Raw genomic sequence first — 243,793 nt, forward strand, 5'->3', positions numbered from 1 at the left:
GCACTTGTTCTGGGAGCCATGCCCTCTGTCTTCTCTCTGCATCTGTCAAGGGATTTGCTTTACTTCCCAGCTTTGTTGGAAAAAAATTAGTGGTGTGTATAAATGTTTACTAGAGCAAGAGATTTGACAGAGAAGATGAATGTATTACAGATAAAAATTCCTCTTCTGTTTTTTTTTAATTAATCATTCAGGTAATAAATCCAAATTTCTCCCCAGAATCTAGATGGAAGATTCATAAACAATAGTATCATGTGGCATGTAGCCTGAGACTGTGTAAGTCATCAGCTTCATTATATGTATAGACAGGGTAGCTTGTAGAGGTAAAAAGGAAAATATTCATATGTTCTGTGCCTTCCTACAAATATATTTCCTACAGATTTCCTTAGTGATGAGTATTTCAAGAGAAATATAATGTAAAATTTTCGTTAAAATTTTTAGTCAAGATTTAAAATACTGCCTACATGCCATTAACACCTCTGATTCTGAGCTGGCCAGCAGTTAGCTTCGAACTGATTTCTGCTAGACTTGCAGGGATCACAGCCTGTTCCTTTGGGAACACAGCCAAAAGCCAAGTTTAAATTCATGAGCTTCATCTCTTCACCTTTATGGCAAATAATGGATTTCCAATATGAAAATGTGTGACTAATTACACTATAGCATGGGACTTTCTGTTCTTAATGAGTTACAATTAGATGCAGTTAGAGAATGTTTTAATTATTTGGTATAACGGGGATGGTGGAGACTGAGGGACATTAGGGCATTTAAAGATCGATACTTTAATTAAAGTTTATGCTTACCTTAGGAGTAGAGGTTAAAAAAAAAACCCCTTGTGTTGGTGCTAGAAAAGATACCTGAATAAATAGCAGAGGTCTTTACTCCTCAGACAGAGTTCTCACTGTCTGAGAAAGTTACAACAAATAAGGGAGATGCCTAGAATGAACCTTGCGGTATTAGGTTGGAATTGGAAAGGTCCATATGAACTTAACGTTTAACATATATACAGATACATATATGTATAAATCCTGTGTTTATGTGTATATTTGTGTGTGTGCATATACACACATACACACATATATGTATAAACAGATGAACATAGAGGCAGATACTAATGTATGTATTGTTGTTCAGTCACTTAGTTCATGTCTGATTCTTTGACACCATATGGATGCAGCACGCCAGGCTTCCCTGTCCTTCACTATCTCCTGGAGTTTGCTCAAACTCATGTCCGTTGAGTCGATGATGCCATCCAACCATCTCATCCTCTGTCGTCCCCTTCTCTTCTTAGCCTCAGTCTTTCCCAGCATCAGGGTCTTTTTCAGTGAGTGGCTCTTCTCATCAGGTATCCAAAGTATTGGAGCCTCAGCTTCAGCATCAGTCCTTCCAATGAATATTCAGGGTTGATTTCCTTTAGGATGGACTTCCATTTAGATCTCCTTGCAGTCCAAGGGACTCTCAAGAGTCTTCTCCAGCACCACAGCTCAAAAACATCACATATTCCCTGGGTGTGTCTGCTGAAGAAGCCATAACGACACAGAACTCATGAGTTTACAAGTCCTCAGAATCTGGTTTTTAAATACAGTTATCTAGTAACTAGTGGAACAAGGAAAGTAAAGATGTGCCTGAGGTATTCTGTGGTGCCAGAAGCTAAGGAAACAACACAATGATGGAAACATGTCAAAAAGACACAGGCGCCTGCTTGTAAGAGCTCCAAAATCTAAGACAATAGATTGAACAACAAAGTAAATATTTATTGTTATGGATCTAATCCATAGAATAAAGTAATAATCTGTGACATGAACAAACAAGTGACTAAGAGGGAGAGAAGAGAAAAAACTCTTCCTAACTGTAGAATTCCAAATCATAAATGAAGAAGAAATGATGGAGATAGAAAGTCACCATTAAATATAACAGTAATACTTGTTCCAGGGAGAAAATTAATTGATGTCAAAATGAGTAGGGAAAGGTATGGTGAAAAACAGGGTATTTACACACTTGTACTTACTAAGTGCAAAGTGAAAAATAGTCCCTTTTCAGTGGAGAATCCTGGCAGACATGAACTGAAGCAAGTGTGCCTCCTCAGACGCTGAAAAGAGCACATCGTGCTTAGTCGCTCAGTCATGTCTGACTCTTTGCGACCCCTGGCTCCTTTGTGCATGGGATTTTCCAGACAAGAATAATGGAGTGGGTTGCCATTTCCTCCTCCAGGGAATCTTCCTGGCTCAGGGATGGAACCTGTGTCTTGTATTGCCAGGCAGTTTCTTTACCATGGAGCCACATGGGAAGTTCATAAGTATATATTTACGTATTTTCCACAATAGCTTTAGAAATGTCTATCAGTTCCTACTACCTCTACTTTATAAGTAAGCACAGTTTTTGCTATGTGTTACTTATTATGTATGCAATGACAGCATATGAATCAGTCACACAAATATGATAGCTAGTGATTCCTTAGAGCATCCTTAACATCTCACCCACAACATTGTTTCAGCTCAGTTTATACACATCAACTAAAAGTCATAATTTGCAGTCAGGAATGGGGAAGTGATATGCTGCATTTATCATATTTTAATGTGGTTTGAACCCTTTAACATTTTTTTCCACAAGGTATCCTGAATACTGGAAGTAGATGTTCAAGAACAGATTATTGAGTTTTGTTTTGCTGTCTGTAAAGTGAAAAGTGAAAGTGAAATGGCTCAGTCGTGTCCGACTCTTTGCGACCCCATGGACTGTAGCCTACCAAGCTGCTCAGTCCATGTGATTTTCCAGGCAAGAGCACCAGAGTGGGTTGCCATTTCCTTCTCCAGGGGATCTTCCTGACCCAGGGATCGAACCTGGGTCTCCTGCATTGCAGGCAGATGCTTTACCCTCTGAGCCACCAGGGAAGCCCTTTTATATCTGTGCTTTCACTTATGTGGCTGGCAACCTAGAGCAGGATGAAGATTCATCTTCAGCCATGGAGACAGCTCATTGAACCTCAGCACCAAAGTTTAAAACATTGAAAAACAAGAACATCAGAAAGAGGGATCCTTTGCAGGAAGAAGAGGGTTCTCTAGACCTGTTAGACAATAGTATTGACTCTCAGCAAACAGTTTTAGTATTGGAGCAGGAGATGGAGCTGTCCTTACCGTGCCCTCTCTAACACACTTTCCTAGTTCCTAGTAATACTCTTAATGTTTTCCTCTAAGAATTAATCCTTGTTTCTGCCCTGTAGGATAATGTCAACATTGATGAAGCAGCCCGGTTCCTGGTGGAGAACATTCTTGCCAACCACCAAAGCTTCCCTAACGAAGAAAACGATGGCAGAATTAAACTGGATGAGGAGACTGTGAAAAAAGAGGGCAAGACCCAGTGTTGCTGACTTGGCGTCTGCTTCTCTCCTGCGGGTGCAGTCTGACTGACTGGAAACAAGGTCCTGAAACTAGATTGCAGATGGTGGATGCGCTGCTCTATAAATCTGCCCAGGGCTGCGCCTGAAAATGAATGACGCCACCCCGGGAGCCTGAGACTTTTTTGAAAAGGACCATGGCCAAGGAGTCCTGCCAATGGCCCCACCCCTTCACCCTGAGCACTTAGGCTTCTGCTGTTGTTGCCATTATATTCAAGATAATGTTTACGTTCTTTTCAACAACTTTTAAAATAACAGTTGCTCAGTATTTGTTAAGACTTACAAGTTGTGACTTTCAGTGTGAAAACTGGGTGGTAATAAACTTTCCCTGCAGCCTTACTGTAGTTTCATGAGTCTATATTTTTGTTGCATCCTCATATTTGAGAGAGGCTTTTGGACTCTTAGGGCTTCCCCTCATGGCTCAGATGGTAAAGAATCTGCCTGTAATGCAGGAAACCCGGGTTTAACCCCTGGGTCAGGAAGATCCCTTGGAGAAAGGAATGGTTACCCGCTCCAATATTCTTGCCTGGAGAATCCCATGGACAAAGGAGCCTAGTGAGCTACAGTCCATGGGGTCTCAAAGAGTCAGACACGACTGAATGACTATCACTTTCACAATCACTTTAGATTCAGCCATGGAAAGCTGGAAGTTTCTGTTTAGCAATCTATTTTTCTAGCCAGAACTTTGGTACTTCATGTAAAATTGTTATCCTTAAAATACTATAATTTAACTAGCCCTGGCTAGTGTAAGCATGTGGTTATTCCTCTTAAATACCTTAAAATCCCCTCCTAAGGACTCAAGAAGCACTCCCACCACCCTGGCTTTCTGATATGGTTGCTACCAGATGGAAACAACATAAATGAACATCTCTCCTCTCTCCTTCGTCAGTTCTCTCCTCTCTTCTTTCTGTGTGTTTGTTGATAACTAAGAACTCGATTGACATTATTGTTGCAGTTCTAACTAGTCCTTTCAAATCTGTAATAATGCTTAGGAGAGAATTTATTTCTAAGTAAGTGTGTACAATTAAGATTTCTACAGCAGACATTGTGAAAGAAATTGGGTCACGTGGTTTTACACAAAGTTTTGAACATTTAAAGTATAGTACATGAGAAACTTAAAAGCAGGGTCACAATATTTGTATTGTCATTTAAAATGAAGCTTTTGTTTTGAATTCATGTAGTTCTAGAAAGGTCATTTGGTGTAAACTTTTTCTGCCTTAGAAAAGTCTGTGTCTGTTACTTTTGCCTTTATTTTTCTTTTGCCCTTTATTTTTAAGGGAGTTGATATCATATGAAAGGTTCAACTTATCTCTTTCAAAGGAAATTTAAAGGTTATCTGTGACATCCCAAAACCAGTGCACAATGAGGCCTTGTATATTAAGCCTGAGCTCAAATAGGAAAGATCTATACATTTATTTAGCAGGGGAAAAAAAAAAAGCAAATTGCATTTTCTCTGACAGGTGTGTTCTGAGAATAAGTAGTCATTGTTGTGAGCAGTAGAATGTAGCTTGCTCTTCCGTGTTAAACCTGAACCTTGGCTAGGAATTACCAATGGATTTATATGTTATATTTAAGTAAATCAAATCCTTAACCTCTTTGGACAAGTATTCTTTACAGAATCAGATTTTTCTTAGACCAAGGAATAGAAAGCAGACCCTGATTTAAGTAACACTACTTAGTTAATACAACCCTTAAGTCTTCCTTTCTAGGAAACATACGTGTCATACTTTAAATAATTTTTTTTTTCTAGTGTAGGCACAAAGTTAAACTTTTTAAGCTTTCTTAAATTACAGAGTCCAATAGTATAAGTATTATGAAATATTCATGCCAAAACCAAAAGATTAGCAATATAAAACTTATTCTAGACAGTCACTGAAAGACTGAAGTCTGCTTGGAATATTCTTTTTTCATATATTGATTTTTATTTTTTACAGGAAATTCATCATGTTTAAATTGATTTAGCAGTAAATTCAAAATCATGAGTATAGCACTTTCTTTGCCCATTTTCATATTTGTTTTCTTCTTTTAGAATAATTTTAAAGAGTCAGACAGTTCAGTTGCTCAGTTGAGTCCAACTCTTTGAGACCCCATGGACTGCAGCATGCCAGGCTTCGCTCTCCATCACCAACTCTCAGAGCTTGCTCAAACTCATGATCATCGAGTTGGTGATGCCATCCAACCATCTCACCCTCTGTCATCCCCTTCTCCTCCTGCCTTCAGTCTTTCTCAGCATTAGGGTCTTTTCAAATGAGTCAGCTCTTCTCATCAGGTGGCCAAAGTATTGGAGCTTCAGCTTCAACATCAGTCCTTCCAATGAATATTCAGGATTGATTTCCTTTAGGATTGACTGGTTTGATATCTTTGCTGTCCAAGGGACTCTCAAGAGCCTTCTCCAACATCACAGTTCAAAAGCATCAATTCTTCGGCCCTCAGCTTTCTTTATGGTCCAACTCTCAAATCTATGCATGACTACTAGAAAAACAGTAACTGGCTAGATGGACCTTTGTCGGCAAAGTGATGTCTCTGCTTTTGACTATGCTGTCTAGGTTTGTCATAGCTTTTCTTCCAAGGAGAGAGTGTCTTGATTTCATGGCTACAGTCACCATCTGCAGTGATTTTGGAGCCCAAGAAAATCAAGTCTGTCACTGATTCCATTGTTTCCCCATCTATTTTCCATCAGTCTTTTGAAAATTGATAGCACCTTAAAAATTATTTTTCTGCAAATAATTTCCAAACAAACGCAGGGTTCTGTATGTAAGTGTGAGGTAGTTTTCTATTTATTATTGCATATACTGTAGAAGGAAAACTCCTAAATTCTTAACTGTAATTTGTTTTTGCAGCTTATACATAAAGCTTGAATTTAGGGTGTCAGGGAAATGAAAGGTGTCCTCCACCCTTTCTAGGTTCTTCTGGCTGGTCTAAGAATTAACTGACATGAGACATTAATAAGAAAAAATCAAATTCGATTGTATACAAACGGCCCCACAGGAAAAGGAAACCCAAGTAAATTGAGGCTTATCTACCATCTGAGAGAAAGAAAAGAGGGTGAGGGTTGTGACTTCAAAAGGGAGGAAAGCAGTTCACATCGAGGTTGAAAAACAAATGTTTGGTAAAGAAGTGTTGCTTTGCCAGCAGAGAGTGACACAGAGAACTCTGGTCTCCAGGCCCTGCTGAGTGCCCTGCCACCACACCTCACCCAGGTTCTCTGTAGGTATCTCTGGTGACTGCTCTTTCTGGATCAGACCTTTTTTCTAAGTCCTTTTAGGGAGTTAAGGTGGAGGTGAAAAAAAAAGACTTCCTGAGTCTAGGGTTTCTTAAAAAATAATCAGCCTAACCTAATCCTCATGTCAAAGAGACATATTTTGGGGTGGAAAATTTTGCTCCCCTACAAGGGTAAGTTACATAAACGATTAAAAGAATATTTTGAAATTCCTTATTCACTTAATTGCTAATTGAAAATGCCTGCACTCACTTCAGATTTAATTTTCTGAGGATAGCGCTCAGAAATCTTTTTTTTTAAAAATGGTGATGTTCATTTTGAAAACCCTATCATTTGGGTAGCAATAGTTGAAGTGTAATTTAGTTTGAAATCTATGGTTTTACATGAACCATGAACATGCCCAAAATATAACACTTCCAATTCCATTTATAAATTAGTGTTTCTTGAAAGTCTGAACCCCTTAAACAGTGGACCAGCAAAATAAAGTCGCTTTCATCCACCACAGAAAATGGAGACCTAAGGGTTTTGAAAGGCTGGACTAATCTACAAGTAATGTAGCCATTTGGAAAAAGGAAGTCATATCTCTGTTCCTACCTCTATTACACTGTTCCCTAAAATGATACAATCTGTAAATTAATAACATAAGTGTGAAAACCAGAAATAAAACTACAAAAGCTTTAGCATGTATGAAAAAAATTTGACATTGGGCTAAAGAAAATCCTTAAATCTTCATATTCTTTAAACCAAAGAGGAAAACAGATGTTTTTTGTTACAATAGTATATCTTGGATAGCAAATGATGTAAGTAAAATTATATCAAATATAGCAAAATATTTTCAACTTGGATGAGGATTAATAAACTGGATAATAATAGTAAAAATTCTAGAAGACAATGAGTAAAAATGAGCAAATAATATAAAACCAGCACTTACAGAAGAGACAATTCATGTGTCAAATCTTAGTAACCAGGAAAATTAGCAGAAAATGTATGAGTTTGATTATATCCCTGATCTGGATGAACATACAGGAATATAGATATTCATAATCCACTGTTAACTAGATTTGACAGACACCTCCAAGTTTTTCTTCCTGGTTGTTGTTCACTTTAGACTCTTAGTCCCACATCTTGCCTAGAAGTGGAACTGCTATTGTTGGGGAAAGAGAATTAAGAACAAAACCTCCTCCCAACCCAGAAAACCCCTCCACAAAGGTAGAACAGAAAGAAAGCAGTTATTATTGAATAAGCATGAAACTAGAACACGCTCATCACAGGCAGTATGCTAAGCGATGGTAAAGACGGAAAGGAGTTTTACCCTTTCACGTAGCCAGCAGATCCAACTCATGCCATCGCATTCTCAAAGTACGCAATAATTAGTCCTCAGGCAAGAAGGCTTGTCAGCCCACTGGTCACACATAGTGAATCCAAAATTCATTTAATAACTGGCATGACCATTTGCATTAGCTAACGGTTTATCCAAAGGAAAAATAAGCTTCGTATGTCTTTATGGCAAGAAGTAGTTTCACAACTTGATGTGAGGTTCCAACAAAGTTAGGCTTCTCTGCTTCCAGAGAAACTTGGAAATGGAACCCTATATTCCTTGATGATCACATGTCAGAGAGATGGCTCCTGGGTCCTTGAGCAAGCTGATGAGAGTCTTATTATCTTTAAAAATGATTTATATATGTTTCAAAGACACAGAGAAAGAACTTAAGTTTTCAAATGTAAATACCAACTCTGGATAAACATTTGCTTATATGCACAAGGGAGGATATAGAGGAGCCTGTTCACTGCGGCACTGATTGGTTTGTTGTTGTTGTTCTTTAGTCGCTAAGTAGTGTCTGACTCTTTCTGACCCCATGGACTGTGGCCCTACCAGGCTTCTCTGTCCATGGGATTTCCCAGGCAAGAATACTGGAGTGGATTGCCATTTCCTTCTCCAGGGGATCTTCCCAACCCAGGGATTGAACCTGCATCTCCTGCATTATAGGGGAGTTCTTTACTACTGACACACCTGAGAAGCCCAGCATTGACTGTATAAACATGCAAAAAAAAAAAAAAAAGTAATCTAAATGCTTATCTATAGGGGAAAAATGATATGGATGAATGAATACCCATACAGGGAGATACTGTACAGCCGTATAGTAACAAAGTGAAAGTGTTAGTCGCTCAGTCCTGTCCAATTCTTTGCAACCCCATGGACTGTAACCTCCCAGGATTCTGTGCATAGAATTCTCCAGGCAAGAATACTGGAGTGGGTTGCCATTACCTTCTCCAGGGAATCTTTCCAACACAGTGATTGAACCCTGGTCTCCCACATTGCAGGCAGATTCTTTACAGTAACAATTATACAAAAAGATGTATTAAGAATTTAAAGACTGCACAGCTAAATGCCAAATTCCTGATTATAATTGCCTCAGGGAAGTGTTAGAATTGGGGAATTTGGTCAAGGCTGACTTGAGCTTTTCAGATAATAGTTACATTTTTATGGTACAGTTCATTTTACATTGGTCAGTATGTTTCCTATGCAACTACTGAAATGGAATATTTCCATTTGAACCATAATACTTAAAAAAATACTGCTTTGAATTACCTTTGAAATATTTATTTTTTACTACATTTAATAGCATCCTTTATGATTTGGCCCTTCTTGGATCTTACACATATTAATTTACTTACTAAACCAGTTAATTTTCCTAAGATTAATAGCTGGACTTATTCAGCTCAGAGTTTAAAATGTACATCAACATTTGCATGGAGTGAAATTTTGTTGCTCCCTCTAGCCAGTGTCCAAGAATAAACAATTTGTGAAATTTAAAGAACAGGCTTTATCTGTACGTGAAATCATAAGAACCACCCACTTCTTTTCCAAAACAGGATTTTTTTTTGAAATATGAATATAGAAAATCACCAGTCTTTTTATTTCTGATTCTCCAAGTTGTTTATGTGTGGTGGGATGAGGAGGTAGAATGTAGATGATTTGGTTAGAATTACATATTAGATACTGCTAGAAGTATATATAGATTAGTAGATCAATCTATTGCCTCTGAAAAGTCCCCTGAATACCACTGGCATTGTCCTGCTAGTTCATCAACATTTCCCAATCAAACCATTATCTTTCAATCTTCTACTCACTGCCAAACCTGCTCTAGAGGTTTGCTTGTTCATGTGTTATAAATTTTATGTTCACTCTAAGTTAACATGTAATGCTATTTTTTACTGGTAGGATTATTTTGGTGATTTTTTTTTTTGAACTGCACTAAATTTATACCTGCCATTTCCCTCCCTTTAAGAAAACCTTGCTTTTGAGTTTTTAGTATAGCTTTAGTCATGCTGTTAAATTGTAATTTGAGAGCCTACAGCACTTTAAAGAAATACAATAATGGCTTTAAGTGAAGCCATAATAACACTGGTTGAAACTGGCTTCAATTTCAATTCAACATACCATTTCACTGTCTGTGACTAAAAGATGAAATTCTGAGGATTTGTTTTATTGATTACAAGCTGAAATACTCTCCAATTTTTTTCTCTTATGGAAAGTTAGTACTGTAAAATATTACAGTATTTTCTAGCCAATGTGATTCAGAATGACTATAATAGCTGGGAGTAGAATCTAATTTTCATAGCATAACAGCTTTAAAATTGTATATATATACTCTAGATATATTTTTGTGTGTTACTAACTGAGCATGTTTCTTTTCAATTCTGTCTAATAAGATGACTAATGATAAATTCATTGCACGTTGCAACTGATATGTAATATGTATAACAGTTGTCTCCCCACAGAAATGAATTACAAGTAAAATAGGAACTGATGACAGACAGGATGGATGTACAAGCACTCCTCAAATACATGCAAAGCTAAGTATATTATATTCTAAAGTAATGGTCATTGTTAAACAAAAATCCACTTGTATTCAAACATTTAAAGACCCATTTCGGTAGAAGATGAAGATTGGTTAAGTCAGTGTTAAATGTAAAATATTATGTTCTTATGTTTTGAATTTATATATTATAATATTTCAATGTTTTCTCACCATACATTTTTGTTTAAACTGTAAGGGGAACATGAAATGAATACTTCTTTCTGTAGTAGACTTTTAAGGCATTTCATGACTCAATGAAGAACTACAAAGAAGAATTTACTTCATGTAAATTTTAAGATAGCTCTAGGATGAACCATACTAATCTGAATCAAGAGTATATGAAATCGACTCCTGTACCCAGCTCTAACTCATTGTTACTTAGGACTATCTTGAACTGTGGGTGCCAGACATAATCCAATGCGATAACTAAGACATTATTCAAGTCAATGGTCATGCATGAGCATGTGCTACCATTGGAATGTCAGCATCAGAATCCTCTACTTATAATTCAAAGGAGACAAGTAAAGGTTTTCTGCTCTCCTTTAATTCCTTATGTAATATATTAAATCAACAGGTAAAGAAGGGAAACCGATATTTATTTTCTTCTTAATGAGTTGGACAATCTTCCAAATGACTACTTCTAGTAGTGATATTTTTGGAACTGCACATTATGAAGGAGTTAGTCTGTCTTTTTAACCTTACTAAATGACATATTTGTAAGTACATTTTTGAAGACTTCTTGTACTTTTCAAACCAGAGTTAATGGTGAACTTAAAAGAGAAAATGAAACATGTCAGTCAAATGGAATTACCTATGAGCTTCTCCACCCACTCAGTCTGCTTACATTAGAAAGGAAATTTTGCCAAATCCTGCTGGGTCCTTATATAATTTTTCTTTCTTTTCCTAGTTCTCATGTTTTAAATAAAATATCCAGTATGTCATGTCTGGTTAACTCTGTTCTAATATTCATTTTGAAGTCACTTTAAAGTGGTGGAGTTCATTATTTCTAAAGCAGTATTAGTATATAGGAAATTACCTTAAATCTGAAAAAAATATCTGAAATGAAAATGAGATATTATATGCTGAATTCAAAATTACTGTCCTATTTAATAATTTAATGATTGCTTCTTAAAAAGCATTTTGATATACAAGATAAGTTGATATCTTTAAGAAAAATTACTTCATTAAGTATGCCACAGCTTTATAACCAGATCAGAATTTATACAAAGATATAGGGGAAAAAAAGATAGGAATGGGACCCAAGAGTGAAAATTTATCAAGGACCATCTATATAACCAACCATATTTCCAAGGTTTTTTTAAAAAAGCAAGAGATGAATCAGAATTAGGAACTTAGGGCAGATTGCATCCTGTCACCCATTTAATTCTGTCTCCCACAAGAGATATGTTGAAGTCCTAACCCCCAGCACCCCAGAATGTGACCATATTTGGAAACAAGATGGTTGCAGATATAAATTGTTCAGATGAGGTACTAGCGTAGGATGGTCTCCCAATACAATGTGGCTGGTGTCCTCATAAGAAGAGGGACATGTGAAGACATAGGAAGAATGTCGTGTGAAGACAGAGGATTGGAGTTCCTTGACATCCACAAGCTGAGGAACACCAGAGACTGCCAGAAAAATCACCAGAAACTAGGATAAGGGAAGGATTCATCTATAGATTTTAGAGGGAGCATGGTACTGCTGGAACTTTGATTCCGGACTTTCAGCCTCCAGAACTATAGACGATGAATTTTTGTTGTTTAAAGCCACCCAACTTGGGGTACTTTGTTAGAGTAACCCTAAGAAATGAATATACACTCTAATACCAGCTGTACTTACTTCATGGGTCAGAGAAATTACTGAAAGTGGGAAAAATCAGAAAAATGAAGGTCAAGTTGGAAGCAATACAAAGAACAAAATGCTGAAAACATGGTAAGGGGTATAGAATTCAACAAGGCCAAAAGAAATTGAAATAAATTTGTTTTAAAAGCCAGAGAAAAGGAATGGAAATGGACAATGGAGCTCTAGCAATTGGCATGCTCAGAATATGCTAAAGTAAAGTGATAAACAGTTTGAAAATAATAAGATGTTAAAGACATGATAAGGCAATGCAAACAAACCAAAAAAAAAAAAAAAGGCACAAATATCAATCAAGGTGAATGTTGGGCAAATGCTCCAAATGAAACATAAGAGAACATTTTATTACAGAGAGGAATCCATAATGGGAATCTAACAATGATAAATATGTTTAACATCAACACTCATAAAACAAATTCTAGGAAGTATTCAGGGAAAAAAATGAAGTACAAAAATTCAGTTAAACTTCCTCAATCAATTATGAAGTAATATAAGAGAGATTCTCTGCAAACACACATACTCCCCACTCCCACAAAAGGATATATGTTATTTTCCAGTAATCATGGAAAAATCAATCACAAAAATCACTGGACTACCCATAAAAAAACTTCAAATTCTCAAAAAAAGAGTTGACAACATTCATCACAAAGCAATTAGATCAGAAAACAGCAGAAGGCCACACCAACTAAACAACTCAGCTAAACAAAAATTAACCTGGACATATATCTCAGACCAAGGAGCAAATCAAACCTATTATTATAGGCTGTCTAGAAAATAACTATGATGAAGACACCATATATAGCAACCACCAAACTTCAGATAACAATTCCAAAATCAAAATGCTTACCTTGTAATTCTTGTATTCTTTAATAAAAGTGAATGGAATAAACCTTCAATACAAGAATTTAGAAGAGGAGTCAAGGAAGAAAATAATACTGATAGCAGATGTTTGTTTACTAGAAAACAATTTTTGTAAGACAATTTTTTTGAAGGGGGAGGGTAAAAATATATAAACCTAAAAATTATAGAGAAAGAAAATAATGAAATTTAAATGAGAAAGTAAAAGATCCCAATTGAAAATTTTGTTCAACCCTATGCAAGTGAATTAAAAGGAAAAAAAATTTCTTAAACTTCCTCAAGGAGAAAAATAATCCAATTTTTATATTTGAGAAATAAATGGTCAAAATCTAACTTACCAAGGCAGCCTTCTTTGTAACTGTTATCACCAAAAACTGCACCAAGTCTAGAATATATCATGGGGAACTCATGAAACTTTTAAGGAACTTGTCTTTCCAATACCATTTAAACTGTTCCAAAGTGTAGAACAAAGAAAACTCTTTATTTTAAAGGAAATTAGCTTTGAAAGCATGAAAAATACCTTGTTGCTGACTAAAGTTGAGCAAGTGATGACAGTAACTTACCAGCCAGTTTGTGGATGGTTTCTATCAGACTATAACTAGAAAATGACTAGTTACTAGTGATTAAGAAATCTGAGAAGTACTGCAAGGTAATTTTGGCAATGCAAAGTGTGTCCCTTGGGCCCTGAGGAACACTGACCTCCTGCACACCCACACTTACCGTACAATGTCAGAATCAGAGGTAATGGGCTTTCTAGAAATGGAAGGGGGTAAGACAGAAGGGGCTTCCCCAGTGGCTCAGTGATAAAGAATCTGCCTGCAATGCAGGAGACCAGTATTCCATGGCTGGGTGGGAAAGAGACCCTGGAGGAGGGCATGACAACCCATTCCAGTATTCTTGTCTAGAGAATTCCAAGGACAGAGGATCCTGGGGCTACAGTTCATAGGGTCGCAAAGAGTCAGACATGACTGAAGTGACAGCATGCACACAAGACAGAGGAACAAACTCTATGAATTCCAATTCAATCTTGCTGGTGTTTTATTATAATTCCAATTTACTATTAAGAATGGAACAGCCCACTGTTGTGAATTGATGATTACATAAATATCAAAACTCTTAACCATCAAGAAATGTTATTTGTTAGAATGAAAGCCCTTTATAATAAAAATGATCAAACCATTTTTTCCAGGATTAAATATACATATAAATGAAGTTAGCATGATATTTATACTGAACCTGACAAGGGTGCATGAAAGTAGCAAACTAGCTACCAACCTTAAAGTGAGGCAAAAACCCTTTATAAATAATTAACAAATGAAACAACAGGACAATAAAGTCCAACATAAGATGCCCAGGATGGGTTTTTACAGTTGTTTACTATTAGAATTATTAGGAAAGCTATTAATGATATGTAAAATGAAAAAAAATCAAAATACTATGTTATTTTTCTGTAAATGTTGAAAAAGATTGTATAAGAGTTAAGTGTAATTAATCTTTCATTCAATAAAAAACTCAGAGGCAACTTTAAAAAATAGTAATAAGTAGATACTTCCTGAATATGGCTTTTTGAACTACTGTGCCCTAAAGTTAACACCTGGGAAAATGTTTACACTGGTGGGATCCAAAATATTAGAGATGCAGATAAAAATTGAGATAATTATTATTTTTAAAAATGATATTTTTCCTGAAGTTGATAGATTAAATGTTTGTTAGAGCAAATATCATGTAAGACATGTTATACACTCTCAAGAATATTAGTTTGGTTACTTCTTCAGCAGGTTCCAACTAACTGATTACATTCTCTGCAAGCAAATATTGACTTTTAGGAAAATGTACTTTACTTAATAATTAAGGCTTTTTTGGTGGTTTTCATTCAACTTCCCTTGAGAGCATGTACTAGCTTCTGTCCTGTTTAAACATCTCATACCTAGTTACTGTGAAAACAATTTTATGGACAAAACATTTATAAATAAATTTCCTTAAAATATAGAAATAGATTGACGGTCAAGACTAATATCAAAAGACTATATTTACATAAAAGGTCTGTGTCCTTTTTAAAGTACTGTGTTTATAAAAAATGTAATATGAGGCAGCATACTTATTAATGTAATACTTGTAAAAATTAATATGACTGCATAGACTTTTAGAAGCAAAAGGTTAACACTGGTTTGGTAGCCTTTTTTCTGGCCTTGATAACACCTGGTAACTTTCAGTTCAGTTCAGTCGCTCAGTCGTGTCCTACTCTTTGTGACCCCATGGACTGCAGCATGCCAGGCCTCCCTGTCCATCACCAACTCCCGGAGTTTACCCAAACTCATGTCCATGGAGTTGGTGATGTCATTCAACTATTTCATCTTCTGTCATCCCCTTCTCCTCCTACCTTTAATCTTTCCGTGCATCGGGGTCTTTTCAAATGAGTCAGCTCTTGGCATTGAGTGGCCAAAGTATTGGAGTTTCCACCTCAGCATCAGTCCTTCCAATGAATACTCAGGACTGATCTCCTTTAGGATGGACTGGTTGGATCTCCTTGCAGTCCAAGGGACTCTCAAGAGTCTTCTCCAACACCACAGTTCAAAAGCATCAATTCTTTGGTGCTCAGCTTTCTTTATAGTCCAACTCTCACATCCATACATGACTACTGGAAAAACTATAGCCTTGACTAGATGGACCTTTGTCAGCAAAGTAATGTCTCTGCTTTTTAATACGCTGTCTATGTTGGTCTTAACTTTCCTTCCAAGGAGTAAGCGTCTTTTAATTTCGTGGCTACAGTTTCCATCTGCAGTGATTTTGGAGCCTAAATAAATAAATAAAGTCAGCAATTGTTTCCACTGTTTCCCCATCTATTTGCATTGAAGTGATGGGACCAGATGCCATGATCTTAGTTTTCTGAATGTTGAGTTTAAGGCAACTTTTTCCTTCTCCTCTTTCATTTTCATCAAGAAGCTCTTTACTTCCTCTTCACTTTCTGCCATAAGGGTGGTATCATCTGCATATCTGAGGTTATTGATATTTCTCCCGGCAATCTTGATTCCAGCTTGCGCTTCTTCCAGCCCAGCGTTTTTCATGATGTACTCTGCATAGAAGTTAAATAAGCAGGGTGACAATATACAGCCCTGATGTACTCCTTTTCCTATTTGGAACCAGTCTATTGTTCCATGTCCAGTTCGAACTGTTGCTTCCTGACCTGCATATAGATTTCTCAAGAGGCAGGTCAGGTGGTTTGGTATTCCCATCTCTTTCAGAATTTTCCAGAGTTTATTGTGATTCACACAGTCAAAGGCTTTGGCATGGTCAATAAAGCAAAAGTAGATGTTTTTCTGGAACTCTCTTGCTTTTTCAATGATCCAGCAGATGTTGGCAATTTGACCTCTGGTTCCTCTGCCTTTTCTAAACTAGTTGGAACATCTGGAAGTTCACGGTTCACGAATTGCTAAAGCCTGACTTGGAGAATTTTGAACATTACCCTTTGTCAAATCCTCCTTGAAACACTAATTCAAGGAACTGGTGAAGAGTATGCCTACAGTAAAGCCAAGATAAATCAGACTTTGTTCGAGAACCATGTAGGAGACCAAGCTATTGTGCTTCATTGTCAGTATTCTTTATAAAGAGTAACCAGTACTGATGAAATAGCCTCATGAAGGTATAGGTTCGTGTAACTACAGAGGGGGTGGCAGGACTAGAATTAAGATATCTAAATTGGAAAGTAAAATTATCTCTATTTGTAGAAAACATGATATTATATTTGGAAAACCCTAAAGAATTCACTAAAATACTGGTTATTGTTATTTAGCCACTAAATCATATACAACTCTTTGGGACTGTATGGACTATCACCTGCCAGACTCCCTTGTCCATGGGATTCTCCAGGCAAGAATACTGGAATGGGTTGCCATTTTCTATTCTAGGAGATCTTCCCAGCCCAGGGATTGAACCTTTGTCTCCTGCATTGGCAGGTGGATTCTTTACTGGTGACCTCCTAGGGAAGCCCCAAACACTAGTAGCTTTAGTTTTTCATAAACTAGCTCAGAAAAGTGGCTTTAACAAGATCAATTCACAACATAAAAAAATAGTTATATTTCTGTACAGCAGTGATGAACAATATGAAAATGAAATTAACAAAGCAGCTCCATTCACAATACCATCAAAAAGAACAAAATACTTAGGAATAAATTTAACCAAGGAAGTATACAATTTGTAAGCTAGAAACAACAAAACATTATTTTAATAAATGAAAAGTGAAAGTTAGTTAGTTGCACAGTCTTGTCTGATCTTTGCGATCCTTTGGACTATAGCCAGCCAGGTCCTCTCTCTTTGAAATTCTCCAGGCAAAAGTACTGGAGTTGCCATTTCCTTCTCCAGGGGATCTTCTGACCTCAGGATCGAACCCAGGTCTCCTACATTGCAGGCAGATTCTTTACCAACTGAACTACTAGGGAAACCTTTTTTTTTTTTTTTTTTTAATAAATGAAAGATCTAAATAAATAGAAAGACACCTGTGTTCATGGATTGAAATTTTTAATATTGTTAAAGTGACAATAGTTCCCAGGTTAAATGCAATCCCTATGAAATGCCTGATTGCCTTTTTTTTTTTTTTTCTGCCGAAAGAGATAAGTTAATCCTATAATTCATATGGAAATGCAAGAGACATCAAATAGCCAAACCAATCTTGAAGGAGAAAAAATTAGGAGGACTTACACCTTCTGATTTTAAAACTCACTCCATAGCTACAGCAATCAAGACAGTTATAGGTTCAGTACAGAGTCATAGAGTAGATGCCAGGTCATATGATAAGTTTCTCTACACTAAACACAATAACAGTTTGACAGACGTTTTAAAATTGAATTTCCCAATATGAGGTAAATGTTATTGCAAAGAAAAACACTAAATCTTTAATTTAGAATTATCATGTATGACTTTGTATATTGAACTTTCTCACACATGAACATACCTGCTCTGACACTTGAAGTACTCATTTTTTTAAAAAAGAAAAGAACATTATATTTGTGCAGAACTCAGTATTAAGCTGTAAGTATGACATTAGCTTCTCTCCGTTGCTATGGGCAAGTTACTTGAATGACTTCCACAGATTCTTAAACTGAACAGAAATTGCTTCCCACTCAGTTATAATTTTACCATGCAGAGGCTAGAAATTGGGAATAAATAATGAAGGAGGTCATCCAGGTTCACATTTAATGCTCTGTGTGGGATGTTGCTGGTAGAGAGGGGAAACATAACCTAGGGGTAGAGAGATCTTGCTTTATGATCTGAAAGAAACTCTGGTAGCTCTGACTTTACTTTCATGAAAGTAAATGGGGAAAACAAGGCACAACTGTGGTTGCTAAAGTTGTGCTTTTAAAGTTATACTATACAGAAATAAGTAAACAATCTCCAATTTTTTTTTAAAAACATAAAATGTGAACTATAGGTTGATTATGAATGTGGTACTATTTGCCCTGTATTTGTTATATTATTGAGATAAAGATTGAAGAAATGGAAAATGTAAGCAATGTTTTTCCTCAAACCACCTTTTGTGTAATCCATAACTTTATTGAGAGTCTTCCCTGATAGCTCAGACAGTAAAGAGCCCGCCTGCAATGCAGGAGACCCGGGTTCTATCCCTGGGTGGAGAAGATCCCCTGCAGAACAGAATGGCAATCCACTCCAGTGTTCTTTCCTGGAGAACTCCATGGACAGAGGAGCCTGGTGGGCTATAGTTAACGCAGTCGCAAAGGGTCAGACACAACTGAGTGGCTAACACTAATAGCTTTATTGACAAGAGATTTGCTGGTGGTTCAGACAAGAATCTCCCGGCAATGTGGGAGACGCAGGTTCTATCCCTGGGTCAGAAAGATCCCCCTGGAGAAGGGAATGGCCAACCACACCAGCGTTCTTGCCTGGAGAATTCCATGAACAGAGGAGCCTGATGGACTACAGTCCATGGGGTCGCAGAGTCAGACATGATTGAGCAACTAACATTTTCCCTTTCTTTTGGTGGATTAAAGATGGCCACAAGTTCTTTATAATTCTTCCTTTATGAAGTAGATTTTATTTTCTCTCAACCTGAATCTAGTCTTATCCCATGCCTGCTTAACTAATATAGCAGAAGTGACACCATGCCAGTTCTAAGCTTAGCATTTTTTTTTTTTTAATTTTATTTATTTGGCTATATTGGGTCCTAGCCCTGGTACTGGGAATATGAGTTGCATCAAGTGGGATCTTTTGCTGTGGCACAGGGACACTTTAGTTGTGGCAGGGGGATTCCAGAGAGCCAGAGCTTGAGTAGTTGCCATGGCAGGGGCGCAGTTGCTCTGCATTATGTGGAATCTTAACTTCCCAAGGAGGGGTGAAATCCAGGTCTCCCGCACTGCAAGGCAGACTGCCAACCACCGGACCACCAGGGAAGTACCTAGGCTTAGCCTTTTAGGGGACTGACAGGCAGCTTTTGCTCTGTCCTCTGGGAACACTCATTGCTATAACTCTGCCTTCTAGAACCTAGCTGCCATCCATGAAAAGTCCAAGCTGCCTGAGGGTCTCTGTGAGGTTCTTTGGTCAATATGCCCAGCTGAGCTTCCAGGCTTCATCCAGCATCAGCTGGCAGCCAGCTGAGTGAATCATCTTAGATGTTCAAGCCCAATAGAGCCACCCAATAGCTGTGGTCTCAACTGTGACAGCTTTGGCCTAGTACTACTCAGGCCATCACAATTAACAAGCAGGACGTGAGGGGTAATCAAATGGTTGTTGTAAGCTGTCCTCAGTTTTTCTCCACACCCAGCTTAGATTCCATGGTTTGTCATTCTAGTCACATACACATTAATCCTCTGCCTCTTTTTCCTTGTATGTTTCTCTTGGCACTTCATATACTTGGAATTCCATGGTAATTGTATATTGCTCCATTCACAAAGTCCAAAGTTTTCATAAGTTACCTTTGTATGCCTCTCTAACTCATTTCTTTTTATTCCCGAATGGTATTACTGAATATTCACATTTTGTTTGTTCTCTGTTGATGGACATTTAGGTTATTTCCAACTTTTGCTATCATGAATAAAGGTGCTATGAATTTTCTTGTACAGATCTTTATGTGACTGTGTGTTTTCATTTCTCTTAGGTAAATATCTAAGACTGGAATTTCTGGATATTACAGTAGGTATGTGTTTAACTTTATAAGAAACTGCCAAACAGTTTTCCAGAGTCATTTCCCATCATCAGTGACTAACAGTTGGCGTTGCTTGGCATCCTCTCAAAATTTAATGTGTGTACTGGTTAGTTTTTGCTTCATAACAAATTGCTACATAACTTGGTGCCAGAAAATAACACCCATCTGAGCCAATTCACTGGAACTTGATGGCTTAGGATAGCCTCACTTGTATATTTGGTGATCACTCCATCATCAACTGGGATAACAGGAATCACTTGGCCTTGTGTGTTTCAGAGGCTGACCAGGACTCACCCACATGGCTGGCTGGTTACAAAGTCAGCAAGAAAAAACAAACTCCATTCCGCTTCCACTTTCTAATCCTCTGCTTGGCTTATGTTTGTTAATGTTCTAGTAGCCAAAGAAAATCATGTGGCCAAGAACGTATTTAAAAGATGATGAACCAGGCTCCACCTTTAATAGGAAGACTGAAAAATCACATTGGAAAGGAGTATTAATGCAGGAACAGGAAGTATTTGAGGCCTTTTAGCAATCTACCTTTCAGAAATCTTTGATCACAAAGCCTTTACAGTATCTTCAAATGAAAAAATATAATCCTGGTTCCAGAATTCCCCAAAGTTTCATTTCAGTTTTGGCATCAGTCGTAAAGTTTAGGATCTAGTTATCTAAATCAGATCCAAATACAGATGAGGTTACAAGAACTATAGTCATCAAGAGTTAGTCAGGAAAACAGATGTAGCACGAGTGTTAGGGGAATAAAGGATTCATTGTAGGAATTAGACCTCACACGAAAGTGAACATAGATGGAGTGAATTGGAAGGGTTGTTGGAGATTCATAAAAAGAGTCATTTATGAGTCTACTCAAAGTTCTGGTGCAAGTAGACAAGTTAGAGTTTTCAGGGAAACCTGAGAAACTGAATGGCCATTGCAGTAGGACCAAAAATAGGAAGTTCCTGGTGAATTCTATGGGAATTTGCTGTCTTTTTGTCACTAACATTTTTGTGAGTCCAGAGTCAAGCATCTGATGGTAAACCTGGGGCTGCTGTTGATCGCTTTGGAAGATGAGTTGGCCAACCTTGTGAAATGAGAGCATGCCCTGACTCAGTGAACAGATCTGCACTGGTGTGACACTAAATCAGACACCAACAAACTTCCGAGGGTACTGCTTTATTATATGCCTTAAATTATACACAAGTTTCTCTTCTGGCCAAATCTAAAACAGAAAAGAAAATTCTGGGAGTGATAATTCTAAATTTAATCAGATTGACAGAAAAAATCCAGTATACTGCTATTAGTTTTATTTTTTGATTTCAGGATGATCCTAGGTCTGTATTATACATACTCATTATATCTCACTGTGTTTTAATTTATACTACCCTAATGACTGCTTATTGACTATTGATATTCCTTAGCTTGTGATTGTCCATGTTTTGTGCTAACTTTTATTAGGTTTTCTATTTTTTTATTATTGAATTTTGGAAAGTCTTTTTATATTCTAAATACAAATCTTTCATTGTATAAGCATATTGCGATGATTTTATCCCATTGAGGCTTGCCTTCTAATTTTCTTGTAATGACTATTTTTGAACAAAAGTTTTTTAATTTTAATGAAGTTCGGTTTATTAAAATTTTTACTATGTTTTGTGATCTTTATGTTTTAAGAAATCATTGAACATTTGAAAGTTGCAAAGATACATGCCAGTATTCTTTTAAGGAGATTTAGATTTTTATGTTTAGATCTACAACCCTTCTTGAGTTAATTTTTATATATGGAGTGAGATATTGGTTCAAGTTTCTTTTTTTTTTTTTTCATGTAGACAGCCAGTTCTTCTGACACTGTATATTAAAAACCACATATAATCTCTTTGTCCACATTGTTTCATTAACATCTTTAAAATTACTGCATTTTCATCTATTTTTGACTTCTTATTTTAATTAAACTATTCTATTTCATAGCAATAATTATTATAGCTTTATAGTAAATCTTTCAAATTTTTAAAAGTAAATCTTGCAAATTTCTTCTATTTAAATATTTTAAAAAATTATTTCTAGGTCACTGGCATTTCTTTATAAATAGTAGCAGATTGTCAATTTATGCCAAAAAAAAAAAAATGCTTGAGTTTTGATTGGAAAGCATTGATTCTGTAGAATTTTGGGGAAATTGACATTTTTAAAAATATTAAGTCTTCTAATCTATGAACACGATGTACTTCTTCATTTGTTTAGGTCTTCTTTAATTTTAGCAATAAGATTTTCAGGTAGGAGCCTTGTACAGCTTTTGATAAATTTATTAACCAAGTACTTTTCTTGCAGGCATTGTAACATTGGTTTAACCTCCCATCCCCATGCCAGTCTATAGTCAATAGGACAGCCAAATTATTATTATTAAAAATAAAATTAGATGTCAGTCCTCACATCATAACAAACAAATGGCTGCTTCCATTAAGCTTAATAAACACCAGAGTCATCTTAATAGTCTAAAAGTTCATCTTGTCTCATTTCCTACCATTGTTCCCCTGTACCCTCTCTAACAAACACATTGAGCTCCTCGATCTTCCTCCATAGAGGCTTCGTTGCTGTTTCCTTTGCCACATACAACTGCTTGAGACCTCATGGACAATAGCCCTCTGTGGTTATGGACCAGGCTTCTCTGTCCATGGGATTCTCCAGGCAAGAATACTGGAGGGGGTTGCCATGCCCTCCTCCATTTTCTGCCACAGCCTACTCCAAATATGTTCATGGCTTCTTTCTTCACTGTCTTCAGGCCTTTCCTCAGAGGTCATTGTATCACCTGACTCCTGATCACTTTATATGAAATAAACCTAACTCACCCACTTACCATCACCCCATCCTACTTACCTGGGAGACCTAACATTTTCATTTGTCCAAGCTAGATGCCCCAGCTTATGCCTCCTAACTAGATGGCTTCCCACCTAGTTTTCAATTCTCTTTATTGTAAAAAGTATCCTAATTTGAATAATAAATTATTTATCACCCTGTCCTTACCTAGATTCATTTTTCCTCAGGGCACTTATCAGTTATGTGTCATATTGTATATTTACAGGTTTGTTTTCTAGTTCCCCAAAGGGACTATAAATTCTGTGTGACAGAGTCTTTATTTTTATCGTTGACTGTTTTATCTCCAACACATTGAATATCACCCAACTTAATTTGTCACGTTAAGTAAATAACTAATAAGTATACTAGATGAATGAATTTGGGAACTGTTTGAACTTCTGTTTTTTTCTTCTTCCTATAAAATGAAGTCCTAGATTAAATGAGGTTGTTAAGGCCATTCCAGCTCTAAAAGACAATGATTGCTTGTAAAACCTCATTCCTTTCTGATACAAGTTTCATTTAAGCCAACAGTGCAGAGGGAGAACACTAGAGAAAAGCCATAGACATCGTTCTGTAGCAGAATTTCATCTAAGCAGCATGGATTTGATTTAAAAATAATTACCTCGGTGACAACTCGCAGGAAGACTCAAACATAAATCCTTGTTAATCATTTTCTGACCTCGTTGAGTTTTTTCATATATTTCTTGAAATATTAAAAAGTATTTCTTATGGGATGGGTAAATTATGATAAAGACCCCCCAGTTTTCTGTCTCTAGGCCAGACTTCTCCCCTGAACCTCTAACTCCTTTATCCAAATGCTTGTGAAATTTCTGCTTGTGTTTCTAATTGGCATCTCAAACCGAACATGTTCAAACGTGAACTCCTAATTTTCTCCCCAAACTTTCTGCTTTCAAAGTCTTTCTCACTTTAGTGGATTGAAGTTCTGTCTTTTCAATTGCTCAGGCTAAAATCCTTGCTGTCATTCTTGATTCTTCCTTTATCTTACACCATGTATCCAATCTATCAGCAAATCCTTTTAGCTGTTCCTTCAAATGCACCCAGGATTTGACTGGTTCTCGCCCCTTACACCTCTGCCCTTGTGTAGCCAACACTGCATTGGTCTGAAGTACTGCAGTAACGTTTTAACCAGTTTTCACTGGCTGCTGCTTTACTCATCCCTCAATACCCACCCATGTGTATTTTCAGTAAAGCACCCTGAAAGATCATTTTAAAACCTAAACCAAATCATGTCACTTCTCTGCCCCAATTCCTCTAATTGCTTCCATCTGACTCAGAATAGAGGCCATGTTTCTGAGAAGGGCCAATAGGATCTGCAATCCAGCCAGCTCTCTGGCTTCATCTTTTCTGCTTTTCTTCTTGTTCTATTTGTTCTAGTCACAGTGGCAGAGAACACAATATATACCCTCCCGCCTCAAAAAAATATTTGCTATTGATCTTGCCTAGAATACATATCCCCTCAGAGGTCTATGTGGCTTGATATCTTACTTTAGGTCTCTCCATAAATGTCATATTATCAAAGGCCATTCCTGTGCCCTCCATATAATATAGCAACATCCTCCTTAGTTCCCACATTTCCTGTTTCCTTTAACCTATTTCCCTTTTTCTGCTTAGCAGTTAGCCCCACCTGAGATACTAGAACAACGTAATATATTCTGTGTGTGTGTGTGTGTGTTTTGGCTGTCCTCTTCTAGAATGTAAGTTCATAAGCTCTATAAATTTGTTGCAATAAACCTAACTTATTTTAAGTTAATTATTTTTAAATTGATGTGTGTTTTGAAGCTGTTTTGAATTTGAGGACTACCCTAGAAGTCCAGTGGTTAAGAATCTGTGCTTTCACTGCAGAGGATGTGGGTTCAATCCCTGGTTGGGGAACTAAGATCCCAAATGCCACGGGCTGGGGGTCAAAAAATTGCTTTAAAAATTGTTTATGAAGCTGAGTTCAGTTCAATCACTCAGTCATGTCCAACTCTTTGTGACTTCATGGACTGTAGCACACCAGGCTTCCCTGTCCATTACCAACTCCCGGAGCTTGCTCAAACTCATGTCCACGGAGTTGGTGATACCATCCAACCATCCTCTGTTGTCCCCTTCTCCTCCTGCCTTCAATCTTTCCCAGCATCAGGGTCTTTTCTAAGGAGTCAGTTCTTCCTATCTGGCCAAAGTATTGGAGTTTCAGCTTCAACATCAGTCCTTCCAATGAATGTTCAGGACTGATTTCCTTTAGATTGACGGGTTAGATCTTCTTGCTGTCCAAGGGTCTCTCAAGAGTCTTCTCTGACACCACAGTTCAAAAGCATCAATTCTTTGGTGTTCAGCTTTTTTTATGGTCCAACTCTTACATCCATATATGACTACTGGAAAAACCATACCTTTGACTAGATGGACCTTTGTTGTCAAAGTAATGTCTCTGCTTTTTAATATGCTGTTTAGGTTTGTCATAGCTTTTCTTCCAAGGAGCGATCATTTTAATTTCATGGCTGCAGGCACCATCCACAGTGATTTTGGAGCTCCAAAAAAGTAAAGTCTCATTCTGTTTCCTTTGTTTCCCCATTGATTTTCCATGAAGTGATGTGACTGGATGCCATGATCTTAGTTTTTTGAATGTTGAGTTTTAAGCAAGCTTTTTCATTCTCTTCTTTCACTCTCATCAAGAAGCTCTTTAGTTCCTCTTCGTTTTCTGCCATATGGTTGGTGTCATCCGCATATTTGAGGTTATTGATATTTCTCCCAGCAATCTTGATTCCAGCTTGTGCTTCATCCAGTTTGGCATTTCAGATGATGTACTCTGCATATAAGTTAATTAAGCAGGGTGACAATATACAACCTTGGTGTACTCTTTTCCCAATTTGGAACCAGTCTATTGTTCCATGTCTGGTTCTAACTGTTGCTTCTTGACCTGCATACAGATTTCTCAGGATGCAGGTCAGGTGGTTTGGTAGTCTCTTCTCTTTAAGAATTTTCTCAGTTGTTGTGATCCATACAGTCAAAGGCTTTGGTGTAGTCAATGAAACAGAAGTAGATGTTTTTCTGGAATCCTCTTGCTCTTTCTATGATCCAACGGATGTTGGCAATTTGATCTCTGGTTCCTCTGCCTTTTCTAAATCCAGCTGGAACATGAAGCTGAGAATATGCACAAATGCAAATAGTGTAAAATGCCCAATAACATAAGCATCATCCTCCAAATGAGCAATACACTCTTGGAGTCTAGAAGGATGGCAAGGTTGGATGTCGATCTTTCTTAGCTCTCATGGGAGAGGGAAAGGGTGGCAGAATCAGAGATGTGTTGGTTCTTTCCCACTTTTTCCAGTGCACTAATGACTTCTTGCTGCTTTAGTTCTACAAACCATAGAGTATATACCTTACACAACCTTCTTGTTGTTCAGCATTCTCCAGGGCCACACCCTGTGCAAGACCTTCCCCACTGAAGAGCTCATTAATCCCAGAAGTGCCAGTGTCTATGGTAGCACTACAGGGGATCTGGACTTTCATCTAGTGCAGCCTGACAGTTTTCTATATGAGGAAACTGGAACTCAGGGAAGTGAAATGACTTATCCAAAACTACTCAGACATGGCCCCAAGTCCAAGTCTCCAGTTCCCCATTCCTATTAATCTAGGGTCCTAGATCCATAGCATTCTCCAGCAGGAATACTGGAGTAGGTTGTCATTTCTTTCTCCAGGGGATCTTCCTGACCCAGGGACTGAAAACACATATCATATCTCCTGCATTGGCAAGCAGGTTCTTTACCACTAGTATTACCTGGGAAGCCCCTATTAATCTATACTGCAATGTATTTCATCAGCCTGCTATTCATGTTGATTAAATACAGGAAATTACCTGAAAGTTCAACAACAGAACAATGGTGACACATATTCATATAATACCCTACTGCTGCTGCTACTGCTGCTAAGTCACTTCAGTCGTGTCCGACTCTGTGTGACCCCATAGACGGCAGCCCACCAGGCTCCCCCGTCCCTGGGATTCTCCAGGCAAGAACACTGGAGTGGGTTGCCATTTACTTCTCCAATGCATGAATGTGAAAAGTAAAAGTGAAGTCGATCAGTCATGTCTGACTCTTCGCGACCCCATGGACTGCAGCCCACCAGGCTCCTCCGTCCATGGGATTTTCCAGGCAAGAGTACTGGAGTGCGGTGCCATTGCCTTCTCCATGATACCTTACTACACAGCTTTAAAAATTATCATGTAGAAAGTCATTAAATGACATGGGAAGTGCTGGCAGCATAGCTAGGTGGAACAAAAAGTCAAATAATATAACCTCAATTATATAAAATAGTTGTGTAAATGATGAGAAGGCTCTACACATCAAAAAAAAAAAAAATCAGTGGTTACTTCTGGAAGATGGGATTAGAGACTTTTTAAACTTGTTTTTCCACTTTCATAATTCCAAAATAAATGCATTTAAATAAAAATCCATTTTGAAGTTTTCCCTTGCATCACACATCCAGTGAACTTTAAGGTGTGCATTTTTAAACAATGAAATATATGTCTATGTGTTAACTTTTCTTATATAAATAGCATGTGTAAGATATATGTGAGGCATAAATGTATGGAAAATTCAACAAACTTCATAGATGTATAGAATTACTAGCAGTTAGGTCAAAATAGAAAATGATTTCTAACTGTCTGAAACAGGTATACAAGGTGAAGATTTGGGGAGGAGAATAATATAGCTAGTTATAATCAGGAAGCCTTACTTTTTTCTGTTTAATTTTTATGTTTAAAGATTATACTTCCTTATTATGCAAAATTATTTTCTTACCTTCCAAAAACCTTTAAAAATTATTTGAAACCCTTATAAATCATCATAGCATAAAATCTTGTTAGTCTCTTCTTTGCAACTACAGTTTTTGCCAAGCTATTTTAGAACTTTCATGTAGAAAAATAGTGAATCTTCATGGAATGATTATGCTTATTTTACTTTGTTTTTCTTTCTCGAACCATATGCATCTCAATCAGTCTTCACAATAACCAGTTTATAACCATTGCTTAGATGAGTAAAATGACTTCAGAGAGTCTAAATAACTTGCCTAGCTTCACACCTCTAGGATGTCATGGAGCTAGGTTGAAGTGCAAGTCTACATGTCCATAAACGCACATAATACTGTTTATACAGAATATTATATTTTATTTTTACTAAAGTATAGTTGATTTACAATATTACATTAGTTTCAGATGTACATCATAGTGATTGACTATCCTTGAATATTATACTCCATTATAAATTATTGTAAGATAATAGCTATAATCCTCTTGCTATACACAATATATACATACAATGCAGCATTGCTGCTTATCTATTTCACACATAGTATTTGGTAATCTCATACCCCTAATTTGTCCCTTCCCCATTCCCTCTTCTCCTTGGTAATGACAAGCTTGCTGTCTATATCTGTGAGTCTGTTTCTGTTTTGCACATACGTTCATTCATATTATTTTTAGATTTCACATATAAGTGATATCATGCAATATTTGTTTCTCTGTCTGACTTATTTCACTTAGTATAAGTGAAATAAAGTCCATCCTCATTACTGCAAATGGCAAGATTTCTTTCATGACTGAGTAATATTCCTTTGTGTGTATGTATGTGTGTATGTGCTGTGTTGTGTGTGTGTGTATATATATATATACAATATATATACCACATCTTTTTAATCCAGTCATCTATATAGAATATTTTACCATATATTATATGTGAAGTTGCTCAGTCGTGTCCAACTCTTTGCGACCCCATAGACTGTAGCCTCTGAGAAGGCAATGGCAACCCACTCCAGTACTCTTGCCTGGAAAATCCATGGAGGAGCCTGGTGGGCTGTAGTCCATGGGGTCGCGAAAAGTTGGACACGACTGAGCGACTTCACTTCCACTTCTCACTTTCATGCATTGGAGAAGGAAATGGCAACCCACTCCAGTGTTCTTGCCTGGAGAATCCCAGGGACGGGGAGCCTGGTGGGCTGCCGTCTCTGAGGTCGCACAGAGTTGGACACGACTGAAGCAACTTAGCAGCAGCAGCAGCAGACTGTAGCCTACCAGGCTTCTCTGTCCATGGGATTTTCCAGGCAATAGTACTGGAGTGGATTGCCATTTCCTTCTCCAGGAATATTAATATTAGTAAATATTTATAGTAATATTCATATACTATAATATTCATAGCAAATATTAGTATTTACTATATTACTGTGGTGGCATTTCTTCACACAAGTGAGAAAATGGAGATGTTTATCCTAATTTTTCACTCTTAGGCACCTCAAAGGGTCATCTCTCACTATCCAGAACTTCTTACTGCAGTATGTCACCCAGGGCTACTCCATGATCCAGATCTCAATTGTCATTCCACCCCTATCACCAGGTATCTGTCCTTTGCTGAGTCCTTGCGGTCCTTGACCGCAGCTAGATACTTGTTTCTAAAAGAACTTCTTAAGGACATCCTGTTGGATAGCCTTACTCGGGGTTGCCTCTGTGCTTGATTCACACCTTTTGTATAGAATTCATTGCATTGTCTTACAAATATCATTCCAGTTTTTGTTCACCCCACAAGATTATTAGTTTTTCAGGGGCAGGAACCAAATTTTCTTCATATATTTAGAAATTTGTTATTATTATTAAGTCACTAAGTTGTGTCTGACTCTTTGTGACCCCATGGACTGTACCCCACCAGGCTTCTCTGTCCATGGGATTTCCCAGGCAAGAATATTGGAGTGGGTTGCCATTACCCAATGCATAAAATGAAATGTCCGGGTAAACTAAACCTCCAAATAAAAACAATTAGTTTCAAATCATTATTTATCAGAGAATACATTGCCAGCACCAAACAAAGTAGAATTCACAAAATGATAATAAAAACACAACAAATAAAAAATATATCCCATTAGGAGGAAAAACAAAATTAAGTCAACTGGAATTGTCCTAGATATATATGACATTCATATGACATAGATGACAAATTTAATAATAAGTTCTTAAAACAGTTATTGTAACTATATGTAGTACTATTAAGATGGCAAAAGCTATCCAGTTTCTTAGTCTTTCTAAGTAGTATTTCCCTGGACCTCCCATAGGCCTGAGACGTATCCGTTGGTGCATTCTCTTCCACTATTATCCTGCCCTGGTGTACCGCAAGTTGATGTTGAGCACTTGCATTGCAATCCCACATAGGAGCTGCCAGTGCTCCAGCTCTCACCAGTGAAGGGCTCCACATTACCTGTTGCTCAGCCACGAAGTTCCATTTCAAGATCTTGCTTTTAACAGTGATTTTAATTAACTTTGTTATGGTGTCCCTGGGTGTAGTTTTCGCCACGATTTTTTGGTTTGTTTGTTTGTTTGCAGTAGAGTTTATTGAGTTTCTGAGATTTACAGCTTTGACAAAATTTGGAAAAATTCTCATCATTATTTTCCCATCTAATGTTTTCTGGATCTTCTTCTCCCAACCCCCACACCTGCCCTCCTTGCTCATTTATTCAGGGACTCCAGTCTCATGTGGGGCTTCACAGGTAGCATTGTTGGTAAAGAACCTGCCTGCCAATTCAGGATACATAAGAGATGCTGGTTTGACCCCTGGGTCAGGAAGATCCCCTGGAAGAGGGCATGCCAACCCGCTCCAGGATTCGTGCCTGGAGAATCCCATGTACAGAGGAGCCTGGAGGGCTAGTCCACAGGGTCACAAAGTCGGACACGACTGAAGCGACTTAGCGCACACACTGTGTGTTAGTCTATGTAAAGTTGTTCCACAGCTCCCTGAGATCCTATTCTTTTTTTCCTTCTGTTTCATATTGGATTGTTTCTGTTGCTGTGTCTTCAAATGAACTGATCTGTTCTTCTGCAATCTCTAATCTGCCATTCATCCCAATCAGTGTGTTTTTTCAACATAGACATCGAACGTGCAGTTTTAAGTGTTCTAAAGAATTTAATGTAGTTAATCTTTCTTTAGCTTCTTGAACATGTGGTACACCATGATAATAGCTATTTCAATGTCCTGTCTGCTAATTCTGTCATCCATGTTTTTTTCCTGAGTCATTTTCAATTGGTTGATATTTTTTCTCCTTTTAATGGGACATATTTTCCTGCTTCTTTTTTCATGCTCAGTAAGTTTTATTGGATACCAATCTTTTTGAATTTTACCTGTTGGATCCTGGTTATTTTTGCACTTCTATGCTGCTGCTACTGCTGCTGCTGCTGCTGCTGCTGCTAACTCGCTTCAGTCGTGTCCGACTCTGTGCGACCCCATAGACGGCAGCCCACCAGGCTCCCCCATCCCTGGGATTCTCCAGGCAAGAACACTGGAGTGGCTTGCCATTTCCTTCTCCAATGCATGAAAGTGAAAATTGAAAGTGAAGTTGCTCAGTCAGGTCCGACTCTTAGCGGCCCCATGGACTGCAGCCTACCAGGCTCCTCCGTCCATGGGATTTTCCAGGCAAGAGTACTGGAGTGGGGTGCCATAGTCTTAAATTTGTTCAGGGAAGCTGTTAATCTCCTTGGAAATAGTTTGATCATTTCAGGTCTTGCTTTTAAGTTTTGTTAGGTGGGAACAGTGAGGAGTTTCATTTAGGGTGAAATTTTCACGACTGTTGAGGGAACAAAACTCCATATTCCATCTCCAGTGAATGCTAAGGTCTATGCAGCCATGCTGGTGGGAACAGGCCCCATGTGAGCTCATGCTTCTAACCCTTTCACAGGGTTCTTTGCATGACTCAGGGCAGTTCCACCTGTGCTCCAGCTGATCAGACCTGCACTCTGACAGACACTGAGGACCCATTCTCAGGCTCTCCTCTCTGTACTGCTCTCTCCTCAACAGACTTTCATCTAGAAGCTTCAGCCTGCTAGCACTCCTGGATTCCAGCTCTGTCTCCCCAAACCAGAGATACCATCGGGCTCTGCATGGGCTCCTCACCCTGTGCCAGTCCCTCACAGTGAGCTGAGACAGTTATAAAGCCCATCTTTTTGTTGTCTGTTTAACTGAAGTACAGTTGATTTACAATATTACATAAATTGTGTTGTTTAGTCGCTAAGTTATGTCTGACTCTTTTGCAACCCCATGGATTGTAGCCTGCCAGGCTCCTCTGTCCATGGAATTTCCCAGGCAAGAATCCTGGAGTGGGTTGCTATTTCCTCCTCCAGGGGATGTTTCCAACCCAGGGATTGAACCAGAGTCTCCTGCATTGGCAGGCTAATTCTTTACTACTGAGCCACCAGAGAAGTCCCCTTATATAAATTACAGGTGTACAATATTGTGATTCACAATTTGTCAAGTTTGTGCTACATCTATAGCTATTATAAAATATTGACTATATTTTTCCTGTTGTATATTATATCCATGTAGCTTACTTTCGGAGAAGGCGATGGCACCCCACTCCAGTACTCTTGCCTGGCAAATCCCATGGACGGAGGAGCCTGGTAGGCTGCAGTCCATGGGGTTGCTAGGAGTCGGACACGACTGAGCGGCTTCGCTTTCACTTTTCACATTCACTTTCATGCATTGGAGAAGGAAATGGCAACCCGCTCCAGTGTTCTTGCCCGGAGAATCCCAGGGACAGGGGAGCCTGGTGGGCTGCCATCTATGGGGTCGCATAGAGTCGGACACAACTGAAGTGACTTAGCAGCAGCAGCTTACTTTATTCATAGTAGTTTGTATCTCTTAATCTTCTACCTCTATATTGACCTCCCTCCATCTCCCCACTGGTAACCACTAATTTGTCCTCTATATCTGAGTCTGTTTCTTTTTTGTTATATTCACTAGATTCCACATATGAGTAATATCATAGAGCATCTGAGTTTCTTTGAATTATTTCATGTAGAACAATACCCTCCAAGTCCATTCACATTGCTGCAAATGGCACATTTTCATTCCTTTTATGACTGAGTAGTATTCCAGTATGTGTGTGCAGATAGAGATAGATACATAGATGACAGATAGATAGATAGATGATAGATAAATATATACACACCACATTTTATCCGTTCATCTGTTGATAGAGACTTAGGTCATTTCCATATCTTAGCAATTGTAAATAATACTGCCATTAACATTGGTGTGCATGCATCCCTTTGAATTAGCAGTCTTTTTTTTTTTTTTTTTTCCAGATATATACCTGGGAGAGAAGTTGCTGGGTCATATGGTAGTTCTATTTTAGTTTTTTGAGAAACCCCCATACTGTTTTCCTTAGCATCTGTTCCAATTTATATTCCCACCACCAGTGCAGGAGGGTTCCCTTTTCTCCAAATCCTTGCCAACATTTGTTATTTCTGTTCTTTTTCATTGAAGCCATTCTGACAGGTATAAATGATATGGCGGTTTATATTTGGTTTCCCTGAAGAACAACGTTGAGCATCTTTTAATGTGCCTATTGGCCATCTGCATGTCCTCTTTGGAAAAATATGTATTCATTTTTAATTTGGTTGTTTGCTTTTTGATTTAAGTGGTATGAGCTGTTGATTTAGTTTGGATATTCATTCCCTACCAGTCATATCATAAGTATTTTATGCCTTTCAGTAGGTTGTTTTTTTTCATTTTGTTGCTGGTTTCCTTTGCTGTGCAAAAGCTTCTAAGTTTAATTAGGTCCCGTTTGTTTATTTTTGCTTTTATTTCCTTTGCTTTAGAATAAAGATAAAAAAATATTGCTATGACTTATGTCAAGACTGTTCTGCCTATGTTTTCCTCTAGGAATTTTATGATTTCCAGGCTTATATGTAGGTCTTTATTCCATTTTGAGTTTATTTTTGTATAGGTATTAGAGAACATCCTAATTTTATTCTTTTACATGTAGCTGTCCAATTTTCCCAGCATCACTTATTAAAGAGACTATATTTTCTCCATTGTATATTCTTTCCTCCTTTGTCCATAAAAGCATGGCTTATTTCTGAAAAGCTCACCTTTGTTTGTTTTTCATCTCTGGGATCACTGATTCATTGCCTCAAAGTCAATGTCCTCATATATTTTATTCAGTATTTGCTATTGCCTGTGAGAATGTAAATTCACTGTCTGTTCCTTCATCTTGTTTGGAAGCAGAAGGCTTCCCATATCTCATTCTAGAGTCTGCTTCCTACAGACTTTCCTTTCATATCTGCTATTGACTGTTCTAGGCGAGTTCCCAGGAAACAGACCCACACTCTCAGACTTGTGTGCATGATGTTTATTAGTAAGAGTTCTCAGTAACCTCTCTCAGAGGATAAGGCAAGAAGAATTGGGCAGCAGAGGTTGAACTGCAATGCTATTGTGAGAGACGTCTCTGTCAATAATGAGGGAGCTCTAAAGAGAAAAATATGTCAGAGTTGTCCCATATATCCCTCTCCTTATACCCACCCCTGAGATGCAGGATGCTCTCAGGATGCTCTGAGTGAGGAGCTTTCTCTGGTCGGGGAGGAAATGCCTCAGTCCAGTCTAAGAACCACCACCTCCATAGATGATTGCAGCCTCATATTAATGCAGGTCAGTTTGCATCCTAATGAATTCTTCTTTTTTACAGTCAGAAAAACTGTTGTTTCTTATTTAAACAGCTTATTGAAATGAAAATTGTTTTTCAACTAGTTTCGGGAAAATATCATTTCCTTATTATCCCACTTTTGTTAAGAATCTCTGTTCAGAATTTCCTTTCAAAGACAATCAAAACTATACATTAAGGTTTGTCCTGAAAAATGAGGCTTTCTGTGACAGGGACAACTGGTTTCATTTCTACCAGTTCCAAGTCCTCCAGAACTAGTGGGCTCTAAAGAGAGTGGATGTTAGGGTTCAAAACTGAATCTAAGTTGCAATTTATAGCAATTTTTTCAAGGACATGTAGTACAGAATGTTCTGTACTCATTCTGTTTAAAACAGACAGTATGGGCTGACATCTATGGGGTCACACAGAGTCGGACATGACTGAAGTGACTTAGCAGCAACACCCACCTTGAAAGCTTACACAGGTAAAAAGTTCCAGTTAAAAGAGATGAAGAAGCTCTAGAAATCTGCTGTTCAACATTGTGTCTAGAATTGTTGCTGTTTAGTCACTCAGTAATGTCTCACTTTTTTGCAACCCCATGGACTGTAGCCTGCCAGTCTCTTCTGTCCATGGGTTTATCTAGGCAAGAATCCTGGAGTGGGTTGCCATTCCTTCTCCAGCGGATCTTCCAGACCCAGGGATCAAACCCCTGTCTTCTGCATTGTCAGGTGGATTCTTTACCACTAAACCATTCAGTTCAGTTCAGTCGCTCAGTCGTGTCTAACTCTTTGCGACCCCATGGACTGCAGCATGCCAGGCTTCTCTGTCTATCACCAATTCCCAAAGCTTGCTCAAATTCATGTCCATCAAGTCAGTGATGCCATCCAACCATCTCATCCTCTGTCATCCCCTTCTCCTCCCACCTTCAATCTTTCCCAGCATCAGGATCTTTTCCAATGAGTCAGTTCTTCCCATCAGGTGGCCAAAGGATTGGAGTTTCAGCTTCAGTATCAGTACTTCCAACGAATATTTAGGACTGATTTCATTGAAGATTGACTGGTTTGATCTCCTTGCAGTCCAAGGGACTCTCAGGAGTCTTCTCCAACACCACAGTTCAAAAGCATCAATATTTTGGTGCTCAGCTTTCTTTATAGTCCAACTCTCACATTCATACATGACTACTGGAAAAACCATAGCTTTGACTAGATGGACCTTTGTCTGCAAAATAATGTCTCTGCTTTTGAATATGCTGTCTAGATTGGTCATAGCTTTTCTTCCAAGGAGTAAGTGTCTTTTAATTTCATGGCTGCAACCACCATCTGCAGTGATTTTGGAGCCCCCCAAAATAAAGTCTCTCATTGTTTCCCCATCTATTTTCCATGAAGTGATGGGACTCAATGTCATGATATTAGTTTTTTGAATGTTGAGCTTTAAGCCAACTTTTTCCACTCTCCTCTCTCACTTTCATCAAGAGGCTCTTTAGTTCCTCTTCACTTTCTGCCATAAGGGTGGTGTCATCTGCATATCTGAGGTTCTTGATATTTCTCCTGGCAATCCTGATTCCAATTTGTGCTTCATCCAGCTTGACATTTCCCATGATGTACTCTGCATATAAATTAAATAAACAGGGTGACAGTATACAGCCTTGACATACTCCTTTCCCAATATGGCACCAGTCTGTTGTTCCATGTCCACTTCTAACTGTTGCTTCTTTACCTTCATACAGATTTCTCAGGAGGCAGGTAAGGTGGTCTAATATTCCCTTCTCTTCTAGAGTTTTCCACAGTTTGTGGTGATCCACACAGTCAAAGGCTTTGGTGTAGTCAATATAGCAGAAGTAGATGTTTTTCTGGAATTCCCTTGCTTTTTCAATGATCCAATGGATGTTGGCAATTTGATCTCTGGTTCCTCTGCCTTTTCTAAAACCAGCTTGAATATCTGGAAGTTCACAGTTCACATACTGTTGAAGCCTTGCTTGGAGAATTTTGAGCATTACTTTGCTAGCATGTGAGATGAATGTAATTGTGTGGTAGTTTGAGCATTCTTTGGCATTGCTTTTCTTTGGGATTGGAATGAAAACTGACCTTTTCCAGTCCTGTGGCCACTGCTGAGTTTTCCAAATTTGCTGGCATATTGAGTGCAGCACTTTTACAGCAACATCTTTTAGGATTTGAAATAGCTCAACTGGAATGCCATCACCTCCACTAGCTTTGTTTGTAGTGATGCTTTCTAAGGCCCACTTGACTTCACATTCCAGGATGTCTGGCTCTAGGTGAGTGATCACACCATCATGGTTATCTGGGTGATGAAGGTCTTTTTTGTATAGTTCTTTTGTGTATTCTTGCCACCTCTTCTTAATATCTTCTGCTTCTGTTAGGTCCATTCCATTTCTGTCCTTTATTGAGCCCATCTTTGCATGAAATGTTCCCCTGGCATCTCTAATTTTCTTGAAGAGATCTTTAGTCTTTCCCATTCTATTGTTTTCCTCTATTTCTTTGCACTGATCACTGAGGAAAGCTTTCTTATCTCTCCTTGCTATTCTTTGGAACTCTGCATTCTAATGGGTACATCTTTCCTTTTCTACTTTGCCTTTAGCTTCTCTTCTTTTCTCAGCTATTTGTAAGGCCTCCTCAGACAATCTTTTAGCATTTCTTTTTCTTGGAAATGGTCTTGATCACTGCCTCCTGTACAATGTCAGGAACCTCCGTCTATAATTCTTCAGGCACTTCAGAGTGCCTAAAGAACTGAGTCATTAGCAACACTATGTTATGCACCAAAAAAATTATTAGATACGTAGATTTTATATTGCTTGCTTACAACAATAAATGAAATGAAGTGAAATGAAATAAAATAAAAGCATGAACTCTGAAGCCAGACTGTTCACATTTACATTCCAGCTCCACCCTCTCTGTGCTTTGGACTTTGTGCAAAGTGTTGAGCTTTCTAAAACTCCCGTTCCTTCTCTGCAAAATGGGCTGATAGCAACACTTCATAGGGTTGCAACTACTGAGGGAGGCTGAAGCAGAAAATGTGGTTATAAAAGCACGGATGTGGCACTGGATTGCTTGGGCCTGAATGCTGCCTGATACTTACTAATTTAATTTAGCCTCTGCTTGTTTTCTTATTTACAAAAGAGAGATTGTAATACTAGCATATCCCTCAGGTGTTTACGGTGATTAAGTGGGTTATTATAGAACAACAGTTTTGTAGAGTGCCAAGCATATAGTCAGTGCTCAATAAATGTTAAGTTCTGATTATGAAGTGGGGCAGAGGTTTGCAGAGTTTGAAGTGAGTTTGGTTCACCAAATTCCAAGTGCCCTTACAGTTTATAAGTGAGAAGGACCAGGGCCTAAGTAATGATAAAAATGAGGTGCAACAAGATTGGATTTTTTAAAAAAATAAACAAATAAAGCTCTGTGGAAAATAAAGGAGAAGGATACTGATTTCTAAGGAAAAGAGATTACTGAAGGACAGAACTTGAAAGGGCAGTTAACCTGAACCCCAAGCAGGACAGGTAGAATTTATGCTTCCTCATTGATTTGGTTAAAGGTGAGCAAGTTGATACTTGACCTAATTGCACAGAGGTGGCTGACCAGCACCCTCTCTGTCATGTCCTGTGGCCGTGGAACCAAGTGGGAAGCTGCCCAGAGCTATGGCTCTAAGAACCAGAAAAGCTGCCACTCTCCTGCTCAGTTCCTGCCATCTGGGCTCCCAGTGCTAGGTAGAGAAGTGGTTACTGAAACTCACTTCCCCATGCAGTCCAAAGAGAGACCCCTGCTTGGTCTGTTTCCGCAGGCACAAGTAAGTATTTCTAACCACTTCCCTATGGAGCCGGGGTTACTGTTGTCTGAAGTTGCAACTCTTCCTCAAAAAGTTAAGTACAGACTAAAGAAAGGGTAGCTCTAATGCAATACAAGCCCTGTTTCTTGAAAGTTGTTAAACAGCAAGAGAACTTGGAAACCGCTATGCTGAGCTGCAGGGCAGTCACCTGGACTTGCTATTTTCAGGAGCATCTCTGAATGACCATAGCCTGTATATTTGGTCAGAGGATTCCAGAGGCCAAGGCCATGGAGGCAGGCCAGTCCTGCTCTGCCACCAGCCCTGTGTCAGAGGCAAAGTCCCTTTACCTCTCTGCACGTCAGTGTCCTTACCTATGAAGTAAGGGAAGCGTTACCTATCATGACTTGAGTGTTGATAATGGTCCAAGCACAACATTTCAAGGAAGTATTACTCTTTCCTTTTCACAAATGAAGAAAATGGGATTCAGGGAATTTAAATGACTTATCCAGGGCAAGTCAGCTAATAAGAGTCAGTATTTAAATTCAGGTCTGTGTCTACTGTCTATACTCTAAGGAGCTAGCTCCCCTCCCTAAGCCTGGCAAGTCACAGGAACTTAATAAATCACAGGTATTATTAACATTTCAGAATGACACTGACCATGATTACCATCTGCACATCGGAATATGGGTTTGCAAAAAACATATATGTAGGGCTAATTGTTCTTTTTGCACTGGCACATACAAACACCATCGTACGATTTATAAAGGAGCATATTTGCCTCTTAAAATCATGATATGACCAGAGTTTGGCTTCAGAAAAAAGAGGCGAAATTCCTTTTCTGCATGCTGCATACATAATATTATAAAAGAGAAAGAACGTTGGACAAAGAATCAAAGCACAACTTTATACTTTAAAAATAGATTTTTATTATCTCATTCCATCCTGATATCAACTCCTTTATTTTTATCCTAATTTAATAGATAGGAAAAGGCTTCCCTGGTGACTCAGACAATAAAGAATCTGTCTGCAATGGGGGAGACCCAAGTTTGATCCCTGGGTTGGGAAGATCCCCTGGAGTAGGGAATGGCTACCTAATCCAGTATTCTTGCCTGGAGAATTCCATGGACAGAGGAGCTTGGCGGACTACAGTCCAAAGCGTGGCAAAGAGTCGGACACGACTGAGTGACTAATCCACACACACAAACAATAGATAAGATAACAGTCTCTGGGTGGAGCAGTGATACGTTTGGCTTAAACCAGGGCTCCCCCATTTATTTACTCTTGTTTGCATTCTGCTACCAAGAAGCCAAGCACCTTTTTGTAGGACATTTGCTCTTCTCTTGGTTTGGGCTTCTTCATCTGTAGAACATGCGTGAGCTGCAGACCATCTGATTTCCAACCAAAGGACAGACTCTTCTGTAATGGCCTTGGCATCTTGCAGCCATTAACTATGGCTTCAGGGACGGCCCTTGCTCAAGAGGAAACTTGCCCTTCCATGGGTTGGTTGCTTAAAACTGTGCTATTTTTACCCAATAGTCTTCGTATATGCTTATGGCTTTGCACGGATGACACTGATCAGATTTAGTATTAAAATACTATTTTCATTAAGCTTGATCCTTTACTTTCAATCAGGAGAGTTCTCTGGAAATCTCAGCCCTGTGATAAATGAGGCAGAGTGCGCAAGATGTCTTCATTCTCTTCACACATACAGCTGTTCGTAGGGCATTTCTGCAGTCATAATATTAGCACAGCTGATAGAAGTCATTTACCTTGCAGATAGAATACAAAGAGGCTGATGTCTGATTGTCACCTATGTAAACCCCAATAAGACTAACACAGTCTGACAAAGCAACAGCCATGCTGAATGAAGTCTAGGCATTGATTCCTCAGAGCAGTTCAAAGATTTGCTTTTCAGGAACCTGCTTCTCTCCTGTAGAGCTGGGCCAGTGAACAGTTCCAAGAACAGAGGGAATGTCTTTATTTAAAGATGGGTAAGATGGCTTAGTTTCATTGAGTTAGACAAGGCTGTGGTCCCTGTGATCAGATTGACTAGTTTTCTGTGATTATGGTTTCAGTGTGTCTGACTTCTGATGCCCTCTAGCAACACCTCCCATCTTATTTGGGTTTCTCTTATCTTGGATGTGGGGTATCTCTTCATGGCTGCTCCAGCAAAGCGCAGCCGCTGCTCCTTGCCTTGGGCTAGGGGTATCTCCTCATGGCCGCCCCTCCTGATCTTGAATGTGGAGTAGCTCCTCTCGGCCCTCCTGCCCCTGCGCAGCCACCGCTCCTTGGACCTGGGGTTGCTCCTCTTGGCCACCTCCCCTGACCTCAGACGTGGGGTAGCTCCTCCCGGCTGCCACCCCTGGCCTCAGACGTGGGGTTGTTCCTCTCGGCTGGTGCCCCTGACCTTGGATGTGTGGTAGCTCCTCTCGGCCACCGCCCCTGAACTTGGGTGACGGGGAGCTCTTCTCGGCCACCCTTCTGCGATGGAGGCTCACTGGCTGCGATGGACCGCTAGTGGAGGTGATGTAATTCCAGTTGAGCTATTCCAAATCCTGAAAGATGATGCTGTGAAAGTGCTGCACTCAATGTGCCAGCAAATTTGGAAAACTCAGCAGTGGCCACAGGACTGGAAAAGGTCAGTTTTCATTCCAATCCCAAAGAAAGGCAATGCCAAAGAATGCTCAAACTACTGCACAATTGCACTCATCTCACACGCTAGAGGAAAATCCCATGGTTGAAGAGCCTGGTAGGCTGCAGTCCATGAGGTCGCTAAGAGTCGGACATGACTGAGTGACTTCACTTTCACTTTTAACTTTCAAGCATTGGAGAAGGAAATGGCAACTCACTCCAGTATTCTTGCCTGGAGAATCCCAGGGACGGAGAGCCTGGTGGGCTGCCGTCTATGGGGTCGCACAGAGTTGGACACGACTGAAGCGACTTAGCAGCAGCAGCAGCAGCAGTACACGCTAGTAAAGTAATGCTCAAAATCCTCCAAGCCAGGCTTCAGCAATATGTGAACCATGAACTTCCAGATGTTCAAGCTGGTTTTAGAAAAGGCAGAGGAACCAGAGATCAAATTGCCAACATCCGCTGGATCATGGAAAAAGCAAGAGAGTTCCAGAAAAACATCTATTTCTGCTTTATTGACTATGCCAAAACCTTTGACTGTGTGGATCACAATAAACTGTGGAACATTCTTCAAGAGATGGAGATACCAGACCACCTGACCTGCCTCTTGAGAAACCTGTATGCAGGTCTGGAAGCAACAGTTAGAACTGGACATGGAACAACAGAATGGTTCCAATAGGACAAGGAGTGTGTCAAGGCTGTATATTGTCACCCTGCTTATTTAACTTCTAGGCAGAGTACATCATGAGAAATGCTGGACTGGATGAAGCAAAAGCTGGATTCAAGACTGCAGGGAGAAATATCAATAACCTCAGATATGCAGATGATACCACCCTTATGGCAGAAAGGGAAGAGGAGCTAAAGAGCCTCTTGATGAAAGTGAAAGAGGAGAGTGAAAAAGTTGGCTTAAAGCTCAACATTCAGAAAACTAAGATCATGGCATCTAGTCCTATCACTGCATAGGAAGTAGATGGGGAAACAGTGTCAGACTTTATTTTGAGGGGGGCTCCAAAATCACTGCAGATGGTGATTGCAGCCATGAAATTAAAAGATGCTTACTCCTTGTAAGGAAAGTTATGACCAACCTAGATAGCATATTGAAAAGCAGAGACTTTGCCAACAAAGGTCCATCTAGTCAAGGCTATGGTTTTTCCAGTAGTCATGTATGGATGTGAGAGTTGGCTTGTGAAGAAAGCTGAGCACTGAAGAATTGATGCTTTTGAACTGTGGTGTTGGAGAAGACTCTTGAGAGTCCCTTGGACTTCAAAGAGATCCAACCAGTCCCTTCTGAAGGAGATCAGCCCTGGGATTTCTTTGGAAGGAATGATGTTAAAGCTGAAACTCCAGTACTTTGGCCACCTCATGTGAAGAGCTGACTCATTAGAAAAGACCCTGATGCTGGGAGGGATTGGGGGCAGGAGGAGAAGGGATGAGGATGAGATGGCTGGATGGCATCAGTGACTCAATGGACATGAGTTTGAGTGAACTCCAGGAGTTGGTGATGGACAGGGAGGCCTGGCATGCTGTAGTTCATGGGGTCGCAGAGTCAGACACAACTGAGCAACTGAACTGAACTGAACTGCAGATGGCTTAGACAGTAAAGAATCCTCCTGCAATGCAGGAGACCTGGGTTCAATCTGTGGGTTGGGAAGATCCCCCAAGGAGGGCATGGCAACTCACTCCAGTATTCTTGCCTGGAGAATCCTCATGGACTGAGGAGCCTGGCAGGCTACAGTCCATGGGGTCACAAAAAGCTGGACATGACTGAGGGACTAAACACACACACACACACACACACACACAATTATCTCTAGGTTAATGGAAGAGGCCATCTAATATGAGAGGCTCTAAACTTCAGGCCTGTGGATAGTTAAATCTCTCTAAACTGAGATTATATTGGGCCAGAATAATATTTGGTTTTATTTTAATGCCCTTAAAAGTGTTCTCAGTCCAAGCATTTCTCAGCTTCATTCATTCACGTTATCTGCCTGGTCTTTGAAGGCATTTTGAAGCAGGAGCCCCTATTTTCTGTGCTTTCATTGTGTGCTAAGTATTTTAAATACATCTCATTTATCCTCATAAGAGACTTGTGTTAGGTATTAGCATCTCATGTTTACAAGTAAGTAAATCAGTGCCTGAAAATATGGTGGTGGTTTAGTCGCTAAGTCGTGTGCGACTCTTGGACTCTTGAGACCCCATTGACTATAGCCTCCCAGGGTCCCTTTCTATTTGGATTCTCTAGGCAAGACTACTGGAGTGGGTTGCCATTTCCTCCTCCAGGGGATCTTCCTGACCCAGGGATCGAATCCAGGTCTCCTGCACTGCAAGCAGATTCTTTATCAACTGAGCTATGAGGGAAACCCAAGTAAGTGCAAGTAAGTAAACTGGAGGCTTAAAAGGAGGAACTTGCCCAAGGCAAGATAATATCAGCAGGACTGAATGATCATTAAGCCATAGGCTTAATTGGTCTTGGTTTGCTTCAATTTGGGTCTTCTGGCTCCAGCATCTTCTCAAGTAAATTATCAAAGGCCACTCCATTCCATGACCTGGATTTATTCTTTCATGTGAACAACCCAGTTCAGTTCAGTTCAGTCACTCAGTTGTGTCTGACTCTTTGCGACCCCATGAACCACAGCACACCAGGCCTCCTTGTCCATCACCAACTCCCACAGTCCACCTAAACCCATGTCCATTGAGTCGGTGATGCCATCCAACCATCTCATCCTCTGTCATCCCCTTCTCCTCCTGCCCTCAATCTTTCCCAGAATCAGGGTCTTATCCAATGAGTCAGCTCTTCGCATCAGGTGTCCAAAATACTGGAGTTTCAGCTTCAACATCAGTCCTTCCAATGAACACCTAGGACTGATTTCCTTTAAGATGAACTGGTTGGATCTCCTCACAGTCCAAGGGACTCTCAAGAGTCTTCTCCTACACCACAGTTCAAAAGCATCAATTCTTCGGCACTCAGCTTTCTTTCTAGTCCAACTCTCACAAGACCCCCAACTTATTTAATCATAGACATCATTATCAAACCTTAAGCGACTAAGATCATGATCCTGCCTTCCCTGCAGAGATCCCCCTGCACCCACTGTATTCATTATTGAAACCTCAATTGAGCCATTGACAAATTCATTGTGTTCATAATGTCTCCTTAATTGTTAGTAGAGGAACTTGTTCAAAGGAGAAAAGACCTGGGGAAAGGGGATTTGCACAGTGTGTGCTAAGTCGCTTCAGTTGTGTCCCACTCTTGGGCACCCCATGGACTGTAGCCTGCTAGACTCCTCTGCCCATGGGATTTCCCAAACAAGAATACTGGAGTGGGTTACTGTTTCCTCTTCCAGGGGATCTTCCCCACTCAGGGATGGAACCCTGGTCTCTTAAGTCTCCTGCGTTGACAGACCGGTTCTTTATCACTAGCGCCACCTGGAAGACTTTTGTAGTATATGTCTTCAAATCCAAAAGAGTTAATCGAGGTATATGCTTCCGAAGAGCAAAGCATATCAGCCTGATAGAAAAACTCCAGTTTATCTGAACCTATCAATCCTATGGTCAAATCCACTCCCGGGCCGGCTTCCTCCGGACACCCAACCCCTAGATTTCCACCCCGCTGGGGAGACCTGAGCTCTCAGGCGTTCGCAGTCCCTTTGCAACCTCAGAGCTGCCTTCGCTAGGGCCGCCCCAGCTAAAACCTGACCAGCACCTGCACCGCGGCTGCAGGACGCGCACTGGCCGTCTCCTAGCAACGGCAGACGCGTAGCCAGGGCGGCAGAGGCGGCTCTTCGCTCAGAGCTCAGCTCCTGCCTGGGGCTACCTCTGCCATGACCACCAAACAAGCCAAGAAGAAAGAGGTGCATCGTATCAACTCGGCGCACGGATCGGATAAATCTAAAGAGTAAGGGACCTCTGCCTGCCCATCCCACCGCCGGCTTGATCCTATGTCCTTTCCCCTTGTCCCGACTCTGCTTCCCTGTAGCAAACTCAGCCAAGGCAGGAGTTTAGATGGCCTCCTCCAGCTTCTTTACCGTCTGTAAGAACCCGGGCCTGGGAGACTCTTGCCCTCATTCTTTGTCCATGCCTGCCTGGATCCACTTCCTCCCAGAGCCCCTGGTTTCCCTGTTTCAGCTGCTTGGCGGGGTGGCTGCACTTCTGGCTCCAGTCCACGAACCTCCCACCCTTTGCTGCCGCTCTTCCTCTTCAGGGTCCACCCAGGCACTTGGAAGGGCTGTGGCTTCCTTACCAGAGAGGAGAGGCTCAAGGTTAGGACCAGATCTGCATGGGCCCAGTCTCAGCAGAGAGACCTTTCACCTTGCTGATGAATCCTTAGTTTGTATTTGCCCCATCTAACAACTGAAGAGCTTTAGTCAGATTCTATCAAACATGAAATGGTTTTTAAAAGTTAAAACTATATAGATATGTAATTCACGTTACCAACGTTTACTCCGATTAAGTATACAGACTCTAGGTCATGGAATCTAAATGATGCCTCTCTCATCTGGGGTGGTTTTTGCTGTGAATGTACCTCCTTATTATGTTTTCCCCCCTCTCTGTGTTCCCCTCCCCGTTCTCTCCCCCCCCCTGCCCCCCACCTTTGAACTTACAAAATTTATAAGACAGCTCCAGCTGCTAAACCTACTTCAGGGGGATCGTTCATGTTTTCCCCACTGTGCCTGTGAGGGGTGGACTGTAGATTATTTTTACTTGGACTCTTAGATTTTGGATGGCTAGTTCTTCATCTTGGAGAAGGAAATGGCAACCCACTCCAGTATTCTTGCCTGAGAATCCCATGGACAGAGGAGCCTGGTGGGCTGCTGTCTATGGGGTCGCACAGAGTCAGACACGACTGAAATGACTTAGCATGCATGCATGCATTGGAGAAGGAAATGGCAGCCCACTCCAGTGTTCTTGCCTGGAGAAGACACGACTGAAACGACTTAGCAGCAGCAGTTCTTCATCTCTGTCTTCACCTGAAGAATCCCGTGTTGAACTTCTGTTCACTGATGCCTTCTCTTTAAACTTTTTCTCTCCCTGAACTCCTCTCCCACATTCATTCCCATGTCTGAGATTCTCTAGTTCCTAGTTCTGTTCTCTCTCATAAGCAGGCTTCCAGCTTCCTGGCAGATAATCCATTCATTTTATTAGTAACTTAAATTTCAGTTATTTTACATACATAAGTCATTTTTAACAGAATTGCTCTTGTGATACATACCAGTGTAGGACAGTCCTACACTGTTAATATGTAGAATCAGGGTCTTTTCCCTTTTCCCCTGTTCATTTCTGACTTTACTTCCCCTTTGTTCGCATACTGTCCTTTTCACATCCTGGAATACCTACCCCAGGGCCTTTGCTCTGGCTATTTCCTCTGCTAGAAAGCCATTTCCATAGGGCTTTCTCCCTCACATATTTTAGATATCTAGCTCAATGCCATTTGTTTATGTTAGCTTCTTTGGCCAGCTAGTTTAAAGTTGCAATCCCCACTTTTCTGACAAAACCAAGAACTCCCTGTTTTTCCTTTGTGCTTTATTCTGTCATTGATTGTTTTTCTCATTAGCATGCTATATATTTTGCTTTAAAATTATGGTTATTCATATGTCATCTTAATAAAAATAGTTCCCTAAAGGCAATAATTTTTCTTGTGTTTTTTACACTATTGAATCCTAAGTACCTAAAGTTATGTTTGGGTCATATATAGTAGGCACTCAAAAATATTTATTTAATGAATGAGTGAATGACAGTGATTAAATAAGAAACAATAACAGGATTGCAAATGAGTTTTTGAATATACCAAAAAAAGAAAGCAAACTTAGTGATGATTGTAATTAATGCACATTAAAGGCTCACAGCTCTTACGGAGCTTTGATTTTAGAGAGTTTATATGCTGAAAGAGATGAGATCATTAACTCCCATTAAAAAAAAAAAAAAAAAAAGCTGTTCAAACCAGATATCATAAAATAACAGTACCTGGCCTAGTTTTGTGGTGATTCTATCACATGATAGAGATAAGCTCCCTGCAGATAAGCTGTTAACTTGTTCCTTACTGGGGCATGCCATTTCTTTTTGAGATGATGCTTATTTTTTCCTCAAAATATCTGAACTTAATTATAGCAATAAAAGTACATAAATATACATATATATTTATGAAAATAAAGATAAGGCCAAATAGTTATACAATATCTAGGCTTTGCTAGAATCTAGCTATCATGTATTAAACATTAAATCATTAGATTTTGCTGTAACATTATATAATAGGATGTGAAGTCCATTGTAAATCATGTTTATCCTCTAAGTTTTACTGAAGAACTAATGATAGACATCAGGACAAGTCATAGATAAGGTGTCACCTAACATGGGCTTTCCTGGTGGCTCCGTTGGTAGAGACTCTGCCTGCAATGCTAGAGACCTGGGTGTGATACCTGGGTTGGGAAGATCCCCTGGAAGAGGCAACACACTCCAATATTCTTGCTTGGAGAATCCCCATGGACAGAGGACCCTGGCGGGCTGTAGTCCATGGGGTCACAAAGAGTCAGACACAACCGAACGACTAAGCACACAGGAGTATGGAGCCCAGGGATCAAAGTCTAGCAAGGCTCCAATGTAATTGTCACTTGAAATATACGGGTGACAGTGTAAGTTTTTATATGCTATTATTTCACCACACCTTATGGTTATACATCCAATAAGTGCAACTAACTCTGACGTGGTCCCGAGTACAGAAGTGAGGGAAGATGTATTCAGAGCTTTGAAAATGGCTGTCCCATTAAACCTTATTGTTCTATAGCTGCCATCTGTAACAGATTTCTTGTATTCTCTAAACTTGTGTGTTAAACTGGGGACAGGACCATGTCTGGCTTTTGCCTAGCTGAGTGGCTAGCACATAATAACCATTTGCCATTTGTTTATTAATGAGCTCATAGTTCAGTTGCCTAGCTTGGTTTCATTCCTTCTAAATTTGATTTAACCCCAATTCTCCCTCCCTTTCTGATCTGGTCCGCTGTTGGCAAAATTCAAAAACTGAAATGTTTCAACTGAAAAAGCAGAACATTGTGTGTCCAGTTGTCACCAAATTCATAATAAATATGACTTTGAATCACCGAGAATAAGTATGCCAGGTAACTAAGCTGTCAGTTTTTACATTAGATTAATTTATTTCTATTTTATGTATTCCCCATTTCTTTGTATCAGCAAGAATAAAATATCTGATATAGGGCTCACCTTTGGACCATTTTTTCTGACATTGGATGTGTCATTTTTCTCTTCCAGTATTCAAGTTTTTCTCCTTTACATGCAGGGCCATCTACTTGAAATTGCTCCCATTCAACATCCCCTGTCCTCCCTGCTCTTTTTTCCTTCTCTAACTCCAAACTTCCATGATTCTTTCAGATTTTTTAAAACTCTGTGTGCTTGCGTGATAAGTTACTTCATTCATATGTCCAGCTCTTTGAGACTGCATGGACTGTAGCCCACCAGGCTCCTCTCTCCATGGGATTTCCCAGACAAGAATACTGGAGTGGTTTCCATGTGTTTCATTATTAGCACCTAATAACAATTTGAAATTACAAACCAACTTAATCAATTTGAAAACTAGTGATGTGCTAAGTCACTACAGTCGTGTCTGACTCTTTGGGACCCTATGGACAGTAGCCTGCCAGGGTCCTCTGTCCATGGGATTTTACAGCAAGAATACCGGAGTGGGTTGCAATTTTCACCTCCAGGTATCTTCTTGATGCAGGGATCAAATCAGCATCTTTTATGTATCCTGCGTTGGCAGGGAGATTCTTTACTAATAGAAGCACCTGGAAAGCTTAGTATGAAAACTAGTATGCCCCGCAAAGTACTTTCATTGCTTAGATGCCACTGGAAGGATTTGTAGTGACAGAAGCCAAACACTTGATCTTCTTAGAAGTACTGAATATAAGTCTGGGTGTACATGACAGACAACTGGAAAGAAGGAAAAGAAGCCATGCAATTCAAGTATTAAAAGTTATTAGAAGTGTTAATGCTCACACTTGAAATGCTAATATATGTAGAACTTTAACAAGAAGTTTGAGATAGGGATACAACTTGGTGCTTATACTTCCATAATTTTTTTCCACTTCCAATAGAACACTAAAACCAAGATCAAACAAACAAAATTTATTGAAGTAACAAGAATTATGCAACCTTCCAGATTCTTACAGATGATGAAATATCATTAGACCCCTTTTTAAAAATTTATTTTATTATAGTGTAGTTGATTTACAATGTTGCATTAATTTTTGCTGTACAGCAATGTGATTCAGTTATACATATATATATATACACACATTCTTTTTCATTATGGTTTATCATAGGGTATTGAATATAGTTAGACCTCTTTTCAAAACAGAGCGAAATATGTTTCAAAAGCTCAAATTTTTCTATACTTACAGAAGTGTGCATTTACATTTCATAGAATTCTCAAAAAAAGATCAACATATGTGTTTATACAAAACATTGAAAATAAGACTGTTACAAGAGTGGAATTATGATTAATACCATGAAAGTGAAAGTGAAAGTGAAGTTGCTCAGTCGTGTCTGACTCTTTGTGACCCCATGGATTGTAGCCTGCCTGGAAAATCTCATGGACAGAGGAGCATGGGAGGCTGCAGTCCATGGGGTCGCTAAGAGTCGGACACAACTGAGCGACTTCACTTTCACTTTTCACTTTCATGCATTGGAGAAGGAAATGGCAATCCACTCCAGTGTTCTTGCCTGGAGAATCCCAGGGCAGGGGATCCTGATGGGCTGCCATCTATGGGGTCTCACAGAGTCAGACACAACTGAAGCGACTTAGCAGCAGCAGCAGCAGCAGCAGCAGGCTCCTCAGTCCATGGAATTTTCCAGGCAAGAATACTGGAGAGGGTTGCCATTTTCTTCTCCAGGGGATCGGAAATGGCAACCCACTCCAGTATTCTTGCCTGGAAAACATTGAAAACAAGGCTATTACAAGAGTGGAATTATGATTAATACCATGTAAACAACATAAAATAGAAGAATACATATCTTACTGAGGATTAAATTAAGTGAATTATTGGTTATATCAAGTCCAAGAAAGAGCTGCTTAAATTAAACCATGCAATAGTGGTTGATAGATAATAGATAACCCATTCCTCTACCACCAGAAATCAAAAAGAAAAAAAAAAAAATGTGTGTGAGAACTAGAGAGAGAGAGAGAGATGGCTTTTATAACTCTAGGTCTAGTCCTTATAGCTCCACAGAAAAGGGCAGAGAAGGAAGAGAAGCAGATAAGAAAACAGCTCAAGATTCACAGTGAGTTTTACGGTTCCCAGGCCACCTCTGAGGACCTCACCAGGTAATGTCTTAAGGACTCGCAATTTAAAAGGTGACCTTTGGTGACAGGGGGCTTCCCTGGTGGCTCAGTTGGTAAAATATCTGCCTGCAATGAGGGAGACCTGGGTTCGATTCCTGGATTGGGAAGATCCCCTGGAGGAGGGCATGGCAACTTACTCCAGTATTCTTGCCTGGAGAATCCCCATGGACAGAGGAGCCTGACAAGCTGCAGTCCATGGGGTTGCAAAGAGTCAGACATGACTGAGCGACTAAGCACAGTGCAGCACTGGTGAGTAAACTTTTAGTTAAAATAGAAATCTGCTGTGGCAGCTTGGGCATAAAACCCTCTGACTCAGAATCAGAGACTCTGAGATCCAGAGGGAAGAGGCCCTGTCAAGTATCCCAGAGACACAGGGCAGCACTCACTTGGCACAGATTAAGGCACTATATACATATCTGTTGTATATTTTTAAAATATAAGTATCTCAGCTAAAAAGCCCTGCTCAATGAGGATAGGAATACCCTGTTAGTTTTAATGGGGTCTGCCACTAGTTGTCCCTTTGAAATAATATTAATCTGAGCATTTGTTTAATAATTTGTTGAAACTTGACATGGGTTAACAATCATTTCTGGCAATGAACCTTTTTTTTTAATCAACCAGTTTTTATTTTGTTTAGTTTTGGAGGAGAAATTGTTCCTTCTCAGTTTACACCATTATTAGAGGAGTAGAAGACGTTAGATTAAAAAGATTTTAAATGCACAAACTCATGGAATTTGTACCTCAGGGTTACCCAAAAACAAAATCAAATTTGTACTTTGAAACTCACAACACTGTTGCTAGTGCTTCTAAATGAGCAAAGTAATATTACCTCAATCAAAAGTGGTCATTGAAAAATATTTTAGTTGACTTTACTATTATTTTGACATTTACAGGTAAAAGATTATTGAAATTAAGGAATTAAATAATCTATAAACTATTAATGTGAGATAAAAATGACTAAAATCTGTATCCAAGACATCAGAAATATAACTTTTATATAATTTGTGTAATTTCGTATAATTTATATAATATGAAATATTGGGTAGAAATATTACTAATCTTTCTCTCTTTTACTCTTCACAAATAAGACATGTATATGTTGTCAGAAGTATTCAACTAGGTGCTTTGAAATTTTGTTATATTCTTTCCTAAGGTAGGTTCAGGCTAATTAGTTTCAGGGTCTAGGGGTATAGCCATGCTGATTTGTATGGCTTAATTAACATATGGTACATATTAAAAGTAAACTTTTTATAGGAAGTGAATATATATATATATATATATATATATGTAATCATACTTTTTTTCTGGTGCCAAATGAATACCGTAGTCCAAAAATTTTGTGATTGTTTTTATTTCATCCTTCTGACCTGATGAATATCAAAATTACATTTTTTGCTTCAGTTAATGTCCCCTTTCTGTTCCCATTTCTTTACCACTCAATCTTGAGTTCAGGAGGAATGTGTGTCTAATTTAGTTATAAATTAATATAAAAGGTTACTACAGTTCACCAAACCGTGTGGATACACAGGCAAAAGGAGAGGAAGCAGGAAGGATTATGTTCTGTTTTGCCTGCTTTTGCCCCAGGTCTGAGCCAGAAACACAGTGAGAGTTTAACCAGGTGAGGTCACAGTCGAAGGTGAAGGCTGTACTGTACAAACTGCTCTCAGTTGTAATGAATTAACTATAAATTTAGGACACAGCACGTGTTCGCTCCACCCTGGGTCAAAGTCTAGGAGGGATTTGGGATTGCTTTGCACCACAGACAAAGAATGAGTTCAGGAAGAAAATAGTTGGAGTTGTTTAAAAGGGAAGGAAAAAAAACAAGGCTAATTGGAGCCTGTGCCTGTACTAGGCCACGGGTACTACGAACCTGTTGTTTCTCTCATGGATTTTGGCTAAAGTCATTAAGGACACTACTTCATGTATTTTCATACCATGTTTTGTCTTTTCTCTTTAAAATATCAGCTTTGCTGCTCAACCGTGTTAGATCCTGGAAAGTGGCAAAAGCTCGGGATCCTGGGGGCCTGTGTACACTGGGATCAGAACAGCAGAAGCAGCCCCCTCCAATTTGCTCTCTCCCTTTGTTTCTCCTCATCGCTTAAGAGGGCTCATAGGAACATGTGTCCCTTCACCTAAATCTACCCTCTCTTATCCCTTCCCAGAATTCTCCTTTCTCTCTGACCTGCTGTTTTCCTTCTTCCACGTGCCCCCCTCCCCAAATTAAGTCATTCTCCTGTGGTCTTATTTCACTCTCTTCTCCTTTATCCCTTTTGATCATCTAAAACAATGATGATTAAAGATGACTGAATTAACACCTGTGGTTCTTATCATGTAATTGAGCTCAAGTTCAAGGGGACAAATCCACTTGGATGTACTCTTACTCCACGTTAAATATGTCCAAGATGGAGATCATCTTTATCTCTCCCAAATGTGTGGATTTCCCCTGTTCATTTTAGAGAATCTTATTACCATCCTCTGTGTGACCTTGAGTTTCAAGAGCAGTCATCTTTGACCTTCACCCACCTTTGCCCATCATGTCTAGTTGGTTTCCATATTATTTTGATTTTCCCTTCAAATTGCTTCTCTACCTTGGCTCAGCATTCATTTTGTGATGATTTTACTTACATACATCATGAAATAATTACCACAATAAGTTTAGTGAACATCTGTCATCTCATGTAGATACAACAGTAAAGAATTAGAAAAAAAATTTTCTTGTGATAAGAACTCTTAGGATTTATCCTTTTAACAACTTTCATATATATGATGTACAGCAGCATTAAGAATATTTATCATGTTGAAATTTATATCCTTAGTATTCATTTATAACTGGAAGTTTATAACTTTAGGCTACCTTCATCTAATTCTACCTCTCCACTCCCATTTATGGTAGCTACAAATCTGACCTCTTTTTCTATGAATTTTATTTGTTTCTTTGATTTTGAAGTATAATTGACCTGCAATACCCCATTAGGTCCTGGTATACAAAGTAGTGATTTGCTATTTCTATATATTTCAAAATGATCATCATGATAAGTCTAGTTGCTGTCTGTCACCATACAAAGATATTATTGATACATAATTATTGACTATATTCCTTACACTGTACATTTCTTACCTTTGACTCATGTATTTTGTAATTGAAAGTTTGTATCTCAATCTCCCTCACCTATTTATTTTCATACACACAAGTATAGTGTATTAAAAAATAGATAAATGTTGAACTTTTAAAGTTAAATGTCCAATTAAATAATTTTCATCAAACCAAGTGAGTAAAAAATGACATAACAATCTGGCTTTAACTTTTTAATTTAAAAATTTTTTAGAGGTTGCAATTTATTTCTTCATATATTTAATATTTCTGAAGAATATGGCTCAGAATGCCCCTAATGCAAATTAAGTCAATTGTGTATTCTATTCATATTCTGATTTCTTCAGGGTATTACCTGATCCTACTTAATAAGGCATGCTGATTGCACATTGCATAAATAAACTACCTCCCACTATGAATCAAATCATGTCTTTACCTTGAACAGCATGCTCAAAGAAAATAATAGCAAAATTCCAGACTCACACGTTATTGAACTTTTAACATATTTACAGTGGAAGTAATCTAAATAAAACATATATAGAAGAATGTATCTGCTTGTGTGTAAATAAGATACTGCTTCTTTTCAAACTTTTTTGTCTTAGAAGTCTTTAATGATTTTGTGTCAGCTAAAGTTTTCTTTGGTTTTCAACTCATGTATTAATACATGTTTCATTATATTAAATAATCTTGTTAAGTGACCTAGGAATTTTTTAATCATTTTGTCATCTTTGCTAGGTAGGTGATTAACAAGTGCTTCTAAGTTTTAAAAAGTTGTTTTATTGGCATTTTATTAATAACCAGATTATCAAATATATATTAATGCAAGTATGAACTATTTCTATTACATATAAGGACAGTTTTGACTTTTTCCCCAACTCCAAATTATACAAGGTTTAATTTGCCAGGAACAGTATACATGAAAGACAGAATATGTAGACAAAATATATTTTGTTGCATATGACTTGGCAGAATATATCATAGAATCAAGATTAATTTAACTATATATTATGACTCTAATAACAGGTAATATTGCTATCACAAAGTGATGTTTGGATTTTCCTAAATTTGCCTTTTAAAATTCCCAGGCTTTTCTTTTTATTTCTGTTTAAAAAACAGATTTATTGATATAAATTTGACATCCAATAAATTGCATTGTATTTGACATACATATCTAAAGAATGCATTCTGCTAAATGTGGACGTACATCCACACATATGAAAGCATCAACACAATCAAGATAATGAACAGATCTATGATTTGAAAAGCTTTCCTTGATCTCTTGGTGATTCCTTCCTTCTGTCCTTCCCTATCCTCCATCCCCAGGCAATCACTGTCCTATTTTCGGTCAGTGTCAATTAGTTTGCATTTTCTGGCACTTTATATAAATATAAAGCTCCTTTTGTGTGGCTTCTTTCACTCATCATAATTATTCTGATATTCATTCATGTTATTGGCAACAATTAGTGCAGAATTAACATTATGTCTTTCTTATATATTTCATAGACTACACCAGTGAAGCCATTTGGGTTTGGAGTTTTCTCTGTGGGAACATGTTTAATGCTAAATTCACTTTGTTAATAAATATATACAGGGATATTCAACATCTCCAATCCAATCTATCTCTTTTTACAGAGTATTCTTAGTTTGTATTCTTCAGGAAACTGATCCATTTCATCTAAGTTATCAAATATATGGACATAGAGTTGTTTATAATATTTCATTATTATCTTGTAAATGTCTGTGGGGTTGGCAGTAATGTCCTTTTTTCCATTTCTAATTGGTAGTTTGTATCTTCTCTCTTATATTCCTGATCAATCTGACCAGAGTTTAATCAATCAAAGAACTAGCTTTTTGATTTGCTGATTTTTCTTGATCATTTTGTTGTTTTCTAATTCGATTAACCTGCTTTCATGTTTTTCTGTTAATTTATTTTAGATCTAACTTGCCTACTTCTTCACCATTTCTTAAGGTGGAAATAGTATTTTGCTCCAAGATTTGACTCTTCTCTAACATAGATACTTTGTACTATAAATTTCCCCTATTGCTTTAGTGGCATCCTGTACATTTTAAGGTGTTATATTTTCATTTTTATTCAATCCAGATATTCCATAACTACCTTTTTGATTTATTCTCCAACACATTGCTTAATCACAAATGTTTTATCTACATTCCAAATATCTTCAAAGTTTCCAGGTTTTTAATTTCCATTGGCCAAAGAACATACTTTGTATGACTTGAATTCTTTTAAATTTATTGAGAATTGTTTGATGTATCGGGTTATGGTCTGATTTGACAAATGATATTTTCTTGAAAAGATTATGTGTCTGTTGTGATGAAGTGTTCTATAAATGTCAATTAAGCCAATTTCAATGGGTAGTATTCCATATTCTATATCTTCTACAGCCCTACTGATTTTCAATCAGCTTGTTCTATCAGATATTATGAATGATAGTTCTAATTGCCACTATGTTTATGAATCTATCTTTTGATTCTTATAGGTCTATCTGATTTTGATTCATGTATTAACAAATGTTTAGGTCTACTACATCATCTCAATGAATTTTCTTTTTCTATCATTATGAAATTAAAATTTTCAATCCCTGATAATATTCTCTGTTCTGAAATCCTTTTAAAGCATTTGTTTTTATTAATGTGAACATGTTCTTCCATCTTTTATTATTTGTTTATATATATACAAAGCATTTCTTATAGTAGGATCTTGATTTTTATCTAATGTTATAATCTGTGCCTTTTAATTTTGGTATCTAGACTACTTACATTTAATGTAATTACTAATATTGCTAAGTTGAAGTGTGTTACTCCAACTAAAGTGGACATATGTCTCAGGTTTATTATTTAAATTCTACATTTTATTTTTAACTATTAAGATGAGAAGTTTTAAAGCAGTATTTATAGAGATGCAAAGAAATAGAGGAAAATAATAGAATGGGAAAGAATAGATATCTCTTCAAGAAAAGTACAGATACCAAAGGAACATTTCATGCAAAGATGGGCTCAATAAAGGACAGAAGTGGTATGGACCTAACAGAAGCAAAAGATATTAAGAAATCATGACAATACACAGAAGAAGTATACAAAAAAGATCTTCATGACTCAGATAATCACATTGGTATGATCACTCACCTAGAGCCAGACATCCTGGAATGTGAAGTCAAGTGGGCCTTAGGAAGCATCACTACGAACAAAGCTAGTGGAGGTGATGGAATTCCAGTTGAGCTATTTGAAATCCTGAAAGATGATGCTGTGAAAGTGCCATACTCAATATGTTAGCAAATTTGGAAAACTCAGCAGTGGCCACAGGACTGGAAAAAGTCAGTTTTCATTCCAATCCCAAATAAAGGCAATGCCAAAAAATGCTCAAACTACCGCACAACTGCACTCATCTCACACACTAATAAAGTAATGTCCAAAATTCTCCAAACCAGGCTTCAGCAATACATGAACTGTGAATATCCAGATGTTCAAGCTTGTTTTAGAAAAGGCAGAGGAACCAGAGATCCAATTGCCAACATCTGCTGGATCATTGAAAAAGCAAGAGAGTTCCAGAAAAACATCTATTTCTGCTTTATTGACTATACCAAACCTTTGACTGTGTGGATCACAATAAACTGTGGAAAATGCTGAAAGAGATGGGAATACCAGACCACCTGACCTGTCTCTTGAGAAACCTATATGCAGGTGAGGAAGCAACAGTTAGAACTGGACACGGAACAACAGACTGGTTCCAAATAGGAAAAGGAGTACGTCAAGGCTGTATATTGTCACCCTGCTTATTTAACTTATATGCAGAGTACATCAAGAGAAACGCTATGTTGGATGAAGCACAAGCTGGAATCAAGACTGCCAGGAGAAATATCAATAACCTCAGATATGCAGACGACACCACCCTTATGGCAGAAAGTGAAGAGGAGCTAAAGAGCCTCTTGATGAAAGTGAAAGAGGAGAGTAAAAAACTTGGCTTAAAGCTCAACATTCAGAAAACTAAGATCATGGCATCCAGTCCCATCACTTTGTGACAAATAAATGGGGAAACAGTGGAAACAATTGCTGACTTTATTTTTGGGGGCTCCAAAATCACTGCAGATGGTGGTTGCAGCCATGAAATTAACAGACGTTTACTCCTTGGAAGGAAAGTTATGACCAACCTAGATAGCATATTCAAAAGCAGAGACATTACTTTGCCAACAAAGGTCCGTCAAGTCAAGGCTATGATTTTTCCAGTAGTCATGTATGGAGTAAGAGTTGGACCATAAAGAAAGCTGAGCGCCGAAGAAGTGATGCTCTTGAACTGTGGTGTTGGAGAAGACTCTTGAGAGTCCCTTGGACTGCAAGGAGATCCAACCAGTCCATCCTAAAGGAGATCAGTCCTGGGTGTTCATTGGAAGGACTGATGTTGAAGCTGAAAGTCCAATACTTTGGCCAGAGCTGACTCATTTGAAAAGACCCTGATGCTGGTAAAGATTGAGGGCAGGATGAGAAGGGGACGACAAAGGATGAGATGGTTGGACGGCATCACCAACTCAATGGACATGGGTTTAGGTGGACTCCAGGAGTTGATGATGGACAGGGCGGCCGGGCATGTTATGGTTTATTGAGTCGCAAAGAGTCGGACATGACTGAGCGACTGAACTGAACTGATAAAGATGTATCCACAAATAATATATTGTAAATGTGAATAGAATTCTTTTCTTTAAAATAATATTCCAAATTGATTATAATTGCCAGTGTTTATTGCTTCCTAGAGGCACAATGGCAAAGAATCTGCCTGCAAATGCAGGAGATGCAAGAGACGCGAGTTCAATCCCTGGGTCAGGAAGTTCCCTGGAGGAGGAAATGGCAACTCACTCTAGTATTCTTGCTTGGAAAATTCCATAGACAGAGGAGCCTGGTGCACTACAGTCCATTGGATCACAAAGATATTATATTTTTTTAAATCGGTTTTTAATATAATGGAGACATCATGATACAGAAGTCTTAATTGAAAGAATGCAACTTCCAGATATTATGGAGATTAGCTCAAAAAAAGACATTCATAATTATATTGTGCTCACTTTTGAGTTGTATTGCAATTTCAGTCTTCCTTAAACTTCCTGTCTTATACAGTGGTCTGTTATGAGTAAATGCTAAATAATATGTCTCTAAAAATAAAGCATTTTCTTGGTATAGAGGGCCAAGTCGCCAAAAACTACAAACTAAGGTTCAAGTACCTCAACAAAATCCTTAATGGAGGCAGCCTGCTTACCTTGTGTTTCCCTCCCACCCGATTTCCCATCGGCTTGTGCTACTTGCTCATGTAGATACTCAAGAGTTCGTAATTCTCTAAACCCACGCTGCCATTTCTTGCCTCTGTCTTGTGTGCTGTTTTCCTTTCACAGTGATGTCCTTTCTCCTTTTTCAATCTGGAAAATTTGTAGTTATCTTTCAAGACAGTTTAGATGCTATTTATTGCAGGAAGTTTCTCCTAATTGCCTCATATTGGGCATGTTCTTTACCACCTGTGAATACTTCCATCTCTGCACATACCACATTATTCTGAAATTCTCTGTTTACCTGCTTACCTTACAAAATAAACTCAAGAACATAGATATATATTTACATGTCTGTAACCCCATCATTTAGTGCTTGTCATACAGCAGGTGTTCAATAAATGTGAGTTAAAAATAAATGAACTGTTGGCTGAGATTCCTTTCTCATCCTCAAATAGTGTTTTTTCTAAAATGTTTTTGTCTCCAGTCATGTTTGTTCATTTGATCTTAGCTTTTAAAATTCTGTATTTCCCTTCTGCCCAAAGCATAGTGAGTTTTTCCCTAATGTCAGATCTACTCCTTCTGTTCTCTTCTTAGTTTGGAAGTTTTATATTTTATTTCTTGAAATATCCCTTGCAATAGGCTGAATGTCTGTGCACCCCCAAATTCATCTGTTGAAACCCTTATCCCAGTGTGATGGTATTTGGAGGTGAGGCTTTGGGAAGTAATAAGGTCATAAGTGTGAAGCCCTCATGCTTGGGATTAGTGCCCTTATAAGAAGAGACCAGGGAGTTATCTATCTCTTTGCTCCATATGAGGACACAATGAAGTCAGTCATCTGTAAAACACAAGAAGGCTCTCATCAAAACCTGACCATGCTGGCACCTAGATGTCAGACTTCTAGACTCCAGAACTGTGAAAAATATATTTCTATAGTTTATAAACCACTGATTCTATGGTATGATGTTCAGATCAGATCAGATCAGATCAGTCGCTCAGTCCTGTCCGACTCTTTGCGACCCCATGAATTGCAGCATGCCAGGCTTCCCTGTCTATCACTAACTCCCGGAGTTCACTGAGACTCACGTCCATCGAGTCAGTGATGCCATCCAGCCATCTCATCCTCTGTCATCCCCTTCTCCTCTTGCCCCCAATCCCGCCCAGCATCAGAGTCTTTTCCAATGAGTCAACTCTTCGCATGAGGTGGCCAAAGTACTGGAGTTTCAGCTTTAGCATCATTCCTTCCAAAGAAATCCCAGGGCTGATCTCCTTCAGAATGGACTGGTTGGATCTCCTTGCAGTACAAGGGACTCTCAAGAGTCTTCTCCAACACCACAGTTCAAAAGCATCAATTCTTCGGCACTAAGCCTTCTTCACAGTCCAACTCTCACATCCATACATGACCACAGGAAAAACCATAGCCTTGACTAGACGAACCTTTGTTGGCAAAGTAATGTCTCTGCTTTTGAATATGCTATCTAGGTTGGTCATAACTTTCCTTCCAAGGAGTAAGCATCTTTTAATTTCATGGCTGCAGTCACCATCTACAGTGATTTTGGAGCCCAGAAAAATAAAGTCTAACACTGTTTCCACTGTTTCCCCACCATTTCCCATGAAATGATGGGACCGGATGCCATGATCTTCATTTTCTGAACCTTGAGCTTTAAGCCAACTTTTTCACTCTCCACTTTCACTTTCATCAAGAGGCTTTTGAGTTCCTCTTCACTTTCTGCCATAAGGGTGGTGTCTTCTGCATATCTGAGGTTATTGATATTTCTCCTGGCAATCTTGATTCCAGCTTGTGTTTCTTCCAGTCCAGCATTTCTCATGATGTAATCTGCATATAAGTTAAATAAGCAGAGTGACAATATACAGCCTTGATGTACTCCTTTTCCTATTTGGAACCAGTCTGTTGTTCCATGTCCAGTTCTAACTGTTGATTCCTGACCTGCATACAGATTTCTCAAGAGGCAGATCAGGTGGTCTGGTATTCCCATCTCTTTCAGAATTTTCCACAGTTTATTGTGATCCACACAGTCAAAGGCTTTGGCATAGTCAATAAAGCAGAAATAGATGTTTTTCTGGAACTCTCTTGCTTTTTCCGTGATCCAGCAGATGTTGGCAATTTGGTCTCTGGTTCCTCTGCCTTTTCTAAAACAGGCTTGAACATCAGGAAGTTCACAGTTCACATATTGCTGAAGCCTGGTTTGGAGAATTTTGAGCATTACTTTACTAGTGTGTGAGATGAGTGCAATTGTGTGGTAGTTTGAGCATTCTTTGGCATTGCCTTTCTTTGGGATTGGAATGAAAACTGACTTTTTCCAGTCCTGTGGCCACTGCTGAGTTTTCCAAATTTGCTGGCATATTGAGTGCAGCACTTTCACAGCATCATCTTTTAGGATTTGGAATAACTCAACTGAAATTCTATCACCTCCACTAGCTTTGTTCGTAGTGATGCTTTCTAAGGCCCACTTGACTTCACATTCCAGGATGTCTGGCTCTAGGTCAGTGATCACACCATCATGATTATCTTGGTCGTGAAGATTTTTTTTGTACAGTTCTTTTGTGTATTCTTGCCACCTCTTCTTAATATCTTCTGCTTGTGTTAGGTCCACACCATTTCTGTCATTTATCGAGCCCATCTTTGCATGAACTGTTCCTTTGGTATCTCTGATTTTCTTGAAGAGATCTCTAGTCTTTCCCATTCTGTTGTTTTCCTCTATTTCTTTGCATTGATCACTGAGGAAGGCTTTCTTGTCTCTTTTTGCTATTCTTTGGAACTCTGCATTCAGATGTTTATAGCTTTCCTTTTCTCCTTTGCTTTTCACTTCTCTTCTTTTCACAGCTATTTGTAAGGCCTCCCCAGACAGCCATTTTGCTTTTTTGCATTTCTTTTCCGTGGGGATGGTCTTGATCCCTGTCTCCTGTACAATGTCACGAACCTCATTCCATAGTTCATCAGGCACTCTATCTATCAGATCTAGTCCCTTAAATCTATTTCTCACTTCCACTGTATAATCATAAGGGTTTTGATTTAGGTCATACCTGAATGGTCTAGTGGTTTTCCCTACTTTCTTCAATTTAAGTCTGAATTTGGCAATAAGGAGTTCATGATCTGAGCCACAGTCAGCTCCTGGTCTTGTTTTTGCTGACTGTATAGAGCTTCTCCATCTTTGGCTGCAAAGAATATAATCAGTCTGATTTCGGTGTTGACCATCTGGTGATGTCCATGTATAGAGTCTTCTCTTGTGTTGTTGGAAGAGGGTGCTTGTTATGACCAGTGCATTTTCTTGGCAAAACTCTATTAGTCTTTGCCCTGCTTCATTCCGTATTCCAAGGCCAAATTTGCCTGTTACTCCAGGTGTTTCTTGACTTCCTACTTTTGCATTCCAGTCCCCTATAATCAAAAGGACATCTTTTTGGGGTGTTAGTTCTAAAAGGTGTTGTAGGTCTTCATAGAACTGTTCACCTTCAGCTTCTTCAGCATTACTGGTTGGGGCATAGACTTGGATTACTGTGATATTGAATGGTTTACCTTGGAAATGAACAGAGATCATTCTGTCGTTTTTGAGATTGCATCCAAGTACTGCATTTCAGACTCTTTTGTTGACCATGATGGCTACTCCATTTCTTCTGAGGGATTCCTGCCCGCAGTAGTAGATATAATGGTCATCTGAGTTAAATTCACCCATTCCAGTCCATTTGAGTTCGCTGATTCCTAGAATGTCGACATTCAGTCTTGCCATCTCTTGTTTGACCACTTCCAATTTGCCTTGATTCATGGACCTGACATTCCAGGTTCCTATGTAATATTGCTCTTTACAGCATCAGACCTTGCTTCTATCACCAGTCACATCCACAGCTGGGTATTGTTTTTGCTTTGGCTCCATCCCTTCATTCTTTCTGGAGTCATTTCTCCACTGATCTCCAGTAGCATATTGGGCCCCTACTGACCTGGGGAGTTCCTCTTTCAGTATCCTATCATTTTGCCTTTTCATACTGTTCTGACAGAATGTGATCCATTGGAGAAGGGAATGGCAAACCACTTCAGTATTCTTGCCTTGAGAACCCCATGAACAGTATGAAAAGGCAAATGGTATGATGTTATAGCAGCCCAAATTGACTAAGACATTACTCAGTTTGTTGGTTTTTTTTTTTTTTTTCCTCTACACTGCATGGCGTGTAGGATTTTAATTCCCTTACCAGGGGAAAGGCAGAGTCCTAACCACTGGACCTCTGGGGAAATCCCAATAATCCTTGATCTTTTAAAATACAGTCATTTTTAAGTATTTTCCTACAAAGTCCACAGTTAGTATTATTCCTAAAGAAAATTCAGGCACACTGGTGTCTGTCAGAATTCCCTCCCTTTCCCATCTCTTTTATTTTGGATACTTTCAAAAGCATTAAGTTGTTACTATCATTATTTGTTTACAGGAAATAACTTTTAAAATTTTGTTTTTATATTACTAACTGTATGCATTTTATTTTCATTTTATTTTAAAGTTATGTAAAATCAAGTCTGTAATGAAAGTATATTGAAAGATCTCAGCTCTTATACAAAATATATTCAGATAAGTTTAACTTTCATCCTAATCACATCTACCTTCCATCCTTATATGAAGTAATTATCACAGTGGCCTTTATTGTTTAGGCTTCCATCATTGTTTTTTAATGATAGCAGATAAATATATGAATATGTGTTATGTATCCTCATTTCTTTCATTAAATAAATAGTAACATACCATCAAAAAATAAATTTTACCAAAACGTTACAGTGATTCATTTATTTACTGTTGCAAACTTGTATTCCACACTTTAGTTCTAGATTCATGTCTACTTTCCTGAAGATAAATCCTTCATTATTTTTTTTGAGGAGGGGGGAAGAATCTGTTATGGTAAATTCACATTTTAAAAATATTTTTATCTAATTTAAAATAAATGTTTCTCTCTTGCTTTTGACTAAGAGCTTAATTGGGTCTTAATTCCAAAGTTGACAGTTATTTCACCTCAGCTTAGAAGACATCACTTCACTGCTTTATATTGTCTACTATTTGCTGTCAATTTGATTGTACTTTATTTTCAGGTAACTGCTCAATTCTTCAGATTCTCATTTTCAGCATTGGCCTATAATTTCCAGCTGATAAACCTAGATTCAGAAGTCCATCTCCTGACTTCTCTCTTGTGCTTTGTTATTGGTTGATGTGTTTTTTCCAATCTGAAGACATGTCTTTCTCAATTCTGAGCATTTTTCAGCAGTAATATCATAAAATATTTCTCCTAAACACCCTCCCTCACCCCCCACCATTTTAACCATTTCATCCTTCTGAGAATGATCTACTTGTCATTTCACATTTTCTCTTTATCTATCTATGCAAGAACTAGATTTGTTTTCAAATTTTACCTTCTAAATCATTAGTCCTCTTCAGCTTTATTTAGTCTACTCTTTCAATATCTGAAGTTTTCATTACTAAAATTTTCCAATGTCTATTTTTTATATTGGTCTTATTTTTTGCTTGCTTGTTTAGTATCTTCTTGCTCTCATTGTAAAGCAGAAACATTTCTTCCTTTATCTCTTTGGTAACTCTAAATATATTCATTTTAAATATCGTTTAAATCTGTTATAGTATTTATCTTTCCTTGAGTGTGATTTCCTGACTGTCCTTTGAGTTTTAAGTTTCCTTCTTTCTTTCTTTTTTTCTTTTTTTTTGCTTTGTAATGTTCATATTTTGTAGATATTTTAAGCTCATGCATGCTATTTTCTGCCATTAGGTTTGGATGGTTTTTAGGATGAGTCTCTTCCTACCCATTCTGACATTCTACAAGGATGCTCTAGTGAAAAGGACAGGCTAGTTGCTACATTATTAAACTACTTTCCATCATGTTTTTACAACACCCTTGCTTCCAGTCAAGTCTTTCCAAGGGGAGACTTTTCTCCCATGCATGATGTGCTATTCCTAGTACCCCATCCATAGAGGTAGAGAGCCACTCCATCCCCATTTTTTCCCTTTTGGCCAGCCTATTTCCTTGTGGAATCACAGGAAATTGATGTATTGCCTCTTACACCATAAACTGTAGAGGAGTTATTCCAGACTTAGTTCAAAGCTAGGAGCTCATGAATACTCTAGCCACTTGCGCCTGCATGCTCAATTGCTTGGTTGTGTCCGATTCTTTGTAACCCTATGGGCTGTCGCCCACCAGGTTCCTCTGTCCATGGGATTCTCTAGACAAGAATACTGGAGTGGGTTGTCATTTCCTCCTCCAGCAGATCTTCCTGACCCAGGGATTGAACCCATGTCTTCTGCATTGGCGGACATGTTCTTTACCCCTGAGCCAACAGGGAAGCCCACTCTAGCCACTTGCTCATTCAAGAAGCCTATTTCTGGTCTCCTGACATTTGCAGGGTGAATTCAGCTTTTTTTCCAAAATAAACTTTTAAGCTTACTCAATTCCAGTTCCCAGTACCTGCTCTTGGATTACACTATTCCAGCCCCCAAACCACCACTAGAAGTTATTTCTGTAATTAGACCATTAACTTTTTTAAAAAATTGAGGTATGACTGACATATAATATTATATTAGTTTCAGCTATGAACATTATGATTTGATATTTGTATACATTGTGAACGATCACCACAATAAGTCTAGTTAACATGTCATAGTACGTAGCTGCACGTATTTTTCCTTGTGACGTGAATTTTTAAGATCTACTGTGTTAGTAACTTTCAAAGCTACAGCAGTGTATTATTAACTACAGTCACTATGTTAATTCTTACATGGTTGTGACATTTAATTTTTTTAGAAAGTTTGGACGTTTTGATCATTTACATCCATTTTGCCCATCCCTCATGCCCTGTCTCTGGCAACCAGCCACTCACATTTTTAATATAACTTTCAATCATGATCAGTTCATTTTAGTAATGAAATATATAATTATTTTAACACCTTTGTATGTGTTGCCCACTTTATATATCATTTTCACATCAGATGTCTGACTTGGATTTCTGTTGTAAATTTGCTTCTTTTGTGTTGGCTCTCTTTTCCCCAGGAGAACCTTTACATTTTGTATTTCTGCTCTGGAAACCAGTCCCTTGCCTGACGTTCTAGAATTTTCTTCCCTCTAAACATTGGTTTCTTTTGGAATATCATTTGGAATATATATAGGGTCCCAAAGAGTCAGACACGACTGAGTGTCTGAGCATGTTTTATATTATAAACAATCCTTGTTGACTTTTACTAATTTATTTTTTAAAACAATACATTTCCACAGATATGTTTTGTTTATAAATTGCTAGCCTCTCCTAAAAGGGTCAGGATGGTTCACTTATCTCAATAGCATATTTAGATTAACTGTTTAGAAGAAAGCATTTAGTCATATAACTAGAGAAAATAATTACCTTCAAAATCTTTTATACAACTTGTAATTCTAGTGAATTAAATCATATACTGCTGCTAAGTTGCTTCAGTCGTGCCCAACTCTGCGACCCCAGAGACGCCAGCCTACCAGGCTCCCCTGTCCCTGGGATTCTCCAGGCAAGAACACTGGAGTGGGTTGCCATTGCCTTTTCCAATGCATGAAAGTGAAAAGTGAAAGTGAAGTCGCTCAGTCGTGTCCGACTCCTAGCGACCCCATGGACTGCAGCCCACCAGGCTCCTCCGTCCATGGGATTTTCCAGGCAAGAGTACTGGAGTGGGGTGCCATTGCCTTCTCCGAATCATATACTAGTATTGGGTATATTGTTATATGAATAGAGTAACCCTGCATATACCCCTGATTTTTTCAGGGGCAGGTTTGATTTCTTTGCATGTTTCAATTGTTTTTAATTTATTTCCCAAAAGTATCAGTTCCTAAATCTTCAGAAGTCCTGGGTTACTTCTGTGTTTAAGGATTATCTTATTCTCAGAAATGATGAAATCAGGAATAATGGGCTTTGAATATTTTAAAGGATCCCAACTATGCTAGAGCAGTAGGTACATTCTGGCAATGATATTCAAAGGCGCACTGTGCTGAAAGTTTCAAAAGCAACAATTGTATGCGATCATTCAAAGCCTATGGTATATTTGACATTGGGCTGTATTTGACCACTGCTTGTACTGTGTGTTTAGCACAATAGGGGAGCTGCTGAGCTGGTATAAAATATCTCTAATGAGATTCTTTCTAAGTGATCTTTAATATAGATGGAAATAAATTTGACATGTTACAAGGAAAGTAGGCCAATTAGTGACAAGGCTTAACCGCTTATGGGAGGGAGCCAGTATATATTTACTTACACTTGACAGAATGGAAAGGAAAGCAAAATGTAGTCTCAATAGAACAGTTATTTTTTTAATTAAATCTTCCTTTTACAAAATGAGTTTTTAGGGTTTTTGAATTTCTTAAATGAGGTAATTTTAATGGATAAAAAATTGCTAATTTCTTTATATCTGTAAGGTTGTACCAACATTGAGTAAAACAGGTACTATAATGCACTAATTTATACCTTGATTTTTAAAAATTAATATTGTGAAAAATTGCCCCTTTTCCCTGATAACTATCATAGTCATCCTTTTCATATTTTCTTACATGCTACCTAGAACCACCCCTTTACAATGTATGTATTATCAGACTTTCTTGTCCAGCAAGATGGTGGATTCCAATTTATAAAAATAATAATACCTAGAAACACATACATAAAGAAATACAAATGTTCAGGATCCAGAAATAAGAAGGGAACTGAAAGTCAGAATGATGGCTGGATTGCCAGGGAAGGCTTATCAGTTTATGAAAGTGGAACCTTTTGTTTAAAAAGATATAAGGTAAGATCTTGATCCCCAGAGGAAAGGAAACACTCCCACCTTAGATAAAGGCATGGCTTCCCAGTTTAATTCTCTATAAGAAGGTGAATGAGAAAATCCACCCAAGCACAGAGAGACTGATATAGAGAACTAGTGCTGATTGCTAACTTTAACTAACATAAAGAGTGGGTTCATCTGCATCATCCCAAATTGCAGATAGTGACTGCAGCCATGACATTAAAAGATGCTTGCTCTTTGGAAGAAACGCTATGACAAAACTAGGTAGTTTATTAAAAAGCAGAAACAACACTTTGCTGACAAAGGTCTGTCTAGTCAAAACTATGGTTTTTCCAGTAGTCATGTACAGGTGTGACAGTTGGACCTTAAAGAAGGATGAATGCCAAGGAATTGATGCTTTCAGATTGCTGGGCTGGAGAAGACTCTTGAGAGTTCCTTGGACTGCTAGGCGATCAAACCAGTCAATCCTAAAAGAAATCAGTCCTGAATACTCATTGGAAGGACTGATGCTGACGCTAAAGCTCCAATACTCTGGTCACCTTATGTGAAGAGCCAATTCACTGGAAAAAACCCTGATGCTGGGAAAGATTGAGGGCAAGATGAGAAGTGGGCAACAGAGTATGAGATGGTTGGATGGTATCATCAACTCAATGGACATGAGGCTGAGAAAACTCCAGAAGACAGTGAGGACAGGGAAGCCTGGTGTGCTGCAGTCCGTGGAAGTGCTGAGTTGGATATGACTTAGCAACTGAACAACAACCACACGCACTCACTGCTTTTCTCAGTTTTCTGTTTGTTTGTATTTTTTTTCTTCTCTTTGTACATGGAGTACTAGGGCAGGTACACAGCTGCAGTAACTGATAGAATATTGGAATGTTTTTATATTGATTGGTGAGTAGCCTTAACAATAACCTCACCCATAGCCCTGATCCCCAGACTTCTCTGATTCTTGCCCTGGGTCCCTGTCCCACCTGTGGGCTTTATGTCCCCCACTCTAGTACTTAAAGAATAAATGTCTGTCGGAGCTGCTGGCTTTGAAGACCCTGATCCAGCATTGCAGAGATCATCTGTTTAGATCAGTTAATGCTCATTTCCTTCCCAATTGTTAGGCATTTTGAATAGCATCCCTGAGAGTGCCTCTTTTTTGTGTATGATTTGGTAATTTCACCAAGTTTTAAAATGTTAGATATCATTTAAATGCTAATGATTCTCAAATTTTCACTTTTACTTTCTTTCTCCCAAACTTCAGAATGCTAATCTACCTACCTATTCAGCATCTCCATGGATGTATGATAAACATCTACAATGCAACTCATTCAAAAGTGAAATATTGCTTGATTTCCTACCCCAGTTTTGTCCCATCCCATAGACTTTTGTCTTTCAGGAAATATCAATTCAGTCAGCTTGCTCTACCTTTAAAATACACACTAGGGACTATTTCTTGCCTCCTTTACTGTTACCAACCTGGTCCAAACCACGACCAGCTCTTACCTGTTAGAGTGCCTTCCAAGTTGTCTCTCTCATCTCCTTTAGTCTTTTCTGAACATAGCTACAAGAGTGATTAGAAAATTTCAGTCATGTCATGTCATACCCCTGTTGAAAGCCCTCCTTTGGTTTCCTGCCTCACTCAGACTAAAAACCCTTGTACTTCCCTTTGCTTGGATCCCCATTATTATCTTTGCCCCACCTGTTACCTCTCAGAAACCTTCTCTTTCTAAACCCCTCTTTGGTCACACTGATTTCATTATTCTTCAAATAAACTGAGATGCTTTTTGCATCTAGAATACTCTTCCTTGTTTGTGGAACATTCTTCCCATAGGTATCCACATAGCTTGATCCTTTATTTTCTTTCACTATTTACTTAAACATTATAAAATAGAGACTTTACATAACCACCATATTAAAAATTGTGCAAGTTAACTCTTCAGGTCCCCTTTCCTATTTTATAATTCTTTTTAGTGTTTTTCACTTTATACTAATACTATTTATTTTACTCAGTTTACACTGTTTATTATGTGTCTCCACTGCTAGAGCCTGAACTCAATAAGAGTAGAGATTGAAGTCTGGTTTGTTCACTACTTATCCCAGGGTCCAGAGCAGGGTTCCAGCCTCACAAGTAGCTAAAACTCAAATAGTTAAAGAGATGCCTTTTTTAGATTTTACAATTCATTAAAATGTAGAAAAAGCAAAACCAGAGGTTTAGAGATAGGAAAACTCCAGTATACTAATGGTGAGAGTATAAGTCCAACTTTCCTGTAGAAAATTAGTCAAAATATACATCACAAATTTTCAACATGCAAGTATTTTGATGCAGTAAGTTTCCTTATTAAAATTTGTCCTAACGAAATGATAATGTGTGCAAAGATTTGGCAAAAGGGCAGCCATCACAGTCTCGCTTATAATTGGGAATAATTTAAAAATTAAAAGCTTCAAATTTCCAAATATAGAAAGTTAGTTAAATGAAAGACAATATATCATACAACGGAATATTATGCAATCATTAAATTAGTATATAGAGATGTAAACACTTATTTGCATGGAAACTATCAACAGTGTACTGATAAGTGGAAAAAAGCAATCTATAAAAGAGAACATTGATGAATAATGTCATTTTTTAAAGAAAGATGTATATCCTTGTACATTAATCTGAGGGGATGAATAATTTTTAATGATGTGGTTTCTAGAATGATGTGAGTATGCCTTTCTTATTTATCTGATTTGTATTTCTAAATTTTCTTTTAAAATGATGACCATAGTGGACTTTTTATATTGGGAAAAACCCAAATTGTAATTGTACTCTTCTTCAGAAAGCTATTACTATAGCTAACGTATTACTATTATACAAGTAAAGGATTTTGGGGGGGGATGAATTATATATAAAAATTCCCCTTGATATACTTCCCTGATGGCTCAGTCAATAAAGAATCTGCCTGCCAATGCAGGAGATCTGTGTTCAGTCCCTGGGTTGGGATGCTTACCTGGAGAAGGAAATGGCAACTCACTCCAGGATTCTTGCCTAGGAAATCCCATGGACAGAGGAGCCTGGTGGGCTATAGTCTATGGGGTTGCAAGAGTCAGACATGACTTAGCAACTAAACCACCACCATTCCCCTTCATTGTTATTCCCCTTCTATGTTGATAATAAATGTCCTGCCTCAGAACGTAAGGACTTGTTCAGTTGCTAAGTCGTATCTGACTCTGCAACCCCATGGACTGCAGCACACCAGGCTCCCCTGTCCTTCTCTGTCTCCTGGAGTTTGCTCAAATTCATGTCCATTGAGTCAGTGATGCTATACAGGAGCTAATGCTCAAAATTTGCTTACAGAATAATCTCTTTGTGGTATTTCAGTCTTTAAAACCTTAACATGTAGAAGCTGTCTATCTACAGGCATGACCATTAAAAAGTATGTTTAATGTGTTTGCTAATAAGATAATTAAATTTATTTCATGAAATTATCTAGTATTTTACCTCAGAGATTTGAATTCAAACCCCCTCCCCTCTCTGTCTCTAGTCAGTACGCTTTTGGAAGTAACGTACAACCATCTGAGCAGAAGAAGGGGAAATTTCCAATCTGGCCAGAATGGAGCGAAGCAGACATAAATGCCGAGAAGTGGGATGCAGGCAAAGGTGCAAAAGAAAAGGACAAGTTGGGGAAGAGCCCTGTACTTGTAAGTAGGCTTGAATGTGGCTAGACTTCAGTTTGGTTTTTGATCGTAAGTGGAATAGGATTTGTTAACGTGTGCGTGTGCTCACTCTTCTCCACAGCCTCCAGTGAAAAGAGAAATTTTGTCTTTGTCCACCATGACTCCACTCATCCTACCTTGTCTCTCCAGGTCTTTAGTCCTGAGCTTTGGTGAATTGCATTTAAGTAAATGGGAGGAGAGAAATGACCAAAAATTCATAAGAATGAAAGAAATAGAATAAGCTAGCTAGTAGATTTCAAGAGACTTGGGAACCAGGTATTTAGAGATGTTGGTTTAGGAAATGAGAAGCCCTCACAAAATTGTGAGCTGTTATTTAGAGATTATAGGGAAGATAAATTTTTAAGAGATGCTACAAGGTAAAAATTGAATCCCTCTTATATCTGTACCCCAAGATATTTTGGTTAAAATCTCTGTCACTCTTCATTTACCTGTGACTTTTTATAAAAGATTTTTTTTAATATGGATCATTTTTAAAGTCTTTATTGATTTTGTTTCAATATTGCTTCTGTTTTATTTTTTGCTTTTTTTGACCACGAGACGTGGGATCTTAGCTCCCCAACCAGGGATCAAACCTGTACCCCGTGCATTAGAAGGCAGTGTCTTAACCCCTGATCACCAGTAAAGTTCCTACCTGTGACTTTCAAACATGGTGCATCCCTGAGATTGGAGCTGAGAATTGAGTTCCTACAGTTCCCAGTTAAATTGCTTACTTAAGAATATTTATTTCCAAAAACCTCTTTGTAGAAAATACTAGTCTGGGTTTCATTTAAAATATGGCCCATTTATTTGATGCAGTAATTCATTCAATAGAAGTACTTTTAGAACACAGCACAATTTTCAAGACACAAAACTGCCGTAATGGCTAGGTTGAACTCTATTGTCTTTATTTGCAAAGAACTCTCAGAAATGGTACTTAATAGCATTTACATTTTGTGCACAAAGTGCAGAATCACAAACTGCATGATTCATATCAGTAATTTGTTTACATAAAAGGCAGTAAATATAATTAATTGCTGACATTGTTAGCATTTGAACAATTTCAAATAACAATATGTGAGACAATGTATTCTTTGTACCATACCTAAAGTAATTATGAAATGTTTAGATGCATGGGACTTTTGAACTCTCTGGTTCAAATGAAAATGGTCATGTTTTACATATTTTAATAGAAATTCAGATCTTATAGGGATTGTTTGGGAATTCTCATCAGCAAATAGATTTTGCAAATTCTCAGTTGAGCAGCTGAGCACTGGAAAAGATTCAGGGATAAGTCATTCTAAATTATAAAGAAGCAATGGGGAAGAGAAGAACAGAGTACCTGAAAACTCTGAAATAGGAAATGAGATACAAAATAATATTTTAAGGACCTTACAATAAAAGCATGCTTTTATCAGATGATTATGAAAAGTTCTCACAAATCTCTGGAAGGTCAGGTATCGAATTCTGGAACTTTTCAATGATATTGAAACAAGGGTAAGTCTATTGGAAGAAAATTTATCGGAAGAAAATCATTGAGACTGGAGTGGTAATAAGTGTGCTGGTCACTTGATGTTCATTTTATTTGGGGGTAACACATAGGACTATTGCTGGATACTGTATGAAACTGCATGCTTTGGGAAGCACTCCCCTCATACTACTGCTGTGAATAGAGGCTGTTCCACTGGAACTTGACATTTCAGAACCTAGCCAATACCACATTCTTCCAATGCAACTTTCAGAAGATAGGAAAGCACAGCTCAAATCCCGGTTGTTATGGCAATGCAAAGAGGTGCCATCCGAGGTAGAACCCTGCTTCCCACCCCCAGTTCTGTTCCAGAAGCTCAGCATTCATGGCTCAGGGAGCAACAATTTCTCCACTGGAGTGAGTCCTGGACACTCCAAGCCTTGTGATTGCATTTCTATAATATGGTGGCACATAAACTCATTCCAATCCTAAAGAAAGACAATGCCAAAGAATGCTCAAACTACCGCATAATGGCACTCATCTCACATGCTAGGAAAGTAGTGCCCAAAATTCTCCAAGCCAGGCTTCAGCAATACATGAACTGTGAATTTCCAGATGTTCAAGCTTGTTTTAGAAAAGGCAGAGGAACCAGAGATCAAATTGCCAACATCCACTGGATCATCGAAAAAGCAAGAGAGTTCCAGAAAGACATCTATTTCTGCTTTATTGGCTATGCCAAAGCCTTTGACTGTGTTGATCACAATAAACTGTGAAAAATTCTTCAAGAGATGGGAATACCAGACCACCTGACCTGCCTCTTGAGAAACCTGTATACAGGTCAGGAAGCCATAGTTAGAACTGGACATGGAACAACAGACTGGTTCCAGATAGGAAAAGGAGTACTTCAAGGCTGTATATTGTCACCCTGCTTATTTAACTTTTAAGTAAAGTACATCATGAGAAACACTGGGCTGGATGAAGCACAAGCTAGAATCAAGATTGCCATATGCAGATGACACCACCCTTATGGCAGAAAGTGAAGAACTAAAGAGCCTCTTGATGAAAGTGAAAGAGGAGAGTGAGAAAGTTGGCTTAAAGCTCAACATTCAGAAAACTAGGATCATGGCATCCAGTCCCATCACTTCATGGCAATTATATAGGGAAACTGGAAACAATGGCTGACTTTATTTTGGGGGGATCCAAAATCACTGCAGATGGTGATTGCAGTAATTGCCATGAAATTAAAAGACGGTTAATCCTTGGAAGGAAAGTCATGACCAACCTAGACAGCATATTAGAAAGCAAAGTCATTACTTTGTCAACAAAGGTCTGTCTAGACAAGGCTATGGTTTTTCCAGTAGTCATGTATGGATGTGAGAGTTGGACTATGAAGAAAGCTGAGCACCAAAGAATTGATACTTTTGAACTGTGATGTTGGAGAAGACTCTTGAGAGTCCCTTGAACTGCAAGCAGATCCAACCAGTCCATCCTAAAGGAGATCAGTCCTGGGTGTTGTTTAGAAGGACTGATGTTGAAGCTGAAACTGCAATACTTTGGCCACCTGATGCGAGAGCTGACTCTTTTGAAAAGACCCTGATGCTGGGAAAAATTGAGGGCAGGAGGAGAAGGGGATGACAGAGAATGAGATGGTTGGATGGCATCACCAACTCAGTGGACATGAGTTTGAGTAAACTCTGGGAGTTGGTGATGGACAGGGAGGCCTGGAGTGCTGCAGTTCATGGGGTCTCAAACAGTTGGACATGACTGAGCGACTGAACTGAGCTAAACTCTTACAGGTTTTACCGGAAGAAACTGCCTTTTACATATGACCCTGGCAGTTCTCCTTGGAACGTTACAGAAGGCCACTTCTTGAAATGTGAGGCTGGTGATCAGGAGATTGGTATCAGATGAGCTGACCATTTCCTGTAAGTCCAGAGTTAGGTCTCAGTTCCTCACCTAAGTGATGGCAAAGAAAGGATATGGTGAGTGAAACAAATGAAGAACTATATGATAAAGTACTGTAAGGTAGATGTAAGAAACATACCTAAAGCAACATGACAAGAAAAGAGTACCATTAACAAGAGGAGAGGCTCAAATCCTGGAGAAAAGGGAATCATAATGAGATGAGCCCCACTAATTTCTTCCTCAAAGTCATTTATTAAGTCAAGGTATGGAAAGTAGAGACCAAGAAGAAAGTAGTGGCCTGGAGCTTGTGTCAGTTTTTCTGGGTTGAAGTGAAGTAGGATATTGTCTGAAGCTGCCAAAGCAGACCTTTAACCCAGATCCCAGGGGTAACTATGGAGACATGATCTGAAAATTTTGCATACATTATCTTGAGACATCTATGTACCTCATAAGCTATGAATGTGAAGCGTTTGCTGCAGAGCAAATGAATAAAAAACAGCAGTGTGGAAGTTAAATAACTGAGAAAAAATTTCATAATGATAGCTAGAGATTGGAATTTCATGTACACCAAGTTGGCTTGATAAACACTCCAGACTTTCCGTTAGTGCCCCAGCATGGCTACAGCATTCCATGATGAGTAAGTATGAACAAAAGTACACTAGCCTTGCCAAAGCCTAAGACCCAATGTTGACTAGGTCAAATTTATCTTGCACTCTGTCAGAAGGGAATAAAATCCTCCTCTTGGGAGGAAGACATCACCATTTAGAACCTGTATATATTTTTATATCCAGTATATAGTGTACACTCAAAATTTACCAGACAGGAAGAGAAACAGAACCAAGTGACTAAAAATCAAGAGGAAAAAACAGATAATAGAGACAGATTTAGAAGGAACTCTGAGAATTTTCAGATAGGGCACTTTAAAATTTCTAAGTTAATACTTTTAGGGAATAAAAGCAATGTGAGGGAACCCCAGAAGTCTAGTACTTCTCTTGGAAAAACATCAGTCTATCTTTTAAACTCATTCTTCTATCATTTTGACTAGATGTCGGAGTTGCCTTTGTCTTCATTTGAATTATTCCAGTATTGTTAAATGTGACAATAAACCATATGCTTCAGATACACAGAAATTTATTAGGTTTAACTCTCCGACAATGTCCTCAAATACAACCTATTTCTCAAGACACATGAGTGTTAAGGTAAACATATAATGAAAATCAAAACAGTATTTATTTGATCCGTCCCCATTAACTGAGGGGAAGTTTACTCTCTGCCTCCACCACAGATATATTATGTTGCTGCAGCATCTTGTTTGTACTCCTAGAAATTTTCATATCTTTATTTTTCATAAAAATCTCAATAAATCTTTATTTCTCATAAAGATCTCCCATCACCTACCACCTCATGAGTCATGAGAATTTTCACATAGCAGTTACTTGAAGTGTCTCTAACTTACTAGACTTCTTGCATTTGGGCACCATTCTTTCTCCAGAATTCACCAATTGATCCATTGTTGGGTGTCAAAAACTAATGAATTAATTGCCTTTTGTGCATTTGTTCCAGAAAAATGGAAACTTACATTCACACAAAAAACAATAACCTGTACACAGTGATCATTGCAGCTTTATTAGTAACAGCCTGAAACTGGAAACAGCTCAGATGTCCTTCAGTGGGCAGATGGTAAATGAAGAAATATCTGTAGCATGAAATATTACTCGGCAATAAACAACCAACTATTGACACATGCAAAAATTTGAATGGATTGAATCTCCAGGGAATTAGGCAGAGAAATAAAATAAATCCAAAGGGTTACAGACTATATGGTTCTATTCATATAACATTACTGAAATAACAAAATTATAAAAGTCAAGACTAAACTAGCAATTGCCAACTGGTATGGATTAAACACAGACTGGGGAGTTTGAGGGTCCCTGTGGCTATACAAAAGTATAACGAGGCTCCTTGTGCTGGTGAAACTGTTCTGTTGTCTGTGTCAGTGTCAATATCCTGATTGTGTACTACAATTTTTTAAGGGGTTACTACTGGAGAAATTGGATGGAGAATCAAGGAACTCTCTGTATCATTTCATACAATGGTTTATGAATCCTGATTACACCAAAATAACAAGTTTAATTAAAATGATCAATAAATCAAAGTCAGGTCAAAGGTACAAATTTCATTTACATGCAATCCTTTTTATGATTCTAACCATTGAAAAATAAGTAAATATTTTTTAAATCTTCTTTACTTAGATTAAAAAACCAATATTTTCAGTGGAAAAAATGGCCTTACTGGCCCATTCAAAATTGTCTCCCTACCATACCTAATTCACACTCCAAAGCAGCTCATGCTTGTTCAGACTACTTCCTCTGCAATCAAAATGCTATTTAATAATCAAGGTTTCATTAATTAATTACAGCAATGTTAATTCAATATTCTCTAAGTACTTTATGAACTACCTGTGAGAACAGTCACACAAATTCCTCTATAAATTCTTCTTTATTGTTCAGGTTCATTTGATATATTCATTTTTATTGGGATAGAGTTGGTTTTATTTTAATAAAACTATAATATAGAGAAAAAAACGTAACACATTTTTTTATGTAGCATTTTTTTGAAGACCCTGAAGGAAAAATTGAGTTACCATCATCATTGAAAATTTATTCCTGGAAACGTCCACAGGATTTTTTAATCAATCGGGTAAGAGATAATTTTACTATTAAACAAAATTTGTATTAGTTATGAGATATAATATCCTAGTTTTGAAAATTTGAATTTTAAAAACAATTTAAGGTAGTTTTCCTGTGGTATCTAGTAAGAAAAAGTAATTACTTTTTGGCATTTAAATTAGAAATAAATATTTATCAATATAGTTTGTACCGGTTTCCAAAAGAATATTGACATTTTGTTTAAGGCCTCAAGTTTCCTTCTTCTCTGCATGATGTCAAATTATAACCTAAAATGTTGCACAAAGTTTTTCCTTAAATCCTGACACACTTTCTCCTCTCTGCTTCTTATGTAAAGGTCTTTCTAGGTTAGAGTTCATTAGCATTAATTTTCCAGTCCAAGAGACTAACACTTGGATTTCTCTCTTCCAGGAATTTTTTAAGCATTTTGCAAGGACCACTTTCATATCTGAACTCCATTTGTTGTTGTTGTTTTTTACCTATGTGGACATCACCCAAGAAAACTTCATTTTAAATAGCACTTCATTTTAAATAGTGCTTATATACATTAAAGCTTTAGACAACATTGATCTATCTTCCTAATTAATAGCTATGTTAGTTTGAATATATTTGGTATTTTTAAGGGCTTAATTATCACTAATGTCTTTTTCCCCATCTCCCACTTTCATTTAATGCATAGGAAACTAGTAGGCTAAATTAGGTACTTAATGCTCATCAAAAGATTAAAATGGAGCAGATTCTTCTGTGATTATGGAATTCATTGCATCTCTGCTTCTATGCAAAGTGATTTTATTCCTAAGAGTTTTAGCGTTTAGAAGCACTGCTACTAATGAAGAAAATACAATTTATCCATCATATTTTCAATTATTGTTATTAGTTAAGAAAGTCAGAAACACTAAATCTTAAATATTTATTCAAATGAGAAAATAACAAAGTACATCTTTGTCCATCAGAGTACTTTTTCAATGCCTGTCTGTAAAACACTTTAAATAAAATAAATCTAATTTATACAAACCATATTTTTAAATTAGTTATATTGTTAGGTGACTTTGAAATGAAGAATGCAAATTCTGTGATGTTAATACAATTCACTTAATATGTATGTATTATTAATAAGACTCAGGCTCTACTCACTCTAAGTACAGAATTTACATTCCAAGCAAATGAAGAATATAAATTCCATGAAGTGAGAGTGTTATAAGTTTGGATAAGTAGGAAAGTTTTCTACCTTTTTAGCATACCTTAGGTCTGAGAGATACGCTTGTACTAAAAATAAATGAATTCATTGTTGACAATGACATTTCCACCTTATTGAAATACTGTCATCCATCTCTGTACCTCTCTCCCTTTGCACTGACCCTTTCTCTTGGTCTGTCATGCTGGGAGTGGACCAGAACAGCCAGAACTAAAAGTCCAGCCAAGCAGTAAAGTTTTAGATTAGTGCTGGCCAAGTTGTATTGTCTGAGTCCACAGTGATAAACACATTTGATTTTGAGACATTAAATATGGACAAGAAAAAGTGAAAGTGTTAGTCACTCAGTTGTGTCCAATCCTGTGGGATCCCATGGACTATAGCTCATCAGGCTCCTCTGTCCATGGGATTCTCCAGGCAAGAATACTGGAGTGGGGTGCCATTCCCTTCTCCAGGGGTTCTTCCTGACCCAGGGATCAAACCTTGGTCTCCTGTGTTGCAGGCAGATTCTTTACCATCTGAGCCAATAAATATGGACATACATAAAGTTTAGACAAAAATATTGTACAATAATAATGACCTTTCTATATAAATTTTACTGAATATATATTGTTGCTGTTTAGTCACCAAATCATATCTGACTCTGCATCCTCATGGACTGTAGCCTGCCAGGCTCATCTGTTCATGGGATTTCCCAGGCAAGGATACTGGAGTAGGTTGCCATTTCCTGACCCAGGGATCGAACCTATATCTCCTGTGTCTCCTGCATTGACAGGCAGATTCTTTACTGCTGAGCCACCAGGGAAGCCACTAAATATATATATATATATATTTTCTCGACACATTATATGTATGTAATTTTATAAATTGTGCTTGTAAATTATGAACTTAAGAGTCAATTCTGGCCTTCAAGGGAGTTGTAGGTAAATTTCTCTCAGACATTTGAAAGTACTTTACTGAGTTTTCAAGGTGTTAGTTATACAGATGATTGAGTTTCTATAAAAATCTACTTTGCTAATCAAAGTCATTTTCATGTTAATCTGGTATGTTAAATATATAAAGTTGATATTAATTGTAACTAATTAAAAAATTTGCTACAAGTCATATTTTCCCCTATTATGTTTTTCCTTTACTGACCTTAATACATAAAGGCAACTTTAGATGTATACAAATTAAATAATGACTGCAAAATTAACTTTAAAAGATATTACAAGATTTTAAGTCAAACAAGATTTTTAAAAGCTGTCTCAGTTAATATTTTTTATCCAAGATGAAGAGATTTTTCTAGCTACCAGATGTTAACTAAGCTTCAGGTTTAACTTGAGTGGTTTATTTAAATTTCAAATCGGGTTTTCAACTCTGTGTGTGTGTGTATGCATGCTAAATTTATCTGCATATGTTACATCTTACAACATTTTATTATGTTAAAATACTGTATTTTATAGGCATTACATTATTAAATTAATGTCACAGCTCTATCAGAGGTTATCTTATAGAATGTTTATTTTTTTATTTCTTCCAATTCCTTTGTGAGGAACAAAATCAAATTTGGCCTATATGTAGCACATAAAATTGTATCAGTAAACTAAATTTCCTTTATTTTTCCCAAGGAGCAATATCTCTCTATATATATTTTTATTTCAGGCTCCAGTGGTTGTGAAAAATGAAATCCTGTTTGACTTGTTTTCAGCGAATGAGCATTTACTCTGCAGTGAGGTAGGTTGGGGAAGTATGAACCAAAAAGCTCCTTGAAGAATGCCTTCTGGACCTGCTTAAACAACTCCTGGGTAGTCAGTTTCAGTGCTCTTGCTCACCTTTAAATTTTAGTATAACTGAATATTTCATACCCAGACACTCAAAGAGGAAGAGAAGCTCTTTAATTGGGTTTAGCAACAGAGTCAGTGGAAGAGATGTTAATATTAGCACTGTTTGTGCCATGGACCAGGGTAGTCAGGTTCTCACCATCTGGGCATTTCTCTTCTGGATCCATGTACCTAGCAATTAACATAAAGTTGTTGCCAATCTGAGCCTACATCATGCCCAAGAGTAGGGTGTCTGGTGGTGTTTGACTTGCCAATGTGGAGGAATCAGGAGACTCAGTTCAAATGCAATACCTCACCTATACATGACAAATTTTCAGTGCAGCAGTCCTACAGCCTGTGGGAATTCACCTTCTCCCTCTCCACCCTGGGTTCTATCCATCATAAGTAGACCTGTTCCACTTCCCTAAGGTAGTTAGATCTGAAACAGGGATTTTTTTTTTCATTATTTTCTCCGAAGGCCCAGTCATAGGGATGTAGTTATTATCGATTCAAACATTTTGTCTTTCTTATCTTTAACATCTTGGCCAATACTAAAATCAAAATATTAATTTTTTCGGTCAGGTTGTACTGAGTTGTATAAAATTATCTCTGAATTGTTTTATATTTTATGAATTCCAAAGACTTTAGCATATTTTCCATGGACATGTAAAATGTTTTATTTATTTTTATTGAAGCATAGTGATTTACAATGTTGTCTTAATTTCTGTTGTACAGCAAAGTGATTCAATTCTACATATATACATATATATTATATATGCATTCTTTTGTATATTTTTTCTGTATGGTTTATCACAGGATATTAAATATAGATCACTGTGCTATATAGTAAGGCTTTGTTATTTATCCATTATATACACAATAGTTTGCATCTGCTGATCCCAAACACCCAGTCCGTTTCTCCCCCGCCTTCTTTCTTGGCAACCACAAGACTGTCTCTATGTCTATCAGTCTATTTCTGTTTTGTAGATAGGTTCATTTGTGTCATATTTTGGATTCCACAAAGGAAGTATAAAATAATTCTATAGTAAAATCTCCAGCTACATAGGAGGATATCTGATTTGCCTTTTTCAACTTAACCTACATTTAAGAAGCTTTCTAGATAACCAAGTTAAGAAAAATATAAATCTTATGACTTCAGACTCAAGTATTTAATCTCCTTACAAACCAGGCAGTGAAATATACTCTGAAGTTCAACTCTTCACTGTGCCTTGCTGCCTGATGTAAACCTTGCAGGTGGGAGTTTTACTTGGAACACTGCTGTACCTGCCGATCAACATGTGAATATGGGACTTAGAGTGTATTTAAGTGTGTGCCCAGTTTTACTTCTTTCTCATGTCTCGTTGCTTGTCTAATTGATATTATTGACATAGAAGGATCATTTTCTTCTCAAATTCTCACATTTACAGAATAGTAGTGCAATAAGGTGGTGCTATTAGTAAAGAACTCATCTGCTAACGCAAGAGACTTAAAAGACTTGGGTTCGATACCTGAGCTGGGAAGATCCCCTAGAGGAGGGCATGACCACCCACTCCAGTATTCTTGCCTGGAGAATCCCATGAACAAAGGAGCCTGGTGAACTACAGTCCATAGGCTCACAAAGAGTTGGACACTATTGAGTAACTAACGCTTTCACTTTCACAGCTCAATCTTTTATAAAGATTCCAAAATAAAGCCATCATTGCTCTCAGAAGCATTCATTCTTCCTCCTTTCTCCTTTTCTGTCACACACACACACACATATACACACATACAGCTAAAATGGTGGTCAGTGTCAAATCACTGACCATTTACTCAGAAAGACAGCTTTTAGCTAAGGATTTTTAGCTTGCATTATGATTATATGTTTTGAGAACAAAAGCAAGATATATGACTTAATTCTGTAGGTCAGAAATAAAAATGTAGAATATATTACACGTAGAATCTAATAGTGCTACTGGGAGTAGATTTTCAACTGCCACCCACTCCCAAAATCACAGTGCCAACAATTGAAAAATAACTAATGAACACTACTGGTTTTTACCTCTAGCTAATGAGATGGATTATCAGCGAAATCTATGCCGTGTGGAAGATATTCAATGGGAGTGCTTTGGCCAATTATTTTAAAGGAACAGCAGGGGACCCCCCTCTTCTGGTCTGGAAGCCCTGGGAACACATATACTCTCTATGCAAGGCTGTGAAGGGCCACACACCCTTGTTTAATAGCTATGGCAAGTATGTGGTGAAGCTTTATTGGATGGTAAGTTCTTGTACACACGGGTAACCATTTGTGTGTCTTTCATATTGCAATATGTTTCTCTTACCTGCTTTTAAAGAAGCTAATAGAAGATGAGACAGTTTATAAAGGCTCTCAACTGTGTACCTACTGGGGGGAAAGTCCTACATATGTAATTTGAGATTTAAAAGAACACAGTTGTATCCTCTGTGATACCAGTTCCCTGTGCTTTTTATTTTTTAAATGTTAATATATATATATTTTTAAATTTTTATTGGAGTATAGTTACTTTACAATGTTGTGCTAGTTTCCACTGTATAGCAAAATGAATCAGCAATACATATACATGTATCTCCTTTGTTTCAGATTTCCTTCCCATTTTAGGTCACCACAGAGGACCGAGTAGAGTTCCCTTGCTGTACCGTATGCTCTCGTCAGTTATCTATTTTACACACAGTACCAATACTGCATATATGCCAATCCCAATCTCCCAGTTCACCCCACCCCGCCCCTTCCCCTTGATATACATATGTTTGTTCTCTACGCCTGTATCTCTGTTTCTGCTTTGTAAATAAGATCTTCTATACCATTTTTTTTTTTCGGATTTCACATATATGCATTAATATGTGATATTTGTCTTTCTCTTTCTGACTTACTTCACTCTGTAAAACTAGTGCTGCTGGGACTACTGAGGGGCAGTCCTCTGCTGCCTGTGACCTTGCAGGTGGGCGGGCTGGGTAGGCAGGTGGATGCATAGATAGGGCTCTGCCCTCTCTGATGTGGTATCAGGGTCATGGGCAGGAAACAGGGTTTAAGCTTAAGTGTGATCCAGTCCTCTCTTTGCTACTACTGAAGGGCCTGATCTGATCCATTTTTTGCCCTGACCTGATACTTGTTTTCATGTTAACAAATCTCACTTTGACACAGGAAATATTTTACCTTCATCTGAAAGGAAACAAATGGGAAAGTAGGAAGCACAAGTGGAGAATTCAAAACCCCTTAATTAACACAACAAAGTAGACTCACACCCCACTGAGCAATGCTAGATTATATTAAGCACCTTTGGATTTATCATGGTGGAATGCTCTTTTCTAAAGGCCCAGAGCCACAAGCAGGCCCAGCTATGGGACTGAGAGTCTCTTGTTCAAAAGTTATTAGCCATTTCAAGATGGTGATATCAGCATTTTAAGCAAAGCATGAGGTCCTTCAGAGTGTGGGGTCCCATGTGACTGTACAGGTCACAAACCCATGAAGTTGGGCCTGGTAACAGAGGAAAAGTATTCTTGAACATTTGAGGCAATGAGGAAAGTAAATCATGCTATTGTCTATTTCTAAGAACATGGCTTTCTCCTTAATGAGCAGGAGCCATCTATTCTTCCTGGGGTGGGGAATGCTGAAAAGCCAATGCTTAGGAATCAATAGGATCATTACAATAGGAAGGGGCTTCCTAGGTGACTCAGCAGTAAAGAATCTGCCTGCCAGTGCAGGAGATGCTGGTTTGATCCCTGGTGGCTCAGATGGTAAAAGTGTCTGCCTACAATTTAGAAGACCCAGGTTCAATTCCTGGGCCGGGAAGATCCCCTGGAGAAGGAAATGACAACCCACTCCAGTACTCTTGCCTGGAAAATCCCATGGATGGATGGAGGAGCCAGCTAGTCCACGGGGTCACAAAGAGTCAGACACAACTGACCGACTTCACTTTCGCTTTCACTTTGGGAAGATTCTCTGGACAAGGAAATGGCAACCCACTCCAGTATTCTTGCCTGAGAAATCCCATGGACAGAGGAGCCCATTGGGTTGCAAAACAGTCAGACATGACCTAGCAACTGAACATGCACAGTAGAAGGTAGAGAAGGGAATCTTAGCCTTTGATATCCAAAATGGGAGTTTGGGGTTTTTTTTTATAAGACCTTTTTTTCAAGACCTTGAAAGTCAAAGTGTTATTAGAGAAAATAACTTCCTAAATTCCTTTATCCTTCTATGTTGACCAATAAGGAGGCAGATTTGACAGAGTAGACTTCAGAGTATTACATGTGTACAAAGGAGTGAAAGGGAGGACACGGCATTAAGAATGTGGATACACAGAGGACAGTGTAGGATTATAGAAAGAAAGTAAACACGGGAGGAGTGAGGAGGTCGGATGCCTGGGTATTTAGCCCCACTTCTGCACATTTGCCTAAACTTGAGTTGGAACAAAGTTCAAAATTATCAAGAATTTCAAAACAGCGTCAGCAGGACACTAAACCAACCCTGTTAGCTTCTTTCTCTCTCTGCTCGCTGCCATCCGCCCATCTTTTCTAATTTCCTCCTGGATAGGGGTCAATGTTTATTAACACTATATACCATTTTGCAAAGAAAATGTGATTTCTATTTAACTGTACAGATTCCTCAGAAACCTACACCTTCCTGAATTCAGAAACTTTTAAAAAATGAATTTAGTCCAATTTGGAAATGTCAGTCTGACACAGTTCATTTAACCTGCCTCGTTAGATGGTGTAGTTCTTGGGAAAGAGGGCTAGGAATCAGAAAGACAACCCCATGTCCAGTGACTTCTTCTGGTCCCTCTTTGGATTCACCTGAGGAATGGCATGTGGGAAATGATGCTAAACTGCTGAGCACTGAGATATGATTAGCTCCATGTGAATTATGTTGTAGGCCCCTTGCTGGCACTCATCTCTGAAGGGCATGGTCTTATTTGTGCTCACTGAGACTTGACAGAGAGCTTTTCTCATCTTCAGTATCTCCAAATGCATTCTTAGGGCCACATGGGCCCCTCAGGGTCCCTTGCACATAAAAGGTAGAGAGACCATCTCCCTCAAGAGAATAGGCATACAATATGTCCTGGAAAAAATACAGGGAACAATAAAATGTGGTAATTATGTAAAAGAACCAGATAGTTCAGTTCAGTTCAGTTGCTCAGTCGTGTCCGATTCTTTGCAACCCCATGAATCGAAGCATGCCAGGCCTCCCTGTCCATCACCAACTCCCAGAGTTCACCCAAACTCATGTCCATCGAGTCGGTGATGTTATCCAACCATCTCATCCTCTGTCATCCCCTTCTCCTCCTGCCCTCAATCCCTCCCAGCATCAGGGTCTTTTCTAATGAGTCAACTCTTTGCATGAGGTGGCCAAAATATTGGAATTTCAGCTTCAACATCAGTCCTTCCAATGAACACCCAGGACTGATCTCCTTTAGGATGGACTGGTTGGACCTCCTTGCAGTCCAAGGGACTCTCAAGAGTCTTCTCCAACACCACAGTTCAAAACCATCAATTCTTCGGTGCTCAGCTTTCTTCACAGTCCAACTCTCACATCCATACATGACCACAGGAAAAACCATAGCCTTGACTAGATGGACCTTTGTTGGCAAAGTAATGTCTGCTTTTGAATATGCTATCTAGGTTGGTTATAACTTTCCTTTCAAGGAATAAGCATCTTTAATTTCATGGCTTCAATCACCATCTGCAGTGATTTTGGAGCCCCCCAAAAATAAAGTCAGCCACTGTTTCCACTGTTTCCCCATCTATTTGCCATGAAGTGATGAGACCAGATGCCATGATCTTCATTTTATGAATGTTGAGCTTTAGGCCAACTTTTTCACTCTCCTCTTTCACTTTCATCAAGAGGCTTTTTAGTTCCTCTTCACTTTCTGCCATAAGGGTGGTGTCATCTGCATATCTGAGGTTATTGATTTTTCTCCCAGTAATCTTGATTCCAGCTTGTGCTTCTTCCAGCCCAGCGTTTCTCATGATGTACTCTGCATATAAGTTAAATAAGCAGGGTGACAATATACAGCCTTGACGTACTCCTTTTCCTATTTGGAACCAGTCTGTTGTTCCATGTCCAGTGCTAACTGTTGCTTCCTGACCTGCATATAGGTTTCTCAAGAGGCAGGTCAGGTGCTCTGGTATTCCCATCTCTTTCAGAATTTTCCACAGTTTATTGTGATCCACACAGTCAAATGCTTTGGTATAGTCAATAAAGCAGAAGTTGATGTATTTCTGGAACTCTCTTGCTTTTTCAGTGATCCAGCAGATGTTGGCAATTTGATGTCTGGTTCCTCTGCCTTTTCTAAATCCAGCTTGAACATCTGGAAGTTCATGGTTCATGTATTGCTGAAGCCTGACTTAGAGAATTTTGAAGGTCCTGACGAATAGTAGATTCTCAACACTATTAGTTTCCTCCCCTCTTTCCTGTATTCTTCCTTTGCTCCTTTCTTTCCCCACTGCTGCCTTCTATTGTGGAAGCCAAAGGGATGGATCATTCTTCCTCCTACTCCTTGGTAGAGTCAAGGGGAGAAGCACACGATCAGCTAACCAGATGCTCTCCTGCCCATCTTGAGTCCAGATGCAAAAATAGAGGGCATGTAATGATCACAGGCAACTCTCCACCCGCTTCTCTCACAATATGACCTTGCTGTGGTTCAGTTGCCCAGACTTGCTTAGTTCCTCTGGTATCCCCCTATTGTCTACTTATAAAACAGGTTATTTAAAGTTTTGCTATGAAATTGTATTCTTTTATACGTTGTTATTGTTTAGTTGCTGAGCTGTCTCCAACTATTTGAAATGCCATGATTTATAGCCTGCCAGGCTCCTCTGTCCATGGGATTTCCTAGGCAATTTACATCCAAACTTTACTTGCCATTTCCTTCTCCAGGGAATCTTCCCAACCCAGAGATTGAACCTGTGTCTCCTATATCTCTTCTGTCTCCTGATTGCAGGCAAATTCTTTACCACTGAGCTGCTTGGGAAGGCTTTATACATTGTAGGTAATAATAAATGTGAGTATAAAGGAAGTACTTTTAAAATTAGTCTTTTTAGCTATGTGGCCTCCACCTGACTGTGATTTGTAATTTTTACATAGTCAATTATGTCATTATATTTCTTTACAGAGTTTAGGATATTTGTCATTTAAACAAGGTACTACTTCAAGAATACAAAAAATATTTCCCTTTAGTTTTATTTTAATGTTTAGACCTATCATTTGTTTTGTCTACTGTGAGAAATGAAGAACTGGTTTATTTTTTTTACTTAAAAACCTCAGCCAGTTGCCCCAGCATTTTATGTCAATGTTTTACTTTTTACCCATTGATTTTAAAAACTGCTGTTATCATACACTAATTTCCAGTTTGAAATTTTCTTTCACTCTTTTCCTTATTCTCTTCAGATACCATATTACTTTAATTATAAGGAATTTATAGTTTGCTTTGATTTTTTAGAATAAAATGCACCTCTTACTCTCATTTCAGTGTTTTCTTAGCATTTCTGGGTAAACAGTTCTACTAGTATTTAACTTTGAACACATATTATAATTGTTTATTTCTTATTCTACATACAAAAGGGTTAATCCTTAATCCACATCATTGTTTTTTGTTTGTTTGTTTTTACTACAGTGTCCCTTCTCTTGAACATTTTATTTTGTTTCATCTTTCATTCAGAAGGAATATGCATTCCAAAATTTTATTTACATAGAATATATATGTGAATTTTGGGGGTAACAATATTGAGGTCTATTTTCCTTTATACATGATTATGTGAATGATCATTTGCTTACATATGGAAAAAGTAGCTGATAATCTGTTTTAGAATATAACAGCCAATGCCTGAGTATCTTCTGTGTTTAACACTTCAGGGACTCATTCTGAGCACTCTCCACCCTACCTGAAACCCTGATACTGTCTTCCCTGAATCTGCTTCACTTTTCTCTATAGTGCTGAGTATGAAATATCCACTTAGTGTGTTCATTAATATAAGGAGATATATATGTATATATATGTATATGAATATCAATATGAATCTATTGCTTGCTTTTCCCAGAGATTTTGTTCATACATATATTCTTATTTTAACCATTAGCCCAATCTACAGTTCTTTTGGTAAAGTAAATACAGAAGCCAAGTTACAGTAACCTCTTGCTAGTTCTCTTCTACTTTGAACCATTCTTTAAAATTGGACTGTAGCCCTAGAGGGGATAGAAAAATACTGAGTGATGATAGTGAATAGATGAAAGTGAAAGTTGCCCAGTCATGTCCAACTCTGTGTGACCCCATGGACTGTAGCCCGCCAGGCTCCGTCTGTCTATGGAATTCTCCAGGCAAGAGTACTGGAGTGAGTAGCCATTCCCTTCTCCAGGATCGAACTGCAGGCAGATTCTTAACAATCTGAGCCACCAGCAAAGTGAATAGATAGACAGAGGCAATTTTTAAAGAGACAGAAACAAGAACTTTGCTGTTTGAGAGACCATGTTCATGGAATAGAGGTGGCCACCTGGTTTTCTAGTTGTAGATATCTATTCTCTCTGGGCTAAGAGCAAACATTTCTGCCTCTCTCCCCCTAATTCCCAGGTGGTAGGGCTGAGCCAACACCTCTTTCCAGATGAAGTGTAGTACAGAACTAGAGGAAATTATTTCTGAAAAGGTAAAATGGATTGTTATTTTCACTGTGTGTGTCCTTTTCCAGACATACACAATTTAATTTCTGGCTTTTTCCTTTTCCAATTCTAATTCAGTATTTATGTGTCTATCCTTCAGTTTTCACTGCAAATATTTCAGAAACACGTTCATACATACATTCTCTGTTACCTCCTACTGTTTGATTCAAGATGATGTACTGGAGGTGCATCCTCTGCCTTACCTCAATTTTCCTTCCCCTGTGTAGTCTTGCACACCTTAAGGCTGCTCCAAATTGCTTTTTTTCCCCCTTCCATTTATAGACACTTTCTTATTTGTTTCTTACTGGACATTGTTTTCTCCTTCTGCCTTTTTGCATGTATTCTCCTCCCTCTTTCTTATTGCCCCTTGAAGCACTTATATGGCTGAGATGGTAAAGAATCTGCCTGCATTGTAGGAGACTCAAGTTTGATTCCTGGGTTGGGAAGATCCCCTGGAGAAGAGAATGGTAACCCACTCCAGTATTCTTGCCTGGAGAATCCCAAGGACAGAGAAGCCTGGCAGGCTACAGTCCATAGGGTTGCAAAGTCAGGCACAACTGAGTGATTAACACTTTCACTTTTAATCACTTCAAAGTAAACCAACCAATGAGAACCTTTTGGCATGACACTTAACGTTCAGGTTTTTATACCAGTGTATTGTTTCTCCCGTAAAAAATTCCCATTTTTTTCCAGTTTGGATTCTAAGTGAATAGCCTCAAAGTTCTTTGACATCAACCAGATAAAAATTTATTAGGCAGCATGAAGAACAGTATCATAAAACAGAGTTTTCTTTTTTCTTTCACCTGGCAATGATAACACTGCTACTGAGCTACACATGGTCTCCTCGGTACTTTCCAATGTCAGCATTCCTTGGGCTCCTTGAAAAAAGCAATTACATTATTGCTCTCCACTTGAAATATGTATTGCTCTTGGCAATCTTTCTCTGAGTGCTTTCATTTAGCTCTGAATAAGCAAGAAAACACACACATTGAGACCAGTGGTTTTCCCCAATCATCATCTATCTTTCCATACAAAAGCATACTAGTTTTTATTTCTGATTAACTTTTATACTTTTAAAGCACAATGTTATTATAGAATTTGGAGTTTATTCAACTGTGGGTACAGGACACACCGCACAAACCCTAACTCCTGCGTTTTTCTTACCCCAACCCACAGTCTGGGTAGAGTTTGCAGTCAGTATTTGAAACAAAGTCTCTCACACCCACTGACATTTTTGTTCTTTAAACAGTGTTTTCAAGGCATCAGTTCAGTTCAGTTCAGTTCAGTTGCTCAGTTGTGTCCAATTCTTTGCGACCCCATGAATCGCAGCACGCCAGGCCTCCCTGTCCATCACCAACTCCCGGAGTCCACCCAGACCCATGTCCATTGAGTCGGTGATGCCATCCAGCCATCTCATCCTCTGTCGTCCTTTTCCTGCCCCCAATCCCTCCCAGCATCAGAGTCTTTTCCAATGAGTCAACTCTTCGCATGAGGTGGCCAAAGTACTAGAGTTTCAGCTTTAGCATCATTCCTTCCAAAGAAATCCCAGGGCTGATCTCCTTCAGAATGGACTGGTTAGATCTCCTTGCAGTCCAAGGGACTCTCAAGAATCTTCTCCAACACCACAGTTCAAAAGCATCAAATCTTCCACGCTCAGCCTTCACAGTCCAACTCTCACATCCATACATGACCACAGGAAAAACCATAGCCTTGACTAGATGAACCTTTGTTGGCAAAGTAATTTCTCTGCTTTTCAATATGCTATCTATGTTGGTCATAACTTTCCTTCCAAGGAGTAAGCGTCTTTTAATTTCGTGGCTGCAGTCACCATCTGCAGTAACAAATTACTTTCCCATTATTCAATTACTTTTATTTTCAAAATGGAAATTTTTTATTCTCAATTCATTATTAATTTTATATATGCTTTTATTAAAACATACTCAGTCATGCCCAACTCTTTGCAACCCCATGGACTGTAGCCCACCAGGCTCCTCCATCCATGGGATTCTCCAGGCAAGAATACTGGAGTGGGTTGCCATCCCCTTCTCCAGGGGATCTTCCCAATTCAAGGATCAAACCTGGGTTTCCTGCATTGTGGGAAGATTCTTTACCAGTGAGCCACCAGGAAAACCCATTATTAACTCTATATATGCTTTTATTAAAACACATTCAAAAACTATTAAAATGTTTAAATTAGTAAATAAAATGTCCCTGTGAGTCTACCTACCCAGACAATCATAGTAAATTATCTGTTTACCCTCTTAAACCTTTTTCTTAAAAGTATATATGTAAACACACTATATATAATCTGTACCAACAGTGAGATCATATAGTATTCATCATTCTGTATGTTTTCCCTAACCATGGACATTTTTTATGCTAATATTTGTTGATCTACCTTGTACTCCATTGCTTGAACATAACAATAATTACAGTTGACCTTGGAAAAACATAGGCTTGAATTTCCCAGGTCCACTTAAAAGTCTTTTTAATTTCATGGCTGCAGTCACCATCTGCAGTGATTTTGGAGCCCAGAAAAATAAAGTCTGACACTCTTTCCACTGTTTCCCCATCTATTTCCCATGAAGTGATGGGACCAGATGCCATGATCTTCATTTTATGAATGTTGAGCTTTAAGCCAACTTTTTCACTTTCCACTTTCACTCTCATCAAGAGGCTTTTGAGTTCCTCTTCACTTTCTGCCATAAGGGTGGTTTCTTCTGCATATCTGAGGTTATTGATATTTCTTCTGGCAATCTTGATTCCAGCTTGTGCTTCATCCAGCCCAGCATTTCTCATGATGTACTCTGCATAAAAGTTAAATAAGCAGGGTGACAATATACAGCCTTGATGAACTCCTTGTCCTATTTGGAACCAGTCTGTTGTTCCATGTCCAGTTCTAACTGTTGCTTCCTGACCGGCATAAGGGTTTCTCAAGAGGCAGGTCAGGTGGTCTGGTATTCCAATCTCTTTCAGAATTTTCCACAGTTTATTGTGATCCACACAGTCAAAGGCTTTGGCATAGTCAATAAAGCAAAAGTAGATGTTTTTCAGGAACTCTCTTGCTTTGGCAATGATCCAGCAGACGTTTGCAATTTAATCTCTGGTTCCTCTGCTTTTTCTAAATCCAGCTTGAACATATGGAAGTTCATGGTTCATATATTGTTTAAGCCTGGCTTGGAGAATTTTGAGCATTACTTTATTAACGTGTGAGATGACTGAAATTGTGCAGTAGTTTAAGCATTCTTTGGCATTGCCTTTCTTAGGGACTGGAATGAACACTGACATTTTCCAGTCCTGTGGCCACTGCTGAGTTTTCCAAATTTGCTGGCATATTGAGTGCAGCACTTTCACAGCATCATCTTTTAGGATTTGAAATAGCTCAATTGGAATTCCGTCACCTCCACTAGCTTTGTTGGTAGTTATGCTTCCTAAGGCCCGCTTGACTCCACACTCCAGGATGTCTGGCTCTAGGTGAATTATCATACCATTGTTATTATCTGGGTCATGAAGATCGTTTTTGTATAGTTCTTCTGTGTATTCTTGCCACCTCTTCTTAATATCTTCTGCTTTTGTTAGGTCCAAAAATTACCAAATGCAAAAATGTTAGGTCCAAAAATACCAAATGCAAGAATTATTTGTATTTATATATGCAGAACATTTCATTTATGTATTCATCCCTTGGACAGCAAGGAGATCAATCCAGTCAATTTTACTGTGTATTATTTTGAGTTGTTTCACCTAAAGTTAGAAGAGAGAAGAGCTAAATACTTGTTCCTTCAAACCTGTCTTGCCCTACATTATCCACAAAGAAAGAAATAAAAAGTCACATAACCACTAAATAATGTACTATGAGTTCAGTTACAAGTGTCATAAAAAGAAGACATTTTCACTCTACTGTTCCTATCTACCTAGGAAAAGTATACTGTTCGTTGAGGCTTGAATTCAAATGTCAACTTCCTGTGAAGACATCCACTGAGCAAATTAGTCACATTTCCTTTATTATTCCAGAGTGTTTGAAACATATTACATATTACATTTTGTATTTTGTATATTCCTATTTGTCCTCCCTCTCTAGACTATAAACAATTCAATGGTATAGGTATAAGCCATGTATTATGCAGATCTTTGAGTTCACAAGGCTTGCATCACTGCTGAAAAATAAATCTCACATGTAAAACCAAAGTTTAAAGGAGTTTGAGCTCACAGTCATTAATTTTTATCATTTATCTCAAACTTTTAATTATGAAGTGATATATATATGTAAATATATCATGATTTTATTAGATAAAGAATTAACTAACTTTATGTTCAAAATAGATCTTTAATTAGGAGTAAGAGTAATATGGTAATTGGAAGTATAATCTCACTGAGCCTATGAGGATAAAAAATCATTACTAAAGTTACATTTGGAGAATTTGCATTCTGACTACAAATAAGTTATTTAATTGTGCCTAAACTTATCCATGATTGCATGATGTTTTGGTTTTGCTTTTGAAATAGTTCAGTTTACTCCATTATGTAGGATGAGGCATCCAAGAATGTGCTAAAAGACCTCATAAATAATGACACTATAGATATAGATATAGACATGTTTTAATTACAATAAATGAAATAATAAGCTAAATTTCTCAGAGTAGTATACAATACTAGTAGGTCAGCCATTAGGCGTAAGATGCTAAAATAAAATCACAATTATAAAATAAAATTTTAAATTTTATAATATAAAATTGTACAAATTGTAAATAATAATGTCAGCAATATATAAGAATGTGTGTGAAAAATAATATAAATCACTAATGGTATATTCCTTTCTTCTCATCTTTAGGGTTGCTGGAGAAAAATAACCATTGATGACTTTCTGCCTTTTGATGAAGAAAATAATCTATTGCTTCCAGCTACAACCTATGAATTTGAACTTTGGCCAATGCTTTTGTGTAAAGCTATCATTAAGCTGGCAAATGTTGAGTAAGTAGAATAAAGAATTATCACCCACTTGTATAAAAACAAAATGGCAAACAGCAACAACAACTATGCACCAATATTGCATACCTTTATTTTTCAAAAAAATCATTTTTATAAAGCATTTTCTCCAAACAGTGTAAACTTTCTACTATAACAATAAACATTCCAAAGCCACTGGTTTGAAGCATTATGTTAGCCAGCAATGAGACAAAATTCCCCCAAGAAAAATGCTCAGAAGTGATTCTGTATCCAGTGTTTCCTTATGATGAATGGAAAAGTCAGTCATGGAAAGTAAAGTTTCAGTTTAACGAGAGAAAGAAGTTATTTTGCAGGGGAAAATACTGGTTCATCTAATTATTGAATATATGTCCTGCTGTTTAGTTGCTAAGTCGTGTCCAACTCTTTTGCAGCCCCATGGACTGTAGCCCACCAGGCTTCTCTGTCCATGGGATTTTTCCAGGCAAAAATACTGGAGCAGGTTGCCGTTTCTTACTCCAATGTATCCTGGATCCAGTTAAAGTCTTAGGCTCTGTCTATGCAGCCATCATTTGCTAATCTTGAAAATCCCATCTCTTCTGAAGGATGTCCATGTGTTCCTCATGGTTTAGGTAACACTGGTTCTTTTTATACATTCACAATGAAAACAATCATGTTTCCTTCAATATTCCTGGGAAATCTGCTTGTGTCTTATGTTCCTGCACCAACCTATGCGAGGCATGTCTTAGCTTCCACTTGCAGACTGTGCTCCTTCCATTCTGGTCCTTGTGCCAGTGCTAAGTTGTTTCAGTCGCGTTTGACTCTTTGCAACCCCATGGACTGTAACCCACCAGGCTTCTCTGTCCATGGAATTTTCCAGGCAAGAATACTGGAGTGGGTTGCCATTTCCTTCTCCAAGGGATCTTCCTGAGGCAGGGATTGAACCTGCATGTCTTATATCTCCTGCATTGGCAGGTGCGTTCTCTACCACTAGTGCTTTATTCTGGCCTGAGTGATGCAAAAAAGCTTTGATACCTGAGTTGCCAATGCAAGGCAGCTGTGTCTCCAATCCGTGGAAGAATTCTCACACACAGTGCACCAGCTTGAATTTGCTACCCTTCCCCCTCCTGCAGTTTATCACAGCAGGTCCTTTTCAGCAGAACACACCCACTTGCTCTAACCAGCCACTCCAGCCACTGGCTCAAAGCTCAAACCCCCTCCCCTTCTACTATTATACACAGCTATGGCAGTCAGAAGCCTGGTCTGTTTTTTTGTGGTTTTCTTTTGGCTCAGCTTCCTTTTTCTCTCCCAAAGCCACACAAACAAAAACAGCCCCTCCTACTGCCAGCCTCTTCATCTCTCTTTTCTGTTACCAACCCTCAATTTTCTATCCGGAATTTGTGTTACCCAGTTTGCAACCCTTAATTTCAATCATTTTTAAAAGCTCAGCTCACAGCATTTAGATAGTTGAATACTACTAAGTATTTAAAATGGTAACAACTATGTTTGTTTATCTTTGAAAGGAAATAATGTTCCTAATTCTCAGATCTAACTTGAAGTTCTGAGAATGAGAGCAGCCAGGCCAGTGAAGCAGTAAATGGGTGACCCGGATAATTGGAGTGGCATTTTATCTTTATTAAAGCTACAGTAGAATTTTAAAGCAACTTGAGAAATGGCATTATGGTTATTTTTGAAAAACAAACGAATCTAACTTGTAAATAAAGGACCAGGCTTAATGCAGGATGCTTCTTAGACCTTGAAGTGGAAATCACTACGTGGTCCAATTTATATTTGTCCAAAAGTTTTTCTCAGATTTTACAGTAGATAGTGAATTTCTTAATGTGAGTTTTAGCTTTCTACACTAAAAATTAATATTTAGTAGTTATTTAAATATCACTGTGACATGTGCAGAGGAAATAACACTACTTTTATGAGCTTCGCACAGTCACCTCCTAAATATGATTATTCAAAGAGGAGGTTAGACTGTGAATATCTATGAAGGCGATGGCACCCCACTCCAGTACTCTTGCCTGGAAAATCCCATGGACGGAGGAGCCTGGAAGGTTGCAGTCCATGGGGTCGCTGAGCGTCGGACACGACTGAGCGACTTCCCTTTCACTTTTCACTTTCACGCATTGGAGAAGGAAATGGCAACCCACTCCAGTGTTCTTGCCTGGAGAATCCCAGGGATGGGGGAGCCTGTTGGGCTGCCGTCTACGGGGTCGCACAGAGTCGGACACAACTGAAGTGACTTAGCAGCAGCAGCAGCAGCAGATATTTGTTATCTTGGAGATATGTGGACCCATCACAGTTCATAATCTGCAAACAAAAAACCAATATAAATTTCTAAATGATGGAGTGTGTGACTAATATTTCTCTCTGAATTAAAAAACATGTATACCAATCAATACCATCAGTCACCACCACTGGCATAAGGTGGAACTGAAGCTCTGATTCCTGAGCAAAATATAGATATAACATTTGCGTGTGTTACTGAAAATAGACTAATCACTTCAGAAAAATATTAAAAGTAAAGGATTAAAATAAGAAGAGTGATAGTTAATCAATCACAGTCTCATTGACTTTATGCCATAGTGGCAGATCCACTCTTTTGCACAAGATAGAATGGATGTTTCTGGCTTCTCTAAAATTATCTAAGGATTTTATCAAAAATGTGTGATGCCCATCTTGCCCTGCCATGTGTGAGATTGGCTTAATATACAGACTCATAGGAATCTTATGATAATTACTGAAACTCGAAAGAGGAAAGACACTGCCCTATTTTTAAAAGAACATGATAATATGTTGAATATACAGAAGAGATTATGTATCATCTATATATATGAAGTGAAGTGAAGTGAAAGCTCAGTTGTGTCCAACTCTATGCAACTGCATGGACTGTAGACTGCCAGGCTCCTCCTGTGGAATTTTCCCGGCCAGAATATTGGAGTGGGTAGCTGTTCCCTACTCCAGGAGATCTTCCCAACCCAGGCATCGAACCCAGGGATCAAACCCAGATCTCTTGCATTGCAGGAGGATTCTTTACCAGCTAAACTTCAAGGGAAGCCCAAGAATACTTGAGTGGGTAGCCTATCCCTTCTCTAGGGGATCTTCCCGCCCAGGAATCAAACCAGGGTCTCCTGCATTGCAGGCAGATTCTTTACCAACTGAGCTATCAGGGATCGATTTAAATGCCTTATCAAAACAAGTCATCTGAGTGTTGGAAAAGTATATTCTTATGCAGTTATTTATAACCAGTGGGACCCCCACATTTATTCTTATTGTGTGTGTATGTGTGTTCAGTCGTGTCTGACTCTTTGTGACCCCATTTGGACTGGAGCTCACCAGGCTCCTCTGTCCATGGAATTTTCCAGGCAATACTTAAGTGGGTTGCCATTTCCACTCCAGGGAATCTTCCTGACCCAGGGATTGAACCGAAACTCCTACTTCTCCTGCTTTAGCAGGCAGATTCTTTACCACTAAGCCATCTGGAGAGCCCATTTATTCTTTGATCACTGCTTGTTAGAGATTCCTGTCTTTTATAGACCTCTTCCTGTTTTCAAATGTTGTTGACTGTATTTTTGTGTTTTTGCTTTTTCAGCATCCATGTGGCAGAGAGGAGAGAACTGGGAGAGTTCACAGTGATTCATGCACTCACGGGTTGGTTACCAGAAGTCATTTCTCTCCAGTATGTTTGACCATTAAATTACTGATATATTTTTTGTTTGTTTCTTCCCCAGTAAAGTTTCTTTACCTAAAATATTCTTAGTCTTAAAGAAAATTTCAAAGATTGTCACATTTTACAAAATGTTTGGAAAATAGCATCTTATAGTATTATATAAAACTTTTTGAGAATTGCAGGATTCTTTTTCCTTATATATAGTAAATTTAATCCTTAAATATCTGAATTACAAATATTAAAACAATGTTAATTATTTACTATGGTAAAATATTTACAGGTGACCCCTTTATATTCATACATTTATTCAGTACAGAAAAATGAAAGCAACTTTTAATTAGCTACCCATACTAGGGAATAAATAACACTAAAATGCCTATTAGACCTTAGGCACTTTAATATGTTATTCCAGTTAAAACTCACAGTCCTGAAAAGATGATCTTATTTGATCATCCATATGACCTTATCAGCTCAGTGTTGTATATCATTAGAAATGAGAAAACTAAAGCTCATAGTGGTTGAATTCCCTAAAGCTGTGTACATTGTACCTGGAGGTAAAATTTGAATCTAAATATTTCTGGAGCCAAAGCACATAGTGTTTCTCTCATATGATTCTAGATATATAAAAATTGTTTGCCTATGTATAAAGAAAGAGCATTTAATGCAAAGCTTACTTAAAATTTCACAAATATTTTTTGTTTCATACATAAAGATTATAGACATATGATTTGACCATATTACCATTGACACTGAAAATTAATCAGACTACGGTGCATAGAAAATAATTATATCAATAGATCTAAACATCCCGTCAATCAGAATGCTGATTTTTACAAGATCAAATCCACAGTACAGTTATCAATTTGGATCATCTCTGATCTTTGATGTTAGCAAGCTAGCATTTCCAGGGTCCAGGTTAAAGGACATTGAAGACAGGTTCTAGTCACTTGGATTCTATCATTTAAAACATCCTTTCAGCAGGATAAGCTAGACATTGCTTAGTTCAAATTAAAATATTTGTAGGGAAAAATTAGGAGGATAGACAAACTTCTTGACGCCTTTTCTTAGAAGAGAACTGACCTTGCTTTTTGCCTTCAGAAAGGTCCACATGGCAGCTTTTTATATCATATCTTCTCATGGAAAACCATTTTCTGATACCTAAGAGAGTATTTATTGGCATAATATGGTCAATGTCAGTAAGGAGAAATAGAGAAAGGGTGGGTTTATAAACATGGACTTACTAATTTTTTATCTTCAATGTTGATGGGATACTTATAATTTTCCATTAATTTTTCCTGCAATAAAGATACCAGAGACATGAAAACATCAGACATCTATCAGAGGGTGGTAGAGAAACAGGAGATCAAAATAATTCTTAATTAGAAAATTATTAAATTATTAAATTAAAAATTGTGAATAGTCTCTTGCTAGAATCATACAGTGAAATTACGCATGAAAATTGAAAACAGTGTTCATATACTTTCATGATTAAAAGACCAGTTTAATAATTAAATTAATTTTTAAAATTTAAGTATTTTAGATTCTCAATATGCATGAATATATGATTGCTTATAAAATGTCTATGAAAATGATATAAGGGAGGGAAGCTTGAGATTTGGATTCAGAACTGTATATCTAGATTAACATTTTTATACTTCCTACTTCAAGCTATGTAAATTTTACAAGTAATATAATTTTGGGGGCCCAGAGTTTCCATATGTAAAATAGGGGTAAAAAATTACCTATCCTATATGGCTGTTCTGGGGATTGAAAAGGTGAGAGTATTGGAAAAAGTAGCTGATGTGTGGTAGAGACATAGTGCTAGTTTCTTTCCCCTAATGCACGTCACTAGATTATTTAATATTATATAGAAATATGTATGATAGCTAATAATCAACCTTTGGAAGCAGAGAAAAGTCTAAACAAATAAGTGAGACTGACTCAGATGTTCAAGTTTATCATTTTACTTCTAAATATAATTAAAAAGTAAAAGATATGTACTCTCTTTGATTTATGTCATAATGTGTAGGATTTTTTATTATGAATACTCTGTCACATTATTCATATAATTTAAAATTGCAATTACACTATAAAATTACAAAGTTAATTCATGTGTATATATGTGTATAATTTTAAATGAAAAGAATGTCATGGAACTGTAATAATGATTGTTAAGAAATGTTTAATTTGAAATCACTGTCTGCCAAGGATGCAGGAAGAGGTCAGGCATGGCTTCCTGGAGAAAGTTCTGATTTGATCAGAGCCTCTACTGTTGGCTGGGTTTGATTTGAGAGGAAGGGAGGAAAAGGGCCGGAGAAGGCAATGGCACCCGACTCCTGTACTCTTGCCTGGAAAATCCCATGGATGGAGGAGCCTGGTAGGCTGCAGTCCATTGGGTCGCTAAGAGTCGGACGCGACTGAGCGACTTCACTTTCACTTTTCACTTTCATGCACTGGAGAAGGAAATGGCAACCCACTCCAGTGTTCTTGCCTGGAGAATCCCAGGGACGGGGGAGCCTGGTGGGCTGCCGTCTCTGGGGTCGCACAGAGTCGGACACGACTGAAGCGACTTCGCAGCAGCAGCAGAGGAAAAGGGCATGGAAAGCAGGAGAATGATAAGATCAAAGCCACGATCTGTTCAGAAGTTGGATGTTTCTGTTACTACGAAGGATTCCATGTGCCAAGACAGCCCCTGAGGGACTTCATTGGTCATGGTCATGGTTTAACAGAGGTCCAGGAGAACCAGAATATTGAAGTTTCAAATTGTGTTCACTAATGATTTTTTCCATATGAAAATCAATAGGGTGAAAAGTGTTTTGTGAAGTCTTCAACAGACAGCCCTTTCCCTTCCCTCTCGCATAGAAGTAGCAAAGGGAGATGTTGCTAGGTTTGCAATTGTTGACCTTGCCTCATGTTTTCCTACAGTTAACACTGTCTTATCATTTGAAAACAAAAAACAAAAAGTTGTAACTCTGTGTATTATACTAGAAACACAGAGTGGATATTAGAAGTCTAGCAATTTCAAATGAAGAGATGATTTTTTTCTCCACAAATTTGTCTGATCTTGATGTAATTCATTTGAGAATGGAACACTCCACCATCCCATACTTAATTCTAACTGTCCAAGAAGTTGTATAGTCTCATCCTGTGAGGTTTGAATATTTCTTTTTCACAGTATAACATTTGTTACATTGTAGGTGGAAAAAACACATGGTTTTGGATTCAGAAAGATCCGTTTTAATCCTGATTTTAGTATTTCCTAGTCTATCATTTGTGACTACATAAAATTTGCAACCTTCTCTTATACCTCAATTATGATTGTACTACTTAGGTTGCAGAGCCTTTGGGGGATTACATGCATAAAACAAAACAAAAAACCCTACCTGGCCTCCCACATCTTCATTCCTCTTCTCACATGTTCTAAAACCATTGTCCCCTAGGGTCTTAACCTGAACTGTTCTCTCTTTATGCCTTAAATGATCTTCCATCAGATATTTACTTGGCTGGATATGTCATAACATTTAGATCTCACCAGGCTTAAATATCAACTCCTCAGAAAAACCTTTTCAGCCATCTAGGTTTAAATAATTTCTTTCCTAAATGATTCCATAGCCCATTGTCTATTATTTTATTTTCATTATGAAAGTTATCACTACCTTCCACTGAGAAGTTATCACTGCCTTCCATCTTCCACTGAGATGGTACAGTGTATGAGAATAGGAACTCTTTTTTGTCTTTCTCAATGTTGAGACTTCCTGTGCTTAGCTTAGAAAAAATGACACTGCATGACCGGTACACAGTATGGTCTGAATAAATGTTTGTTGATAGAATAATTTTAAAAATACTTTAAAAGGCTAAACTAGAAGTGTGTAAAAGATTCTTTGGTAATCCAGTGCAGGAACATATAGCTTAATTTCCTCAGAAAGTAATGCTTAAACTGATCTCAAAGAATTAGTGGAAACTAGTGAGGCTTATTGGGGCAGGGAAGCCAACTCAGAGAAGAAAGAATAGCATGGAAGTGCAAGACAGCATGGTGTACTCCCAGAAAAGCACATGAATCTGCAGGAGTGGATTATGACTGAATCAGGGTGTGAAGAGAAGAGATGAGAAGCGGGTGGAGAGGTGTACAGGAGCAAAACAGATGAAGTTAAGAAATTCACGACAGAATGTTGCGGAGAGATTTTTATACAGGAAGATGATCTCCATCCGACTTGTGAGTTTGGAGTCTTGCTCAGAGCAGGAGGACAGATATGTGACTGGAGCAGGGAAACTGGTCTGTGCAGTATTGCAGAAGGGCTTCTATGGAAAAAACTGATAAAAATGGAGAAAGGGGGACTTCCTTGGTGGTCCTGAGGCTAAAACGCCACGTTCCCAACGCAGGGGGCCCCGGATTGATCCCTGGTCAGGGAACTAAATCCCACCTGCTGCAACTAAGGGTTCATATGCCACGACTGAAGATCCTGCATGCCGTAATGAAGATGGAAGATTCCAAGTGCGGCAACGAAGACCCGGTGCAGCCAAATAAATAAATGTTTAAAAAAGAAAAGATAAAACAAAACATTAAAAAAAAAGAATGTTGAAAGGGTTGTCTACTGCAGTAGGAGGAAGAAGGATCAATGGGATATATTTTTTTATTTGACGAGAGTTTCATGCTAAGAGGCTTGATCATTCTCACTTTTCTAAGTTGACTGAAAAGTAGAAGATGGTAACAGGATGTTTTTGTTGGTTGATCAATTGATTTGTTTTTGAATAGATGTCTATTAGATGGTTGTACTCATGAGCCTGGTTATCTGAAGAGAGGTTTGAGCTGGAGCTTATGAGTTGAGGGTTACATACACATACAGGTGAACCCAAAATGTGATTGTGCTTATTCATTCACTAAGGAAAGGATATAGGATAGCAAGAGCATACTGAGGAGAACTATGGAGTTCAGGTCAGTTCAGTCGCTCAGTCGTGTCCGATTCTTTGCAACCCCATGGACTGCAGCATGCCAAGCTTCCCTGTCCATCATCGACTCCAGGAGCTTGTTCAAACTCATGTCCATCGAGTCGGTGATGCCATTCAACCATCTCGTCCTCTGTCATCCCCTTCTCCTCCTGCCTTCAATCTTTCCCAGTATTAGGGTCTTTTCTAATGAGTCAGTTCTTCCCATCAGGTGGCCAAAGTATTGGAGTTTCAGCATCAGTCCTTTCATTGAATATTCAGGGTTATTTTCCTTTAGGATTGATTGGTTTGATCTCCTTGCAATCTTCTCCAACACCACAGTTCCAAAGCATCAATTCTTCAGTGCTCAGCTTTCTTAATGGTGCAACTTTCACATCTATACAGGACTACTGGAAAAACCATAGATTTGACTAGACAGACATTTGTTGACAAAGTAATGTCTCTGCTTTTGAATATGCTGTCTAGGTTTGTCATAGCTTTTCTTCCAAGGAACAAGTGTCTGTTAATTTCATGGCTGTAGTCACAGTCTGCAGTGATTTTGGTGCCCAAGAAAGAAAATCTGTCTCTGCTTTTTAATATGCTATCTAAGTTTGTCATAGCTTTTTTTGCAATCAAAGATGCAAAGCATCTTTTAATTTCATGGCTGCAGTCACCATCTGCAATAATTCTTGCCTGGAGAATCCTCATGGACAGAGGAGTCTGGTGGGTTGTGGTCCATGTGGTCAGAGTCAGACACAGCTGAAGCAACTTAGCATGAATGCATACAACATAGTAATTCAATGTTTTTTATATATTAAGAAATGGTCAGCACAGATCTAGTTAACAGGTATCACCACACATGTTATAATTTTTTTTTCTTGTGGTGAAAACTTTTAAGATCTACTTATACACTACTGTATTATTAACCACAGTTACCCTGCTGTGCATTACAATGCTCTGATGCATTTATTGTATAACTGGAAACTTGTATTTTTGGAATACCTTCACTATTTTGCCCAAATCCCACCCTTTGCCTCTGGCAACCACAAATCTATTCTCTATATCATGAGTGTGTTTGTTTTCAGATCCATATGTAAGTGAAACAAATCATACAGTATTTGTCTTTCTTTGATGTATATCACTTAGTATAATGTCCTCAAGAGGCTTCCTTCATAGCTCAGTCAGTAAAGAATCCATCTGCAATGCAGGAGGCCCAGGTTCTATTCCTGGTTCAGGAAGATCCCCTAGAAAAGGAAATGACAACTCCATTATTCTTGTCTGGGAAATCCCATGGACAGAGGAGCATGGCTGGCTACAGTCCATGGGGTTGCAAGAGTCAGACACGACTGAGCAACTAAACCACCACTACTAATGTCCTCCAAGTCCATCCACATTGTTTCAAATGGCAAGATTTCTTTCCTTGTTAAACAATGTTACATTGTGTATATGAATACTACACTTTATTCATCCATCCATCCATAGACACATACATCTTGGCTGTTGTAAATAACGTTGCAGAGAACATAAGATTGTTCTTTTTGACAAACTTCTGTCTTTTTGAGTTACTGCTTTCATTTCCTATGGATAAATACCCAGAAGTGGAATTGTGGGACTATGTGATAGTTCTATTTTTAATTTTTTGAGGAAATTCCATACTGTTTTCCATACTGGCTATATCAACTTCTGTTCCTATCAACAGTGTACAAGGGTTCCTCTTGCTTCATATCCTTGCCAACGCTTGTCATTTCTTGTCTTTTTGATGACAATTAGTATGCATGTGAGGTTGTAACTCATTGTGGGTTTGACTTACATTTTACCTGACGATTAGTGACGTTTAGCCCATTTTGTTGTACCTGTTGACCATCGGTTTATCTTCCTTGGAAATATGTTTGTTCAGATCCTCTGCCCATTTATTAATGGGATTATCTTCTTATTGATTAATTCATATTTTAATTTGAATTAGTTAAAATTAAAACCTGGTCTGTTCAGATTTTCTGTTTCTTTGTATTCGTAAGTGGTATGTTTCTAGGAATGTATCCATTTCTTTTAGGTTGTCCAGTTTGTTGTATATTTGTTTCTCATAGTCTTTAATGGTTCTTTGTATTTTGTGTATTAAGTACAATATGTCTGTTTCATTTCTGATTTTACTTATTTGTTTTTTGTTGGTGAGTCTAGTTAAGGGCTTTTCAGTTTTGTCTGTCCTTTCAAACAACCAGCTCTTAGTTTCTTTGATTTTTTCTATTGTCTTTTTAGTCTCTCAATCATTTATTTCCACTCTGATATTTGTTATTCGGGAAGATCCCCTGGAAGAGGGCATGGCAATCCACTCCAACACTTTTGCCTGGAAAATGCCATGGATAGAGGAGCTTGGTGGGCTACAGTCCATATAGGGTCTCAAGGAGTCAGACATGACTGAAGTGACTTACCACCACCACATTTGTTATTACCTTCCTTCTACTAACGTTAGGCTTCATTTGTTCTTCTTTTCTAGTTCTTTAAGGTGTGAAGTTAGTTAGTTTTTTTAAGATCTGATTTCTTGATGTACCTCTTAGAATTACTTTTATCTTATTATTTTTGTTTTGCTGTTGTTGTATCTGTTGTATTTTGGTTATGTTGTACTTCCATTTTATTTCTCTCAAAGCATTTTGTTGATTTCTTCTTTGACCCATTGGTTGGTCAGTAGCATGTTGTTTAATCTCCACATAGCTGTGAATTTCCAAGTTTTCTTCTTGTAATTAATTTCTAGTTTCATACTAGAAAAGGTGTGGTTGGAAAAGGTGGGTGCTATGATTTCAATATTCTTGAATTCATTAAAATATTTTTTGTGACTTAACATGATCTATTCTGGAGAATACTCCATGTAGAAAAATGTGTATTCTGCTGCTTTCGGATGGAATGTTCTGTATGTGTCTAAGTCCATTTTATTTAATGTGTTTCTCAAGACCAATGAGCTTCCCTGGTAGCTCAGCTGGTAGAGAATCCGCCTGCATGCAGGAGAACCCAGTTTGATGCCTGGGTTGGGAAGATCCACTGGAGAAGGGATAGGCTACCCACAAGAGTATTCTTGCCTGGAGAATTCCATGGACATAGGAGACTGGCAGGCTACAGTTCATGGGGTTGCAGAGTCAGACACGACTGGGCAAGTTTCACAAGATCAATGTTTTCTTATCGCTTTTCTGTCTGGAAGATCCATTTATTGAATAAAGTAGGGTATTAAAGTCTCCTACGGGGTGCTCTTCTATACACTGGCCTTGGGATTGGTGAGTCCATGAAAGCCCTTTAAGAACTGTTTCAGACGGTAAAGAACCTGCCTGAAATGCAGGAGACCTGGTTTCAATCCCTGGGTCAGGAAGATCCCTTGGAGAAGGGAATGGAAACCCACTCCAGTATTCTTGACTGGAGAATCCCAGGGACAGAGGGGCCTGGCAGTCTAGAGTTGATGGGGTCACAAAGAGTCAGACATGACTGAGTGACTAAAATTTTCACTTTCTGAGTTTCGTATAACCTTGTGGGCCTCATGGATGCAAACCCTGCTGGATTTCAAAACTTTGTGTTTGGGGAACTTCTCTCTGATCCACAGGTCTTAAAAGTTGGGATGCCAGATGATGCAGGGTGCAAACCCTTGCCTTCTCAGGGAAAATCTTCAGAATATGAGTTCTCTCCAAATTGTGGGTCACTGCACTTGCTGGGTTTTATGGCAAGACTGTGTCTCAGCCTCTCCTATCCATTCTCATTTGCCAGATATGTAGGAATTTCTCAGCTAGTTTCCACCACCACCCCCTCCGCAAGAAAACTCTTCTGTATGTAGCTGTAAATTTTCTGTGTCCCTAGGAAGGAGTGAGTTTAGAATCCTCCTATATCACCATCTTAATTGGAGCTCTGTGTTTGGTCTCTTTGCGTTAGCAAAGCCCAGCACAGAGTAGGCACTTAATCAATGCTTGTTGAATGAATGAATACATAACAGTGTTTTTAATTAAAACGTGAAATAACTATTGATTGGTCTTGTGAAATAGCAAGTTCATGTTTTTTCTGTCAGTTATTTCTTGATGTGGAGTAAAAAGTTTAATTTGGAAATTAATTTTGTTTTTCACCTAAGCCCAGGATATACGGACAAAGTTTGGGAGCTCTTGAGAGAAATATTGCCCGAGTTTAAGCTGTCAGCTGAGTCCAGCTCTGAAAGCAAAATAACTGACATAGATGCCAAATTAAAAGAACAAGGAAAAGAAGTGAAGGATGGGAAAGAAGTGAAAGATGGCAAGGAATTCAAACTTGAAAATTCAATAACGACACTAAAACTGCCTGAGAAAAGTGAAAGGGCTTTAAAGGGTAAGACAATTTATATCACATTGTTATTCAGTATGGATATTGTATATAAATACTTTATAATCATTGCTGAATTTAACAACTATTTATAAGCATGGTCATTTATTAAGTGTTGTGAAAACAGTCATTCAAGTTTCTCTATTTCCTGGATATTACTGCTTGCAGTGGTGTTTATGTTAATTATTTCACTATATTTTGCTCTCCTTGTAATCAAAGGTAATTATATATTTTAATGATATTAAATTAATATAGTATTAATATAGAAAAAAAGACATTAAGTTTTCAGTTTCCCTTCATTAAATACATCTTTATTATATGTCATATGTAGAGTGGAATGGGCCAAAATACCAAACCTGAAAAGTGGTCCTATTTCAGAAAATGTGAAATGGACACAGATTAGACTGTGCAGGTTGTTTATTATAAAGTGAAAGTTAAAATCCAGAAATTATATTTTTCAGGTTATTTTACAAAGTGTAGAAGTGTTTCTCTTAAAGTGAGAAATATATTTAATAACTGGTCATTTTATACTTTCTAAAATATTTCATATAGCCATACATATGAACAATAATGCTTGCAAGTAGAGTTGAATATACTCAGTTGAGTTCAGTTCATCGCTCAGTCGTGTCTGACTCTTTGCGACCCCATGAATCCCAGCACAGCAGGCATCCCTGTCCATCACCAGCTCCCGGAGTTCACCAAGACTCACGTCCATCGAGTCAGTGAAGCCATCCAGCCATCTCATCCTCTGAGGAGAAGGGGACGCCCTTCTCCTCCTGCCCCCAATCCCTCCCAGCATCAAAGTCCTTTCCAATGAGTCAACTCTTCATATGAGGTGGCCAAAGTACTGGAGTTTCAGCTTTAGCATCATTCCTTCCAAAGAAATCCCAGGGCTGACCTCCTTCAGAATGGACTGGTTGGATCTCCTTGCAGTCCAAGGGACTCTCAAGAGTCTTCTCCAACACCACAGTTCAAAAGCATCAATTCTTTGGTGCTCAGCCTTCTTCACAGTCCAACTCTCACATCCATACATGACCACAGGAAAAACCATAGCCCTGACTAGATGGACCTTTGTTGGCAAAGTAATGTCTCTGCTTTTGAATATGCTATCTAGGTTGGTCATAACTTTCCTTCCAGGGAGTAAGCGTCTTTTAATTTCATGGCTTCAATCACCATCTGCAGTGATTTTGGAGCCCAGAAGAATAAAGTCTGACACTGTTTCCACTGTTTGCCCATCTATTTCCCATGAAGTGATGGGACCGGATGCCATGATCTTCGTTTTCTGAATGTTGAGCTTTAAGCCAACTTTTTCACTCTCCACTTTCACTTTCATCAAGAGGCTTTTAGTTCCTGTTCACTTTCTGCCATAAGGGTGGTGTCATCTGCATATCTGAGGTTATTGATATTTCTCCCGACAATCTTGATTCCAGTTTGTGTTTCTTCCAGTCCAGCATTTCTCATGATGTACTCTACATATATGTTAAATAAGCCGGGTGACAGTATACAGCCTTGATGTACTCCTTTTCCTATTTGGAACCAGTCTGTTGTTCCATGTCCAGTTCTATCTGTTGCTTCCTGACCTGCATACAAATTTCTCAAGAGGCAGGTCAGGTGGTCTGGTATTCCCATCTCTTTCAGAATTTTCCACAGTTTATTGTGATCCACACAGTCAAAGGCTTTGGCATAGTCAATTAAGCAGAAATAGATGTTTTTCTGGAACTCTCTTGCTTTTTCCATGATCCAGCGGATGTTGGCAATTTGATCTCTGGTTCCTCTGCCTTTTCTAAAACTGGCTTGAACATCAGGAAGTTCACGGTTCACATATTGCTGAAGCCTGGCTTGGAGAATTTTGAGCATTACTTTACTAGCTTGTGAGATGAGTGCAATTGTGCGGTAGTTTGAGCATTCTTTGGCATTGCCTTTCTTTGGGATTGGAATGAAAACTGACCTTTTCCAGTCCTGTGGCCTCTGCTGAGTTTTCCAAATTTGCTGGCATATTGAGTGCAGCACTTTCACAGCATCATCTTTCAGGATTTGGAATAGCTCAACTGGAATTCTATCACCTCCACTAGCTTTGTTTGTAGTGATGCTTTCTAAGGCCCACTTGACTTCGCATTCCAGGATGTCTGGCTCTAGGTCAGTGATCACACCATCATGATTATCTGGGTCATGAAGCTCTTTTTTGTACAGTTCTGTGTATTCTTGCTATCTCTTCTTAATATCTTCTGCTTTTGTTAGGTCTATACCATTTCTGTCCTTTATTGAGCCCATCTTTGCATGAACTGTTCCTTTGGTATCTCTGATTTTCTTGAAGAGATCTCTAGTCTTTCCCATTCTGTTGTTTTCCTCTATTTCTTTGCATTGATTGCTGAAGAAGGCTTTCTTATCTCTTCTTGCTATTCTTTGGAACTCTGCATTCAGATGCTTATATCTTTCCTTTTCTCCTTTGCTTTTTGCTTCTCTTCTTTTCACAGCTATTTGTAAGGCCTCCCCAGACAGCCATTTTGCTTTTTTGCATTTCTTTTCCATGGGGATGGTCTTGATCCCTGTCTCCTATACAATGTCATGAACCTCATTCCATAGTTCATCAGGCACTCTATCAGATCTAGGCCCTTAAATCTATTTCTCACTTCCACTGTATAATCATAAGGGATTTGATTTAGGTCATACCTGAATGGTCTAGTGGTTTTCCCTACTTCTTCAATTTAAGTCTGAATTTGGCAATAAGAAGTTCATGGTCTGAGCCACAGTCAGCTCCTGGTCTTGTTTTTGCTGACAGTATAGAGCTTCTCCATCTTTGGTTGCAAAGAATATAATCAATCTGATTTCAGTGTTGACCATCTGGTGATGTCCATGTATAGAGTCTTGTGTTTTTGGAAGAGGGTGTTTGTTATGACCAGTGCATTTTCTTGGCAAAACTCTATTAGCCTTTGCCATGCTTCATTCTGTATTCCAAGGCCAAATTTGCCTGTTACTACAGGTGTTTCTTGACTTCCTACTTTTGCATTCCAATCCCCTATAATGAAAAGGACATCTTTTTGGGGTCTTCCTATAAGTGTTCAACTTCAGCTTCTTCAGCATTACTGGTTGGAGCATAGACTTGAAGTACTGTGATATTGAATGGTTTGCCTTGGAAACGAACAGAGATCATTCTGTCGTTTTTGAGATTGCATCCAAGTACTGCATTTCGGACTCTTTTGTTGACCATGATGGCTACTCCATATCTTCTGAGGGATTCCTGCCCGCAGTAGTAGATATAATGGTCATCTGAGTTAAATTCACCCATTCCAGTCCATTTTAGTTCGCTGATTCCTAGAATGTTGACATTCAGTCTTGCCATCTCCTGTTTGACCACTCCAATTTGCCTTGATTCATGGACCTGACATTCCAGGTTCCTATGCAATATTGTTCTTTACAGCATCGGACCTTGCTTCTATCACCAGTCACATCCACAGCTGGGTATTGTTTTTGCTTTGGCTCCATCCCTTCATTCTTTCTGGAGTTATTTCTCCACTGATCTCCAGTAGCATATTGGGCACTTACTGACCTGGGGAGTTCCTCTTTCAGTATCCTATCATTTTGCCTTTTCATACTGTTCATGGGGTTCTCAAGGCAAGAATACTGAAGTGGTTTGCCATTCCCTTCTCCAGTGGACCAGATTCTGTCAGATCTCTCCACCATGACCCGCCCATCTTGGGTTGCCCCACGGGCATGGCTTAGTTTCATTGAGTTAGACAAGGCTGTGGTCCTAGTGTGATTAGATTGACTAGTTTTCTGTGATCATGGTTTCAGTGTGTCTGCCCTCTGATGCCCTCTTGCAACAATTTTTTGTATAGCTGTGATAACATCTATAACGGTCTTTCAGATATTTATGCTTTGTAAGATATTGATGTTTTGTTCTTATTTAGATCTTGCACATCATCATTTCCAATCATATACTGCCCTGAAATAACTACCGTAAATGTTCCTCAAAGACAACCAAAAAAATTAAGTATGTGTGATATCTGCCTCATCATGGATCCCTCTTAAAATAATCTAATGTGCATTAGTTTATACCATAAAGCAAAAATGAAAAAATAGCCAGGTTAAATTTGTTTTACCCAGTGTATCCTAAATTAATTTGAATGTGGAATCTCTTTCTCATGTATCACAAATTAACATCTGTCTACCCTGCATCTATCAGGGTTTCCCAGGCAGCTCAGTGGTAAAGAATCCACCTGTAATGCAAAAGTCACAGGTTCGATCCCTGGGTTGGGAAGATCACCTGAAGAAGGAAATGGCAACCCATTCCAGTATTCTTGCCTAGGAAATCCCATGGACAGAGGAGCCTGGCGGGCTGCAGTTCATGGGGTTGCTAAGAGTTTGACATGACTTAGAGACTTAACAACAGCAGCATCCATCCATCCAGTTAACCATTCATTCAATGTACCTGAGCCTCCCTGGTGGCTCAGTCGGTAAAGGTCTGCATGCAATACTGGAGACTTGGGTTCAAACCCTGGGTCAGAAAGATCCCCTGGAGAAGGCAGTGGCAACCCACTCTAGTATTCTTGCCTGGAGAATTTCATGGACAGAGGAGACTGGCAGGCTACAGTCCATGGAGTCACAAAGATCAATGAACCTCAGCAAGTGCTGAGGATACCTGTAAGTGTTCCAGGAATTAGTAGTAACTTGAACAAAATCAGATGTGGATCTCACCTCTTAGAGCTTAGGTAATGTGAGAAGGACTAACATTAATTCTAAAAATCATAAATACATACTAAGACATGAGTCTTGAAGGGAAATACAGGAAACTATAAGTCGTTCATATGGGAGACCTAGTCTGGAGCACCAGGGAAGAATTCCTTAAGGAATTTTGAGCTGTGTTTGCAAAAATTAGGATATTTGGGGGAAGATAACAGACTGTGGAGGGAAGAGAATCCTAGGTAGAAGAGAGAGCATATATAAATATTATGAGGCAGCAGCAGAAATGAGAGTGACTTGGAAGACCTGGTAGATATTCTCAACTGGAAGAGAGGATGTGAGGAATAAAGTGGCTTAAGAAGAACCTGAAGTAGGTAGGAGAGTGATCATGTCAAAACTTCTAGGCCATGCTAAGTATTTGATCTTTACCAAAGAGCCGTTGACAGCTAATGAAGAGTTTAGAATTGAATCATGATCTATTTCACATTTTGAAAAGGATATTCTGGTTCTCTGAAAAAAAAAAAAAAAAACTTGGAATGCAGGTGGAGGTGGAAGGTCAGTGGCATGGGAACTCACAGGAAAAACAATTTGATGACTGTTGTATCAGCTTATGTTAGAGATGATAGTAGCTTGGAGTAGGTTAATAGGATTTTCATGGTGGAGAAGCAGATACAGTAAATTATTGAGAGATACTTATAAAGTAAAAAATAGCAGGATGTGGCAAGGATAATTTGTAGAATTCTTACTTGCAGAACTGGATAGATGGTAGTATGTTTAGTGCAGCTGGGTAATGCCAAAAAGAGGAATGGCTTTATGAGGAGAGATCACAAAATGATTTAGAACATATTGAGTTTGAGGTGCCTTTAAGAAATCAAGTGTACTTTTCATGTCAGGAGTTCCAGGCTGTTGATATACCCTTGGGACTCATTGACAAATGCATGCTAAATTAAATGATAAATGATATTCCCAATGAGATGGTGTAGAGTGAGAAGATTAGGAACCTTAAGACTAAGCCTGAAAGAAGCTAAATATCTGAGAGCTGGTACAAAATAATGAGCTGGCAAACAAGATTAAAAAATGACCAGGAAAATAGGAAGATCAGCAGAGCAGGTCACTGTTGAAAATCAAAGGAAAAGAATGTTTCAAGAATCGGAGAAATTGTCTGTTCCAAATAGTGTTGAGAGTTGAAGTATGATGGGAGTTCAAATTTCTCTGTTAGATTTTACGATACAGAGGTCACTGGGCACTGGTAAATGATGGAAGTGGAAGACACACTGGAGAGATTAAGAAATAAGTGGGAAGTAAAATAATGTATAAACAACCCTGTTATAAGTTTGTCTGTGAAGAATAGGAGAGCGGAAAAGTGGAAGCTGTCAAGGAAAAAGGGGGATTCATGAAAAATATTTAAACTTTTATCTAATGCAGAAGGGTCGAGTATTTTTAAGTGGCAATTTGGAAGAGGTAGTTGAGATGACAGCCATAGAACAGGTTTCCAGAGAGCCAAAGTGAAGGGATTGGTCCAACCTGGGCAGCAATGTCTCCTCCATCCTAACAGCTTGGCACAGAGCATGAGAGAGAGGATAGATGTAGATATCAGTGGGTGAATGGGTTTGTAGAGAGAAGTTGAGGGTTTCTGAAAAAAGACTTCTATTCTCTCTCTTTATAAGCAGACCATTTATGAGCTGAGAGTGAAGTAGAGGTGGAGATGAAGGTTCTCATGATTACTTAAAATAGGGCAGAAGCTTACAGAACTAGGGGAAGATTATCTCCAGTAGGACATAGGACCCAGCTGCTAATTTTATTCAGAGGGGTTGGCCAGATGGGTGAAATGAAACAACAGAGGAACAATAAATTTATTCATGTATTGCCAAAAACACATTTTGGTAAACATTTTTGCATACTTTCCAAATTTCTATGTGAAATAGTGTGTTTTTCCTATTTACAGATTTTATTATATATTATTTTAAGTTATGGATTTTGAACAGGCGTTTAGTGAAAGTGAAAGTATTAGTCTCTCAGTTGTCTCTGACTCTTTGCAACCCCGTGAACTGTAGCTCACCAGGCTCCTCTGTCCATGGGATTTCCTAGGCAATAATTCTGGAATGGGTTGCCATTCCCTTCTCCAGGGGCTCTTCCTTACTCAGGGATTAAACCCAGGTATATTGTATTGCAGGCAGATTCTTTACTGTCAGAGCCACCAGGGAAGCCTATTTTAAAAATCATACATGAAGTCATATATTATTACCTGTAACTAGTTTTAAGGCAAAACCACAAAATAAAATTCTGATTGTCTATTTTATACTTGTTTCCAAATTAAATATTTCATCCTACACTTATAGCTATCTTTGCCTTTGTATCTAACATAGATGTTAAATCTACTACAAAGCTAAGAGCCGAGATAGTTTTAGAGGCTAAGAAACAGCACATGGTGTTAATATTATAGTTTTTTTATGTATACAATTTTTTAAAAAAACAACCTGATCAATACTGATTACAAATTTAGCAAATGACAAAAGAATGAATGGCAGAAATTTTAAATTTCTGTTTTAGAATTGGAAATAAAAAATCTCAGGGAATTTTTTAAGGTGAAGGAAAACATGTTTCACAGAAGTGTAAATATGGATGGAAATTCAAGTGGTAGATGTTTCTGGGTACTGGGTTTACTATGCACATCTTGTTGACAATAAGATGTTGGTGTGGATGTTGGTTGGTGGCCAGTCTCCACCAGAAGATATTCTAGAGGCAGAAAGCTGAGTTTCTTGAAATGCAGGCCCCAAATAAAGAAAATCTAAGAGGGCTCCACATTTAGGACTCAACTTTAAATACATTGTTTTCTTTTTAAAATGAGACTAGCCTGACACCATGATTTTATACAGATAAATTATATGCACCTGATTACATTTAGCATAAAATTATTTGTTGTCATTAATGCCATGTCTTTCTCAATATGTTTCGATTTTTAAAGCTTTTTGTTTTGTTTTGTTTTGATGTTACTAATTCGAGGTGAGTAGTGTTTGGGGAAATTTGTGGCTATTTTTTTTTACACTTAAATAATACTATTGTTTTAGCTTTCTTTTTCAACACTAATTGAATAAGCAATGTAGATTGAGATTTTGTAGTTAAAGGATTTATTGTATTTTTTTAACATGTTAGATAAAGCTGATGCAAAAGACCTTGGAAAGAAGAGGAGCAAAGATGGAGAGAAGGAAAGAGAAAAGGAAAAATTCAAATGGTCAATACATGGATCAAGACCCTCATCAGATGTACAATATTCTCTACAGTCTCTGTCAGATTGTAAGCTCTCAGTCTCCTAGAATAATAATTATTGTACACATTTCCTAAAATGCTGGAGAACATTGGAGCACAGAAATGTATTTCCTGTTCAGATATATCTAAATAAGCTTTTCAGAGTTGCCCATAATTGTTAAGCTCTCAGATGGTTGTGCACAATGAAGCAAGATCCTGCATGAGACAGAAGCCAAGATTATCAAAGTACTTATGGTACAACAGTCACAAAAGTGTTTACATGAATGAAGATATATACTAATATATATTATTATAGTATATATAACATATTTTACATTATAAAATATATATTTACATAAATATTTGATTAGATATTGATACATATTAGTATATGTCCTCCTCTATATAGATTCTCTCTATATATGTATATATGAAATCTTTTCTAAAAAACTTTATAGTCCTAACATTGAGTCATCTATCTTGGTGCTTCCAGAATGTATAATTCTCAGTTCACTCCTCTTTACATGAAAATATGTCCATTTATGCCCAGTATTATGCTTTATCTTTTTTTTTTTCATTTTGTCTTCTTTCTGAATACATTGCTGTGTTTTTTTGTGAGAACAGCTTCATAGCTATGGCTTTGCATTTTTGCAGAAAGATATTTCGTGGTTTGGTAAATAAAATACAAACACTAGTCTTTTTTTGTATTTTTAATTTCCTAGTAAACACTTTTTTTCTTATATTGATACCTTAAGCAATCTTTTTTGATAGTTGATGACATAACATCCCCCAATTTACTGATAATTATTTATATTTGTGAGATTGTAAAACCTTTTTTTTTGAACTCTTTGTAAAAATGAAGGTAGTAATGCCTTTTTTTCTACCAAACTCATAGGTAAGGTCAACTTCAAGAAACAGAATATAGTTCAAAGTTTGGACTGAGGAATAAAATTGCCTGGGTTCAGATCTCTGCTCCATGAAAAATATGTATTGGAGAAGGAAAAAATTTCCCTCTAGTCTCTCCAGGTTCTTCTAGCTGGTCTAAGAATCAAATTGACATGAGGCATATTCACAGAAGAAAAAAATAATAATCATTATGTATTACTACGTATGGGACCTTATAAGAAAAAAAAGACCCAAAGACAGGCTAGGTAATTGAGGCCTATCTACCATGTGAGAGAAGGAGAAAGGGGGTAGGGGTTGCGACTTCAAATGGGAGGAAAACAATTCACTGGAGATGGGAAAACAAATGTTTACAAAACAAATGTTTGCTCTGCCAGGCAGAGACAGTGGAATACAGAGAGGACTCCGGTCTCCAGGCCATGCTGAGTGCCCCCCAAACACACCTGGCCCACATGCTTTATAGTCTCTCCAGTGACAGTGCTCTGCCTGAACCAGGCCTTTTATTCAAATTCTTTTATAGTTATGAGGGGTGGTAAAAAGAAAGAATTCTGGGGTTCTCTGTTCTTAAAAAGCATCAGGCTAAAAAAATCCTCATGCCAAGGAGATACATTTTGGGGTGACAAATTTTGCTCCCGTACATATACAAAGTTTCTTTTTAAATGTGAAAACATATTTTTATAAGTTTGGCATATTTCACATTTAATCCATTCTGGAGTAAGCCAGGGCTCACATGTAATTTATATAATGTGGCTTTAAAGATATTATTCTTCAATAAACATTATCTAGTACAGTTATATATAACTGCTTGAACTTTAAAGGAATAAAACAAAACTTTTCAATTAAAAATAAAAACAAGAGGAAAATAAATTCTGTTGTTTTGACCAGAATCTTTAAAGGACAAAAACACCATGAATCAAATGTAGTAATTTCAGGAATATTAGGGAATAAATATTGATTCTCAGAAGCAAATCTACAAGCATTATACATTTCATATTTGTTACCTTCTTAGTTTCCCTTTCTCATAAGAGGATTAATTTCTGTTTTCTTTCTCCTTGAAATGACATAGAAACTCCCACACTTCTTTAAATTCAAATTAAAGATTCTATGAGAGTTAAGTTACATAGGCTGATAGCTAGAGTGAGTTTATGTAATAACTTTTTTACATTGAAGTAAAATGATTTCTTAATGAATTATATGGTACTATTATGAAAGTAAAACTAATGAGACATTCTATACAATAGATGTACATTTGAGAGTTAACATTTTTTAAATGCGTGTAAAGTCATTTACCTATTTTTCATCAGCAAAGATAAGTTCATTAAGAAATTTGAATGGTCTACCATGACCTGCCAGACCCATTTTGGCTAGAATTTCCATGACACAATATATGTTTGGATTTACAGGTTCTTCAGCAATACAGTCCCCTCAGATGGTAGTATATGCAACCTTCACACCTCTCTATTTGTTTGAAAAGAAGATATTTTTATTAGAGAAGATGGTAAGCACTCAAGGCCAAGAAACTCAGTATAATTTATGGTGTTTGTGTGTGTCTGTGGTCATTTGTTGTAGTAAAGTGTTGTTTTTCTGTCACCAAGTCATGTCTGACTCTTTGCAACCCCATGGAATGCAGCAAGCCAGTCATCCACTATCTCCTAGAATTTGCTCAATTCATGTCCATTAAGTCTGAGATGCCATCCAACCATCTCATCCTCTGCTATCCCCTTTTTTTGTCTTCAGTCCCAGCATCAGGGTTTTTGCAGTTAGTTGGCTCTTCACATCAGGTGGCCAAAGTATTAGAGCTTCAGTTTCAGCATCAGTCCTTCCAATGAATTTTCAGGGTTGATTTCCTTAAAGATTGACTAGTTTGGTCTCCTTGCTGTCCAAGGGACTCGCGAGAGTCTTCTCCAGCTCCACAATCCAAAAGCATCAATTCTTCAGCACTCAGCCTTCCTTATGGTCCGCCTCTCACATTCATACATGATTACAGGAAAAACCATAGTTTTGACTATAATGCACCTTTGTCAGCAAAGTGATGTCTCTGCTTTTTAATACACTGTCCAGATTTGTCATAGCTTTCTTTCCACGGAACAAGCGTCTTTTAATTTCATGGCCACAGTCACAGTCTGCAGTGATTTTGGTGCCCCAAAAAAGGAAAATCTGTCCCTGCTCCCACTTTTTCCCCATTCTATTTATCATGAAGTGATGAGACCAGATGCCATGATCTTTCATTTTAAATGTTGAGATTCAAGTCAGATTTTTCACTCTCCTCTTGCACCCTCATCAAGAAGCCCCTCTTCACTTTCTGCCATTAGAATACTATCATCTGCATATATGAGGTTGTTGAAATTTCTCCCAGCAATCTTGATTTCAGCTTGTGATTCATCCAGCCTGGCATTTTGCATGATGTACTCTCATATAAGTTAAATAAGCCAGGTGACAGTAGACAGCCTTCTCTACTCCTTTTCCAATCTTGAACCAGTCTATTGTTCCATGTCCAGTTCTAACTGTTGCTTCTTGACCTGCATACAGATTTCTCTGCAGACAGGTAAGGTGGTCTGATACTCGCATCTCTTTAGGAATTTTCCAAAGTTTGTCAACACCCTTTTGCAACAACGAAAGTAGAAAAATATACCAGAATTCAATTAAAATTCTATTCTTGAATTTCAGTCTTGTCTCTGTGTTCACTTTGGTACAGGGACTCAGTACAGGCAAAGTTTTCTTAATGCTGTTTTGTGCTTAGTCCCTCAGTTGTGTTCCACTCTGCGACCAACCCCATGGACTGCAGCCCACCAGGCTTCTCTGTCCATGGGGCTTTTCCAGGCAAGAATCCTGGAGTGGGTTGCCATGGCCTTTTCCAGGGGATCTTCCCAACCCAGGGATTCAACCCAGGTCTCCCACACTGCGGTCAGATTCTTTACCAGCTGAGCTACCAGGGAAGCCCAGATGATTGCAATAGTTTAACCTGAAAAAAAAAAAAAAAAAGATGTAGTTTCATATAGTTTATCAATTCTTTTCATAGTAAACAAAGGGCATCAAATTATGTATTTCAGTGAGAACTGTGTAAATCATTTCTAAGTAATAATACATCACCTTTCTATAAACAGGTCATATGTATTTTCTCAACCTAAGACAAATTAAATGAATTCATATCTAGTAAACCACTGCTATGAATGCCTTAAAATAATACACACAAAAATGTTAATCGCTTTTTTCTTAGAAAGTTAACAACTTATAGAAAATTTAGAAAATATGGACAAAGGGAATAAAATTTGAATATTTGTAACATAAATGCCTAGTCATAGGCACTGTTAACATTTTGGCATATGTACTTTGCTTTTTTTTTCTTCTCTGCATATTTTCTACATGTATATGTGTATAAATTTTTTACTCAGGGAAATTCTATTTTACTTTCTGTTTGGAAATTAGCTTTTTCACTTGACACTGTATCACTAACATTTTCCTGTGATGTTAAACATTTGACAACATAATATTTAAGTTACATGAGATGTGTGGATTTGCCATAATTTTTATGTTATCTTTGGGTTTTGGACATAAAAAATCATTTTTTTCTCCTTCCCTTTTAAAGGGTAAATCTCACCAGATTACTCTTCAGTCTATTTAGACAAACATCTTATTGCATTTGTATTGATCCCTAACCCTCTAGGGGGACTTTTAGACATCCAGCACTTTATTGCTAGAATTCCGTGTGTTTGAAATCATTACATTAAAGTATAAGAAGACAGTAATATAATAATTTGATTAATTAGAAACAGCTTACTGTTAAAAAATTGAATGGAAATTTGGTTGAAATGTAAATACACCAATTGTATGATTATTGCACTTTTATTTGTCTTCTGGATGATTTGACCAAGGAGCATAAATGTTATCGTTTCTTCTTCCGTTTCTTTCCTTCTTCCTGCCTCCACCTTATCCTTTTCTTTTTTAGATAGGAAACATTCCTTACTGCAAAAGTCTGCAATGTAAGAAGGGTAATATTGTCAAGACAATAGGACATAATGTGCTATTATGAATGTAGAGAAAAGGGCAGTTCCTCTGTTTTTAATGAAAAGTTATTCAAGTTTAGTCATGGTTAAATCCAAGTGTGCTTCTCAGGGCCCCCCTCAACTTAAGTCTCTTTTTAGGATGGCTGCATCAGCCCTGATTTTAATTTTTCTTAATCTTACTACCTGACACTGGCCATTGCCTTAGCTATTCCAGAGAAATTAAACCCTCTAATACTGTGGGCTACAAAAGACCATGAGCCATGCTTTGAGGAGTGTTCCATGGGAAGTACTTAAATATTTTTTAAAATTGAAAAACAAAAAGATAAGATTTACATTGTAATTACACAAAAAAGAAGGCACAGAAAAATTCACTTGAACTTTTGTCTTTCCGACTGAAAAACGGGTAAACAAAAATTTTTAATTTAAAAGGCCCAAAAAAAGCACATGTTTATTCATTAATTCAACAGATGTTAATTAATTATTCTTTGCTAAACAACTAGCTGGAATCTGAGGAAGACACCATGTTGAGCGTGATTAATAAGGACTCTCCCCACAAAGTCTGGAGTTGATGAGAAAAGCAGACAAGCAAACAGTAATAAAGTTATAATATTGGCATAATAGAAGTTGCTTGGAATATGGTAGATGTAGCATTTAAATAAAGTGCATTGAATGAGTAACCAAATAAACGAATTAATGAAGGAGCGAAAAAAAATGTATATGGAACACATGGCAGAGACACATCTTGCTGTCTAGTGGGTGATTAAGGAAATCACTGCAGATGGTGACTGCAGCCATGAAATTATAAAACGCTTGCTTCTTGGAAGAAAAACTATAACAAACCTAGGCAGCATATTAAAAAGCAGAGACATTGCTTTGTTGACAAAGGTTCATCTAGTCAAAGCTATCATTTTTCCAGTAGTCATGTATGGATGTGAGAGTTGGATCATAAAGAAAGCTGAGCACCAAATAATTGATGCTTTTGAACTGTGGTGTTGGAGAAGACTGCAAGGAGATCAAACCAATCAATCCTAAAGGAAAACAACCCTGAATATTCATCAGAAGGACTGATGCTGAAGCTGAAACTCCAATATTTTGGCCACCTGATGCGAAGAACTGGCTCATTGGAAAAGACCTTGATGCTAGGAAAGATTGAAGGCAGGAGGAGAAGGGGACAACAGTGGATGAGATGGTTGGATGACATCACAGACTCTATGGACATGGGTTTGAGCAAGCTCCCAAAGTTGGTGATGGACAGGGAAGCCTGGTGTGCTGCAGTCCATGGGGTCGCAGAGTCAGACACAACAGAGCAACTGAACTGAACTGAGGGAAGTCTTCCCAAAGGAAAAAAAAAAAAAAAAAGAAAATTGTTTCAGCCATGGCTTTAAAGTTAGCCTGGAAAGTAGGAAAAAGCATATGCATAAAGCAGAAGGAAGCTTATGTTGGAAAGTTTGGAGGTGAAGGATAACCCACTGGGTTGAAGGGACTACTAGAGTTTGAACAGATTGCAAAAGGAGAAGTTTTAGAGGCAGTCTGAGGTGTGGAAGGGAGCCTGGACATGCAGAGTGTTATAAATCCTCCCTGTGGGGGTTGAAATGTCTTACAGGGACCAGTGGTTCAGGAATTGGCCCAGTGTCTGTAATAGTAATGAGATGAGCTTCCAAGCTGTAATGAACTGCCTCCAACATTACAGTCTCCTGCTGATTCTTTTACATTAGCTATTAGGATAAGCAGGGTCTCTTGGTAAAATCAGAATATAAAGATGATATCATGTTTTGAAGATAAATCTACAGAATAAAATTCTTTCTAATGGAATTTTATTAAATGGAGTACATAGCAAAAAATTCTAGCCCCAAAGACAACAAGACCAACTTGTAAAATAAAGTCAACACTTTACCTTTATGTGAAGAATTGGTAAAGAATGCAAGAAAACAAAGCAAAACTTGGAAAGAAACAGTGTCACAAATTACCCTACCTTATCCCCCCATCTTATTACTTCTGGGTCTTCTAAATTTTAGTTTTATTTGTTTATTTATTATTTTCTTTTTATTTAAATGGGTTAACTGGGAGTTCTAAAAAAGCCTCCTCTACCTTCTCAAACCTTACTTTTAGAATATCTGAGGTGGACTAAATAAGAGAGTGAAAGGGTGTTATGGGCAAAGAAACTTCTGGTTTGTCTTGCATTTGGGCTTCCCTGGTGACTCAGTGGTAAAGAATCTGCCTGCCAATGCAGGAGATGCAGGTTCAATCCCTGGGTCAGGAAGATTCCCCTGGAAAAGGAAATGGCAACCCATTCCAGTACTCTTGCCTTGGAAATCCCATGGACAGAGGAACCTGGCAGATTATAGTACATGGGTTTGCAAAAAGCCAGATACAACTTAGTGATTAAACAACAACAAAAACATGAATTATTCAAAAATATTTCCTGAAGAGGCCTATTAAGTATTTCACTAGAATGTTTCACTATTTTAAATTACTCTCTGTCCCTAATTCTAATATAAGGAAATCTGGAACCCTTAAACAAAGTTTCTCAATATCAAACTATAACAATTATTAAGCATTACTTTACCTTATTCAGAAGTATTGTGTAGTATGTTGGAAATAAAGTGAAGTATGAGAAACTGGTTTACATGCTTTACATCAAGCTAATACTTTTGTGAATTATTTAAATAATATAATAGATGAAAATACTATACATAATTATTTAATACTATATCTTACATCTTCTGAATGCCTTGAATAGTTTTGTTTTCTGGTGTTCCACTGTTCAAAAGAGAAAGCAAGTGGATTACAATTTTGGTTGCAATTATAAGAAGGAACTGAGATATGTAGAGCAAATGTATGAACTATCCAGAAATTATTCAACTTATAAATACTACTTAGGGCTTCCCCAGTGGCTTAGTGGGTAAAGAATCTGCCTGCAATGCAGGAGATACAAGAGATGCCAGTTCAATCCCTGGATCAGGAAGATCCCCTGGAGGGGAAAAATGGCAACCCACTCCAGTATTCTTGCCTGGGAAATTCAGTGGACAGAGGAGCCCACAGGCTACAGTCCAAAGGGTCACAAAGAGATGACCTTGAATTATTAAAGCATAATTTCAGAGGTTTCTGAATTTCTTCAATGAATTGCCACCATATAGATGGGATAAAAGGGGCATGACAATTTCCTCTCCTTAAATTAGTGCTTTTTTAAAAAAAAAAAATTTAAAACATTGAAGCAACTTTTCTTTTTATTCCATATATTTATAAAGCTTTTAAATAACTCTACTGAACTTAATAATACATGTTCTAGCTGAGGCAGTAATTTCCAATAGGCTAGTAGATGAGCTTCTGACCCTAATTCAAATGACTGCTTTGCAAATTTTCATTTTCAAACATTGCTATTTGCATAGAAATCAATGATATAAAACCACTAGGAAGAAAAACAGTTATTGGCAAAACTGATTTTAATGTAGTTAATGTTTTATTTTACTTTAAATGTGTCAGGGTTTAGACCATGAATATCAGAATTTGACTACAGGGTATGTTACTTCAACCTTCACATACCTTTTGATTTCTTACGCATCTTTCAGTCATCAGTCAGTAGCTGAATTTCTACAATGACTTGAATTTCTTCCAATGACTTGATTTGGATTTGCCCGGACCATCTGCCCTTCTGTGAATGCCTCCTTTGTCAGGAGTGATCATGGGGATTTTGTGTAGGGAAGCCTGAGGACATAAACTGTAGACAAGGCAACTGGTTACCCTCACGGACCCAACACAGTAAGGGCAGTGGGGTTTTTTGAAAACTATCAAGCAATTGCTGGTAAAGAAAAAAAAAAAAAAAAACTGACAAAGACTTTATATGTTAAGTACTTGTATCAAATCTTTAACCTTTAAAGAAAGTGTTAGTCGCTCAGTTGTGTCCAACTCTTTATGACCCTATATGGACTATAGCCCACCAGGCTCCACTGTCCATAGAATTTTCCAGGTAAGAATACTGGAATGGGTAGCCATTCCCTTCTCCAGGGTATCTTCCCAACCCAGGGATAGAACCTGTATCTCCTACATTGCAGGCAGATTCTTTACCATCTGAGACTCCAGGGAAGTCCAACAAAAGTAATAGTTGATTAATTTTGGACCAAAACTGATATTCTGAGATTTCTGCAATGTCATAGAATCTTAAAATCTTAGAACTGAAAAGTGACTTCTAGTTCTAGTCCCTCATTTTGTAAATAAAAACAGGGAGCCCCAGATACCCTAAAAGATTGAAAGAAATACAGACAGTAATAGCGCTTACACTATGTGTGTGTGTTAGTAACTTAGTTGTGTCTGACTCTTTGCAACCCTATGGACTGTAGCCCGCCAGGCTCCTCTGTCCATGGGATTCTCCAGGCAAGAATTCTGGAGTGGATTGCCATTTCCTTCTCCAGGGCACCTTCCTGACCCAGGGATCAAAGCTGGATCTCCTGTATTGCAGGCAGATTCTCTACCATCTGAGCTACCAGGGAAGCCCTGGTGCTTACACTAAAGGATGCAGAAATATTACCACTATATCTCTCTAGAATAGTGGTGATAATATTTCTATAATGATGAAAAGTGTTATCTTAAATGCATAAAGCAGATACAAAAAATCCTTTTAACCCTGCCTTCCACTTTTTAGGCTGATTCTGCTGAGAAGCTTAGAGAATATGGGCTTTCCCATATCTGTAGCCATCCTGTGCTGGTCACAAGAACTAGATCCTGCCCCCTTATAGCACCACCAAAACCACCTCCTGTACCTCCTTGGAAACTCTTTCGTCAAAAAAAAGAAGCTGTTATAACAGATGAAGCTCAAGGTATGGTTCATATTGTCCAAAAATCTAATCAACATTTCTCTCTATGAAGTTCTAATAGTTTTATTTGTAACGTGAGCGATATATCAAGAAAGCAAACCAACATTACACTTACAGCCTTCATCTAATTTTATGTCTGAAAGAACGACTTCTGCACATCTCAGGCTCTGATTAGTTTGGTTTTCACATCTAAACTGACCAGATAAATAAAGGCCATTCTTTGGATGATGGCACTATGATTATGACTGTGATAGAAAAGTGGTTTGGAGCAAATAATGCAGAAAGTTAAATAGTATATATGTTAACCCACTGGTGTGAATTTCAAACATGGGGATCATTCTGTGGTGCCCAGTAGGACATCATCTTTGAATTGACTGAATTCTATTTGAAACTGCTATAGGAGTAGGACTTCTGCCTGGGCTGGCTCCTGTCAATATTGTCGTGTAGCCAATGAATTTGGCCAAGCAATTGTGCTTGGAAATACACAGGTTCACACAGGCTGAGAATATGCTAAGGAGTCTGTTCCCACCTGGTTCTTATTCTTGTCTTTTATTTCTGAATTCCTTATAATCCAAGTCTATTTTTTTATTCCTTTAATCATTTCTCTATGTCTTCATTTACACTCCTTCTGTGAGGACCATGTTCGAATGGAAGAGAGACCAACATGGCAAGAGAAGAAATGAGCAAGACCATAAATGAAAAATCATGAGCAGAGGGCATTAGAAAACAAAAAGTAAAAATTAAAAAATTATGGCCTAACAGAATAGCTTAGTTTGTTTATGTTGATTCAAAGTAAACATATGGCCTTCCCGTAGCTAATTTACACTTGCAGCTTTTAATGAAAGATGATAAAGAATTGGAGTGCTGTGGTTTATATGTGTGTGTGTATGTATATATATATTTCCTATTCCAAAAAGCTTAAATTATCTTTTTTGTTATCTTTTTTTTGTGTTCATTTCCTTGCTTTCTCATTTTCTTCCTTTTTCTTTTCCAGTACCTCATTATCTTCTAATTGTATTCATCCAGTAACAGGTCATCACATTCTAGAGGTTATTGCATTAGGCCTGTCCTTGAATGAACAATGAAGTCAAAACCACAGTGAACATACCTAGTGCCAATTTACTAAAGGCATCCCTAAAAAGCATGTAAATAAGCTTTAAATGGTCGGTCCCGTGAACCACGGCTTGTACTCTTAATGATGATGCTTGCTGTGTTCCTGCTACCAATTCAAGTACTGCTGATCCTTCAGTGCATGGGACAGAAGAACTGTATCTCAGCCACAGAGCAATGCATAAGTCTCAGTGGTACTCAGGATCCTAAAACTACAATAGCCACAGAGATTGGAGTATTTACCTGTTCCTTGCCTCCTACTTCCAACCATAACTTACATGTTTTTAAGATATAAATAACAACTGTTAACCATGTAATTTTCTTCACATTTGCTTTCTGCCTACGTTGATACAACCAGTACAGCTGGTGGCAAAAATTTTCTAGCACAACATGTTTTATCCTTGCCAGAAAAGAACAAAGATTAAAGAAATATCTGGCTTAGATGTAAAGGAGAAACGGTCAGTTTATTTTTATTTTAATTTTTTTTTACTAACCTTGTCTGCCTCTCTCCCACCTGCTTCATTATTTCAGTTATTTCTTTACATTCCTTGAGTTTCTGCAACAGGCTGTTGATGCCACTCCAGTGCCAACTGTTGATTTTGATTCCAGAAACTTTCCAATTTTCCTCCCTCCCTCTTTCCTTCCTGTCCACTTTTGTTTTTCCAAAGATCAGAATTCACGTGATGCTTGAGAGAAAAATCTTGGTATATTTTAATTTAATTAAAAGCTATATTTTAATTTAATTAAAAGCTATATTTTAATTAAATGCAAAGGTTGTTGTGCTCAGCTGTGCCTTACTCTTGTGACCCCATGGACTGTAGCCCGCTAGGCTCCTCTGTCCACGGGAGTTTCCCGGCAAGAATACTGGAGTGAGTTGCCAATTCCTCCTCAGGGGATTTTCTTTACTCAGGGGTCGAAACTGTCTCCTGCATCTCCTCCAATGGCTGGCGGATTCTTTACCACTGAGCCACCTGGGAAACCCTAAATGCATAGAGCCACACTTAAAACAGTTCTTTCAGAACATCAGAAATAGATGAAGGAAAGGAAAAATATTGACTATACAGCTATTTTCTGATTTTTGCTACTGACTGTTGTATAACTCTATGTCTCTGTTGTAAGCTGTGGAAGAAAACCTCAGGATTGATGGGATTCCAGAACTGAGGTCTTCCACTTTGAGGCTTACCACATTGCTCTTTCTTCTCTCCACTGGGTTTAGAATTTCAAGTGAAAATTAACCGGAAACAGAGAAAGAGATCAATTTAGAGATGATCACAGAACAAGCACAGAAAAGTCAAATGCACTGTGTCATATTCTCACTTCTCTTCATCCTGTGGGCATCTTTTCCACTGCTATAGCAGCTTTGGTGAAGATAATCATGCCTAATGTTTAATTCAGTGTTCACCATATTAGTGCATGGGCTGTGTGCCTTATCCATTGAGAAGTTACTCCAGACACCTTTAGAAATACCCATAACTATTTTCTTGACCTATTGCTTTCTTTTCTACTTCTGACCTTTATTTGTTACATTTTCTGTTCTTCTACTACTAACTTCATGTATTTAGCCCACTTTTTTTTTTTTTAAGTCTTGAGCAATTGTGTTGTTAGAGGTTAACCAAAAGAACACGTTTTTTAGTAAAAGACTTTTATAGAAAGTCTTTCTTGTACTTGAAATAGCAGCAAATGCCAAGTACAGTAATAACTCTGGAAGACATGGCCGACTTTCTCCCTTGAGATTTCATTGTTTCATGTTGTAAATCTGGAAAGCAACTGAAGGAAGACTAAAGAAATCTCAAATTGGCAGGATCTATAAAGCCTTTTTAGTACAAAACTTTATGTATCACATACATTTCTATTTAAGTCTATTGAAATTTGCTGAGTAAATGGCTAATCTAATCAGTATTGCATTAAATGGTAAATTCTACATATAATCTTGGAATATTTCTTTTAATAAGTGTAGAACACTACCTTTCTCTTTTTAGAAATAGTAATAAAGAAGCCTGACCAATTTCTTGAGATTTCAAGTCCATTTTTGAACTATAGAATGACTCCATTTACAATTCCAACAGAAACGTAAGTATTTAACAGTCTTTCCCGTGAATACCTCTTGTTAACAGATAAAGTATTTTGTGATTTGTGTAGTTAAAATTGTATGGTTTGGTGGCAAATGTATTAAAGTTTGTGTAAATGCAGTGATTATAGGAAAACAAAAATTTAGTTTCTATTTCACAGTAATAAACATTTAAGATAAATTTTGAATTGGTTAAAATAAGGCCTAAATATGTCAGGTTTTACAGCTTTGGCTTCTGTTTGGGAACAACACAGTATTTTGTTTTAATTTAAATGTTAGCATTGGGAAATGTTTTTGATTCAGTTCAGTTCAGTCGCTCAGTCATGTCCGACTCTTTGTGACCTCATGAACCACAGCATGCCAGGCCTCCCTGTCCATCACCAACTCCTGGAGTCCACCCAAACCCATGTCCATCGAGTGGGTGATGCCATCCAACCACCTCATCCTCTGTCATCCCCTTCTCCTCCTGCCCTCCCCTTCTCCTCCTGCCCTCAATCTTTCCCAGCATCAGGGTCTTTTCAAATGAGTCAGCTCTTTGTTACCTGGTAAATTAAATCACAAGATCAAATGACTGTCATAAATACCTGGGAGATGAAGCCTGTCACTCTTAGAAGGAAACAAACAAACAAAAAGAGCAACTAAATATAACAGCAAAGACAATGAAGAAGAAAAAGAAAGAAGGGAAGGAAGAATCCAAATTTACTAATATTTGAATGTGACAGTAGGGATAGAAATAAAACCTGTGATCCTGTGTCTAATGCTTTTAATGAGTTTTGTTTATGTGCTCAGTCACTCAGTTGTGTCTGACTCTTTGTGAACCTGTGGACTGTAGCCTGCCAGGTTCCTCTGTCCATGGAATTTTCCAGGCAAGAACACTGGGGCTGGAGCAGGTTGCCATTTCCTACTCCAGGGGCTCTTCTCCATCCAGGGATTGAATCTGCATCTCTTGCATCTTCTGAATTGGCAAGCAGATCCTTTGTCACTAGTGCCACCTGGGAAGTTCATCATGGTGAAAATGAAGTCTACAGATAGCAGAAATGAAAAGGAGCAGTGGGTGATACGATTTTACCATTAAAAGTGTGGTGATTTGTTATGAAGCAATTGATAACTAACACATGGATATGTACATATATCAAGGATTATCAAATTTATTCTTTGTGCAGTTAACTGTACTTCAATAATCCCTCAATAAAGTTGTAAAAAATAAAAATAAATAATATTCAATAGTATATAAAATGGTTTAGAAAATGGGATTCTAGAACCAAGGAAGACAAAATAACTGATATTTAGAATTCAATGGATGTGTTTAATCACAGATTAAGTCAAACAAACAAAAAAAAAACAAGTCAGAAAAATGAAAACATGTCAAAAGACAATATTCAGATTGATGTTCAGAGACTAAAACCAAAAAGAAAAAAATGAGGGAAAGTACAGTAAAAGACTTATAAGACAAGTTGATAAAGATCAACATACTTGTATATGGGTCCTAGAAGTACAGGATAGAGTTTGGGGAATAATCATGAAATAAAAATATAATGGGGAAATTATCCCAAAAGTTAAAAAAAAAATCAAGATTCAGGAATTTCTAAGAAAAGTCACATAATGTAAATGCAGAGAAAACTGAAGCTGGATATCATAGTAAAACCTAAGACATATAATATGATAATATATAGATATAAAGTGAAAGAAATACTGTAACAAAAATCAGCATGGATAAATGTCACATACAAAAATATTAGACCAAATAAACCATATAAAAATATATATGGTTTATTTTTAATTATTTTACTAATACAGATATTAAAAAGAAAAAGCAATATATGGTGCTGGAACTCAATAGTCAGGAAGTTACCCGTGGGGAGGAGTGTTGGCTGTGATGGGCAAGGACACCTGGGAGGATTTGTGGGGCCTGACAATATCTCTTGATCTGAATAATGGTGATATGGCCATGTTTACTTGGTAGGTTTTCATCAGGTTTTACATTTATGATGTGTGTACTTTTTTCTAATTTTTTAAATCAGTAAAATTTTTGAATGGCTTATATATATATATATGATAGGCTTATATATGTCATGAATACAATTACCACTAGATATGGTTTATCCTTCCCTTGGATATATTAAAATCCATGATAAGAGTATAAACTGATGAATAAAAGCAGTCAGAATTTAGATCAGAAGTCTATTCATTGTATTTTCCTACTTCTAGAGCCTGTTTGCATCATAGCCAGTTAATCTACAATTTTTGGATTCTAGTTAAGTTGAAAATATTAGAAATAATATTGAAATATCTTACTTTTAAGGCTCCTGCAGTTCTGTGCCATCAATGATTAAACACTGAAAAGTGAGTGAGGAGGGACTGCTAGGCTGCAAAGTAGACATAGCTAGCCATGTGAATCTTATAAACAGAAAAATCAATTTGCTGCTACTTTGGTTTGAAAGATTTGTTCTGTTATATATTTGCAAATCTAGTTTTCCTCAAACTTTCATTTTAACTTGTAAAAAATCTTATAAATATATTATTAATTTCTATAAAAATTTTAAATAAATTTTAAAAGTCAGCTGAATTTATTTAAACATTTTAAATTGCATTTACAACAGTGGCATATTTTATTTTTCTTTAAGTACTTTAAAAGCCAAAAAGAATAATAAATAAACTCTTGCCAATTATATGAGAAAGAAGAAAATGTTAGTCATTCAGTCATATTCGACTCTTTGCGACCCCATGGACTGTAGTCTGCCAGGCCCCTCTGTTCATGGAATTCTCCAAGAAAGAATACTGGAGTGGGTTGCCATTCCCTTTTTCAGGAAATCTTCCCGACCCAGGGATTGAACCCAGGTCTCCCTCATTGCAGGCAGATTCCTTACTGTCTGAACCACCAGGGACATCCCTTACAAGTTATATAAATCATTATTAAAAATTCAAATAATCAAAATGATGTTTCTGGGGAATCTTGATTTTTCCTATGCATAAGAATTGATGCTTTTGAACCGTGGTGTTGGAGAAGACTCTTGAGAGTCCTTTGGACTGCAAGGAGATCCAACCAGCTCATCCTAAAGGAACTCAGTCCTGGGTGTTCATTGGAAGGACTGATGCTGAAGCTGAAACTCCAGTCCTTTGGCCACCTGATACAAAGAGCTGACTCATTTGAAAAGACCCTGATGCTGGGAAAGATGAAGGCAGGAGGAGAAGGGGACGACAGAAGATGAGATGGTTGGATGGCATCACCGACTTAATGGACATGAGTTTGGGTAAACTCCAGGAGTTGGTGATGGACAGGGAGGCCTGGCAGAGAAGGCAATGGCAGCCCACTCCAGTATTCTTGCCTGGAAAATCCCATGGACGGAGGAGCCTGGTAGGCTGCAGTCCATGGGGTTGCTAAGAGTCGGCTCAACTGAGCAGCTTTACTTTCACTTTTCACTTTCATGCATTGGAGAAGGAAATGGCAACCCACTCCAGTGTTCTTGCCTAGAGAATCCCAGGGACAGGGGAGCCTGGTGAGCTGCCGTCTCTGGGGTCGCACAGAGTCAGACACGACTGAAGCGATTTAGCAGCAGCAGCAGCAGCAGTGAGGCCTGGCGTGCTGCGGTCCATGGGGTCACAAAAAGTCGGACACGACTGAACGACTGAACTGAACTATTAGATTTTACAAACCAAAAATTCTCTTATACCTATAACTCTCAGTCATGCACGACCTTTTGCAATCCCATGGACTGTGGCCCACCAAGCTCCTCTGTCCATGGGATTCTCCAGGCAAGAATACTGAAGTGGGTAGCCATTCCCTTCTCCAGAGGACCTTCCCAACCCAGGGATCGAACCTGAGTCTCCTGCATCGCAGGCGGATTCTTTATCGCTGAGCCACCAGGGAAGCCTCCATAACTTCATTGTAAGCCTAAAATTAAATACAAAGCTATATTTTATGGCCTAATTTGTTAGATTATGTAACATGCTACATTTTTTTCATCTGTTGCAAACACAAAATACCACGTAGAGACAGAATTTTCTTAAACATAAAAATAGTAAACCTTGTAATTTTTCTACTTAATTTTATAGTTAAGTGTTACCCACTAAGATGACAATTTTATCATTCCAAATAGTTTTTGATTATCTATTAGCTCATTGAGATTGCATACTTCTCAAATATTTTGTGGATTGTATGAACCAGAGTTGCAGACCACCAGGACTAATTTTTTCAGGATTCAAAGTGTCACACACTGACGTCTAGAATCTCTATGCTAAGAGGGACCACAGAAGATTGGTTTCATAACCTGAACTTCCCATGTGACTCCCTTACTTGATTTTCTTATTCCTCCTTTCAGTTTTTTTACCTAATTAAGGTGGATGAAATTCTGTAACCTGGGTCTAGGTGACTTCAACCTTTGATTGGATTCAGTTAAGGTATTCACTGCTTGAACCTGTTACAGATTTCCTTGTATATCCATTGTAACTGCCTCAGATCAGATCAGTCGCTCAGTCGTGTCCGACTCTTGGCGACCCCATGAATCCCAGCACGGCAGGCCTCCCTGTCCATCACCAACTCCCGGAGTTCACCCAGACTCATGTCCATCAAGTCATTGATCCCATCCAGCCATCTCATCCTCTGTCATCCCCTTCTCCTCCTGCCCCCAATCCCTCCCAGCATCAGAGTCTTTTCCAATGAGTCAACTCTTCCAATGAGGTGGCCAAAGTACTGGAGTTTCAGCTTTAGCATCATTCCTTCCAAAGAAATCCCAGGGCTGATCTCCTTCAGAATGGACTGGTTGGATCTCCTTGCAGTCCAAGGGACTCTCAAGAGTCTTCTCCAACACCACAGTTCAAAAGCATCAATTCTTCGGCGTTCAGCCTTCTTCACAGTCCAACTCTCACATCCATACATGACCACAGGAGAAACCATAGCCTTGACTAGACGAACCTTTGTTGGCAAAGTAATGTCTCTGCTTTTGAATATGCTATCTAGGTTGGTCATAACTTTCCTTCCAAGGAGTAAGCGTCTTTTAATTTCATGGCTGCAGTCACCATCTGCAGTGATTTTGGAGCCCAGAAGAATAAAGTCTGACACTGTTTCCACTGTTTCCCCATCTATTTCCCATGAAGTGATGGGATCGGATGCCATGATCTTCGTTTTCTGAATGTTGAGCTTTAAGCCAACTTTTTCACTCTCCACTTTCACTTTCATCAAGAGGCTTTTAGTTCCTCTTCACTTTCTGCCATAAAGGTGGTATCATCTGCATATCTGAGGTTATTGATATTTCTCCCAGCAATCTTGATTCCAGCTTGTGTTTCTTCCAGTCCAGCGTTTCTCATGATGTAATCTGCATATAAGTTAAATAAGCAGGGTGACAATATACAGCCTTGACGTACTCCTTTTCCTATTTGGAACCAGTCTGTTGTTCCATGTCCAGTTCTAACTGTTGCTTCCTGACCTGCATATAGGTTTCTCAAGAGGCAGGTCAGGTGGTCTGGTATTCCCATCTCTTTCAGAATTTTCCACAGTTTATTGTGATCCACACAGTCAAAGGCTTTGGCATAGTCAATAAAGCAGAAATAGATGCTTTTCTGGAACTCTCTTGCTTTTTCCATGATCCAGCGGATGTTGGCAATTTGATCTCTGTTTCCTCTGCCTTTTCTAAAACCAGCTTGAACATCAGGAAGTTCACGGTTCACATATTGCTGAAGCCTGGCTTGGAGAATTTTAAGCATTACTTTACTAGGGTGTGAACTGGACTAGACAGAAGCAAAAATATGTGTGAATGGCATTTCATCCTACCTGACTGCTCGATAGTCAGAGTTCTCAGGTCAGCAGAAAAAAAAGCTGGTAGGTTGGTTTGTTTTTGAGGAGCCCTGGAGTGTGACTGCTACACAATCCCTTTTCCTTGAAACATTGTCGTTGTAGCAACCATATGCCTGGTTTGCCTGCTCCTGGCTCCTGGCCTTGTTTGCAAGAATCAGAGCTTCACAAGTGTTTGTGCTACCCTCTAGTGGCAGTTTCAGGTAAATCTGAGACAAAGCTAAAACTTGAGGTAAAGCAAGTTTTACCAAACAGAAGGCAATGGCGACCCACTCCAGTGTTCTTGCCTGGAGAATCCCAGGGACAGAGGAGCCTGGTAGGCTGCCATTTATGGGGTCGCACAGAGTCGGACACGACTGAAGCGACTTAGCAGCAGCAGCAGCAAGGAAAAATCCAAAAGTATAGGAAGTTCTATATACATGAAAATTACTTTTATCTTTGAAACACACATACCTAAAATATTTGTACTATAACAAATATATTTCTGTTGTTATTGTCCAGTTACTAAGTCGTGTGCAACTCTGCAACCTCATGGAGTGCAGCACACCCGGCCTCCCTGTCCCTCACCATCTCCCAGAGTTTGCCCAAGTTCATGTTCATTGAATCAGTGATGCTATCATATTGTACCCATAAACTTCTAGCTTTGGCAGTGTTGATTTGGGGGTCAAGTCAGTAATAACCTGAAAGAAAATACAGTGTAGTTGGGTAGCTACTATAAATATCACACACCCATAATTAAAATTTTGGCTCCTATTGCACTGATACATTGCTCTGATATTTAATTAAATCAATTCCAAATGTAAGATTCCTTTGTGTTCTGATCATCAACAAAGAGGACCACCATAGCTTTAAAATAAACCATGTTCTAGAAAAGTTTTACAGCATTGCAGTGACTGACAGAGACTAGTGCTTCAGTAGTATAGAAAGCAATTAAATGTTTTTAACACACACACACACACAAATACTACTGGTTGTGGAAGAAGGAGATTGATAAAATGAACAAAATCAGGACTTTCTATTGTTGACAAAACACTAATACAAAGGGATATTATTCAATCACTATTAAAAGAAGGAAATCTTGCTACTTGTGACAATATAGATAGATCTTGAGGACATCGTGTCAAGTGAAATTAGGCAGACGAGGAAGACAAATACTGTATATTCTCACTTCTTTGTGGTATCTAAGCAAATAAACAAACTCATAGATACAGGAGAACAGACTGGTGGCTGCCAGAGGCAGGGGGTCAGGGTGGATAAAATGGGTGAAGGAAATCAAAAGATACAAACTTCCAGTTATAAAATAAATAAGTCCTGGGAATGCAATGTGTAGCCTGGTAACTATAGTTAATAATGATGGTGCTTTAGTCCCTAAGTCATGTCTGAGTCTTGCAACCCCTTGGACTGTAGCCTACCAGGCTCCACTGTCCATCAGATTTCTCAGGCAAGAATATTGGAAAGGGCTGTCATTTCCTCCTCCAGGGGATCTTCCCAACCTAGGGATTGAATCCGTGTCTCCTGCATCGACCCAGGTGGACTCTACTGCTGAGTCACCAGGGAAGCCATAGTTAATAATACTGTTATATATTTGAAAATTACCAAGAGATTAGGCCTTAAAAGTTCTTATCACAAGGGGAAAAAATTGTAACTAATGTATGGTGATGTACATTCCTTAGAGTTGTGATTACCGTTTTGCCATGTGTACAAATACTGATTGTTATGTTGTATACCTGAAACTAATAATAATGTTGTATGTCACTTATATCTCAATAAAAAATACAGTTATTTATTAGTAGCTTTAAACAAGATATTAACAGAAATTGTTCTTTTTTTTTTTCCCGAATAGTCATTTTGTACGATCTTTTATTAAGAAAGGGCTGGTTCCAGGATCTGGTTTATCTTCTCTTACTGAAAATGATGAAACTGCAACCTTTAGCCAGATAGACTTAAACCAATTGACAAAAGCTATGTCTCAGGTAACTATGTTACTCTTATTAGTAGCCCAGTTCTTAACTATGAAAGTTTTTTTTCCCCTTAATCTGTGAAACATATTGTACATAAATGCATTTGAGCACAATAAATAATACTGAAAATAAGCTTCATATGTACCCATTTCACAGTACCCCCACAGGTACCCCACACAGGTACCCCTCTGCTCCTCCCACAATAATCAGGAAACCATGTGTCCCAGGGGCTGCTGCTAAGTCACTTCAGTCGTGTGCAACTCTGTGCGACCCCAGAGACGGCAGCCCACCAGGCTCCCCCGTCCCTGGGATTCTCCAGGCAAGAACACTGGAGTGGGTTGCCATTTCCTTCTCCAATGCGTGAAAGTGAAATGTGAAAGTGAAGTTGTTCAGTTGTGTTTGACTCTTCACGACCCCATGGACTGCAGCCTACCAGGCTCCTCCGTCCATGGGATTTTCCAGGCAAGAGTACTGGAGTGGGGTGCCATTGCCTTCTCCTGTCCCAGGGGCAGGGCTACAAAATACAAGGGTTTATATTGGTATGTCTGAGCTGGGAAAGGAACCTTTTAAATGGGGTCCCCCCAAATAAACTGAATCTGAGAGAGACATTAACCCTATGTGTTAAAAGCCTTTGAGATTTCAGGACTGGTTTGTTATCACAGACTAGCTCAGCCTTATATGATTCATGTTTTTAAACAGCAAAACTGCCTTACCTTTGCCTCTTAAAATAGATACAAATGATAGGGAAAACAGGACTGTTTCAGATGTTCCCTAAGAATTAAGATTTAGCACAAGTCAGGAATTAATTATTTACCTGTTTCTCTTTCCACCTTCATCACTACTTCCAGCTGTAATGGAAGGAAGATGATAAGGGATTAAAATATTCATTCTTTAAAAATATTCTAGCTATAGAAGGATTAGATATTTTTTCTTATACAACTTTATGTACAAATAATTGCTTAATTTTTTTTTTCGCTTGCTTATTTTTTCTATGACACATTAGGAAGCTGTCCCAAACAATTTTTTTTTTTTAAAAAAAGAAATGCCATTAAACAAACACCCTCTGAACACTTTTACCACATGAACATGTGAGATAACTCTATCAATACCGACTCTTTTCCTGGATACAACAACCCTGGGATCCTTTGCTCTCTTGCTCTTATTCAAACAGATAGAAACCCGTAGTTATCATTGTGGGACTTTCTCTTCTCTCCTCTGATGGATTTTCTAATTTTTGGAAACTATATTGTCCTCCTACTTTATACTCTAATTTCAATGGCATGCATCTTGTAATACTCCCTGAGAAAAGATGCATGGAAAGTGAAGATTATGAGAGCAAGAAGTTCTTTGTATATTCTTGATGTTAACCCTTTATTACACATACAATTTGCAAATAATTTCTCTCATTTCATAGGCTGCATTTTCACTGTTGATTATCTCTTTTTGAATGACAAGATTTTCTACATAGTCCAATTTTTTTTACTTTTGTTGTCTGTGTCTTTGTTGTCAAATCTGAGAAACCAGTGTCAAATCCAACAAAGCTCTTCATCTATGTTTTCTTTGAAAAGTTTTTTCGGTTTTAGTCTTTTTTTAATCAACTTTACATTCAAACTTTCTGTTGAATTTATTTCACTTTCCTATTTTTAGATTCTAAGAGCTCTACCTTATTCTTGATGTATTTTTATAGAAGTTTACTATTTGATAAATGACTATCTTAACTTTCTGATAATACAAACTTTTAAAACGTCTCCCTATATTATTATTTCTGGTTCCTATGAATCTCTCTACCCACATCCATTAGCTTCTTTCTTTTATATGGGGCTCTTTCCTCAATTGCCTGGTAGTACTTTGTTATACACATATAAGGAGTTTATGACATTAAAGGGCTGGTGATTAGAAGAAGCTTTATGGCATGGATAGAGCTTGTCAGCTGGCAGCTTTAATTTGAGATAATTGGGGATAAATGAGCTTCATTTGGGGGTGGGACTGGCTCCAAATATGAGATTCCCTGAGGTTTTCCTCCAGCTCTGTTCAGTTTCATAGGTTACGGGTTCTCTAATTTCCCTGCTGGGGTGGAATGTGGTGGTAAGGATTGTCATACTCTTATCCACCAGAGCTATTAAAGCCAAGCAGCAGAGTTCCTGAGAGTCTCAAAGTTCATCATGTGGATGTTCACTTAATTCCTCTCCTCTCTTTGTAGTAGCCTTTCTTGCTTCCCACACTGTCTGTGAACCCAGATCTGGAGATTTTTCATTTAATTTCTCCACTTGAATCAAGCTCCAGTGTCCTATTTAGGCTGAAGAAGGATAGATGCTAAATTAGAAGGGATTAGGGAGAAGTGGGGACTTGTCTGTTCCTTATACAGACATTCAACCCACCCCTACATTTTCAGCCTGTATCTCATTTCTTCCTTTTCAGTTCAGTTTAGTCACTCAGATGTGTCCAACTCCTTGTAACCCCATGGACTGCAGCACAACTGGCCTCCCTGTCCATCACCAACTCCCGGAGCTTACTCAAACTCATGTCCATCGAGTCGGTGATGCCATCCAACCATCTCATCCTCTGTTGTCCCCTTCTCCTCCCGCCTTCAATCTTTCCCAGAATCAGGGTCTTTTTGAACGAGTCAGTTCTTCCCAACAGGTGGCCAAAGTACTGGAGTATTCTCCTTCTCAGATCCCTGCTAATTGTTTCTGGGCTTCTTTGGCTTGGATGGGCTTGCTTCTCACTAACACTTCATATTCAATTATCTCTACTCTGTTGTCTTCTCCACCCACTTTACATCATCCAAAATATTGTTAGCATCACCCATCACTCAGTTCAGTTCAGTTCAGTTCATTTCAGTCGCTCAGTCGTGTCCGACTCTTTGTGACCCCACGAATTACAGCACGCCAGGCCTCCCTGTCCATCACCAACTCCCGGAGTTCACCCAAACTCACCTCCGTCAAGTCGGTGATGCCATCCAGCCATCTCATCCTCTGTCATACCCTTCTCCTCCTGCCCCCAATCCCTCCCAGCATCAGAGTCTTTTTCAATGAGTCAACTCTTCGCATGAGGTGGCCAAAGTACTGGAGTTTCAGCTTTAGCATCATTTCTTCCAAAGAACACCCCGGACCGATCTCCTTTAGAATGGACTGGTTGGATCTCCTTGAAGTCCAAGGGACTCTCAAGAGTCTTCTCCAACACCACAGTTCAAAAGCATCAATTCTTCTGTGCTCAGCTTTCTTCACAGTCCAACTTTCACATCCATACATGACCACTAGAAAAACTATAGCCTTGACTAAATGGACCTTTGTTGGCATCACTAGTCTGTATAAATTTATACAATTTTATCTTTTAAATTATTTTCATTGTGTTTTAGAAATAGCAGAGTACTACATGTGCATTCGGAGAAGGCAATGGCAACCCACTCCAGTGTTCTTGCCTGGCAGGCTGCTGCTCTATGGGGTCGCACAGAGTTGGACATGACTGACACGACTTAGCAGCAGCAGCAGCATTTGTAGAGAAAAAAGGCAAAGGCAACCCACTCCAGTACTCTTGCCTGGAAAATCCCATGGGCGGAGGAGCCTGGTAGGGTGCAGTCCATGGGGTCGCGAAGAGTTGGACACGACTGAGCGACTTCACTTTCACTTTTCACTTTGATGCATTGGAGAAGGAAATGGCAACCCACTCCAGTGTTCTTGCCTGGAGAATCTCAGGGACGGGGGAGCCTGGTGGGCTGCCGTTTGTGGGGTCGCACAGAGTCAGACACGACTGAAGTGACTTAGCAGCAGCACATGTGCATTCAGTGTATTTTCCCTGTTAAAAGTTTGAGAAACCATTTTTTATAATTTGAAATAATCCTTTCTAGTTTCTGTATGTGTGCTTATTCACTCAGTCGTGTCCAACTCTTACGACCCCATAGACTGTAGCCCACCAGGCTTCTCTGTCCATGGGATTCTCCAGGCAAGAATACTGGAGTGGGTTGCCATCTCCTTCTCCAGGGGATCTTCCCGACCCAGGAATCAAACCCAGGTCTCCTGCATTGCAGGCAGATTCTTTATCAACTGAGCTACAAGGGAAGCCCCACTAGTTTCTGTATACTAACCATTAATCATAATCTCATTTTAGTCAATCAGCATAAATTATTGGTGTATAAATTATAAATTATTGGTGCCTCATACCATCTAACATATCTACTCAGGGATATTATTGTTTTAATGTAAATTTTCTTATAAGATTCAAACATGTAATAAGCTCATATAAACAGTATTTTAATGTCACAAATGTAAACTATCAGTCAAATTCACATCTTTTGGATTTTAAGGTTGAAAACAAATTCCATTTTGCTGTATGTTTTAGTAAGGATTTAGAGAAATTTCTATTTGTCCAGTGTTTAGAAGACTGTATGAACCCTTTTAAAAACCGTGGTGCTTTAGAGAGCAGTCATGTTTTGTTGAATTTATAAATGATTTCTCAATGTGTTCCTTTCAATTCACAGGGAAATGTTGCTTCACAACCTGTACTCGGAAAAGGTAAATCAATAATCTTCTTGTGACTTTTTTTCTCAGATATCAAAATACAAAGGGATCTCTGCTTTCTGACAGCTTCTTGCTCTCCCTTCTCCTGTTCTCAGCACCCCTCCCCTCACCCCAGGGTCTCCTCTGATGTGTAGAGTCTAATCTGCTCCCGGTTAGAAAAACCAGATAATCACACTTGTTAAATTCAAGCTTAAAGTCAAAATGAAAGACAATCTGATTAAAGCCCCATGAGTCATGCTCATGTGTTTTAATGCATGCACATTAGGATCAAAGCACTAAAACTACTGCAGATTCCTAAGTTCCTAATGACTTGTGTGTGTAAAAGTGTTAGTTGCTCAATCATGTCTGACTCTATGACCCCTTGGAATGGACCTGTATGCTCCGTCTTGCCTGACTCTGTGTGACCCCATAGAGCGCCACCAGGCTCCTCTGTCCATGGAATTCTCCAGGCAAGATTACTGGAGTGGGTTGCCATCCCCTTCTCCAGGAGATCTTCCCAACCCAGGGAGTGAACTCCCAAGGCTCAAATCCAAAAACAGTGTTGTGTGGCACGTGTATATATAACATTGTGGTTCCAGAAAGTATACGGGAAATGTATGGCCTTGATAAACATAAAATAAGATCGCAGAATCACTGATTGTGGAGATCAGTTGTCTTATAGAAATATATCAGTCACCGTAGATCTTTCAAGTGTTTGTTTCTTCTTCTATTGTCTGGGCCATCCCATCTCTTAATGTCAGTTTATAGAAGATTTTACATGCATTGTTCAGTTGCTAAGTCATGTCTGACTCTTTGTGCCCCCATGAATTGTAACATGCCGGGCTTCCCTATCCTTCCTTATCTCCCTGAGTTTGCTCAAACTCATGTCCATTCACTCAGTGATGCCACCCAACCATCTCATTCTCTGTTGTCCCTTCAATTGCCCTCAATCTTTCCCAGCATCAGGGTCTTTTCTGGTGAGTCATCTCTTCACATCAGGTGGCCAACGTTTTGGAGCTTCAGCTTCAGCATCAGTCCTTCCAGTGAATATTCAGGGTTGACTTCCTTTAGGAGTGACTGGTTTGATCATACATAAAGCATAAAGCAGCTAAATTCGGTTATAACTTTACAATCTCTAAAGAATGTGTGCACAATTTTACAAAAGTGTTTTCAGATTTTCTGGACACTCTGCATACAAGGTAGGATTAAATTCTCCTGAGCATATGAAAATGGGTCTCTGCATGCTATGCTATGCTAAGTCACTTCAGTCGTGTCCGACTCTGTGCGACCCCATAGACGGCAGCCCACCAGGCTTCCCCGTCCCTGGGATTCTCCAGGCAAGACACTGGAGTGGGTTGCCATTTCCTTCTCCAATGCATGAAAGTGAAAAGTGAAAGTGAAGTCGCTCAGTCGTGTTCGACTCATAGCGACCCCATGGACTGCAGCCTCTGCATGGACCTCTACATACCTGAGGTCTGCATGGAAATGACTATCTCAGGAAATATTTTCTCAAAAACAGACTTCAGTACGTGAGCTCCCCTCTACTGTTTTCCATACCTTAATAACTTAGTGTTTAACACCCTAGATGTGTTCGATACTGTTGTATTCTGCTCTGCACAGATGAACTAGCAGACTATGGAGTCAATGACACAGTCCATCCAGCTGAGGGAATCAGTTTGGAAAAAGATTTGGTCAGCCAGACAACAGCAACACAGGAAAAATCGCAGGAGGAACTCACAACAATAAATAACGGTGTTTCTAAAGAAATATGGTTGGATTTTGAAGACTTCTGTGTATGCTTTCAGTAAGTATAAATTTTATGTGTGTGTGTGATATAATGGATATATAAGCCTTTGATTTTTAGCTTTCATTTAAAAGAGTTAAGCCAGTGTTAGTCTGGTGTTGATCTAATAGTAAACAAAAATATTAGAAGGAAATATGGATGAGTTGATTGTCCACACGAAGCATGAGTAGCCAAACCAGTCTCATGCCAATTTCAGCCTCTTCTCAAAGACTTGTTTTTTGTTTAAGTTTATTCACTGAGAGAAATCACTGGCGTCCCTGTCAGGCAACTAATTCAATGCAGTTATTATTTTTCCCAGCTTTATTTATGTACAATTGACAGATAAAATTATAAATACTTAGTATGCATGGAGGGTGGATGAGTTGGGAGATTAAGACTGACGTATATACACTACCATATGTAAAATAGATGTGGGAACCTGCTATATAGTATAGGGAGCTTAGCTGAGTTCTCTGTGGTGACCTAGAGGGGTGGAGTGGGAGGGAAGCTCCAGAGGGAGGGGATATATGTACACGTATAGCTGTTTCACTTCATTGTAATAGCAGAAACTAACACAACTTTGTAAAGCAATTATACACACACACACACAAATGTGTATATGGTGATGAATTAAAATACATACATATTGTGAAAGAGCCCCCAATCCATTTAATTAACACATCTATCACCTCATATGTTTACCTTTTTATTTTGTGTGAGAACATTTAAGTTCTGTTCTTTGAGCACATTTTAATTATACAATGTAGTCTTATCAACAATACTCACCATGTTTCAAGTTAGATCTTCAAACCTTATTCATCTTGTAACAGAAAGTTTGTAGTCTTTTTACCAATCTCTTCTTGTTTTGCCCACCCCCAGCCCTGGCAACCATGTTTTCCCTCTCTGAGTTGTTATTATGTCTTGTAGCTTTCATCTATCTTTACCTGTTTTGCCTATAATTATTCATGTCTGAGAAACTTAATATATAGTACTAGTCTGTTGCATATAATGACAATAACCTGTTATAAATGTTTTTCAGGACTATATATATTTTCCACAAACCAAGTTCATATTGCCTTAACTTTCAAAAATCAGAATTCAAGGTAAATACATTATGATATCTTCTCTTTCACTTCTTAAATTTTTGATGGACTCATGCTAGTGAAAAACACTTTCAAATTTATCAAGCATTTCTAAACTTCTAATATAATTGTATTTTAAAAATTGTTAGGGTCTTCTACCAATCTCTCACCCAGACAATACGCAAAATTCTGCTACCTGGTATTTCCAAGTGTGATCCATCTGATTATGTTGCAGCAGTTCAACCCTGAGATGCATTATTTTATAAATTCACACTAAGGAAATTTTGACTTATAAATAAGGGGAGGAAAAGTACAAAAAATTCACTATTCATGCTTGCATGCTAGGTCGTTTCAGTTGTCTCCAACTCTTTGCAACCCTATGGACTGTAGCCCAACAGGCTCCTCTCTCTATGGGATTCTCCAGAAAAGAATACTGGAATGGATTGCCAACCCTCCTCCAAGGGATCTTCACAACCCAGGGATCAAACCCACATCTCATATGTCTTCTGCTAATTAATGTTCACTAACTTGCACACAATTCCTAAAACATAAGCACATTTTCACTATCATTTTTGCTATATCAGCCCACATTCTTCCCTCTGCTTGAAATTAACTCACGTTAGTCCTTCCCACTGCTTGAAGTTCATTCCCCTTCCTCTGGCCAATGTCTACAAGTCCCTCAGAACAGCACAGATGCCGTGAGACCTCCTTCCCTGGCCATAGAGTCTGAGTCAAGTATGCTTTCTCCATGCATTCTGTGTGATTGTCCACACTCAAACACTTTCCTCCCTCCATCCTGACTGTATGGTCATTCCTCTGTGTTCCTCCACCTACCTATCCACTTCATGTCAACATCTTAAGGAGGACTCTGTCCTTTTCTTGACTGTTGCAATACAGGCCCTGGCATGAAGTAGAAACTTGGTTTTTTTAAAAAAATTGTTGAATGAATTAATGAACAAGTCTCACATGGGGTAGAATTTTGGAGAACATGATGAAATGTATCCTGGGAACTAAATTACACTGAAACATGCTTGTTGCTTGTGTGGGGCCATGCAACCCCCAGTGATAACTCCACATCTTGCTGAGCTAATGCAGAGTTGGAGGAAGTAAGGAGGCTTGGGGATGACTTCTCCCTTTGCACTTGTACTAGATGAAAATGCAGACAGATAAAACCTTTTTGAGCATCCCTCAAGAGGTACTTTGTAGCTGGTTGCCTGCTCTGAAAGTACAAACCAGCTCCGTACTAGTGACTGGGGCTGGCAGAATGACTGACCTGGCTCAGTAGTCTGTCTACAAAAAATACCCAGAGGAATGCTTTGACTTTATGAAGATAAAAAAAACAAAGCAAAGACAAACAAACAAACCCCAAACTGTTAATTGAGAATAGCAGAACCCAGTGTGTGGTGTGATATTTATTTACCATTTACAGTTAATTTAGGAATGTCATCATATTCAAATTACTGGCAACAGTTAAACGATAGTCATTTATAGGTGCTCCCTCTGTTCCCAGCCTTGAACTAGGTTCTTTTTTGCATCAACTCTTCAAGGCAAACCCAATGAAAAGACTATTATTATTATCGATTTTCAGGTTAGGAAACTGAGGCAGACCAAGTTTGGGGGTAAAATGCCCAAGACCACCAAACTAGTAAGAGGCGCAGACATCAGGAGAGCCAGATTTGTCCTCAGTGAAGCCCGTGCCTTTCTCACTAGTGCACCTTTGGAGGAAGCAGATCCATGGCTCTGGAGCCAGACTGCCTAGTTTTGAATGCAGATTTCACCTGGGATAGGACTCTTTGCTTCAGTTTACTTTTTTATACAATGACAGTGAGAGACCTACATCAGAGTTGAGAAAGGAACGAGAGAATTTGTGTAAAACACTTAGAAGAATGTCTAATACTTAGTAAGTGAAAATAAATGCTGGCTGTCATTATTATTACCAAGAGCATTTGGTACATGAGTTTTTGTTATACATTGCCACCCTAATATATATGTGTGTGTGTGTGCGTTTGGACATTTTTATGAAGTGATGGTAAATACAGAATTTTATTTTCCTTTTAAAGTTCCAGCTTGGCAAAATAAAATGACAGCATCCATTATGAGTCCCTTCATCCCGCTGAATTTTTTTTTAACATCAATGGTCTGAGAAAATGACGGATTTGTTAGAGGATGTTGTTAGTACCCAAAATTAAAAGATGTTGTTAGTATCCAAAATTAACAGCCTTTAGTTTGGCCTGCCCGTGGTCTGAGGCTAGGCAGTCCTGATTTAGGGGCTTCCCTGGTGGCTCAGATGGTAAAGAATCTGCTTGCAAAGCAGGAGACCCGGGTTCGATACCTGAGTAGGAAAGATCCTCTGGAGAAGGGCATGGCAATCCACTCCAGTATTCTTGCCTGGAGAACCCCACACACAGAGGAGCCTGGTAGGCTACAGTCCATGAGGTTGCAAAGAGTCAGACACTACTGAGCAACTAACGCTTTCACTTTTAGTCCTGATTTTAGTGGCCACAGGCACTGCCTGCTGAACTGGGAACACAGAGTCTGAGGCTTGTCCTGTGCACATCCCTTAGCTGTCCCCATGGGTGATGTCATGGGAGTTGGCAGGGGGTTTGCAAAGATGTCTCGTGCCTGCACCAGGGCAGATTCCCTTCATATGGCCTCTAGGGCCAGCTCATCTTTAAATTCTCAGACAATTTAAAATGATGGCAAATGAGTTATCGGTAGAGCCTCCTCCTTGCTCACACAGGCTACACTGGCAAATCCAGGGTCCTTCAGAGTTTTAGACAGGGAGTATTTGAAACAACTGCTTCTGTTACCAACATGTTGCAGACCAAAGAAAACAAAAGAAAACTAAAATAAAGTGTCAAATGCTAACTATTGGAAAACTTTGAGTGATGCAATCATTTTAAATAGTTACATTGCATCAAACATTTCTAGAAATCTTATTATCCTTGATTACTAAGGATTTCTTTTTCACAATATAACTTGGATTTTTTTGCATTTCAACTTGTTATTTAAATATTGTAAAATAATATAGAAAGCCTTTAACGTATAATGACAATTAAATTAACACATTTACCATACACCATCAGTCAAAATTATGTTGAAGCACTGGGAAATTGAAGTGCAGTAATAGCACAATAATTGAAAGACCAACACTGGAGTTAGGTATTAGTAGATAGACAGACTTACTTTTGAATCTCAGCTGTGCTACTTGCAAGCTCTGTGACCTTTGACGAATTACTTACCCTCTCTGTATTTCAGTTTCTTCATCCATAATTATAGATATTAATAGCACCCACCTAAGATGGATTGAAATCATATTCATGTAATCCTTATGTGCCTGCCCATTATGAGATATTCCAGTTGTGTTCAGTACTTTCTTGCATGCCCCAAGCAAACATCCAGTTTGGTTCATCAGCATGCAATAGGTATAGTTCTGAAGACCTTGTAGAATGAAGGAGTAATAGCAAAAACCACCAAGTAGCATGTGCTTAGTCACTCAGTTGTGTGTGACTACTTGTGACCCCCAAGGACTGTAGCCAGGCTCCTCTGTCCATAGGATTCTCTAGGCAAGAATACTGGAATGGGTTGCCATGGCCTTCTTCAGGGGATCTTCCCAACTATTGGATTGAACCCAGGTCTCCCTCTTTGCAGGCAGATTCTTTACCGTTTGAGCCAACAGGGAAGCCCAAGTAGCCTACCTTAATACATTTCTATTCTCTCCCTGTTTACTTATCAGGGACCTATTTTCTGAGCACTGCTCAGCTGTGGGCTCAATTTCTTCCTCTACTGTCATTTCTGGAACAAGCATACCCCCTTTCTTTACTCACAGAGGAGAGCTTTGGCTCTCTCTGATATGGTGGCTGGTCTCAGCCTCTGCTGATATGTTTTCCATGGACTGCTGCCAGCATGCACCAGTGTGATTTTCTTTCTTTCATTAAATCTGTAAAGTACTTGTGGTGTCTGCTGCTGCTGCTGCTGCTAAGTCGCTTCAGTCGTGTCCGACTCTGTGCAGCCCCATAGACGGCAGCTCACCAGGCTCCTCCATCTCTGGGATTCTCCAGGCAAGAACACTGGAGTGGGTTGCCATTTCCTTCTCCAATGCATGAAAGTGAAAAGTACTTGTTGTGGTGTCTAGAACACACTAAATGCTCTATGAAGGTCAGGTATTGTACTGTCATTAGAATTGGGAAATACTACCATTAACAGGCTGATATGAAATGCAACAATTAGTCTATTTCTTGCAGTTTTTAGATGAACGTGTGTCCTATCACCTATTCGTGGACAGTTTAAAGCCCATTGAACTGCTGATCTGCTTTTCTGCATTGGTACGCTGGGGAGAATCTGGAGGTAAGAGGGCCATGAGAAAATTACAGTCTGAAAGGCCAGCTCACTTTCTATTCAGAGAAAATGTATACTACAAGTTTTAGAAACCGAATGAAGGAACTTATTTCCTCCTTAGACCTCCTAAGATCTTCCTGCTCCTCTGACATCAAGGAGTATGCTCACTCTTGCCACCCATCTCTCTCTTTGTTCTGGTCATATGATCACCTCTTTAGCACACCTAGTCCCTCTGTTTCTCTTTCCACTTATACATGTCATCATTCTTGATTTTTTCAAAATCTATTTAAAATCACAAGCTCTTTCATCTTTGATTTGACTCTTCCAAAGGCCTTTATCTCCATCCCGCCCTGGGCTCCTACTCTCATGGTTTTATTTAGACTTTATTGTACCACTAACTGTATTATCTCAATCAATCTTAAGCTCTTTGACCACCACACCTGAAGCTCCAGTTCAGTCTGTCTAGAGTTCTACCCCTACAATTCTTGGACTGAATGGGGACCACCATTCATCAACCTTACAAGTTTTTCTGTGTCCACTCTCATCAGATCCTTATTTCTTTGAGGCCCAACACAGTTTCCATGGCCCATCATTGTATTTATTGACATTTCTTCACATGTACCCTCAACACAAGTGCTTTCTTACCCTCTCAAGTTATGTTTCTGACAAAACCCTAGTACTGGTTGAAAATATCTCTGTTCCTGATCTGAGGTTGCATCAGAGCAGCTGACTGTTACTGAAGAAAGGCACCCCACTCCAGTACTCTTGCCTGGAAAATCCCATGGATGGAGGAGCTTGGTAAGCTGCAGTCCATGGGGTCGCTAGGAGTCAGACATGACTGAGCAACTTTACTTTCACTTTTCACTTTGATGCATTGGAGAAGGAATGGCAACCCACTCCAGCGTTCTTGCTTAGAGAATCCCAGGGACGGGGGAGCCTGGTTGGCTGCTGTCTATGGGGTCGCGCAGAGTCGGACACTACTGAAGCGACTTAGCAGCAGTAGCAGCCCCATTTTAAACTGAGGACCACAAACCTCAAAAAGAACAAACAAATAAATGGCCTAAGCACTGTCAACATTCCCCAAGTTCATTCATCCTCCAAACTTTCATTCTTATGGATGATTATTGCAAACCTGCAGATCTCTCTCCGTCTTCAAATCTTCAGTTCCCACTCTCATCCTTCCTCCTTTTCAGGTGATGACCTTTGCTACTGTTTTCACTGAAGAGATCAGAAATGACCCACTCATCTCATATTGAACTCTCTGAAGCTCTAGTCACCTTTCCTTCCTATTCTAACAGATAGACTGTTCCTTTTCTTCTCTAAGGCCGGTTTCTTGTGAACATATGCACATATGCTGCTGCTGCTAAGTCACTTCAGTCGTGTCTGACTCTGTGCGACCCCATAGACTGCAGCCCACCAGGCTCCCCCGTCCCTGGGATTCTCCAGGCAAGAACACTGGAGTGGGTCGCCATTTCCTTCTCCAATGCATGAAACTGAAAAGTGAAAGTGAAGTCACTCAGTAATGTCCGACTCTTAGGGACCCCATGGACTGCAGCCCACCAGGCTCCTGTGTCCAAGGGATTTTCCAGGCAAGAGTACTGCAGTGGGGTGCCATTGCCTTCTCCACGCACATATGCACAAAACAGTATTCTTTGATTGACTTGTTTTACTAAAGCATTTATATGTAACTCAAATGAACAGCTCTAACCCTGTATAGGTATAAATATTTGCTGCATGCTTAATATTGAATTTCTTGCTTACCTTGATGGCAGAGACTATGGTTTTCCTACCAAGATATACCCAATGTTTTAAATGGTATCAGATATGTAGCAGGTGGGCAATAAATATTTGTTGAATAAACGTTCTAGACTCAGCAGGGTGAGTTTAGTATGTCTACCTAACCAATAGTTCCTAAGCTGCACCACATCCTAGAACATTGAAACTCCAAATGCATGGAAATGTTTCAGATCACGTGGTGGCCTGTAACATTAGCTTGAGGGTTAGCTGCAAAACAAGGTAAGAAGTATTTTGCCCTCAGCTACCAATGAAGAATAATATTTTCTACCCATTTTCAGATTTTAAAAAAGTTAATTAAAGTTCGATTAGATTGTTTTAATTAATTTACAAAATACAATTAAATTTAAAATGTTAATTTAATTGAAATGAAAGTTTTGTTAATTATGTTATTTCTCCACATACTTAAAGCTAAGAATCAAAGGTAAAAAACTTAGATAAAATGTAGCATATTTTGCCCTTGTTTTGACACTTTCTTAGGAAAATTTCTCATTTCCCCAGATGTAGTCATTTTCCTCCTTTAAAATTGCATCCAACAGTGATTGTGATATTGTGATTCCTGCTCTACATAAGAAAAGCAGTGGTATACTACAGTGAAATATACCTGGCTGACCTCTTTTTTTCTAACTTTTCCATTCCTGGTTTCCTCAGCTGGGGGAATGACTATGAGGAGAAAAGTAAGAATAGGAACAAAGATCTTGCTTCCTCTCGAGTATTATTTCCCATAACTATTTACCCAGCATAATTTCTGATGTTTTATGAGCATTTTCAGAATATGTCTAATTGTTGGTTGTTGTTAATATCATTATAATTATATTATTATTATTAATGTCATATTGATAAAAAAGCAATACTAGTGATGGCCAACTTTACTCTCACAATCGAACTTTATATATATATAATTTTTTTAACTTTTCCTAAAGCTTTAACAAAGAACAGCCCTCCCATAGAGCCTGGACTACTCACAGTTGAGACGGTTTCTTGGAAATCTCTGAGGCCACGCGATCTTGTTGTGACAATTCACACCTATGCTACCAAGGCTACAGTGGTTCGCCTGCCTGTTGGGTATGGAGTGACTTTATTTTTCCCATACTAAGAATTATTTGAAGACTTGTAAACTTTTGACTACTAGATAATGAAACAATATGGAATCTAGTATGTTGTTTCCTACAGTGATTTCACAAAGTATAGGTCTATCATCATGATTCTTGAGAAAAATAATTCTGGGAACAAATAAACTGGAGAAATGTTGTACCTTTTGGAAGATGTGTAATTGTCAAAGAATCTGAAACGTCTTTAGTAAAGAGTACATTTTAAACGTGTTTAACCCAGTATTTCCTAAAATTAATTTATTAAAATGATCTTTTTGTTTTATTATGCCATAGTTCTTAATAAGGACCATGATTTTATTTAAAAACAGGCTGAAAAACAGCATTTTTTCTATAAGTCTATAGTTTTACCTGTAGTTATTTTTAATTTTACCTGTAGTTTTAAGTTAAGATACAATTGGTTAAACACATCACATTTTCCATTTTAAAGAAAAGATATATAGTTGAAAAGTTTTCATGATTTTTGATAAGTTCAAAATATTACCTCATATTTCAGATAAGATAAATATTTTGCTGAATTTTCCAAGATCAATCATGATAATTCTATGTGATTAATGAAAATCTATGGCTCTTATTCAAAAAGCAAAACCCAAGAAACAAAATAAAGTGCTAAAATAATCTATGGCAAGCATCTAATATTCCTAGAGGAATAATGAATTTTAAAAATACTATATTTTTCACATCTCCCCTAAAAACTCTTGTATGGAAAGATTCTTCCAGAAATCATTATTCTGTCTGAGTGCTCATTCATCAAGATGACCAAGGATGAGGAACTGATAAAGAATCTACTTTTATCTGGGCTTCCCTGGTGGCTCAGACAGTAAAGAATCAGCCTGCAATCTAGGAGACCTGGGTCCAATCTCTGGGTCAGGAAGATCCCCTGGAGAAGGGAATGGCAAACTACTCCAGTATTCATGCCTGGAGAATTCCATGGACAGAGGAGCCTGGCCGACTGCACTACAGTCCATGGGGTCACAAAGAGTAGGATACAACTGAGCAGCTAAACACTTTCACAATTTACTACTTCTATCCACATTTCCCCCCAAAGGGGACCTAAGCAGCCACCAGGAAGCTTTAAGACATGCTCTCAGTCCTCTCCATGGTGCTACAACCTGGTAGGAGAGACACAAGTAACATACATGAAGCTATGCATTTGTGGGAAAATGACTATGAAATCTACAATGCACTTGGCCAATGTGAATTATTACTGTTGTGAGGTGAAAATCAGGACCAGTCTTCTGCAATATGTCTGCAGTGCATGGGCGGAGAAGGCAATGGCACCCCACTCCAGTTTTCTTGCCTGGAAAATCCCATGGATGGAGGAGCCTGGTGGGCTGCAGTCCATGGGGTCACTAGGAGTCAGACACGACTGAGCGACTTCACTTTCACTTTTCACTTTCATGCACTGGAGAAGGAAATGGCAGCCCACTCCAGTCTTCTTGCCTGGAGAATCCCAGGGACGGGGAAGCCTGGTGGGCTGCCATCTATGGGGTTGCACAGAGTCGGACACGACTGAAGCGACTTAGCAGCAGCAGCAGCAGCAGCAGTGCATGGGAGATGGCTCCAATATGTGCAACTTTGTCATTTAGTGTGACTGCTTTTATCCAACATAATTAGTGAAATATAGATTCCATGCTCTCTGAGGGTTCTTTCAGAATAAAAATTCATCAGTCATTACCTCATCTGTGTTACAAAATTCAGCCCATACTAACCTTTGACTTCATTTGAGCACAAAGTATCATCAAGAAGCTAACAGAGGCAAGGACTACAACAAAGGAGACCCTGGATCTATATATAGTGTCCACTCTCTTTAGGAGACACATGCTGCTCTTCACTGCATATGCCCCCGTGGGCCACTCCATACACATCTGCAGCATGGTGACCTTCGTCATTGGGGATGAAGATGTTGTGCTACCCAACTTTGAGCCGGTAAATTGGTTAGCAACTGTGATTTTTGTGTGTGTGCTTTAGTTTCAAAGATCTTGAACTAAATAATATTTCTATTTTTTTATTCAGCTTACTCATTTGTTTACTTTTTAAAACTACTAAGTATATTCTGTAAGAAATTCTCAAATACGACATGTTAATAAGCAGTCTTAACTCTGTAGGGATACAAGTAAAATCATTTTATTTTAAAAATAATTATTATTTTATTTCATTTTATTTTATTTACTCACCTCTGCTCTGTTGAATTCCCTTACACATCTATTAACACCTAAGGCAGATCCCATAGTATCAATATTATTGTTCCCTTGAGAAACATAAAGGATCAGTACAGACTTTTTCAATGCAGGTTAAATTTTTGATATTTTAAATGTTCCTTTCCTCCTTCTTTGTCCTAAGGAAGGGACTCTGGGATTCAGGGAGAGAGGATCCACGAAAGGGTCAGTGATTTCTTCATCTGCTCTTAACCTCTTGGTTTTTCTAGCTCCTAGCTCTGACAGGGTCTGAAAGAAAAGAGAGATTAAATAAATCTTCCTTCAGGTCCTGTCTTGGTTTAGACGTCCTCTCAAGGACATCTTCAGACATATGCATATGCATTTGGGGAGACAAGTATTTATAGGGCTTTTCTACTGCATAATTCAGCTTAACCTGCTCCTCCAATCTATCTCTATATATCACAACTTCATATTAGTGAGATGAGATCCACTTAGCCAGTCAGTAAACTTGACCAGAGCAGTAGCAGGATGGCTCAAAACCAACTCTGTGCTCACGTTTTCATGGCCCAGATATGCTCCAGTCATGCGTTCTTCCCTCTCCAGGCAGTGGTCCTGAAGGATGCCCTATGGCTGCCTCCTCTCTTTCTGCATCACCTCTCATCAGACCTAACTCCTGCTCAATAGACACAGAAGGAAGATCATCAAGCCCACCATCTATGTCCCTTAAATGCTTAATTAGATTTACCCTGCTTATTTTAAATTCTTGTTTTTTCTCTTCTTTAAAAAAATTATTTTTACCTGAATAAATCAGTGTTATCTAAAAGAAACTGTACTAAATAAAACTACATAAAGTGAAAGTGTTAGTCACTCAGTCATGTCCGATTCTTCAAGATAACTATAAAATAAAGGCAGCCAACTTAACTGCCAACATTATATGATTTAGATGAATAATAAATGTGCTTAAGCGGTAAAGAACCCCCCTGCCAATGTAGGAGACACAAGAGACTCAGGTTCAATCCCTGAGTTGGAAAGACCCTCTGGAGGAGGAAATGGCACCCCACACCAGTATTCTTGCCTGGAAAATTCCATGGACAGAGGAGCCTGGTGAGATACAATCCATGGGACCTCAAAGAGTCAGATAAGACTGAGTGACTGAGCACTCATAATGATATTATAATATTAAAAAAAGAAAAAAAAACTTCAGGGAACTTGGGGATTTTTAGAGCATGAGCCACCATCTCCTTGCGTGGCCCTGAAATAAACCTTTCTCTGCTTCAAACTCCAAACAAATAAACAAAAAAAATTTTTTTTACATAGTATGGCTTATCTAATTTGTTTCTTTTTTATTTTTTGAATTGAAGTAGAATTGATTTACAGTATCATGTTAGTTTCAGCTATTCAGCCAAGTGTTTCAGTTTTAATATATATTTTTTCAGATTATATTCCATTATAGGCTAATTAGAAGATATTGAATATTGTCCCCTGTGTTATATAGTAAGTCATTGTTTCTTATCTATTTTATATGTAGCAGTGTGTATCATTAAACCCACACTCCTAATTTTTCCCTCCCCTACCTGTTTGCCTTTGGTTAGTCATAGTTTGTTTTCTATGTCTATGAGGTTTCAGTTTTGTAAATAGATCCATTTGTACTTATGTATTTTATTCCAAGTGTGATATCACACAGTATTTGTCTTTGTGTACTTAATCACTATGATATTCTGTAGGCCCATCCATGCTACTGCAAATGGCAGCTTTTCATTCTTCTTATGGCTGAGTAATATTCCAGTACTATATCCATGCATCGACTGATGGGCTTTTAGGCTGCTGTATATAGTGCTATGAACACTGGGGTGCACGTATCAAACCTAAAAGCTTTTGCACAGGAAAAGAAACCAACAAAATGAAAAGACAGTCTATGGAATTGGAGATATTTGCAAATGATGTGACTGACAAGGGGTTAATTTCCAAAATATACAAACAGCTCATACAACTCAATGTTAAAAAGCAACCTAATAAAAAATAGGCAGAAGACCTCAATAGACATTTCTTCAAAGAAGACATTCAGAAGATTAACAGGTATATTAAAAGATGCTCAACATTGTTAATTATTAGAGAAATGCAAAGCAAAACCACAATGAGGTACCACCTCACATAAGTCAAAATGGCCATCACCAAAATATCTACAAAAAATAAGTGCTGGAGAGAGTATGGAGAAAAGAAAACCTTCCTACACAGTTGGTTAGAATGTAAATTGATACAGCTACTATGTAGAACAGTATGGAGGTTCCATGGTGGTGGTGCTTTAGTCACTAATTCATGTTCAACTCTTGTGACCCCATTGACTGTAGCCTACCAGGCTCCTCTGTCCATGGGATCCTCCAGGCAAGACTACTGGAATGGGTTCCCATTTCCTTCTCCAGGGGATCTTCCTGACTCAGGAATTGAACCTGTGTCTCCTGCATTGCAGGCAGATTCCTTACCAATTGAGCTATTAGGGAAGCCCTAAAAAAACTAAAAATAGGACTACCATCAGATCAGATCAGTCACTCAGTTGTGTCCAACTCTTTGCGACCCCATGAATCGCAGCACGCCGGGCCTCCCTGTCCATCACCAACTCCCGGAGTCCATCGAGTCAGTGATGCCATTCAGTCATCTCATCCTCTGTCATCCCCTTCTCCTCCTGCCCCCAATCCCTCCTAGCATCAGTCTTTTCCAATGAGTCAACTCTTTGCATGAGGTGGCCAAAGTATTGGAGTTTCAGCTTTAGCATCATTCCTTCCAAAGAAATCCCAGGGCTGATCTCCTTCAGAATGGACTGGTTGGATCTCCTTGCAGTCCAAGGGACTCTCAAGAGTCTTCTCCAACACCACGGTTCAAAAGCATCAATTCTTCGGCGCTCAGCCTTCTTCACAGTCCAACTCTCACATCCATACATGACCACAGGAAAAACCATAGCCTTGACTAGATGAACCTTTGTTGGCAAAGTGCTACCGTATGATCCAGCAATCCAGCTCCTGGACATATGTCCTGGGCTTATATTCAAAAAGATGTACGCACTCCAATGTTCATAGCAAAACTATTTACAATAGTCAGGAAATGGAAGCAGTTTGTTTCTTTAGGTGATTTAATTCCCTAATTAACTGTTTGGGTCTGTGAACTCATATTTTCCTGTGATTATCCTCCATCTTATAAAAGTTATTGGGGCTGACTTTTAGGCCCCAGTAGTCTTCACTTCTAATCAAGAAGGAAAGGGGGCTATAGATTGGTTCAAAAGCAGAGAGACTCAAGCTTCTCAGAGCCATTCTTGATCACTCCCAATGCTACCACTTAACCAGGTGACTTTTCGGGTCATGGTTTCATTTCAGGGAGAAACTATTAAGAAGAGATTTTTCCAAAGCATTGAGGGGATTGGGAGAAGGTCAGGGGGAAGTAAATGCATTAATATGGCAAGTCAATTGCCTCTGTTTTCATCAGCTTCTCGCTCCATTCTCATGCTATTCCTGCTGGACTAGTCCTTAGAATTTCTACAGGGAACTGCGGAGTGATGATAGTGCCTCTAAGGAAAGGGGCAAAAGCAGACTTTACAAAGTCCTCCTCCTGCATGACCCTCTTCAGGCTGCCTGTAAGCACCCTCTGCTCTGCAATTTCTCCATCATCTGCAACACCTCAGGGTTTTCTCCATCTTTAAAAATAAGTCCCTTCCTGATATCCCTATCGCCTTCTTGCTTTATTGTTTCTTCAGCGTTTATAGCAGAAGGAAGACATGCTAGTTCACCCTCTTGCCTCTTCTTTCTTTTTTTTTTTAATTGCTCTCTCCCTGAACTCTTCTCTGCCCTTCAGTCATCAGATACCACACAGCTGTCAGACTAATTCCTAGACGTTCTTCAGAACAAAGGTTGGATATTAATACTGTGGAGAAATTGCCCATGGCCCCCAGTGGGGTTAGTGTTCTTTCTGTGTGTTCCTACAAGAGCAAGAATCAGGTTCCTTGTTTAACATCTCTCTGATCATGACTCCTGGTGAAATACTTTGATCAAGTAAATTCTCCATAAATAACTGTTGAGTCAGTCACGTAACAGATTTTTAATATATTAACAGAAATGAAATCTTTGTAAACTTAATTACACCTAAATAAATGAAAATGAAGCTGAGTACTATGCTTGGTCTTCACAGGAGAGCTACAGATTTACAGAGCAGGCTTTAACAATTTTGAAAGCTGTTGGACATGTGATTGCTAATTTCAAAGATAAGGCTAAACTTTCTGCAGCCCTGAAGGATCTACAAACAGCTCACTACCCTATCCCCCTCCAGGATAAAGAACTATCTGCACAGCACTTCAGGGTAAGTATGTTCAGGCTATACAGTTCCTAGAAGAATATGTTCTATTTGTAATAATTTATCTCATATTAGATAAGATCCCCTAAATCAGAGCTGAGAGAATGTTTTGGATGAAGACAATTTGGAAAGTGATGACAGCAAGCAGAAATGAGAGACTAGGAAGAATTAAATGAGAAAGAAAAGCATATTTGTTAAAGGATATGATAATGATTGCTGTGGGTTACTGGGGCTCAGTCCTCCAGGAGATCCTGGTGAACTGTGGAGGGTATCCCTCAGAAACGTCCTACTAAAGGATGAGGTGACTGTACTATTTATCCACCAACTCCTTCCCCACTGATAAGTGTATGCTCTCGAGGTATCAATATTTCCTCACACTTTTGGGGCCAAGCAGCATCCTAGATTTCAGTTCAGTCAGTTCAGTCGCTCAGTCGTGTCCAACTCTTTGCGATCCCATGAATTGCAGCACACCAGGCCTCCCTGTTCATCACCAACTCCTGGAGCTTACTCAAGCTCATGTCCATTGAGTCAGTGATGCCATCCAACCATCTCATCCTCTGTTGTCCCCTTCTACTTCCATCTTCAATCTTTCCCAGAATCAGGGTCTTTTCCAATGAGTCAGTTCTTTGCATCAGGTGGCAAAAGGATTGGAATTTCAGCTTCAACATGAGTCCTTCCAATGAACACTCAGGACTGATCTCCTTTAGGATGGACTGGTTGGATTTCCTTGCAAGAGACCAAGGGACTCGCAAGAGTCTTCTCCAACACCACAGTTCAAAAGCATCAATTCTTTGGCGTTCAGCTTTCTTTATGGTCCAACTCTCACATGACCACTGGAAAAACCATAGCTTTGACTAGGCAGACCTTTGTTGGCAAAGTAATGTCTCTGCTTTTTAGTATGCTGTCTAGGTTTGTCATAGCTTTTCTTCCAAGGAGTAAGTGTCTTTTAATTTCATGGCTGCAGTCGCCATCTGCAGTGACTTTGGAGCCCCCAAAATAAAGTCTGACACTGTTTCCACTGTTTCCCCATCTATTTGCCATGAAGTGATGGGACCATATGCCATGATTTTAGTTTTCTGAATGTTGAATTTTAAGCTAACTTTTTCACTCTCCTCTTTCACTTTCTTCAAGACACTTTTTAGTTCTTCTTCACTTTCTGCCATAAGGGTGGTGTCATCTGCATATCTGAGGTTATTGATATTTCTCCTGGCAATGTTTGATTCCAACTTGTGCTTTATCCAGCCCAGCATTTCTCATGATGTACTCTGCATATAAGTCAAATAATCAGGGTGATGATATACAGCCTTGACATACTCCTTTCTTGATTTGGAACCAGTCTGTTGTTCCATGTCCAGTTCTAACTGTTGCTTCCTGACCAGCATACAGATTTCTCAGGAGGCAGGTCATGTGGTCTGGTATTCCCATCTATTGAAGAATTTTCCATAGTTTGTTGTGATCCACACAGTCAATGGCTTTCGGATAGTCAATGAAGCAGAAGTAGATGTTTTTCTGGAGCTCTCTTGCTTTTAATGATCCAATGGATGTTGGCAATTTGATCTCTGGTTCCTCTGCCTTTTCTAAATCCAGCTTGAACATCTGGAAGTTCATAGTTCTCATACTGTTGAAGCCTGGCTTGGAGAATTTTGAGCATTATTTTGTTAGCATGTAAGATGAGTGCAATTAAGCAGTGATTTGAACATTCTTTGGCATTGCTTTTGTTTTGGATTGGAATGAAAACTGACCTTGAGCAGTCCTGTGGTCACTGCTGAGTTTTCCAAATTTGCTGGCATATTGAATGCAGCACTTTCATAGCATCATCTTTTAAGATTTGAAATAGCTCAACTGGAGTTCCATCACCTCCACTAGCTCTGTTCATAGTGGTGCTTTGTAAGGTCCACTTGACTTCCAGAAGGTCTGGCTCTAAGTGAGTGATCACAACATTGTGATTATCTGGGTCATTAAGATGTTTTTTGTATATTTCTTCTGTGTATTCCTGCTTCTGTTAGGTCCATACCATTTCTGTCCTTTATTGTGTCCATCTTTGCATAAAAATTTCCCTTGGTATCTCTAATTTTCTTGAAGAGATCTTTAGTCTTTCTCATTCTATTGTTTTCCTCTATTTCTTTGCAGTGATCACTAAGGAAGTCTTTCTAATCTCTCCTTGCTATTCTTTGGAACTCTGCATTCAAATGGGTATACCTTTCCTTTTCTCCTTTCCCTTTCACTTCTCTTCTTTTCATAGCTGTTTGTAAGGCCTCCTCAGACAACCTTTTTGCCTTTTTACATTTCTTTTTCTTGGGGAAATGGTCTTGATCCCTGTCTCCTCTACAACATCATGAACCTCCGTCCATAATTCTTCAGACACTCTATCCTTTGAATCTATTTGTCACTTCCACTGTATAGTTGTAAAGGATTCAATTTAGATCAAACCTGAATGGTCTAGTTGGTTTCCCTACTTTCCTCAATTTAAGTCTGAATTTGACAATAAGGATTTCATGATCTGAGCCACAGTCAGCTCCCAGTTTTGTTTTTGCTGACTATACAGAGCTTTTCCATCTTTGGCTGCAAAGAATATAATCAATCTGATTTCGGTGTCGACCATCTGGTGATGTTCATATGTAGAGTCTTCTATTGTGTTGTTGAAAGAGGGTGTTTGCTATGACCAGTGCATTCTCTTGGAAAAACTCTATTAGCCTTTGCTCTGCTTCATTCTGTATTCCAAGGCCAAATTTGCCCATTACTCAAGGTATTTATTCACTTCCTACTTTTGCCATCCTCCTTTCCCGAAAGCCTTAAAGGAGGGATACAAAACAGGGAGTGGCACCCCTGTTCACTATTGACCTTTTAGTTGATTTTTGTTGTGGTCCTGAACTGTCAGTGGCATCACGGCTTGCCTACACCCTCCAAACACCAGTTGTGACAACTAAAAATGGTTTCAGATATTGTCAAATAGCCCCTGGGGAGTAGTGTTGCTAGAGTTAGAAATTAAAACACAGGATACCCAGTTAAAATTTGTTTTATTAAGGACAATTTTTAGAGTAGTTGCAGGTTCATCACAAAATTGGGCAGAAGGCATGGAGACTTCCCATATATCCCCTACCCCCCCACACACACCTCCCCCATTACTTACCAGCATCCCCCATGAGTTGTACATTTCTTACAACTGATGAGCCCAGTCAAAGTCCGCAATTTACATTAGCATTCACTCTTGGCATACATTCTATGGGCTTGGACAAATGTATAATGACATAGATCTATCATTGTAGTATCATACATAGTAATTTCACTGCTTTAAAAGTCCTAAGTGTTCTGCCTACTCATCCCTCCCCTCCCCCAAGCCCTGGCACACACTGATCTCTTTATTGTCTCCATAGTTTTGCCTTTTCCAAAATGTCATAATGTAGTCTTTCCAGATTGGCTTCTTTGACTTAGAAATAGGTATTTAAGTTCCCTCCCTGTCTTTTCATGACTTCATAAGTCATTTCTTCTTGTGTGCTAATTTGCTTCAGTCATATCCACCTCTGAGACCCTATGACTATAGCCCACCAGGCTCCACTGTCCATGGGATTCTCCAGGCAAGAATACTGGAGTGAGTTGCCATTTCCTCCTCCAGGGGATCTTCCCCAACCAGAGACTGAACCCACTTCTCTTATGCCTCCTGCATTAGCAGGAGGGTTCTTTAGCACCCGCACCACCTGGGAAGCCCCATTTCTTCTTAGTTCTGAACAATATTCCATTGTCTGGATATAGCACAGTTTATTTATTCACTTACTGAAGAACATCTTTGTTGGTTCCAAGTTTTGGCATTTATGAATGAAGTGGCTGTAAACAACTGTGTACAAGTTGTTGGGCGGACATACATTTTCAATCCCCTCGGGTAAATACAAAGGAGTGTAATTGCTGGATCGTATAACAAGAGCATGTTTAGCTTTATAAAAATCATCAGACTCTTCAAGAGTGGTTGTACCATTTTTCATTTCCATCAAAATGATTGAGAGTTTCTGATATTCCATATTCTAGTCAGAATTTGATGTTGTCAGTGTTCCAGATTTGGGCTCTTCTAAAGCACAGTGGTAAGTCATCTTAATTTGCATATCCCTGATGACATACAATGTGAAACATCTTTTGATATGCTTATTTGCCATCTGTATATCTATTTTGGTGAGGTGTCTGTTAAAGTCTTTGGCCCATTTTTAATCAGGTTGTTTGTTTTCTTATCATTGCCTTTTAAGTATTCTTTTTGCAAATATTTTTTCCCAGTCTATGAAGTCATTAGAGAAGTCAAAGTCTTCTCATTCTCTTGACATTTTCTTTACAAAGCAGAAGTTTTAATTTTAGTGAAGTCTAGCTTATCAATTCTTTCTCTTGTGTGTCATGGCTTTAGTGATGAATACATAAAGGCACTGCCCTACCCAAGGTCATCTTGATATTCTCCTATCTTATCTTCTAGAAATTTTATACTTTTACATTGTACATTTCACTCTACTGTTTATTTATTTTTTTTAATTTTGAGTTAACTTTTGTGAAGGGTGCATGGTCTCTGTCTAGAATCATTTCACTCAGCCAATTTTTAATTTCATATAAGGAAACAGTATGTACAATATATAAGATACAATTATATTAGAAATTATTTATACTAGAAATTTAATTTCCCTGTTATTCCACTTTAACTGAGCATAAGGTGTTGTTGGGGAAAGATAATTAAGAACAATCTTCAAACCAAGAAAAACTCCACAAAGGTAGAAGAAAAAGAAAATCGTTGCATAAACCTTAAACTAGAATGTGATACACATCAAGGGCAATCCACTAAAGAGATTGCAAAGACCCAAGGAAATTTCTCTTTTGTATAGTTCATCATATAGAGTCCATTACATACATATTCTCAAGATAAATGGTAAATAGTCCTTAAGTAAAAGGATTTGATGGCACCATTTGTTACACATAGTGAATCCTAAATTCACCTGGCATTTGGGGTGACCATGTGCATGAAGGGAAAGGGGTTTTCCTCAGATCAGAATGACTTCCTAAGAGCTCAGAGAGAGGGAGAGGTATAATTGGGTGAAAGTCACCACAAATAGTGCCCAGGGGGTCCCTACCTAGGGCTTCCCTGGTGGCTCAGTTGGTAAAGGATCTGCCTGCAATGTGGGAGACTGGGTTCTATCCCTGGGTTGGGACAATCCTCTGGAGAAGGGAACGGCTACCCACTCCAATATTCTGGCCTGGAGAATTCCATGGACTGTACAGTCCATGGGGTTGCAAAGAGTCGGACACAACTGAGCGACTTTCACTTCATTTCACTTCAGCCCTACCTAATCCATCAAGTGCTTTACTCCCTGTGAACATGTAAATAGCTACAAGTAAACAAGCAGAAATGTGCCATGGTTGGTTATCATCACCAATAATAGTGTGATTGGATATGTGGAATCTGTCAACATTTCAGTATAAAAATCATGAAAAAAAAAGAACTTGAAAGAAGGAATATGTGTTCTGGTTGTAGTCTAGAAACCTTCCATCAGTCCTCTTTGGTGAAATAAACAATGAATTGACATCAACACTTCCTGAATGAGTCAGTGGCTTGAGAAAATATCCAGGGAAAAAAGAAGAATGCTCTTGAGGCAATGGTGCATCTCTTGACAACACAAAGAACATAACTGTAGAGAAAACACACATGTTAAGTGCTTGTAAAAAGTGATTTGCAAGAGTAGGAGTCTGAGTATGAATATGTTTTTGGAATACTTAATCAATATATGTAGCTTATTTTATTTTTTCATATATGTTTAAATGTGATATATGATGAAGAAGTTATGCCTAAATAAATTGAAAAGAGATTTTTCAATAGGAAATAAATACTCACAAGAGATGGAAAGTGATAAAAATCTTGAGTGGCATATTTTCTTTCTTGAAGCACATGAATAATAGTGTATCTTACAATAAATGGCATCTCAGAATAAGAGAAACCTGGTATTTAAGTTGCTTAGACATAAGAACATTATTTTTTATCTTACACTGTATCACCTCAATTAATTTAATATTAATTTTGGTTGAATGTATATTATAAACATTGTGTTGATTAAATCTTATTAAGTTAAAATTTATCAGATGTTAAATAAATTTGGTCTCTTACCAGATGAGGGAGTCTTCAAAGAGTCTTCTGTTAGATGGTGTGTATATCTGAGAAATAGAAAGGTTTTTAGAGCCTCTCTGACTAGGTAAGAGTATTTTCTTGATTTAGAAAATATACTAATACATTTAATCTTTTTCAGGTTTTTCATATTTCTTTATGGCGTTTAATGAAAAAAGCTCAAATAACAAAACCTCCACCCAACACCAAATTTGCATTCCGTGCTGTGGTTTTGGACTTGGATTTACTCGATTCTTCTTTGGAAGAGGCTTCTTTAGGTACTCATTAATTTTAGGTGTTTACATGACCAGGAAATTCCTAGCTTTATTTAGGATACATAATTTGAGAAAAATGCACCCAAAATTTCTGTGGTGTAGGTAGAATAATTCAGTATTGACAGTTGTAGGGTTCAAGCATTGCCCTGAGAAAGCTCAAAAGTTTCCGAAGATCTGACATGGTCCCCTTTCCACGTATTTCCAGAGAAGCCCAGAATATCCCAGTTTTATTTGTTCCTGACCTTAAAAAGCAGACCGTCACCTATGTATATAGTACAACTTGAGGAATTCTGGGAAGATATTCTGATCTCAGAAACCTTCATTTCTTCCTTTTCCAATGCTCTATTCCCACGATTTTAACATTTTTTTTTTCAACTTTAAGAGATCCTTCTTGCTATTTTCACAGAGGAATTCAACAGTATTTGACTAAAGTGTCAATATTTACTATTTCCCTTCTCCAGAATGTTTATATTCTAAAAAGGAACCACCTGCAGAAGGCAATGTTAAAATAAGAACAAATCTATCATTGTGGCACTTGACACATCAGATGGCCTTAAAAGTTAAAGGCAGTGAAAACTGAAGTAGAGATTAGATTAACTTTCAGTCCAAAGTTTGTTTTTCTCTTTCTAGCGGAATGGGTAGATGCTAAGTACAATGTGCCAACAAGCGATAAAGAGTATTCTCCAGAGGAAGTAGCAGCGGCAATTAAAATTCAAGCCATGTGGAGAGGAACATATGTCAGATTACTTATGAAAGCGAGAACACCAGGTATGCTCTTTCAATCATTTATAAAATGAACTTGCATAAATAAGTGAAGTTAAAGTCATTCAATGGTGTCTGACTCTTTGCAACCCCATGGACTGTAGGCTGCCAGGCTCCTCTGTCCATGGAGGCCTTAATACTGGAGTGGGTAGTCATTCCCTTCTCCAGGGGATCTTCCCAATCCATGCACTGAACCCAGATCCCCTGCATTGCAGGAGGATTCCTTACCATCTGAGCCACCAGGGAAGCCCCTGCATAAATAAAGATGAATATTTGTTTACATGCTAACAAAAAGTATTTTAGGTTCATTCAACTCTATGGCTCAGCTAATTGTTTTTAATTCTATAAACATTGAAATTTCTTGAGTTCAGGGTGCGGGTATGTATGCTCAAGCTCTTGTTCCTGCAATTTAGTGCAGTGTGGCTTTAGTCTGTGTCTGACACAGACTGACCACACAGCGAATACTGGCTGAATGAATGATCAGCTGTATTTTCCCAATCTTTTGTGAGTTCTTCAAAAACAGGAAACTGGCCTTTTCCCATTCATCCCCAGTGCCTAGTGGAATGCACAGCAGTCAGTTTCAGCTAAGTCATAGATAATTTTACATTTCTAGGCCATTTTTCAAAGTGAATGCATGAATGAATTAAATGAAGATGTTTCCACGTATGTCCATGGTCTCATACAGTTAGCATAAAATGCATTCAAAGTGTATTATTATATTTATCAAATCAAATATATTTTTGTATATGAAACTATTTTGTGAAAAGATCTGTTTTATCAGCTCAAAATAAAACACTGCAAAGGCAAAAAAATTATATTCAATTATTTTCATTCTGCAAATTTTGTTGACATTTTTATGTAAAAGCCTTGCCTCCCATAGAATTCTTTGAGTATTTTGAAACATTTTGTTGTAAAAGTATCTCTGAAACAATGAGAAATATCAAAATGTTCATCAAAGCAGTAAAAACTATAGATCCATAAATGTTAAACAAACAAACTACATTGCATAGTTTTGTGATAGAAAAATATCCCTGTTGTTTGTCCATATATACTGTAAAAAGTATATTCATATAAAAATTTTTTCTCTTTATAAAAGAAAATGAGCAGCTTTTTAATAGTATTTGTGTTCTCATTCAACATATAATTTTTGAATAATTCTTGTGTATGCAGAACTATTCTATGTTCTGGCCTTACAGAAATTAGTAAAACTTCCAAGGTTTCTGCTCTAATGAATCTTGTGTTATAGTGGTCCCAGGCATGCAATTGAAAGTAAATATATTAAGATAACGATTTCAGATACCAGTAAGTTCTATGAAGAAATTAAGATAATTAGAAAAAAAAGTCAATTTCTGACATGTTAAATTTGAGACGCTTATGATGGATTCACATTTTTTTGTCAGATCATCTCCTCTTAAGCCTTTTGTGGATTATGCTTTAGGTTAAGCTTCAGTGAGATCCCATTAGCCACTGTTCTTTAGGAAAAAAAATGGATGGATTATAGTTTCTAATACAAGAGCGTTCGTAAGGACTTTTTTGCTGTGATAAGGGATCTTTTGTTGTAAACTCTTTGATGAGTATATTCAATTAGATCAAAGAGCATTTTATGATTTTTTAACTAGAGATAAAGGGAAACAGCATAAAATGATGATCAGAACTCTCAGCTAAAGGTTCATAGCTTTGTATTTTATTTTATTTTTTTTAGCTTTCTATTTTAAACATGCTTTTATTGCTAGTAAAGCTTCTGACTCTGGATATCACCTTACTTGTGAGTTTCAAGTGCTTCACCTGTAAAAGGAGGGCTTAGAACAAGATGGTTTTTCAGGCACCTTACAGTTTTTATATTGTTATTTTTAGATACAAAGGAAAATGCCAGTGTTGCAGATACGCTTCAGAAAGTTTGGGCTATGTTGGAACAGAATATGGAACAGTATGCAGTTTCTCTCTTAAGGTAAAGCAGCTCAATGATGTTTTTTTCTTTTTAATGTACATTTATTTATTTTAATCGGAGGTTCATTACTTTACAATATTGTTTTGGTTTTGTATTGCAGTATCTTGGTATCCTCCAAGTTCCAATTCAAATGCCACCATATTCAAAGGGTTTTTCCCTAATCACTGCAGCTAGAAACATACCATTGCTTCTGAACTTCCCCAGTTACTACTTCTTATTTATCTTCACTGCACTTATCTAATATTCTAAGCAGGAAAACTCTGAGAAGCAAAGCAGAGTTTCTTGAAGTCTTTTGGTGCTCAGGAGACAAATGTTAAAAGTTTAGGACCTGCTAGGGGAGACTATTGTTGTTTTTGATGTCCAATTGCTAATCTGTGTTCTACTCTTTGGCAATCCCATGGACTGTAGCACGCCAGGCTTCAACAGTGAAAGCCATCGCTTGAAATCCCTGGTGAACTGCACTCTAGAAACAAGGACAAGTGTGAGGTAAATTGGGCCTTAGGAAAACTGCATTTTAACCACAAATCTTCTTGGAATAAATCTGATGCTAGGAAAGACTGAGGGCAGGAGGAAAAGGGGGCCACAGAGGATACGATGGTTGGATGGCATCACTGACTCAACGAACATGAGTTTGAACAAACTGGGAGATAGTAAAGGACAGGGAAGCCTGGCACACTGCAGTCCATGGGGTTGTAAAGAGTTAGACACAATTTAACAGCTGAACAACAACAAATACATAAAAGAAGCAGACCATTTTGATGTAGGAGCTAGCGGACCAAATCTCTAACAGTAACTATTATGGAAATGCTCAAGAAAATAAAGAATAAAGAGAAAATAGATTAAAAGTTTAGATTAATAAAGCACAGTTAAATGAAGATTACATAAATACAGTTTCTAACAACTGAATTTTAAATGTTTGAGTTTAACAGCATATCAGGCAGAACAGAGGAAGAGATTAGTGAACTGGGAGATAGGTCAATAGAAAAATAGTGGAAAATAAGGAAAGAACTAAGGAAAATGTGGGACATGCTTAGAAAGTCCAGTATTTATATCATTATAGTACCAGAATATAAAAATATAATAGCTGATAAATTTCTAAAACTGATAAAATACATCAACTTGTATTTTCAAGAGACTCTGCATGCAGAGTCTGTGCAGGAAAGACACAAAGGAAACCATACCTAGACTTATCATAGTCAAACTGCCAGAAACCAAAGGCCGGAAGAAAAATTTTCAAAGTTACCAGAAAAATGAGACATATTATTTCCAAAGGACAATTAGACTAATGGCTACATGTAGGAGTAAAATCTTAACCTTAGCAATGCAAAATGCAGAAATTGGATAAATGGAGCTACAGAGTTCTAAAGTTCTGGCATTACTGCAGAAATGGTAAAAGTAATAATCTAGATGAAATGCTAATAAGGCAAGGATGCATAATATATTCTCTAGCAATTTGCTAAATGGATCAACTAGTGAATTTAAGAAACAAGATTAATATTACACATCTTCTAGAGAACAGAAAAAAAGAGGAAACACTTAGCAACTCAAAACTTTGGTTTTAGAATCTCAGCAAACATAGTTAAAAAAAAAAAAGAAAACAAAAAACTGAAATTGCAAACCAGTCACCCTTTGAAATTAGATGAAAAAATGTAGCAAATCAAAATTGGAATGATATAAAAAGATAATATCTTTTAATTAAGTGGGTTTCCCACTCTGAGACATGCAAGAGTGGTTTAACATTAGGAAATGCATTAATTCGGCACGTTAACAGGGAAAAGGAACAAATCATTTGGTCCTTCGGATAGGTTCAGAAAAAAACATTTGAAAAAAAGCAACACAAATTCAAAATTTAAAAATTTTTTAGCTAACTAAGTTTAGAGAAGATTTTCCTTAATATGTTATGGTACCTAGTATATTTTTTAAATTACTGTAAACATAATTAGTGGTGAAAGTTTGAATGCTTTTCCTTGAGTTGGGAATGAGACAAAGATGCCTGTCCAAACACTTCTATTCAAGGTAATCCTGAAATTCTGAAAAGGGCAAAAAGGTAATAAAACAATATAAATGTCAGTAGAATTTGAAGGGAAGAAATAAAGCCAGCATTTACAGGCAATATGGTTGTGTATATAGAAAGTACCCAAAAAAATGCCACATGCACTAGAAGATATAACCAACCTGGTCTCTGTTCTTGTAATTATTTTTAAAAGCTTTTTAATACCCTACTTCCCTGATGGTTCAGGGGGTAAAGAATCCGCCTGCAATGCATGAGACACAGGGGATGCGGGTTCAATCTCTTGGTCAGGAAGATCCCCTGGAGGAGGGCATGGCAACCCACTCCAGTATTCTTGTCTGGAAAACCCCATAGACAGAGGAGCCTGGCAAGCTACAGTCCAAAAGGGTGCAAAGAGTGGACACAACTAAAACGCGGGTGTGCAAATATAAACCTATCATTTTCCTTCCACTACCAAAGACCAGCAATCAGAAAGAGCAGATGAATCCTGTCCTCCCTGAGGATCTCTATGGCTTTGCTTCCCACTGACAGTACAGTCAAGCCATCCACCATCTGGAAGACAAGAGCAGCTCCAGCTCTGTATAGACCCCTACAGAGAACCACGGTCTATGACTATTATAGCTTCTGTCCCAGCTAATACCCAACATTATACAAAAGACCTGAGACCCCTAGTGCTACTGAGGCTGGTTCCGGTTCCTGGCTGGGTGGGAGCTACACGACCCAGGATCTCTCTGATCATTTCCATTGTGTTCTGGAATATACCACAGCCTTCCAGTGGGGCAATCATGGAAAAACCTAGTTGCACTAGAAATCATGTACAAGGAAAACTCTGGCAGTCTCCCCTTGTTCATGGCCTTTGCTTTTAGGGTTTATTTTAAAATCTTTTTTTTTTTTTTTTTTTAGAAATCAATTCCTTACTGTAAACTATGTTCTATTATTTATTCTCTACATTGAATCCCCAGACTTTCAGTGGCTCCTATTCAGTTTTATTGCTAGTTTTCCTGCTTCTAATTTTCTCACCCTTATAGCTTGATCTTTGGTGCTGATTTCCCATCTGTAAATTTTAATTACTCCCAGAGTCAGGAATTAGGTTCTCCTTCAACTAAGAACTTCAGATAACTTTGGGCACTTTCGAGAGACATCATGGTTGACCTGAAATGGTCACCTCTGCCTTTGAGCCACACACAATGAGCCTTCATTTGATGAAGTACTCAATCCATCCAACAATGGACTGCAATATTTTATGCTGGGTGGGTTTTGTTTTTGTTTTGTTTTGGTTCGTTTTTTATAAATAGAATTTATTTCAAAAATTGCTTTTGCCATTGGTACTTAAATTATTTTTACCTTTCCAGACTTATGTTTAAAAGCAAGTGCAAATCTATGGAATCTTATCCATGCTATCAAGATGAAGAAACTAAGATTGCTTTTGCTGACTATACTGTGACTTACACAGACCAGCCACCAAACACTTGGTTTATAGTTTTCAGGTGAGGCTATCATATATTGGTGAATAATATCACCCCCAAGTGGTATAAAATATTTACATAGAGAGAGTTTTATTTGTGATAGTAGTAATACTATGACCATTTAACTTGCTCTCGGAACTTAGTTAAAATTCCTTCCATATCTGATGTGCATAAATGAGCTATTATAGAAATTTTACCCATGTTTCATTAAACAAAATATGAAGAATATGAAGTTAACTATTAGATCTTTTGATGAATATGGCTTCTCCAATGGTTCAGCAGGTAAAGAATACACCTGCAATGCAGGAGATACAGGAAATGCAAGTTCAATCCCCGGGCCAGGAAGATCCCCTGGAGGAGAAAAGGCAACCCACTCCAGTAGTCTTGCCTGAAAAATCCCATGAATAGAGGAGCCTGGTGTGCTACAGTCCATGAGGTCTCAAGAGTTGGACATGACTGAGTGACTAAGCATGCACACATAATATAATAAACTGATATGCTTTTAGTATAGAAATGAACTATTTAATTTCCAAGCAATAGCATGTTAGAGTCACAAATTATTTATAAATAGGATTTCTTAAAAGGTTAGCATTTGCATGAAAAAAATAATGTATTAATTAGAATTCTAAAGGAAAAAAATATGTGTACCTTTAAGTTATTTGCAACTTTAAACTTATTTTTTTATTTCTTGGCTTCAAACTTAATTTCAAACTTTCTTTATGATGTTCATGCCAAGGGAAACTTCACTCTTTTGTAATTACAGAGAAACATTTTTGGTTCCTCAAGATATGATTTTGGTTCCCAAAGTATATACTACACTTCCAGTCTGTATGCTCCACATTGTTAACAATGACACAATGGAACAAGTGCCAAAAGTGTTCCAAAAAGTGGTGCCTTATCTTTATACCAAGAATAAGGTAGGTTTAAATTGATTCTCCTCATTTGATAGAATAGCAGTGAGAAGCCAGCACCCTGAGATTTTCCAGCAGAAGGTAGAACAGATGTGTTTTCAACCCATAATTAGGCCCTGGTCTTTCTGCAGAGAAGTCTCGTGTATTTGACAGCAATAGGTACTTAATGTGAGTGCCAGAATATTCTCCTTTTAGTCCCCTTCTTATCTTTTTGCCAAAGAAAATATGACAAAAGGAAAATGTTAGAAATCCCCATTATTAAAATTATAAAATCATACAAACTCTTAAAATGAAAATGGAGGTAAAGAGCACATTTAGTCTTATCCCTCAACCAAATCATCATCAGGTTGTCTCAGTTTCCCACTGGGTTTTTTATTTGATTCCTAAATATGTTTGAAGATTGTGTTTATACAGCCACTCACCAAATTTTGCCTAGATTTCCTTTTGAATATAAAAATTTTTTACATTTGTAATTGGAAATCAAAGGCCTCAAAGATCCATAAGAAAAAGATGATTTAATTCAAAGGGAGATTCTGCTAAGTTCACAGATGTCATTAAATTCTAGAGGTGAGCTCTTTACTTCACCAGATAAGTATACTAATACTGATCATGTTAGTCATCGATACCTACTTTTGGTAGAGATCTTTAGTTGGGTATTTAGTTAGAACCACACAAGACTCTGATTCTTATTCACATGCAGCATTCTTTGGGTTTGGTTTAGCTTTTGCTTAGTAGCTCCACTGTAAACCTCCCTTCCTTGAGTAAACTTAAATTTGGGGGGTAGCTTTAAACGAGAAGAAAATGGCAACCCACTCCAGTATTCTTGCCTGGAGAATCCCATGGACAGAGGAATCTGGTGGGCTACAGTCCATGGGTTTGCAAAGAGTCAGATACAACTTAGCAACTAAACCACCATAAACATCAGAGAGTTTTCTCTGCATCAGAGAGCAACTGGCATACAAAACCTGTATTTTCCTGCCTTGTTAGCAATGTCTGGAACTATAAACTCAGAATTGCTTTGAACTTCTGTGTGTTGTCACTTTCCCAGATTCCTTAATTGCTTCTTTTCTCCAAGAGCTCATCTCCAGGCTCACAACTGTGTTCCATGGAACCAGACCTCTGCTGATTCAATAGTTTTACTTGCCACTCATCATACCAAGGGAACATACCATATTTCCATAAACTCTTCTGCTTTTTTCATCTCATATTTAGAAAGGTGATTCTGAAAAGCCAAGAAAATCAAGTAGGAAGCTATTGGGCTAATCCAGGAGGCAATGATAAAATAAATAAATAAATAACTTGTCTTAGGTAGCATTAGAAGAATTAGAAGGAAATGTAATAATCATCTACCACAGTTAAGCATTTTTTAATGGCCAGGGAAACATACAAACAGAAATATTAGAGTGTTCCATTTTCTCAAAAAAACATGTAAGATGGAAGTTTTTAAGAGGGATTTCAAAACATAATACTAAGTGATTTGTCACTTATCAAGAGATTTGAAGATTTTTATGCATATTAAGATAAAGCATTTTAGTACTGTGAAACCATATATAGGAAGGGGCCTCCCAGGTGGCGCTAATAGTAAAGAACTTCCCTGCCAGTGCAGGAGATATAAGAGACATGGGTTCAATCCCTGGGTCAGGAAGATCCCCTGGAGGAGAGTATGGCAATCCACTCCAGTATTGTTGCCTGGAGAATCCCTTAGACAGAGGAGCCTGGCTGGCTACAGTCCGTAAGATTGCACAGTCGGACACCGCTGAAGTGACTTAGCACCACCCATATATTGGAAGGCAGCTAAGCTCACCACTATACTACCAACCTTAGTGAAACCATACTTTGTATCTTTGAAAACTAGTAACAATATGACTTGCTGCTGCTGCTGCTGCTAAGTCACTTCAGTAGTGTCTGACTCTGTGTGACCCCATAGATGGCAGCCCACCAGGCTCCCCCATCCCTGGGATTCTCCAGGCAAGAACACTGGAGTGGGTTGCCATTTCCTTCTCCAATGCATGGAAGTGAAAAGTGAAAGTGAAGTCGCTCAGTTGTGTCCGACTCTTAGCGACCCCATGGACTGCAGCCTACCAGGCTCCTCCATCCGTGGGATTTTCCAGGCAAGAGTACTGGAGTGGGCTGCCATTGCCCTCTCCAAACAATATTACTTACTTCAATGTAATTCTTCTTTGTTGTAGAAAGGCTATACATTTGTGGCCGAAGCATATACTGGTGACATGTATGTGTCATCCTCACGATGGAAACTGCGCCTCATTGGTTCTTATCATCCACTCCCGTGCCTGTCTCGAGACCCTCCATGTAACACCTTTGCCATAAAGGAAATCAGAGATTATTACATACCCAATGATAAGAAAATTATATTCAGGTATGTAACAGAAAGGAAATGCATTCCTTTAAAATATCAATATCTGGTATTACATAGTTGACTTTAAATTTAAATATTTTATTTAAATATTGATATTATCAAAATAATAACTTTTTTGGTAAAATCCTAATTTTGAACTTCAATTTTATACTCTTTTGAAAACAGAGAGCAATATGATTGTATAAATGTTATGTAAGATCCAGCCTATGTTGCATGAGTGGTTTCTCAGTCCTCATCCTATTTTTATTGTTGTTCGGTCACTCAGTCATGTCCAACTCTTTGCGACCCCATGGACTGCAGCATGCCAGGCTTCCCTGTCCATTACCAACTCCCAGAGCTTGCTCAACTCATGTCCATTGAGTTTGAGCTCATGTCCATCATCATCCATGTAGTGATGCCATACAACCATATCTTCCTCTGTCATCCCCTTCCCCTCCCTGCCTTAAATCTTTCCAAGCATCAGGGTCTTTTCTAATGAGTCAGCTCTTTGCATCAGGTGGCCAAAGTACTGAAGCTTCAGCTTCGGCATCAGTCCTTATGATGAATATTCAGGATTGATTTCTTTTAGGATTAACTTGTTTGATCTCCTTGCAGTCCAAAGGATTCTCAAGAATCTTCTCCAACACCATATCAAAAGCATCAATTTTTTGGTGCTCAACCTTCTTCATGGTCCAACTTTCACATCCATACATGACTACTGGAAAAACCATAGCTTTGACTATACAGACCTATATGGCAAAGTAATGTCTGTGCTTTTTAATATGCTGTCTAGGTTTGTCATAGCTTTTCTTTCAAGGAGTAAGCATCTTTTAATTTCATGGCTGCAGTCTCCATCTGCAGTGACTTTGGAGTCCAAGAAAATAAAGTCTCTCACTGTTTCCATTGTTCCCTATCTATTTGCCATGAAGTGTGGGACTGGATGCCTGATCTTAGTTTTCTGAATGCTGACTTTTAAGTCAACTTTTTCACTCTGCTCTTTCACGTTCCATGAGAGTCTCTTTAGTTATCCTATTTGGCTTTCATTAAACATTCTTCATAACACTCTTCCTTCTTTCTACTCTCTCCTTGTTCTGTTCCATCTCTAATGCTTCTCTTGTGTTCAGTTCAGTTTTCAGTTCATTTCAGTCACTCAGTCATGTCCAGCTCTTTGTGACCCCATAAACCACAGCACGCCAGGCCTCCCTGTCCATCACCAACTCCCAGAGTCCACCCAAACCGATGTTCATTGAGTTGGTGATGCCATCCAACCATCCCATCCACTGTCATCCCCTTCTCCTCCTGCCCTTGATCTTTCCCAGCATCAGGGTCTTTTCCAGTGAGTCAGCTCTTCACATCAGGTGGCCAAAGTATTGGAGTTTCAGCTTCAGCATCAGTCCTTCCAATGAATACCCAGGACTGATCTCCTTTAGAATGGACTGGTTGGATCTCTTTGCAGTCCAAGGGACTCTCAAGAGTCTTCTCCAACACCACAGTTCAAAAGCATCAATTCTTCGGTGCTCAGCTTTCTTTATAGTCCAACTCTCACATCCATACATGACCACTGGAAAAACCATAGCCTTGAATAGATGGGCCTTTGTTGACAAAGTAATGTCTCTGCTTTTTAATATGCTATCTAGGTTGGTCATAACTTTCCTTCCAAGGAGTAAGTGTCTTAATGTCATGGCTGCAATCACCATCTGCAGTGATTTTGGAGCCCCCACAAAATAAAGTCAGCCACTGTTTCCACTGTTTCCCCATCTATCTGCCATGAAGTGATGGGACCAGATGCCATGATCTTAGTTTTCTGAATGTTTAGTTTTAAGCCAACTCTCCTCTTTCACTTTCTCTTGTGTATATTTCTCCTTATCTGCCAACTCATCCTTCTTTTCATACTTATCTATATATTCTCATATCTCCCTGAGAATACATAGATAAGTAGTCCTCATCATGGACTCCACTCTCTTTCATTTATCAGATCTTTGGTTTTAATTCCCACACACTTCTCATCTTTGTGCCCTCCTCTTTATTCTAAGCGTCCTCCACTACTTCGTAGTTTCATTTTATTTTATCTACAGAAACACTGTGTTTCTGGAATACATTTCTCCATTATATTCACTCTTTTTCTTCATGTTTTCTATTTCTTTCTCTCTTTCTCTATCACCTTATTCAGTATATGTGTGTTCGTCCCTCAGTTGTGTCCAGCTGTTTGCGACCGTCATGGACTGTAGCCCTCCAGGCTCCTCTGTCCATGGAATTCTCCAGGCAAGAATACTGGGGTCCATATCATACCATTTTCTAGGAGATATTCCTAACCCAGGGTTAAAGCCGGGTCTCCCACATTGCAGGAAGATTCTTTACCATCTAAGCCACCAGGGAAGCCCCTATTCATTACATATCCATCCTTTACTACTGGAATAGTTACCTTTCTAACTCACGTGATTAAATACGTGATTCCCTTTCATTGAAATTTGGGAGATCGAAGCATCAGCTGAATTGATTCCTGCTTATGGGAAATAGATGGGGAAACAGTGGAAACAGTGTCAGACTTTATTTTTCTGGGCTCCAAAATCACTACAGATGGCGATTGCAGCCATGAAACTAAAAGATGCTTACTCCTTGGAAGGAAAGTTATGACCAACCTAGATAGCATATTCAAAAGCAGAGACATTACTTTGCCAACACAGGTCCATCTAGTCAAGGCTATGGTTTTTCCAGTAGTCATGTATGGATGTAAGAGTTGGACTGTGAAGAAAGCTGAGCACTGAAGAATTGATGCTTTTGAACTGTGGTGTTGGAGAAGACTTTTGAGAGTCCCTTGGACTGCAAGGAGATCCAACCAGCCCATCCTAAAGGAGATCAGTCCTGGGTGTTCTTTGGAAGGAATGATGCTGAAGCTGAACCTCCAGTACTTTGGCCACCTCATGTGAAGAGTTGACTCATTGGAAAAGACTCTGATGCTGGGAGGGATTGGGGGCAGGAGGAAAAGGGGGCGATAGAGGATGAGATGGCTGGATGGCATCACCGACTCGATGGATGTGAGTTTGAGTGAACTCCGGGAGTTGATGATGGACAGGGAGGCCTGGCGTGCTGCAGTTCATGGGGTTGCAAAGAGTTGGACACGACTGAGTGACTGAACTGAACTGAACTGAACTGATGGCTGTGAGGGAGAAAATACCCCATGCTCTCTCTTTTAGACGTTGCTGGTCATTGGAACTCTTGGGCTTGTAGATTTATGACCCTGGTCTTTGTATTCCTCTTCATGCACCATTCTCCCTGTGTCTCTCTCTTTCCAGATATCTCCTTTTCATAAGGTCCTCATTTTAATTTGATGATTTCTGTGGGATAATATCTCCAAGAATGGGGGCATGGTGAGGTGCTAGGGTTTAGGACTCCAGCAGGTTTTTGAGAAGAAATAATTTAACCTATAACAAACAGTGACAGTGAATCCAGAGGGAAAAGGATTTTAAGATATCAAGGAAGTGAAATGGACAATCTTGGTTGATTATGGTTTGACTTTGGAAACTGTTGGAGAATAAGTGTTGTTTGTTTAAATAGAGGTTTCAGGAAGAGGACTCTATTTGCTGGTTGGGCAACAGAAAGATGATTAATTCATTTTTACATGTTAAACTTGGTAGGCCAGTGAAATGTATGAGAGATATTGCATAGGGGTGCTGGGCTTGAAACATGGATTTGGAAATGAGTATTCTGTTTCTGCCCATTTCTGCTGGGCAGTTTGTACTTTCTGCTGGGAAAGTTTGTACAAAAAGAGTCAGATACTGGACAGAATATTAAGATTCTCTGATATTTATGAGAATGTTGATGTGAGAGAAGTCTAAAAAAAACACCCTTGAATTAGGAGGTACAAAAATTGTTATGCCCATGGGTAAAAGGTTTTTGAAGAAAGAAGAAATGAGGGTTGATTCAACCCTGTCAAATTCCCCTGAGAGATCAAGGAAGATGAGAACTGAGATTTCTCTAGGGTAGTGACAAGCTGCTTGAAACCATGGCAAGAGCAAGTTTAGCACCTTGTTGGGGGCAGAGTAAGGTGTTGTGAGTGAGTGGAAGGTGATGAGCTGAGACAGTAGAAGTTGACAACTCTTCTTAGACTATAAGCTGGGGAGTAAAATAGAGCTGAGGCTGAACAGCAGGGTTGATTGAAGATATTTTTCAGTTTGGTTTTTGTCTTGTTTTGATCTGTTTTTAAACAGGTGAGACCTCCTTGGGTACAAAAGCCAAACTCAAGAAGTAGTAAAGAGAGGAAACAAGATACAGAAGAGAGAAGAGAGAAAAGCAAATTTGTAGAGAAACTGGAAGTTTATAGAATCCTGAGCATTTGCAAGGATTCACCTAAAGTAGGAAAGAACCCCAACAAAAAGACTAGAGATCTTAGACTGCATTAAGGGACAGAGTTAGGAATTTTCATTATTTTTCCAAGAGGTTCCCAACCGGCATGGTTAAAGGGTGAGAGCACAGGTGACAAGTACTACTTCTGATTTCTATTTTTGTGGCTCAAAGAAAACACTTGACAGTGAAGTTTTGAAAGCTACTGCCAGCCATGCTCTTTGTTCCACTGGAGAGGAGGGCGTGATGGAAAGGTGCGATGTGGCAGTAGTTTGCAATCTATCAAACTTTATCAGTGAGCGCATACCATATCTAAATAAAACATTTCCTATCTCTGCTTGGGATGTGATAGTAATAAGCACCTCATACATAATTTCATTTTACTCGAGCGTACTGGGATCTTTAGCCAAAGTCTATAATAGCACTAACATTTCCAGGATTTTAACTGACTGTATAAAGTAGGTTTACTTGTAGATTATCATATCAGTAAATGATACAATTTCCTTAGTGATTTGAAGAAAAGACTGTTGATAAAGATGAATGTTTTTCTTTACAGGTATTCAGTTAAAGTTGCATCGCCACATCCTGTTACAATACAGGTACGCACATCCAAACCAGATGTATTCATCAAGCTACAGATCTTAGAAAACGAAGAAGTTATCGTGAGCTCTACTGGGAAGGGTCAAGCTATCATACCAGCAATTAACTTCTTGGGGAATGAGAAAGCCTTGAGCTCCCAGTGTAAGTGTGGCTTTTAAAATTGGTCATATATAGATTCATAAACAGATATTTATGTAACTGATGGTTAAAATGTTTTAAGATAAAATAGCAAGTAAAATCGGTAAAATTTGATACCATAGTATTTTTAGAAAACTATTGCATTTGTGCATGACATTAATCCCTGAAGAGCAATAGATTTGTTATAATTGTACTTTAAAGGCTTTATTATTTGAGCTCGCTCAGATTTTCAAATAAGAAATAGATTTTTATTATTTTGAAAGAATTTTTAAAATTAATTAATTTATTTTAATTAGAGGCTAATTACTTTACAACATTGTAGTGGTTTTTGCCAAACATCGATATGAATCAGCCACGGGTGCTCGTGTGTTCCCCATCCAGAACCCCCTCCCACCTTCCTCCCCATCCCATCCCCCAGGGTCATCCCCATGCACCAGCCCTGAGAGCCCTGCCTTATGTATCGAACCTGAACTGGCGATCTGCTTCACATATGATAATATACACATCTCAATGCTACCCTCAAATCATCCCACCCTCGCCTTTTCCCAGAGTCCAAAAGACTGTTCTTTACATCTGTGCCTTTTTTTACTTTTATTCCAAATTCATTATTTTTAGAAAATATTCTACTTATTAAAATTAGTAAAAATGTTGAAATTATTACCCGCAATGTAATAGTCACCAGAGCTTTTAACTAATAAAATTATTTCTGAAATAAGGGATAACAGTGATACTGTAAGATATATTCATTTATTTTAATAACTTGATTATGACTATAAAAGTAACACATGCCCAATGTAGAAAGCTGAAAAATATAAAATTATAAACAAGGCAGCAAGAAATCCTTTGTAATCATACAACCCAGAAAAAAGAAATACTGTTAGCATATTAGCTCTTACACCTCTACTGTCCATTTTTACATTCTCATTTTAAACAAAAGTAGAATACTACCTGTTTTGGTAATTGATATTTGTTTTTCTTATTTGTGAAATTGGTGGGGGTCTTCAAACCTATGTTAAATAAGAGTGATGATGATATACTTCTTATTCTTAAATAGGAAGGCTTAGAGCACTTACCATTCAGTACGATGTTTGTTGTTGACTTCTGATAAATGCCCTTTATAATATTTAAGAAAGTTTCTCTATTGATAATTAAGGATTTTAGTATAGGTTTGAGACTTTATTGGTTACTTCTTTGTTTATAAAAATCATCAAATTTTATCCCTTTGAGTCTCATAAATTAATTTTTAATTTGGAATACATTCTTGAAATAAAACTTATTTATCCATGTTTCAATACAATCCTATGTTTTGAATATACTATTTTATTTGGTTTGTTAGATAGTATTTTCCCTTTAACTTTTAACTATTATAATATTTTTACAATTTCCAAATAACTGTTTTAGCTGGTCTTCTGTTTTAATATCTACTTAAACTTTTGGAGTTAGTGTGATTTATATATTTTCTATTTTGAGCATTGGATAGATGTTTTCACTGCGACCTAATTCAAATCAGTTTTGGTTAGTATTACATTGAGGTTTATAAAGAACACTTATTCTCTATTTTGGAGGTAAATGATTTGATGTCTAAATACATGTGCACTCACACACACATTCTCTCTCTATATATATATATAATAAAAAGAAAACTTGCTAGTTGCAATATTTAAAATTTCAATTGGCATTTATATTTTATCTTATTGGCTTATAATTTTTTGAAAAAAGTATGTTAAGATCTATTTTAATTGTAAAATGTATCCAAATTTATCTCTAATATTTTCCAGTTTACATATGTATATGTTACATTGTTAGTTGCAAAACGTTCTACATTTGCTTTATATTTATTGATATGCTGTATTTTTTAAATGAATATAAAGCAGTATTTTTTCAACTTTAATAGATTGTAAGATAGTAATGCTGGTTCTTCATTTGTTATCATTTGCCTGTTCATTTTGGTTCACACATTTAGCTTTTCAACCTTTCTCTTATAAGTGGGTATTTTTTCCCACTAAATCTAAAATTCTAATCTCTGAAATGGGGTGATGTAATCCACTTACATTTATTTTGATAAGCTTGCTTTTTCTGATTTCTGCCTTCATGCTTTATTTTAAAATTGATTATACTGTCTAGCTGATCTTTGCATAACTATGTGGTGGCTGGCATTCTTCCTGATCTCTCATTATTCCCAATAGTGTTTATGCTGATTATCTCAAGTATATAAGCAAAATACTAAAAAGAATTTACCTGTTGCCTATTTTCTAATATTCATAAGTTTCTTTTCTTTCTCCTTTTTAAAATAAATGAAACCAAATCAGAACTCTTTTTCTCCTCTGTTATTGACCCTGGAAACTGTTATTGCAGCCCAGGGACATTCCTTTCCAATATGAATGAAAATCTGGAGGACCAGAGAATTGAGAAGACACTACACTGTAATGACACAATTAGGGCACAGATGTCATGCTTTAGACACAGGAAGGTGGGAAATTCCCTATTATATTAGTAATACAATGAGCTTAGTTAAAACACATTAATTCAGATCATGTCTCCTTTCCTCCCATCTTTTTCCCTTTATCCTTGAACATCCTGTAGATCATCTTCAGTACTAGTTCATGTTTCTGCTTTGTGGCTTTTCATGCCAATCTGCCTGAACCATTTCTATATATTTATTTGGATAAGCCCAAATAACAAAATATAATATTTATACATATTTCTCTTCAAGTATGTTAAGACCAGTAAGGGTACTATTAGGTTTTGCTAGTCCAGATTCCACTCTTACTCTTGAAGATGACTTTGTTTTCTTTTCTCTAATCCATGCTGTACAGATTTTTTTGTTGTTGTTTTTTGTTTTACTTCATGCAGGAACGCTGTAATTCCAAAACTTTAGCAGGTACTGTGGGTGATTCTCCTATCCTGTTTACAGCCTTACATCTTTTCTTTTAAGTAACTAGTTGCCCCAAACATTACTCTCCAAAGTTTTTGATTTATATTCATAGAGGCAAACACTGTAGTTTATCGTATCAGTTTAGTTCAGGTCAGTTGCTCAGTCGTGTCCGACTCTTTGCAACCCCATGGACTGCAGCATGCTATGCTTCACTGTCCATCACCAACTCCTGGAGCTTGCTCAAATTCCTGTCCATTGAGTTGGTGGTGCCATCCAACCATCTCATCCTTTGTCGTCCCCATCTCCTCCTGCTCATATAGCTTATCATTATTTCATTTTAAAATTTAGCATTTTATGGCTGAGTAATATTCAGTTCAGTCCAGTCACTCAGTCTTGTCTGACTCTTTGCAACTGAGTAATATTACTCAGCCATAAAAAGGAATGCATTTGAGTCCATTCTAATGAGGTGGATGAACATAGAACCTATTATTCAGAGTGAAGTGAATCAGAAAGAGAAAGATAAATACTGTATTCTAACACATATATACAGAATCTAGAAAAGTGGTACTGAAGAATTTATTTACAGGGCAATAGTGGAGAAACAGACATGGAGAATAGACTTATGGATATGGGGAGAGGGGAGGAGAGGGTGAGATGTATGGAAAGAGTAACATGGAAACTGACATCACCATATGTAAAATAGATAGCCAAAGGGAGTTGGCTGTATGGCTCTGGAAACTCAAACAGGGGCTCTGCATCAACCTAGAGGAGTGGGATGGGGAGGGACATGGGAGGGAGTTTCAAAAGAGAGAGGATATAAGTATACCTATGGCCTATTCATGGTGAGGTTTGACAGAAAACAGCAAAATTCTATAAAGAAATTATCCTTCAAAAAAATTAATTTTTTAAAAAGTTAGCTTTAGCAAGAGAATCACACATAACCATTTGACACAATGATATTTTTTTACTTCTGGCCAAGAAAGTGACAGCAATGGAGGAGAAAGATAATGAGAACATAATTCACAAATTGACCCCAAATTAGAGCCATTATCCAAGAATGTTCTTCTTTTACAAGATGCTTCTATTTCATAATTGTATTTTCTAAATGAACTTTAACACAATATTTTAAATTTCCCCTGAAACCAAAAAAATCATTTTCCTTCTGATTGCTTTGAATATATAGATTAATTATACCCTCATAGCATTGAATTTCTAGGCAAGTAAAGGCTATTTATTTCCATCTATTCAGGACTTCTTTATGGTTCACAGAAAAGATTGCAAATTTTCTCCACAGAAGTTGATAGATTAGCTATCATAAATTAGATATTTTCTTTATTTAGATGTCAGACAGACTCTTAGTTTTAAAGAATGCTATTAGTTTATGTTTATGAATCATATAAGCAGATATTGAAATTTCTTTTCCTTTCTAAATGTTTTTTAAGGTGCTTCTCTTGGAAACATATCCATTTATGAATTTTTTACTGTATGTATTTCTGGAAGGCCCCCACTAAAAATACATGCAAAAAATGTGTGTGTGTTACATTTGTAGTGAAATGGGACATGACAGATTAAGTTATATATTCTGCAAGCAAACACGGAAAGGTAAAGTGTTAAGTCTTTCAGTAGTGTCTGACTCTGAGATCCCACAGATTATAGCCCACCAGGTTCCTCTGTCCATGGGATTCTCCAGGCAAGAATATTGGAGTGGGTTGCCATTTCCTTCTCCAGAGAATCTTCCAGACCCAGCAATTCAAACCCAGGTTTGCATTGCAGGCCACCAGGCCATCTGAGCCACCAGGGAAGCCTGTAAACAAATATTATATGGTACTAAAGAAGGAATAAATTCCATTGCAAAGATATTGAAGGCTTTGAAATGAGCTAGGAACAAAAATCTTAAGCCTCTTTAGGTTTTTTGCTATCTCATGGAAACTTTAAAAGCATGTCTGTATATCTCATATACTTATTAGGAATAATATCAGTACTTATGCTGTAAGGGTAATATAAAATTCATAATTTTCCACAAAATTTTCTTCAGTTCAGTTCAGTCGTTCAGTCATGCCCAACTCTTTGTGACCCCAAGAACCGCAGCATGCTAGGCCTCCCTGTCCATCACCAACTCCCGGAGTCCACCCAAACCCATGTCCATTGAGTCAGTGATGCCATCCATCCATCTCATCCTCTGTCGTCCCCTTCTCCTCCTGCTCTCAATCTTTCCCAACATCAGAGTTTTTTCCAATGAGTCAGCTCTTTGCATGAGGTGGCCAAAGTATTGGAGTTTCAGCTTTAGCATCAGTCCTTCCAATGAATATTCAGGACTGATCCCCTTTAGGATGGACTGGTTGGATCTCCTTGCAGTCCAAGGGACTCTCAAGAATCTTCTCCAACACCACAGTTTAAAAGCATCAGTTCTTTGGTGCTCAGCTTTCTTCACAGTCCAACTCTCACATCCATACGTAACCACTGGAAAAACCATAGCCTTGACTAGACGGACCTTTGTTGGCAAAATAATGTCTCTGCTTTTCAATATGCTGTCTAGTTTGGTCATAACTTTCCTTCAAATCTAAGCAATTGAGGATTTGAGGAAGAAATATGGATGAATAGTAGTAAAACATTTTATTTCATATAGTTGTATAAGGTTCAAAATTGTTGATGATTTATCAAAATTAATGCAAGCAGTCTCCTACTGATAGTGATGTGTGATCATTCTAATCATTAGTTTATATAAACAGTACTTAAATTTTTAAAGAAATCTGAATAGACATTTTTCTAAACAAATAATGTGCATGTATTAGATAAATGCTTAGAAGTAGAACTGTTGAGTCACTGGGTGCAGACAGTAGTGATTTTGGTATATATTGTCAAATTACCCTCCGTTGAGTTTCATAAATTTATCTTCTTTTACCCATGCCCCTGAATGACAGGGTTATCATATTTTTTGGGTCTTCATATTTCTGATTTCAATTTGAATGCTAAAAATTTATTTATATTTTGCTTACCATTAGAGCAGTTTAAGCATATTTTTATATATTTTATATATCACCTTTTAATATTTCCTTCTTTGAAAAAAATTTTGAGTGCTTTGCCCATTTTTTTATTGGAATTAGTTGTTTTATTCTAATTTATGTGTCAGTCAGGCAGCTCAGTCACTCAGTCATGTCCAACTCTTTGCGACCCCATGAATCACAGCACACCAGGCCTCCCTGTCCATCACCAACTCCCGGAGTTCACCCAGACTCACGTCCATCGAGTCAGTGATGCCATCCAGCCATCTCATCCTCTGTCGTCCCCTTCTCCTCCTGCCCCAAATCCCTCCCAGCATCAGAGCCTTTTCCAATGAGTCAACTCTTCACTTTAGGTGGCCAAAGTACTGGAATTTCAACTTTAGCATCATTCCCTCCAAAGAAATCCCAGGGCTGATCTCCTTCAGAATGGACTGGTTGGATCTCCTTGCAGTCCAAGGGACTCTCAAGAGTCTTCTCCAACACCATAGTTCAAAAGCATCAATTTATGTGTAGACTATCATATATTAAGGAAAATGTTTTCTTTATTTTATATTTGTTTCAAATATTTTTCATAACAGTGGGTTATGAATGATTAAGTACACATTTGAAGGAATTAATGAAGGAAAGGATAGGGACTTTGTGTGATTCATTTTTAATTTTTTATTGAAGTATAATCTACACAGAGCAAAAAAATAAATCTAAGTTGATGAGTTTTGATAAGTTTATCTATCAGTGTGACCTACACTCTTAACAAGATATGGAACATTTCTGTTACCCAGAAAAATTCCCTCAGGCTATTTCTATTCAATTTCCCAACACCCAAAGAGACAAGCACTGTTCACATTCCCATCACAATAAACTAGTTTTGCATCTTCTAAAACTCCATAAAATGTAAATACTGTTTTAGCACACTCGACATAATGTTTTTGAGATACATCTATGTTGTGCTGCTCCATTCGCTTTTGTATTGTTGAGTGTTATTCCATTGTATGGATATACCATATGGTTTATAGCTTTAGATTTTTATTGGAATTTTGTTAAACTTGGGAAGCATTGGCATCTTAGCAAAACTGAGGTTTCTGGTTCATGAACATATATCTTTAATTTCTCTCAACAATGTTTTATGCCCTCAATGTACAGATTTCACAACTAGTTTATTAAATTTCTATGTAAGAAATTTATTTTTATGGGAACTCCATCTAGGACTAAGAACTTATGTAGATTATACCATTTGATAGCTGTATTTAATTAACAAATCATGTGAGTAATATAATGGTACTTATATGATTTGTCAATTATGAAATAATAAAGACATTAAAAATTACAATAACATGCACGTGCATAGTATTAAACACTGAAGTAGTCAGAACATGTGGTATTAGTTTATTGTCATTCAAATGGCACATGAATGAGAATTTGTTGAATTACATTCTTGTAGCAATCAGTGGTTGCTCAGAAAATGCATTGTTCTATCCAAGTCATACATCATTACAGTGTTTCTTTAAGACCAGGATATTTCCTAGAAGCCAGTGATGTTTTTTATCTCATGAAAAAATAAATTGACCTGTCCCTTTGAATGTGTTTTATAAGGATATAATAAATAACACAGTAATGATTATATATTTCTGTAAACATAGTATTCTTCAGAAAATAATGTTGAAAGTCGACTCAGGAGTAATCTTCCTTAACTCTTTAAAATTTATATTTCATATGGAAGTATCTTCATATTAGTTATTCATTAAAATATCAATGTCCTACAGTTGGTATTACATATTTAATTTTTAAATGTTGAAGCCCCATTATGAATAATAAAAAATGTTATATAATTAGAAGACTAGGAAGGGGCTTGTCATACAATCTTTGTGAATATACTTCATGTTATTTGACCAGAAATGTCATCCCTAAAAATTTTGAGTAGTAATTATTTACCAAACTTAAAGTTTTCTATAAATATAAATTTTTTTTAAGACAAAAAAAATCATAGCTAGAACTTTGGTCTTTCTCTGCAACTAGATAATTTAGTGTTAAATAGTATGACTTGTTTTATTATTATTATATAGTCTTTTCAGTCCACATTGGAAACCGGTTTGTGTTATTTCTTTCTTAAGCTGTCAGTTCTGTCCTCCCTGCTTGCTTTTTAAGTAGACGTTATAACTCGACCTTCCCTGGTGGCTCAGACGGTAAAGCCTATGTCTACAATGTGGGAGACCTGAGTTTGATCCCTGGGTCGGGAAGTTCCCTGGAGAAGGAAATGGCAACCCACTCCAGTACTCCTGCCTGGAAAATCCCATGGACAGAGGACCCTGGTGTCCATCGGGTAGCAAAGAGTCAGACACAACTGAGCGACTTCACTTTCACTTTCAATGATTATATATTCCACATATTTTAACATAAACAATATTTCTCATATTCAGCCAGCAAGCAAATTCTTTCAGCTCATGCTGCTTTAAAGAAAGAGCAAGATTTATACATCAAGAAAAAATCTGCAGGAGGTCAGAAATCCTATAAAAGGCCTGGAAGTGCAATAGTGGACACTGGTCAGCCTATTATGGATGAAGATACCAGCTATATACCCACTATAGACGAAAATGCTAGCACACCACAGCAGGTAATTAACATTTAGAAGATTTATTCAATTGTACTACTCCTAAAAGCTCAACATAAATCATAACAATTATTTTCCTAAAATTGAAGAAATAAAGAACAATGTATATAATTTAAGGCAGCAAATAAAAATATGATTTATCCATTGGAGATCAAGAAAATAAATTAATTGAAAGAAATAAAAACAAAATGTCAAAACCAAATCCTAATATGACAGTAATTGGGCCTCTCTGGTGGCTCAGCAGTAAAGAATCCACCTGCCAATGTAGGATACTTGAGTTTGATCCCCAGGTCAGGGAGATCCCCTGGAAAAAGAAATGGCAAGCCTCCAGTATTCTTGCCTGGAGAATGCCATGGACAAAGGAGCCTGGTGGGCTACAGTCTATGGGACATGACTATAGTTGGACACAACTGAGCAACTGAGCATACACAGAATTACATAGAAAAATCAATTAGTAATTAATATTTGAATATTTTAACACATACTTTTCAGAAAAGAGTAAATTAAGTTGAAAAACAAAATACACTTGATCATTAGGATTTGAAATATTAAGTATAAGCTTAATCTTTTAGATTTCTAAATAGAACACTTCACCTCATAAAAAGTAAATATACTTTTTCATAGAACACACAAGAAGCCTCAAAAAAACCCAAACTATATTGTGTAATTGTTATTTGAACATAATTTAATAATATAGAAATTAATAATTATCAGCTTAAAATCACATAAATGTGAAAACATGTAAATATACTAAATAATTCCTTAGCTTAAAAATCCTTTAAAAAGAAAGTATTAAATACAAAGGGCTCAATAAAAATGAAAACTACAAATCAAAATTTGTAAACCACATCTAAAGTAGCATTCAGTGGAACGTTGACTTTTTAAATTAACTCATCAGAAAATATGAATGATTCAAACAAATGAACTAAACTATTGAAACAAAAAAGTTAGAGAACAAGTAAAATAATAACTCAAAAATAAGGAGAAAAAATATCGATAAAATGAGTAAAAATTTAAGAAACGGGGAACAAAATCTACAACAATTAAACTCTAAGGTTTTTAAGATTAATAAAAACGCTTGTGTTTTGTAAGACCAATCAATTAAGAAAAAAGAAAGAAAATATAAATGAATTGAATATAGAACAAAAATTAGGATGAAGGTATAAATGCAAACAACAGGTTTAAAAATTTTTTAAGTATTATATACAACTTTATATTAGCTAGAGCTTCCTAGGTGGTGCTAGTGGTAAAGAATCTGTCTGCCAATGCAAGACACAAGAGACAGGTTCAGTCCCTGGGTTGGGAAGATCTCCTCTAGGAGGAAATGGCAACTGACTCCAGTATTCTTGACTAGAAAATTCCATGGACAGAGGAGCCTGGCAGGCTACAGTCCATTGGGCCACAGAATTGGACACAACTGAGCAACTGATCACACACACACGCACACACACACTAGCTAATTTAAAACTTAGAAAAATTGTTTTAAATGTAAAATTCCTGGGGTAGGAGGAAGAAGAGACTAGCTGCTCCACAAAAAGCAGAAAATATGAAATAATAAGAATAATCAAACAAGTCATAATCAAAGTCATACCTTTCCAAAAAGCATAGGCCTAGCTGCTTTACAAAATAGATCTAACAGACTTTTGAGGAGTAAATTATTCTAGAAAATAGAAAAACAATACAAACCTTCCAGTCTTTTTTAAGAGATTAATGTAATTCAGATGCCAAAACTGAGTAACAAAAGTAAAATAAATTTAACTTATAAACATGAATGCAAAAATTATAAATACTAGAATATATGATAGTATTGATGGGGATATGAGGCTATTATAGACTGTGGTATTACAGAATTTTGGAGAACATTTAACAGTATTTAATTAAATCATTATTGTATGATCCAGAAAAAATGCATTTATTATGTGCCTAAAATAATAAATGATTAAGCATATACTATATTTATTTTTTTATTGTTTATACTTAAATATTGCATTTTTCCAGGTATACAAGTATATTATACAGTGTTTGGTGTTATATAACAGTTGGCCTCTCACTGAAAGTCAACAGATGTTTGTTCAAGCACTAAAAGACTTAGAGAAAAATGATAACAAAGGTATGTCACTCCAAATATTATTCCTGCATTTTATATTGTCTATACATATTTAACAGTAAATTTGTCATGTAATTACTAAAATATTATTGCTTACAATTTATGCTCTAATCCAGTGGCATTTCCTGTTCTATCAACTGATTATGTGTTTCAACACTTTCAGTATTTGGTTATGAAAACCAAAAAATATATGATTGTTTAGTCAAGTTTAAACAACTTTTGTCCAGTTAGTAAAAATTACTTGATGATTATCTAACAAAGGTACTCTAAACTTTTCTAATTATAAATTATTTTTGTCCAAGTTATTAAAAAATATAACTTTAAAGATATGTTTTTAAAATATTTAAGAGAAAAAGAATCTTCCACTGAAAGAGAATTCAGGTTTATTTTTTCAAAAAGTAAACTATTCTCAATATTTCTGAGCAGGAAAAAACAGATTGATGCTTTAGATTTTAAAAAAATTGGAAACAGCCTCTACTCTTAAACATATATTGCATGTATGCATGTTCATGTCTCACTCTTTGTGAGCCCATGGACTGCAGCCTGCCAGGCTCCTCAGTCTATGGAATTTTCCAGGCAAGAATAGTGGGGTGGGTTGCCATTTCCTGTTCCTGGTGATCTTCCTGGTGCAGGGATAGAACTTGCATCTCCTGCATTGCAGGCAGATTCTTTACCACTGAGCCACCCTTATGAAGTATAATAATTAAATCTAAAGGAATGAATATTTTCAATGTATATTCTTTTCAAATATCAAACAAGATTACCCAATCATAAAATTAACCTATGTACATTATTTTAAAAATAAAATTGTACACTACCAAAGAGCATAATACAATACCAAAAGCTGGTCAGAGTGCAGAGCAACAGAAATTTTCACACACTGATGACGGGAATACAAAATGGTACAGTCAAGTTGAAAGAGTTTCAATTTCTTACAAAACTAAAAATGCACTTACTACTGTGAAATAAAGTTCACAACTTATGGCAAGACTAAATAAGTTGAAATATAAAAAAGATTTCTCTGTCCTGTGTCTTCCTGTCTCTCCTCTGCTGTGCCTTACGTATCTGCATTATGCATCTACCAACCTTCTTCCATCATTAGAAATACCTGCTCCTCCATAAAAAGCAACATTCTGCTAGCATCCACAAAAAAACTCCTAAAAGATGACATTCCTTCTTGATGGTGCAAAGGGCTAGGATGATGCTTAGATCTGGATTGTGTAAACTGACAATAATATGTCAAGGGAAACCATCAACATAATGAAAAGCAACTTATGAAATGGGAGAAAATATTTGCAAACCAGGTATCTGATTGTTAATAAACATATATATATATAAACATAAAACACATATATACAAACATATATATACAAAGAAATCATGTAACTCGGTATCAAAAAAAGAAACAATCCAATTAAAAAATGGACAAAGGATCTGAATAACATTTTTCTAAGGAACACATAGAGATGGCCAACAGACACATGAAAAGATGGTCAACATTGCTATTCATTGGGGAAATGTGATTCAAAACCACAATGAGATATTTTATTAGAATGGCTATTACCAAAAAGATAAGAGATAGTGGGTATTGGAGAGAATATGGAGAAAGCGGAACCGTTATTACACTCAGAACCATTATTACACTGTTAATGGAAATGTATATTGGAGCAGCCACTAGAGATGGAGGATGAAGATTCCTCAAAAAATTAAAAATAGTACTGCCATAAGATCTAGCAATTCCACTTCTGGGTATATGTTCTAAGGAAATGAAATCATTATCATCAAGAGATATCTGTACCTCCATGTTCATTGCAACATTATTTACAATAGCCAAGACATGCAAACAACCTAATTGCCCATTGATGGATGAACAGGTAAAGACATAGTGAGATATATATAATGGAATATTATTCAGCCATGAAAATAAGGAAAACCTGCCTTTTGAAACAACTTGAATGAATCTTGAGGATATTATGATAAGTGGAAAAAAAGTCAGACAGAGCAAGCCAAATGCTATATGAACTCACTTATATGCAGAATCTGAAATAAGAGAACTCATAGAAACATTGAACAGATTGGTGGTTGCCAAAGAGGAGGCTGGGGGATATATAAAATAGGTAAATGTGGTCAAAAGACACAAACTTCCAGTTATAAGATAAATGACCCCCAGGGATGTAATGTAGAGCGTATATGTTTCTTAAGTTCAAAATCCAGCACAGGTGGATTTTCAGTATCTGAACACAGTAGTATAATTTAAGAACTAGAATAATGTAAAATGTAGATCTTGGTTATGGTACAAATTAATAGTGTGAATTAAATTTTTAAAATGAAGTTAACATTAAATAGAGAAATACAGTAAAGTGGCTAAGCTACTGTACATTTGAGTAGTGGAAACTGGGTTATTTATCACCTGTAAAATAAGAACAACTTCGTGTTATATAATAACTCCTCTGTTTCAGAGTTGTTATGAAGATCCAAGAAAATATATATAAAGTTCCTAGAACCCAGCAGCACTTCAAAAAATTGTTTTCTCATTATTGTGTGTTCCAACTAGAAAATGTCTTTAGGAATAATTACATGTCTTCTTTTTTGACATCATATTTGACAATTTTAAGTGTGAATGATCAGCTGCTAAAATTAAATGACACCTTGTGTCACCTTTGCTGAAAGTAGCAAAGAAATTCAGGATTGAATTGTATTTAAAATGAGCTAGGAAAATTTTTTATTTGAAAAAATATGTTGGACAATCTTTTTGAAAGTTACACAGCTTTTGAATTCAGAATAATTATTCTGTAATTTCATGCTTATAAATGTGCTTTTTGTAGGTAGCCAATATATCTACAACCCATAGCCTACAAAGTAGAACCTTAAGAGTGAGATATATTTTTGAGTAATTAAGTTATCAATGTCTTGAAATTATTAACTTAGTTGACTTTTCAATGATAAATATATCAAATATAAATTGGTCAAACATTTCTTTCATTAGTACGTTGGTGACCCAATTTAAAATTATATGTAAATTAAATGGAAATGTTGCCCCATTAACTGATTTAACCTCAATATCTAATTTATATGAGAAATAAAATACATTAATTTAATTTTTTTCAACGATTTACTTTGTTACAACTCATGATAAAATGTAACGCCTGAAACCATTATAAAACTTTAAAAAGTTTGGCCTCTGGTTAACATGAAGCAACAGTGCCACCTTTAGTATATTTCAATACTTTATGTTTTAGTGAAAATTGCTTACTTTCACTTAAGAAAATAGAAAATGGAGAAACCCAAGCAGGTAATATTTAGTGATACTGTCTGCCTTTATATGTATAATAATTAGCAGTCTTGTTATTTTAAAGTATTTATGTTTGTTGCTGCTGTTTAATCACTAAGTCATGTCCAACTCTTTTCTGACCCCATGGACCGTAGCCCACCAGGCTCCTCTGCCCATGGGATTTCCCAGGCAAGAATACTGGAGTGGATTGACATTTCCTCCTCCAGGGGATCTTCCTGACCCAGGGATCAAACACACATGGCCTGCATTGGCAGGCAGATTCTTTACCACTGAGTCACCTGGGAAGCCCTTTGTTTATATTCCTGGCCTACATATTTGAAGTTCTAATCTATTTGCATTAAGCATAAGCTTTATCATTCTCAAAAGTATTTGATTTCAAGTCCCAGTGCTAATTTTATTAGCAGAATATAAAATAATTTCCTGAATTCAAATAAATATTATTGTTGCTTTTTCTCAGACACAATACATGCATGGTGTATCCAGTTCAGAGTCTTTGATAAACCAAAGGTTGTAGATACTATATATATATTTATATATTCATTTATGTATGTAGCACATGCACACACCAATACAATTACAATCACACATGGTAAATATAAACAGAAAAACCTATATGCATGGTATATTTTCAGTTCAGAGTCTGAAGAAACCAAATGCTGTAGAGATATATATATATATATATATAGCACACAGACACCAATACAATTACAATCAAACTTGGTATATATAAATAGAAATACCATACATATATATATGAATATATAAATATATATAGTTACATAATGTTCACGTATGTCAACTTGAATATGTACTGTGCTTAGTCAGCCGTTTCAGATTTTGTTATCCCATGGACAGTAGCCCACCAGGCTCCTCTGTCCATGGGGATTCTCCAGACAAGAATACTGGTGTGGGTTGCCATGCCCTCCTCCTTAGAATATGCTCATTTGAGTGGAATCAAATATGCCTACTGTATGACTCATTAAGAACTATGAGTGGTAGGAAAAGAATGCCCCAGAAATACCTAATGGGGCAGCTTGAGATTCTATTTCATCAGACATTTGTTAACATCTTAAAAACATAGAGTGTATGATACTATTCATAGATATGATCTTATTTCATATGTTCTTTATTGATTATTTAAAGTCTATGGGGATAGTGTCAGAGCTTCCAAGATGGCACTAGTAGTAAAGAATTCTCCTGCCAATAAAAGAGTCATAAAAACATGTTATGCTAGAGATGTAACAGAGTTTTGCCAAGAGAACGCACTGGTCATAGCAAACACCCTCTTCAAACAACATAAGAGAAGAGAAGACGAGTAAGGTCATCTACACATGACCAGACTCTACACATGACCAGATTGTCAATACTGAAATCAGATTGATTATATTCTCTGTAGCCAAAGATGGAGAAGCTCTATACAGGCAGCACAAACAAGACCCAGAGCTGACTGTGGCTCAGATCATGAGCTCTTATTACCAAATTCAGGCTTAAATTAAAGAAAGTAGGGAAAACCACTAAACCATTCAGGTATGACCTAAATCAAATCCCTTATGATTATACAGTGGAAGTGACAAATAGATTCAAGGGATTAGATCTGATAGAGTGCCTGAAGAACTAGGAATGGAGGTTTGTGACATTGTACAGGAGGCGGTGATCAAGACCATCCCAAAGAAAAAGAAATGCAAAAAGGCAAAATGATTGCCTGAGGAGGCCTTACAAATAGTTAAGAAAAGAAAAGATGTGAAAAGCAAGAAGTGGAAAGATATACCCATTTGAATGCAGAGTTCCAAAGAATAGTAAGGAGAGATAAGAAACCCTTCCTCAGTGATCAATGCAAAGAAATGGAAAACAATAGAATGGGAAAGACGAGAGATCTCTTCAAGAAAATAAGAGATACCAAGGGAATATTTCACGCAAAGACGGGCACAAAAAGGACAGAAATGGTATGGACCTAACAGAAGCAGAAGATAGTAAGAATAGGTGGCAAGACACAGAAGAACTATACAAAAAAACATCTTAATGACCCAGATAACCACGATGGTGTGATCACTCACCTAGAGCCAGACATCCTGGAATGTGAAGACAAATGAGCTTTAGGAAGCATCACTATGAAAAAAGCTATTGGAGGTGATGGAATTCCAGTTGGAATCATCAAATCCTAAAAGATGATGCTGTTAAAATGCTGCACTCAATATGCCAGCAAATCTGGAAAATTTAGCAGTAGCCACAGGACTGGAAAAGGTTAGTTTCATTCCAATCCCAAAGAAAGGAAATGCCAAAGAATGTTCAAACTGCTACACAATTGCACTCATCTCACATGCTAGCAAAGTAATGCTCAAAATTCTCCAAGCCAGGCCTCCGTGAACTTCCAGATGTTCAAGCTAGATTTAGAAAAGGCAGAGGAACCAGAGATCAAATTGCCAACATCCACTGGATCATCAGAAAAGCAAAAGAGTCCCCCCAAAAACATCTATTTCTGCTTTGTTGACTATGCCAAAGTCTTTGACTGTGTGGATTACAACAAGCTGTGGGAAATTCTTTAAGAGATGGAAATACCAGACCACCTGACCTACCTCCTGAGAAATCTGTATGCAGGTGAGGAAGCAGAAGTTAGCACTGAACATGGAACAACAGACTGGTTCCATTTCTGGAAAGGAGTACTCCAAAGCTGTGTATTGTCACTCTGTTTATTTAACTTATATACAGAGTACCTCATGAGAAATGCCAGGCTAAATGAGCACAAGCTGGAATCAAGACTGCCGGGAGAAATATCAATAATCTCAGATGTTCAGATGACACCACCCTTATGGCAAAAAGTGAAGAAGAACTAAAAAGCCTCTTGATGAAAGTGAAAGAGGAGAGTGAAAAAGTTGGCTTAAAACTCAACATTCAGAAAACTAAGATCATGGCATCTGGTCCCATGACTCCATGGCAGATAGATGGGGAAACAATGGAAACAGTGAGACTTTATTTCTTGGGCTCCAAAATCACTGCAGTCGGGGACTGCAGCCATGAAATTAAAAGATGCTGACTCCTTGGAAGAAAAGCTATGACCAAACTAGACAGCATATTAAAAAGCAGAGACATTACTTTTCCAACAAAGGTCCATCTAGTCAAAGCTATGGTTTTTCCAGTAGTCATGTATGAATGTGAGAGTTGGACCATAAAGAAAGCTGAGCACTGAAAAATTGATGCTTTTGAACTGTGGTATTGGAGAAGACTCTTGAGAGTCCTTTGGACTGCAAGGAGATGCAACAAGTCAGTCCTAAAGGAAATCAGTCTTGAATATCCATTGGAAGGACTGATGCTGAAGCTGAAGCTCCAATACTTTGGCTGCCTGATGCCAAGATCTGACTCATTGGAAAAGACCTTAATGTTGGGAAAGATTGAAGGCAGGAGCAGAAGGGAACAACAGAGGATTAGATGGTGGATGGCATCACTGACTCGACAGACATGAGTTTGAATAAGCTCTGGGAGTTGGTGATGGACAGGGTGGCCTGGTGTGCTGCAGTCCGTGGGGTAGCAGAGTCGGATATGACTGAGCGAGTGAACTGACTAAGAGACATTGGTTCAATCCCTGCGTCAGGAAGATACCCTGGAGTAGGAATTGGCTACCCACTCCAGTAATCATGCCCAGAAAATCCCATGGACAGACTATCAGTGAGTGCTGCAGTCCATGGGGCTGCAAAGAGTCGGACATGACTAAGAATCAGACACAACTAAAAGCCAAACATAGGGGAGCGGTCCTAAGATGGTGGAGGAATAGAATGGGGAGACCACTTTCTCCCCCACAAATTCATTGAAAGAACATTGAACGCTGAGAAAATTCCACAAAACAACTTCTGAATGCTGGCAGAGGACATCAGGCACCCAGAAAGGCAGCCCGTTGTCTTTGAAAGGAGGTAGAACAAAATACAAAGGATAAAAAGAGAGACAAAAGAGTTAGGGATGGAGACCCATCCCGGGAAGGGAGTCTTAAAAGAGGAGAAGGTTCCAAACACCAGAAAACCCTCTCACCAGCGGGTCTGTGGGGAGTTTTTGAATCTCAGAGGGTAACATAAACAGGAGGAAAAATAAATATATAAACCCCACAGATTACGTGCCTTAATAGCAACTCTCAGCAGAGAAGTAGCCCAGATGCTCGCATCTGCCACCAGCAAGCAGGGGCTGAACAGGGAGGTGCGGGCTGCATTGCTTAGGGTAAGGACCAGGCCTGAATGCCCTGAGGGCAATCTGGGGGAGATAAGGTGAGATAGCAACCCAAACTGTGGGATAGCCAGAGAGAGGGAAAACAAGAGAGAGAGAGAGAACTATCCCGTGAAAAGCCCTAACCTAAGGCACTGCCGGGCTGCTTACACAACAAAGGACTGATCGAATACCAGAGGAGAGCTAGTCAGCTGCACACCAGCCCATCCCCCGCCAGAGGCAGGGAGGCAGGCAGGCGGCAGCCAGAACCAGAAAGGGGCAATCTCGGCCCCGGAGACGGTATCCTCTACCAAACTGCGAGCAGGCTCCCAGTTGCTAACCAAGACTTCCTGGGATTCTGGACGGTTGACGTCCTCTGGGAGGGTTGCAGCCAGAGATCAGCTCCCCAGTAGACACACAGCACACCTGAGATGGCGCGCCCACTGCGCACCCAGGAAACAGAGCGGCTGGGACAGGGGAGGCGATAAGATGCACCCCTCACCTGGGGAGAGTGCGCTCACCAAGCACCTGGTCGCCTGAGCTGCTCGGACCTGGGAAGGGCACAAAACGCAGGCCAACCAAGTCTGCACCTGTGTGGAGTACCCGAGAACCGGAACCTGAGCGGTTTAGACCTGGGAAGTGCATGCAACCCAGGGCCCATTTTAGACAGTTCCTATGCAGAGCAACCCAGAGCCTGAGCAGTGTAGACTGGGAAAGCACACACGCCGTGAGCGGGGGCAAACCCAGTGTGGCCCAGACACTGCGAGCACTCCCCACACACGCCAGTGATGTTTGTTTGCAGTGTTCCTCCCTCCCCACAGCACAACTGAACGTGTGAGTCTAAATAAGTGACCACCTTCACCTCCTTGTGTCAGGGTGGAAATTAGACACTGAAGAGAACTGCAAACAGAAGAAGCCAAAATAAACAGAGGGAACCGCTTTGGAAGTGACAGATACAACAGATTAAAACCCTGTAGTTAGCACCGACTATGTTGGAGGGGCCTATAGATCTTGAGAAGCATAAGCTGGAACAAGGAACTATCTGAAACTGAACTGACCCCACCCTGCCTGCAACAGCTCCAGAGAAATTCCTAGATATATTTTTAGTATTATCATTTTTTTAATTAAATTAAAAAAAATTTTTAAGTCCTCTATTATTCCTTTAATTTTCATTTTTATAACCTACTATTACCTTGCAAAAAAAAATAAGACCCTATTTTTAAGGCAAACTTCATATATATTTTTTATAATTTTTGTGATTTTTTTTAATATTGTATTTTTGAGAGTCTAACCTCTACTCTAGATTTTTCACCTTTGCTTTTTGGTATGTTATCAATTTTGTACCTTTAAGAACCCAATCTTCAGTACCCATTTTTACTGAGGAGTGTGATTACTGTCTTGATTACTCTGTCCCCCTTTTGACTCTCCTTTTTCTCCCCCAGGTCACCTCTATCTACTCCTTCCCCTTCTCTTCTCTACCCAAATCTATGAATCTCTTTGTGTGTTCCAGGCTGTGGAGAACACTTAGAGAACTGATTACTGGCTAGATCTCTCTCTCTCCTTTTGATTCCCCCTTTTGTCCTCCTGGTCACCTCTATCTCCCTCCTCCCTCTTCTCTTCTCCATGTAACTCTGTGAACCTCTCTGGGTGTCCCTCACTGTGGAGAATCTTTTCACCATTAACCTAGATATTTTATCATTGGTGTTGTATGGATGGAGAAGTCTTGAGGCTACTGTAAGAATAAGACTGAAAACCAGAGGCAGCAGGCTTAAGTCCCAAACCTGAGAACACCAGAGAACTCCTGACTCCAGGGAACATTAATTGATAAGAGCTCATCCAAAAGTCTCCATACCTACACTGAAACCAAGCACAACCCAAGAGCCAACAAGTTCCAGAGCAAGACAAACCACACAAATGCTCCAGCAATGCAGGAACATAGCCCCAAGCTTCAATATACAGGCTGCCCAAAGTCACACCAAACCCACAGACATCTCAAAACTCACTACTGGACACTTCATTGCACTCCAGAGAGAAGAAATCCAGCTCCATCCACCAGAACACTGACACAAGCTTCCCCAACCAGGAAACCTTGACAAGCCACTTGTCCAACCCCACCCACAAGGAGGAACCTCCACAATAAGGAGGAACCACAAACTGGCAGAATACAGAAAGGCCACCCAAAACACAGCAATCTAAACAAGATGAAAAGGCAGAGAAATATTCAGCAGGCAAAAGAACATAATAAATGCCCACCAAACCAAACCAAAGAGGAGGAGATAGGGAGTCTACCTGAAAAAGAATTCAGAATAATAATAGTGAGAATGATCCAAAATCTTGAAAACAAAATGGAGTTACAGATAAATAGCCTGGAGATAAGGATTGAGAAGATGCAAGAAATGTTTAACAAGAACCTAGAAGAAATAAAAAAGAGTCAATCAATAATGACTAATGTAATAAATGAGATCAAAAATACACTGGAGGGAACCAACAATAGAATAATGGAGGCAAAAGATGGGATAAGTGAGATAGAAGATAGAATGGTAAAAATAAATGAAGCAGAGAGGAAAAAAGAAAAAAGAATTAAAAGAAATGAGGAAAACCTCAGGGACCTCTGGGACAATGTTAAATGCCCCAACATTCAAATCATAGGAGTCCCAGGAGAAGAAGACAAAAAGAAAGGCCATGAGAAAATACTTGAGGAGATAATAGTTGAAAACTTCCCTAAAATGGAGAAGGAAATAGTCACCCAAGTCCAAGAAACCCAGAGAGTCCCAAACAGAATAAACCCAAGGCAAAACACTCCAAGACACATATTAATCAAATTAACAAAGATCACAAAGAACAAATATTAAAAGCAGCAAGGGAAAAACAACAAATAACACACAAGGGAATTCCCGTAAGGATAACAGCTGATCTTGCAATAGAAACTCTTCAGCCCAGAAGGGAATGGCAGGACATACTTAAAATGATGAAAGAGAAAAACCTACAACCCAGATTACTATACCCATCAAGGATCTCATTCAAATATGAAGGAGAAATCAAAAGCTTTACAGACAAGTAAAAGCTCAGAGAATTCAGCACCACCAAACCAGCACTTCAACAAATGCTAAAGGATCTTCTCTAGACAGGAAACACAGAAAGGGTGTATAAACTCAAACTCAAAACAATAAATGGCAATGGGAACATACTTATCAATAATTACCTTAAATGTAAATGAGTTGAATGCCCCAACCAAAAGACAAAGACTGGCTGAATGGATACAAAAACAAGACCCCTATATATGCTGTCTACAAGAGACCCACCTCAAAACAAGGGACACATAAAGACTGAAAGGGAAGAGCTGGAAAAAGATATTTCACGCAAATGGAGATCAAAAGAAAGCAGGAGTAGCAATACTCATATCAGATAAAATAGATTTTAAAATAAAGACTGTGAAGAGACAAAGAAGGACACTACATAATGATCAAAGGATCAACCCAAGAAGAAGATATAACAATTATAAATATATATGCACCAAACATAGGAGCACCACAATATGTAAGGCAAATGCTAACAAATATGAAAGGGGAAATTAACAATAACAGTAATAGTGGGAGACTTTAATACCCTACTCACACCTATGGATAGATCAACTAAACAGAAAACTAACAAGGAAACAGAAACTTTAAATGAAAAAATGGACCAGTTAGACCTAATTGATATCTATAGCCCCAAAACAATGAATTTCACCTTTTTCTCAGGTGCACATGGAACCTTCTCCAGGATAAATCACATCCTGGGCCATAAATCTAGCCTTGGTAAATTCAAAAAAATTAAAATCATTCCAAGCATCTTTTCTGACCACAATACAGTAAGATTAGATGTCAATTACAGGAGAAAAACTATTAAAAATCCCAACATATGGAGGCTAAACAACATGCCTCTGAATAACCAACAAATCAGAGAAGAAATGAAAAAAAGAAATCAAAATGTGCATAGAAATGAATGAAAATAAAAACACAACAATCCAAAACCTATGGGACACTGTAAAAGCAGTGCCAAGGAGAAGGTTCATAGCAATACAGGCTTACCTCAAGAAACAAGAAAAAAGTCAAATAAATAACCGAACTCTACACCTAAAGCAACTAGAAAAGGAAGAAATGAAGAACCCCAGGGTTAGTAGAAGGAAAGAAATCTTAAAAATTAGGACAGAAATAAATGCAAAAGAAAAAAGAGAGAGACCATAGCAAAAATCAACAAATCTAAAAGCTGACTCTTTGAGAAGATAAATAAAATTGACAAACCATTAGCCAGACTCATCAAGAAACAAAGGGAGAAGAATCAAATCAACAAAATTAGAAATTAAAATGGAGAAATCACAACAGACAACACAGAACTACAAAGGATCATAAGAGACTACTATTAGCAACTGTATGCCAATAAAATGGACAACTTGGAAGAAAGGAACAAATTCTTAGAAAAGTATAATTTTCCAAAACTGAACCAGGAAGAAATAGAAAATCTTAACAGACCCATCACAAGCACGGAAATTGAAACTGTAATCAGAAATCTTCCAGCAAACAAAAGCCCAGGACCAGACGGCTTCACAGCTGAATTATACCACAAATTTAGAGAAGAGGTAACACCTATCCTACTCAAACTCTTCCAGAAAATTACAGAGGAAGGTAAACTTCCAATCTCATTCTATGAGGCCACCATCACCCTAATACCAAAACCAGATCAAGATGCCATAAAAAAAGAAAACTACAGGCCAATATCACTGATGAATATAGATGCAAAAATCCTTAGCAAACAAAATCCAACAACATATTAAAAAGGTCATGCATCATGACCAAGTGGGCTTTATCCCAGGGATGCAAGGATTCTTTAAAATCCACAAATCAATCAACATAATACACCACATTAACAAAATGAAAGATAAAAACCATATAATTATCTCAAAAGATGCAGAGAAAGCCTTTGACAAAATTCAACATTCATTTATGAGAAAAACCCTCCAGAAAGCAGGCAGAGAAGGAACATACCTCAACATAATAAAAGCTGTATATGACAAACCCACAGCAAACATTATCCTCAATAGTGAAAAATTGAATGCATTTCCCCTAAAGTCAGGAACAAGACAAGGGTGCCCACTCTCACCACTATTATTCAACATAGTTTTGGAAGTTTTGACCACAGCAATCAGAGCGAAAAAGAAATAAAAGGAATCCAGATTGGAAAAGAAGAAGTAAAACTCTCACTGTTTGCAGATGACATGATCCTCTACATAGAAAACCCTAAAGACTCCACCAGAAAATTACTAGAACTAATCAATGACTATAGTAAAGTTGCAGGATATAAAATCAACACACAGAAATCCCTTGCATTCCTATACACTAACAATGAGAAAACAGAAAGAGAAATTAAGGAAATAATTCCATTCACCATTGCAACGAAAAGTTAAAATACTTGGGAATATATCTACCTAAAGAAACAAAAGACCTATATATAGGAAACTATAAAACACTGATGAAAGAAATCAAAGAGGACACAAATAGATGGAGAAATATACCATGTTCATGGATTGGAAGAATCAATATAGTGAAAATGAGTATACTACCCAAAGCAATCTATAGATTCAATGCAATCCCTATCAAGCTACTGACAGTATTTTTCAGAGAACTAGAACAAATAATTTCACAATGTGTATGGAAATACAAAAAACCTCAAACAGCCAAAGCAAACTTGAGAAAGAAGAATGGAACTGGAGGAATCAACCTGCCTGACTCCAGGCTATACTACAAAGCTACAGTCATCAAGACAGTATGGTACTGGCACAAAGACAGAAATATAAATCAATGGAACAAAATAGAAAGCCCAGAGACAAATCCACACACCTATGGACACTTATCTTTGACAAAGGAGGCAAGAATATACAATGGAGAAAAGACAATCTCTTTAACAAGTGGTGCTGGGAAAACTGGTCAGTTCAGTTCAGTCAAGTCACTCAGTTGTGTCCACTTTTTGTGACCCCATGAACCACAGTAAGCCAGGCCTCCCTGTCCATCACCAACTCCCAGAGTTCACTCAAACTCATGTCCATCAAGTCAGTGATGCCATCCAGTCACCTCATCCTCTGTCGTCCCCTTCACCTCCTGCCCCCAATCCCTGCCAGGATCAGGGTCTTTTCCAATGAGTCAAGTCTTTGCATAAGGTGACCAAAGTATTGGAGTTTCAGCTTTAGCATCAGTCCTTCCAATGAACACCCAGGACTGATTTCCTTTAGGATGGACTGGTTAGATCGCCTTGCAGTCTAAGGGACTCTCAAAAGTCTCCAATACCACAGTTCAAAAGCATCAATTCTTGGCGCTCAGCTTTCTTCACAGTCCAACTCTCACATCCATACATGACTGCTGGAAAAACCATAGCCTTGACTAGATGGACCTTTGTTGGCAAAATAATATCTCTGCTTTTTAATATGCTACCTAGGTTGATCATAACTTTCCTTCCAAGGAGTAAGCGTCTTTTAATTTCATGGCTACAATCACCATCTGCAGTGATTTTGGGGCCCCCCAAAATAAAGTCTGACACTGTTTCCACTGTTTCCCCATCTATTTGCTATGAAGTCATGGGACCAGATGCCATGATCTTACTTTTCTGAATGTTGAGCTTTAAGCCAACTTTTTCACTCTCTTCTTTCACTTTCATCAAGAGGCTTTTTAGTTCCTCTTCACTTTCTGCCATAAAACTGGTCAACTACTTGTAAAAGATTGAAACTATAACCCTTTCTAACACCATACACAAAAAATAAACTCAAAATGGATTAAAGATCTAAACATATAAAACTCCTAGAGGAAAACATAGGCAAAACACTCTCCGACATAAATCACAGCAGGATCCTCTATGACCCACCTCCCAGAGAAATGGAAATAAAAGCAAAAATAAACAAATGGGACCTAATTAAACTTAAAAGCTTTTGCACAACGAAAGAAACTATAAGCAAGGTGAAAGACAGCCTTCAGAATGGGAGAAAATAATAGCAAACAAAGCAACTGACAAAGAATTAATCTCAAAAATATGCAAGCAACTCCTGCAGCTCAATTCCAGAAAAATAAATGACTCAATCAAAAAATGGGCCAAAGAACTAAACAGACATTTCTCCAAAGAAGACATACAGATGGCTAACAAACACATGAAAAGATGCTCAACATCACTCATTATCAGAGAAATGCAAATCAAAACTACAATGAGGTACCATCTCATGCCAGTCAGAATGGCTACTATCCAAAAGTCTACAAACAATAAATGCTGAAGAGGCTGTGGAAAAAAGGGAACCCTCTTACACTGTTGGTGGGAATGCAAACTAGTACAGCCACTGTGGAGAACAGTGTGGAGATTCCTTAAAAAAAAGCTGGAAATAGAGCTGCCATATGACCCAGCAATCCAACTGCTGGGCATACACACTGAGGAAACCAGAATTGAAGGAGACATGTGTACCACATGTTCATCACAGCACTGTTTATAATAGCCAGGACATGGAAGCAACCTAGATGTCCATCAGCAGATGAATGGATAAGAAAGCTGTGGTACATATACACAATGGAATATTACCAAGCCATTAAAAAGAATACATTTGAATCAGTTCTAATTAGGTGGATGAAGCTGGAGTCTATTATAAGAGTGAAGTAAGTCAGAAAGAAAAACACCAATATAGTATACTAATGCATATATATGGAATTTAGAAAGATGGTAACGATAACCCTACATGAGAGACAGCAAAAGAGACACAGATGTATAGAACAGTTTTTTTGGACTCTGTGGGAGAAGGCGAGGGTGGGATGATTTGAGAGAATAGCGTCAAAACTTGTATATTATCATATGTGAAACAGATTGCCAGTCCAGGTTCGATGCATGAGACAGGGTGCTGAGGGCTGGTGCACTGGGATGACCCATGAGTGGTATGGGGAGGGTGGTGGGAGAGGGGTTCAGGATGGGGAACACATGTACACCCATGGCTGATTCATGTCAATGTATGGCAAAAACCACTACAATATTATAAAGTAATTAGCTTCCAATTAAAATAAATAATTTTTCTAAAAATAAAATAAATAAATAAATAAAATAAAAATCAAAGGTACCTTCAGCTTCATTGAACTCTCACTCAGTGGTATTCTTCCATTCAGCCCAGCTCTTTGCAGCATTTGCTTTGATGGAAAGGGAAAGCTGTATACATTGCTTAAAAGTCTTTCTCAAGTATGACTCAGAACTACTTGCTGCTGCTGCTAAGTCACTTCAGTCGTGTCCGACTCTGTGCGACCCCATAGACAGCAGCCCACCAGGCTCCCCCGTCCCTGGGATTCTCCAGGCAAGAATACTGGAGTGGGTTGACATTTCTTTCTCCAATGCTTGAAAGTGAGAAGTCAAAGTGAAGTCACTCAGTTGTGTCCAACTCATAGCGACCTCATGGACTGCAGCCTACCAGGCTCCTCTGTCCATGGGATTTTCCAGGCAAGAGTACTGGAGTGGGGCGCCATTGCCTTCTCCCAGAACTACTTGAGGTAGTTTTAAATCTGTACATTCCTGGACTCCGTATCAGTTAAAAGACGCTTGCTTCTTTGAAGAAGAGCTATGACAAACCTGGACAGTGTATTAAAAAGCAGAAACATCATTTTGCCATCAAGGGTCTATATAGTCAAGGCTATGGTTTTTCCAGTAGTCATGTACAGATGTGAGAGTTGGACCATAAATAAGGCTGAGCACTGAAGAATTGATGCTTTTGAACTGTGGTGCTGGAGAAGGCTGAAGACTCGAGAGTCCCTTGGACTGCAAGGAGATCAAACCAGGTAATCCTAAAGGAAAACAATCCTGAATAATCATTGGAAGGACTGATGCTGAAGCTGAAGCTCCAATACTTTGGCCACCTGATGCGAAGAACTGACTCGTTGGAAAAGACCCTGATGCTGGGAAAGATGAAGGCAGGAGGAGAAGGGGGTGACAGAGGATGAGAAGGTTGGATACCATCAACAACTCAATGCATATATTTGAGAAAACTCCAGGAGATAGTGAAGGAGAGGAAAGCCTAGTGTGCCGTAGTCCAATGGGGTCGCAAGAGTCAGACACAACTGAGCAAGTGAACAACAACACCAATATTAAACTCTAAGGGGTTTGACTGAGGTTTGGGCTTCAAGATCTACATTTTTCAGTCTTCCTGAGTAATTCATACATTCATTACAATTGTGAATTGCTGCTTTATGATAAGGAATGACTTCCTCTACTCCAGCTTTTATGAGGTCCTGTTATGTAGCACTGGCCACAGAGAGATAGATCTCTAACATCTAGTTAAATCCTGACTTTGCTGCCATTGAGACTTCTGGGACCTGCATTTTACTGGGGTAAGAAACCGAGGTGGTAGCTATAGCCAATGAGACTGGTCAAGGCCCAGTTTTCTCATACCTGGGCTACAGGTGGAGAGCTGGTACTGCACCATCTGTTTGTACCAGAGGCACCATGAGGGGCTCTGCAGGGAAGCAGTGCTGAAATACATGGGCTCCCATTTCTGTGCAAGTAGTGCTTTATCACCATCAAAGTTTTTGGCTAACCAAGGATCTCAAAAAAACCAAAGAGAAAATATGTCCTTTGCAGTGTCTCTACATTCTCCCCTTGGTTTCTGATAGAAGATGATTTTATTGTGTGGCTTCCTATAAAAATCTTTGTCTTCCTTTCTTCTTTGTCTCTTGGTTCAGTTGCCATGATTCATCATTTCTCTACCCTTGTGCCTCACTCTTACTCTCATTTAAGTAACCTTATTTTCTTTCTGTGGTCTTATTATTTTCACTTTTCTGCCCACAAGTTAAATCAGTTCGTTTTTTACTTTGCCTACTCATCACATTCAAGAGCTGAGCTGTTTGGAATGGAATCTCACCTACCTCCACAGAGCTTTTCGCTATTTCATGCTCTTATGACAAGGTCTCCAGGCAACTGTGAGAAAACTGGCCTATGTGAACTCTCCATTCTCTCAGGATTCTGCTCCAGACAAACATTGTGCAGAGAAAACTCAGAAGGTTAAAAGAAGAAAAGAAATCCATGAGAACATCAATGGAAATACCAAAAAAATATAAAAAGGATTAAAAAAATTAAATCCTCCATAAAAACAATAAAAAAAACTAGCAGAGATTATCAGAATCAACTTTTAGAATTCTAGAAATCATCAAAGGCTCTTTTCCAGAAAAATGACCCTATCTCTTTAAGGACAGGAAGGTTTATAGGGTTTTTACTTGTCCCAGTCCCATCCCATGGTCTCCAGCAAAGCAGTGTCTTTGAAATCTAACAATCTGTGTTCCTGGTACAGGAAAATGGAACTGAATCTCTTTCAAAGCCTCATTTCCAGAAAAACAAAAACTGAAAAAAATGTTACCAACAAATCTGCTCTATGAGAAACACCAGAGGAAGTCATTCAGGCTGAAATCAAAGGACAGTAGGCAGTAACTCGTATGCACATGAAGTGAACTCTAAGGGAAATTTAAAAGTACTTAGAGATGAATGAAAAACAATTAACAACATAGCAAAACATACCAGATGCCACGAAAGCAGTGCCTGCATGAGTGCTAAGTCACTTCAGTTGTGTCCAACTCTTTGTGACCCTGTGGACCATAGTCCAACAGAATCCTCTGTCCATGGAATTCTCCAGGCAAGAATACTGGAGTGAGTTGCCATACCCTCTTCCAGAGGATCTTCCCTACCCAGGGATTGAACCCATGTCTCTTACGTCTCCTGCATTGGCAGGCGTGTTCTTTACCACTGGCACCACCTGGGAAGCCCAATGAAAGCAGTACTAGGAGGGAAATTTATAGCTATAAATGCTTGCATTTAAAATGAACAAAGATCTCAAATCAATAACTTTCCACCTTAAAAAAAAAATCTAGAAAACTGGAAAAGAAAGAAAAAACTAAACCCAAAATAGGCAGTGGGAAGGGATTAATAAATATTAAAACAGAGATAAATCAATTCAACATTGTACTGAAGATATTAGTCAAGGCAATTAGGCAAGAAAAGGACCTAAGAACATCCAGATCAGGAATAAATTAGATAGTAGTGATCATTACATAACTTTATGAATAAACCAAAACTACAGATTTATAATTTCAATGGGGAGTTTATAGTATGTGAATTACCTCTCAATTGTATAAAAATGAGTCTCATAGGTCTTTATAAAAATTCTGTTTATTTGCTTACTTGTTTGTTTAAAAAAAGAAAAAAAAATCCAAAGGTCTGTACTAACCATTTTTCTTTGACTTCTTCCCTTTTTCCTATATGATATGTTATATTATGACTCACTGGTTTCCTTTTTTTCCACTAGCACATGGAGAGAAACATGAGGAATTAATTACCTTAGGAAGTCCAGATTCCCACACTATTAGTGAGGGACAAAAATCTTCAGGAACTTCCAAAGCAACAAGAAAAGGTAAAGAAAAGTCTTCTGAGAAAGAAAAGACAACCAAAGAAAAACAAGCACCTCGCTTTGAGCCTCAGGTGGGTGTGATGCTCTTTCTTATCAGAATCGCCTAATAGCTTTAGGCTCCTTGGATCACTAGTTAACCATATCTTTTAAGGAAAAAATCAAAAAATTCCATCTCCTTGTGTCCAGCAATCATCTGGATACTTTAAATACTTTAAATGCCCAATTCCTTGGACATCTTCTGTAAGCAGTCTTCTTTAGTTTAGTATCGAAAAGCATTAATTGAGCTTTTAATATGTAAGATGTTTTGGGGACTTGGATTTCTGATGTTAACATTATACAACCCCTACCTTCAAAGAACTCACAGTCTAATGGAGGAGACTGAAGGTAAAAAGAGAGTTGTGATGTTACATATGATATACACAGTGGTAGAAAGGATAGGTACCTCTGCCTAGAGGAATCCTGAACTGAATCAGTGATCAAAGACATGCTGAGGCAAAATCCAACACAATCTGGTTTTTTAGTCACTAAGTTATGAGGTTAAGTAAGGGTCAAGTGGAGAGGAGCCTTCAAGCCTGGTTAGAAAGGTGGGACTCTATAAGCCAGGGATCCTGATTCCAATTTTTTTCACTGCCTGTTAAGTAATCCCAATGATTAGGGGTAAGGAGGAGTATGTGGGTGGGAAATTTGAGGAGTACAAGTACAATCCTAAAGATACTCAGATTCAAGCTGTTTAAACACTGAACTCAAGACAAATTATCTGTAAGGACAAAATCTTCCCATCATTGGTGCTTGCAGCTTAGGCTATGCAGGGCTGGGGGGTGGGAGGTGGGGCCTTTAAGAAGTATATTGACATGATGAGATTTACATTTCAGATACCTTGATGACTATTAAAGGTATGAAATTAAAGGCAAAAAAGGTCTTCCTAGAGATAGGAAGACCATCAGAAAGCAGTGCAATAGTCCAGACAAAAGAGTACAAGCTGTTTCAGATACAGGTCAAAGAAAGGAAGAAGACAAATAAAGAACTAAAAAACAAACTGGTCTGAGCTAAGAAACAAACTCAGTATGTAGTTATTAATCCAAAGGGGGTGACAAACAGCAAGAAGGAACAAAGGATATCTCCCAGCTTGGTTAACCAAATAGTGTATTGGTAGTAACACACATAAGTCGCTCAGTCATGTCCGACTCTTTGAGACCCCATGGATTGTAGCCCACCAGGCTCCTCAGTCCATGGGATTTTCCAGGCATGAATACTGGAGTGGGTTGCCGTTTCCTTCTCCAGTTGGTAGTAAAACAGACACTAAAGAAAAATGAACAGATTCAAAGATGATGACTCCATTTTCCCATACTCCAGTCATAGAAATACCTGTCCACTTGCATTTTCAAGGTGTAATTTCTTAGTTCTTAGTGTATACCTTTGGAAACATTGAAAGGTAAATAACCTTAACGTCCACTGGTGACAAGGGGAAACTGAGGGGCTGGTGGTGCTTAGGGTGCTGCTCTTCTGTTTGTGTTGAAAGCTCAGCTGTTGCAAGCCAGCTCCAGTCCGATGTCAATGCCAGGAAGAGGAGAATTGTCACTGTTACAAAAGCAGTTTCAGCCTGCATCCCATAATGCAAGTGGTCTTTTGAAGAAGTAGAGAAGCAAGCAACTGTATTTCTTAGGCCCACCTCAGCATTATTGGAGGATAAGCCACATCAGCCTACAAAGAGGATTTTGTATAAGCAAAATGAAGTGTAAACAGACCACAATGAAGCACATACTTCAAGTAACACTGGTACTCTACAAGCAACCAAGGTTTATATATTAGAATCTTGAAATTTAGCATTTGTGCTCCTAAGGGACTTAGAAAAGTGAGCATTCATATGTCACCCTTGAACTTTGTTTCAAAGGCTGTTTTGGCAATCAGAATGAAATGATTTCATGTTTAGCTCAATAAAGCAAGTTCTCAAATATTAAGAAAAGTATCCTACAGTGGCCAATGAAAACAGGTAAACATTAAGCAAACTGCCAAATCTCTGAAAAAATAGTGTTAAATCAGCAGAAAAGAGAAGTCAGGGTATAAAGATGAAGGAAGAGTAAACAAAGTCGTTTTCATAGCACAAATGGTTTAACCACAAAATTTGGAGAGTCATTCTATCTTTTATCAAATCATATTAATTCATGCCTGAAAGGTGAGGGGGAAAGTCTCAAAAAAAAAAAAAAAGAAATAGACATTTCCAAGACAAATCATAAATTGAAAATAGAAACACTGAAAAGAGAAAATACAGTTCTTCAGTTACTGGTGTCCTGACTTGTAAGAAGCTAGACTCAGAATCTTCTTTACATGCTGTGGACAAGCCTGTAGGTCCAAGTGGGTCACTTGAGCTTCTTCTAGCTTCTATTAATACTAAGCAAAGTATTGCAAACTCTCTTACTCATTTCAATGAAGGTAGATGAGCTTTAGTGTAGGTAGTTATATTGGTGTACTCGTTACCAAATTAAAGTATGATTCAGTTCCAGGGAGAGGCAGTTAAAAGTAAGCAAGACTAGGAGCAAAGACAAAAAAGGAGAGAAGAAAAAACATTTATCTCTTCAACAAGAAAAAAGTGCCAGGATAGGTATTGATGACAGAACCTGGGCATTCATTCAAGCATTAAGAACAACTGACCCAAAGCTCTGCATTAATGGATTGAAGAAGTGACTTTCATCTTCAAAAATTTCCTGAGGGAAAAGGAGTGGCTGCCAAGGAAAGAATTATTCCATATTTTTTAGGACTGAGACAAATTGAAGATGGCATTTTTCAGACTGTATTTAGAAAAATGTTGGCTTTAATTTAGCTACATGAATCCAGTGAAAGGAAGAATTTGCACAATTGATAATGGAGGAATAAGGGATGTGACAACTCTTCAGACATTATGGAAATCAGTTGAACTCACACACAAGCCAGTTTATCAGTTATTTGATTGCATTTGTGGTGGAAGTACAAGCACCATATTAGCTTCACATTGGAATCATTTCATATGTCCTTGGGTGAATGTAAGGAACTCTGTCAAAAATGAAGATAGGATGTGTTTTCACAAAATGTACTTGTTGGAACCGTCAGAATGAATTGGAGCCCTGCATTTTATGATAGTCAAACTTTGCGAAATATTCTTAAGGATAAAATGGGATACACACTGATGATAGGAATAGCAAGAAATCCCAGAAGTCTTAAGGTAGCTGCAGTAGGTACCATGGTAAACAGAGGGATAATGCCAACAGCTTTTATTACTAGCTCTTAGTAGTTGGAGGCTGTCAGTATAAGATGTGGTAGGCCACCAGAGCTGCATCTGCTGCTTCAGGCTACTTTGCAAAGTGTGCATTTGGAAAATCATCTTCATCAAGAGGGAAGTTTGGTTCCAGCTAACCCCTCAGTATTAGCAACGAATGAGTGTAAATGTCTTTGGTTAGACATCCCATTAGCGTGCCTAGGACATTGAATATTGGGCATTGGACATTATGAGAGTGATGTGAGAAACACTGTGACATACACACACTTGAAAACCAAACTGAAGTTATCAACAGTGCTACAGATACAGAAAAAACCCGTATAATACTTGATGTTCTGTTATTTCCTGTTACTATTTTAGATTCAATCCCATAATGTGTAAACACTTAACTCTAGATGAAAGCTGAAACAAAAGGCTAGATAAGATTCAGGTAAAAAGGTTGAAGTCCATAGAAAGAAAATAAGAAAAAAATGGAAAAACTTGCAGAAATATTGTCCAAAAAATTTATTCAGAAAGCTAATGATTGGATAAAACTAAAAATGGACATGTGTGAAAGCCTTCTGTTCTCTTCCAAACTGTGAGGAATGCCTGTGTATTCTCCAAAATGAAAGTCTGTTCAGAAGATACATCAAGTTTAGTATGGAATTGTGAGATTCAGTATGAGGTAACTTTCAAACACCCAGAAGTTCTAGGGAATCCTGAAAAAGATGATGTTTAGACCATCATGTGAAGTACAAAGGGTATGTTTGCTTTCAGAATTCATATGGGAGTTGGTTTTTATGACATTAATAATGAACTAAGTTTTAGGAATCTTAATATTGTGCTAGTTGATTTTAGTAGCTTTTGGTATGATACTGTTGGTTGTTTGAAAATTTATTAACATATGAACCAAACATCATACACTTTGCATTTTTGCTTTAGTCACCAAAATCATGTTGAATTTATTTGATCACTGGTCTTATTTCACATGAAGAAGCTAATCTCTTCCTAAATTTACATTATTTATGTTCTCACTAGCTGTATTCTGCAGTCCAAATGTTGCCTTTTAGTGTAATATCATCTGAAAAAAATGCAGAAAAATGGAACATTCTCTATCAAATTACAATTATGTTTGAAATGTGAAAGAATCAGATGATGTTTTCTATTTGAAATGTGTTTCTTGCAACATTATGTGGCTCAAAAATATAGATGAAGTTCCAATCAACCACTTTTTTTGCCTTGAAACTTCAAGATAATGTTGAGTGTTAACTTTTCTAAATGTAGCTCCAGTTTATCATTCACTGATATAAAATCAATTATTTGAATTTTCTGAGAAAATAGTCCTATCATTAACAACTACAACAAAACTATTCCAAGTTAAAGCAAACAAGCTAAATTCAATCCATAAATTCTTACAGACACGTGGCCTTCCCTTAGTTCTTCAAAGTGTTCCCTTCCCTAATCAAAACTTTATCCTGGAGAAGGTTCTTAAAAACTTGTGCTGTGCTTTAGAAAGAACAAATAAAAGAATTTCCAATTGTGAGATTTAAATTTTCATCAGAGTAGTAAGGAAATATTGTAGAAAGCTAGGAGATCTTTTTGGTAACATTAAAACCAAACTGCTTATGAAAACTTTATTCAGTGGCCCCCCCAATCTCCACTTCCCCATCTGCGTTGTGTAATATGGATAATTGCCATTGTCTCAGTCTTATGGAAAGTGCTAGAAACCACATTAGATTCAAGCTCCTCTCCCTACCAGATTGCTACCCATAAGTCTCAATTTTTTAGACATTTTCAAGTCCTATGACAATCATCTCCCAGCCTAAGGTACATGAAAGTGATCCTACAAGACATCAAAATGTTATCTTTCATAACAAATGTATATCAATATATACAGACTTGGAAATAACTATTTCTGCCCTTATGTAAAGAGATGGTATGAATGAGCCTAAGTGGAATTTAGAATTATTTATAGTTTTTAGTTGAAATTTGCATACAGTGAAATACAGCAATATTAAATATACACTTCAGTGAGATGAATTTTGCCAAGTGCACTCATCATGTAACCCATATATCTCTGTCAAGGTTTAGGTTATAGCCCATGTCCATAAGCCTAGCAATTCCCCTAAACCTCTCCACAGTGGATTATGTCATCCCCACACCTCTCCCCCATACAAGTTTTCCTGTCCTGGAATTTCATACAAATGAATCATACAAGATGTACTCTTCTATGTTCAACTTCTTTATTTCAGTATATTGTCTGTGTGAACTTCAGTCACACGATGGTGTGCATTAATAGTTTATTACTTTTCAATGTTAAGTTGTAGTCCATGTGAACTTCCCAGGTGGCTCAGTGGTAAAGAATCCATCTTCCAAACAGGAGAGATAGGTTTGATCCCTGGATTGAGAAGATCCCCTGGTGAAGGAAATAGCAAGCCACTCCAGTATTCTTGCTTGGGAAATCCCATGGACAGAGGAGCCTGGTGGGCTACTGTTCATAGGGTCGCAAAGAGTCTGACACAACTTCCCAACTAAACAACAACAACAAAGTAATATACTACAGTTGGTTTATCCATTCATCAATTGACAGATGTTTATACCGTTTTCCATTTTCTGGCTGTTATGAATGAGGCTATAATAAATGTTCTTTTCCAAGTCTTTTTGCAAGTACATGTTTTCATTTCTCTTGGGTAAATTACTTAATAGTGAGATCATGGATCATAAGGTAAAATCTAGACCCTCTTGAATGGAAGAAAGCATCTGACCCAAACTTTTTTACTGTGCCTTGTCAGATGTGTGCTGCCCACCCTCAACAAGACGACCCAAATAAACCCTACTGGATTCTGAGGCTGGTCACTGAGCACAATGAAGCGGAATTTTTTGAAGTGAAAAAAGATACAGAACGAGCAGATGAAATCCGAGCCATGAAGCAAGCCTGGGAGATGATGGAGCCAGGAAGATCAATCAAGGTTATATGAGTTTGAAAAATTGTCCTTTACCTTTCATTCCTGCGCGTGGTCTGAAGGAAGAGCCATATTGGTGAAACCACAGTCTTTAGGAAATATCTGAAATTTTGTCAGACATCAACTAACTAAGTATTAAGACCACATTTGGACACATTGTGAAATGTTATTAATACTATCTGGATACCCAGATGACTTGCGAAAGCAAAGCACATTATGGTACCACTTATGGCCCAAACCTTAGGTCACCTTGTTCTTTCACATCATCTGGGATTAACACTCTGTGTCCTTAACACTGCCAACTAAAAAAGCATAAAAATGTCTAATACATGCTTTCAAGTATTCTGAACATGCCTTAGATAAAGAAGAAGCATGCACTGCCCTTGTGAAATACAGGTACTTCATGATTCCCCCTCTCTCTATTTTATATAAGAATCATTGCCATAGTGAAACATTATTATATATGTTTCATATCCCCAACTCAGGGTTATTGAGACAGACAAAAACAGTTCAGGAGCAATTGGATCTAAGCTGGCATGCCCAGTGTCTAAGTTTTAGGACTGCTTCTTCACTAGTTCTCACAAATCACTGTCAAAATCATGAATGGTTCAGAATTTTTTTCTTTGATGATTCGTAAGAGCTGGCCTGGACCAGACTGCCATATTCACTGACATTTCCCCTTGTCACGAGTACTGTTGAGATGGTGTTTCCTGGACTATGTGTTGATCCTGTCTGTCTTTTAGGCTGCCCAGGCTCGTCTCCATTATCTCAGCCAGTTCATTAGGAAAACGCCTGATGCTGAGTGCATGCCTGTGTCTGAAAGCCAAATCAAAGCAGGGGAAGAAGGTCAGTGGGCCCTGTCCCAGCTGCCCCAAGCATGGAGCTGTTACCTGCACGTCTTAATAGCTAGTCAACAAGTCATGCTTGCTAAAAAGAAAAAATTCAGAATCTATTTCCTTATAGGATTGTAAAGTCATGGACTGTTCAATAAGAAAATAGATCCTGAAGCATTTTCTTTTTATCAAGCAGATGTTCACTTTGTCCCCAAGTAGATATGATTTTCACCACTTAAGAAAAGAGGAAACCAGAAATAAGGGTGCAGTCTGGTTAGAAAGTAGCAGTATATAAACTTAAAGGCAGGGATACAACTATAAATCTGGCACTTTTCTAATCCCAATAACAATAAATAATGGCAATAAGAATCATAGTAATGAAGTTAACTACTTTTATTGAGCGACTTGCTTGGGTCTGGGATTATGAAATACGAATCAGGTGCTGTTGTTCAGTTGCTAAGTCGTGTCCAACTCTTTGTGACCCCATGGACTGTAACCCATGAGGTTTCTCTGATCATAGGATTTTCCAGGCAAGAATACTGGAATGGGTTGCCATTTCCTTCTGCAGGGGATCTTCCCTAGCCAGGGTCAAACATACGTCTTCTGCATTGGCCAACAGATTCTTTACCTCTATCTCATCTACTACTCACTTCATCCCACTGATATATAATATTATTTCCAACTTACCAGGACACAGACCCAGAGTAACTTTCTAAATTCACAAGCTACCATAAACAGCCAGAAAGCAGACAATGCTCTTTGTCACCCAAGAGTCTTCCCACAATTACTCATCTGCCTACGTCTATCACTGCACTGCACTGTCCAGGGAGGCTAAAGACATTCACTTCACAAATTGTGCTTTTCCACTTTCACATCTTCGGGAGTATAACTCAATAACTGTTATAAAAGTAATGTTCCATAACTTTTCATATGAAAAGTATAAACAATAAATTTCATCCTAATCCTGTTTTTCTGGGGTGGGTGCAAAGTGCTTTTGCTTATTACCTGACTTTAACCTATGGCAACTATGAGGTAGACCTTACTATTTATTCCTATTTTATAGCATTTAGAGACAAAAACTCAGAGGGTCACCTTATTCTTCCTACATCATATATCTAAAAATTGACAAAAATTGAAATATTTCTAACTCTTAAAGTACTCACTCCTTAATAAGTAGAGTCTAATGTAATGGCTTTCTGGGTAGCTCAAATGGTAAAGAATCTTCCTGCAATGCAGGAGGCCTGGGTTCAGTTTCTGGGTTGGGAAGATCCCCTGGAGAAGGGAATGGCAACCCACTCCAGTATTCTTGCCTGGAGAATCCCATGGACAGAGGAGCCTGGTGGGCTACAGTCCTTGGGGTCATAAAGAGTTGGACATGATGGAGTGACTAATACTTTCACTGTCTTTTCAATATAATGTTAGGAATATAAAGGTGAATAGAATACAGTCCTTGTTCATTAAGCTCTATATTTTATTATTAAGTTTTTAAAAGTTATGTTAAGTTTATGTAAAAGAAAATTTATTGCACTGAATACTTGTTAAAAATGGCAAAGAAGATTATATTCAAGACCATTGTAGGAGGAGAGAGATTGAACTCAATTCTGAACACAACAGAAACAACTGAAGACTTATAACAAGCAGGGAACTAATGAAAAAATACCTCTATGAATTTGACTAGGTATCAAGGGTCAGGGAAGAGAAATTTGATTAAATATCAAGTGAGGAGGATAAGAAGTTTAATTAGATATCAGTGGTGGGGAGATTCTCAATAAACTAGTTTAGCTGGATTCTTTGCTAAAACTGGGATTCACCACCAGTTAAGGATAAAGCCAAGTGGAGAATAGAGCTCAGAGAAGGCTGACCTTATCATGTAAACTACAGTTAATAAAGATACATATTTTAATTGAACAGCTTGGTGTATTTTCACATACATGTATACTCAGGAGCCACTGTTCAGATCACAATAAAACATCCCAGTCAGATCAGATCAGATCAGTCGCTCAGTCGTGTCCAACTCTTTGCGACCCCATGAATCGCAGCACTCCAGGCCTCCCTGTCCATCACCAACTCCTGGAGTTCACTCAGACTCACGTCCATCAAGTCAGTGATGCCATCCAGCCATCTCATCCTCTGTCGTCCCCTTCTCCTCTTGCCCCCAATCCCTCCCAGCATCAGAGTCTTTTCCAATGAGTCAACTCTTCGCATGAGGTGGCCAAAGTACTGGAGTTTCAGCTTTAGCATCATTTCTTCCAAAGAAATCCCAGGGCTGATCTCCTTTAGAATGGAGCTGGTTGGATCTCCTTGTAGTCCAAGGGACTCTCAAGAGCCTTCTCCAACACCACAGTTCAAAAGCATCAATTCTTCGGCGCTCAGCCTTCTTCACAGTCCAACTCTCACATCCATACATGACCACAGGAAAAACCATAGCCTTGACTAGACGGACCTTTGTTGGCAAAGTAATGTCTCCGCTTTTGAATATGCTATCTAGGTTGGTCATAACTTTCCCTCCAAGGAGTAAGCATCTTTTAATTTCATGGCTGCAGTCACCATCTGTAGTGATTTTGGAGCCCAGAAAAATAAAGTCTGACACTGTTTCCACTGTTTCCCCATCTATTTCCCATGAAGTGATGGGACCAGATGCCATGATCTTCATTTTCTGAATAGTCCTCTTCATTCTCTTTCCCAGACTTTTCCTTCCTCAAAGAAACCATTCGTCTGATCTCTATGATGATGAATTAATTTTTCCCATTCTTGAACTTTACATATTTATATATTCTATATGTCTTGTTATTTTTGTGTGTGATTTCATAGAATGCAAGGTTTTTTTAGTGCTGTATATGTCGTACTTAGTAGTAACATCTTCGAGTGCCATAAAAGAGTCAGATAAAAAGAGTTCCATGAATTTTGATAACAAAGAGCCTATACCCATCAGGGAGCATGCTGTGGAAGAAGTGGCAAGCAGGCAAGGGCATGAAGGATCTAGCAAAGTCAACAAACAGTGAAAGTGGAGGATCTTCCCCAGCAGGGAAGGAAGAGCACGATCAGAGCTTACGGAAGGAAAACATCAGTAAGTATTGCCCTTATTGCTAAGGTAAATCCATGTTTTGAACACAAATTTTTCCACTATATATATATACAATATATTCCATTATATTATATATAGATAGATTGACTGGCTGATTATTCAGTTGCTAAGTCATGTTCAACTCTTTGCAACCACATGGAATGCAGCATGCCAGGCTTTCCTGTCCCTCACCATCTCCTGGAGTTTGCTCAAACTCATGTCCATTGAGTCAATGATGCCATCCAACCATCTCATCCTCTCTCACCCTGTGCTCTCCTGCTCTCCTGCCCTCAATTTTTCTCAGCATCAGGGTCTTTTCCAATGAGTCAGCTTTTTGCCCCAGGTGGCCAAATATGTGTGTGTGTGTGTGTGTGTGTGTGTGTGTATGTGTACACAACATATCTTATTTATCTATTCATCAGCTGATGACACTCAGGTTGCTTCTATATTTTGACTATGGTAAATAGTGCTGTTATGGAACATGTGCATTTGAGGTGCATGTATCTTATTTGAAATAGTGTTTTCATTTTCTTCAGCTATATACCCAAGAGTGGAATTCAGATATATACCCTGGAGTAGATCATATGGTAGCTCTATTTTTAGTGTTTTAAAGAGCCTCCAGACTGTTTTCCACAATGGGTGCACCAATTTACATACTCACCAGCAGTGTACAAGGGTTCCCTTTTCTCCACACCCTTGCCAATATTTATTATTTATAGTTTCTTTGACAATAGTCATTCCAAAGGTGTGAAGTGATACCTCATTGTGGTTTTGATTGGAATTTCTCTGATGATTAGCATGTTGAGCATCTTATAATGTGCCTATTTGTCATTTGTATGTCTTCTTTGGAAAAATGTATATTCAGGTCTTCTGTCCATTTTTAATCAGATTTGTATTTTTTTGATATTGAGTTGTATGAGCTGTTTATATATTTTAGATATTAAGCCCTTATGAGGGTATAGTTTTGGGTAATAAGGAGGGGTCACAAAACAGAGAGGACAGGTAAAAATGAGTAGGGATGGAAGATCTAGTGACCAAAGCAGCCTGTCCTCAAGCAAAAAATTCTTCAAAGCACTCTTAAATATGTCTTATTATCATTTTATTTTAATATAAAATGGTAAGTTTAATTATGTACCATCAAAAAGAAATTTACTTACCCTCCCACCAAAAAGGGATGTGCTACTGTGTGGTTGTAGTACATCATATGGCCCTGAAACTCTGCTGTATACCCCAGATACTGCTGCTGTAGCAGCTGTCCTGCTTGAGAATCACAGGTCCGGTTATCCAGCTGTTCTCTGGAACTTTGTGTGTTGCTCCCACCTCTGCTGTTGGTGCATCACAAATTGGCCCTTTCTCCTGAAGACACCTTACCCATAGGAGACTGTAGACCCTGTGACAGCTTTACATGCTCTGGGCTTTACATTTGTATACATATACACACATACATTGGAGAAGGAAATGGCAACCCACTCCAGCATTCTTGCCTGCAGGATTCCATGAACAGAGGAGCCTGGAGGGCTACAGTCCATGGGCTCGAAAGAGTCAGACATGACTTAGTGACTGAACAGCAATATATGTGTGTGCCATGTTGCTCCAGTTGTGTCCAACTCTTTGCAACCCTGTAGACTGTAGCATGCCAGGCTCCTCTGTCAATGGGATCCTCCAGGCAATAATATTGGAGTAGGTTGCCATCCCCTCTTCCAGGGGATCTTCCCAACTCAAGGATCAAACCCACGTCTCTTATGTCTCCTGCATTGGCAGGCAGGTTCTTTACCACTAGCACCACCTGGGAATCCCCAAATAGCAACATACATATACATATATGTATATTTATTTACTCATTTGTTTGTGACTCTTCAAATACTACCCTACTCTTGCTACTATCTTCATATATAATAGGTAACTTAGAACAACTTCCTCCATAATGCCAGAGGACATGTAAACAATATCATTATTGATTTCACATCCAAGCATTTTTTTTTGCAACACCAAGCCATCATCAAGTTCGAGTGCCAACTTGGCTTTCAACTTCCCTATTACTTCTGGGGGCCTTGGAAAGTGCCTTGGTCTTTATTCCCAAACTTTTCTCCAGGCTTTACAATAAGTCGATGGATCTTCCCTCGTGGCTCAAGATGGTAAAGCGTCTGCCTACAACGCAGGAGACCTGGGTTCAATCCCTGGGTCAGGAAGATCTCCTAGAGAAGGAAATGGCAACCCACTCCAGTATTCTTGCTGGAAAATCCCATGGATGGAAGAGCCTGGTAGGCTATAGTTGATGGAATCGCAGAGTCGGACACGACTGAGCAACTTCACTTACTCATTCTTCACGATGCCTTTTAAATGGTTATTTTCTTACTATCTACAATGAAAAGTTTTCTGCTGATTCTGTTGCAAACTGAAACTTTTATAGGATACAATAAAATGATCCAGTGATGAGTAATTGCTATAAAAATATTTCTAAATGTGCACTCTCAAGACTCATCCCATAGAGTATCTGTTTGCAGACAGGATAGCACATGCGGGCACACACACACACACACACACACACACACACGCACACAGACTCTTTGAGCTACACTGTTATGGAGGTCCAAGTCCATCCTCTGCTTACACCCTATTCTGTGCACACATGCTCTGTCGCGTCCAACTCTTTTGTGACCCCGTGGACTGTAGCCTGCCAGGTTCCTTTGTCCATGGGATTTTCCACCCAAGAATACTGGAGTACATTGCCATTTTCTTCTCCAGGCATCTTCCCAATGCAGCAATCAAACCCATGTCTCCTACATCTCCTGCACTGTTAGGTGGATTCTTTACCACTGCGCCACCTGGAAAGCACCTTATTCAGATAGACTTTATTCTGATACAACAGTTTTACAGATGAGCATGAAGATTAACCTTCTTGGCCCCTTTTACATCCTCTCTGTTAAAATATATATTATTTGGCAGGATGTAAAAGAACACAAACATCTAATTAATCAAAAACATTTTCTTTCCAATCAAAGTGAGCAGAGTTGGCGTCTTAACGATACTGGATGCTTGGGGCTGGTGCACTGGGACGACCCAGAGGGATGGTATGGGGAGGGAGGAGGGAGGAGGGTTCAGGATGGGGAACACATGTATACCTGTGGCAGATTCATTTTGATATATGGCAAAACCAATAGAATATTGTAAAGTTAAAAAATAAAATAAAAAAAGAAACAATTCAAGTTTGAATGCCAAAAATAAATGCAACAAAAGTAGATAAGTTCCTAATAAAAACACTTTAACTTTAGAAATCTAAAATCACAGAGTAACCATAATGAAAAAATAAGTTATTAACCACTGGTTTCTAGAAGAGTCCTGTTGTATATAAGATGCCAATATTTTAGGAATATTTTATTTAATGCTATAAAGTGAAAAACATGACTGAATTTCTGTTTTATTGATGGAGCAAAGTTGGGGTTTGTAGTATGGTATTCTTTTTTCTTACTTGTATCCTGCTGATAAAGGCATACTTTTGAAAAATGAAAAACTAATTTGATGATATTATTTTTTATGCTTATAAAATTTTGCATTAGATTATATTTATGAATGAATAATCCCTTTTAAAAAGTTTTTATGAATTAATCACTTTACAATATTCCTGGAGACTTTTACAACCACATGTGAAAATCATGATTAAATGGTCAATGGGAGATTGGGATTTTTTGCATGACACAGTGAAAACTAGACATAGCCTCTCCCAAAAAGCAATGATCAAATGGAAAAGATTGATTTAGAAACATTTCAAAATTCTGAAGGTGTACAATTAAATAAAATATTTAACAAAAATTAAAACAAATTAACTTAATTGTATGATTTTCCTATCCTGAAAAAATAATCATGAACTTAGTGACTTAAAACAATGCAAACTTTCTGCAGATATCAGTTCAGTTCAGTTCAGTCGCTCAGTTGTGTCCGACTCTTTGTGACCCCATGGACTGCAGCACTCCAGGCCTCCCTGTCCATCACCAACTCCCAGAGCCTACCCAAACTCATGTCCATTGAGTTGGTGATGCCATCCAAACATCTCATCCTCTGTCATCCCCTTCTCCTCCTGTCCTCAATCTTTCCCAGATTCAGTGTCTTTTCAAATGAATCAGCTCTTCACATCAGGTGGCCAAAGTATTGGAGTTTCAGCTTTAACATCAGACCTTCCAATTAATGTTCAGGTCTGATCTCCTTTAGAATGGACTGGTTGGATCTCCTTGCAGTCCAAGGGGCTCTCAAGAGTCTTCTCCAACACCACGGTTCAAAAGCATCAATTCTTCAGCGCTCAGCTTTCTTTATAGTTCAACTCTCACATCCATACATGACTACTGGAAAAACCATAGCCTTGACTAGACGGACCTTTGTTGGCAAAGTAATGTCTCTGCTTTTGAATATGCTATCTAGGTTGGTCATAACTTTCCTTCCAAGGAGTAAGCGTCTTTTAATTTCATGGCAGCAGTCACCATCTGCAGTGATTTTGGAGCCCCCCAAAATAAAGTCAGCTGCTATTTCCACTGCTTCCCCATCTATTTGCCATGAAGTGATGGGACCAGATGCCATGATCTTCGTTTTCTGAATGTTGGGATTTAGGCCAACTTTTTCACTCTCCTCTTCACTTCCATCAAGAGGCTCTTTTGTTCTTTTTTACTTTCTTCCTTAAGGTTGGTTCCAGCTGCATATCTGAGGTTATTGATATTTCTCCTGGCAATCTTGATTCCAGCTTGTGCTTCATCCAACATAGCATTTCTCTTGATGTATTCTGAATAGAAGTTAAATAAGCAGGGTGACAATATACAGACTTGACATACTCCTTTTCCTATTTGGAACCAGTCTGTTGTTCCATGTTCAGTTCTAACTGTTGCTTCCTGACCTGCATGTAGTTTTCTCAAGAGGCAGGTCAGGTGGTCTGGTATTCCTATCTCTTGAAGAATTTTCCACAGTTTATTGTGATCCATATAGTCAAAGGCTTTGGTGTAGTCAATAAAGCAGAAATAGATGTTTTTCTGGAACTCTCTTGCTTTTTCAGTGATCCAGCGGATGTTGGCAATTTGATCTCTGGTTCCTCTGCCTTTTCTAAAACCAGCTTAAGCATCTGGAAGTTCATGGTTCATGTATTGCTGAAGCCTAGCTTGGAGAATTTTGAGCATTACTTTACTAGTGTGTGAGATGAGTGCAGTTTTGCTGTAGCTTGAGCATTCTTTGGCATTGCCTTTCTTTGGGATTGGAATGAAAACTGACCTTTTCCAGTCCTGTGGCCACTGCTGAGTTTTCCAAATTGGCTGGCATATTGAGTGCAGCACTTTCACAGCATCATCTTTTAGGATTTGAAATAGCTCAACTGGGATTCCATCACCTCCGCTAGCTTTGTTCGTAGTGATGCTTCCGAAGGCCCACTTGACTTCACATTCCAGGATATCTGGCTCTAGGTGAGTGATCACACCATTGTTATTATGGGTCATGAAGATCTTTTTTGTACAGTTCTTCTGTGTATTCTTGCCACCTCTTTTTAATATCTTCTGCTTCTGTCAGGTCCATACCATTGCTGTCCTTTGTTGAACCCATCCTTCATGAAATGTTCCCTTGGTATCTCTAATTTTCTTGAAGAGATCTCTAGCCTTTCCTATTCTGTTGTTTTCCTCTATTTCTTTGCACTGATCTCTGAAGAAGGCTTTCTTATCTCTCCTTGCTATTCTTTGGAATTCTGCATTCGAATGGGTATATCTTTCCTTTTCTCTTTTGCTTTTCACTTTCCTTCTTTTCACAGCTATTTGTAAGGCCTCCTCAGACAGCCATTTTGCTTTCTTGCATTTCTTTTTCTTGGAGATGGTCTTGATCCCTGTCTCCTGTACAATGTCATGAACCTCCATCAATAGTTCATCAGGCACTCTGTCTATCAGATATGGTCCCTTAAATTTATTTCTCACTTCCACTGTATAGTCATAAGGGATTTGACTTAGGTCATATCTGAATGATTTAGTTGTTTCCCCACTTTCTTCAATTTCAGTCTGAATTTGGCAATAAGGGGTTCATGATCTGAGCCACAGTCAGCTCCTGGTCTTGTTTTTGCTGATTGTATAGATCTTCTCCATCGTTGGCTGCAAAGAATATAATAAATCTGATTTCGGTATTGACCATCTGGTGATGTCATGTGTAGGGTCTTCTCTTGTGTTGTTGAAAGAGGGTGCTTGCTATGACCAGTGTGTTCTCTCAGCAAAACTCTAGTGGCCTTTGCCCTGCTTCATTCTGTACTCAAGGCCAAATTTGCCTGTTACTCCTGGTGTTTCTTGACTTCTTACTTTTGCATTCCAGTCCCCTGTAATGAAAAAGACATCTTTGGGGGGTGTTAGTTCTATAAGATCTGGTAGGTCTTCATAGAACCATTTAACTTCAGCTTTTTCAGCATTACCGGTAGGGGCATAAACTTGGATTACTGTGATATTGAATGATTTGCTTTGGAAACGAAGAGATCATTCTGTCATTCTTGAGACTGCATCTAATTACTGCATTTTGGACTCTTTTGTTGACTATGGCTATTCCATTTCTTCTAAGGGATTCTTGCCCACAGTAGTAGATATAAAGGTCATCTGAGTTAAATTCACCCATTCCAGTCCATTTTAGTTCTCTGATTCCTAAAATATCGATGTTCACTCTTGCCATCTCCTATTTGACCACTTCCAATTTGCCTTGATTCATGGACCTAACTTTTCAGGTTCCTATGCAATATTGCTCTTTAGAGCACTGGACTTTACTTTCATCACCAGTCACATCCACAGCTGGGTGTTGTTTTTGCTTTGGACCCATCTCTTCATTTTTTCTGGAGTTATTTTTCTACTGATCTCCAGTAGCATATTGGGCACCTACTGACCTTGGGAGTTCATCTTTCAGTGTCCTATCTTTTTGCTTTTTCATACTGTTCATGGGCTTCTCAAAGCAAGAATACTGAAGTAATTTTCCATTCCCTTCTCCAGTGGACCACATTTTGTCAGAACTCTCCACTATGACCCATCCTTCTTAGGTGCCCTACATGGCATGGCTCATAGTTTCACTGAGTTAGACAAGGCTGTGGTCCATGTGATCAGATTGGTTAGATTTCTGTGATTGTGGTTTTCAGTCTGTCTGCCCTCTGATGGATAAGGATAAGAGGCTTATGAAGCTTTCTGATGGGGGCCATACTCTAAATCTTTAACTCAGTTTTCTGTTGATGGGTGGGGTTACCTCCCTGTTGTTTGACCTGAGACCAAACTTTGGTGGAGGTAATGAAGATAATGGAGACCTCCTTCAAAAGGTCCCACTGCCACACTCAGTGCCCTGAGACTGCAGCAGGCCACTGTCAGCCCATGTCTCTGCCGGAGATTCCTGGACACTCACAGACAAGTCTGGTCTCTTGTGGGGTCACTGCTCCTTTGTCTTAGGTCCTGGTGCATGCAGGGTTTCCCCAGTCCTGTGTATGTTCTGTAATCAAATCCCACTGGCCTCCAAAATCAAATTCCCTGGGGGTTCTCAGTTCCTTTGCCAGATCTCTAGTTTGGGAAATCTGTTGTGGGCCCTAGAACTTTCTTAACAGTGTGAGAATTTCTCTGATATGATTGTTCTGCAGTTTGTGGGTCATCTGCTTGGCGGCTCTATGGTGGAGTTAATGGCGACCTCCTCCAAGAGGGCTTATGCCACAGGCTGTGTGACCAGGTAGCTGCACCCAGAGCCCATGCCCTTTTGGTAGGCCACTGCTGACCTGTACCTATGCAAGAGACTCAAACACAGGTCTGGCTCAGTCTCTGTGGGGTCTTGGGATCCTGGTGCGCTCAATGTTTTGTTTGAGCCCTCTGAGCATCTCTGATGGGTTTGGGGTTTGATTCTAAACATGATTTTGCCCCTCCTACCATCTTGCTGGGGCTTCTCCTTTGCCTTTAGACATGAGGTATCTTTTTTTGAGGAGGATAGAAGGTGGGAATTCTTTGGGCTAGAAGACTCAATATACTAAGATACCAATTCTCCCTAAATTTACCCATAAATTCAGTGTAATTTCTTTTTTGGTGGGGAGGGAGAGCTATCCTTGCACTTGATCTGTCTGCTCAAGCTATACTAAGCACTATGCGGGTGGAATATTAAAATGTTTTAAGACAGTAGCCAGGAAACGGAAACAACTGAAATGTCCAATAACAGATGAATGAATAAAGATGATGTGGTGTGTATATATACATATATACCATGGAATATTACTCAGCCATAAAAGGAACATAATTGGGTCATTTGCAGAGATGTGGATGGACCTAGAGTCTGTCATATAGAGTGAAGTAAGTCAGAAAGAGAAAATCAAATATCATTTATTAATGCATATACATGGAATCAGAGAAGGCAATGGCACCCCACTCCAGTACCCTTGCCTGGAAAATCCCATGAACAGAGGAGCCTGGTGGGCTGCAGTCCATGTGGTTGCTAAGAGTTGGACATGACTGAGAGATTTCACTTTCACTTTTCACTTTCATGCATTGGAGAAGGAAATGGCAACCCACTCCGGTGTTCTTGCCTGGAGAATCCCAGGGATGGGGGAGCCTGGTGGGCTGCCGTCTATGGGGTCACACAGAGTCGGACACGAATGAAGTAACTTAGCAGCAGCAGCATGGAATCTAGAAAAATGGTACGGATGAACCTATTTCCAGAGCAGGAATAAAGATGCAGACATAGAGAATGGACATGTGGACACAGATGGGTAAGGGGAGGGTGGAATTAATTGGGGATTAGGATTGACATATATCCACTACCATGTGTAAAATAGACAGTTAGTGGCAACCTGTTGTATAGCACAGGGGGCTTAGCTTGGTGCTGTGTGATAATCTAGAGGGGTGGGATGGAGGGTGGCAAGGAGGTAAAAAAGGGAGAGAATACATATATAAATAGTATAAACATACAGCTGATTCACTTTGTTGTACACCAGAAACTAACAGAACATTGTAAAGCAATTATTCTCAAAGAAAAACAAAAAACATACAGTATCTTTTAGTCCAGTAGAGTAGATAATGTATAACAAGTGAACACTGAAAATCAAAAGTAACTGTTTTTGTTGTTGTTGTTGTTGTTTTTACCCCCACAGACTCATATGAACTCAGAAGAATAGATTCAAGAAAGAAACTTTAGAGACTAAGATATTAACCATTCAGCCTTTCCAGACCATTTAATCTCTTTTAAAAAAATACTGAAGTGTAATTTACATACCTTCAAATTACCAATTTTGAAAGTATAATTCAATACTTTTTAGTAATTTACAGAGTTGGGCCACCAGTACCAAATATTGTTTCAAAACATTCCTTTTATCCAAATAAATTATTTTGTGCCCTCTTAAAGTCACTCTGCATTCCCACCAACAGCCTCAGTCTTTTTGTCTATGTAGATTTGCCATTCCCGGATATTTTGTGCAAATAGGGATCAAAAACTATGGTTAAATTTTTAAGAAAATGTCAAGTCATAATGTTTTGATTATTATTAGCTTCATAATACCAGAGAAGGCAATGGCACCTCCCTCTAGAACTCTTGCCTGGAAAATCCCATGGAAGGAGGAGCCTGGTGGGCTGCAGTCCATGGGGTCGCTAAGAGTCAGAGACGACTGAGCGACTTCATTTTCACTTTTCGCTTTCATGCATTGGAGAAGGAAACGGCAACCCACTCCAGTGTTCTTGCCTGGAGAATCCCAGGGATGGGGGAACCTGGTGGGCTGCCGTCTATGGGATCGCACAGAGTCGGACACGACTGAAGCGACTTAGCAGCAGCAGCAGCAGCTCTCTTAGTATATTGAGACTTATAGCCCAAAGCATTCCCACCCATCCAAAGAAGTGAATCAATTATATGTTTATACTATTTATATATGTATTCTCTCCCTCTTGTACCTCCCTGCCACCCTCCATCCCACCCCTCTAGATTATCACACAGCACCAAGCTAAGTCCCCTGTGCTATACATCAGGCTGTCACTAACTGTCTATTTTACACATGGTAGTGGATATATGTCAATCCTAATCTCCCAGTTCATTCCACCCTCCCCTTACTCATCTGTGTCCACATGTCCATTCTCTCTGTCTACATCTTTATTCCTGCTCTGGAAATAGGTCCATCTGTATCCTTGTATATGCATTAATAAATGATATTTGTTTTTCTCTTTCTGACTTACTTCACTCTATATGACAGACTCTAGGTCCATCCACATCTCTGCAAATGACCTAATTATGTTCCTTTTATGACTGAGTAATATTCCATTGTGTGGGTGTATATCTATATATACACCACATCATCTCTATCCATTCAATTGTCACTGGACATTTCAGTTGTTTCCATTTCCTGGCTACTGTCTTAAAAACAGTTTTATATTCCACCCCGATAGTGCTTAGTATAGCTTGCACAAATAGATCAAACTCTTTAAATATTAGATTATTTAACTTGCTTATAATGAAATTTTGTAACACAGTATGACCTTCTTTGGTCTTTGTTTTCATTTAATTAAAACAGAGTGGTTTTGTAACTCTTCTTATAGAGCATATTCATTTTTTTCTATATTAATTTTGTTATCACCATTTAACTACAAGTATGGTAACACCAGCTAGAGGATAAGCATAAAACATAATTAAGCTTCAATAAAGTCATTAAATCACATTAAACATGGCAAGCCCAACATATTTCAATTTAAATAATAAATACAATCATTTACTTAGTCATTGTTGGTTCCTTCTTGAAAGCCTAGGACTTTTTTTTTTTTTAAATAGGGCCTCGTTCACGATCCCCAACAATTTTGGAAATGTCTCCACAGCTTATTCGAAAGAAATTAGAATGTGTAGACGTAAATCAATATATACGGTAAGTTTTAATAAACATGATTAAAGTAGACATCTGTGTTCATAGAATTTTGAACATATTGTCAATAGGCAGTTGCTAAACAACTGAAAATTTGAAATTAAATGCTTAATATATTTTCAGTGCATCTGAATTTTTTGAAATATATAGCTTATATGTTAAATTTAGCAAATGTTTTATTAAGTCAGTTATAGAAGGACTTAAATACTTTCTGTAAGGACTTAATTTGTAGCCTGGTTAAGGTGAGTTGAGCTATGGAAAAACCCCATCATACATGCTGCTGTTATTTAATTAGATTGAATTTTCTTAAGGACCAAACAATAAGATTAATAGAGGTAATTGTACAAGCACATTTATAAGTTTTATATAGCACAAACATTTTCAAACCTAGCTTATAAATTAAAAAGAAAAAACCTACAAAATATTCTCAAAGTTTCAAACACCAATTCCACAAACACCTCTTCAAATAGTACATCCAATTTATTTTTCTAAAATGTTAGTGATTTAATAAATGGAGCCTAGTCCATGAAAAAATAGTGGTTTATTCTTTCTGTTTCTGATATTTGATTTGATTCAGATCACTACTCTGTTGATAAGATTTTAAACTATTTGAGTGCTAAAGGTCATTCCAGAGTTCCCAAATGACTTATGTTTTCTTTTGATTTTTTTTATATCAAGAAAAACAAATATTGAGCCTCTGCTGCAAACAGATGAGCTAACTCAGCAACAGGCAATGCAAAAGGCAGAGGAGGTCCACCAGTTTCGACAGTATCGGAACAGACTCCATAGCATTCGTGATATCGAGCAAGAAGAAAGGTTTAAAGTGAAAGATAAAGTGCTGGAAATGTATGGAGAAATGCGAGTGAGTGTACAAGGGCATACACGTGGATCACAGTTGACAGATTCTTTTGTAATATTAGAATGATATCATAAAATCACATTTTAACTAGGTAGAAAGAAGTCTTGAAAATCTTTCATTCCCAACTTCTCAGAAAATTGGCAAATTAAGTATACATCTAATTTACTCATTCCCTGAAATGCCTCTTAAATACAGTACTAGAAACTTACCCACAAAAATGGGAAGAATGGGAGATAAAACAACAGCAAAACATCTGTGAATCTGGCAAGTAGGTGGAGGAAGATGGCATTAACAGATTTGAGGCAGCCAAATCCTAAACCAGCAGTACAAAAACTCCTAAGAGTGAACCTAGAGCCTGTCGTACAGAGTGAAGTAAGTCAGAAAGAGAAAAACGAGTATCACATAGTGACACATATATATCTGGAATCTAGAAAAATGGTATTGATGAACGTATTTGCAGGGAAAGAATGCAGACACAGATACAGAGAATGGACTGTGGACACTTTGGGGGAAGGAGAGAGTGGGAGGAATGGAGAAAGTAAGGTCAACATATATACACTGCCATGCGTAAAATAGATCGCTGGTGAGAAGTTGCATGACACAGGGAGCCCAGCCTGGCGGTGTGTGATAACCTAGAGGAGTGGGATGAGGGGAGGGGAGGGAGGCTCCGAAGGGAGGAGGTATATGTATTATTATGGTTGATTTGTGTCGTAAGGCAGAAACCAAAACAACATTATTGAGCAATTTTCTTCCAATTAAAAAATAAATTAAAAGAAAAAAAAAAAAACACAACAACAAAGAAAGAGTCAATCTAATTTGCTCCACTGCTGCTGTTAAGTCGCTTCAGTCGTGTCCAACTCTGTGCGACCCCATAGACGGCAGCCCACTAGGCTCCCCCGTCCCTGGGATTCTCCAGGCAAGAACACTGGAGTGAGTTGCCATTTCCTTCTCCAATGCATGGAAGTGAAAAGTGAAAGTGAAGTCGCTCAGTCGTGTCCGACTCTTAGCGACCCCATGGACTGCAGCCCTCAAGGCTCCTCCGTCCATGGGATTTTCCAGGCAAGAGTACTGGAGTGGCAGAATCCCTCAAAAGCTCAGAAACTGGTGGCACCATCCACCTTAAGAAGTGAAGGTGAAGAGAGAGGAAGAAAAGAAGTGGTATTATTAGGAAGTTCCCCAAGTACAACTCAGACATTTTGTCAAGGCTAGAGTATGTGTGGGGAACTAGTCGTCTACTGAGCACAGTTACTGTGAGAGACACGCTGGGCTGCATATTTTATACAGATTATATCTGAACTCATTTAAAGTAGCCAGTTGCTTTGTCAAAATCTCTTTCTTTCTTCACTTTTCTCTTTATTTTTCTCCTACTCGTGCTTTTATTTACCATTCTGTAAAACCTCACGTGTCCTTTGTTATCTTATGTTTTATTCATTAATAAACATTTGAGATCGCACCCTAACTTTCATCTTCCTTCTCTAATTTCCTACATGACTCTATTGGCATGAGGAAAGGAAGGGTAGTGGTTTGTTTTTTTTTTTCTGGAACCTTAATAAGGCTCTACCCATGGATCTTATTTACTTGGGCGCTGTTTTTGTTTTTGCTGTTGTTTTTGTCGTTTCATTTTGTTTCATTTTGGAATAGGACTCCTTAGACGAAGCCCGGCAGAAGATCTTTAACATCCGGGAAGAATACAGGAACAAATTACTGGAAGCTGAGCGCCTACGGCTGGAGGCTCAGGCTGCGGAGGAAGCCGCAAGCAGAGTGGAGCCAGAAAAGAAGGTCCCAGCTCCCGACGGACACAAAAAAAAGAAAGAGAAGAAAAAGTGACCAGGACATGCCCAACACCACCTTTCTTCTGGAGAAGAAAAACCTATTTTTCATTATCTTGAAGCTTGCCTGTTGATAAAAATAAGAGGTTCGGTCAACTGAAAAATAGATATTTTCCCACCTTAGAAGTAGTTTCTGTGTTTTGATGTTAACTTATTGGTTTTTCCCAGAAAGTTATTATTTGAGTTTAAAATTTTCTAATTTCAATAAAAAAAAATAGTCTCAAAATATTTGGAATGTAATAAAATGTATGTGTCTCACTCTGAATTGCTTCATTTTGAGTTAGTACTAGGATAGGCTCGTAATGCCTTTGAAAAATTCAACAATGAGAAAAATCGCTGTTGTTTTTATGTTACTTTAAAGACTTTCAAATAGAAAATTTTTTTAAATATGCTTTGAAATCATTGAATAGGATAGAGATGATAATATATGAGTCTAGATGCAAGCTTGAAAAAGCACACTCAAAAAAGAAAGAAACTCACCACATAAATGAAACTTTAAAATAAATTATTTTAATAAAACTATTTGCTCCAGACTTGCTCCTTTTTTAAATTCTTTCAAAGCAGAACGTCAACAAACCTCCTTCATTGGACAAGAACATTTGTGGGTTAAGCACACACTCAAAGTGTTAGGAGTTAGGACACTTAACTATGAGTCAGAGGAAGCCAGGCATAAAGAATGTGATCACACACATCTCTTGTTCTGTGTACCAGCATTGCAAATTTTGTAACACAGAACATGTTCTTGTATGCTAGTTTCCAAAAAATAGTGAATGCATTAACTGAGACACATAGTAGAAACCGACTTTCTCAAATACACATTTCCAGCTCATGACTTTCTGTGATAAAAAAACTCCCACAATATTTTTGAACTGGTCAAAATTATTCCGCTTCAATGCCTGTCTGCTCAATTGCTCAGTCGTGTCCAACTCTTTGCAATCCCATGGACAGTAGCTTATCAGGCTCCTCTGTCAATGGGATTTCCCAGGCAAGAATACTGGAGTGGGTTGCATTTCCTTCTCCATGGGATCTTCCCAACCCAGGAGTTGAACCTGAGTCTCCTGCGTTACAGGCAGATGCTTTACCTCTGAGCCACCAAGGAAGCCCTTCCACCTCAATAGATGGTTTTATTTTTTTCATTTAAGTATTATTAAAATGTAATTATTTATACATATATGTATACACATAATTCTGTATACAAGTAATTCTTTATATGTATGTATTGTAAATTTACTTAATTAAATATGCAAATACATGCATGTTTTCTCTATTACTCTTTGCCTACACTTCCCTTTACAGCCCTATGATCTACCAATCTTCCCTCCCAAGTAATCTATGGGAACAATCTAATGTGGATATTAGTATCCATTAGTGGATATGGTATCTATGTGGATACCATATTTTTGACTCATGTCCTATAATTATACATCAATATTTTATGTTATATCATGGCTTGTTTAAAAATTAACATTTTATTATACATTTAAAAATCTTGATTTTTCTCACTATATAATAAAAAATCTAGTCAAAAATAATGTATTATTTTTTAATTGCTGTGCAATATTACATAGTATGGCCTTCCGTGGTGACTCAGACCATAAAGAATCCACCTGCAATGCAGGGACCTGAGTTTGACCCCTGAGTTGGGAAGATCTCTTGGAGGCGGCCATGGCAACCCACTCCAGTATTGTTGCCTGGAAAATCACCGGACAGAGGAGCCTGGTGGGCCACAGTCTGGGTCACAAAGAGTCTGACATGACTGAGTGACTAGGCACAGAACAACACATTCCACAGTATAAATATACCATAATTTAACCAGTTAATTACTTTGTTTTTAGATTTTTGCAATACCAGCTATCTATGGGAAAACGTGCATGTATGTGTATGGATCAAGATATTCAAGTTGACCCTTAAACAGCATAGGTTTGAACTGTACAGGTCTACTTACACACAAATATCATTTTTTAATATATTTGAAAAAGTTTTGGAGATTTGCAAAAATTTAAAAAGTGTAAAAAAAGATGAACTATGTAGCCTAGAAATATAAAAAGAAGATTAAAAGTCAGATACGTCATAAATGCATAAAGTACATGTAGATCCTAATCTGTTTTATCATTTACTACCATGAAAATGTCACAAAGCCATTATAAAAAGCTACAGTGTATCAAAGCAAGCACATGAAGATCATATGTGGTACCATCAGCAATCAAGAGAAATATAAACAAACATAAAGAGGTAGCATTAAATCACAACTCAGTAAAATTATCTGCAGTATTTACTGTAATAATTTTGAAGCCACTCCAGTATTCTTGCGTGGAGAATCCCATGAATACAGGAGCTTGACAGGCTACAGTCCACAGTTCAGTTCAGTTCAGTTCAGTCGCTCAGTTGTGTCCAACAGTGTCACACCAATTCGGACACAACTGAAACAACTTAGCACACACGCAAGTGTTATAAATACCTGCTTAAAATGCCATGCGATGCTAATCATCTCCCTGTGAACAATCACCTCTCTAGTAAAATGCATATGGCAGTAAAAAAATGATCTCCTGTGGTACTCAACTATTTTTCACTGTGTTCAGTGCAATACTGTAAATCTTGAGTAACACCAGGGGACCCATATGAAGTATCACGGATGATGCTGAAAGTGTTCCCAAGAAACAGAGAAAAGTCCTGACATTACAAGAAAAAGTTGAATTGCTTGATAGGTGCTGTAGATTGGGGTATGCTGCTGTGATTGCCCAATGTTTCAAGATAAATAAATCTAGCATAGGGCCCACAGTAGAAAAAGAAAAGGAAATCATGAGGCCATTACTGGAACTCTGCCAACAGGTGGGAAAACTGCATTTTTTTGAGAAATACCTTTTTATCTTGTATTGAAAGTGTAGCTTTTCTGTGGGCACAGGATTGCTCTAAGGCATATCTATACACTCTAATATGATTCAAGGAAAAGCAAAATCATTAAGTGACAACTTAAAGCAAAAGGAAGGTTAAGGATCTAAAGCTAGAGAATTTTAATGCCAGCAAAAAAATGGTTTGATAATTTTTAGAAAGAGATTTGTCCTAACAAATGTCAAGATAACAGGAGAAGCAGCTTCTGCTGACCGAGAGGCAGCAGACAATTTCCCAAAAGCCATTACGAAAATGAGAAAGGGTATCTTTCTGAACAGGAATAATCCTTCTGAAAGGGTATCATGCCTGAACAGGTTTTTAATGCAGACAAAAGTGCCTATTCTAGGAAAAAAAAAAAGCCACAAAAGACATTTACTAGTAAGGAAGAGAAGCAAGCGCCAGGCTTTAAAGTAGGAAGGAATAGGCTAACACTGTCGTTCTGTGCAAATACAGTCAGGTTTATGATCAGAACAGCCCTTAACAATAAAACTGCTAACCTCTGAGTCTTGAAATGAAAAGATCAGCACCAGTTGCCAGTCTTGATTGTATCACAGGAAGGTCTGGACAATGGAACCCCTTTTCAAGATTGGTCAGTCAGGAAATACCTTGCCAGTTAGTGGCTGCCTTTTAAAGTCTTTTGATATTGGACAATGACCCTGGCCACCCAGAATCCCTTGAGCTCAGCATCGAAGAGGTACAAATGGTCTACTTGCCCCTAAACACAACAGCTCTACTGCTGCCTCTAGATCAGAGGGTCATAATGCAACAGAAGAAAAGCAGTGCTAATACCATGTTGAAACTCCATCCCTCATTCTTGAGCCCTATATATTCTATTACTTTAGCCCTGCATGTCAAACATTAGAGAATTGTTGTGCATGCATGCATGTTAAGTCACTTCAGTCATGCCCAACTCTTTGCAACCCTGTGGACTCCTATGAAGCCTACCAGGCTCCTCTGTCCATAGGATTCTCCAGGCAGGAATACTGGAGTGAGTTGCCATTTTCCCTCCTTCAGGGGATCTTCCTGACTCAGGGATCAAACCCATGTTTCTTATATCTCCTGCATTGGCAGGTGGGTTCTTTACCACTAACACCACTTGGGAAACCCCAGAGAAATGTTGCTTGTGCCCAAATAGCTCATTAAATTCTGAGAAGAAGTTCCCATCCCATTGTCCTTGTTAGTTACATGGTGTAGATAAGCTCACTTTCAGCCTAGAAACCTTACAAGTAAGTGGAGATAAGAATGGTAAAGTAAAAATAACTGCTAACAACTCATTTTGCAGGAGCCTTGTGATCTAGCCTATATGAGTAAGTAGAACCAACAAATGTTATGCTTCCCTTGGAGGACAAGTGACTCCCAAAACCCTGCAATCTGCATTTACCCCTTAATCTTGAACCTTCCCATTTCCCCTTTTCCCTTAGCATAAAAGAAGCCTGAATCTACTCCAAGTGAAAGGGGCTCTATAAGACATTATTTCGCCATCCTCTCAGATTGCTGACTTTTCAAATAAAGTCACTATGTCTTGCCCCAATACCTTGTCTCTCAACTTACTGGCCTGACATGAAGTGAGCAGTACTAACTTAGACTTGGTAACAATAAGGAACTTTAAGATTTATTACTCACAGAACACTAGGGAAAGGAGTATTAATGCTATGGAAAAGAATACCAATTAAGAGAACATTATGAAAGTCTGGAAAAATTACACCATTGAATATGCCATCGTTGTAATAGGGAAAGGCTATGAAAGCCATCCAAACCCAATGCAACAAATTTCTACTGGAGAAAACTATGTCTGGATCCAAAAGGTGTGCCTGAATCCACAGGATCTACTGTGGCATCAATCAAGAAAATCTTAAAATTGTGGATATGGCAAAAAAAGAAAAGCAAAGTGGTGGAGTAGAGTGAAGGGTCCCAAGATAAGAATCTTGGAGAAACTCCAAAGCTAACAGACAACGCACCAGAGGAATTGAGAGAAGATAACTTAAAGGAGATAAAAGCTTCCAAACCTGTGCCAGATGATGAGGAAGAAGACACAGAAGCAGTGCTGGAAAATAGATAGACATTTAGTTCAGTTCAGTCGCTCAGTTGTGGCTAACTCTTTGCAACCCCATGAATCACAGCACGCCAGGCCTCCCTGTCCATCACCAACTCCCGGAGTTCACTCAGACTCACGTCCATCGAGTCAGTGATGCCATCCAGCCATCTCATCCTCTGTCGTCCACTTCTCCTCCTGCCCCCAATCCCTCCCAGTATCATAGTCTTTTCCAAGGAGTTAATTCTTCGCATGAGGTGGCCAAAGTACTGGAGTTTCAGCTTTAGTATCATTCCTTCCAAAGAAATCCGAGGGCTGATCTCCTTCAGAATGGACTGGTTGGATCTCCTTGCAGTCCAAGGGACTCTCAAGAGTCTTCTCCAACACCACAGTTCAAAAGCATCAATTCTTCGGAGCTCAGCTTTCTTCACAGTCCAACTCTCACATCCATACATGACCACAGGAAAAACCATAGCCTTGACTAGATGGACCTTTGTTGGCAAAGTAATGTCTTTGCTTTTCAATATGCTATCTAGGTTGGTCATAACTTTCCTTCCAAGGAGTAAGCATCTTAATTTCATGGCTGCAGTCACGATCTGCAGTGATTTTAGAGCCCCAAAAAATAAAGTTTGACACTGTTTCCACTGTTTCCCCATCTATTTGTCATGAAGTGATGAGACCGGATGCCATGATCTCCATTTTCTGAATGTTGAGTTTTAAGCCAACTTTTTCACTCTCCTCTTTCACCTTCATCAAGAGGCTTTTTAGTTCCTCTTCACTTTCTGCTATAAGGGTAGTATCATCTCCATATCTGAGGTTATTGATATTTCTCACAGCAATCTTGATTCCAGCTTCTGCTTCTTCCAGCCCAGCATTTCTCATGATGTACTCTGCATATAAGTTAATAAGCAGGGTGACAATATACAGCCTTGACGTACTCCTTTTCCTATTTGGAACCAGTCTGTTGTTCCATGTCCAGTTCTAACTCTTGCTTCCTGACCTGCATACAAATTTCTCAAGAGGCAGGTCAGGTGGTCTGGTATTCCCATCTCTTTCAGGATTTTCCACAGTTTATTGTGATCCACACAGTCAAAGGCTTTGGATAGTCAATAAAGCAGAAATAGATGTTTTTCTGGAACTCTCTTGCTTTTTCATGATCCAGCAGATGTTGGCAATTTGATCTCTGGTTCCTCTGCCTTTTCTAAAACCAGTTTGAACATACGGAACTTCACGGTTCATGTATTGCTGAAGCCTGGCTTGGAGAATTTTGAGCATTACTTTACTAGCGTGTGAGATGAGTGCAATTGTGTGGTAGTTTGAGCATTCTTTGGCATTGCCTTTCTTTGGGATTGGAATGAAAACTGACATTTTCCAGTCCTGTGGCCACTGCTGAGTTTTCCAAATTTGCTGGCATATTGAGTGCAACACTTTCACAGCATCATCTTTTAGGATTTGAAATAGCTCCACTGGAATTCCATCACCTCCACTAGCTTGTTCGTAGTGATGCTTTCTAAGGCCCACTTGACTTCACATTCCAGGATGTCTGGCTCTAGGTCAGTGCTCACACCATTGTGATTATCTGGGTCGTGAAGATCTTTTTTGTACAGTTCTTCTGTGTATTCTTGCCATGTCTTCTTAATATCTTCTGCTTCTGTTAGGTCCATACCATTTCTGTCCTTTATCGAGCCCATCTTTGCATGAAATGTTCCTTTGATATCTCTAATTTTCTTGAAGAGATCTCTAGTCTTTTCCATTCTGTTGTTTTCCTCTATTTCTTTGTATTGATCGCTGAAGAGGGCTTTCTTATCTCTTCTTGCTATTCTTTGGAACTCTGCATTCAGATGCTTATATCTTTCCTTTTCTCCTTTGTTTTTTGCTTCTCTTCTTTTCACAGCTATTTGTAAGGCCTCCCCAGACAGCCATTTTGCTTTTTTGCATTTCTTTTCCATGGGGATGGTCTTGATCCCTGTCTCCTGTACAATGTCACAAACCTCTGCCCATAGTTTATCAGGCACTGTATCTATCAGACCTAGTCCCTTAAATCTATTTCTCACTTCCACTGTATAATCATAAGGGTTTTGATTTAGGTCATACCTGAATGGTCTAGTGGTTTTCCCGCATTTCTTAAATTTAAGTCTGAATTTGGCAATAAGGATTTCATGGTCTGAGCCACAGTCAGCTCCTGGTCTTGTTTTTGTTGACTGTATAGAGCTTCTCCATCTTTGGCTGCAAAGAATATAATCAATCTGATTTCGGTGTTGACCATCTGGTGATGTCCATGTGTACAGTCTTCTCTTGTGTTGTTGGAAGAGGGTGTTTGTTATGACCAGTGCATTTTCTTGGCAAAACTCTATTAATCTTTGCCCTGCTTCATTCCGTATCCAAGGCCAAATTTGCCTGTTACCCCAGGTGTTTCTTGACTTCCTACTTTTGCATTCCAGTCCCCTATAATGAAAAGGACATCTTTTTTGGGACACCTTTCTAGAAGGTCTTGTAGGTCTTCATAGAACCATTCAACTTCAGCTTCTTCAGCATTACTGGTTGGGGCATAGACTTGGATTACTGTGATATTGAATGGTTTGCCTTGGAAACAAACAGAAATCATTCTGTCGTTTTTGAGATTGCATCCAAGTACTGCATTTTGAACTCTTTTGTTGACCATGATGGCTACTCCATTTCTAAGGGATTCCTGCCCGCAATAGTAGATATAATGGCCATCTGAGTTAAATTCACCCATTCCAGTCCTTTAGTTCACTGATTCCTAGAATGTCTACATTCACTGTTGCCATCCCTTGTTTGACCACTTCCAATTTGCCTTGATTCATAGACCTGGCATTCCAGGTTCCTATGCAATATTGCTCTTTACAGCATCAGACCTTGCTTCTATTACCAGTCACATCCACAACTGGGTATTGTTTTTGCTTTGGCTCCATCCCTTCATTCTTTCTAGAGTTATTTCTCCACTGATCTCCAGTACCATATTGGGCACCTATTGACCTGGGGAGTTCCTCTTTCAGTATCCTATCATTTTGCCTTTTCATACTGTTCAGATAGACATTAGACAAGCTGAAATTAAAAGATGCTTGCTCCTTGAAAGAGAATCTATGACTAACCTAGACAGCATATTAAAAAGCAGAGACATTACTTCATCAACAAGGGTTCGTGTAGTCAAAACTATGGTTTTTCCAGCAGTCATGTATCAGTGTAAGAGTTGGACCGTCAAGAAGGCTGAGTGCTGAAGAATTGATGGCTTTGAACTGTGGTGTTGGAGAGGACTCTTGAGAGTCCCTTGGACTGCAAGGAGATCCAACCAGTCCATCCTAAAGGAAATCAGTACTGAATATTTATTGGAAGGACTAATGCTGAAGCTGAAACTCTAATACTTTGGTGACCTGATGTGAAGAACTGACTCATTGGGAAAGACTCTTATGCTGGGAAAGATTGAAAGCAGGAGGAGAAAGGGATGACAGAGGATGAGATGGTTGGATGGCATCACCGACTCGATGGACATGAGTTTGAGTAAACCCTGGAAGTTGGTGATGGACAGGGAAGCCTGGCGTACTGCAGTCCATGGGGTCGCAAAGAGTTGGACATAACTGAGTGCCTGAACTGAACTGAAATGAGACAATCTGGTGGAAGGTCTCCAGTTATTCAAGATGGCTTCTGACTTATTTCACAACTTGGACCTTTCTATAATACAGCCACTGAAACTAGAGGGAACAGTGGAAGAAAGATTGGAACCATAAAGAAGCTTTCAGAGGAATGAAAAAGCAAAAAAGTCAGACAAATTATGATGTATTTCTGTAACGCTACACCAAGTGTGCCTGCCTCCCCTCCTCTTCTTCCTCCATCCTTTCCACCTTCCCCATCTCTGCCACCTTTGACACAAGAAGACCAATCTTTCCTCTTCCTTCTCCTCAGACTACTCAGTGTGAAGATGATGAGGATGAAGACCTTTGCAATAATCTACTTCTACTTAATGGGTAGAGGTTGGTGCCCTTAACCTCCACATTGTTTAAGGCTCAATTCTAGTAAATTGTCTTCAAGTTAGATGAAATTCACCTGCAAGTGTATCTGGTCCTTATAAATTAAATATATATCTTTAATCATCAATCAGTTCTGTCAAATATTTTTTATTGCTGTCATTTGTTTGATTTTTAAATTTTCTTTGCCTTTGTTCTTCCTTGTTCTCTACTTTTCTTGATATACTTTTAAACCTATTACTTTTCTGAGCTTTTCTATTTTGTTCTATTTATGATTTATCCAAAGCTCTGAAACTTAAAAACTTTTTACTATGCAACATTTTTCTTCTGATTAATGAACACTTGTCTGGTATGTTATTTTCTATCTAAACATCATTTGCTTCACCTTCATCTCATTACCTTTAATAACTTTTATGGCATTAGACAGATTTTACCCACTATTTTAAAAAGATTTGGTCTTATGAAATGCCCATGTATGATGAATAGTAAAGAATAACTTACCCAGCTTAATGGATGAAGGATACCCTCCCCTATTGTAATAGTCAAATATGGCCTTTCATCCAGCCATATTTCTCGGTCTCAAAGATAATCTTGGTTCATGAAAGTTTATTGTTTTGGCTTGGTTCAGTTTTTGCCAATACATTTCTGTTGCCTAATTCTCTATAAACATTGGTTTTCAAGGTAGAACTCTCATGTTTAGCTATTTTACTTTGCTGCTATAGTACTCTGGATCCCCCACCATTGTGCATTGTTGATTGGGATGTAAATTGATACAACCACTATGGAAAACATTCTGGAGGTTCTGCAAAAAAATTAAAAATTGAACTACCATGGTATCCAATAATCCTATATATATAATACCTATATATCCAATAATACCTATATATATAAAAGGTATATATGTATATACCTTTTTTTAAGGTATATATCCTCCAAAAAAAATACAAAATCACAGTCTCAAAGAGATATCTGCATCTCCCTTGTTCGTTGAGCTATTATTCATAATATTTAAAGTAAGGAAACAACCGAAGTATTCATAAACAGATGGATAGATAAAGGACAGGTAGATAAAAGGACATATAGAGAAAGAAAATACATGTAATAGGTACATTTCAGCCGTTAAAGAAAAGGAAATTCTACCATTTGTGAAAACATGAACCTAGAGGACATTATGCTAGACAGAGCAAGGCAAATAAATACTGTGAGGTCTTACTTACATGTGGAATATAAAATGGTCAAACTCATAGAATCAGAAAGTAAAACTGTGGTTACCAGGTGCTGGGAGGCAAAAAAAAAAAAAAAAAAAAAGGGAAGATGTTGATCAAAAGGGTATAAATTTTAATTATAAGATGAATATGTTCTGGGGAATCTAATGTATAGATGGTGACTTGCCTGAGTCCAACTCCAGCAACCAGGGATTCAACCTGAAAAGATGAACGGTGTCGGCGATGAGACAGCCTCTCATTTTTCTATGGACTGCCTGTTTATTTCAAGTTTAAAATTCTCTTTTATACTTTTACAAAAACATTAGGCCAGAGGTTTGACATTTTCAGTTCCCCCTCTCCCAGATTATTATCTCCATAAATCACTGTTGCTCTTCAGATTTCCCGCTTCAGCAATTCTCTCGGAATCAGCCTTATCATCTATTATCTACCTCCTCTAATGTGTCCTAGAGGACACATTAAACTTGTGATTACATTGTAGCTCATGCTACATTCCTGTTTACTATTTATCTTCCTAAATCCTGTTTGCTCCTAACACCCTGAGCTCACTATCTCTTAAAAAGGCTTCTAGCTATGGTGTTTCTAAAAATTCCTAACTTCTATAAGCTATAGTAAAATATGCTAACTTTACAACATTCCTTAAATCTTTAACTTCTAACTATTTTAATTATTTCTAAGCCCTAAATTCAGTAAAGTCCTTTGCCATAAACATTCTCCTCACAAATAGGCTTCAGATATCAATCCCTCCCATGGCCTCAAGCTATGGCCTATGTGCTCATCCTGGAACACTCTTTTGTAAAAGTCCTTGAACAAATGTCGATGATTAACTTTATGAATCATTTTCTGAGAAATACTGCAGAAGGCTTTGTGCCTTCTCATGCTCCTCTCAAGAACAATACGCACCTTAATATTCCTTTTCAGTCAACTCAGCCAAGGAGAGGAAAAGACAAGTCAGAATTACAAGGCCTAACTCCTTCATCCCGGGATCCGTGCCTGCAGAATGAGGAGAGGGAGCTGGGGGCCGTGCCTCCATTTTGTCAGTAATGCCTAACGCAGCTCCCGACAGTGACTATAGTTAATAATATTGGATTGCCTACTTGAACTTTACTAAGAGATAAGAGAGTAAATCTTAAGTGTTTTCACCAAACACCAAAAAAACAAAGGTAACCATGTGAGGTGATGGATACATTAATTAACTTGTGGTTATCATTTCATTTCACTATATGTGTACATATATATAATCATCATAAAAGACAGGGAGATAAAATGCACTAATGTGATGTTCTTAAATAATACTCAAGCTGTTAGAATACTATTTGAACGAAGATTTTAAGTCCCCATGGTATATTGTTAACTTTAAATGTTTAAACAAAAAATAAAACAAAGATAATAAGTTATTAATGAAATGAAATAATAAAAATAATTCAATTAATCCAAAAATATATCAAAGAAAAACTGGTAAGAACAGAGAATATATGTTAAGATGGTAGTTTTAACAGAGTATTTTTTTTAACAGAGTGTTTTTAATAAATAAAAATAATTACACAGCCCAATCTTTAAAATAAAAGAAAACAAAAATATTTTGTAATAAGATATGAATATCAATGTATAAATGCTTGGAGAGACTACACTAGAAATATATGGTACATGGAACACTCATTACCGATGTTCATACCTAGACTTGAAGTCATTGAAAATGCAGCTGTTACAAATGCAGACTGATGTACAGGTGGTTTGTAACTGTGACTCAAATATTTGAAATGAGGTTGCCATTAGTGACACAGTTTCCTTAACAGTGAATAACTCTTTTCAAAGATAACAATGTTTAGTCTGCCCTTATTGTGTGCAATGATTGTATTCCTGAAATTCACTAAAGTTCACTAAAGAGTGAACTTCAAACCTGCACAAATTATACTTAGGTTTTTCATATCTTACCAAGTTAGGTTCTTGGTTTTCCAATTTGCTTTTAGGCTACATGAATGTTGGACCATTCAAATCATTTATAGGAGGAAAGGTAATTCTTTGTTCCCTATAACTCTCTAAAAAATTGAAAGATGTCTAACATCCTTGGCTTTCAATCACTAAATAATGGTAGTTTTCTCCTATTATTGGGACAATCTGAAATGCCCTCCACCCTCTCGTACTTCCTAAATATTCTCTAGAGGTGGTGTTTTCCATACTGAGATCACTCTCATGTAGAAAAACAGTGAAGATTGCTGGGAAGCTAAAGACAGTAATGTCTGTAGATCCTAGTTAACAAATAACTCTCTAAGAATACATGTGCCTTGTGCTCAGTCATGTTAGACTCTTTTCCCATGGACTGTAGCCCGCCAGGCTCCTCTGTCTGTGGAATTCTCCAGGCCAGAATACTGGAGTGGGTAGCCTTTCCCTTCTCCAGGGAGTCGTCCCAACCCAGGGATCGAACCCAGGTCTCCTGTGTCACCTGCATTGCAGGATTCTTTACCTGCTGAGCCATCAGGGGCATACAAATATTCTCCAAAGTGTTGACTGAGTTAACCAGAGTAGAGCTATTAATATAAGGCATATATCATAGCTCCTACAGTCCCTAGGCTGTTGTCTTTGATAAAGTATATGGCTTACCATTTAATTTCTTCCTCCTTAGCTTCCTGCTATCTACATTTTTACAACCTACCCACCCCCCCACCAAGTACTTCAAGGTCAACAAACTCTTCCTTTCTAGGGTCTCTTGTAAAAGCAGAAAAGACAGCTTTAGTTTTCCTCTTCAGCAGTCATAGGCCTGCCTCTGAGTCTATAGTTATTATCCCCAAGGTTCAACTCTGAGTCAATGGTTATAATCCCCAGGGTGCAATTCAGGTGATAATGAAACATCATTACAAAAGCAATTTAACTTCTCAGAGCCTCCAACACCTCCACTGAAAAATAGAATTGTGATTTTTCCATTTGCAAAATCAAAGTGTCCACTAAAGTGTTTTTTGAAATGTAACAAAAGATAGCCTTCATTTAAGTGGGTCAGAAAATTGCTAACTTCAAAAAACTTCTAACTGGCTTCTAGAAATCAAGTTTCCAAAACAATAAAACATTGATTTCTAGTCTCAAGCTCCCTGTTAATATAAACTATTTGCACATATAAGATATATTCTACATGTGAAATGCTGCATATATTCTGATATGGTAA

General features: G+C 38.2%; 2 protein-coding genes and 1 pseudogene across 2 annotated transcripts in view; all 3 read left to right on the plus strand.

Annotated features, from left to right (window-relative positions):
• The window catches only part of RAB32 (RAB32, member RAS oncogene family), a 25,678-nt gene extending 21,949 nt beyond the window's left edge, over positions 1-3,729 (plus strand). Inside the window, exon 3 of the mRNA XM_055535889.1 lies at positions 3,212-3,729. Within this exon, the coding sequence (XP_055391864.1) occupies positions 3,212-3,358 (147 nt within the window). The 3' untranslated portion in view covers positions 3,359-3,729. The remainder of the gene's footprint in view (positions 1-3,211) is intronic.
• Positions 3,730-44,855: 41,126 nt separating this feature from the next.
• On the plus strand, positions 44,856-230,507 carry ADGB (androglobin). Its single transcript, XM_055534699.1, has 36 exons — positions 44,856-44,929; positions 71,043-71,199; positions 77,192-77,284; positions 80,108-80,179; positions 82,313-82,522; positions 93,756-93,895; positions 97,470-97,556; positions 106,567-106,796; positions 114,624-114,764; positions 117,023-117,117; positions 124,263-124,437; positions 127,524-127,614; positions 135,244-135,373; positions 139,839-139,876; positions 141,476-141,661; positions 142,680-142,743; positions 146,967-147,069; positions 149,778-149,919; positions 151,778-151,892; positions 156,296-156,463; positions 162,721-162,856; positions 163,484-163,621; positions 165,470-165,563; positions 168,927-169,061; positions 169,804-169,957; positions 172,141-172,328; positions 177,205-177,389; positions 185,678-185,871; positions 187,867-187,978; positions 206,788-206,960; positions 212,911-213,087; positions 213,825-213,927; positions 216,847-216,981; positions 227,734-227,824; positions 228,500-228,683; positions 230,322-230,507. Exons 1-36 carry the CDS (start codon positions 44,856-44,858, stop codon positions 230,505-230,507), a joined length of 4,896 nt encoding a protein of 1,631 aa, XP_055390674.1.
• On the plus strand, positions 207,189-210,720 carry LOC129619523 (calcium-independent phospholipase A2-gamma-like; annotated as a pseudogene).
• Positions 230,508-243,793: the final 13,286 nt, after the last annotated feature.

The sequence above is a fragment of the Bubalus kerabau genome, chromosome 9 (assembly GCF_029407905.1).
Source record: "Bubalus kerabau isolate K-KA32 ecotype Philippines breed swamp buffalo chromosome 9, PCC_UOA_SB_1v2, whole genome shotgun sequence".
In the NCBI taxonomy this organism is placed as follows: Eukaryota; Metazoa; Chordata; class Mammalia; order Artiodactyla; family Bovidae; genus Bubalus; species Bubalus kerabau.

Coding starts and splice junctions, on each gene's coding strand:
- ADGB (XM_055534699.1), top strand. CDS start 44,856: ATGACCACCAAACAAGCCAAGAAGAAAGAGGTGCATCGTATCAACTCG. Junction 44,930..71,042: donor GGATCGGATAAATCTAAAGA/GTAAGGGACCTC, acceptor CTCTGTCTCTAG/TCAGTACGCTTTTGGAAGTA. Junction 162,857..163,483: donor TTTGGAAGAGGCTTCTTTAG/GTACTCATTAAT, acceptor TTCTCTTTCTAG/CGGAATGGGTAGATGCTAAG.